We start from the raw sequence: 288,358 nt of genomic DNA on the forward strand, positions 1-288,358 counted from the left end.
TATCAAATGATAAGACACCCTTGACCCTGGATTACAGAACTGAGATCGCCAAGCAAGGCCCCCTGTGGAATGGGTAGGAATGGAATGAAGAAGTGGACTTGACGTAGCATAGGGACAATGATGGAGGGTCATTTGTGCTTTGGGGGGCATGAGGTGTGATAATTATATCAAAATCATAATTGTTAATGCTGCTATAAACATGTAATCTAAACTATACATTTTTTAATTTCAATCTTTGAAAATATCACACCAGGAAAAAATTGGGCTTGTATAGTGTAAATGCCTCTGTTGATTGGCTAATCTTGATCCTTTCTCATGAGGGATTACTTAAATAAAAATGCTTTAGAATTGCAAAAAAAAAGAATTAAAAATGAACAAAACCCTAAATAATTTATTTTGTATTTCTCAGTATTAGATACTCCTAGCTAGACAGAAACCCTTTTACAATTTTGTTCTTAAGAGCAGTTTGGGCAGGCGCAATGGAACGGCCTCATGCTGTGCATGTGAGTGCCCCAAGTTCATTTTCCAGTGCCACTATCCTGATACCCTGAGTACTACAGGGAGGACCAGCACACACAGAGAAAGTAAACACGAAGTACTCTCAGGCATGGCCCCCAAAGCAGAGAAAACATCTATTGTCTGTATTTAGATAATAGCAGGTTTTTGTGATGATTAGGAAGTTATCATTTTTATCCCAATTTAGTCATGTGTTATTTTGGATGAGTGTGTGATTTCTAGTAAAACATACTTTCAATCTTGCCTTTATTATTGACATTGAACATATAAAACTGTTCCAGTTCTCTAAGTGAAGAGGACTGAATTTGTGATGTTAAACAGGTGTCTTTGGAAGGTCACCGATACAAGAATGCTGCTCAGTGGGGTCACCACGTGACAGGAGGGATGAATGTAGATTCTAATCTCTACGCCTTCTCTGTCTTGGGAGGAAAGACATGAAATTGAGGTTTATCCAAAATGAGAAGTTCATTACAAGTCATATCTGCTATGGTCTCCATATGGAGAATCAGTGTAAGGAGGTTACCTGGGCTCTGGACTGTGGGATATATCGGGGCGCCAGGAGAGTGGGGCCTCAGGGAGAGCATCGATGCTCTGGGTCCTGCCTCTTGTTCACTGTGAAGGTGTCAGCGCTGCCCATGTCACAGTACCTGGTCTCTCCTCTAAAAGGGCTGAGGAGTGGAGAGGGAATGATGAAAACTGAATGTCCATTTGTGAGTGGATGAGGCATGGGAGGTCAGCCCTTCCCAGAGAGCAGGACTCCAAGGTTTAGGAAGACCAGGTAGAGGCTACATGGTGCAGGTCAGAGGGTAGAGGTCAGTGGCCACAGAGTGTGTGTGTGTGTGACAGCAGAAGGAAGGAACCAGAACACAGCTGAGTGGACACCAGGATTTCTCTTTCCGACAAGCGACCCTTCCCTTGAGACCATAATACCTACAGTGTCATTTTAATTTCTACAAGAGAATAATGTGCTCCTCAAGCCCCAGGAAAGTCATGGTCCTATTAGTAAAAATATCATCATGAGGCAGAGAGTGAGACAAACTTCTTCCAGCCCTCAGTGGCGATGGAGGACTCAGGGCCACAACCCACAGGATAAGGAACCCATACAGTCATCTGAGAGCTGAGAGACAGGTCAGTCCTGATCTCCATAGAAACATGATTCATCTGGTCATGAACAACGTTTCCTCAGGGGAGAGCCCTCAGAGTCTCCTGAGGGCCTGCACCCCTGAAGCTCAGCCTGCTTCCTTCTGCAGGTGGTTTGTGTCTGGGCCCAAAGGGCCTTTCCATCACTGTGTCTTGCACAGTAGTACAGGGCCGTGTCCTCCTCCTTCAAGTTGTTCATTTGCAGAGAAAGCGTGTTCTTGCTGTTGTCTCTGGAGATGGTGAATCGGCCCTTCACAGAGTCGGCATAGTATATATAACTACTTTTACTACTTATGCTTGAGACCCACTCTAGGCCCTTCCCTGGAGCCTGACGGACCCAGCTCATCCCATAGTTGCCAAAGGTGAATCCAGAGACTGCACAGGAGAGTGTCAGGGACCCCCCAGGCTGCACCAAGTCTCCCCCAGACTCCAGCAGCTGCACTTCACACTGGACCCCTGCAAACACAAAGACATCCTGGTCAGGAAAGTCTTCTCTCACAGAGGATCTGCCTCTCCTATCTCTCCCACGCTCCGTGTCTCTGTCGCCCATGAATTACCTCCTAACACAGCCACTAGGAGAAGCCAGCTCAGCCCACATGCCATGTTGGTTCTGTCTGAGTTCAGGATGGAGCCCCTGGGAACTCCTGAACTGATGCCTCTCCTGGAGCTGAGGCTGGGCTGGGCTGTTTTCATCACTGTGGAGAGTCTTATTTGCATGTCCTCCTTCTCTATAAAAAGTTCTCTTTGAACTTTTAGAGAGAAGGAAGGACTCCAGAGCAGGTGAGGGGTTCTGGGGGTGCCTGTGACCAGGAAAAGATTCAGAAACTCTACTATTTCAGTAGGCGATTAATACATGACAACCAATTTAATTGATATACTTTAATGTTTATTTTTAATACAAATCTTATGATGTGTACAGTATTACTTTTATTTAATGATATAATATGACACATAAAAGTTTAGATGGCTTTTACAATGTACTTAGAATATTCGACTCCCTGGTATGTGTTTTACTGGGGCTGGAACGATAGCACAATGTGTAGGGCATTTGCCTTACATGTGGCCAACTTGGGTTTGATTCCTCCATCCCACTAAGAGAGTCTGCCTGCACAGCAGAGCCTGACAAGCTCCTCTTGGCGTATTTGATGTGTCAAAAACAGTAACAATAAGTCTCACAATGAAGATGTTACTGGTGCCTGCTCGAGCAAAATCGATAAACAATGAGAGGACGGTGCTACTACTATTCAAATTATATTTTAAGAGTTGTTCCCTCTGTTTAGACAAAAGTAATCCACTGAGTCACTCACAGTTGTCAATGTTTTGGGAACCAAGTGTTAAGATAGAATCAGGAGTAAGGCTGAATGACTGGATAACAGGATGCTTTGAATTCCACTGTAGGAAGCCCATGTGTTGGCTGTTTTTGTACTTTATCTCAGAGGAAATAGTTCTGGGCTTAAATGTATTTGTCCCAATTACCTAAGACCCTCAGATGTGTAAGAGCTAAGCCCAGACAGACTAAGCTAGAAAATTCACCTAAGGATGTCGTCTCCTGACGATTACTGGTTCTAAGCAGTAACTCTCAATGTGATGGGCATTTGGAGCTATCAGTCCACTAGGGAGTTAGTCCCCTGAGCGCCACCCTTTCTCTCTTTAGTCTGTCTGTCTGTTCATACTCACAGCATCCCACGGTTGGTCTCTGTTCACAAGTATCGTCTCTGTAACTAGAGATGCAGAGGCAGTAGAGGAGGAAGGTTCGACCCCTGCATGTGGTTCATCAGGTTCATTCCCTGCACTTCATGTGGTTTCCGATGCACCTAACAGGACCACTGCATATAGAGCCAGGAATATGCCCAAAGTGGCACAAATGACAAAACTAAACCAACAGGGACATAGACATAGTATGGTGGTAGGGCACTTTCTTTGCACACGGCGAACCCAGGTTCAATCCCCTATGTTCCATGTAGTCAAGAACATTCAAGAGTAGTTCGTGAGTACAGGTCCAGGAAGAAACATGAGCATCACTGGGTCTAGACCTAAAACCAAAACTAAATGAAGAGAAAAACAAAACCAACAATATAAACAAAATATAGACTATACAACTGTCAAGAACTTTTTCCGTGTATTGAGAAAAAGTTGTCTTTATTCTAATTTTGTGTTCACCTGAAGTATGCTGGAACCAGGGTGCACGGAGGTGCATGAAGTGTGATTCTTAACATCAGTTTTGGCTCCATCTATCCTTACCCTGTAAGCATTATTTTGAGTCTGCGCCCTACACAGAATAATGAGTTATAGGACATTTATGTTTCAGAGCACTGACGTATATAGGCAAACCTGTGCAGTGATAATCACACTCAAAACAGTGGATGAACCCCTCACTCCAGTGTTTCCCCTTAACCCATTTTATTCCTCCCCCAACACTTCACCCCTCCCTCAAGCTCTCTGCAGTGCCTCCTGTTTGTGTAAGTGTATGCAGGGTGTGATGACAGAGATTTACTCTCAGTAGCCTTCCACTCTAGGGATATATTATGGGTTTTACTCATGACTAAAGGCGTCATGTATTACTCTCAGTCCTGGGCTTTTAAAATGGGTCACATGAGCTTTCTAAAAGGAGGGAGAAAAATGAGGGAAAGCTATTCCAATCTTACGTGACTATCAAAGAGAAAGCTATAAAAATAATAACAAACAATGAAAGTACCGATTAATACTCACCCTGCCAGTCGAGTATGGGTTAGGAGATTTCTCTAAAGAGTGAAAATAGAGTTTCCATATAAGAAACTGATTCAAGCTAGATACCTTCACCAAAAGGTGAAAATATCAAATTAAGAAGTTATAAGAAAGCATACACTGAAGCATTTGATATACTGACTAGGACATGGAAATGACCCTAATGCTTAAAGTCAGTTTCATGGGTAAGAAGTTGTGGTGTATATACAAAAAGGGATACTGTGCAGTTGTTAAAAATAGAAAAAGAAAAGACAAAATATCAGCGTTCTCTGCAACATGGATGGAACTAGAGACTATCAGATTAAGTAAATTTTGTCAGAGGGAGAAGGACAAATACAGACAATCTTATTCAACTGTGGTACACGGAGAAGAGCGTTAGGGTGGACAGTATCCAATGATAATCGCCCCTGACCACACTCTGGGGTTCCCGAGAGCAGTCAGGTGGGGGTTTAGACCACTGGAAAGAAGATCAAGCACAGGGGCCACAGCAGAGTGTGAGGGTCTGTGGGTATTTGGTACTGGAAGAAGCTCAGGTAGTTTGTGACTCACAAGCATCAATTTTCAGACTATTGTCATCGTGTTCCCTCAGTGAAAGTAAGAAGGGAAGGAGAGAAATCTCTCCTTTCTGTGAAAAGGAATGATCTTGATCAAAGAAAAATCAACACCTGACCTAGCAGGAGAGAACAGTCTCTAGTGGACTCTGAGAAAGGAAGAGAAATAAGCAAATTTGTAATAGGAGAGAAAGCAATTACTAGACCGTATTAAGGGGCTGGAGTGATAGAACAGCGGGTAGGGTGTTTGCCTTGCAGTCGACACGGGTTCGATTCCCAGCTTCCCATATGGTCCCCCCGTAGCACCACCAGAATTCCTGAGTGCATGAGCCAGGAGTAACCCCTGTGAATCATCAGGTGTGACCACCCCCCCAAAAAAAGCAAAAAAAAAAGTATTAAAATGTATTTAGGTAATATATTAAATTTTATTCATATATTTGAACTAAAGAATAAAGAATCCGCCCCCCCTTTACAGCCTCTCTCCCCCCTCTCCCCTTGCCTCCAAGCACATCCCTGGAATCCCTGGATCACAGCACCCCCTGGTGGTCACACGCACCCCTGCAGCTCCCCTGTCTCCTCAGCAGGCTTGTGTCTGGGCTCACAGGGACTTGCCCTCACTGTGTGTATTTTGCACAATAATACAAAGCTGTGTCCTCAGTTACTGAGTTACTCAGTTTTAGGTAAGCTTGGTTCTTGGAGTTGTCCCTGGAAATGCTGACTCGGAACTGAAGAGTCGGTTTATAGTATGTACTTCCATCACTCCATATACCACGAATCCAATCCAGCCCATTTCTGGGGGCCTGGAAGACCCAGCATACACCGTAGTTGGTTACAGAGAATCCGGAGACGAGCAGGTGAGGGTCAGCGTCTCTGAGGGCATCACCAGCCTTGGGCCCGACTCCTGCAGCTGTACCTGGGACAGGACACCAGGGGACAGAGACCCACAGTGAGTCACGGGCTCAGAGACCCCATGCCCACCTTTGAGCCTCTGTCCAGGGCATACTCACATCCGGGAGCTGCCACCAGAAAGAGGAGGAACCATCACTAATGCATGCTCCTGCCCATAAGGTCTATGACCTCAGACACAATGTCAGGGGGAGAGGGAGCCCGAGTGGGGGTGAGTGTGAACGTGTTTTTTTTTTTGTTTTTTGGGTCACATCCAGTGATGCTCAGGGGTTACTCCTGGCTCATGCACTCAGGAATTGCTCCTGGAGGTACTCAGGGGACCATATGGGATGCTGGGAATCGAACCTGTGTCGGCCATTTTGGCTGCATGCAAGACAAATGCCCTACCCGCTGTGCTCCAGCCCCGTGAACGTGATTTTAATCCTGGGTCCTGATTGCAGATTTGCATGGGGGAGCCTCTGTAGAGAATGGAGGAGAATTTGGGGAGGCTGGTGTGTGGACTCCCTGGGAGGAGGTGCTGACTGTGGCTCAGAGCACTCAGGCATGTCCCTGGGGCCCTGTGAGAGTCGGACCTCTTCCTCCAGCCCAGGAAACATGCTGAGGAGCTCTCAGGAAACAGGAATTGCTCGGGGGGGAACGGGCAGCTGGAGAGGAGAGTCCCCATATCTCAGGTCCCTGTTGACCAATCCTAGGCACCCAGAGCCTATAGCCTGTAGCCAGGCTTCTGCCCCTCCGTGTCCCTGTGTGATGGCTCCTGTTCTCCCACTGTACGCCCAAAACCTGGGTCCAAACACACACTGTAATTGACTCAGTCAATTCTGACTTATTTTAGTGCAATCACAGGTCAATCAAATTTCAGAGTTTATTCAGACACTTTCCAAGGATGACCATTCCTTCAACTGTAGCAGCATTATTTGTAAGTATACAGGTAGTTGTTAGATGTACATTCTTTCTGATGAAGCGTTTGTGTGAGGACAAGGAAGACGATTATGCCTACGTGACCTTCCTGGTGTGGTTGGCCTGATCAGTAATACCAAAACCTGCTCTGTCCTGTGAACAACTCAGTGTCCAAAAGATGACCACGAACCTCAGGATGCTATTCTTGGTGGTAATCACTGAGGAATCCCGATCCTGTATGATGCTTAGGAAGACCCATTAATGGGTTCTCAGTACATAATTTATTGGGCCCGAGTTCTGGTCCTAATGCAAAGACTCACACATGCTGCAGATGTACAGTGTGCAAGCCCTGAGAAGTGACACCTGAAGTCCCACCCTGACCCCCAAATTCATGGAACCTAGACAAAGCGCGTGTCACATAACTGTACCGCTAATTCCATGATGCATTAGGGGTTTTGATGGGATTACACGGCGCCAGGGGGCCAGGTGGTGGGTGTGACCCCCGCCTACTGGAATGTGGAGGATCTGGGTGGAGGATGCTCAACTCCAATTCGAGTAGGCTTGGAGATCTCGGCCCCGGAACCCGCGTGGCTTTGTCCCTCTGCCAGTACCTTCATGTGTGCGAAGAGTGGTCTCGGCATGGTGGTGGCTGGTCCTGAAGGTCTTCCGCTGCCAGAGCCCTGGTCGGGGCGGGGAGGAAAGCTCAACAAAGACTCAGAGACTATAAAATCCAGCTCCCGGATGAGACCAGTGCAGTCTCCTGCCCCTTCGTCTGGCTGTTCCTCGCCGGGGTCCCTTGGAGGGGAGTGGGTTGAGCTTTCCTCCCCGCCCCGACCAGGGCTCCGGCAGCGGAACACCTCCAGGACCAGCCACCACCATGCCAAGACCACTCTCCACACACATGAAGGTACTGGCAGAGGGACAAAGACACGCGGGTTGCAGGGCCGAGATCTCCAAGCCTACTTGGATTGGAGTTGAGCATCCTCGACCCAGATCCTCCAAATTCCAGTAGGCGGGGGTCACACCCACCACCTGGCCCCCTGGCGCCGTGTAATCCCATCAGCGGCCAAGACTCAAAGACTATAAAATACAGCTCCTGGAATTGTGTGGCCGCATGTGCGGCCGCATTTGCGGCCGCGCGACATCTTATCAGGACATCTTTTTATGACATCTTATTATCTCATTCCTACTTTGGACAAACTTGCAGGCTATCGAATGTAGCCTTCCCACAGGGCAGAGTCTGGCAAACTCCCCGTGGCGTACCAAATATGCCAAATACCAGAACAATGATGGGTCTCATTCTCCTAAAGAGCCTTGAATATAATCTCAGGACTAGGATGAAAGAGACGTTACGGGGGCCTGCTCGAGGCAATCGACGAATAACAGGATGATGAATGATGAATGAAATTAGGGGTTTTAGTTCATTCTAAGGGACAAGAAAGTATGCTCTTAAAATTTCATGTGCAAATGTCAGCATTAGGGGTCAAAGTAATTGAAACACCTATCAAGTTAAACACAATTCTATTAAAATAACACAGAAAGAAATACAAAATCTCAAACAACATGACGATTGAATGGTTCAGTATTACATCTCACATACAGATTGCTCTAATAGGATTAATCACTATCACTATCACCCCGTTGTTCTTCAATTCGCTTGAGCAGGCCCAGTAACGTCCCATTCATCCCTGTCACTTGCAAGTGTAGCTAGATGACATATTGGGGGCTCTTTCAGGGTCAGGGGAATGAGGACAATTCATTGTTACTGTTTTTGACATATTGACGACGCCACGGGTAACTTGGCAGGCTCTGCCGTGCGAGCGGGATACTCTCGGTAGCTTGCTGGGCTCTCCCGGACAGATGGAGGCTTGTGGGGTAGCCTCTAATCACCTTTACAGGTGTTCCTAGTCAGGCATATAGGTGGGTATGATACTCTCAGTAGCCTGCCGGGTTCTCTGAGAGTGAGAACTAGAGAATAAGAGGTCTTCGGGAGCTTGGTTTTATAGTCTCTGGATGGCCGTTGATGGGGTTACACATCATTTGGTGGGTGTAACTGTCTAGCTACTAAGGCCCAGTCCTGAACCGAGCAGGCTTGGAGATCTCAGCCCAAGGTCCCGCACACCTGGGTTCCTCTGCCAGTTCCTCGTCCAAGTGTGTGGAGAGTGGTCTCAGCATGACTTTGCCTGGGTCCCAGAGGTCTTCAGCTGTCAGGGCTCTGCTTGGGGCAGAGAGGGAAATTCAACCCTCCCTCCTCCAAGGGGCCCCGGTGAGAACAGCCGGGCGGGGGGCAGGAGACTCTGCCTTGTTCTTTTCCGGGAGCTTGGTTTTATAGTTGATTAATAGGATTAATAAACATTCTATTATGCAAAGCATGTGAGTCTCTATGGCTCTCTGTCCCCAGGTGTCCTGTCCCTGAGCTGCAAGCCCAGGACGGTGAATCCTCTGAGTTCTGATCTACCTGCACTATCTCTGTGAGCTCCACCACTGGCAGCAGATTCCAGGGTAACTTGATCCCCAGGCCTCAAATATAATCTGGATGGATGGGGAGATGCACAATGATGGGACCATTTCCTAAAGCTACTTCACCAGACCAACAAGGCAGTTTCTTAAATCTGTTAAAACTTGTTTCCAACCACCAACATTAAGTGATGATTTTATAAACATTTTTTTCTTTTTGGGTCACACCCAATGATGTACAGCAGTTACTCCTGGCTCATGCACTCAGGAATTACTCCTGAGGTGCTCGGGGGACCATATGGGATGCTGAGAATCGAACCCAGGTCGACCACATGCAAGGCAAATTTGCCCTACCTGCTGTGCTATCACTCAGGCCAATTATATAAACTTTTGAACATTTTATTTTAAGGATATTAAATAAGATGGATTTTTTTTTGCTTAATGGTACTTGACTCATTTTCTGAGTGTTTCACTCATAGGTGTAGACTAATAAAATATACTGGTTTATCACTAGTAATTTATTACAAACAATGAAAGAAATCAATTAGATATGAATTGAAAGCCTAGATCATTCATTTTGTGTTTTCTCGTTGTGACACACTCCTGGCACCAACTCCCTGTTCTTTGGGGAGCCTAGCAGTCACGCCCAGGTACTGCCCCTGTGCCAGCCATGTAAACTCATTAATGGCCATGATCCGGAGATTACAAATAAATCTTGAAGATCAGCAGCAAACTGCAAAGATGTATCTGGACCTCAAAGTCACCATCATTTAAAAGTTTAACTCCAGCTCTAGCACCCTATTACAAATTTTAGAATTCCTGGATATCTCATACTCTACCCCACTGATGTACAAAGAGTAGTACACCAAATTTTATGCGGTGTAAAATGGAAAGAAACCGATCTCAATCAAAAAGATAATAATAGCACTGAAGGCTTAACTTTTACCAACATGCTATTAATCTCATACAGAGACTCAATAGCTCCAGGGCAAGACACAACAATCTCACACATTTTCCTCTAAGGGTACATTTTGTGATCTTTTTTCACGGATTTTTCATACCAAGCAATACAAAGTAAATTATTTAGGACCTGCTTTGGGGGCAGGTTTGGGTGGTGGTGGTGGAAAAATTCGAAATAATTGTGTGGGAAGGTGTAATGATGGTGAGGTAGGTGTTGGAACAGTTAATGTAATACAGTATTGTGAAACACTTAATAAAAATAAATTAAGAGAATTAGAATCCCTTTGTTAACTGTGGTTGGTGGGTTGTGTATTCGATATGCCAAAACAAGTAACTACAACTGGTCTCATTCACCTGACCCTAAAGGCTTCACTGACATGGCAGCACTGAGAAGGATGAGAAAGGAGAGGCCAACAAAATCTCAAGGCCGAACTAGGCTGCCACAACGGAGGAAGACAAAAATGATCGTCTGTACTTTCAATGCACGCATGCTAGCATCAGATATATCCATCGAGGACCTTATGGTACAAGCGCGAATGATCAAGTACGACATCATTGGTGTGACGGAGACAAGAAGGCATGAATCTCACCATGCCGTTTTCGACACTGGAGAAGAATTTTTCCTCAGAACATGCAATAAAAGAGGTGTCGGAGGCGTCGCTTTCCTTGTCAACACAAACTTGGCCAAGAGCATTGATTCATTCGAATGCCTAACAACCTGAATCGGACATTTACATTTGAATAGATGTGGCTCACTGCCTGTAGTTTCTATCTTCGTTGTCTATGCACCAACATCTCATTATGATGAAAGAGAAATGAAGACGTTCTACATGGAGCTGGAGAAGTTCTATAAAGAGGACCACACCTTCTACAAGATCATCGTGGGTGATTTTAATGCGAAGATATGACCGAGAAGATCAGCTGAAGAACTTCACATCGGGACCCATGGCCTAGAATGGAATGAACAGGGTGAGAGACTGTCTGAGTTCATCATGACAACCAAGACCATCCATGGAAACTCACAGTTCCAGAAGGCAGAATTTAAACGTTGGACATGGGAGTCTCCCGGTGGACGATTCCACAACGAAATAGACCACATCATATTCAATCGATGGTTTTGCCTGAACGATGTCGTTGTTGTCCCAAAATTTCAAACGGGATCGGACCACTGTCTCCTTCGTGCAAAATTCTACTTCACAGAGAGGGGAGAAAGGGCTGCAAAGTTCAAAAAGAGAACTCCCAGAACGACCACCAACTGGGAGCTCTTTGGCACTATCGCGGCAACATGGGAAGATACCATTGTTGACAACATTGACATGGAATATGATCGACTGGTTCAGCACCTCAATGAATGTGTGAGGAACGCCAAGAGAGAGATAGCCACAAAAAAACGCATGTCTTCGAAAACTCTTGAACTAATTCGCCAGCGTGGTTTGGCGCAGGCCTCAGGCAACCGCAAGCTAACGTCCGTGCTCGCAAAGCGGTGCAGAGATGCGATCAAGGAAGACCTCAAAGAGAGAAGAGCAGAAGTACTGGAGATGCGGCAGAAGCTGGGAAAAGTATTCGTTACGCCCGCCTGTCCTTTCCCAACTACAAGACCAAGATGACTGACCTCCGACGTCCTGATCGATCAATCACATCCTCCAGAACGGCAATGGAGAAGATTATCCATGACTTCAACTCAAATCACTTCGATAGCCATGTCCACTTGCCGACATACCAAATTCCACAGGATGGATATGTCGTTCCCAACGTTCTCCCTTCCGAAATACGACACGCTATTTCGTCGGTAAAGAAACAAACAGCACCCGGTCCAGACAAGGTCATACCTGAACACCTGAAGAACCTGCCATCAGTACTCATCAATACACTGGCTCGGCTCTTTACTCGATACCTGTCTGAATGCAAGGTTCCATCCCAATGGAAACCCAGCAGGACCGTACTACTGTTCAAGAAGGGAGACATCCATGACATTGGCAACTATCGCCCGATCTGCTATTGTCTGTCATTTGCAAGTTGTTCACTCGAGTCATCCTAAATAGGATTGGCAGAACACTAGATGAAGGACAATCATCTGAGCAAGCCGGGTTCCGCAAAGGATTCAGCACCTTCGGCCATATCCACACAATAACCAAACTCATTGAGGTTTCACTGGAGTTCAAGATGCCGCTCTGTTTAACGTTCATTTATTTAAAGAAGGCCTTTGATTCTATTGAGATGGAAGCAGGCATTGAAGCCCTAACCAATCAGGGCATTGAAGCCCAATACATCAAGATTCTCCGTGAGCTGTATTGCGGATTCACTACCAGGATCTCACCATTCTACAAAGAAGTGATCTTTGATGTCAAGAGAGGGTTTCGTCAGGGTGATACCATTTCACCGAAACTCTTCAGTGCCACCCTCAAGACCATCATGCGACGACTGGAATGGGAAGGAATGGGAGTGAAGATAGATGGTTGGCAACTACACCACCTCCGCTTTGCTGATGACATTGTTTTAATAACACCAAACATCAGCCAAGCAGCACAAATGCTGGCCGACTTTGACCGTGAGTGTGGAAAGGTAGGACTACAGCTGAATCTTACGAAGACAATGTTTATGAGAAACAGCCTCGTTCCTGATGCCCCATTCACTCTCAACGGAACGACCATCTCCGAATGCATCAGCTATGTGTACCTAGGTCGAGAACTCAACATGACAAATGACCTGGCACCCGAGCGGTGCAGGAGGAAGAGAGCGGCTTGGAACGCCTTCAAGAACATCGAAAAAATAGCTAAGAGGACGAAGAACCTCCGGCTCCGGGCACATCTCTTTGATTCCACTGTTCTTCCTGCATTAAAATATGCCTCAGAGACCTGGGCCCTACGCAAACAGGATGAGAACACTATTTGGATCTCCCAAAGAAGAATAGAAAGAGCTATGCTTGGAATATCACGTTTCACTCAAAGGAGAGAAAAAATTCGGAGTTCCGACATCCGTCGACGATCAAGAATCAGGGACACTGTCTCATTTGCCAAGGTGTCAAAAATCAGATGGGCTGGTCACGTAATGAGATTTAAAGATGACCGCTGGACTAGAGCTGTTACTGACTGGATTCCACGGGATGTCAAAAGACCGCTTGACTGCCCACCTACCAGATGGTCAGACTTCTTCATGAAGATCATGAACGATCGGTTTGAGGCACTTCATGTTCCCAGAACGAACAGATGCCATTGGGCTACACTAGCATGCGACAGGGACAAATGGAGGCGTTACTGGCGCCCGCTCGAGCAAATCGACGACTAACGGGAAGTTAAGTGATTAAGTGAAGAGAATTTGAAATACTATTTAATTTGTCTTTTATAGCAATTTGTTAAGGCTCAATGAAATGCTTTGTATGTGATTGTCCCAAGTTTATTTTACAGTAGGAGCAATTGATACCTGAGCACTACAAGTGAAACCAGGAAAGAGACAGGAAGTAAACACAAGTACCCAGCTGTGTTCCCCAAATCAAAGAACATCACATATTGCCCATATTTGGAGAAAGTTATTTTAACATAATGATTAGATATCCATCAATTAAAATTATTTTTATTTTATAAATGGTTCAGAATATTTGATTACATTTAAAATTCAAACACCAATCCCAATATCATTACATCTTCCCATCACCATATTTCGGATGTTTCCATCCAGAACCCAAATACCTGCCCCAAAGCAGAACCAAGATAATATATTTTGTTTTGTCTGTTATGAGAAACCACTGAAAATTCTACAAGTATCCTTAGTGATATTCATTAATTTTATCCTAATTTATTCATTTGCTCCCTTGGTTGATAGCGTGATTTCTATTACAAAACACATTTCAGTCTTTGTTTTTTGTTGATACTGAACTTTTAAAAGTCTTTCAGTTTCCTAAGTCAAATCCTCATGATGTATTTGCCATGTTTAACACGTGGCTTGGGAAGGTTGCCCAGAGGAGTGCTGCTTTAGTGGGGTCACCAATGCTGAGAGGGAGGAATTCAGACTCTAATCCCTGAATTTCAGTGTCTCAGGAGGGGAGACTGGAGAATGAGGGTGATCCACAGACAATTTCAGTAAGAGTCTTACCCGCGAGAGGCTCTGAGAATTCAGAATATGAGGTTCGGTGGGCTCTAGATTGTGATTTTCAGGAAATATGGGACGAATTAAGGCTAATATCTGGTCCCTCTGAAGCAGAAATGTAGGTATGTCTCTGTGTGTTTGTTAGAGAGAGTGTGTGTGCGTGTGTGCATGTTTGTGTGTGGTTGTTGTGAGGAACAGGTCTAGATAGCTTTTTCAGATCAGCTTTACAGGAGCCCGTATTGCAAATTAACTGGTTGTTTTTGCCCCTGAGCAAGGAATTCAGATACAGGTACTCAAGTTGCAAGTCATGAGAAGGGTGGGGATCAGATCAGATAATTGGATGTCTTTCACAAGACTCATGTTGCAAGACCCAGGACTTCCCTGAAAACCAGGACGTTCCTAAGCACTGACACAGATGCTGATCTTTAAACTATAGACTAAGAAGTGATGCACCCTTAATTGGATTGGTTAGGAAAGTATTTGTTATTACAAATTTATTGGCTCTGAAATGCGCGGGCTCTGTTGTAACGGTCGGTAAAGGCCTATATAAGATCTCTTTTGGAGAAGATCGGGATCTTTACCCAACCTGGCAGACCTGCGCATCTGTGTAGGCGGTTGGATCCTGGCTAGCCAGTCTTACAATAAACCCTGCTTGCTATCTGCAGTCTCCGGAGTCTCTTTTTTGTTAGAGGGAGATTTCGATCTGCACCCTAACATTTGGAAGCCCCGCTGAGATCTCCCGAAGGCAAATGGGCCCAGAAAGCGGGTTTTGAAATGGCCTTAAAATTCTGGGGAATATTCCATCTGTTTTCTTGGGGGATGGTGTCCCCTTCTGAACCACGGTAGGGAAGTGGCCAACCTTGACTGGGAGGACTTGAGGAACATAGGGTTTCCTCGGGTCCTCATCTGTTATCCTAGGATAAGGAGGACGTATTTTCTGGGTCTTCATCTGTTCTGGAGGCCTCATCTGTTCTGGAAAACCCGGCACCAGGAGAAGACTTGGAAGAACTAAACCCTCCACTTAATCACACTTAATCACTTAACTTCCCGTTAGTCGTCGATTTGCTCGAGCGGGCGCCAGTAACGTCTCCATTTGTCCCTGTCGCGTGCTAGTGTAGCCCAATGGCATCTCTTCGCTCCGGGAACATGGAGGGCCTCAAACCGATCGTTCATGATCTTGACAAAGAAGTCTGACCATCTGGTAGGTGGGCGGCCACGCGGTCTCTTGACATCCCGTGGAATCCAATCAGTAACAGCTCTAGTCCAACGGTCGTCTTTAAATCTCATTACGTGACCAGCCCATATGATTTTCGACACCTTGGCAAATGAGACAGCGTCCCTGATCCTTGATCGTCGACGGATGTCAGAACTCCGGATTCGTTCTCTCATTTGAGTGAAACGTGATATTCCAAGCATAGCTCTTTCTATTCTTCTTTGGGAGACCTGAATGGCGTTCTCATCTTGTTTGCGTAGGGCCCAGGTCTCTGAGGCATATGTTAATGCAGGAAGAACAGTGGAATCAAAGAGATGTGCCCGGAGCCGGAGGTTCTTCGTCCTCTTAGCTATTTCTTCGACGTTCTTGAAGGCGTTCCAAGCCGCTCTCTTCCTCCTGCGCAGCTCGGGTGCCAGGTCATTTGTCATGTTGACCTCTCGACCTAGGTACACATAGCTGTTGCATTCGGAGATGGTGGTTCCATTGAGAGCGAATGGGGCGTCAGGAACAAGGCTGTTTCTCATAAACATTGTCTTCGTAAGATTCAGCTGTAGTCCTACCTTTCCACACTCACGGTCAAAGTCGGCCAGCATTTGTGCCGCTTGGCTGATGTTTGGTGTTATTAAAACAATGTCATCAGCAAAGCGGAGGTGGTGTAGTTGCCGACCATCTATCTTCACTCCCATTCCTTCCCATTCCAGTCGTCGCATGATGTTCTCGAGGGTGGCACTGAAGAGTTTTGGTGAAATGGTATCACCCTGCCGCGCCCCTCTCTTGACATCAACGATCACTTCTTTGTAGAATGGTGAGATCCTGGTAGTGAATCCGCAATACAGCTCACGGAGGATCCTGATGTATTGGGCTTGAATGCCCTGATTGGCTAGGGCTTCAATGACCGCTTCCGTCTCAACAGAATCAAAGGCCTTCTTTAAATCAATGAACGTTAAGCAGAGCGGCATCTTGAACTCCCGAGAAACCTCAATGAGTTTGGTTATCGTGTGGATATGGTCGATGGTGCTGAATCCTTTGCGGAACCCTGCTTGCTCACATGGTTGTCCTTCATCTAGTGTTCTGCCAATCCTATTCAGGATGACTCGAGTGAACAACTTGTAGATGACAGACAATAGGCAGATCGGGCGATAGTTGCCAATGTCATGGATGTCTCCCTTCTTGAACAGTAGTACGGTCCTGCTGGTTTTCCATTGAGATGGAACCTTGCATTCAGACAGGTAGCGAGTGAAGAGCCGAGCCAGTGTATTGATGAGTACTGACGGCAGGTTCTTCAGGTGTTCAGGTCTGACCTTGTCTGGGCCGGGTGCTGTTTGCTTCTTTACTGACGAAATGGCGTGTTGGATTTCGGAAGGGAGAATGTTGGGAACGACATACCCATCCTGTGGAATTTGTTATGTCGGCAAGTGGACATGGCTATCGAAGAGATTTGAGTAGAAGTCATGGATAATCTTCTCCATTGCCGTTCTGGAGGATGTGATGGATCCATCAGGACGTCGGAGGGCAGTCATCTTGGTCTTATAGTTGGCGAAGGACAGGCGGGCGTTACGAATACTTTTCCCGGCTTCTGCCGCATCTACCAGTACTTCTGCTCTTCTCTCTTTGAGGTCTTCCTTGATCGCATCTCTGCACTGCTTTGCGAGCTCGGACGTTAGCCTGCGGTTGCCTGAGGCATGCGCCAAACCATGCTGGCGAATTAGCTCAAGAGTTTTCGAAGATAGGCGACTTTTTGTGGCTATCTCTCTCTTGGCATTCCTCGCACATTCATGGAGGTGCTGAACCAGTCGATCGTATTCCTCGTCAATGTTGTCAACAATGGCATCTTCCCATGTTGCCGACAAAATCTCAAGGCCGACCTAGGCTGCCACAACGAAGGAAGACAAAAATGATCGTCTGTACTTTCAATGCACGTACGCTAGCATCAGATGCATCCATCGAGGACCTGATGGTACAAGCGCGAATGATCAAGTACGACATCATTGGTCTGACCGAGACAAGAAGGCACGAATCTCACTATGCTGTTTTCGACACTGGAGAAGAATTGTTCCTCGGAACATGCGATAAAAGAGGTGTTGGAGGCGTTGGTGTCCTTGTCAACACAAACTTGGCCAAGAGCATTGATTCATTCGAATGCCTAACAACCCGAATCGGACGTTTACATTTGAATAGATGTGGCTCACTGCCTGCAGTTTCTATCTTCGTTGTCTACGCACCAACATCTCATTATGATGAAAGAGAAATCGAGAAGTTCTACATGGAGCTAGAGAAGTTCTATAAAGAAGACCACACCTTCTACAAGATCATTGTGGGTGATTTTAATGCCAAGATAGGACCGAGAAGATCAGCTGAAGAACTTCACATCGGAACCCATGGCCTAGAATGGAACGAGCAGGGTGAGAGACTGTCTGAGTTCATCATGTCGACCAAGACCATTCATGGTAACTCACAGTTCCAGAAGGCAGAATCTAAACGATGGACATGGGAGTCTCCCGGTGGACGATTCCACAACGAAATAGACCACATCATATTCAATCGACGGTTTTGCCTGACTGATGTCGCTGTTGTCCCAAAATTTCGAACGGGATCGGACCACCGTCTCCTTCGTGCAAAATTCTACTTCACAGAGCGGGGAGAAAGGGCTGCAAAGTTCAAAAAGAGAACTCCCAGAACGACCACCAACTGGGAACTCTTTGGTACTATTGCGGCAACATGGGAAGATGCCATTGTTGACAACATTGACGAGGAATACGATCGACTGGTTCAGCACCTCCATGAATGTGCGAGGAACGCCAAACCCTCCAGAGGTGAAAAATCACGTGCACGCCCTTTGGGCAAATTCGGGAATCCCAGTGTGATCGTGTTGAGTGGGGTGCACACCCGTGTGACAGAAGGACCGGTCGGAGAGAGTGCAGGAGTGTAATCTGTGCGTGTGTCCTTAGAGTGTGTATTTGTCATATTATCTTCCTCTTAGTTCTGTTTATTAAGATTGTTTAATATGGGTCAGAATCAATTGACCCCCAAAGCCTTAATTCTTAGCCACTTCTCAGAGGTTCAAAGGAAAGCCCAGAATATGGGCCTCATGATAAAGAAAGGTAAGTTCGATATTTATTGTTCATCAGAGTGGCCTGCTTTCGGGGTGGACTGGACCCCGCAAGGTTCCTTTTCACAGAACCTTGTGACAAGGGTAAAAAAGTCATTACCCGCCCAGGAGCCCATGGCCATCCCGATCAACTCCCTTATGTCCTTATGTGGGAATTTCTCCTAGAAGAACCTCCCAATGGCTCCGTCCCTTCTTAGCCTTCTCGCCTCTCCCTCCCCCTCTCGTTGCTCCTCCAGCGCCTGTTTCCCCCTTCTGTTGCTCCTCCGGCGCCTGTTCTTCCAGCCTTTTGGGATTCCGCCGCCTGTCCTATCTTGGCCCTTCAGAAGGAGGCTGAGAAAGAGGTTCATGCTAAGGCAGCAACGGCCCTAAGGGGCGCTGCAGCCTGCCTCCTGAAGCCACTGGAAAAGGAGATCCGAGATAAGGCTGCTGAGGTCATTGAAGCAATCATAACCCCTTCCTGGGAACCCAATCCTTCACCCCCGGTCCTCTTTGACTCGCTTTATCCTCCCCTCATAGACCTGGACACTGAGGTAAGACCTCCTCCTTATGTCCCAATTCCTGACACGGCAGCAGCCCCCTGGTCCAGCTGCACAATCCACTTAGGATGTCAGCCCCAGTCGATGGCTTCGTCCACGTGGAAACCTCTGGCCTAAGGAAGGAGATCCTGTCTCTAGTTCCGGAACAGGCCCTGATCCTGTTTTTTTGTTCCCTGTGCAAGCAATTGGCCACCCAGGTGGCCACCAATATCAGTATTGGCCATTTTCATCTAGCGATCTATATAATTGGAAAATCCAGAACCCTCCTTTTTTTCCTGTGGATTTAGAATCTCAGATGTCTCGTGGAGTCATCATGAATACCCACTGTCCCACATGGGACAACTGCCAGCAACTCATCTGAACTCTCTTCACGACTGAGGAGAGGGAGCGCATCCTCGTTGAAGCTTGAAAGAACGTGGCGGGAAATGATGGGCGGCCCACCATCCTATCTGACCTCATTGATGTGGTGTTCCCCATAAGTCAACCTAACTGGGATTTTGGGACGGCAGAAGGTAGGGAGCATCTCCGAGTATACCGCCAGATTCTCATGGCCGGTCTTTGAGCGGCCGCTAGACAGCCCACGAATTTCACCAAGGAAAAAGCTGTTGTCCAAGGGGAAACAAAACACCCAGCTGCATTTCTTGAGAGATTGTACTATGCCTACCGGCAGTATACACCCATTGATCCGGAGGCTGACCTACACCGCTCAGCAGTGTTGCTCTCCTTCATTAGCCAGGCAGCCCCTGACATAAGAAGGAAATTAAATTCCCGGGAAAACCTGGGTATCATGACCCCACAGGAAATGCTGCATGTTGCCGAGAAGATATACAACTCTAGGGAGAGTAAGGAAGAAAAAGAGGTTCAGTTAAGGTAGGAGGACAGAGACAGGCAGGAGAGACAGAGAAAGGAGGATCAGGAATTCCGGGCTAGGGAAAATCGGAAGAATCAGAAAGAATTTACTAGGATCCTTTTGGCAAGCTCCAGGAGCACCAGGGCAGGAGTCCGGACATAGAGGGAGGGGTGGCGGGTGGCTCGGCGTGGCCCGGACACTACCTCCACTACCCAGCAGCCTCCACACTCCAGAATACTTTTCGGACCTGCGCAACACATCATAAGACACTAAAAACCCATCTTCCGAAATGGCCATATCATATTTGATAGGGTTCAAATATGGTAAAACCTACGAGGGCAATTAGAGGTCGCCCCAAAAGCCTCTATCCCTCTCGGAAAGACTGGCAAGCTACCGAGAGTATTCTGCCCGCATGGAAGAGCCTGGCAAGCTATCTGTTGTGTATTCAATATGCCAAAACCAGTAATTACAACAGGTCTCATCCACCTGACCCTGAAGGCTTCACCGACATCGCAACACTGAGAAGGATGAGAAAGGAAAGGCCGATTAAATCTCAAGGTCGAACTAGGCTGCCACAACGAAGGAAGACAAAAATTATCGTCTGTACTTTCAATGCACGTATGCTAGCATCAGATGCATACATCGAGGACCTCATGGTACAAGCACAAAAGATCAAGTACAACATCATTGGTCTGACCGAGACAAGAAGGCACGAATCTCACCATGCCGTTTTCGACACTGGAGAAGAATTGTTCCTCAGAACATGCAATAAAAGAGGTGTCGGAGGCGTCGGCGTCCTTGTCAACACAAACTTGGCCATGAGCACTGATTCATTCGAATGCCTAACAACCGGAATCAGACGTTTACATTTGAATAGATGTGGCTCACTGCCTGTAGTTTCTATCTTCGTTGTCTACGCACCAACATCTCATTATGATGAAAGAGAAATAGAGAAGTTCTGCATGGAGCTGGAGAAGTTCTATAAAGAAGACCACACCTTCCACAAGATCATTGTGGGTGACTTTATTGCCAAGATAGGACCGAAAAGATCAGCTGAAGAACTTCACATCGGGACCCATGGCCTAGAATGGAACGAACAGGGTGAGAGACTGTCTGAGTTCATCATGACAACCAAGACCATCCATGGTAACTCACAGTTCCAGAAGGCAGAAACTAAACGTTGGACATGGGAGTCTCCCGGTGGACGATTCCACAACGAAATAGACCACATCATATTCAATCGACGGTTTTGCGTGACCGATGTCGCTGTTGTCCCAAAATTTCGAATGCGATCCGACCACTGTCTCCTTTGTGCAAAATTCTACTTCACAGAGCGGGGAGAAAGGGCTGCAAAGTTTAAAAAGAGAACCCCCAGAATGACCACCAACTGGGAGCTCTTTGGCACTATTGCGGCAACAAGGGAAGATGCCATTGTTGACAGCATTGACGAGGAATACGATCAACTGATTCAGCACCTCCATAATTGTGCGAGGAATGCCAAGAAAGAGATAACCACAAAAAAAGTCTGTCTTTGAAAACTCTTGAGCTTATTCGCCAATGTGGTTTGGCACATGCTTCTGGAAACCGCAAGCTAACATCCGACCTCGCAAAGCAGTGCACAGTGGCAATCAAGGAAGACCTCAAAGAGAGAAGAACAGAAGTGCTGGTAGATGCAGCAGAAGCCGGAAAAAGTATTCGTAATGCCCGCCTGTCCTTCTCCAACTAGAAGACCAAGATGACTGCCCTGCGACGTCCTGGTGGATCCATCACATCCTCCAGAATGGCAATGGAGAAGATTATCCACGCTATTACTCAAATCTCTTCGATAGCCATGCCCACTTGCCGACATACCAAATTCCACAGGATGGATATGTTGTTCCCAACGTTCTCCCGTCTGAAATCCGACATGCCATTTCATCAGTAAAGAAACGAACAGCACCCTGCACAGACACGGTCAGACCTGAACACCTGAAGAACCTGCCGTCAGTACTCATCAATACACTGGCTCGGCTCTTCACACACTACCTGTCTGAATGCAAGGTTCTGTCCCAATGGAAAACCATCAGGACCGTACTACTGTTCAAGTAGGGAGACATCCATGACATTGGCAACTATCGCCCTACCTGCCTCTTGTCTGTCATCTACAAGTTGTTCACTTGAGTCATCCTAAATAGTATTGTCAGAACACTAGATGAAGGACAACCGTGCGAGCAAGCCGGGTTCCGCAAAGGATTCAGCACCATCGACCATATCCACACGATGACCAAGCTCATTGAGGTTTCCCGGGAGTTCAAGATGCCGCTCTGTCTAATGTTTATTAAAGAAGGCCTTTGATTCTGCTGAGATGGAAGCGGTCATTGAAGCCCTACCCAATCAGGGAATTCAAGCCCAATACATCAAGATCCTCCGTGAGCTGTATTGCGGAATCACTACCAGGATCTCACGATTCTTCACTTCACTTCACTTAACTTCCCGTTATTCGTCGATTTGCTTGAGCGGGCGCCAGTAACGTCTCCATTTGTCCCTGTCGCGTGCTAGTGTAGCCCAATGGCATCTCTTCGCTCCGGGAACATGGAGGGCCTCAAACCGATCGTTCATGATCTTGACAAAGAAGTCTGACCATCTGGTAGGTGGGCGGCCACGCGGTCTCTTGACATCCCGTGGAATCCAATCAGTAACAGCTCTAGTCCAACGGTCGTCTTTAAATCTCATTACGTGACCAGCCCATATGATTTTCGACACCTTGGCAAATGAGACAGCGTCCCTGATCCTTGATCGTCGACGGATGTCAGAACTCCGGATTCGTTCTCTCATTTGAGTGAAACGTGATATTCCAAGCATAGCTCTTTCTATTCTTCTTTGGGAGACCTGAATGGCGTTCTCATCTTGTTTGCGTAGGGCCCAGGTCTCTGAGGCATATGTTAATGCAGGAAGAACAGTGGAATCAAAGAGATGTGCCCGGAGCCGGAGGTTCTTCGTCCTCTTAGCTATTTCTTCGACGTTCTTGAAGGCGTTCCAAGCCGCTCTCTTCCTCCTGCGCAGCTCGGGTGCCAGGTTATTTGTCATGTTGACCTCTCGACCTAGGTACACATAGCTGTTGCATTCGGAGATGGTGGTTCCATTGAGAGCGAATGGGGCGTCAGGAACAAGGCTGTTTCTCATAAACATTGTCTTCGTAAGATTCAGCTGTAGTCCTACCTTTCCACACTCACGGTCAAAGTCGGCCAGCATTTGTGCCGCTTGGCTGATGTTTGGTGTTATTAAAACAATGTCATCAGCAAAGCGGAGGTGGTGTAGTTGCCGACCATCTATCTTCACTCCCATTCCTTCCCATTCCAGTCGTCGCATGATGTTCTCGAGGGTGGCACTGAAGAGTTTTGGTGAAATGGTATCACCCTGCCACACCCCTCTCTTGACATCAACGATCACTTCTTTGTAGAATGGTGAGATCCTGGTAGTGAATCCGCAATACAGCTCACGGAGGATCCTGATGTATTGGGCTTGAATGACCTGATTGGCTAGGGCTTCAATGACTGCTTCCGTCTCAACAGAATCAAAGGCCTTCTTTAAATCAATGAACGTTAAGCAGAGCGGCATCTTGAACTCCCGAGAAACCTCAATGAGCTTGGTTATCGTGTGGATATGGTCGATGGTGCTGAATCCTTTGCAGAACCCTGCTTGCTCACATGGTTGTCCTTCATCTAGTGTTCTGCCAATCCTATTCAGGATGACTCGAGTGAACAACTTGTAGATGACAGACAATTGGCAGATCGGGCGAAAGTTGCCAATGTCATGGATGTCTCCCTTCTTGAACAGTAGTACGGTCCTGCTGGTTTTCCATTGAGATGGAACCTTGCATTCAGACAGGTAGCGAGTGAAGAGCCGAGCCAGTGTATTGATGAGTACTGACGGCAGGTTCTTCAGGTGTTCAGGTCTGACCTTGTCTGGGCCGGGTGCTGTTTGCTTCTTTACTGACGAAATGGCGTGTCGGATTTCGGAAGGGAGAACGTTGGGAACGACATACCCATCCTGTGGAATTTGGTATGTCGGCAAGTGGACATGGCTATTGAAGAGATTTGAGTAGAAATCATGGATAATCTTCTCCATTGCCGTTCTGGAGGATGTGATGGATCCATCAGGACGTCGGAGGGCAGTCATCTTGGTCTTATAGTTGGCGAAGGACAGGCGGGCGTTACGAATACTTTTCCCGGCTTCTGCCGCATCTACCAGTACTTCTGCTCTTCTCTCTTTGAGGTCTTCCTTGATCGCATCTCTGCACTGCTTTGCGAGCTCGGACGTTAGCTTGCGGTTGCCTGAGGCATGCGCCAAACCACGCTGGCGAATTAGCTCAAGAGTTTTCGAAGATAGGCGACTTTTTGTGGCTATCTCTCTCTTGGCGTTCCTCGCACATTCATGGAGGTGCTGAACCAGTCGATCGTATTCCTCGTCAATGTTGTCAACAATGGCATCTTCCCATGTTGCCGCAATAGTACCAAAGAGTTCCCAGTTGGTGGTCGTTCTGGGAGTTCTCTTTTTGAACTTTGCAGCCCTTTCTCCCCGCTCTGTGAAGTAGAATTTTGCACGAAGGAGACGGTGGTCCGATCCCGTTCAAAATTTTGGGACAACAGCGACATCAGTCAGGCAAAACCGTCGATTGAATATGATGTGGTCTATTTCGTTGTGGAATCGTCCACCGGGAGACTCCCATGTCCATCGTTTAGATTCTGCCTTCTGGAACTGTGAGTTACCATGAATGGTCTTTGTCGACATGATGAACTCAGACAGTCTCTCACCCTGTTCGTTCCATTCTAGGCCATGGGTTCCGATGTGAACTACAACTGGTCTCATTCACCTCACCATTCTACAAAGAAGTAATCATTGATGTTAAGAGAGGGTTACGGCAGGGTGATACCATTTCACCAAATCTCTTCAGTACCACCGTTGAGAACATTATGCGACAATTGGAATGGGAAGGAATGGGAGTGAAGGTAGATATTTGGCAACTACACCACCTCCGCTTTGTTGATGACATTGTTTTAATAACACCAAACATCAGCCAAGCGGCACAAATGCTGGTCGACTTTGACCGTGAGTGTGGAAAGGTAGGACTACAGCTGAATCTTACGAAGACAATGTTTATGAGAGACAGCCTCGTTCCTTACGCTCCATTAGCTCTCAAGGAAACGACCATCTCCGAATGCAACAGCTACGTGTACCGAAGTAGAGACGTCAACATGACAAATGACCTGGCACCCGAGCTGTGCAGGAGGAAGAGAGTGGCTTGGAACGTTATCCATAACGTCAAAGAAATAGCTAAGAGGACGAAGAACCTTCGGCTCCAGGCACATCTCTTTGATTCCACTGTTCTTCCTGCATTAGCATATGCCTCAGAGACCTGGGCTCTAAGTAAACAGGATAAGAATGCTATTCGGGTCTTCCAAAGAGGAATTAAAAGAGCTATGCTTGGAATATCACATTTCACTCAAATGAGAGAAAGAATCCGGAATTCTGACATCCGTCGACGATCAAGAATCAGGGACGCTGTCTCGTTTGCCAAGGTGTCGAAAATCAGATGGGCTGGTCACATAATGAGATTTAAAGACGACCACTGGACTAGAGCTATTACCGACTGGATCCCACGGATGTCAAAAGATCGCGTAGCCGCCCACCTCCCAGATGGTCAGACTTCTTCATCAAATTCATGAACGATCGATTTGAGGCTCTTCATGTTCCCAAAGCGAACAGATGCCACTGGGCTACACTAACACGCGACAGGGACAAATGGAGACGTTACTGGCACCCGCTCACGCAAATCGACGACTAACGGGAAGTTAAGTGATTAAGTGATTAAGTATTATCACAATATTCTCAAAGTGGTGTGGAACACTGAGGTGATTGATAGACTCTCTAGTGTACAAAGCACAAGACTCTCTGTCACTCTGTCCTGAGGGTCCTGTCCCAGCTCAGCTGCAGCCCAGGACCCAGAATCCTCACAGCCCTGCCCTCACCTGTGCTGTCTCCCCATGCTCCACCCAAACCAGCAGTTTCCAGGGAGGCTGGACCCCAGAGCTCAGGAAGGAATGGAGTGAATTATGATGGGAACATTTCCTAAACCAATTCGGTAAAACCCACTGGTAACATTATTTCCCCCCTCCCCTTTATTATTGATTCACCGTGAGTCACAGTAACAAAGTTTTCAGGTTTGAGCTTCAATCACACAATCATCAGCACCCATCCCTTCCTCAGTGCACGCTTTCCACCACCCAAATCCCCAGTATTATCCCCCCCATCACCACCACCATTCCACACCTCCCCCTGACTGTTTGGATGACAATTTGCACAGTAATCTCTTTCTCTACTGTGATTATCTTTAATATTTCAGAGCAGTCCCACCATCACTCATACATGCTGAAAAGGCCATGCTAGACAATGTTTTGTATTGCTTCATTTGCCCTACGAATTTTAAAATTTTAATAATCAGGGTCTGTATAGATCACTGCAGCAAATTACTGGGGTCTGAGATTCATTTGTGTGTCTCTGGGTCATGGTTGTGTGGGAGCGTAAGTACACAGTGGCCATATGTGGGCATCATCTCAGAATCCCATCGGGGTGGGGGGAAGGAGAAGGGCCGACTCCTCCCATGTCCTGTGAGGCCTGGCATTTCCAGCCACTGTCACCCTGTACCTGGAGCTTTTTGCTGAGTTCTAGAAGATGGCACCTGTCCAGATTCCTAGGTGGCAGGCAGAGGGACGACACCTGCCCCCGTCTGGAGTGGCCCAGTGAAAGTGGCCTACTGCAAAATCAAGAAACATCTCTGCAGCAAGTTGCTCGTGTCCAAGATTCATGTATATGTGTCTGGATCATGGCCGTGAGGGACTTTAAGTAGATGGTAGCCATATGTGGGTGTCACCTCAGAGTCCCATTGGGGTGGGGGAAAGAGATGAAAACGTTCTTAAACTGATGAAAACTCACTTTAGGTAAAGATTTTATTAACATGTTTTACTCTTCATTCAGTACATTAATGAAGATATATCTCTTTAACCAGTCCTCCTATACTCACTTTATGTGTTTTTTATTCATTACATATGTAAAGTAAGTCATCCTGAATCATAATTAGTAATTTACTAAAAAATGAAGAAATGAATAAAACCATAAATCATTCATTTTGCATTTTTTATTATTAGACACTCCTGGCATGACAAAAATAATTTCATGATTTTGTTCTTGACAGCAATTTGGGCAGGTACAATGGAATTTGAACATGATAGCTCATGGGTGTCTCAAGACATTATCCATTACCACTAGCTGATACCCTGATCACTACAGGGGGGAACCAGGACACAGACAGGAAGTAAACATGGAGAATGCCAGGTGTGGCCACAAAACCAAAGAAAACGCATATTGTCTGCATTTGGATAATAACAGGTTTTCATAATGATTAGATACCCGTCCATTTCATCCCAATTTAGTCATATTGTATCTGGGCTGATAATGCCATTCTAATAAGAAATATACCTTCACAGTTTAACTTTATTATTGACATTGAATCTATAAACCTGTTTCTATTTTCAAAGTGAAGAGGATTTAATTGCACATTTGTGATGTTGAACAGGTGACTTTGGAAGGTCACTAAAACAGGAGAGCTGCCTCAGTGGTGTCACCATGTGATGGGAGGGAGGAATGTAGATCCTAATCCCCAAGTTCCAGTGTCTCAGGAGGGTGAACGGAGGTTGAGGTTGATGCACAATGAGAAATTCATTAAGAGTCACATCTACAGTGGTCTCCATATGGAGCCTCAGTGTAAGGAGGTACCTGGGCTCTGGGGTGTGGTGCATCTGGGGGTGTCGGGAGAGTAGGGGCTCAGGGAGAGCATCGATGCTCTGGGTCCTGCCTCTTGTCTCACTGTGAAGGAGTCAGCGCTACCTGTGTCACAGAACCTGGTCTCTCCTCTGCGAGGGCTGAGGAGTAGACAGGGAATGAAGAAATCTGAACGTCCATTTAGTGAGTGGGTGGGGGATCAGAGGTGAGCCCTTCCCAGAGAGCAGGGCTGCTGTGTAAGATGATGAGGTGGACAATACCTAATTGCAGGTCAGAGGGTAGAAGTCAGTGAGCAGAGTGTGTGTATATGATAGTAGAAGGAATGAGCCAGCGCACAGCTGAGTGGACACCAAGATTTCTCTTTCTGATGAAGTGACCCTTACCAGGAGACCATGATAATCTCTGCAGGGTCAGAGGTTAATTTCTACAAGAGAATAAGGTGCCCCTCAAGCCCCAGAGAAGTCATGGTTCCACTAGTGAAATCTTACATGAGAAACAGTGAGGCAAACTTCTTCCTGCCCGCAGAGGGGATGGAGGACTCAGAGCCACAGCCCACAGGACAAGGTGTCCATGAGGGTCATGTGAGACTGAGGGACAGGTCAGGCCTGATCTCAACAGAAACATGATTCATCTGCTCATAAGCAACTTTTCCTCAGGGGAGAGTCCTCAGAGCCTCCTGGGGGGTCTGTGCCCCTGAATCTCACCCTGCTTCTTCCTGCAGGTGGTTTATGTCTGGGCCCACATGGCCTTACTCTCACTGTGTCTCTTGCACAGTAGTACAGGGCCATGTCCTTCTCCCTCAGGAGGCTCATTTGCAGAGAGACAGTGTTCTTGCTATTGTCTCTGGAGATGGTGAATCGTCCCTTCACAGAGTCCGCATAGTATATATGGCCATCATTAGTAATGCGTGAGACCCACTCTAGGCCCTTCCCTGGAGCCTGTCGGACCCAGCTCATATAGTAGCTGCCAAAATTGAATCCAGAGGCTGCACAGGAGAGTGTCAGCGATCCCCCGGCTGCACCAAGTCTCCCCCAGACTCCACCAGCTGCACCTCACATTGGAATCCTGAAAGCACAAAGATTTCCTGGTCAGAAAAGTATCCACACACAGAGGATCTGCCACTCCCATCTCTCTCATGCTCCGTGTCTTTGTTGCCCAGACTTACCTCCTAACACAGCCACCAGCAGAAGCCAGCTCAGCCAACAAGCCATGTTGGTTCTGTCTGAGTTAGGATGGAACCCCTGAGAACCCCTGAACTGACTTCTCTCCTGGAACTGAGGCTGGGTTGGCTTGTTTTCATCATAGCAGGGAGAGGCTAATTTGCATATCTTTCTCCTACATAAAACATTCTGTTTGAACCTAAAGAGTTCAAACTGAAGTGAAGGACTCCAGAGAAAGTGTCAGCTTCTGTGGGTGACTTGTGACCTGAAAAAAAAATTCTGTCATGCAATTATTAATATGACAACCATTTAATTTGTGATATTTTGTCTTTATTTTTGATGACTCTCATGTAATATCTACAGTCATACTTCTGTTTCATGCATCATTTGTCACAGAAAAGCTTAAATTCTTCACACAACATTCTCATAACACATTCTAAGAGTTAGCCCCATTATTGAGACAAAAGTAATCCGCTGAATGGCACCAAGTTATGAATGAGTTGGAAACCAAGAGTTAAAACAGAATCAGGAGTAAGGCAGAATGGCCAGACATCATAGCCCTCATATCTGGGATACCTGAGGTAGGTTCCTGTGTCTGCTCTGTCTCTGCTGTTTCTCCCAGAGGAAACATCTCTGAGAATAAAGATGTTTGTCCTGATATCAAAGGCCCTCAGATGTGTAAAAGTTTAGCTCATATAGACTTAAGTCAGGCAGCTAACCTAAGACTGTCATTCTTCTGATGATTCCTGGTTCTAAGTGAAAACTCTCACTGTGTTGGGCATTAGGAGCTCTCGGTCCACGAGCATGTTAGTCCCCTGACGCCCCAACCCTTCTTTCTTAAGTCTGTCTTTAAAATACTCACAGCACCCATGGTTTGTCCCTGTTCACCAGAATTGGTCCTCAGTAACAAGAGATGTAGAGACAGCAGAGGGATAAGCTTCTTCCCTTGCATGTGGCCAATCAAGGTTCATTCCCTGCACTTCATATGGTTTCCCATGCCCCCACCAAGAGTGACCCCTGAGTACAGAGCCAGCAGTATACCAAGAGTGGCACAATAACAAATCCAAAACAACTGGGGCTGAAGGATTGCACGGTGGTGGGGTGCTTGCTTTGCACATGGCTAACGCAGGCTTGAACTCTAGTATCCCATATACTTCCCCCAGCAATTTCAAGAGTAACTTCTGCTGAGTCCAGAGTCAGGAGTAATCCCTGAGCATCGTCAGGAATAGCCCCCAAACCAGACAAAAACTCACAAATAATGCCAAACAAAATATGGGTTAGTTGCTGACAAGAACTTCTTTCCTGTAATGAGAAAAATGTATTTATTCTGAATTTTGCCTTTACCTGGAGGATGTTGGAGAATAGTGTGCATGGAGGTGCATGGGGTGTGACTCTTGACGACAGCCCGACCCCACATCTCCTTCTTACCATGTCAATATTTGATTAGCAGTAAAAACCACACGAGGCCATGTCCTAAACTGAATACTGACTTATAGGTCATTAATGTTTCATGAGCACTGGCATATATGAACACCTATGCAGTGATCTTCACACCCAAAACAGTGGATGAACCCCTCACCAAGTGTTTCCCCTTGGCTCATGATATTCCTATCCCCACTCCTCACCCCTCCCTCATGCTCTCTTCAGTGCTTTCTGTTTGTGTAAGTGTATGTAGGGTGTGATGGTGGAAATTCACTCTTAATAGCCTTCCACTCTTGGGATATATTATGGGTTTTTACTCATTACTAAAGGCCTCTTGGATTGTTCTCGGTACTGGAACTTTAAAGTAGGTCACAGGAGAGAGAAAAATGAAGAAAAGCTGTTCTACGTCTTACATGAATATCAATGAAAAAGCTATAGAAATAATAACAAACAGGAAAGTAGCGATTAATACTCACCCTGCCAGGCATTGGAGTCCCGGGGGCCTGGTGGGGGTGTGGAGGACAGGCAGGGCCGATCACAGGGAGGGTGTTGGGAGTGTGAGGGTGTCACTGAGAGTGGATCTGCTCTGGAAGCGAAGGGGAAGGGTCCTAGGAAAAACGCTGGAACTGGGCATGGATGGGAGTGGGTGGGGGTGATGGGGGCTGAGTGTCTCTGTGTTGAGACAGCCCGTGTGGATTTCTATCACATGGTGACCCTCTTTGCTCCCTGGTGAGGCTGAGGCCTTTCTGAGGTGGCTCCCGAGTGCCCTCTGGTGGTGCGCAGCGCCCCTGCAGCTGCTCCCTTGTCCCATGCAAGAGTTGGTGTCTGGGCTCCCCTGAATGACCCACAGTCCCGTGCACAGTCACACCCCCGTGGTCACCTGCTCTCAGGCTGCTCCCGTGCAGGCAGGTAACAGGGTTCCTGGGTCTCTGGAGACGGTGAATCAGCCCCTTCAGAGAGTCAGGGTTTGATTGCCCTGCCACAGTCCTGCCCTTTCCCAGGGCCTGGTGACCAGATCATCCAGGGGCTGCTGACCAGAGTCTGCACTGGAAAGACTCTACCTCTGTATATATTTCTGTCTCTCTCTCCCTCTCACTCTCCTTTCTCTATGTCTGTCTCTGTGTCTGTCTCTGAGTCTCAGTCTCTCTCTCTCTCTCTCTCTCTCTCTCTCTCTCTCTCTCTCTCGTAAGCCTTCAGTGATTATATCTAGTTAATTGAGATCGGAGCCTTCCACATTACATCCCACCCAATGTCCAATTTGTTGTGCTACTCCTGTTTGTTTGAGTTATAGTGCTTTTGATATGTCACTCCAGGAAATCCAGAGTTTTTAATGTGGTAATATAGCTGAAGTTAAATCTTTACCTGATGGCGGCTTTGAGGCATGTGCGTGACTGCCTGACTTCCAGAAGTACAGAAAGAAGGCGGGAATGTATTCGTCGATTGCCTCGAGCAGGCCCCAGTAACGTCTCCTTCATCCTGGCCCTAAGGTTATATTCAAGGCTCTTTAGGAGAATGAGACCCATCATTGTTACTGGTATTTGGCATATTGGGTACGCCACGGGGAGTTTGCCAGACTCTGCCGTGTGGGCAGGCTACATTCGGTAGCCTGCCAGTTTGTCAAAGTAGGAATGAGATGTCATAATAAGATGTCCGGGTTCCGGGAGCTGGTTTTTATAGTCTCAGAGTCTTGGCCGCTGATGGGATTACACAGCGCCAGGGGGCCAGTTGGTGGGTGTGACCCCCGCCTACTGGAATTTGGAGGATCTGGGTGGAGGATGCTCGACTCCGATCCGAGTAGGCTTGGATATCTCGACCCTGAAACCCACGTGGCTTTGTCCCTCTGTCGGTACCTTCAGCATGGTGGTGGCTGTTCCTGGAGGTCTTCGGCTGCCAGGGCCCTGGCCAGGGCGGGGAGGAAAGCTCAACCTGCTCCCTTCCAAGGGGCCCCGGCGAGGAATAGCCAGGCGTGGGGGCAGGAGACTGCGCTCTTCTCTTCCGGGAGCTGGTTTTTATAGTCTCAGAGTCTTGGCCGCTGATGGGATTACACGGCGCCAGGGGGCCAGTTGGTGGGTGTGACCCCCAGAGGAGAATCCATTCCACATCATAGTTGGTTAGAGAGAATCCAGAAACCGAGCAGGTGAGGTACAACGTCTTCGAGGGCATCACCAGGCTTGGTCCCAATTCCTGCAACTGTACCTGAGACAGGATACCTGGGGACAGAGACCCACAGTGAGTCACGGGCTCAGAGGCCCAATGCTCACCTTGGAACCTCTGTCCAGGGGATACTCAAATCCTGGAGTTGCCACCAGAAAGAGGAGGAACCAGCGCTGATGCATGTTCCTGCCCATGATCTCAGACACTGTGTCAGGGGGAGAGATAGCCCGAGTTGGGGTGAATGTGAATGTGGTTTTAATCCTGGGTCCTGAGTACAGATTTGCATGGGGGAGCCACTGTAGAGAAAGGAGGGGACCCGGGGAGGCTAGTGTGTGGGTTCCCTGGGAAGAGGTGCTGACTGTGGCTCAGAGCACTCAGGCCTGTCCCTGGGGTCCTGTCAGAGCCAGGCCTCTTCCTCCAACACAGGAAACGTGCTGAGGAGCTGTCAGGAAACAGGAATTGCTGAGGGGGAAATGGCAGTTGGGGAGGAGAGTCACCATGTCTCAGGTCCCTGATGACCAAACCCAGCTCCCCCCCAGCGCCTCTACCCTGTAGTCAGGGTCCTGTCCCTCTGTGTCTCTCGGTGGTGGCCAATGTTCTCCCACTGCAGATGGAAAACCTGGGACCAAACAGGCAGTGTAACTGTCACAGGAAATTCTGACTTGGCTTCGTCCAATTCATGGTTAATCAATTTTCACTCTACTTACTCTCTCATCTTCCACGAACATTCCTTCCCATGAAGTAGTGTCACTCCCTAATGTCAAGGTTGTAATTAGGGTGGATTTTTTTCACTGTTAATGGTTTTGTGTTGGGACAGGAAGCTGTTTCTGCCTAGGTGAACTTCCTGTTGTGCTTTGCTTGGACAACAGTACCTAACCTGGCCAGCCCTGTGTACAACTAGTGTCTAAAAGATAATCATAAACCTCAGGACCCTATTCTTGGAGTTCAACAACTGAAGAATCCAAACCCATGTTTGATGCTTAGAAAGACCCAGTAAAGGGTCCTCTGCACACAATCTGTTGGGCAAGATGTTTGGTCTTTGTGTAAAGACTCACACATGCTACAAATGTACAGTGTGCAAGCCCTGAGCAGTGACATGTGAGGCCCTACCCTTCCCCCAAATGCATGGAACCTAGACACAGTCAGTGTCACATAAGTGTACCCCTAATTCCATGGAGCACCAGAAGGTTGAATTAAATCTAAGGAACCAGAAACTGTGCTTTATAATTTGATGTTTTAAAAATAAGCATTTCTGTTTGGAGCAATAGCACAGAAGTTAGGGCATTTGTCTTCCATTCAGCTGACCTAGGTTCAATTCCCAGCAGTGCCAGCAGTAATCCTGGTGCCTCAGGAATTGCTGAGGGGGTAACAGCAGCTGGGGAGGAGAGTTTCGGTGTTTCAGGACCCTGAGGACCAAAAGCAGCCCCTCCAGGTCCTCTACCCTGAAAACAAGCCCTTACTCCATATTACACTGTGGTGGCTTCTATTCTTGAGCTGTCTGTGGAAATTTTGGGTTTAAACAGCCACGGCTATTGTTACAGTGAATTCTGACAGAGCTGGATCGAACCCAAAGTCAATAAAATTTTACAGTAGTGTCTTCTCACTTTTATCTTGGTTAAAAATTCCTTCTTCTGAAGCAGATTTACCCTTAACTATTCAAATCAGTTTTAAGAATGGTCATTGGGTCCCTACGGTCCGGCCGCCCATCTGAGCTGCTTCCTTGTCCCCATCCCCCAGGTTGGTCTTTGCGCCTCCACTCTGACCTGGGATTGGAACCCCACCGCGCAAGTGTCTGCAGGCGCCCCCCCCCCCACGCTGGGAGGAAAAGGGGATCTGCATCTCTCTCTGCCTGTACCTTCGGTCCGGCTGCCCATCAGAGCTGCTTCCTTGTCCCCCATCCCCCAGGTTGGTCTTTGCGCTTCCCTTCTGACCTGGGACTGGAACCCCACCGTGCAAGTGTCTGCAGGCGCCCCCCCGCCGACGCTGGGAGGAAAAGGGGATCTGGGTCTCTCTCTGCCTATCCCTTCGGTCCGGCCGCCCATCAGAGCTGCTTCCTTGTCCCCCACCCAGTCTTTACTTCCTGGACAAAAACCAGGTATTCGCGGAGGTGTGGCCACTGGAGAGGTGGGCGTGGCTTTAAAAGTGGGCGTGGCCCAATTTTTCGGCGGGACAACGCTCACGCGGCCTCAGGTTGTTCACTCAAACCAACAAATATTACCCCTCCACATACACAACAACATGAGGAAACATGAGGAAACGCAAATCCCCACGACAGGGAGACCATGAGGAAATCTGTCTAGAAGCCTCAGTAGGAGCTAGCCACCTTAGGGACCTCTCTGACAAAGAATTCAGATATGAAGTCATCACGATGTTCAATCAACTCGATGAAACAGTCACACACATATCCGCTAAACTGAAAGAGGACATGAAAGAAACAATCGATCGCAAAATTGACAAAATACAGCAAGAAATGAGAGCTGAAATTGGAAAGCTCCGCACAGAAATGGCACGCATCACAGATTCCACAGATGAAGTCAAAACCTCACTCGCTGCCCTAAAAAATAAAACGACAACAGCTGAGGAAAGAATCAGTGACTTGGAAGATCAGCTGCACCAAGCCAACAGACAACAGCAAACAATGGCAAGGGACCTCAAAATAGATCAAGAGCGAATCAGAGTCCTACGAGATGATTCCAGAAGAAACAACATTAGAATCATTGGACTACCAGAAGCTCAAGGAAACAATCCCAATGAAAAAACCATGCTGAAACAAATTATTGCCGAAAAATTCCCAGAGCTCCATAATACAGCCATCCAGATTCAAGAAGCCCGAAGGGTGCCAGCTAAAAGAGACCCCAACAGAAACACCCCAAGACATATTATAGTTAGAATGATTGATGCTGCTGATAGAGACACGATACTGCAAGCACCAAGGGCAAAAAAGGAAATATCACATACAAAGGAGCACCCCTGAGATTCACAGCAGACCTCTCAGAGGAAACCCTACAAGCCCGAAGACAGTGGCGAGATATAGTCAAAAAACTCACTGAAATTAATGCTTCACCAAGAATACTCTATCCGGCTAAACTCTCACTCCAAATAGATGGAAAGCTACACTATTTTCTAGATAAACAGCAGCTCAGGAACTTCATAGACTCAAAACCAAACCTAAAACAAGGACTAAAAGAGGTACTATAAGACAAGACAAACCCTACAACCACAACACACCCGCACAGAAACATGACACAAAACCCCATAACCATACTCTCTCTCAATGTCAACGGTCTCAATTCACCATTGAAGAGACAGAGAGTGGCAAAATGGATACAGAGACAGAACCCAACATTCTGCTGACTACAAGAAACTCATCAACACTCAGAGCAAACACAGACTCAAAGTCAAAGGATGGAAAACAATCCTGCAAGCAAACAGCTCCTGTAAAAAAGCTGGGGTGGCCATACTAGTATCTGACAACATTAATTTCACCCTGAAAAAGGCTAGAAGGGACAGTGAAGGTCATTTTCTATTCATCAAGGGATACGTATAACAGGAAGAGATCACACTCTTAAATGTATACGCACCTAATGAGGGAACAGCCAAATATTTAAAACAACTGCTAACAGACTTTAAGGAGGACATTGCAAGTAGCACAATAGTACTTGGAGACTTCAACATTGCCCTATCACCTCTGGACAGATCAACAAGAACAAAACCCAGCAAGGAATCATTGGCTTTGAAAGACGAAATAGAAGAGAGAGGGCTTATAGACTTATACAGGGCTTTACACCCCAAAAAGAAAGAAAACACATTCTTCTCCAGTACACACGGAACATTTTCCAAAATAGACCATGTGCTAGGACACAAAACATACCTCAACAAAATAAGGAAGATAGAAATAGTATCAGCCATCTTTTCAGACCATGATGCACTGAGGATAGAAGTGAATCACACACAGACTCGGAGAACCAAATCAAATACCTGGAAATTAAACAACTCGATGCTGAACAATGAATGGGTCAGGAACGAAGTCAAGGATGAAATCAAAAGATACCTGGAAACAAATGAGAATGAAGACACGAGCTACCAGAACCTATGGGATGCAGCGAAAGCTGTATTAAGGGGAAAATGTATAGCTCTGCAAGCATATCTTAGGTCTGTAGAAATGGTGCACATAAACAACTTGACCTCACAGCTCAAGTCCTTAGAAAAGGCTCAACAGAAAGAACATAAATCAGGCAGAAGGAAAGAGATCATAAAAGTTAGAGCAGAAATCAATGACATGGAAACCAAAGAAACAATCCGAAAGATCAATGAAACCAAGAGCTGGTTCTTAGAGAGAATAAACAAGATAGATAAACCACTCGTAACACTCACAAAGAAACAGAGAGAGAGAACCCTAATAAACCGTATCAGAAATGAGAAGGGGGATATCACAACAGAAACCAAAGAAATCCAAAAGATCATCAGAGACTACTTTGAAAGTCTGTATGCCACGAAACAAGAGAACCTAGAAGAAATGGACAAATTCCTGGACTCCTATGATCTCCCAAAGCTGAATCAAGAAGACCTGGAGTATCTGAATAGACCTATTAACATCAACGAAATAGAAACTGCAATCAAAAGCCTTCCCAAAAACAAAAGCCCGGGCCCAGATGGATTCACTAGCGAATTTTTCCAAACATTTAAAGAGGACTTGCTGCCAGTCCTTCTCAAGCTCTTTCAGGAAATTGAAAAAACGGAAACTCTCCCAAACAGTTTCTATGAAGTCCATATCTCTCTAATACCAAAAGGAAACAAAGATATCACGAGAAAGGAAAACTACAGGCCGATATCCCTGATGAACACGGATGCGAAGATTCTCAACAAAATACTAGCAAATGAATTCAACAACTCATCAGAAAGATCATACACCATGACCAAGTAGGATTCATCCCGGGGATGCAAGGCTGGTTTAACACTAGGAAATCAATCAACATAATCCATCACATCCACAAAAGAAAAGATAAAAATCATATGATCATATCAATAGATGCAGAGGAAGCATTTGACAAGATCCAGCACCCATTTATGATGAAAACACTAGCCAAAGTGGGGATAGAGGGGACTTTCCTCAATATAGTTAAAGCCATCTACCACAAGCCAACAGCAAGCTTCGTCCTCAATGGTGAAAAACTGAGAGCCTTCCCTCTAAGATCAGGGACGAGACAAGGATGCCCACTCTCTCCACTGCTGTTCAATATAGTATTGGAAGTACTTGCAATAGCGATTAGGCAAGAAAAGGATATTAGGGGCATCCAGGTATGAAAGGAAGAAATCAAGCTCTCACTATTCGCAGATGACATGATACTATACTTAGAAAACCCTAAAACCTCTATCAAGAAACTTCTAGAAACAATAGGCTTGTATAGTAAAGTGGCAGGTTATAAAATCAATGCCCAAAAGTCCATGGCTTTCCTATATGCAAATAGTGAAAGAGAAGAAAAAGACATGAAGAAAACAATCCCATTCACAATTGTGCCCCAGAAAATCAAGTACCTAGGAATCACCTTAACTAAGGAAGTAAAGGACCTGTACAAAGAAAACTACAAAACTCTACTTCAGGAAATAAAAGAGGATACGAGGAAATGGAAAAATATCCCCTGTTCATGGATTGGGAGAATTAACATTGTCAAAATGGCAATACTTCCCAAAGCACTGTATAAATTCAACGCAATCCCTATTAGGATACCCATGATATTCTTCAAAGAATTGGAGCAAACACTCCTGAAATTCATATGGAACAATAAGCCCCCATGAATAGCTAAAGCAATTCTTGGGAAAAAGAAAATGAGAGGAATCAACCTCCCTAACTTCAAACTCTACTACAAGGCAGTAATAATTAAAACAGCATGGTACTGGAACAAAGGCAGAGCTGTAGACCAATGGAACAGGGTTGAATATACTGACGTCCCCCCCCCCCCAAGTATAAGAGCATCTAATCTTCGATAAGGGGGCAAGGAAAGTGAAGTGGAGCAGGGAAAGCCTCTTTAACAAATTATGCTGGCAAAACTGGACGGCTATATGCAAAAAAATGGGCTCAGATCTCTGCCTAACTCCATGTACAAAAGTAAGATATAAGTGGATTAAAGACCTCAACATCAGACCGGAATCTATAAGATACATTGAGGAAAATGTTGGCAAAACCCTTCATGACATAGAAGCTAATAGTGTCTTCAAAGATGTCACACCGCTGGCCAAGCAAGTGAAAACAGAGATAGATAAATGGGACTATCTTAAACTAAGAAGCTTCTTCACCTCAAAAGAAACAGTGACCAAAATACAAAGACAGTCACCTGAATGGGAAAGGATATTCGCCAACTACACATCTGATAAGGGGTTAATTTCAAGGATATACAAAATACTGGTTCAACTCCACAAAAAGAAAACATTCAACCCCATCAAAAAATGGGGAGATGAAATGAATAGAAACTTTGACAAAGAAGAAATCCGAATGGCTAAAAGACACATGAGAAAATGTTTCACATCATTAATCATCAGGGAGATGCAGATCAAAACCACAATGAGGTATCACCTAACACCACAGAGACTGGCCCATATCCACAAGAACAAAAGCAACCGGTGCTGGCGCGGATGTGGTGAGAAAGGGACACTCCTTCACTGTTGGTGGGAATGCCGACTGGTTCAGCCCTTCTGGAAAACAGTATGGATGATTCTCAAAAAACTAGAAATTGAGCTCCCATTTGACCCAGCAATACCACTCCTGGGAATATATCCCAGAGAGACAAAAAAGTATAGCCGAAGTGACATCTGCAATTGTCTGTTTATTGCAGCACTCTTTACAATAGCCAGAATCTTGAAAAAACCTGAGTGCCCGAGAACAGATGACTGGTTGAAGAAATTCTGGCACATTTACACAATGGAGCACTATGTAGCTCTTAGAAAAGACGAAGTCATGAAGTTTACATACAAGTGGTACTACATGGAAAGTATCATGTTAAGCGAAATGACTCAGAAAGAAAGGGATAGACATAGAAAGATTGCATTCATCTGGGGAACATAAAGTAACAAAATAGGAAACTAACACCCAAGTATGGCAGAGATTAGTACCAGGAATTTTACTCAATGACCTGGAGGACATCCAGACATGTTAGGGGAAGGGGGAGCTCAGAAAGAGAAGGGAACACCAAATAAAGGGTGTTGGGAGGATCCGCCCATAATGGGAGAGCATGCTGAGGGTAGACTGTCGACCAAGCATGATTGCCAGTCAATGCCTCTTTTGCCGACCATGGCACTCAAAAGGAGAGAGAGGGAAATGCCCTGCCACAGAGGCAGGGTGGGATAGGGGCTGGGGGGGGTAGGGGATGCTGGGATCCGAGGTGATGGGAAATGCGCACTGGTGGAGGGATGGGTGTTTGATCATTGTATAATCGAAACCCAAGCACAAAAATGTGTAAGTCTACAACTGTACCTCATGGTGCCTCACTATTAAAAATAAATAAATAAACAGGAAACAATAAAAAAAGAATGGTCATTGTCCGGGCTGGAGAGATAGCACAGCGGGTAGGGCATTTGCCTTGCACGCGGCCGACCTGGGTTCGATTCCCAGCATCCCATATGGTCCCCTGAGCACCGCCAGGAGTAACTCCTGAGTGCAGAGCCAGGAGTAGCCCCTGTGCATTGCCAGGCGTGACCCAAAAAGAAAAAAAAAATGGTCATTGTCACTGATGATGGGCTTAACTGGAACAAGGAAGAGGCTTTGCTCCGTCACCTGCCTGGTGTGGTTACCCTGGTAACAGTACTTGATCCTACTCTATCCTGTCTATAACTCAGTGTTCATAGACCAGCATGAACCTCAGGACCCTCAGTGAGTCATCACTGAGTAATCTTGACCCTGTCTGGAGCATAGAAAGAGCTAATAGAAGGCATTCAACACACAATCTATTTGGCAGGGAGCCTGGTCTTAGTGTTCAGACTCACACATTTGAGAAGGGTACAAGCACACAAGCCCTGAGCACTGCCAGGTGTGGCCCAACCACAGCCCCCAAATGAATAGAGCCTAGACACAGGGTGTGTCACTTATTGTACCTCCTATTTCCGGGAAGCACCAGAGGGTTGGGATAAATCCAAGGGAACAGAAAATATGTTCTAAAATTTAATTTAAAAAAAAATTCAGCATCAGAGCTGGAGCTATAGTCCAATGGGTAGGGTATTTGCCTTGCACACGACCGATCCGGGTTTGATTCTCAGCATCTCATATGGTTTCCTGAGAACCTCCAGCAGTAAATTCTGAGTGCAGAGCCAGGTGTAACCCCTGTGCATCGCTGGGTGTGACCCCAAAAAGAAAAAAATATTCAGCATTAAGGGTCAAAAATCATCAATGTACCCAAACTATTCAAAAAATACAACTAAGCTTTTTTTTTCCCCTCTGGAAAGCAAGATGGCGGCCGCCTTGGAGCTTTTTGGAAAGCCAGGTATGAGCCAATCGTGACAGGGCAACTGAAACCTCATGGGAAGGGGGGCGATCCTGGCTCATCCTTCATGCCCTACTGAGGTCACAAGTTGTCCCCCCACGAGTGGCTCTCCGGCACGGCCATGGCCCCAGAGCCACAGAAATCAATCTCATAATTATCTGACTCTCAGCAGAAATACTTCCAGGCTTAATAAGTAAAATATCAAAAATCCAAAATCACACGGCTGCTATCGCAGCCATGCAACTTCATTTGATTCTTGTAACCAGCTGTAGAAAACAAACTATTTCACAATACCTTTTCAACAGGTCTGATTTTGAAGTGTAAACTCTAAATAACAATGGTGCACCGTGTGTCGAAACAATGAATCTAATCAAAGTAGTTAGAGTGTTAACTATAATTCATCTGCCTCACAGGCATTGGGAGGGTTGGGAGGGGGTGTATATTGGGGTTCTTGGTGGTGAAAAATAAGTACTGGTGAAGAGAAAGGTGTTTTATGATTGCGTGACTGAGACTTAAACCTGAAAGCTTTGTAACTTTTCCCACAGTGATTCAATTAAAAAAACAAGTGAATAAAAAGATAAAAAAAGAGAAATAATATAACTAAAATAAATATAGATACCCCCAAAAGTCAGGCAGTGTGAGTATTTAAGGTGGGTGAGTCTCCCCTTCACTGCCACGGTAGCTCATGGTGGCACCTGAGTTATTTTGAGTTCAGTGAGAGCCCTTGGAGGCAAATAGGAGATTGACAAGAAGCGTTACTTGTCTTTCCATCACTGCACTTTGGGTCAGAGTCTCTAACCTTTACAAAAGACCCCAATACTCCTGTCAGATTCATAACTCAAAACTACATTCCAGTGTGTAACTTGGAGCAGACAAGATGAACTCTTCTCTGTACTGAAACAAACATTGCCTCACATCCTGACAAGACATGAGGGAACAAGGTGTGTTTTAGTCATATGAGCAAATGGGAGGAACCAATTTCCTTTACTCGGCTCAGGGTCAGGGCACACTTTACTGTACCCTGTAGGGAGCCAGTCAAGGTGGCGCTGAAGAAATGCAAGGGAGAGCTTTGACGATTCTCAAAAAATTAGAAACCGAGATCCCATTTGACCCAGCAATATCACTCCTGAGAATATATCTGGGAGAGGCAAAAAAGTATAGTTGAAATGACATCTGCACTTGTGTGTTCATTGCTGCACTGTTCACAATAGCCAAAATCTCAAAAAAAATCTGAGTGCCCGAGAACAGATGACTGGCTAAAGAATCTTTGGTACATCTACACAACGGAATACTATGCAACTGTTAGAAATGATGAAGTCATGAAATTTGCAAACAAGTGGTTCTACAAGGAAAGTATCGTGCAAAGTGAAATGAGTCAGAAAGAGAGGAACAGACATAGGAAGACTGCACTCATCTGGGGAATATGAATAAAGAGAATGGGAGACGAACACCCAAGAATTGTTGAGAGAATTACCAGGAGTTCTGCTCCATGGCTTGGAAGCTGGCAGCACATGCTGGGGAAAAGGCAGCTCAGATAGAGAAGAGAACTCTAAGTAAAGGGTGTTTGGAGGACTCGGTCGGGATGTGAGATGCATGCTGAAAGTAGACTACAGACCAAATACGATGGCCACTCAAAACCTCTATGCAAGTCACAACACCCTAAAGGAAAGAGAGAGAAAAAGGGAATTCCCTGCCACAGAGGTGGGGTGGGGTGGGGAGATGTGGGGTGGGAGGGTTACTGGGTTCATTGGTGGTGGACAATGGAGACTAGTGGAGGGATGGGTACTTGATTATTGTATAACTAAAAACCAAGCTTGAAATTTTGTAAGTCTACAACTGTACTCATCGTGTTTCACTAATAAAAAAGATTTTAAAAAAAGAATTTGATAGACTTCATTACCAATGTCTTTCTTTAAGTATATTATCAGTTCTTTTATGTATTTTCCTGATCAGTCATTGCGTACATATATGCATCAAGTGTGTTTTTTTCCTTATGCACACATCTCTTGATCATTAACATGAACTTCACTGTTTCTGGTAACCTTGTACAGCCTGAAATATATGACACTGGACACTAGTATGAACACCCAGGTCATATTAAAGATATTCTTTGCTAAAGAATTGTTTTCCAGCATTTGACTTTGAGTCTGTGTTTGCTCCAACTAGTTAAATTTGTTTCTTTTAGGCAGAAGAATGTTGCAGTCAATGTTTCAATTGATTTTGCCACCCTGTGTCTCTAAATTGCTACAGTTAGACCATTAATGTTGAGAATGATTAGTGTCATAGGATTTTGTGCCATCTTTCTTTAGAGGATTATTGTGTTTGTCTTGCCTTATAGTCATTCCTTGAGCTTTTCTTTCAATATTAATTTGAGTTCATAAAGTTTTTGAGCTATTGTTGGTCCATGAATTAGGATATCTTTCTTTTGAATGTGAATGAGAATCCACTGGGGAAAGTATTCTTGGTGAAGCTCCATTTTGCTATTTTTTAAAAACTATATCTATCCATAGTCTTAGGAACCAGAGGATTCATTTAATAGTTCTGCTTTAAATCTGAGGACACTCTTTCGTATGTACTTTCCTTCTTTGATCTTGCTGCTCTCAGTATTGATCTCGATTTATGGTGCCAGTCATTCTTATTAGGATATGTATCAGAGTCTTTTGATTAGCATCTCTTTTAGCTGGTACATGCTGAGCTTCTTGGGTCTGGGTGCCTGTGATGTCCAGCTTAGAGAAGTTTTCAGCAATAATGTCCTTAACTGTTACTAGTTCATTGCAGTCACCTCCTTATTTTTCTGTGATTCTGAGGTTTCTTATGTTGTTCCTCTTAAAAATAATCCTTTGTCTAGTTTGTCTTTGAGTTATTTTGAGGTCTTTTACCACGTTTTGTTGTTGCCTGGAGGTTTTCTGTATCTCACCCTTAAAGTCACTGAGACTGTTTTCCGCTGTTGTTACTCTACTGTTAAGAACATCAATTGAGTTTTTAACTTCATCTATAGAACTTTTTTATCAGTTCCATTTCTGTTTGTCGTGTAAGCCTGGTTTTCCAGAAGGCAGATGAATTTGTTTATTCTACTCTGTTCACCTTGTGGATATAAGTAGATCTTCTGAAAGCATTGAGTGACGTGATCACATGGTGCACGTGTTTCTTAAGTATTGGTGTTCCACAGATAATTCTTATTTCAGAATCGGACATCACAGCTAGAGGAAGAGGGAGAGTTCTGGACATTGCTGGGCCTTCATGACAGAAAAATCAAGATGGAAGCTGAGGGGCTGGTTTGAAAGGGGTTAGTGCACCCTGACCCAGACCCTACCTGCCTCATGTTGCCCAAGGGCTCAGCTCCCTGCTAGGCCCAGACTCTCCTGATAATTGACCAGACTTGGGATACCCCTTGTTCACACTCATAAGCAGTAGTCAAGTCTCCTGTCCCATGGCAGATTAGACACAGCTCTGGAGATGATCCACTCAAGCTGTCAATAAGGGCCCTACCTCTACGCCACAATGGGACCTCAGCACCAGCCAGTCTGGTGGAGGAGAGAGCCTCTGCTCATGGGGATAGACAGAAAATGCATGATGAGATTGTCTGTCTGCACCTCACTCTGCTGATATCCCCCTCCCAAGCAGGGAGCTGGCTGGGGAGCAGCAGGTTAAGTCTCCACACAATGCCCAGGACACTCTGTGTCCGCACAGAAGCTGAGGGGTTTGAATTCCATGACACGTTACTGTACATCTCACCCCTCTTCCTATCTGAAGTGGAAGTACCCATTACTAGGTGCATCCAGTTGGGGAGAGGGCAGTGCAATGAGGTTGACAGAAAGTAGGGCAGGGAGGCATTTGTAGGGACGGCATTTTCTCTTGTTCTAAGAACAAGAGGTCTGGCCTGGGCAGGTGGTCAGTGACAAGAGACCCTGTTCAGGTGTGTTCCAGAAAACCAGAGCAAAGCAGAACTCCTCCTAAAGGCTGAGGAGTGCAGAGAAAACATAGAGCAGCCGGGGTCTCCCTCAGGGCCTGGGAAAAGAGGAAAACACAGGTGGAGACGGCGCCTCAACTGAGCCCTAGTACCCAGCACCCACACCTTGGTCCCTCAGAGAAGCTCCAGGGGCTAAGGGAGAGGATGGAGGGGAGGACACAACGATGAGGGGATGAGAGAGAGAGAGGTAGAGGGAGAGAGAGAGGGAGAGTAGGGGAGGGGAGGAGAGAGAAGGAAATAGAGAGGGGACAGAGAGAGGGAGAGAGAGGGAGAGAAGGAGGGAGAGAGAGGGAAAGAGAGAGAGAGAAGACAGAGAGAGGCAGAAAAGAAGAGAGAGAGAGGGAGAGAGAGGGAGAGAGAGGGAGAGACGGGAGAGAGAGAGAAAGAGGGAGAGAGGGAGGGAGAGAGATACAGAGATAGAGGGAGAGACAGGGAAAGAGAGAGAGGGAGAGAGGAATGTAGGGGGGAGAGTAGAAGGGAGGAGCAGCCGGTACCTGGCTCAAGAGGCCCTGAAATTTTCTGGAACAACCGCTCCTGCTACCTTCCCTCTGGAGCTGTTTCTGGGTCAGGGGGCTAAGGTCGGGCAGCCTGCCCCACCCCTCCTACCCCTTCTGACCGACCTTTCTGGGCCCAGTGCCCCCGGAGAGCCCCAGTCTGGCGCGGCAGCTGGACAGGTCAGCAGGAGCCGGTGTCCGCTTGGGCCTGTCCCGGGGTTCCCTGTGTTCACGCGGGGCTGTGGGGCCACGTGGACAGTGCTGCCTGTGGCCTCTCCCTGTGGCCCAGCACCTCTTCCCATGTCCCTGCAGGGGGCAGTCAGCACTGAGGGCCTTGGGGACTCCTGATGGGACCAGGCCAACCCCGGGATGAGAGAAAGGACCCCTGTGGCCCTGTCCATTGGGGTCCCGCAGACGGACAAATGGTGAGTCCCACGCGGTCCCGGGTCCGGGGCTCTCAAGGGACTCGGACCCCGCCACACCAGGGAGAAGGTGTCCCCTGAAACACACAGCTTCCTGGGGACCGGATGGGGGAGGGAAGGTCTGCGCTGACATCAGCTTCTCCAATCAATAGTGCAATCGATACTCATCAATAGGGAAGTTCCGGTGTTCCCCGAAAATAACTCAGAGTCCAGGAAACTGCGTTTATGCCAAACCCACAGTCACGGGCTGTCGGGGCCTATGTCATGGCCTGGGTACAGGGCAGGGCTGGCGCAGAGGGTCAGCAGGAGCATGAAAGAGATTCCCATGAGGGGTATCTGTGGGAGAGGAGAGGAGGCAGCTGGTGTCTGACATCATCCAAACACCCACCTGGGGGGTTTTACGATGTTAGTCGCCGAATTTTCTGAACAATGCTGAGATGCAATAGATCCTCATTGCTGTCACCTTGATGACACACATTTTCAATTTGTTATAAAGTATGTTGAATAGAAAATTATGTTACGTGTGCTGGAGCAATAGCGCAACGGGTAGGGTATTTGCCTTGCACGCAGCCAATGCAGCTGACACAGCCGACCTCGAATTTAGTTCTTCCCCCCTCTCGGAGAACCCGGCAAGCTACCCAGATTATCTTGCCCGCACAGCAAAGCCTGCCAAGCTACTCGTTATGTATTCGATATGCCAAACACCGTGACAAGTCTCACAATGTTACTGGGCCCGCTCAAGCAAATCAATGAACAACAGGAGGACAGTGACAGTGACAGTCACCAATATTATGTGGAAATAGCAAAATTACTGGAGGATTTATCATGGTGCTTATCTTTAATTTAATTTAGTTTTATAAAGTTGTTCACAGTATTTCATTACGTTTAATATTTGAACACCAATCTCACCTCCGACTAAATCTCAAGACCGACGTAGTCTGCCACAACGAAGGAAGACAAAAATGATCGTCTGTACTTTCAATGCACGTACGCTAGCATCAGATGCATCCATTGAGGACCTGATGGTACAAGCGTGAATGATCAAGTACGACATCATTGGTCTGACCGAGACAAGAAGGCATGAATCTCACCATGCCGTTTTCGACACTGGAGAAAATTGTTCCTCGGAACATGCGATAAAAGAGGTGTTGGAGGCGTCCGTGTCCTTGTCAACACAAACTTGGCCAAGAGCATTGATTCATTCGAATGCCTAACAACCTGAATCGGACGTTTACATTTGAATAGATGTGACTCACTGCCTGCAGTTTCTATCTTCGTTGTCTACGCAACAACATCTCATTATGATGAAAGAGAAATGAAGAAGTTCTACATGGAGCTAGAGAAGTTCTATAAAGAAGACCACACCTTCTACAAGATCATTGTGGGTGATTTTAATGCCAAGATAGGACCGAGAAGATCAGCTGAAGAACATAACATCAGGACCCATGGCCTAGAATGGAACGAAGAGGGTGAGAGAGTGTCTGAGTTCATCATGTCGACAAAGACCATCTATGGTAACTCACAGTTCCAGAAGGCAGAATCTAAACGTTCGACATGGGAGTCTCCCGGTGGACGATTCCACAATGAAATAGACCACATCATATTCAATTGACGGTTATGCCTGACTGATGTCGCTGTTGTCCCAAAATTTCGAACGGGATCAGACCACCGTCTCCTTCGTGCAAAATTCTACTTCACAGAGTGGGGAGAAAGGGCTGCAAAGTTCAAAAAGAGAACTCCCAGAATGACCACCAACTGGGAACTCATTGGTACTATTGCGGCAACATGGGAAGATGCCATTGTTGACAACATTGACGAGGAGTACGATTGACTGGTTCAGCACCTCCATGAATGTGCGAGGAACAACAAGAGAGAGATAGCCACAAAAAGTCACCTACCTTCGACAACTCTTGAGCTAATTCACCAGCGTGGTTTGGCGCATGCCTCAGGCAACCGCAAGCTAATGTCCGAGCTCGCAAAGCAGTGCAGAGATGCGATCAAGGAAGACCTCAAAGATAGAAGAGCAGAAGTACTGGTAGATGCAGCAGAAGCCGGGAAAAGTATTCGTAATGTCCGCCTGTCCTTCGCCAACTACAAGACCAAGATGACTGCCCTCCGACGTCCTGATGGATCCATTACATCCTCCAGAACGGCTATGGAGAAGATTATCCATGACTTCTACTCAAATCTCTTTGATAGCCATGTCCACTTGCCGACATACAAAATTCCACAGGATGGATATGTCATTCCCAATGTTCTCCCTTCCGAAATCCGACACGCCATTTCGTCAGTAAAGAAACAAACAGAACCCGGCCCAGACAAGGTCAGACCTGAACACCTGAAGAACCTGCCGTCAGTACTCATCAATACACTGGCTCGGCTCTTCACACACTACCTGTCTGAATGCAAGGTTTCGTCCCAGTGGAAAACCAGCAGGACCGTACTACTGTTCAAGAAGGGAGACATCCATGACATTGGCAACTATCGCCCGATCTGCCTCTTGTCTGTCATCTACAAGTTGTTCACTCGAGTCATCCTAAATAGGATTGGCAGAATACTAGATGAAGGACAACCATGCGAGCAAGCCGGGTTCCGCAAAGGATTCAGCACCATCGACCATATCCACAGGATAACCAAGCTCTTTGGGGTTTCTCGGGAGTTCAAGATGCCGCTCTGTTTAACGTTCATTGATTTAAAGAAGGCCTTTGATTCTGTTGAGATGGAAGCGGTCATTGAAGCCGTAGCCAATCAGGGCATTCAAGCCCAATACATCAAGATCCTCCGTGAGCTGTATTGTAGATTCACTACCAGGATCTCATCATTCTACAAAGATGTAATCATTCATGTCAAGAGACGGGTTCAGCAGGGTGATACCATTTCACCAAAGCTCTTCAGTGCCACCCTCGAGAACATCATGCGACGACTGGAATGGGAAGGTATGGGAGTGAAGATAGATTGTCGGCAATTACACCACCTCCACTTTGCTGATGACATTGTTTTAATAACACCAAACATCAGCCAAGCGGCACAAATGCTGGCCGACTTTGACTGTGAGTGTGGAAAGGTAGGACTACAGCTGAATCTTACGAAGACAATGTTCATGAGAAACAGCCTCGTTCCTGATGCCCCATTCGCTCTCAATGGAACCACCATCTCCGAATGCAACAGCTATGTGTACCTAGGTCGAGAAGTCAACATGACAAATGACCTGGCACCCGAGCTGTGCAGGAGGAAGAGAGCGGCTTGGAACGCCTTCAAGAACGTCGAAGAAATAGCTAAGAGGACGAAGAACCTCCGGCTCCGGGCACATCTCTTTGATTCCACTATTCTTCCTGCATTAACATATGCCTCAGAGACCTGGGCCCTACGCAAATAGGATGAGAACGCTATTCAGGTCTCCCAAAGAAGAATAGAAAGAGCTATGCTTGGAATGTCACGTTTCACTCAAATGAGAGAAAAAATCCGGAGTTCCGACATCTGTAGACGATCAAGAATCAGGGATGCTGTCTCATTTGCCAAGGTGTCAAAAATCAGATGGGCTGGTCACGTAATGAGATTTAAAGACGACCGCTGTACTAGAGCTGTTACTGACTGGATTCCACGGGATGTCAAAACACCGCGTGACTGCCCACCTTCCAGATGGTCAGACTTCTTCGTGAGGATCATGAGCGATCGGTTTGAGGCTCTTCATGTTCCCAGAGCGAACAGATGCCATTGGGCTACACTAGCACGCGACAGGGACAAATGGAGATGCTACTGACGCTCGCTCGAGCAAATCGACGTCTAACGGGAAGTTAAGTGATTAAGAGAATAATACCAAACATTAGCCAAGCGGCACAAATGCTGGCTGACATTGACCATGAGTGTGCAAAGTCGTACTACAGCTGAATCTCATGAAGACATTATTTATGAGGAACAGTCTCATTCCTGACATTCCATTTGCTCTCAATGGAACGACCATCTCCGGTGGAACAGTTACGTGTACCTAGGTCGAGAAATCAACATGACGAATGACCTGGCACCAGAGTTGCGCAGGAGAAAGAGAGCAGCTTGGAACGCCTTCAAGAGCATCTAAGAAACAGCTAAGAGGACAAACCTCTGATTCTTTGATTCCAATGTTCTTACTACATTAACATATGCCTCACAGACCTGGGCCCTATGCAAACAGGATGAGAAAGAACACTATTCGGGTCTCCCAAAGAGGAAGCGAAAGAGCTATGCTTGGAGTATCACGTTTCACTTAAATAAGAGAAGGAATCTGGAGTCCTGACCTCTGTCGAGAATCAGGGATGCTGTCTCATTAGCGAAGGCATCGAAAATCAGATCGGCTGGACACGTAATGAGATTTGGAGACAACCGCTGGACTAGAGCCATTACAGACTGGATTCCATGGGACATCAAAAGAACGTGTGGCCGCCCACCTACCAAATTGTCAGACTTCTTCATCAAGACCTTGAACGACCTGTTTGAGGCTCTTCTTGTTCCCAGAATGAGTAGATGCCATTGGGCTACCCTAGCAGGCGACAGGGACAAATGGAGACGTTACTGGTGCCCGTTTGAGCAAATCGATGAGTCACGGGATGTCAAGGGATCAAGTGATCCTATGAAAAGAATCTGTTCAGGAATACAGAATACAACATACTTTGTAAAGTGAAAGTTAACGGTGTACTTGGTAGTTTTCCACAACAAGTGGGTTGAAAATTCAAACTAGAGGAGGAAGGAACATATTGATATGTACATACTTGAGGGTTTTTTTATATTTCCTTTATATATATTTTATCTTTCAAAATGCCCTTAAATCCCTTTGAAAAAAATTTCAAAACACTAAAAATAAAATGAATTAGATTTTACGTATTTATCAAACAACAGGGCTGGAGCGATAGCACAGCGGTAGGGCGTTTGCCTTGCACGCAGCCAACATGGCCGACCTGAGTTCGATTCTTCCACCCCTCTCGGAGAGCCCGGCAAGCTACTGAGAGTATCTCGCCCACACGGCAGAGCCTGGCAAGCTCCCCGTGACGTATTCGATATGCCAAACACAGTAACAACAAAGTCTCCAATGGAGACGTTACTGGGCCCGCTCGAGCAAATATATATTTTAATTTTAAAATAACAGAAAAAAAGCCCTTTACAACCTCCCCCATGACCAGAACTCAGCTCTGGAGTCCCTGGAGCAGAACGCCCCCTGGTTGTCACACACATCCCTGCAGCTCCCAACTTTCCCTAACCAGGTTTGTGTTTCGGTTCACAGGGACATGCCCTCACTGTGTCTCCTGCACAGTAATACACGGCTGTGTCCTCAGTTACTGAGTTGCTCAGTTTTAGGTAAACTTGGTTCTTGGAGGTGTCCCTGGAGATGCTGAATCGGGACTGAAGACTTGGCTTATAGGATGTGTTTCCACCTTGGCTTATAGGATGTGTTCAGCACCAATCCAATCCAGCCCCTTTCCAGGGGCCTGGCGGACCCAGTTTACACCATTGCTGGTTATAAAAAATCCAGAGACTGAGCAGGTGAGGGACAGTGTCTGCGAGGGCATCACCAGGCTTGGTCCCAACTCCTGCAGCTGTATCTGCGACAGGACACCTCGGGACAGAGACCCACAGTGAGTCACGGGCTCAGAGGACCCAGGTCTATATGGGAGCCTCTGTCAGGGGATAATCACATCCGGGAGCTGCCACCAGAAAGAGGAGGAGCAGCGCTGATGCACGTTCCTGGACACGAGGTCCATGATCTCAGACACCATGTCAGGGTGAGAGGGAGCCCGAGTTGGGGTGAGTTTGAACATGGTTTTAATCCTGGGTCCCATGTGCATATTTGCATGGGGGAGCCTCTGTAAAGAAAGGAGGGGACACGGAGAGGCTGGTGTGTGAGCTCCCTGGGAGGAGTTGCTGACTGTGGCTCAGAGCACTCAGGCCTGTCCCTGGGGCCCTGTCAGAACTAGGCCTCTTCCTCCAGCACAGGAAACGTGCTGAGGAGCTGTCAGGAAACAGGAATTGCTGAGGAGGAAACGGCAGTTGGGGAGTAGAGTCCCCGTGTCTCAGGTCCTTGATGACCAAACCCAGCCCCCAGGGTCTCTCCCCTGTAGACAAGCCCCTACCTCTCTGTGCCCCCGTGTGTTGGCTCCTTTTCTTTCTCCCACAGGATATGGAAAACCTGGGGCATCACAGACAGTGCAGTTGTCACAGTAAATTCTAACTTGGCTTGGACCAATCCATGGTTCATCAATTTTCAGTCTATTTTCTTCTTATCATGCATGAACATTCCTTCACCTGGCGCTTCACTCCTTATATCCAAGGTGGTTATTAGGGTGGATTTGTTAATTCTATTTGCTATTCAGACAAGGAAGTTGCTTCTACCTAGGTGACCTTCCTTTGTGGCTGATCTGACCACCAGCACATGAACCCAGTCTTCCCTGTGTACAACTCAGTGTCCAAAACATGATCATGAACCTCTGGACCCTTTTTTGGGGGGTCATCACTGAAGAATCCCAACCATGTTTGATGCTTAGAAAGACCCAGCAAAGGATCTCAACATGCAATCTATTGGGCCAGAATTTTGATCCTAGTGCAAAGACTCACACATGCTACAAATGTACTGTGTGCAAGCCCTGAGCAGTGACCCTACCCAAATGCATGGAACCTAGAAGCAGGCTGTATCTCATAAGTGTATCCATAATTCTGTGGAGCACCAGCGGTTTTAGTTAAATGTAGCACTACAGCACTGTCCTCCCATTATTGATCGATTTGCTCGAGCGCGCACCAGTAACGTCTCTATTGTGAGACTTGTTGTTACTGTTATTGGCATATATATGTAATACACCATGGAGAGCTTGCCAAGCTCTGCCGTGTGGTGGGATACACTCGGTAGCTTGCCGGGCTCTCCAAGAGGGACGGAGGAATCAAACCCCAGTCAGCTGTGTGCGAGGCAAATGCTCTACCCACTGTGCTATAGCTCCAGACCCAATTAAATGTAAGGGACCAGAAAATGTGCTTTATAATTTGATGTTTTAAAAAGTCAGCATTAAGTGCCAAAAGTAATCAAATAACCAGCAAGTTCAACAAAATTCTACTAAAAATAAACAAAGAGACAAACAGCAACTCGGGCTACATGATTATTGAAACAGATGAATATTACAACTCATGAACAAAGTGACTCTAACAGAATTAATAAACATTCTCTTATATAAAGCACAGGACTCACCGTGGCTCTATCCCAGAGCACCTGCAAGCCCAGGACGGTGGATGCTCACAGATCTGAGCCCACCTGTACTGTCTCTGTGAGCTCCACCACTGGCAGCAGTTTCCAGAGGAGCTGGACCCACAAACCTCAGATATAATCTGGATGGACGGAGAGATGCACAATGATAGAACCGTTTCGTAAAGATATTACTCCAGACAAACACAGAACTTTCTTAAATCTATGAAACTTGCTTTCAACCACCAACTGTAACTATAGATTTCATAAAATATTTTAAAATTTATTTTCTGCATATTAAATAAGATGGATTTATTTTTTCAGTGCTTCTTGATACATTTTCTGGGTGTTTCACTCTTAGTGAATATACTAAAATATCCTTGTTTATCATTAGTAATTTATTAGAAATAAAAGAACTAATCAATTAGAAATTAATTTATGGCTCGATCATTCATTTTGTGTTTTCTCATTGTTAGACACTCATGGCATGAAAGAAATAGCTTTTAATTCTGTTCATGATAGCAATATGGGTGAGCTCAATGAAATGCTTTCCACGTGTGTATCCCAAAATCATTTTCCATTATCAATTAGTGAATTGATACCTGAGCACTAAAAGGTGGGTATGTTCCCCAAGTCAAAGAAAAACATAGATTTTACATATTAGATAATATCATTTTTACATAATGATTAGATATCCATAATTTTTAAAAAAATTAAAAGTTTTAAAATTGTATCACAATGAAATACACAGCTACAAAGTTGTTCATGATTGAGTTTCAGTTATATAATGTTCCAAAACCCATCTCTACACCAGGGTACATTTACCACCAGCAATGTGCCCAGTTTCACTCTTTCCCTCCCCACCCTAGCTGCCTCTATGCCAGGCACTATTCCTCTCTCTCTCTCTCTTTCTCTCTCTCTTTCTCTCTCTCTGTATGTCTCATTTTGGAATTATGGTTTGTAATAGATACTGAAAGGTTATCAGTATCTTACCTACTTTCAATACTCAGTTCGTGTCCAAAGTGATGAATTCCAACTGTTATTGTCACACTGGTCCCTTCTCTATCCTAACTTCTCTTTTCTCCACACACACTTGTAGCTGGCTTCAAACAGAGCACTAGTCCTTCTGGCCCCTGGACTTGGATATTAGCTTATACCAGTTTTTTTTCCATATAGCACAAATGAATGCAGTCATTCTATATCTCCCTCCTTCTGACTCATTTCACACAGCATGATACCGTCATCCATTTATAAGAAAATTTCATGATACCAGTTTTCTTAGTGACTGCGTAGTATTCCATAATGTAGATGTATTGTAGTTTCCTTATCTAGTCGTCTGTTCTTGGGTAACTTGGGTTGTTTCCAGATTCTGGCTATTGTGAACTGTGCCACGATGAACATAGAAACACAGATGGCATATCTTTTTTCTTTTAATTATTTTTATTTTATAAGGTAATTAACAATATTTTATTACATTAAATATTCAAACACCAGTTCCACCAACATTACATCTTCCCACCACCAAATTTGGGATGTTTCCATCCCAAGCCCCAATCCCTGTCCCAAAGCACAATAGAAGTAATATATTTTGTATTGTCTGTTATGAAAAACCGTTGAAAATGCTACAAAAAAGTATTCATAGAGGAGACAGTGTGAAGATTGTTCTATTTTGGCAAGAGCCATTAAGAGATTCTTTAGGATATCACTAACATGTTGTTAAAGGTTGAGTTATGAGCTTTCATGTATATATGAAATTATGTATATATGCATATATATTTCTTTCTATGATTTGTTGTCTACTATTTGAATCGCATCAAGTATGGTGTGGTATTTATGGAGAATGGGTAGGGATGTTTTGTGCAGCCCTGAATGTGGCCGTTTGGCCCAGGAACACGTTCACTTGCTCAGCCTGAGTGTGTGGGGAGCAATCCTGAGCATGGCTTCGGTTGAGTTCCTGAGGTTTTCAGCTGCTAGAGCTGGGTCCCTTGGGGCAGGGAGGGCTCTCACCCACCTCCCTCTGCAGGCCCCGAGTGAAACAGTCTGGTTTGGAGTCAGGTGGCATGGCTATGGGAGTGTCATGTTGCTCTCTTCTGGGAGAAAAAGCCGTGTTATCTGGATGATGGCTGGTGAGGAGATGGGCAGATGGCATTTCTGCTGTGTGTTTTGGGCTCCCCAGAGTAAAAACCCAGAGTGGTTTTTCTGGGTGAAATGGGAGTTCAATTTCTAGCTTTTTAAGGAATATTCATATTGTTTCAGAAAAAGGCGGGGCCAATCAGCATTTCCACCAACAATGAAGGAGAGTCCATTTCTCCCCACATCTACACCAGCATTGGTTGCTTTTGTTCTTTTGAATGTGTGCCAGTCTCTGTGATGCGAGATTATATCTCATCGTTTCTTGATTTGTGTCTCCCTGATGATTAGTGATATAGAGCAGTTTTTCATGTGCCATTTGTCCATTTGAGTTTCTTCTTTGGGAAAGTTTCTGTTCATTTTTTTTCTACCAATTTTCGATGGGGGGGGGATGTCTTTTATTGTAAAGCCCTACAGTCCATTATAAAGGCCCTCCCGTTGATCGTCAATTTGCTCGAGCGGGCCCAGTAACATCTCCATTGGAGACTTTGTTGTTACTGTGTCTGGCATATCGAATACTCTCGGTAGCTTGCCGGGCTCTCCGAGAGGGGCGGAGGAATCGAACTCCAGTCGGCCATGTTGGCCGCTTGTAAGGCGAACGCCCTACCCGCTGTGCTATCGCTCCAGCCCATTATATACTTTGATATTAAGTATTTATTAGATGGATAGCACGGTACCACTGTCCGCCTGTTGTTCATTGATTTGGTCAAGCGGGCACCAGTAACGTCTCCATTGTGAGACTTCTTGTTACTGTTTTTGGCATATCGAATACGTCACGGGGAGCTTGCTAGGCTTTGCTGTGTGGGTGGGATTCTCTTGGTAGCTTGCCACGCTCTCCGAGAGGGGCAGAGGAATCAAACCCAGGTTGGCCCCGTGCAAGGCAAAATTTTCCATTCCCTGGGTTGTCTTTGTATCTTTGGCACCATTTCAATTGAGGTACACAAACGTCTTAGTTTAATACTGTCCCATTTGTTTATCTTTGCTTTCACTTACTTGGTCAATGGTGTTTTATGTTTGAAAGTGCCTTTAGCTTCAAGGTCATGAAGGGTTTTGCTACAGTTTCGTCCATGTGTCTAATGGATTCAAGTATGATGTTGAGGTCTTTAATCCATTTTAAACTGACTTTTGTGCCTGGTGTTAGATAAAGGTCTGAGTTCATTATTTTTTTTAACATGTAGATGTCCAGTTTACCCAGCTTGGAACGTCTTCAAGAACATCGAAGAAATAGCTAAGAGGACGAAGAACCTCCGGCTCCGGGCACATCTCTTTGATTCCACTGTTCTTCCTGCATTAACATATGCCTCAGAGACCTAGGCCCTACGCAAACAGATTAGAACGCTATTCAGGTCTCCCAAAGAAGAATAGAAAGAGCTATGCTTGGAATATCACGTTTCACTCAAATGAGAGAAAAAATCTGGAGTTCCGACATCCGTAGACGATCAAGAATCAGGGATGCTGTCTCATTTGCCAAGGTGTCAAAAATCAGATGGGCTGGTCACGTAATGAGATTTAAAGACGACCGCTGTACTAGAGCTGTTACTGACTGGATTCCACGGGATGTCAAAAGACCGCGTGGCTGCCCACCTTCCAGATGGTCAGACTTCTTCGTGAGGATCATGAGCGATCGGTTTGAGGCTCTTCATGTTCCCAGAGTGAACAGATGCCATTGGGCTACACTAGCACGCGACAGGGACAAATGGAGACGTTGCTGGCGCCCGCTTGAGGAAATTGACGACTAACGGGAACTTAAGTGATTAAGTGATTTAAGTGATCTTGCTGCATTCAGTATCTTATCTCTGTCTATGGTGTTCGTCATTCAGTTTAGGAGATGTCTTGGAGTCTTTTGTTAGGGTCCCTTTTAGCTGGTACACTTTGGGATTCTTGGATCTGGATGCCTGTGTTCACCAACTATGAGAACTGTTCAGAAACAATGTCTGTCACTGTTACTACTTCATTGGGGTTGTCTCCCTGTCTCTCTGGAACTCTGAGGATTCTTACGTTCTTTCTCCTAATTCATTCTACAGTTCTCTGTTCTTCCTTTGAGATATTTTGAGGATTTTCATTGTAATTGTTGTCTGTAGGTTTTCTGCATCTCACTCTCAAGCTTACTAATTTTGTATTTGCCTGTTGTTTCACTGATGTTGAGATGACCCACTGAGTTTTTCATTTCAACCACTGAATTTTTTATCAATGCCCTTTATGTTCTAGTGTCAACTAGGTTGCCCAGAGTGTAAACTAATTGTTTTATTTTTATTTTTCCTTATTGAATATATAAGCAGGTCATCTGAAAGCATCTGATGATGCGACCACACAAGTCATGTCTTTCTGAAGTATTGCTGTTGCACAAATGGTTCTAATTTCAGGAGCAGAGGTGACAGGAGGAGGAAGGTGAGGGTGAGTTCTCTACATTGCTGGGAGAGAGACAGCAGGAGGGAAGCCAAGGGGCCAGGCATAAAGGAACTTCAGCCACTGACTCTGATTCTACTGCTAACTTCACTGTTCACTATGGGAATGATTCTCTATTACTAAGTGAGCTACTCATTCGCATCAAATAATAGATATTTTAGCTTACTACCTAGTACTGATATTTTCTGTTTAATGTTGGTGGTTTCTTTTCAGGCCAGTTAAGTTAATAAAGGTATGCACTTAATGGTAACCCTTCCCTTACCTGCATGCACACAGGTTCACACACAAACATGTAGGAATTGAGATGCTGCGACTTACAGCAGGTGTCTGGGGCCCGTGAGCACCACAGTAGAAAGCTGAGACGCTCCATAAACATTGGCAAGGGCAATGCCTGTTCCGTACTCAGGAGCAGAGAGTCAAGGTCCTGCTCCCCAGGGGGTCTGGGGACCCTTTTATGATGTGAAGCCTCAGGCCCAGGACTGAGGAGAGAGCTGAGGAGCTCCAGGGGCCCCTTATCAAAGATAAACCGTGTTCATCTGAGATGACTCTTACCCGTAACCAGTTGTTGTGACCTAAATGGGCTTGATACTCTTCTTCAGGTCACTCAGGGAGAGACTGCTCCCTGTACAATGCTTGTCCCTGGGGGGTTGCTTGTGTGCAGAAGAGAATATCAATTGGAAAATTTGCCAGCATTAGAGATTGATCACTGGGCCCACACTCTATGAGAATGTATCTCTGAAACCCGAGGATGCACGGGATGCTGTTGTCATGTGTATCCCTTGACTGGGCAGCACACACCTGGTCTAAATGTGGGATGGAGCATGGGCTCATCGTCTGTTGTCATGGGAACTCTAATCAGAGAAGTGACCTCCTTTGCAATTTATGACAGAAAATAGGGCAGAAGAAAGGAGGCTGCAGAGAAACCCTACGGTGGATACATGGTGATAATGTGATGAAGAGACAGAGGTGGATGAAGATGAGTCAATGCTCTGACCATTATAAACCTCATTTTTTAGCATGAAGAACAGGTGCCCTCAGCAACCTGGGCACGTCATGTCTTAACTCATCTGATCTCCTTCAGATGCCAGGAGACTGACTTTTGATTCATTGGAGGGATAAAGGTGTAAGCACACATGAAGTAGAGAGGATAAGTCCAGTAAAACAAACAAGGGGGGTAATCAATGATTAAAAAGCATGTTTATCTTGTGATCTCTAAGTTACAGTCTTCTTTTGATATAGTCATGTCAAGTAAAAGTGCCTTATCAAATTCGGAGATATCAGTGTGTTGGGATTGGGAATTCCCTAGCCCTGGGAGGTGCGGAGAGACCAGACAGACACAATTGCTGCAGGAGTAAAAACGGGGTTTCTTGCTGGAGCTCCGCAGCATACCTCAGAGTGGGCAGTGGCTGAGAACCCCGAGCTTCTTCAAAGGGGGTCTTATATAGGCTTTCATCAATTGTTATAACAAAACCCGTGCATTCCAAAGATCATAGATTCAAAAGTCAGCAGTTACATACATTGATTTTCAGCAGCACAAGCAAGGTTATGGCCAGAATCATTAAGTCTTTAGTGAGACAATACATTCCAGGAACGGGCAATTTCCCCCAACCACCCGCATCCTGAGTTATCCTTTACCCCAGTCTGCGGGGTGCTTTACTGAGACAATACATTTCAGGAACAGTAAATACACCTGAATCCTGTCACAAAAGGAGCCAAGCAGTTTTACAGAAAACAATGTGCAAGTTAGCTGAAGCACGCAAAAATTTGATGCCCTAGCATGGATTCTTTCAAGTGGAAGGCTCAGAGTCAGGAACGTAGAAAATGTTCCCTGGAGGGACCTTTGATGAGAATCAGGAAACCAGTCACCCATCAGCTCCTGCTCCTCTGAGATGTATCCTCTAGGTAGAGGTCGTAGCGCCCCCTTCTGGCTGTGGTCTCCGGCAGTCCACACTCTCCCAGCAGGGAGGTTTTTGTCTGGGCTTACCCTGACTTCCCATCACTGTGCTTACTTCTTGCACAGTAATACACGGCTGTGTCCTCGGGGGTCACAGAGCTCAACTGCAGAGAGAACTGGTTCTTGGAGGTGTCAGCCGTGATGGAGATGCGGCCCTGGAATGCTGGGTTGTAGCTGGTACCACCGCTCCAGTACCCCATCCATTCAAACCCTTTCCCAGGGCTCTGGCGGATCCAATTCCAGTAGTAACTGCTGCTGACAGAGCCACCAGAGACAGAGCAGGTGAGGGAGATGGTCTGGGAGGGCTTCACCAGTCCTGGGCCCGACTCCTGTAGGGTCAGAGCAGACACAGTACCTGGGGACAAGGGGAATCAGTCACTGTCAGTCCCTGCAGTCACTCCATCCCCTAGACCCTGACACATCTGGGACACTCACCCAGGGGGCCTGTCCCCAGGCAGAGGAGAAGACCCCACAGAATCATCTTCTTTTCGGTCAAAGCTATGCCTTCCCCAGAGACTCAGCCCTGAGTGAGGAGACAGCTGTGAGCTCCAGAACCCAGAGAGCATTTGACCCCGGAGCCTGAAAGGGATTTGCATGAGGTGACCCAGTCTGTTATAAGGGGAAACTATCTTACCTTGGATCTCCTTGTCCCATTGGGGTGCTGATCTCACACACCCTATCTGGTGATGAGTACTTGCTGATGAAGCACATTGAAACAGGTCATAGGAGACTCCTCACTTATTTTAATAATCTGTCTTAGTCAAGTTAAAATGATCACAATTATTTCAATTTCAAGTTGCCAGTGAAAATACTTTGCATTGTTTATGTTTTAAAAACTTTTTAATATAACCACCATTTAGAATGTTTATAATTATAATCATACTTAAATTTGTTTCATATCTGTCTCTCTCTAAAATAATATCCAAATTAAAACTGCCCTTCTCAATACTCATTTCTTTCAGTAAATAAATTATGACATAGTTGTATCTGATAATTGTTTGCAAAGTACGTAGTCAATAGCACATAGTACAATTGAAAATTTCTGTTTGAGTTTTATTTTTGCTTTTTTTTTTTGTTTTGGGGCCATACTCAGTGATGCTTGGTGGTAACCCCTAGCATTGCACTCAAGAGTTACTTCTGGCAATGGCTGCTTCATTCTGGGCAACCAGGAGGGGGACCAGGTGAGGCTCCTTCAGCCCCAACTGAGGCAGCCCCAGCAGCCGAAAACCTCTAGAACTCAATCACTGCCATGCTCAAGGGTGCTCTCCACGTGCTTGAAAGGGACTCACTCAAGAGCCAATCTATTTCTGGACATGTTACACTTTCACTGTATCACTGTCATCCTGTTGTTCATTGATTGCCTCGAGCAGGCACCATTAACGTCTCCTTCGTCCTAGCCCTGAGATTTTAAAAAGTGACACATCTGAGGCACTTTTAGAGTCAGGGGAATGAGACCCATAATTGTTACTGGTTTTTGGCATATTGATCACGCCACGGGGAGTTTGCCAGACTCTGCCATGCAAGCAGGATACTCTTGGTAGCCTGCCATGTTCTTCAGAGTAAGAACTAGATAATAAGATGTCGGGTGGGGAGGGAAACTCAACCCACCCTCCACCAAGGGGCCCTTGTGAGGACAGCCAGGCACGGAGGCAGGAGACTCCGGCTGTTCTCTTCCAGAAGCAGGGTTTTATAGTCTCTGGGTCTTGGCTGTTGATGGGATTACATGGCGCCAGGGGGCAGTTGGTTGATGTAACGCCTACATAGTGGAAGATGGGGGATCTGGGTGGAGGAGACCCCAGTTCCAATCCGAGCAGGCTTGAAGATCTATATCAAGGGTCCCACACACCTGGGTTCCTCTGCCTGTTCCTTCATGCGTGAGGCTTGTCCGAACGTGTGGAGAGTGGTCATAAGCATGGTGTGGCTGGAACTGGAGGACTTCAGCTGCTGGGGCTCTGCTCGGGATGGGGAGGGAAACTCAACCCACCCTCCTCCAAGGGGTCTCGGTGAGGACAGCCAGGCGCGGGGGCAGGAGACTCTTTAAGCTACCAATATACCAAGAATAGCACACCTCATTTGATGGGGTTTAAAGTAGAAGGCTATATTGAAGGAACAATATAGCCTGCCCACAGGGCAGAGTCTGGCAAACTCCCCGTGGCACACCAAATATGCCAAATACCAGTAACAATGATGGGTCTCATTCTCCTAAAAGAGCCTTGAATATAATCTCAGGGCTAGGATGAAAGAGACGTTACTGGGGCCTGCTCGAGGCAATCGACGAATAACAGGATGAATGAATGAAAAGTAGAAGGCAACCAATCTTAGTGCTAAATATATTTATAAATACATACAAATATATATCACTTGATCACTTGATACCCCATTACTCATCGATTTGCTCGAGCAGGCTCCAGTAATGTCTCCATTCATCCCTGTTGCGTGCTAGCATAGCCCAATGGCATTTACTCGTTCTAGGAACATGAAGAACCTCAAACCAATCATTCAGGGTCTTGACGAAGAAGTCTGACCATCTCGTAGGTGGGCGTCCACGCGATCTTTTGACATAATGTGGAATCCAGTCAGTAATGGCTCTAGTCCAGCGGTCATCTCTACACCTCATTATGTGTCCAGCCCATCTGATTTTTGATGCCTTGGCAAATCAGACAGGGTCCCTGATTCTTGAGCGTTGACAGAGATCAGAATTCTGCATTCTATCTTTCATATGAGTGAAGTGTGTTACTCCAAGCATAACCCTTTCGATTCCTCTTTGAGAGACCCGAATAGCATTCTCATCCTGATTTTGTAGGGCCTATATATATATGTATGTATAAAGGTAAAGGCCCTCCCGTTGATCGTCGACTTGCTCGAGCGGGCCCAGTAACGTCTCCATTGGAGACTTTGTTGTTACTGTGTCAGGCATATCGAATACTCTCGGTAGCTTGCCGGGCTCTCCAAGAGGGGCGGAGGAATCGAACTCGGGTCGGCCATGTTGGCCGCTTGTAAGGCGAACGCCCTGCCCACTGTGATATATATATATATATATATATATATATATATATATATGCAGATAAGTGTCAACCTTTACAGCATGTTACTAATATCTTTTAGAAGGCTTAATGACCTTTGGGTGAAATACAAAAATCTTCACACATTTTCCTCTGAGGAAATTTTTGTCTCATTTTTAGTAGGTTTTTCATAACAATCAATACAAAATAAATTATTTTAGTTTTGCTTTGGGGGCAAGGTCTGGGGCTCAGAATGGAAATCTGATAGTGGGAAGATGTAATGGTGGTGGGATTGGTGTTCACATATTAAATGCAATTAAATATTGTGAACAACTTTATAAAAATAAAATTAATTTTTTAAAAAATATTACTCCGTGCAGTGCTCGGGGGACCATATGTGATGCTGGGGATGACCCCCCATTGGTGAGTAAAGAAAAGCAAACTATCAATTGTACTATCACTCTGGCTAGCTGATTTTTGCATTTTCGAGTTGGGTTCTATTCTACCATGCATTCTTATGGGGCAGACATTTGTTATAGGCTACATTTAAACTATTCTATATGTTCCTTTTAATTTTTTATGGAATCTGTAGTTTCTCTAACTTTCAAAAATAAACCTACAACTGCCACGTCTCAGTGTTTCCACTGAAGTCACTTTGCTTCTGTCCATATCTGTGCATCTTTTATTTCTATCAGAGCTTGGGTGTCACTGCTCAGGGGTCCTGCTGTTCCCACCCTTGTCACACTCCACCAGTGCCACAGTCGGTTCTGTTGCTCCATCAGGTGTCTTTGCCAGTGGGTAACATTCAATGACATTTAAGGGGAACAAGTGTCCTGGGAGGAGTGGATTTCTGGAGATGACTGAAGGGCGTCTGACAGACCCTTTCCCCAAATCCCCTTGTCACTGCAGACCCTGGCAAAAGCTCAGTCTGAACTGACATGTTCATACTGGGTCACTGATGGAAACTATGTTATCTCTCCCTCTCTCCCTCTCTCCCTCTCTCTCTCTCTCCCTCTCTCTCTCTCTCTCTCTCTCTCTCTCTCTTTCTCTCTCTCTCTCTCCCTCTCTCCCCTTTCTTACTTCACACACTGTGACTTAGAAATTTGTTCACAATACAGTTGTTTCAGGTATTCAGCATGCCAACAACTGTCCCACCACCCATGTGTTCTTCCTTCCACCAACAACCCCAGTTACCCACCGCCCAAGCCGGCTCCCTGATCAGACACTAATTAATTGATTTTAGACTGTTTGTTACAACATCTGTCTCCTAATGGTGTTGCTACAATCTCGGTCTGAGGATTTCCTGAGCTGTCAGGTGTGCTTGAGCCTTCTGCGGTAGTGTTTCACTCGTTCCTATCTAATTTCCACGTTTCTCCTGGGCTGGCAGCCCTGTGAGTTTGGGGCTGTTGCATAGTTTCATAGGTGGCGACAGGCCTCAGGATTTGAGCTGAGACCCTCAAGTGCAAGTGATTCTCTGACCTCTCTGAGATGAATCATGAAGACAAGCCATTTTCTGACTGTGGCCAGAGTCAGATACGGGTGGGGGAAGCAATGGGCCTTGGGCAAGGCAGGGACTCGGTCTGTCCCCCTCCAACCCAGGGTCAAGAGATCTTGAATCCGGGGAAGTTGGGCCTTCCAGAGCTCCTCCCCCAAGGGACAGTCCAGCCAGGCCATTCCCTTCAGGTGACAGACGCTGAGGAGCACAGAAACCATGAGGCCTGACCGAGGGTTTATATCAGAGTTTGGATACCTCCATGCCCCGTGTTTGAGAGTTAGATTTCCTCATAATAAATTAATTGATTTTAATCAATAAATTAATCTCATCACCAAGCTCTGTAAGTTTGTAGTATCAAGCAATACTGGAAACTGCCTTTGAATTATTGTCATTTCCTTGTTTTACTTGATTTATTCTTCCAATAATATCAGGTATAATAATATTTTATACCAGGCTGTCTTCACTGAGGGCACCTCAGAGGGGAGCAGGCGAGAGCCCTCCCAACCCCAACGGACCCAATCCTGGCAGCCGACCGACGTCCACTACCCAACCGCCACCACACTCCAGGCTGCTTTCCAAACTGTGGCCACGCGACACATTTTAAGATACTTCCTACCCAGTTCTCCGTGATGTATTCGATATGCCAAAACCGGTAACTATAACAGGTCTCATTCCCCTGACCTGAAAGAGTCTCCAATCATTGAGAAAGATGGGTAAGCAGAGGCTGCTAAAATCTCAGGGCTGGGACGGATAGAGACGTTACTGGTGCCCGCTCGAGTAAATTTGACAATGAGATGACAGTGATACAGAAATAATAGCATTTTGATTTCTAGACTTGACACCCTGTGAAAGTTGCTCTGCCTGTCATAGATTTGTGTTGTCACACATGTTCTCGAAGCTTGCCCTCAGTTAGGGCCTTCACTTTCTTGATCTTCCCTGGCCACTGATGGAGCACATTTGTTTCAAAATTCCATCAGGGTCGTCTAAGTGTCAGTGCGCTGTGTGTGGGCAATATTACCCTTGGGGAGGGAAACAAGGGTGTCATTGTGTGGGCTCTGAGCTCAGTCTCTGATTCATAAATTCTTTTTTATTATTGTTCTTAAATTTATTTATTGAATCACCGAGAGAAAAGTTACAAAGCTTTCAGGTTTAAGTCTAGATCACACAATGATCAAACACCCATCCCTTCACCAGTAATTATTTCTCACCACCAAGAACCCCAATATAACCCCCCTCCCACCCCTCCCGGTGCCTGTGAGGCAGCTGATTTCTACTTAACTCTCTCTCTACTTTGATTACATTCATTATTTCGACAAAAGATGCACCATTATTGTTTGGGATTTACCCCCAACAATTAGAACTGCTGAAAAGGCATTGTGAAATAATTTGCTTTCAATTGTTGATTATGAAAACCATATGATTTGTGTTGTCACACATGGCCACTATTGCGGCTGTGCCATTTTGGATTTCTGATATTTTACTAATTAAGTCTGGAGGGATTTCTGCCAAGAGCTGGATAATTATGAGGTCGGTTTGTGTGCCTCTGATGCCATGGCCATGACAGAGAGCTGCTTGTGGGGGACAACTCATGGCCTCAGTAGGGCGTGAAGGATGTGCCTGTTCTGTCCCCCATCCCATGAGGCTGCAGTTGCCCTGTCACCTCCGGCTCATACCTGGCTGTCCAATAAGCTCTAAGGCGGTGGCCACCGTGCTGACCTGGGAGGGGAGACGGAAAAGATAAACACCCTTTCCCTCCCAGAGGGGCATAGCACCTTAGTTTAATGTATAGTCCATTCACATTTCTGCTGCAAGCTGCTGGGCTCTGGATTATGTCCGTGTGCCCCTGGTGCCATGGCCGTACCCTCATAAATTCTTAATATATCACTATTGTTGTAATTTTGGGGTATTTTAAAGGGGAAAATGAGCTGTTGGAGCAGCGTAATAAGAAAAGTTCACACTGTGTCTTTTGTTGACCCCAGATGTGCAGAAAAACTGTGGGAAAACACGCATGTGGCAGACCATCCTGTGGCCCCTATCATGTCTGCATGGAGACTCCATGGACACTAATGGGAGATTTTTAATTTCTGGGTTTTGTCAAACTCTTTTCTCTAGGTTCTGAAAACTATGCTCATTGTTAATTTTAAGTGGCCATGTATTTCTCCTGGAGTGTCTGTTCTCTCTGCCTACAGATACCAAGTGGAGTTGTTTGGTTATTCCTTTTACATCTCAAAATACTTCCAAATCTGTCACAGTAAATAGCATTTATTTCCTAGGAATTTTACAGCAGGTGGATTAAGGTGCCACCTCCCCTCAGCTGTAAGAGCTGAGTTCTGGTATTGCCAACAGAGTGCCCTGAACCTTGCTCAAGAACTGCTGCTACTGTCGCTCTGAGAGCAGCCCCTCTGCACACATCCCTCTGGTGTCTCCGCATTCTCCGTGAAACATCTCCTCATCACAGGCATGACGCCTCCAAGGTCAGGGGTCACAGAGACAAAGGGAGGGGCCTGCAGGGTTCACTCTACTGCATCATGGTTTCTGAAGAAAGTCTCAACGAGGTTGGGACAGGACACGGACGCGACTCATTACCCAACACCACGTGGTCCTGGACTTCTGAACGTGGCCACTATCCTAGTGTCACCTTTTCTACTCCCCATGTCTAGTGGCGGGATTCCAGCTCAAGGATACAGAGATACAACTATGCAAAAGGGGTGGGATCCACCTTCTCTCAGAAGGGGTCTTCCAACACCTGGATTGCATCTCAGAGAAAATTATTTCCTGCTGGCACACAGCAGGTGAACATGTGCATATTTAGGCACTGGGATGTTTTCTAGTTGTACACATTAGTCCCAGGAATGATCATGTCTGTCCTTTCAGGGACAAATCACAGAAAGGAGGTAAGGAAATGAGGGGTAGACAGGCGCAGACGCTGATGCACCTGGGTCACTCCTCCATCACAGCTGGTGTCCTGTGTCCCATGTCCTGCTGAGTGCCAAGTGTGTGATGCTGAGAAGTGGAAATGAAGCTTAGCACCAATTTTCATATATTTACATTTAATAAAGAACATGGTCTAGTTGCCAAAAACATTGTAGAATAATCAAAGATTTTCCTGGGGCTGGAGCTATTGTCCCAAACCTGCAATGGTCTCAGCACATACTGATATGTGTTTGTTCCGGTGATAAGTGTGAAACACAAGGAGCTCAGTCATACAGAAAATACTAGTGAATCGTTATTTTGTTCTTGGAAAGAATCCAAGAACCTGCAAAGCCACCCAAATACTTACAAGTGGTTCTTCTGCTAGCTTCGAGGGAGTGCAAAATCCGCATTCCCCGCACACCAAGGAAGAAAACCGGCGGTTATCGGAGGGTCTAGTTAGACATGCAGCCCCGGGAAGGGGCCTTTATGCCGGGTGAGTAACTGGATGAGTGAGCAGGGGAGCCCGGAACGGCTCAGCTTTGGGTGTGCGTGGTGTGCCTCAATTCCAGTTTCCCGCAGACCAAGTGTGTAAACTCAAAAAAGGGCAGCACTGCAGCGGCGGCGGCTCTATCTCTCCCTCTCCCGATGCCCGCATTTGGTAGTCTCACGCTGCTTCCCCCACCATGGGGAGGTCGATGGCAATGGGTAGGCGAAGGAAGGAAATGAGGGCCAGGCTGGTTGGTCTTAGTTGCAGTTTATTCCAACCCTCTCTCCATCCACTTCTCTTTCTCTCCTCTGCCTCTCCTCATGCTTCTTCCTCCCCCATGCTACTTCATCCTCCTTCTCCATGCTCCTTCATCCTCCTTCTCTGGAGTCTGGATTCTGATTCTGATCTCCTTTCTGCTCCTTCTGATCCCCCAGCCCACTCTTACAGTACAGTTAAATTCAAAAGCATGAGGTCTTGGGGTAACCTTTACACATAGGTGTGATCACAATCAATAGGGGAAGAATTCTTTCCCTAGGGGAGGGGACATCCACATCCTCTACAAGTCAATAGGGGTAGAATTCTTTCCCTCTTTCCCTCAGGGATATTCACATCTAGGACAGATCCTCATTATCAGATCAATCCACCCTAGAGCAGATTCTCCTGGGTGTGTTTCTCCTCTCCTTGTCTAGAAAACATATAAGCACATATAATATAAATCATTTTGTATGGATACAGTAAGAAATACCTTAAACTTATAGAATTGCTCTCCTAGGGCCATCTCGATGTCAGACTACAGTGCTCAGGCCAGGTAGTCTTTCCTATCCCTAGCAGGATCCTAGTCTCATCATTACTTTTGGATCATGACAGCATTTGTCTATGATAAAACTCTTAACTTATAGTTAAGAATCGTGGCACTTTGGCTGGCCCAGTTCGAAGCCAGGGTAGCACACCACTTGCCCTGGGTCCATTCAGTCCCTCGTTGGGGAGGAACCAAGGGCAACTGAGGCTTAAGTCGAGAAAGCAGATGCCCAGGAGGGAATAATATTCAGAGCCAATTAGATCCTAAGTTACAAAGCATAATATTAACGGTCTTCCTGTATCTATACAAAAAGGAAATTGCTTTAAAGTAAACTTTTCATAAGGCATAAGGAGAGGATAAAGGTAATATTTCACTCATACATATAAAATCATAGATTTCTGAGGAATCTAACCTTATAAGTTAACAGAGTCTGATTGGGGGAAAGCCGATTACCTGGTTGGGGAGGAGAGCATAGGGAAGAATTTACAAATAAACACAATGGAATGGGAGTGCCTCAGGAGCACTGTGATGGGTGTAACCAGATAAACCCAAGCTCCTTGTGGAGAAAGGACAAAGCAATGTCATCCTACACCAAGGATGAAAACCGTCCATTCTTGGGGTTCTATTTAGATGCACAGCCCCAGAAAGGGACCCTTCCACTGGGCGGTTACCTGGATGAGTGAGCAGAGGGTGCAAGGAAAGGTTCAGCTTTGGGTGTGTGCCGTGTGCCTCAATTTTTCCTTCCCCCGCAGACCAAGTATGCTGTTCTCGGGGGGTCTAGTTAGATGCGCAGCCCCCAGAAAGGGGCCCTGCTGCCTGGCTGATACCTGAGTAAGTGAACAGAAGGTACCTAGAACGGTTCAGCTTTGGGTATGTGCGGTGTGCCTCAGTTCCTGTCCCTCACAGACCAAGGATGAAAACCAGTCGTTCTTGGGGGTCTAGTTAGATGTGCAGCCCCCGGAAAGGGGTACTGCTGCCGGCGGGTACCTGGATGAGTGAGCAGAGGGTGCCCAGAATGGTTCAGCTTTGTGTGCACCTCATGTGCCTCAATTGCTGTCCACCGCAGACCATGGATGAAAACCAGCTATTCTCAGGGGTCTATGTAGACGAGTAGCCCCGGGAAGGGTCCCTGCCACCAGGCGGGTACCTGGATGAGTGAGCAAAGGGTTCCTGGAATGGTTAACCTTTGGGTGCTTGTGGTGTGCCTCAATTCTCATCCCTCGCAGACCAATGATGTAAACCGGCCGTTCTCAAAGGTCTAGTTAGATGCACAACTCCGGGAAGGGGCTCTGCCACTGGGCAGGTATCTGGATGAGTGAGACTAAAATACTTCTTTTCCTTAACCTTCTTGACTTGGGGAGGAGTGATAGCACAGTGATAGGGCATTTGCTTGCATGTGGCCCACCTGGGTTCTATTTCTCCACCCGTCTCGGAGAGCCCGGCAAGCTACCGAGAGTATCTCGCCTTCTCTGCAGAACCTGGGAAGATACCCGTGACATATTTGATATGGCAAACACTAACAAGGCTCACAATTTGTTGTGAGACGTTACTGGTGCCCTCTCGAGCAAATCGATGAACAACGGGAGGACAGTGCTACAGTGCAGTGCTGACCTTCTTGACTCATGTTGTCATTGTTTCACTCCTTCATATGTAGCATAAATAAAATATTCTAGTGTATAATTAGTAATGTATTAGAAACAGTGAAAGAAACAAATTAGAAAGGAAAGAAATCAGGAACATTCATTTCGTATTTTATTTCGCATGATAGAAACTAAATTTTTGTTTTTCGCATTGCTTTAAGGTAAACTATGCAAAAGACATAACTTACAATGCAGTCCTTAAAAGGATCTGATGTTACAAGCTAACAGAATCTGATTACGGAGAAAAGGTGATTAGCCGACTGGGGAGGAGAGCACAGAAAAGAGTTTATAGATAAACGGAGGAATGGGAGTGACTCAGGAGCACTGTGGTGGGTGTAACCCGATAAACCTAAGCTTCCTGTGGCAAGGGAGAAAAGACAAACCAATGTTATCCTACAGTTCTTCAGTTGACCGGGCACCCCCTGACTGGAGACTCAGCTGAGCCCATCTCTGGACGTCCTTGAGTACAGGAGTGAGACTTTCCGGGAAGCAGACAGGAGGGGAGTGTGCGGGGTCACTGCGGGGAGGGTCAGAGACCTTTACTTCCATCTGGCTGGGAAGGAACGGGGGTGCAGGAAGTGTGAGATCCTGGAGGAAGTTGGTACAGAGATCCTTGAGGGAGATTAGACAATGGACCTGTACTAAGGGTGAGTGATGGCAGGACGGGGACCCCTGTGAAACCCCCACAGTCACTCTGAGTACTGGACAGTTCATTACTGTGCTGTTTAGGATTCGCTTTGTGGGCCCGACCCTGTTCCTTTTGCCCCTTTCAGTCCTGAGCGCCCTCTGGTGGCCCTGGAGAGCCCTGCAGCCCAGCCTGTCTCAGCAGATTTGTGTCTGGGCTCACCTTGCCTTCCCCTCACTGTGACTCTCTCTGGCACCATGAAACACAGCTGTGTCCTCGGGGGTCACTGAGCTCAGCTGCAGGGAGAACTGGTTCTTGTTCGTGTCTCTGGTGATGGAGACGCGGCTCTTGAGGGACGGGCTATAGTGAGTGTTTCCATCATGACATATGCGCCCTGACCAGAGCAGGCCCTTCCCTGGGGGCTGGCGGATCCAGTGCCAGCAGTAACTACTGGTTGTGATGGAGAATCCGGAGACAGAGCAAGTGTGGGAGAGGGTCTGGGAGGGGGCCATCAGTCCTGGGCCCGAATCCTGCAGATGCACCTGAGATAGGACACCTGGAGACAAGAAGAATCAGTCATGGTCAGTCCTTGCTGTCACTCCCTCCCCTACACCCTGTCACATCTGGGACACTCACACAGGGGGGCTGTCCCCAAGCAGAGGAGCAGACCCCACAGAATCATCTTCTTCTCAACCACAGCTCTGCCTTCCCCAGAGACTCAGCCCTGAGTGAGGAGACAGCTGTGAGCTCCACAGTCCAGAGAGCATTTGACCCCAAAGCCTCAGAGAATTTGGATGAGGTAACCTCCTCTGTTGCTAATAACAGAGACCTCTGAACTCGAGTCCCCTTTGTCTCATAGGGTGCTGAATTCACACACCCTATCTGGTGGATTGAGCACTGAAGTTGGCGCATTGAAACACGTTTTAGAAGGGTCCTGACTTACTCATCTTCATAATAAGAGAAGATGAAAGGTTCAAAATTCCCTCAATATGACAGCTCTTTCATATTACATAAAATAGTTCACATTTTTCCCTTTCTGTTTCTCAGAAACTCTAGAATTAACCCTTGTTTCCTTTATTTAAACCTAACACAGATGTAATGGATTTTTGACATTCCCACATCAATCCCACCTCCTAGTGACCTTCCTTCCTCATTGTCATCATTTCCCCAACCAGCCCTGCAAACCTGACCTTTTAAAAGGCACACAATGATTTGCTCTATGTTACTTGTTTCAATCAAATGGCTAAAGGAATTATAAAAATTACTTCAGTAAAATAACATCTGTGAAATTGCTCCATCTCACCTCAGGCTTATGGAGTCTTTGTCTAGGATTTATAGCTATTGGTTGCTGACTGAGCCTTTGGTATCTTTTTTTTGGTTTGTTGAGTTTAGTTGGCTTCTATGCTACTTTCTCATCTAGTTTGGTGAGCTCCTACTGGAACTTCAGTTCTGTGAAATGAGGAGGTGTCAGTTGGTCCAGAAAGTTTAGGATCTGTTGAATTGGGATGAGTCCGAGGAGATCTCAGTGCATTCCTGGAGTTAGGCCTTGGGCAGTAAGTGTGGCGGGTCAGTTGGGGGTGGGTATGGCTATTGGGCCTTCAGCAGGGCAGAGACAGAGATTTAAGTGGAATCTGAGGAGCAGGGCCTATTGGTGAGTAGGCATGAGACAGCTGTGGGGATGGGTGCGACTGCCTAATATCCATATCTAATATTTTATTGAAACTCTCATTATGTCTGAGATGCCAGGACAAACCCCAAGGACAGGCTTGTTCATCTTAGCCCCAACTGCTTTCAAAGACGACTTCTGATGGGTCACGAGACAAAGTTTATGGAGGGTTCAAACCCTGACTCTAGGATTGATGGATTAGAGTTGGGGCCTGTCTGGCTCTGTCCTGGAGCAGACAACCGTTATAAATTATATTTCAACTAATTCCAGCACATATTTTAAAATTGTTATTCAGTCTCTAGTTCTCTTTAATCTTCATAATAACACACAAAAATGTCAGATATCACAACTTTGACTGGAAATCGGTGTGTTTCTGTTGATGCTGTCTGTCCTAATACCCTGAATTCTCCATGACTGAGTGTCCTGCTGTGCTCACCCTTGTCACCTTCCATAATGCCACAGTCTATTGCTCTTCCTGCAACTGCCTCTGACAAAGTGTCAAAGTCTTTGTGGCATCTGAGGGGTATTGAAGAAGTATCAAGCAGGAATTCTCTGGCCTGTAGATGACCCCTTACCCTACCTCCTCCCACAGTCAGAGCAAACCCTCCCCTTACTGTGTCCATTTTCCTCAGGATAGTTTTGCATTCCTCTAAATAGCTGATTCTCAGGCAGGACACAGGAACCGTGAGCTAGGAAACAGGGAGTGAGCCTCAACGTGCCCCCCTCCTCCTGTGGGGACCCCAGTGGGAAGGGGGCAGTTTCCACAGCACTGAACTTTCCCCTGAGGGTAAGAGGGGTCAATCACTTTCAGGAAGCCCTAACCTTTGGCTTCTTGTAGGATAATGTTGGTTTGTCGTTTCTCCCTGGCCACAGGGAGCTTAGGTCTGTTGGGGTACACCATTCACAGTGTTCCCAAGGCACTCCCATTCCTGTGTGTTTATCTTTAACCTATTTTTTGTGCTTTCTTCCCCAACCAGTTGATCACTATTTTCCTCTAAGCAGTATCTGTGACTAGTGAAGGCAAATTCCTCAGAAATCTCTGATTTTGTATTTGTAAGTAAAATATTGCATTCTTCTTCTCTTATGTCATTTTGTATAGTTTGCGTCAGAGCAATGTCCTTTTTGTATGGACACAAGAAGTCAGTTAATGCTATGCTTTTGTAACTTGGGAGTTAATTGACTTCGAATGATATTCACTCCTGGGCATCTGTTTTCTCGACTTAAGCCTCAGTTCCCCTTACATCCTAGCACCCCAAAAGCAGGGCTCAACGAGGGACTGGATGGACCCAGGGCAAGCTGTGAGCTACCTTGGCATTGAAACGAGTCAGGCTAAGCACCATACTCAAATACTAATTAAGAGCACAGTCATGGACAAATTCTGTCACGATCCAAACAGTAACAACTGAATAAGCACCCTGCTTAGGGTTCGAAAAGACTAATCTGTCCTGAGCACTGGAGTCTGAGATCTATAGCTTAATGTATCTCTTACTGTGTCCATACAAAATGACTAATATTAAGAAGTAGAATTCAGATGAATGTTTCAATGGTTATTGGACTAAGGAAAAGGAGAAACACACCCTTAGGTGGTATTCTGCCCGCCCTTGAGCAGATCTCCTGGCTGCAGGAGATCAGGAAGGGCTTTCATATGTTGATTGTTGTTGGAATATAGCTCCAAATATTTTAGGCTTAACATTGGTTTGACCTTTCCCCCTTGCCACAAGGAACTCAGGCTTATTACGGTGCTCCTGAGGCACTACCATTCCCTTGTGTTTATCTGTAAACTCTTCTCTATACTCTCCTCCCCAACCAGTTAATCAACTTTTCCCCTTATCAGACTCTGTTAATTTGTAAGGTCAGATCCTTCTAGGACACTGAAATTGTATTGTAAGTTAATATTGCCTTTCTCCTCTCCTTATGTTTTTTGAATAGTTTACTTTAATGCAATGTCCTTTTTGTATAGATACAGGAAGACAGTTAATATTATGCTTTTGTAACTTAGGATTTAATTGGCTTTGAATATTTTTCACTCCTGGGCATCTGCTTTCTCGACTTAAGCCTCAGTTGCCCTTAGACCCAGAAGCAGGGTCCAGACGAGGGACTGAATGGACCCAGGGCAAGTGGTGAGCTACCCTGGCATCGAAATGGGCCCGGCCAAAGTGCCACGATTCTTAACTACAAGTTAAGAGTTTGATCATTGTTGCCTACTGACCAAGTAAAAGAATGCTTGATTTTTCATCCCCCCTTTGTCCTGACCAAAGCTGAGCAACTTCCCAGTACAGGAGGTTTCAGTTTGGGGAAAATGCACCCTCGTAAATGATTTGTAAATGATGTATGAGGAGCAACACAGTCTCTATGGATATGTCAAAACTGTGACAAAGCAGGCCGCTCCGACCTGTAGCATTAGGTCGAAAGGGTCACCAGGTGACTGACCAATGGTGCGTGGCTCTGCTCACTGTGGCTGACCAACGGTGCATGGCTCTATTCATTGTCCCATCCACTTTCCCACGTCCCATCCCCTTTCCTTTTTTTTGGGTGGGCTGTGGAAACATACTTAAGTCTGTACCTATGCTCTGAATAAACACACACACGCATTCATGCCATCTCCTGAATGACAGAACCCTGTGTGACTCGAGTGCTGATTTCACCCTGACGGCCCTCCCCTGGCTCGGCCCCGCAGCGCTGGATGTGGCAAGTGGAGGTCCCACCGAGATCAGGTACGAGGAAGAACCGGACAGGGCTCATCTGCGCATTGGCAGCGGGAGAGCCTGCGTATAGGCAGGGGGGGAAAACCACATATAAGCGGGGGATTAAACAGTTTATGGTGCACCATGGGAAATTCTGACTCAAAAACTCGGCTGGCCACCGAGTTGACTGAGTTACTGAAACAGCAGGGAACTGCTATTAAGTTTAGGACCGCACTCGAGTTCATTACAGTAATAGGGGAAATCAGCCCTTGTTCCTGACAGGGGGAGAATTCAGAGTCTGTGACTGGGAACAGGTTGATAGATCTACAGAGAGCCCTCAGAGATAGGGGGTTGGATAGGGTTCCCGTCACTACATTATCCCTCTGGAGATTGGTTAAAGATGCGCTGTCAACCACCCGTGTCCGGGTATAGGAACAGCTGTGTGACCTCCAAAAAACCTTCAGGAAAATCCAGGAGGAGGAAACAGGGAGCTCTCTGCAGGGGGATGCTGGCAATGATATAGCAGAACATGAATATGCCGAAGTCCCCGTGATTTCTGAATGTGGGAGCCAGACTCCTCTTGCCCCTGATCTAGACACAGAAGAAAAGCAGCTCTTCTCTGGTCCCAGACCTCCCCACCAATCTTTGGGGGCGAGATATATTCTCAGCCATGGGCGCAGTTCTAGTCACACCGCCTGGCCACCTCCAGACCCCTCGGTTTATTTCCGGACTATAGCCCATATTACTAGTGATTACCCAGCCCCGGGGCAAGGGGACACCATAACTCTGATGCCCGTGGAAGAACTGGAAGGGGCCGCAACCCCTGGGCCGGAACATAAGCCTTTTTAATCGGGGCCACTGTCGAGCGGCTTCCCCCCACCCCCATTATCTGGAAATCAGATGATCCAGTCTGGGTGGTGCAGTGGCCCCTACCTAAAGAGAAATTACAGGCCGCACATGCCCTAGTGTCCGAGCAATTAGAAAAGGGGCACATTACCCCATCCACATCTTCTTGGAATACCCCAGTCTTTGTTATAAGGAAAAGGACAGGCGGGTGGAGATTATTGCAAGATCTCAGAGCAGTCATTGCCACCATGCATCCGATGGGGGCCCTGCAGTCAGGGATCCCCCATCCCTCCGCTCTACCAAAGTCCTGTCAATTGTTAGTGATAGATCTTAAAGATTGTTTTTTCAATATTCCATTAGCTCCTAAAGATTGTCAAAGATTTGCCTTCTCTCTACCTTCCCCCAATTTTCAGGAGCCTTATCAGCGCTACCAATGGGTAGTCCTTCCCCAGGGCATGACTAATAGTCCCACTATGTGTCAGATATATGTTGCAGCGGTTTTAGCGCCAGTCCAGGCTCATTTCCCCAACACACTTTTGATTCATTATATGGATGACATCTTAGCCGCCTGCCCCACCAAAGACATGTTACTTCAACTCTATGATCATGTCCAGGTCACCCTGGAATCAGCAGCACTTGTAATCTTCCCGGACAAGGTACAACTCTCCCACCCATACAGATATTTAGGATACACCATAAACAAGGTGGGAATAGCGCCTCAAAAAATACAGTTTGCCACCTCTCATTTAAAGACTCTACACCAATGGCAACAGTTTTTGGGAGAACTCCAATGGCTCCGACCATCCTTCTCCCTGCCCATGGGAGAGCTCAAACCTCTTTTCAAACTATTGAAGGGGGATTCTGACCCCTCCTCACCTCATCATTTGACCCTTGAGGCTCCAAAACCCCCTCTCAAGCCCACCATCACTACCATGGCTGGCCCTAAGGTGACACCACCTCCTGTTACAGCCGACCCATCCATCCCAAACCCCAGTCTTGGCCTAATTGTTACGCCCTCAGGAGTCTTATCTTCATCTACGCCACATATCAGACTCTGAATGCTACTGCCCCAAACCCGACTGAAGCCTGCTGGCTGTGCTATAGCCCCACACCACCGTTTTATGAGGCTTTGGGTATTAACGCCTCATACAATATTAATTACAGAGTCCCTGGGGAGTGGAAGGCCCAGGGATTGACCATGACCCAAATTAGCAGCCAAGGGACATGTGTAGGTACAATCCCTCAAAACAAGAAGAAGTTGTGTGCACAAAATGTGGAGTCCCTGGGGTGGAGTATCTCCGCCTGGATCTCACCAATAATTGGAGCTTGGTGGGCCTGTTCACATTCAGGATTAACTCCCTACTTGGCAGGCTCAGTATTTCATGCCTCCCAAGAATTTTGTCTTATGGTTATTGTTATCCCAAAAATTATATACCACCCTGCTGAGGTACCCCTTGACTACTGGTCCAATTCCCCTGATGCCCTGCGTAGGAACCGCAGGGAACCCATATCCGCACTAACCATTGCCACTCTGTTTGGCATAGGCCTGGCAGGTGCCGGCACTGGCATCGCTGCTCTGGCAACCCAACATTCTGGCCTATCTTCTCTAAGAGCAGCTATTGATGAGGACCTGGATCGTATAGAAAAATCTATTAGCCATCTTGAAAAGTCCTTGACCTCCCTGTCGGAGGTAGTCTTGCAAAATAGGAGGGGGCTCTGGAAAGAAAGATGGCGGCCACATGGGAGCCTTGTGGACAGCAGGTATGAGCCGGGAGTGTGGGGGCGACTAAAACCTCATGGGAAGGGGGGCGTTTCGCTCCGCCCTTCACGCCCTACCGAGGCCACCGGTTGCCCCCCGCGAGCGGCTCTCCAGCACGGCCACGACTCCAGAACACAGAAACCAATTTCTTAACTATCTGACTTTCAGTAGAAATACTTCCAGGGTCAATAGGTAAAATAGCAGAAATCCAAAACCAACATTTAATTCTTGAACCCAGCTGTAGAAAGCAAATCACTTCACAATGCTTTTTCAGCATGTCTGATTTGGGGGGGAGGTAAACTCTAAATAATAGTGGTGAATCTTTTATTGAAACAATGAATCTAATCAAAGCAGATAGAGTGTTAACTAGAATTCATCTGCCTCACAGGGACGGGGAGGGGTGGGGGGTGGGGCTTTATTGGGGTTCTTCATGGTAAAAAATAAGTATTGGTAAAGGGAAATGTGTTTGATATTTGCATGACTGAGACATAAACCTGAAAGCTTTGTAACCTTTCCCACAGTGATTCAATAAATAAAAAAAAAATAGGAGGGGGCTCGACTTGCTCTTCCTTAAAAACGGAGGGCTGTGCGCAGCGCTGGGAGAAGAGTACTGCTTTTACGCTGACCACACGGGGGTAGTCCGAGATTCCATGGCTAAGCTGAGAGAAGGCCTGGAACGGCGTAAAAAGGAGAGAGAAGCTCAGGAAGGGTGGTTCGAGTCTTGGTTTAATCAATCCCCCTGGTTCACCACCCTGATATCTACTATAGCAGGCCCTCTGATCATACCTATTACTGATGCTTACATTCGGGCCCTGCATCCTGAGCTGACTTGTCTCATTTGTCAGAGACCAGATTGGCAGGGTTGATCGGCAAATCACTCAAATTCACTTTATGCAGCTGAGAGAAACTAGCAAAGAGCAGCCCTATTCAGAAAGGTATTTCTATTGGGCCTGGGAAGCCTCTTTCTTTATCTGTTGCAGTGACCTCATCTCGTGGCCGGTACCGGAAAACGCAGGAGGAGAAGGAGTGCGGACCGTACCTGTACAGAAATCCCGGATCACTGAACGAAGAGATCCCCATCACCCCTCCTCCCTACCCCTGCCCCTCTTTTCTGAGCCACGCTCCATTCTGGTCAAGCCACACTGGGTCCTGCTCGGTCTGGTAGAAATGTCATCAATCTTCCCCTGTGCCTCCTCATGGTTAAGGAAGTATGCCCTTGCCTAGGATTCCCAATGACGGGCAACTTCCGTCACCGTCGCGCACACCTAAGACAGGGGCTAAAGCATTCTCCCCAAGGACGGGTACCACGGTGGGGCGACAGACGACCTAAGACAGGGGTCCTGGCGTGCCATAATTGGAAAAAAGGGGTGAGATGTTGCCTACTGACCAAGTAAAAGAATGCTTGATTTTTCATCCCCCCTTTGTCCTGACCAAAGCTGAGCAACTTCCCAGTACAGGAGGTTTCAGTTTGGGGAAAATGCACCCTCGTAAATGATTTGTAAATGATGTGTGAGGAACAACACAGTCTCTATGGATATGTCAAAACTGTGACAAAGCAGGCCGCTCCGACCTGTAGCATTAGGTCGAAAGGGTCACCAGGTGGCTGACCAACGGTGCATGGCTCTGCTCACTGTGGCTGACCAACGGTGCATGGCTCTATTCATTGTCCCATCCACTTTCCCACGTTCCATCCCCTTTCCTTTTTTTTGGGTGGGCTGTGGAAACATACTTAAGTCTGTACCTATGCTCTGAATAAACGCACACACGCATTCATGCCATCTCCTGAATGACAGAACCCCGTTTGACTCGAGTGCTGATTTCACCCTGACAGCCCTCCCCTGGCTCGGCCCGCAGCGCTGGACGCGGCAGTCATAGACAAATGTTGTCATGATTCAAAAGTAATGACGAGACTATGACCCTACTAGGGGTAGGAAAGACTATCTGGCCTGAGCACTGTAGTATGAGATTGAGATGGCCCTAGGAGAGCAATTCTATAAGCTTAAGGTATTTCTTACTGTATCCATACAAAATGATTTATATTATGTATGCTTATATGTTTGTTGGACAAGGAGAGGAGAAACCCACCAGGGGATACCGTTCTAGGGTGGGTTGTTCTGCAGAGAGCATATCTGTCCTAGAAGCGCCTTTCCCTGAGGGAAAGAACTTTACTCCTATTGATTGTGACCACACCTATGTGTAAGCCCCAACCCTTCATGTTTTGGGATTTAACTAGATTGTAAGACTGAGCTAGGGGTTTAGAATCCAGACTCCAGAAAAGGAGAATGAAAGGGGAATGAAGGCGCATGAAGGAGGAAGAAGCAGGAGAATCAGAGGAGAATGGAGGTGGGAATGGAATAAACTGCAACTAACACCAATCAGCCTGGCCCTCATTTCCTTCCTTTGCCTGTCCATCGCCATCGTCCTCCCCGGGGTGGGAGAAACGGCGTGAGACTACTGAATGCAGGCGGCGGGAGAGATAGAGCTGCCGCCGCTGTCTTTTTTGAGTTTACACAGATTGTGCTACATGGACCTAGGTGTGGTTGCTACTCCCAATGCTCGGAGGTTGGATGCTAGATCTGGGCTGCAAGACAGGAATGAGGGGAAGCGTGAGACTGGAATGTTGAGTTTGGTGAGAGTGGAAAAGGAGCGTGGGGAAAAGGGAATAAACGGGAACTGATCACCAATGGCCATGGCCCTCTTTCCTCCTTTGTCTGCCCATTGCCATTGGCCATCCCAGAAGGGGTAAACAGGCGAGACCACCAAATGCAGGTGAGAGAGAGCCGCAAGCTTCGTTATATTTCTTTATTTATTTTTGATTACACAACTTCTGACCAGGTAGAGTCCCTAAAGATTCTGCCTTTGAAACCCAAACAGGAAGCACCCCCATATTCCAGGGGGCCAGGGAGCATGGTCAGAGAATCTTGGATCTGAATAGTCCCTGAGGAGCTCTAGATAAGGAGCCCCTTAACCTCCTTCTGCACCTGCTGCTCTGCTGACCCAGAATGCAGGGTGAGGTTCAGGCCTGGGACCCTGCAGACCAGCCCTCTGTCCCCCTGAGGAAGGCTTGTGTCTGGGATCTGACCCACTCCCCACCCTGGGTCCCATACACACAGCCCTGTGTCCTTGTGACCGTCCTCTATGCGGTAGAGGATGGTACCCTTGGCTGTGTCCATGGGATGGGTCACTGTGGGATTTGTGTGTAGTCTGAGCTTGAGCAGGACCAAAGGTACCGTCCACTCCAGTCGTTCCTTGGAGGTTGGTGATCTGGCTATGCCACAAGCAGAGGGTTTGCTGAAAACCCAGAGACAGGACAGTGAGGGCGAGAGTCTGCATGGGCTTCTCTCCTCCTGATCAATCTCTTCCACAGCCGGGGTCAGATTCTGAATATTCCCGTGCTCAGGGGGAACAGTGGACACCCCTGTCAGACTTCCCCCATGTGAACACTTCCCAAAGATGCTCACAACTGTAGCTGTCATCAAGAGAAGCTACATAGAAATTCAGCATCTGTGGGGCTGAGCTCTGACTCTCAGAGACTGTCTCTAAGGGGGTCCTGACCTGAGACCAGAGGGGCTGCGTTTCCCAGGAGCCCAGGGATGAACAGCAGTGGACAAACTGTGTTCAGGGAGGGGCAGAAGTCCAAAGATGGTCCCTCCCCTCTGGGTTCTGCTGCGAGGAGGCGTTGGGTAGGTCCTGGTGGACGTGGGATCTGGGTTTCCTCCCCACAGGTCTCTCTTCTACACCAAAAGAGGCGGCGACAGGGCGTCTGAGGACACGGGGCTGTGGCTATCAGCACAGCAGGACTCATGCTCTCCAGGGCGCTCTGTGAGCACTCTGCATACACGGGTGCAAGCTCACCCTGCAGCTGGGCAGCCTCTCCCTCTCTGCTCCTGGCCAGTGCCCCAGTCCCTCCTGGGCCCCTGCTCAGCTTCTCTCTCTCCCGTTAGCCCTGGACACTCTGGGCTGAGCCCGGATCTGCTGTTTCTCTTTGTTCTAGTATCAGAGTCCACCTCAGCAGGACTGACCAGAGGGCAGGGAGTCCAGTCCACCCGCAGGAGCTCTCCCACCCTCAGTCACGATTGTGCTCAGGATTGGAGCTCCATGCATGGAGAATTGCCTTCTGCTGTAGATGGTTTCACTGTTCATGAATCAGTTATAAAATTCCAACAGAAATTTTCGTGAATGTGTTCTTAGCCTTTCAGTACTTTCCAATGAACTTCCTCCTATCGTGTAATGGCATGAATGTGTGGATGAAGTTTCCCTTACAATTATGAAACCACCATTAATTTTTATGAACTACATTTAGTCTAGTCTCAAATACCATGCTGCTTGCAAGAACTCTAAGTTTCTGTATTTCTCTTATCCCACATTCAATAACCAAAAGGAAACTTCTATCCACAATATAAGGCACAGGTCGAATTAAAAATATTTAGTTTTACAAAAACTACACTTTATGTTTACCAGGAAGAAGACGAAACTGACTACAAATGACACAGCAGGTGTGGATGGTTCTTGGCAATGAGTTGCTCGTAGAAAGCACAGTAACTCTGTTTACCACAGAAGGTCAGTAAGACAAATGCATCTATATGTATACCAATTACAAAAGACTGAGAATGGAAAAACAAGACTTATTCCTCTGAAGGGCTGGAGCGATAGCACAGTGGGTAATGTGTTTGCTTTGCATGCGGTCGACATGGGTTTGATTCCTCTGCCCCTGTTGGAGAGCCCGGCTAGCTACTGAGAATATCTCGCCCACCCAGCAAAGCCTGGAAAACTCCCCATGACATATACGTTATGCCAAAAACAGTAACGACGAGTCTCACAATTTGTTGACACATTTCTGGTGCCCACTCGAGCAAATCGATGAACAACGGGAGAGCAGTGCTATTCCTCTGAAAAGAATATCTGTTCAGGAACACAGCGTACAACAGAGAGTATTTAGTAGTCTTCGAAAACATGGCATTAAAAATTTATACTCGAGGATAAAAGAACATATTGACGTATGCCTTCTTAAGCTGGCAAGCTCCCCGTGACGTATTCGATATGCCAGACACAGTAACAACGAAGTCTCCAATGGAGACGTTACTGGGCCCGCTCGAGCAAATCGATGATCAACGGGAGGGCCTTTACTTTTCACTTTTATATATTTAAACTTTAAAATAAAAATGGAGTTCTTTACAACCTACCCCCAGAGCCCAGCCTTTGTAGATCATGAGTACACTGCCTCCTGGTGGTCACACGCACCCCTGCAGCTCCTCTGTCTCCCTCAGCAGGTTTGTGCCTGAGCTCACAGGGACCTGCCCTCACTGTGTGTCTTTTGCACAATAATACACGGCTGTTTTCTCAGTTACTGAGTTGCTCAATTTTAGGTAAACTTGGTTCTTGGAGGTTTCCCAGGAGATGCTGACTCGGGACTTAAGACTTGGTTTATATTCTGTGCTTTCATTATGCCATATAACACCAACCCAATCCAGCCCCTTTCCAGGGGCCTGGTGGACCCAGGTTATACCATAGCTAGTTACAGAGAATCCAGTTACAGAGAATCCGGAGCAGGTGAGGGACAGCATCTGCGAGGTCGTCACCAGGCTTGGTCCTGACTCCTGCAGCTGTACCTGGGACAAGATAGTTGGGGACAGAGACCCACAGTGACTCACAGGCTCAGAAGCCCCATGCCCACCTTTGAGCCTCTGTCTAGGGATACTCACATACAGGAGCTGCCACCAGAAAGAGGAGAAACCAGCGCTGAAGAACGTTCTTGCCCACATGGTCCATGATCTCAGTCACCATATCAGGGGGAGAGGGAGCCCGAGTTGGGGTGAGTGTGAACGTGGTTTTAACCCTGGGTCCTGAATGCGGATTTGCATGGGGGGAGGGGCTCTGTAGAGAAAACAGGAGGGGACCAGGAGAGGCTGGTGTGTGGGCTCCCTGGGAGGAGGTGCTGACTGTGGCTCATAGCACTCAGACCTGTCTTTGGGCCCTGTCAGAGTCGGGCCTCTTCCTGCAGCACAGGAAACGTGCCGAGGAACTCTCAGGTAACAGTAATTGCTGAGGGGAAACATCAGGTAGGGAGCAGAGTCCCTGAGTCTCAGGTCCCTGATGACCAAACCCAGCTGTCCTGTAAACAGGCCCATTCCCCTTCGTGTCCGTCAGTGGTGGGTCTTGTTCTCTCTCTGTCTGTGAAATATTTGTGGTAGAAATATGGTTGTAGCCAGGTTTATTCTTACAGTGATTTCTGATAAAACTTGGTTCAATCCAACGTCAGTCAAATATTACAGTCATTTTTTCTCACACTTACCTTGGATGAAAATTCCTTTTCCTAGAGCAGATTTACCCAAAATTATTTATTCAGTATCATTGTTAGAATGCATATGCTCTCTGATGATGGGTGATTTGCCTGGTGTGGTTGGCCTGGTAATAGCACCTGATTCTGCTATGTCTGTCTATAACTCATAGACCAGCATGAACCTCAGGAGCCTGTACTGGGTCATCACAGAGGACCCTGTCAGGAGCATAGAAAGATCTTGTGGAGGACCCTAAGCACACAATCCATTGGGCCTGGAACCTGGTCTTAGTGCTGAGACTCACACATTCTACAAGGGCACAAGTGTGCTGGTCCTGAGCAGCGCCAGGCATGACCCTCCACCCTCTCCCAAATGCACAGGACTTAGACATAGGCTGTGTCACATACGTGGGCCCCCTAATTCCATGAAGGACCAGAAGGTTGAGTTCAATCTAAGGAGCCAGAAAATATGCTCTAAAATTTGATGTTTAAAAAAGTCAGCATTAAGGATCAGAAGCAATCTACACACTAATTAGGGTCTACAAAATTCTGCCTAAGATAGACACAAAGATACACAAACACCAACTCAGGAGACGTGAGGATTGAGTTGGATGACTTCAAACCTCACGTACCAGTGACTATAGGATTCATATCCACACTCTTGTATAAGCACGTGACTCATGGTGTCTGTCCCCAGGTGTCCTGTCCCAGATCTCCTTCAAGGGCAAGACAGCGAATCCTCACAGACCTGACTCACCTGCGCTATCTCTGTATCTCCACAGTCAGCAGTTTCCAGGGGTGCTGGGCCCCCAGACCTCAGCAATGACGCTGAGGATCCTGGGGAATGTTGGGATTATTTCCTAAAGCTGCTGTACCAAAACCAACAGGACATTTTCTTAAAGACTGCTTTAAAAATTGTTAGAAATGCCATAAAGTCTGCACATAGATCTTGTTTACAGTACTGGCTCTATGCAACCCTTGCCACAGAACAATGTACTGATCACTCACCCCAATGATTTCTGTTGTCCCAGTAATTCCTCTTTTCCACCCTACCCAGCCTCCCACATGCTGCCAGACCATGCATAAAGGTTAGACGTGTCAGATAGACACTGATTCATTGCTGAGGAGTGATCCACTGTATCAACATAGTGAGCTTGTTTCTCCACACATGGATGTGCACCTGGAATTTGATTAGTGCCTGGCTATTATAAAGACACTCAGTTTCACTCTGTAGATTTGGACAGGTGAAGACATGTTGATAGCATTATGGAAAAAACATAACAGAAGAAAGTTAGGGAGCAGCTAAGGAACAGGTAACTCTCACTTATCAGAGAACTGAAGTAATGTTGCCAAATTCAAAGTAGAAGTGGGACAACTCAGATGCTGTTTTAATTTACTACTATAAAGCCAAAGACTTTGGTGACTTTGTTCTCTGTCCCTCATGGCTAGTCTTAAAAGGTTAGACAGCATCTGTAGCATGTCCTGTTTGCAAGTTATCCTCAACAGCCTTGACCAAGGAAATAGCCTGGAAAGTTTTTTAATTGAGTTTTTCAAAAACTTGTAGGGGGAGGTCTTAAGCATGGCTGTGGCAGAGGAACCCAGGTGTGCAGGGTCACCAGGGCTTAGATCTCCAAGGCTGCTCGGATCGGGACTAGGCCTCCTCCACCCAGATTGCCCATCTTCCAGCATGTAGGCATTACACCCACCAACTGCCCCCAATGCCGTGTAATCTCATCTCCTGGAAACGGGAGCATGGCATCTTATTATCTAGTTCTTACTCTGGAGAACCTGGCAGGCTACTGAATGTATCCCGTTACTGGGCCCGCTGAAGCAAATCGATGAACAACAGGAAGACAGTGATACAGTGATACAGAAAGGCCAGAAAACATGCCCTCAGTATCAGCCAAAACATTTCCTTTCTTTCTGTTATTTAGAATGTGACCTGAATATCCCTGAAGGAGATGTTGAACACAGGAGCCTGTGTGCCTTGGGCCTCCCTAGAACAGGAAACTGAAAGTCTCCTCCAGGGACTGAGTGAGGGGAACTGAGCTTCCTGTCTGTCTCTGGACACAGAAAGATGGTTAGACCTGGGTCAGGCTGAGACTCCCCGACACCTCTGATCACCAGGAAGCACTTCCTGTGGCCCATCTGTGTGCAGCTGGGGCAATCATTCTGTGACCCTGGCACTGGTCGTGGGGCCTGGGAGATTGAAACAGGTTGAAGTCTTGGAGTTCAGGAAATAGGATGCTGTGAGGATTCAGAGATTGAAGTCAGGGTAAAAGCCCCTTCTCCCAAAACATTCAACCATCTGGATCAGTTCTTCTATTGCATGGCCCTTAGCCCTTGTTGCTACCTTGCTGTGGATCCTTTAAGCTCCATATTATGAAACAGCTTCCTCAGCACATGAAAGCCAACAGATTCAGCCCCAGGGTAGCATTTGGATGCAATTATGCTGACTAAAAGAAGCCAGATTTGGGGGGATCTGGGGGACTCCCAAGAATTGTCGAGGCACCCGCTGCCTGCCCTACTTGGCCAGCAAGGTGGGGTATTTCAGTGGCCAGCCCAGCCCCTAACCCAGGGCTCACACAAGCCAGCGTTCGCTCCAGGCCTCCAAAGCGGCCCAGGTTTTTTTGTTTGTTTTTTGCTTTTTGGGTTATGCCCGGCGATGCTCAGTGGTTACTCCTGACTCTTCTGAACTCTGGAATTAATCCTGGTAGTGCTCCAGAGACCATATGGGATGCTGGGAATTGAACCGGGTCAACTGCATGCAAGGCAGACACCCTAACAGCTGTGCTATCACTCCAATGGTAGGGCGTTTTTCCCTTGCATGCGACCAACCCAGGTACTATTCCTCAGTCTCTCTTGGAGAGCCCAGCAAGCTATCAAGAATATCCTGCCCGCACGGCAGAACCTGACAATCTACCTATGGTGTATTCAATATGCCATAAACAGTAACAACAAGTTTCATAATGGAGACATTACTGGTGCCTGTTCTAGCAAAGTGATGAACAATAGGATGACAGTGCCACAGTGCTATTATGAAACAGATCATTCTGTATCTCTCCCTTTCCTTCTGAGTCATTCTCTGAGCATGATATCCTCTAGTTTTTTCTATATTGCAGAAAGTTGAGTGATTTTCAGCTCAGTAAGCAGAGTAAGGCCCACAGAGAGTAGACAGCATTAGGACTCTTTCCAGGTGTTCCTCATGGATGTGAAATTTATGAATAAAATGTCTTCAGGGCAATGTCCTAGACTTTCTGGATTAAGCTGGAAGTGTGTAGCACTAGGAGAATGGTTGATGATTTGAGAACGTGGCATTCCCAGGGTCACTTGAAGTTGTCACTACACACAAAGGGCAGTGGGAGACGGAGAACAGTGTGACACTCCAGAACTGTAGGTAGCAGTTCAGTCACCAAGGAGCCCCATCTAGGTGCCTGCTCTGTGCAGAGGCAGGAAGGGTGCATTGAGAACAATCTAGAGGTCTGACTTATGGACTTCCCTGTCCAGGAATCTGTATGTGCCTTTCTGCTCTACCACACTGACAATCCAGACTGGCCTTCAGGTCGGGCCCTGTAAGGTCCCTTGGGACCCCAGGTAAATTCCAGCACTAAGCTAAACTCTGCTAATTAGTAACTCTTCCTTACCTGCCCCTTCCTGGTAAAGCCTTGAGATGTAAATTCTGTCTCCATTTGTTGACCCTTCCTTATTGGGATGTAAATTCTGAACCCATTTGTTGGCCCTTCCTTATCTGTTACTTCTGTTAGGAACTTTTTCCTTATTCAACTCCACCTCAATGCAGGGGCCAAGAGCTGAGAATCAAAGGGAGCCAGGTGATAACTAAATGTCTGAATTACCAGATACCCACTAGCCACAATGCCTATGTACATAAATGCTGATCTTTGAATCTACAGGCTAAGGAGTGATGTACTTTTAAATGGATTGATTAAGAAAGTATATGCTGTTACAAATCTATTGGCTATGAAATGCGTGGGCTTTGCTGTAACGGCCAGTGAAGGCCTATATAAGATCCCTTTTGAAGAAGCTTGGGGTCTTCCCTGACAGCTTGACCCTGGCTAGCCAGCTCAATAAACTACCTGCTTGCTGATTGCATTCCTGCGTGGTCCTTGCTTACGGTCGGAGATCCAGAGTTGTGCCCTAACAGGCCCCTGCTTCTGTACTCTGGATTGACCTCGGTTGGAACTTTAGCCCATATTGTGCTCATGGTGCCTTCAGGAATTGAAGTGTTATCCTGATTCATGTATGTTCAATGTATTCCTAGGGGAGTGAAGGAAAATACTCTCACTCAGATATGAGTATTTTCTCTGTCGTTGGGAAGGAAGGGTTTTGCTCATTTTTTGTAAATTGACCATGTTGATAAATTTGGTAATACTTTTCAAAGTGCAGGTATGAATCTTGGTTTCCACCTAAGAATCAAACCTCATAACCCAACTACAGAACCATGAATATTGCCAGTAATACTCTGGTCTACGTGACAGATAGCTCATCATATAGTCATGCTGTCTGAGACTTCCCAGTGGACACAAATTCATTCATTCATTCATCATCCTGTTATTCGTCGATTGCCTCAAGCAGGCCCCAGCAACGTCTCTTTCATTCTAGCCCTGAGATTATATTCAAGGATCTTTAGGAGAATGAGACCCATCATTGTTACTGGTATTTGGCATATTTGGTACGCCACGGGGAGTTTGCCAGACTCTACCCTGTGGGCAGGCTACATTCGATAGCCTGCAAGTTTGTTCAAAGTAGGAATGAGATAGTAAAATGTCATAAAAAGATGTCTTGATAAGATGTCGCACGGCCGCGAATGCAGCCGCACGGTTCCGGGAGCTGGATTTTATAGTCTCTGAGTCTTGGCCGCTGATGGGATTACACGGCGCCAGGGGGCCAGATGGTGGGTGTTACCCCCGCCTACTGGAATTTGGAGGATCTGGGTGGAGGATGCTTAACTCCAATCCAAGTAGACTTGGAGATCTCGGCCCCGGAACCCGCGTGTCTTTGTCCCTCTGCCAGTACCTTCATGTGTGCAGAGAGTGGTCTCGGCATGGTGGTGGCTGGTCCTGGAGGTCTTGTGCTGCCGGAGCCCTTGTCGGGGCGGGGAGGAAAGCTCAACCCACTCCCCTCCAAAGGGTCCCGGCGAGCGAGGACAGTCAGGCGTGGGGGCAGGAGACTGCACTCTTCTCTTCCGGGATCTGGTTTTTATAGTCTCTGAGTCTTGGCCGCTGATGGGATTACACTGCGCCAGGGGGCCAGGTGGTGGGTGTGACCCCCGCCTACTGGAATTTGGAGGAGCTGGGTGGAGGATGCTCAACTCCAATCTGAGTAGACTTGGAGATCTCGGCCCCGGAACCCGCGTAGCTTTGTCCCTCTGCCAGTACCTTCATGTGTGCAGAGAGTGGTCTCGGCATGGTGGTGGCTGGTCCTGGAGGTCTTCCGCTGCCGGAGCCCTTGTCGAGGCGGGGAGGAAAGCTCAACCCGCTCCCCTCCAAGGGACCCCGGCGAGGAACAGCCAGGCGCAGGGGTAGGAGACTGCCCTGTCTCGTCCGGGATCTGGATTTTATAGTCTCTGAGTTTTGGCCGCTGATGGGATTACACTGCGCCAGGGGGCCAGGTGGTGGGTGTGACCCCCGCCTACTGGAATTTGGAGAATCTGGGTGGAGGATGCTCAACTCCAATCCGAGTAAGCTTTGAGATCTTGAGGAGTAGTTTGAGCTTTCCTCCCCGCCCTGACCAGGGCTCCGGCAGCGGAAGACCTCCAGGACCAGCCACCACCATGCCGAGACCACTCTCCGCACACATGAAGGTACTGGCAGAGGGACAAATCCACTCGGGTTCCGGGGCCAAGTGGACACAAATTGGAGACATATATATGTATATGCACAAAATTAATGTTCACTCAATACCATATATTTTCCAGGAATATTGATCAATTAGTGACATCAGATATGAGGTAAACTCAGCTGCGATGCATGACCCTGGGGTGGAGGGAGCAGTCCCTGAGGCCTCTCTCTAGATACTGTCTGCCTGTCCATGCTACTTCCAGCCCTCCTGGGCACACCCTAGAACCTGTGTCTGTCATTTAGTTATGACCTTCCTCTGAGCTGGGTTGAAATGCCCCCAACAACAGGACTTCAGAGATCCTGACCCTGATCATTTCCTTTCCAGCATGTGATAGTAGAAATGTGACCTTGGTCCCTTTCATATAGGGTCATCTCCTCCACTGGCTCTTGTCCAATGGCAGGATTCCAGCTCAGGAATATAAAGATATGGCGAAGATGTACAAAGGGGCAGGGCTGCACAAAAACTCCAGAAGAGGCTCTGGCCAACACCAGGATTTCATCTCCAAGAAAAGGATTTCTTGCAGATACAGAAATTAAAACAAAATATGAAACATGTTGAGTCTGCCATGTGTAGACCTACAGTTCAGGAACCTGCAATAACCCCAGCTCAAACTTCCATGTGGTTCTTCCTGTACAGTCTGGGGCGCTCCACACAAAATCCTAGAAGAAAATATGAATGACACCAGTTGTTCTAGAGAGAAGCCATCTCTCTCTGGCTGTTGCTGAAGGACAGAGAGAGATCCTGAGCCTTTCCCTCAGATGAAGACTGGCCTTGTGAGCCCCATTCTATGTCTCAGACGCTGACTCTGAGGAGGAAGTCAGGAGGATCCGCGTTCCTTACATCTTACATGGCACAGTTGCCTCCCCTTCAGTTTTCTGACACTCTCAGGATGTGGTTGTCACACTGTGTCTCTCGCACAGTAATACACGGCCATGTCCTCAGTGCTCAGCCTGCTCAGTTCCCTGTAGGCTGTGTCCTTGGACTTGTCTGCAGTGAGTGTGAGTCTTCCCTGGAACTTTGGTGCGTAGTTTGTATAATCATTGTAAGGGTATATATATCCCATCCACTCTAGCCCTTGTCCTGGGGTCTGCCGCACCCATTGGATATTGCGGTCTGTGAAGGTGTATTCGGACGCCTTGCAGGAGATCTTCACTGATGTCCCAGGTTTTCCAACCTCAGCCCCTGACTGCACCAGCTGCACCTGGGAGTTCACACCTGTGGACAGCAGACAAGAGTAGGTGGACTCCACTTGATTGGCCCCATTTCCTCAGCCCAAGGCATGGAGATTCTTACCTGCAGCCACTGCCACCAGGAAAAGAATTCTCCAGGTCCAGTCCAAGTTGGGGACCGTGCACTCAGGGGCTCCTGAATGTGTGGTTGTGCCTGCTGTGTGAGGTTGTCAGGACACAGACAAATCTGTATTTAACTCAGTGTCCCCCGTGTAATTTTCATGTTCACGAGGAGGGAGAATTCATAGATGAAGGCCTGGTCCAACCTGAGAAGGGGCTGGTTGAAGCCACTCAGTTCATCCTCAAGGGAAGGGAAGAGGTCCATGTTCTGATCCTTGTTTGAGGAGATGAGACCCTGCCCTGTCCCAGGACTCTGTGCACAAAGAGCTCCCTCAGGGTCCCCCATTTCTATATGGCCTGGATACATCTGGACACACCTGGTCTTTGAGGTTATTTCTGGGATTCTGTAACTACACAATGGATACTACAATGAGACTACAAAACCATTCCAATTCCTGGGTGGTTTCCATTGGAGATATTAAGAAGTCCAGAAACACCCCCTGCATACAGGTTTTGCTGCCTTATCAATATGAAACGATGGGCATGGGAGTCTCCCGGTGGACGATTCCACAACGAAATAGACCACATCATATTCAATCGACGGTTTTGCCTGACTGATGTCGCTGTTGTCCCAAAATTTCGAACGGGATCGGACCACCGTCTCCTTCGTGCAAAATTCTACTTCACAGAGCGGGGAGAAAGGGCTGCAAAATTCAAAAAGAGAACTCCCAGAATGAACACCAACTGGGAACTCTTTGGTACTATTGCGGCAACATGGGAAGATGCCATTGTTGACAACATTGACGAGGAATACGATCGACTGGTTCAGCACCTCCATGAATGTGCGAGGAACAACAAGAGAGAGATAGCCACAAAAAATCACCTATCTTCGAAAACTCTTGAGCTAATACGCCAGCGTGGTTTGGCGCATGCCTCAGGCAACCGCAAGCTAATGTCTGAGCTCGCAAAGCAGTGCAGAGATGCGATCAAGGAAGACCTCAAAGAGAGAAGAGCAGAAGTACTGGTAGATGCGGCAGAAGCCGGGAAAAGTATTCGTAACGCCCGCCTGTCCTTCGCCAACTATAAGACCAAGATGACAGCCCTCCAACGTCCTGATGGATCCATCACATCCTCCAGAACTGCAATGGAGAAGATTATCCATGACTTCTACTCAAATCTCTTCGATAGCCATGTCCACTTGCCGACATACCAAATTCCACAGGATGGATATGTTGTTCCCAACGTTCTCCCTTCCAAAATCCGACATGCCATATCGTCGGTAAAGAAACAAACAGCACCCGGCCCAGACAAGGTCAGACCTGAACACCTGAATAACCTGCCATCAGTACTCATCAATACACTGGCTCGGCTCTTCACTCGCTACCTATCTGAATACAAGGTTCCGTCCCAATGGAAAACCATCAGGACCGTACTACTGTTCAAGAAGGGAGACATCCATAACATTGGCAACTATCGCCCGATCTGCCTCTTGTCTGTCATCTACAAGTTGTTCACCAGAGTCATCCTAAATAGGATTGGCAGAACACTAGATGAAGGACAATCATCTGAGCAAGCCGGGTTCCGCAAAGGATTCAGCACCTTCGACTATATCCACACAATAACCAAGCTCATTGAGGTTTCTCGGGAGTTCAAGGTGCCGCTCTGTTTAACGTTCATTGATTTAAAGAAGGCCTTTGATTCTGTTGACACGGAAGCAGTCATTGAAGCCCTAGCCAATCAGGGCATTCAAGCCCAATACATCAGGATCCTTTGTGAGCTGTATTGCGGATTCACTACCAGGATCTCACCATTCTACAAAGAAGTGATCGTTGATGTCAAGAGAGGGGTGCGGCAGGGTGATACCATTTCACCAAAACTCTTCAGTGCCACCCTCGAGAACATCATGCGATGACTGGAATGGGAAGGAATGGGTGTGAAGATAGATGGTCGGCAACTACACCACCTCTGCTTTGCTGATGACATTGTTTTAATAACAGCAAACATCAGCCAAGCGGCACAAATGCTGGCCGACTTTGACCGTGAGTGTGGAAAGGTAGGACTACAGCTGAATCTTACAAAGACAATGTTTATGCAAAACAGCCTTGTTCCTGACGCCCCATTCACTCTCAATGGTACGACCATCTCCGAATGCAACAGCTATGTGTACCTATTTTGAGAGGTCAACATGACAAATGACCTGGCACCTGAGCTGCGCAGGAGGAAGAGAGCGGCTTGGAACGCCTTCAAGAACGTCGAAGAAATAGCTAAGAGGACGAAGAACCTCCGGCTCTGGGCACATCTCTTTGATTCCACTGTTCTTCCCGCATTAACATATGCCTCAGAGACCTGGGCCCTACGCAAACAGGATGAGAATGCTATTCAGGTCTCCCAGAGAAGAATAGAAAGAGCTATACTTGGAATATCACGTTTCACTCAAATGAGAGAAAGAATCCGGAGTTCTGACATCTGTCGACGATCAAGAATCAGGGATGCTGTCTCATTTGCCAAGGTGTCGAAAATCAGATGGGCTGGTCACGTAATGAGATTTTTTTTTTTAGTGTTTTTTATTTATTTATTTATTTATTTTTTTTACAGTTGTAGATTTACAATTTTTTTTGTGCTTGGGTTTCAATTATACAATGATCAGATACCCATCCCTCCACCAGTGCCCGTTTTTCACCACCATGGATAATATCCCTCCCACCGCCATACCCCCATCCCCCCCGCCTCTGTGGCAGGACAATCCCCTGTGTTCTCTCTCTCCGTTTGGGTGTTGTGGTCTGCAAAAGAGGCATTGAGTGGCAAACATGTTCAGTCCATAGTCTACTTTCGACATGCATCTCCCCTCCTGGGAGGATCCTCCAAACATCCTTTATTTGGTGCTCCCTTCTCTATCTGAACTGCCCTTTCCTCTAGGATACCCGGCTGGCCTCTAAGTTATGGAGTAATCCTCCTGGTGCTGATCTCAGCTATTCTTGGGTATTAATCTCATACTTTGTTACTTTATATCCCCCAGATGAATGCAATCTTTCTATGTCTATCCCTCTCTTTCTGACTCATTTCGCTTAGCATGATACTTTCCATATTGTACCACTTGTATGTAAATTTCATGACTTCATCTTTTCTAACAGCTACATAGTACTCCATTGTGTAGATGTACCAAAGTTTCTTTAACCAGTCATCTGTTCTTGGGCATTCAGGTTTCTTACAGTTTCTGGCTATTGTAAAGAGTGCTGCAATGAACAAACAAGTGCAGATGTCACTTCGACTATACATTTTTGCTTCTCTGGGATATATTCCCAGGAGTGGTATTGCTGGGTCAAATGGGAGCTCAATTTCTAATTTTTTGAGAATCGTCCATACTGTTGTCCAGAAGGGCTGAACCAGTGGACATTCCCACCAACAGTGAAGGAGTGTCCCTTTCTCGCCACATCCACGCCAGCATTGGTTGCTTTTGTTCTTTTGAATGTGGGCCAGTCTCTGAGGTGTGAGATGGTATCTCATTGTGGTTTTGATCTGCATCTCTCTGATGATTAATGATGTAGAGCATTTTCTCATGTGCTTTTTTGCCATTCGGATTTCTTCTTTGAGAAAGTTTCTGTTCATTTCATTGCCCCATTTTTGGATGGGGTTGGATGTTTTCTTCTTGTGGAGTTTAACCAGTATTTTGTATATCCTGGATATCAACCCCTTGTCAGATGTGTATTCGGCGAATATCCTTTCCCATTCTGTAGACTGTCTTTGTATTTTGGTCACTGTTTCTTTGGAGGTTCAGAAGCTTCTTAGTTTAAGATAGTCCCATTTATCTATCTCTGTTTTCACTTGCTTGGCCAGTGGCGTGGCATCTTTGAAGATACCATTAGCTTAAATATCATGGAGGGTTTTGCCAACTTTATTTTCAATGTACCTTATGGTTTCTGGTCTGATGTTGAGGTCTTTAATCCATTTTGATCTTACTTTTGTACATGGTGTTAGGCAGAGTTCTGAGCCTATTTTTTTGCATGTAGCCGTCCAATGATGCCAACATAATTTATTAAAGAGGCTTTCCTTACTCCACTTCACATTACTTGCACCTTTATCAAAGATTAGATGATCATATGATTGAGGGGAGATGTCGGTGTATTCAACCCTTTTCCATTGGTCTGCAGTTCTGCCTTTGTTCCAGTACCACGATCACGATCACGATCACGACCACCCTGTTGTTCGTCGATTGCCTCGAGCAGGTGCCAGTAACGTCTTCTTCGTCCTAGCCCTGAGATTTTTTTTTTTAAAGTGCCATATTCAAGGATTTTTCAGGGTTAGGAGAATGAGACCCATCATTGTTACTGGTATTTGGCATATTGGGTATACCACGGGGAGTTTGCCAGACTCTGCCGTGTGGGCATGTTACATTTGGTAGCCTGCCAGTTTGACCGAATTAGGAATGAGATGACAAGATTCGCGCGGCCGCGTTCACGGCTGCGCGCTTCCGGGAGCTGAGTGTGATAATCTCTGGATCCTGGCCATTGTTGGAGTTACACGGCAGTTGGTGGGTGTAACTGTCTAGTTACTGGCAGGTCCAGTCCCAAACTGTACAGGCTTGGAGATCTCAGCCCCGGGTCCCACACACCTGGGTTCCTCTGTCAGTTCTTTTATGCGTGAGGCTCATCCAAGTGTGTGGAGAGTGCTCCCCGCATGGCCTTGGCTGGGCCTCGGTGGTCTTCAGCTGTTGGGCCCTGGTGGAGACAGTCAGGCATAGGGTAGGAGACTCTGTCTTGTTCTCTCCCAGGAGCTGAGTGTGATGATCTCTGGATCCTGGCCGTTGTTGGAGTTACACGGCAGTTGGTGGGTGTAACTGTCTAGTTACTGGCAGGTCCAGTCCCAAACTGTACAGGCTTGGAGATCTCAGCCCCGGGTCCCACACACTAGACAGTTACACCCACCAACTGCCGTGTAACTCCAACAAGGGCCAGGATCCAGAGATCATCACACTCAGCTCCTGGGAGAGAACAAGACAGAGTCTCCTACCCTATGCCTGACTGTCTCCACCAGGGCCCAACAGCTGAAGACCACCGAGGCCCACCCAAGGCCATGCTGGGAGCACTCTCAACACACTTGGATGAGCCTCACGCATAAAAGAACTGACAGAGGAACCCAGGTCTTCCAGTACAATGCTGTTTTAATTATTACTGCTTTGTAGTACAGTTTGACATTAGGGAGGTTGATTCCCTCCATTTTCTTTTTCCCAAGAATTGCTTTAGCTATTCGTGGGGGCTTATTGTTCCATATAGATTTCAGGAGTGTTTGCTCCATTTCTTTGAAGAATGTCATGGGTATCCTTATAGGGATTGCATTGAATTTATACAATGCTTTTGGTAGTATTGCCATTTTGACAATGTTAAGTCTCCCGACCCATGAGCAGGGGATATCTTTCCATTTCCTCATGTCCTCTTTTTTTTCCTGAAGTAGCGTTTTGTAGTTTTCTTTGTACAGGTCCTTTACTTCCTTAGTTAAGCTGATTCCTAGGTACTTGATTTTCTGGGGCACAATTGTGAACGGGATTGTTTTTTTCATGTTGCTTTCTTCTCTCTCACTGTTTGCGTATAGGAAAGCCATGGACTTTTGGGTATTGATTTTATAACCTGCAACTTTACTATACGAGTCTATTGTTTCTAGGAGTTTTTTGGTGGAGGTTATTGGGTTCTCTAAGTAGAATATCATATCATCTGCGAATAGTGAGAGCTTAATTTCTTCCTTTCCTACCTGAATGCCCTTAATATCTTTTTCTTGCCTAATCGCTATTGCAAGTACTTCCAGTACTATATTGAACAGCAGTGGAGAGAGTGGGCATCCCTGTCTCGTCCCTGATCTTAGAGGGAAGGCTCTCAGTTTTTCCCCATTGAGGATGATGCTTGCTGTAGTCTTGTGGTAGATGGCTTTAATTATGTTGAGGAAGGTCCCCTCTATACCCATTTTGGCTAGGGTTTTCATCATAAAGGGGTGCTGGATCTTGTCAAATGCTTTCTCTGCATCTATTGATATAATCATATGCTTTTTATCTTTTCTTTTGTTGATATGATGGATTATGTTGATTGATTTTCGAATGTTAAACCATCCTTGCATCCCTGGGATGAATCCTACTTGGTCATGGTGTATGATCTTTTTGATGAGTAGTTGGATTCTATTTGCTAGTAGTTTGTTGAGGATCTTTGCATCTGTGTTCATCAGGGATATCGGCCTGTAATTCTGCTTCTTTGTGGTATCTCTGTCTGCTTTTGGTATCAGTGTGATATTTGCTTCGTAGAAACTGTTCGGAAGTGTTTTTGATATTTCAATTTCGTGGAAAAGCTTAAAAAGCTTTGGGAGTAAGTCCTCTTTAAAGATTTGGAAGAATTCACTAGTGAATCCATCCGGGCCAGGACTTTTGTGCTTGGGTAGACTTTTTATTACCAGTTCAATTACCTTGATGGTGATAGGTCTGTTCAGGTATTCCAGGTCTTCTTGGTTCAGCCTTGGGAGTCTGTAGGAGTCTAGGAATTTATCCATTTCCTCGAGGTTTTGATGTTCCTTGGCATAAAGCTTCTCAAAGTACTCCCTGATGATCCTCTGAATTTCTGTGGTTTCTGTTGTAATGGCCCCCTTTTCATTTCTGATTCGGTTTATTAGGGTTTTCTCTCTCCCTTTCTTTGTGAGTTTTGCTAGCGGCTGATCGATCTTGTTAATTTTCTCAAAGAACCAGCTTTTGGTTTCATTGATCTTTTGTATTGTTTTTTGGGTTTCCATCTCATTAATCTCTGCTCTGAGTTTTATTATTTCCTTTCTCCTGTTCGGGTTCTGCTCCTTTTTTTGGTCCTTCTCCAAGCTCTTAAGCTGTGAGGTTAGGTTACTTATGTGTGCTCGCTCCTCCTTCCTGAGGAATGCTTGTAGAGCTATAAACTTTCCTCTTAACACAGCCTTTGCTGTGTCCCATAACTTTTGGTAACTCGTGTTATCATTTTCATTCGTTTCTAGGAATCTTTTGATTTCCTCTTTGATTTCCTGTCTAATCCACTCGTTGTTCAATAGTGCACTGTTTAATTTCCAGGTGTTTGATTTAGTTTTCTGTTTTTGTGTGTGATTTACTTCTAATTTCAGCGCATTATTGTCTGAGAAGATTGTTGATACAATCTCTATCTTCTTAATTTTATGGAGGCATGTTTTGTGGCTCAGCATGTGGTCTATCTTGGAGAATGTTCCATGGACGCTTGAGAAGAATGTGTATTCAGCTTTTTGTGGATGAAGTGTCCTATATATATCTACTAAGTCCCTTTCTTCCATTGTTTCCCTCAAATGAAGTATGTCCTTGCTAAGCTTGAGTCTGGTTGATCTATCAAGAGGTGACAAAGCAGTGTTGAAGTCTCCCACTAGTATTGTGTTGCTATTGATGTCTTTTTCCAAATCTATGAGTAGTTGTTTTAAGTACTTTGCTGGTCTCTCATTAGGTGCATATACATTTATTATTGTAAGTTCTTCCTGTTGTACAGATCCTTTGATCAATAAGAAATGGCCTTCACTGTCTCTTATGACCTTCCTCACTCTGAAATCGATGTGGTCTGATATAAGGATGGCTACCCAAGCTTTTTTATGGGAGCTGTTTGCCTGTAGGATTGTTTTCCAGCCTTTGACTCTGAGTCTGTGTTTGCTTTGACTATTGAGATGTGTTTCTTGCAGGCAGCAGAATGTTGGGTTCAATTTTCTAATCCATCCTGCCACTCTATGTCTTTTAATTGGTGCATTTAGCCTATTGACATTGAGAGAGATTATTGTTATGGGATGTTGTCCCATTGTTCTGTTAAAATTTGGTGTATTTGAGGGGCCTTTCTTGCCTTAAAGTAGCCCATTTAGTTGTTCTTGTAACCATCGTTTTGAGTCTATGAAGTTCCTGAGCTGTTGTTTGTCTGTGAAACTGTGTGTTGTTCCTTCTATTATGAATGAGAGTCTTGCTGGGAAAAGTATTTTTGGGGAGGCATTTATTTCATTGAGTTTTTTTACTATGTCCCACCACTGTTTTCGGGCCATGAGTGATTCATCAGAAAAATCAGCTGTGAATTTTAAGGATGCTCCTTTGTAAGAGATTTCTTTCTTCGATCTTTCTGCTTTCAGAATTTTGTCTCTGTCTAAGGTTTTGGTCATTTTGATCAGAATGTGTCTTGGAGTATTTTTATTCGGATTTCTTCTAGCTGGTACCCTTCGGGCCTCCTGAATGTGGTTACAAGTTTTCTTCAGCTCTGGAAATGTTGTAGCAATGATTTCTTTGACAGTTTCTTCTTCATCGAGGTTTTCTTCCTGTACCTCTGGGACTCCAATAATTCTTATGTTACCCCTCTTGGCTTCATCACGATCTTCTCTTGCCATCTGTTCCCGAATTGTGAGTCTCTTTTCCATTTTCTGCTCTTTTCTGGAGAGTCTCTGAACTTCATCTTCGAGTTCACTGATTCTGTTCTCAGCAGCTGTTACTCTGCTGCTGAGGCCTTCCACTGAGCTTTTCAATTCGCCTACGAGATTTTTCAGGTCTGATATTTCCGATTGCATTTTCCTCATTTCTGCCTTCAGATCCTCTTGTCTTCTATTGGCATTGCTTTCCATTGTTTCTTTTAATTCCCTAAGCATCCTAAGTAGCTCCCTCCTGAATTCCTTGTCAGAGAGGTTGTCTAACACTACAGTACTGTTGGTGTCATCTGGGCTAGACTCTTCAATATGAAAGTTTGGTGGGCTTTTGTGTTGCTTTACCATTGTGAGAGGTGTGGTTTAGTCCTTCACGTTCACTGTTACTGTTCTGCTTGATATGCAGTGTGAGTTAAGATAGGCTTATGGGTTATTGGCTACTGTGTTTCTAGTGGCTGAGCTAAAATAGAGAATTTTCCATCTAAGAAGGTAGCTTATGGTTCCTAAGGCATATTTAGTGGGAAAACATTTCGCGGCCGCATTAGTGGCCGCGGCTCCGGAAAGAGTCCCTGGCACTGGCGAGGAGTTGGGAATGTCTCCTCTTTGGAATTGGAGCCGTTCAGCTTTGTTGCCCAGGGCTGGGCCTCCGTGCCCGTCCCGCGCAGCTCAGGGGTTGAAAACCGGCTGTCTAGGGGCTGGATCTAGGTGCGCATGCCCAGAAAGGGTCCCAGGCCCTTGGAGGCGGGCTGTACCTGTTTGAAATTGGAGCCGTTCAGCTTTGTTGCCCAGAGCTGGGCCTCCTTGCCCGTCCCGCGCAGCTCAGGGGTTGAAAACCGGCTCACGTAATGAGATTTAAAGACGACCGCTGGACTAGAGCTGTTACCGACTGGATTCCACGGGATGTCAAAAGACCGCGTGGCCGCCCACATTCCCGATGGTCAGACTTCTTCGTCAAGATCATGAACGATTGGTTTGAGGCCCTTCATGTTCCCGGAGCAAACAGATGCCATTGGGCTACACTAGCACGCGACAGGGACAAATGGAGACGTTACTGGCGCCCGCTCGAGCAAATCGACGACTAACGGGAAATTAAGTGAAGTAAGTGATCAATATGATAAAGGGATATCTATATGCCTCTGTGTTCTATACCTATATTAATTTTGGTTTTCTTGACAAAGCAAAATTTAGTTATTTTGAATAAGGAAATACAGTTTTTGAGGAGATTTCTGCATCTTTGCATCTCTTCCCCCCATTCCCCCATCTTTCCACCCCTTCTAGCCCGCAACTCGGTGCTTTTAGGACTTGGCGCCCCCTGCAGCCCAGTCCCCACTCTGCAGGGAGAGCCTCTGAGCTCTCAAGGGCTTTAACCTCTTGGGGTCTCAAACACAGTATTTAATCCTGGGACTTCACTTCAGAAGCCTTGCTCAGGAGTCATATTTTTTATTGATCTTTTTGCTTGGGGTTGGAGCCACACTTGGCAGTTCTGAGAACTTACTCCTGGTTCTGTGCTCAGGAATCCCTGAGGTGTATGCATCCTAGAAAATATTGGAAAATCAAACTGTTTTATATATATATGTAATATATATTATGTCACGGTCACGATCCTTGCGTTGTTCATCTATTTGCTCGAGCGGGCCCAGTATCATTGTGAGACTTGTTACTGTGTTTGGCATATAGAATACATCACGGGGAGCTTGCCAGGCTTTGCTGTGCGGGTGAGATCCTCTCGGTAGCTTGCCGGGCTCTCTGAGAGGGGCAGAGGAATCAAACTCAGGTCAGCCATGTTGGCTGCGTGTAAGGTAAACGCCTTACCCGCTGTGCTATCGCTCCAGCCCATATATTATGTATATAACTTAAAACATGACACTGAGTGTTCTTTGCTGAGATTATGTAAAAGTAATACAATAAATCACTGTATTGTAATACAATAAATCACTGTCTGTATTGTAATACAATAAATCACTGTATCACTGTCATTCCATTGATTGTCGAATTACTTGAGCAGGCGCCAGTAAAGTCTCTATTCCCACCAGCCCTGAGATTTTAGCAGCTGGGTCCCTTGGGGTGGGGAAGGCTCTCACCCACCCCCAGACTGGCACAAAGTCCGGTGGTATGGTTCTGGGAGCCTCCTTTATCGAGATTATCTGGTGACGGCAGGGTGTGGTTTATGGATGTGATCCCTGAGTCACCGGACCTCTATTTCCCAACCACCGCCACACTCCAGGCTGCTTTCCGGACGCTCAAGCTGAGCGTCACGCAAGAATGAAGTCCCACGGAACCCAGACAATGCATAAATTTGTGACCTTGGACTCTGGACTCAACAGGACCCAGAACAGAGATCCCCTGCCTGCTTCCCCCAGTCTCCAGTGACTCGGGGATACAATAAATAATTTACTCAAATAAAAATAGAAAAAGCAGTAAAAAGAGGATTTAATTCTTTAAATAAAGACTTTAATATAAACAAAAATTATTTTAAATTTGCCAACTTATTGAAAAAAATTTAAAAACCAGGCATGAGTCTAACACAGCTGCCAACGACTTTATTACATAGTAGTGTTAGTGGAACAAGTATAAGTAAATATGATGAATAGGATGGGCTGGAGAGATAGCACAGCAGGTAGGGCGTTTGCCTTGCACGCAGCCAACATGGCCGAGGCGAGTTCGATACCGAGAGTATCTCTCCCGCGCGGCAAAGTCTGGCAAGCTACCCATGATGTATTTGATATGCCAAACACAGTAACAAGTGTCACAATGGAGATATTACTAGGCCCGCTTGAGCAAATCGATGAACAGTGGGAAGACAGTGACAGTGACAGTAATGCATAGGATAAAATTAATAAAATTTTATTCACATTTGACTTGAACTCTGTCTTTTCAGTGATACAGAATAGTATTATTTAAAGAAATTTGCTTAGAGAATTGCAAGGGGAGAGAAAAAGAGAGGTTCATGAGAGAACATGGGCTTCTCCAAATGGGAAAAAAAATCCTTGAGTTCTAATTTCTGGTCAGACATGCTAAAAGTCTGGAAACTGCTTTGCACCCAGCACACGTGAAAACCTGAACAAGTGAATCTCAGAGATTCACTTTACGTCTCTCTGTGAATAGTAGGAAAAGGGAGAGATAAGTTAAATAGTATTATCTAACTAATGGTCCTTCTCTGTCCTTCACCCCCATACAAAGAAAGCAAGCTTCCAAACCTTGACTAGTCATTAAGGCCCCTGTGTTTCCTAGCACTTAATATAAATCTCTTAGAAAAGTATAAATTCAATGGAAGAGTGCAATTATTCTATATCATCCCTTTCTTTCTGACTCATTTCACTCAGCCTGAAATCTCCATGTCCATCCATTTACAAGCGAATTTCATGGGCGTTCGCCTTACAAGCGGCCAACATGGCCGACCCGAGTTCGATTCCTCCGCCCCTCTCGGAGAGCCCGGCAAGCTACCGAGAATATTCGATATGCCAGACACAGTAACAACAAAGTCTCCAATGGAGACGTTACTGGGCCCGCTCGAGCAAATCGACGATCAACGGGAGGGCCTTTACCTTTTTACCTTATTTTTCCTGGTGGCTGCATAGTATTCCATTGTGTAGATGTACTATATTTCATCTAGTTATCTGTTCTCAGATAATCAGGGATGCAGTCTCGTTTGCCAAAGCATCAAAAATCAGATGAACTGGACACAAAATGCGATCTGAAGACTACCACTGGACTAGAGTTGTTACTGATTGGTTTCCACACCGTCATAAGAACGCGTGGCCCCCCACCTATGAGATAATTAGACTTCTTCTTCAAGAATGATTTGGAGTTCTTCTTCCTGGAGCAAGCAGATGCCATTGGGCTACACTAGCCCGCAACAGGGATGAATGGTGACGTTACTGGTGCCCATTATAGCAAATAGATGAGTAATGAGATGCCAAGTGATCAAGTGATGCAAGGTCGATTTTACGTATTTGGGGCAGTATCCAAGATTTTTCCAAAGAGGTCTATCCTGTTGATACTGCCACCAGCAGAGAATAAGAATTGCATTTCCCCCACATCTATGCCAACACAGAATGCTTTGGTTCTTTGTTATGTGTGCCATTTTCCCTGGTATGAGGTTATATATCATTATTGTTTTAGTTTGCATTTCTCTCATAAGAGATGTGGAGAGTTTGTCCATTCAATTCTCTGCTCAAAGTCGACTTTAAGGATATTTCTGTTTAATACCATTTTAGATGAAGTTGACTTTTTCTTGTTAAGTTTTACAAGTGTTTTATATGTTTTATTAATCCTACACCAAATGAGGGGATGACAGATATTTTCCAGCAGGTTTTTGGTTGTTTTTTTGATACTGGTCATCATTTCATTTACACTCATTGTAATTGATTGAGCCTTTAGATGGGCCACTTAAAAAGGAGAGACTGACAATTACAAGAAGCACAAAATAGGTGAATAGTTTGGCTTCATGTTGATCCCAAAATAATTAGGTTAGGTGAAGGAAATTGAAAGAAAAAGACAGAGACTATGTGTTTGAACTCAGCCGAGAATAGCTGCTTGTTAGCAACACAAAACACTTGTCATGGGAGGACCACAATTACAAACACAAAGTCACCTTCAATGTTGGGTGCACAAATAGCCGAGAGAATCGGTGAGTCCTCAGGTGGAATTGTGATCAGTGTGGGTGGGTCATTGCAGGTCCAGAGTCAGGACACACCTCACGTGTATTCACAGCGCAGAGCCTCACTCAGCCTCTGTGCTCACAGCAAGGTCCTAGAATGTGATTCCTCCTTCCACAAGCACAAGGCAAGACAATATTGACTCTGGACTCATTCCCCACTGCCTTCTCCGAGAGACACGAGGGCTCAGCACTTCACCTTCAAACTAAGATGAGCCTCGGGTACTTTATGTGTCTTCTGGAAACCCAAAAGCATTAACTAGTGGAGATGATCATAGTCGTGTTCACGGCAGCACCAAGTACAGTAACCAAGAGGCACACACAACACTCAACCGCAGCGTTCATTTCTGTCTATGTATGTCTCCTTGTTCAGCCATGGAGTCCGTTCTTTCTCTCCTTCAGTTCTGTTTGAAGGACAGTGATCATTGTTTCCTTCTTCTCTCCGTGAGATTCTTGAGTCTCCCTGCCAATGTTTTCTTCAGATCATAGAGCACTGAGAGGATTGTTGCTGTCCACACACCCACAGAGCATCGGATGTTCTGATGTTCTTACCTGGCGTCAGTCACATTCATTAAAACAATAGAATTATTTTTCATTATTCCTGGTTCTCTGTGGGAGCTAAGCGTGTAAGTGCCTGGTAGTCTGGGTATGGATTGGGTGAAGGTCCTCACTCTATTCAGCTAGGGCTGTGACTCTAGTAACTTCTGGCAGCCACAAAGCCTGTGGAGTTTTCTCAGTTGGACAGGGAGGGCCAGGTGTAAGTTGACAGGATTAATCTGTAGATTTTGGTACTGACAGGGCCTCATGAGGCCTGTGAAATCCCCTGGGGAATAGTCTTTCAATAATATATTGAAACTATTTAAATTAATCCATAAGTTTCAGGAATATAAACTCTCAGTCCAATAGTATCGAATTGAGAGCCCAGAATAAATTCTTAAATCTTTTACGGTGAATCTTTGGGAGAGGATTCCATCCTATGGAGTGAAGCAAGGAAAACCTCTTCAACAAATGGTGTTGGGAAAACAGCACCACATACAAAAATAACAATCACAATCACAATCACAACCATCCTGTTATTCGTCGATTGCCTCGAGCAGGCCCCAGTAACGTCTCTTTGTCCTAGCCCTGAGATTTTTTTTTAAAGTGCTATATTCAAGGCTCTTTCAGAGTTAGGAGAATGAGACCCTTCATTGTTATTGGTATTTGGCATATTGGGTACGCCACGGGGAGTTTGCCAGACTCTGCCCTGCCGTGTGGGCAGGTTACATTTGATAGCCTGCCAGTTTGTCTAAAGTAGGAATGAGATGATAAGATGTCGTGCGGCCACGCGCTTCTGGGAGCTGGGTTTTATAGTCTCTGAATCTTGGCCGTTGATGGGATTACACGGCGCCAGGGGGCCAGTTGGTGGGTGTAACCCCCGCCTACTGGAATTTGGAGGATCTGGGTGGAGGATGCCCAGCCCCAATCCGAGTAGACTTGGAGATCTCAGCCCCGGAACACGAGTGGCTTTGTCCCTCTGCCGGTACTTTCATGTGTGCGGAGAGTGGTCTCAGCATGGTGGTGGCTGGTTCTGGAGGTCTTTGGCTGTCGGAGCCCTGGTCGGGGCGGGGAGGAAAGCTCAACCCGCTCCCCTCCAAGGGGCCCCGGCGAGGACAGCCAGGCGCAGGGGCAGGAGACTCTGCACTGTTCTCTTCCAGGAGCTGGGTTTTATAGTCTCTGAATCTTGGCCGTTGATGGGATTACATGGTGCCAGGGGGCCAGTTGGTGGGTGTGACCCCCGCCTACTGGAATTTGGAGGATCTGGGTGGAGGATGCCCAGCCTCAATCCGAGTAGACTTGGGAGATCTCTGCCCCGGAACCCGCATGGTTTATAACAATAAAAAGTAGAATTGAATCCATATCTCACTCCAGATACAGAGTTTAATGGAAAGTTGACTTATGGTCCAGCTTTGACAGCAGAATCATTAAAATACTCAGAGGAAAACCTTGGCCGGTGTCTCCATGACACTGATCTTATATAGCTCATTTATAGTGTCACTAAATTGGCAGATACAAGAGAAACTAAAATAAATAAATGGGACAAAATTAATTAAAGATTTTAACCAGCAATGTAAACAATATTAAAATTAAGGTACCATACTGACTGAGAGAAAACGTGTACCCACCGAACATCAGATCCAACTTAATATCTAAAAATTCATAGCACACACCAAGATCAACATCAGAACAAATCACCCATCAGAAAGTGGTGTGGCAAATAAACAGATATTTTTGTAGGCATATGAAGAGATGTTTATTCAATGCTTACTTTGAGTAAAATGTCAACTTAAAGGTAAATGAACACCATCTCTGCCCAGTGACAATGGCTTATATCAAAAGTACTGGAATCAACCAGTGTTGGGACATTGTCAAAGGAAAGACACTTTCTATGCTTGTGGGAACCTATCTATGGAAAACGCTAAGAGATTTCTCTAAAAAGTAAAAATAGTAGTTCTAAGTTACAAGTGTTTGTATTTTTGGTATCTTTTCCCATGTGTGAAAGCAGTCATTTGAGAAAATATATGTAAACATATGTCAGTTGTAACATTTGGAATAGTAGCCAGGGCATGGGAACAATCCTAGTGCTTAATGAGAGTTCCATGGATAAGAATTTGTGGTGTATATACAAAATGGGATACTGTGTGGACTGGAGCGATAGCACAGCGGTAGGGCATTTGCCTTGCACGCAGCCAACATGGCCGACCCAAGTTCGATTCCTCCACCCCTCTCGGAGAGCCCGGCAAATTACCGAGAGTATCTCGCCCACACGGCAGAGCCTGGCAAGCTCCCCGTGATGTACTCGATATGCCAAACGCAGTAACAACAGTGTAGTTATAAGAAAATACAAAACATCAAAGTTTTTTGCACCATGGATGGAACTAGGGAATATCAGATTAAGTGAAGTTTGTCAGAGGGAGAAATTCAGACAATCTCATTCATCTATGGTACACAGAGAATAGAGAGTCAGGATGGACAGGATCCAATGATAATGGCCCCTGCATCCTAACCACACTCTGAGGGTCCCGAGACGAGTCGGGTGGGGGCTTAGAGCACTGGAAAGAAGAGGCTGAGCACAGGGGCCACAGCAGAGTGGGAAGGTCTGTGGGGATTTGGTACTGGGAGAAGCCCAGGGAGTTTGGGACCTACAGGCATCAATTTTCAGGCTATTGTCATCGTGTTTCCTCAGTAACAATAGTGAAGGTAATGGGGAAAAAATCTCCTTTTGTGAAAGAAGGAGCGATCTTTATATGAAGGAAAACTGACCACACCTGACCTAAAGGAATAGAACAGTCTCTAGAGCACTGTGAGACTATAAGAAGAATAAACAAATTTGTACTAGACAAGGAAATAATAACTAAAATTTTTACACTTGCTTTACTAAATCTGGCTTATATATTATAATAAAAATGAAAATGTTCTCCCCGAAATAGAGAAAAAGAATTGTAAACAAAATGAAGAAGAAATAAAAGAAACCAACCCATATACATCACCTCTCGGGCTGCCAATGGGCAGAGACCTGGAGTCGCGGTAGCACACCGACCCCTTGTGCTGACACGCACCCCTGCAGTTCCCCTGTCTCCCTCAGCGGGTTTGTGTCTGAACTCACAGGGACTTGCCCTCAATGTGTGAATCTTGCACAAAAATACGCACCTGTGTCCTAAATTACTGAGTTGCTCAGTTTTACGTAAACTTGCTTCTTGGAGGTGTCCCTGAAGATGGTGACTTGGGACTGAAGATTTGGGTCATATTCTGTAAACATATCCTGTAACCATATATAACACCAATCCAACCCAGTCACTTTCCTGGTTGCTGGAGAACCCAGATCACACCATAGTCGGTTAGAGAGAATTCAGAGATGGAGCCGGTGAGGGACAGCATCTTCGAGGGTGTCACCAGTCTTGGTCCCAACTCCTGTAGCTGTACCTGGACAGGACATCTGGGGACAGAGACCCACAGTGAGTCACGGACTCAGAGGCCCCATGCCCACCTTGGAGCCTCTGTCCAGGGGATACTCACATGTGGGATCTGCTACCAGAAAGAGGAGGAATCAGTGCTAATGCGCATTCCTGTCCACGAGGTCCATGGTCTCAGAAACCATGTCAGGGGAGAGGGAGCCTATGTTGGGATGAGTGTGAACGTGGTTTGAACCCTGGATCCCAAGTGCATATTTTCTTGGAGGAGCCTCTGTAGAGAAAGGAAGGGACCTGGGGGAGGGTGGTATGTGGACTCACTGGGAGGAGGTGCTGACTGTGACTCAGAGCACTCAGGCCTGTCCCTGGGGCCCTGTCAGAGCCAGGCCTCTTCCTCCAGCACAGGAAACCTGCTGAGGAGCTCTCAGGAAACAGGAATTGCTGAGGGAGAACCGGCGGCTGAGGAGGAGAGCCCTGGTGTCTCAGGTCCCTAATGAGGAAACCCAGCCCCCCACAGCCTCTTGGGCCCTGCCTCTCCATGTCCCTTGGTGGAACAACTGTGTGCGCAAATCCTGGGCCCATCATACTGTGTCATTGTCCCATTGAATTCTCACTTGTCTGGATTCAGTCCACGTCAATCAAATAGGGTTGGGCTTGTGGGGTAACACACACTTGGTAACCGTGTTGTGCACTAACTGTACACTGATCCCATAAACTTTGACACTTTCAAATTCTATTACCTATGTTATAACTAACTTAAAATATTGTTAGAAGTGCCATAAAGTCTGCACATAGATCTTGTTTCCAGCACTGGCTCTGTGCCGCCATTGCCACAGAACAGTGTACTGATCACTCACCCCAATGATTTCTCCTGTCCCAGTAATTCCTTTTTCCCACCCTACCCAGACTCCCACATGCAGCGAGATCATGCATGCAGGTTAGATGGGTCAGAGAGACACTGATTCATTGCTGAGGAGTGATCCACTGTATCAACATATTGAGCTTGTTTCTCCACGCATGGTTGTGCAACTGTAATTTGCTCAATGCTTGCCTGTTATAAAGACACACCGTCTCACTCTGCAGATTTGGAGCGGTAAAGACAAGTTAATAGCATTATGGAAAAACGTAACAGAATAATGTTAGGAAGCAGCTTAAGAAGTATCTCTCACTTCTCAGAGAAATGAAGTCATGGTGCCAAACTCAAAGTGAAGATGTGAAAACTCAGATGCTGTTTAAATTTACCACTATAAAGCCAAAGACTATGGAGCCTTTGTCCTCTTTCACTCAGAGACAGTCTCAAAAGGTGAGACAGACTCTGTGGTATGTCCTGGTTACAAGCTAGCCTCAACAGCCTTGACCAAGGAAATAGCCTGGAAAGTTTTTAATTGATTTTTTTAAAATTATGGACCACACTTGGTGATGCTCAGGGCTTATTTCCAACTCTGTTCTTAATAATCACTCTTGTGGGGCTCAGGTTTTTGGGGAAGGGGTGGAAGGGGGTGGCAGTGACAGAAATCATCTCCAGATTGATCAGGCCAAATGCAAAGCAAGGCACTGCCCACTGCACCATCTCTCTGGCCCCAGTTTGGAGTATAAGGTCAAGGCCACTGCTGAGATGTCTGTGCATTTGGTGACCTAGCCCAGAGCCACCTCCCCACCTCCCCAGGCCTCCCCACACGTGGACGGTGGGGGGGGGGGGAGCGGGGCACAGCCTGATTCAAGAAGACACTCTGTCTCCCAGGCACATCTATATTGCTTTCATCTTTCCCTCTAGTTGTATAAGTTACCAATAGTTGCAGTTGTTTTGATAAGCACAGTAAGAGACAAAGATCCCAACACTTAGTCCTCTGGGCTCTGAGAGCAAACAAGGCTTGTACCAGAAATTCCAGAATAAGTCCTCAGGACAGTTCAGCTAGTCCTTTCCCATGGGGCTCCTGTCTCTTAAGTTGTAACAGCTTGCATCGAGATCATGCATTTATGCTTTCTAGAATGTCCCATTTTGATGCCAGGGTAGCTTTGCCACTTGCCTCGGGTCCATCCCAGTCCCAAAGTGGGACTTCAGTTTGGGGGCATTAGGAAATACAACAACTAACGCCTGAGTCAAGTAATTATAACCAAGTAATTACGCCCAGGAGTAGATATATTTCAGATTCAATCAACTTTCAAATATTAGAAGCATAGCACTAATGGTCTTCCTGTGTTTAACCAAAGAACATTACTCTGTAGTAAACATATAAAAAGGCTATAGGGGAAATAGAAGAGCAGGTACAAATAAACAACACTTCAAATACAAAGCAGTAAAAATACGAAGTGCAGAATTACCAGAAAGTTTTGCCTTATAAGAAATCAAGGCTAACTTGGTGAACTGAGACAGTGAGAGGCAAAATACAAAGGAAAGGTTAAAGATAAACTTTAGCTTAATTAGATATGCTAGCAAGCTTTTCAAGGAGGAGGAAAGGGGCAATTCAAAGAGGAAGCCTAAAACATTTTCGGTTAATATCCAACAAATACTTAGAAGAGTTCCATAGCTTAAGAGCAGGACTGGGATATTCACACAGCAGTGGCCTTAGGGTAATCACACAACCAGCAATCACATTTAAAGTATGGCACAGTGATGAAAATTTCCTACACTATTCTTGTCTGTAGCACAGCCCTGAGAGTTCTATAATCTTGCCTGCTTTAGAATCCTTTTAATTAGTCACAGAATTCTCAGGGGACCACCCCTTTAGGATCATTATTTTTTTTCCTTCTCTTTCATTTTTTAATTTTATTTTTTAATTTATTTATTTATTGAATCACTGTGGGAAAAGTTACAAAGCTTTCAGGTTTAAAAGTCTCGGTCATGCAATTATCAAACACATTACCCTTCACCAGTACTTATTTTTTACCAAGAAGAACCCCAATATACCCCCCTCCCAACCCTCCCAAAGCCTGTGAGGCAGATGAATTCTAGTTAACACTCTATCTACTTTGTTTAGATTCATTGTTTCGACAAAAGATGCACCATTATTATGTAGAGTTTACACCCCCAAATCAGACCTGTTGAAAAGACATTGTGAAATAATTTGTTTCTATAGCTGGTTACAAGAATCAAATGATGACGCGCTGCTGCTATTGTGGCCACGCGATTTTGGATTTCTGATATTTTACTTATTCATCCTGGAAGTATTTCTGCCGAGAGTCAAATAATTATGAGATTGGTTTCTGTGGCTCTAGAGCCATGACCGTGCTGAAGAGCCGCTTGTGGGGGGCAACTCGTGGCCTCTGTAGGGGTGAAGTACGAGCCCGGAATCCCCCCCTTCCCATGAGGTTTCAGTCACCCTGTCACGACCGGCTCATACCTGGCTTTCCAAAAAGCTCCGAGGCGGCCACCATCTTGCTGTTCAGAGGAAAAAAGGCAGAAGGGAGCAACATGCTTTTCCCTCTGGGCAGTCATGGTGCCATGGATTAACACATAGTCCATTTACTTTACTGCCGCAAGCTGCCGGGTTCTGCATTAAGTCCTTGTTAGGCTCATTATTAAGGGGAAAGTGTCCCACTGGATGCCTGGAGGTGTTGCAGTTCTCCCTGGAATAGCCCCTTGGCCACTAGAAGACATTGGGACTGTAGAGAGTTCCCCAGGCCCCAATTTGTGACTTTCTAAGAATAACATATATTAATTTGCCTTGATTTGCTGGTTCCCAATGGCTCGAGACTTGGGAAAGAGACATTTTTGGTGTCAGCAATACTTCAACCTTGCCTCTGCCTCAGGGCATCAAGGTCAGTGCTCCAGCAGCTTCTTCCAGTCATAACAATCCCCTGCTTCTCTCTGCCACCTGATCCTTCGTGCACACAGGCATCCTCCCTCAGCTTCTATGGACCATTGCTCTCCTAATAAACTGTCATATGATGAAGCGTTTATTTCCCATGTGGGTGCCTATGTCTCAGACACACTGCACTCATAAACCTTTGAGAATCTACTGGATGGACCAGCTCCTTGTTCCCAGAGTTACAAGATAATTACTTACAGGGAGACATCGGGTCCAAGCATTTGATCAATGGCCTCTGCAAGGTGGATATTCCCCAGTCCCACAGAGATGCTCCTCACTTCATGCTGAAACCTCATCAGGCAAGACAGGGCATGGATCGATGGTATGAACTATCCGGGATTTTTGAACTCAACACCTTTGAGGGGAGAGAATTTTCCTGAGAAAATAGGAAGGGCAGAAAACATATCCCCAGTGTCAGCCAAAGCATTTTCTTCTTGTCATTTAGAATATGACCTGAGGGTCCCCTGAAGAGATGTTGAACACAGGAGCCTGTGTAGCCTTGGGCCTCCCCAGAATAAGAAACTGAAAGTCTCCTTCAGGCACTGAGTGAGGTGAACTGAGGTGCCTGTCTCTCCATGGACACAGGTGGATGGTTAGACCTGGGTCAGGGCTAGGAGACCCCATCACACTTCTGCTCACAAAGGAACAATTCCTGTCCCAGTGCCCTGTCTGTGTGCAGCTGCGACAACCATTCTGTGCCCCTGGCACTTGATGCGGGGCCTGGGAAGTTGACACAGGTTCAAGTCTTGAGTTCAGGGAATAGGATGTTATGAGGATTCAGAGATTGAAGTCAGGGTTAAAGCCACTTCCCCCAAATACTCAACTGTGAGGATCAGTTCTCCCATTGAGCTGGTCTTAGCCCTTGTTGCTACCTTGCTGTGGATACTTTAAGCCCCATATTATGAGACAGATCATTCTGTATCTTTCCATTTCCTGGACTGATTCACTCAGCATGATATCCTCTAGTTTTTTCAATACTGCAGAAAGTTGAGTGATTTTCAACTCAGTAATAATGGTAAGGCCCACAGAGGGTAGACAGGATTAGGACTCTTTCCAGGTGTTCCTCGTGAATGTGAAAGTTATCAGTGAAATGTCTTCAGGGCAATGCCCCGGACTTTCTGGATTCAGCTGGAAGTGTGTAGCACTTGGGAAGTGTTTGGTGATTAGAGAACGCAGCATTCCCAGGTGTCACTTGGAGTTGTTAATACACACAGAGGAAAGTGGGGAGACTGAGAACAGTCTGACATTCCAGAACTGTAGGTAGCAGTTCAGTCACCAAGGAGCCCCATCTAGGTGGCTGCTCTGTTCAGGGTCAGGAAGGGTTTATTGAGAACAATCCTTGAGGTCTGACTTTTGAACTGCCCTGTCCCAGGAATCTGTCTGCGTCTTTCTGCTCTACCCACATTGACAATCCAGGCCGGCCTTCAGGTCGATCCCCTGCTTCTGTGCTCTACATTTATCTCCGTTGGAACTTTACCCAATATTGTGCTTATTGTGCCTTCAGGAATTAGAGGGTCTTCTTGATTCATGTATATTCAATGTTCTCCAAAGGAGGGAATGAAAGTACTTTCACATCAGATACGGGCATTTTCCCTGTCATTGGAACAGTTTTGCTCACTTTTTGTAAATTGACAATTTTGATAAATCTGGTAACATCATTGAAAGTGCAGGTATGAATCTTGGATAGTGCATAAGAAGTAAAGGTCATAGTCCAATTATGGAAGCACATATATTCCCAGTAACACTGTGCTCTACATGACTGATAGCCGATCACAGAGTCATGCTGTCTGAGCCTTCCCCGTGGACATGAATAGGAGATATATATGTATATGTATATTTATATACAGTATATATATATGTTTGCATATGTATATGTATATGTGTATGTACTTCCACGTGGTTCTCCCAATATCATCTGGGGCGCTTTACTACACAATCGTGGAAGAAAATATTAATAACACCAGGTGTTCTAGAGAGAAGCCATATTTCTCTGGTGAAGGACAGAGAGAAATACTGAGCCTTTCCCTCAGATGAAGCCTGACCCTGTGAGACCCATTCTGTGTCTCAGAATCTGACTCTCTGAGGAAGAAGTCAGGAGGATCAGCGCCCCTGTCATCTCCTCACCTGGCACACCTGCCTCCCCTTCAGTTTTCTGACATATTCAGGATTTGGTTGTCACACTGTGTCTCTCGCACAGTAATACACGGCCGTGTCCTCAGTGCTCAGCCTGCTCAGTTACATGTAGGCTGTGTCCTTGGACTTGTCTGCAGTGAGTGTAACTCTTCACTGGAACTTCTGTGCGTAGCTTGTATAATCATTGTAAGGGTATATGTATCCCATCCACTCTAGCCCTTGTCCTGGGGCCCGCCGCACGCAGCTTATATAGTAGCTGGTGAAAGTGTATCCGGACGCCTTGCAGGAGATTTTCACTGATGTCCCATGTTTTCCCACCTCAGCCCCTGACTGCACCAGCTGTACCTGGGAGTTCACACCTGTCGACAGCAGACAGGAGTGGGTGGACTCCATTTGACTGGCCCCATTCCCTCAGCCCAAGGCATGGGGACACTTACCTGCAGTCACTGCCACCAGGAAGAGAATTCCCCAGGTCCAGTCCATGCTGAGGACCGTGCACTCAAGGGCTTCTGAAGGTGTGGGTGTGCCTGTTGTGTGATGTTGTCAGGACACAGACACATCTATATTTAACTCCATGTCCCTTGTGTATTTTGCATATTCATGAGGATGGAGAATTCATAGCTGAAGACCTGGTCCAACCTGAGAAAAAACTGGTAGAAGCCACCGGGCCCATCCTCCAGGGGAGTGAAGAGGTCCACGTTCTGATCCTTTTTTGAGGAGATGAGACGCTGCTTTTTCCCAAGACTCTGTGCACACAGAGATGCCCCTCCCGCGGGCCAAGCCCTTTCAGGACCTTCCCCTTAGGGTCCTCCACATCTGTATGGCCTGGACACATCTGGGTACAGCTGGCCTTTGAGATTATATCTTGGATCCTGTAACTCCCCATGGGATGCCACAATGACACTACAAACCATTGTATTCCTCTAGTGGTTTCCATTGTAGATATTAAGACATCCAGAAACGCTCCCTGTGTCCCTGTATGCAGGTTTTACTGCCTTATCAATAAGATAAATGTTCTTCCAAAATGATAAGTGTGCACAATTTAACCTTCTGTGTCATATATGTATTTTCATTTTGGTTTTCTTGAGAAAGAAAAATTTTGATTAATGAAGAAGGAAATCCATTCTGAGGAGATTTCTACCTATCTGTACCTATTACTCCCATCTCTGTGCCCTTTCTAGCCTGCAACTCAGTGCTCTTGGAATCTGGCACCCTCTGCAGCCTGGTCCCCCCCCCCCCCCAGAGAGAGCCTCTGGGCTCTCAGGGGATTGATTTATTTATTTAGTTTAGAGTGTCTGAATGCTTCATTCATCCCTTGGTTTCAGACCCATACAATGCACTCATATGACATTGTAGACTTAGCACTGAGACAGAACACTTCACATCTGCCAGGAAGGAGAGGTGTTGTGGGAATACCAAAGCACTACATCATAGATAGTAAATGTTGAAGCAAAAATACCTTCTGAATATACACTGTACATATGTAAACAACATTCAGAATAAAAATCAACACAGGTCTAAAAAGTGTTTTCTAGGAAATCAGAGTCGTCTTTATTTTCAATCATACATATTGAAGATTTTTTTTGTTAAGAAAAAAGAAAGAAGCCTATTTCTACATTTGCTCATGTGCTTAAATATATTGGAAAAATTATTACATTCATTTGCTAGAGGCTTGTCTTCTTAGTTGGCTGACTGTGGCAAATAAGGAATCAGAACTTTTTCAATACCTACTTTTCATTTAATACTAAGTCATATGTAATTATTAACATTTATCAGTTCATATTAGTAAATAGATTAAGAGAAGCAGTGAATTTCAAATTTGTGGTAAACTAGTTGATAATTTGATTCTAATAAGGCCAGTGGTATAGTGATTACTAGAAAATCAGGTCAAGCTAGTGGTAAACCCCCTGACTTAGCCAACTGAATCCACGTTTGAAATCAGATCATTTCAACTTCTGAATTACTGTGCACATCTAGATTTTCCTCAATAAGATAGTGTGCTAGGAGCATTGAATCCCTGTAATGGAATGAAAGACTGGTCAGGTTTTGAGATGGACAGAGACTATGCAAAGAAATTAGAGAGTCTAAAGGATGGCGTTCCAGCATTGCCTTGATGAATGAGGAACTAAAGCGACAACCCATTAATTAGTCAACCACATTCGGAGTCAAACGCGGACATTCGAAGAAATGATCAAAACACAAAGCACTTCCCGTCGTGACTGATGCAAACCTGGCCCACAGTGGAAATCTCAAGGCTTCGGCCAGTATTCTGGACCAGCTGCCTGTCGGCTCCACACCGCAGAACTTTGTCGTGACTGTCCGTTGCTTTGCGAAGCTTCCAGCCTGGGAGAAGTGTGTTTCCAGGTGACTCCTAGTGGCAGGGCTGGGTGTATGCAGCAGGGCGTCCAGTCTCAGGGCAGGGGGTCTGAATGAGGTCTTGCACGCAGTTAGAGTGTGACCTGCCACCCGCAGACCGGCCCTGTGCCCCAGGTCTCCGCGGGGACGGAGGGCACCTGGTCAGCATGGCGCAGGGAACTGCAGAGGAACTTTCTGTCACCGGTGAAGAGGGCGTCGGTCACTGACTAGGCTTGCAGCCTCCTGTCCTGCACGTCGGTCCCTTCGGAACCACCATTCGGCCCAGTGCCCTCTTCTAGCCTGACCTGCTGCCCAGCTCCAGGGGTCACATTCGGTCTCCCTGCGGTGCGTCTGTGCTCCCCTTCAGGGGCACCAGCGTCTTGGCTCCCCTAATGCAGGCCTGAGTCTTGAGACTCACTCAGAAGCCTTGCTCAGGACTCAGGTCCTTCATGGGCCTTATGATTTGGGTTTGAGCCACACCCAGCAGGGTAAGGGCTTAGTCCTGGCTCTGTGCTCCAGGGATCGCTCAGGTAGATGCATCCCAGTGATACACAAAAGTATTATTTAAAGAAATTTACTTAGAGAAATGCAAGGGGAGAGAAAGAGAGAGCTGTGTTCAGGAGAGCAAATGGGCTTCTCCAAATGGGAGATTGAGTTCTGATCCGATCAGACATGTTAGAATCTGGAAAACACCTTCCCACCCAGTACATGTGAGAACCTGAACAAGTGAAACTCAGAGATTCACTTTCTGTCTCTCTGTGAGTACTAGGAAAAGAGAGATGGAGAGAGAAGTAAAATAGCATTATCTAAAGAAATTTACTTAGAGACACAAGGAGAGAGAGGGAGAGAAAGAGATGGAGAGACAGAGATAGAGATAGTGAGAGAGAGAAATGGCACACGATTATGACAGGAAGGACAGTCCAAACCAAGTATCTGGTCATCATCACATTAGTCATCCTTCTCATTTATTGATCCCTAGGATTGTATATGGGTTCTCTCCCTCTCCCTCCCTCTTTCTCTCCCTCTCTCTGTCCCTCTCTCTCCTCTCTCTGTCCTCTCTCTCCCTCTCTCTGTCTTCTCTGTCCCTCTCTCTGTCAATCTCTCTCCCTCTCTCTCCCTCTCTCTCGCTCTCTTTTCCTCTCTCTCCCTCTTTCTCTCCCTCTCTCTCCCTCACTCTGTCTCCCTCTCCCTCCCTCCCTCTCTCTTCCTATCTCTCTCACCCTCTCCTTTTCTCTCTCCCTCTCTCCCTTTCTCTCGGTCTCTCTCTCTCTCTCTCTTTCCTTCTCTCCCTCTCTCTCCCTCTCTAGCTTCCTATCTCTCCCTCTCTCCCTCTCTCCTCTCTGTCTCCCTCTCCCTCTCTCTCCCTCCTTTTCTTTTCTCTCTGGCACGCAGGAGGGGCCAGGCTGACCCCGCGGAGGCCCCTTGGGGCTGTGTCCGGTTGTGGGTAGCTTGGCCTTGGGGAAGGTCGAGGGGGAGCGGGAGAGCCTGAGGGTCTCCAGGGACGGGCTGGACCCTCGGGGTCGCCTCCCTGGCTCTCCCTGGGGCTCACGTTGAGGCTGGAACATCCCCCCTTGCTCAGGAGGCCACAGGTCAGCATGTCCCTGTCCCCGCATCCGCCTATGACAGATCCAGCTGCTCCCCAGGCGCCCACGGCCAAGCGACATGACTCCCCCGAGTGTCTCTTCAGGGACTCCGGCAGGGCTCATACCTGGGTGTGACTCAGTTTCCCTCCCCATGCTTCCGACACCACATGGCCTGTGTACACAGAATTCTGACTCTCCGAGTTTCCTCTTAGTTCGGGGTCATGCGGCAGGGCTCAGGTGACTCTGGGCTCTGCCCTCAGGAGCCTCCTGGGGCCTCAGGGACCGGACTGGGCGCTAGGTGTCAATCCGGGTGGGCTGCATGTAGGCGAGGGCCAACACACCGTCCCCTTCCAACACTAGGTGACTCTGACAGGGATACTGAGGTTCCCTGGTATAAGGGCTCTCACTCGCGGTGGCCTCTGTCCCTGGGTCTTTCCAGGCACCTGCGAGCCAAGGACGTGAATCCTCACAGACTGACCTGCCTGCCTCTCTCTGTGTCCACCTCAGTCAGCAGTTTCCAGGGAGCTCATACCTCAGGAAGAACAGCAGAGTGGATGGAGATGACAGGGAGGGGACCTTTATTAGAGCCACAGCAACAGAGCAATGGGCACTTTTTAACTCTGTGAAAACGGGTTTCCATCCACCAACTTTAAGTTAAGATTTTTTAACCTTCTTTCCATTATTTTTATTAAATTGCATACATAATTTTTCTCAGTCATTCTTGATACGTTTCATGGGTGTTGCCTGCCTTCAGATGGAAACTAAGTAAAATATATTGTTTATAATACATTTATTGTAAAGAAAATATTCTGGATCATAATTAGTATTATATTATGGATAGTAAAAGAAATAACTTAGTAATGAAAGTATAGATAGTTCATTTTGTTTTTTTTCCCTCATTATTAAACACTCTGACAAAATAGAAAAACTTTAAAATTGTTGAAAGGAATGAAGAAATTTTGCAATTTTCTGCAATATGGATGGAAGTGGAAGACATCACGTTAAATGAAGTAAGTCAGAAGAATGACGAACACAGAGTGACATTCTTATATGTGTTGTTTCTGTCAACTGGATGGGGAAATGCAATGATTTAAAGGATGGATTTAAAGGATTGGCCCCAGAGTTCGACGGGGAGGGGAGAGGAGATAGACGAGGAGCAACGGGGCAGGGGCCAAGGGGACTCGGGAACACGGGTGGTGTCAAGGAATGATGAGCATCCCAGCCACAGACTCTCAACACAGACTCAGACCTGGGGGTGTCGTACCTTCCCTGCTCTGTCCCTGAGCAAAGAATATTGTTCCTGTCCTTCAGCGCACACAGAACCTTGTGGAGGGACAGTGGGGTCAGTTCCCAGGACAAAAGAGGGTCCTGTGGAAGGTCTGGAGCAGGACAGGCAACTGGAGTTAGGAACTGAGCCATATCTCAATTGCAGGATGAGAACAGGAAGTGGTCAGCAGGCCCCGCAGAGGGTCAGCACACACCTGCAGGGAACTGGCCGCTGGGAAACGGAGCTGAAGCAGGATCACCACCAGAACTAGAAAAACAAGCCAGACACGCGCGAGAGAGAAGCATGGGGTCGGGGGCTCACAGGCTCATGAATTGAGTCCTAACTCGCCCCTTCTCATTGCTCTACACCAGTGGCCATCAGAAGCGCAGGGGCAGCAACTATAGACATTCACCTGCTCACCTGCCCAGGGAAGCCACTCCCTGTCAAAGGGTCTCTGCACTGCAGGACTGAGAGGCAACATCTCTAAAGTGGGTTTATCTCAAGGTTGTTTCCTCTGGGAGAAAGAGCATAAAGCCTTTATAGGACCCTGCCCAGACACCTCCCCCTCCCTCTGCAGCAGCATTCTGTATTTACCATCTTACATTCTAGAAAGTTCACATAGGACTTAACTCTTTGTTTCCTAGTGTTGTCAGACATCTCCCTAGGGCGAATGACACACTGGGAAACTGTATCTCGAAGACTGTCGTAGATGGGTACGAGCTGTCTGGGACATGTGACTCCATGAGTTGGGGCTCTGCACACCTGGAGTGGTGTGGGAGGGCTTGTGTGCAGCCCAGTGTGGGGCGCTGAGCCCAGATCGATGGAAGCTGGTACCAAATGCCTCTTGTCAAGGTGGCCTCTGGGCATACACAGCTTCTATCAGGCCTTAGATTGAGCACCTTGGGGTGACAAGGAGGGAAGTGTTGGGGTGCCATGTGCTGAGGTGGTCCCACTGGCTTTCCCAGGTGATGTGGCAGTGATTGGCATGGGAGCAAGGAACGGAAAGGGATCCAATGGGGGTCTGAGGTCAATTCCACCTTGGTACTGTGGGTGGGCAGGGAGTTGGGGACAGATGCTGCTGTTGGACTGTGTGACACTTATGCATTTGTGCATGGATATGTGTCCATGGATATATGTTCTCAATATCAAATAAGAGAAAGTGACAAATTGTGATTATTTATTCTGAGATTATAAGGCATGCACAAAATTTAATCTCACTCAATAACTTGTATTTCCCAGGATTATCGATCAATTGGTGAGATCAGACCCGACAGAAACTCAGCTCAGGTGCATGAGTCCTGGGGCAAAGGGAGCTGCAACTGAGGTCTCATTCTAGATATTGTCTGCTGGTCCAAGCTACTGCCAGCCCTCTTGGGCACACCCCAGACCGTGTGTCTGTGCTTGAATCAGGACATTACCTTGAGTTGGGCTGAGATGCCCACAACACCAGGATTTCACAGAACCTGACCCAGACCATTTTCTTACCAACACGTGATAGGAGAAATGTGGCCATGGTCCCTTTCATAGAGGGTCATCTCCTCCACTTCTCCATGGCAGGACTCCATCTCAGGAATATGGAGATACAAACATGCACAGAGGGTCAGGGCTGCACAGAAACTCCAGAAGAGGCTCAGAGCCAACAGCAGGATTTCGTCTGAGAGAAAAGGATTTCTTGCGGAGACACAGAATTTAAAAAAAAAAAGTGTAACATTGGGAGTCTGCCATGTGTAAACCTACGATTCAGGAACCTACAGTGATACCAGCCCGAACTTTCATGTGGTTCTTCTTGTACCATCTGAGGCGCTCCACACAAAATCCTAGAAGGAAATATGAGGAACACCAGGTGTTCTCGAGAGAAGCCATCTTCCTCTTGGCTGTTGCTGAAGGACAGACGGAGATCCTGAGCCTTTGCCTTAGATGAAGCCTGGCTCTCTGAGCCCCATTATGTGTCTCAGACTCTGACTCTGAGGAGGAAGTCATGATAATCAGTGTCCCTGTCATCTCCTCACCCGGCACAGCTGCCTCCCCCACAGTTTTCTGACACACTCAGGATGTGTTTGTCACACTGTGTATACCCAACAGTAATACACAGCCGTGTCCTCAGTGCTTAGCTGTTCAGTTCCATGTAGGCTGTGTCCTTGGACCTGTCTACAGTGAGTGTGAGTCTTCCCTGGAACTTTGTTGCATAGTTTGTACCATCAGTCTTTGTGTTAATCCTTCCCATCCACTCAAGCCCTTGTCCTGGGGTCTGTCACACCCAGTTCATATAGTAGCTGGTGAAGGTGTATCCGGATGCCTTGCAGGAGATCTTCACTGATGTCCCAGGTTTTCCCACCTCAGCCCCTGACTGCACCAGCTGCACCTGGGAGTTAACACCTGTGGACAGCAGACAGGAGTGGGTGGACTCCACTTGACTGGCCCCGTTTCCTCAGCCCAAGGCATGGGGACACTTACCTGCAGCCACTGCCATCAGGGAGAGAATTCTCCAAATCCAGTCCATGGTGAGGACAGTGCACTCAGGGGCTTCTGAAGGTGTGGGTGTGCCTGCTGTGTGAGGTTGTCAGGACATAGACACATCTGTATTTAACTCAGTGTCCCTCATGTAATTTTCATATTCATGAGGAGGGAAAATTCATAGCTTAAGGCCCGGTCCAACCTGAGAAGGGGCTGTTGGAAGCCACTGGGTCCATCCTCAAGGGGAGTGAAAAGGTCCACGTTCTGACCCTTGTCTGAGGAGATGACACTGTGCCCTGTCCCAGGACTCTGTGCACAAAGAGCTCCCCCTCAGAGGAGAGGGCCAAGCCCTTTCAGGACCTTCCCCTCAGAGTCCCACATCTGTATGGCCTGGACACATCTGGACACACCTGGGCTCTGAGGTTATTTCTGAGATCCTGTAACTCCCCAAGGGATACTACAATGAGACTACAAGACGATTCCAATGCTCCAGTGGTTTTCATTGGATATATTAAGTAGTCCAGAAACACCCCCTGCATACAGGTTTTATTGCCTTATCAATATGATCAATGTTTCTCCCCAAACCGTAAGTATACACAAATTAACCTTTTTGTCGTATACATATTTTGATTTTAGTTTTCTTGAGAAAAAAAATTTAGTTTTATTGAAGAAGGAAATCTATTCTGAGGAGATTTCTGCCTCTCTGCATCCATTTCTCCCATCTCTGCACCCCGTGCAGCTTGCAACTCTGTGCTCTTGTGACTTGGTGCCCCCTGCAGCCCGGTCCCCACCCTGCAGGGAGAGCTTCTGGGCTCTCAGGGGCTTCAACCTCTTGGCATCTCTAGCGCATGATTGTTTCCTGGGTCTTTACTTCAGAAGCCTTCCTCATGAGTCCTACTCTTTTATGAGCCTTTTGATTTGGTTTTGAGCCACATCCGGCAGGTCTGAGGGCTTATTCCTGGATCTGTGTTCAGGAATCACTCAGGTAGATGCATCCCAGGAAAATATTGACAAATCAAGTAGTTATATATATAAAAATTAAAAGGTGACACTGAGTGTACTCTGCTGGGACTATGTAAGAGTAATACAATGATACTTAATTCACTCAAATAAAAACAGTAAAAAGCATCAAAATAAAGAAGATGTATGTCTTAAGGAAAGACTTTAATATAAACAATACATTTGCTCGAGTAGGCCCAGTAACGTCTCCATTGTGAGACTTCTTGTTACTGTGTTTGGCATATTGAATACTCTCAGTAGCTTGCCAGGCTCTTTGTTAAATTAATTAAGCCTTTTTTAAAAAAAACCAGGTGTGAGTATAACAAAGCTGCCAACAAGTTTATTATATGACTGCAGTAGTAGGACAAATATAATTAAATCAGAAATGAATAGGATAAAATTAATAAAGTTTTAGGACGATAGCACAGTGGGTCAGGCATTTGCCTCGCACGTGGCTGACCCGGGTTCGATTTTTGTGTTCCTCTCGGAGAGCCTAGCAAGTTACCGAGAGCATCCTGCCCTCATGTCAGATCCTGGCATATTCGACATGCCAAATACAGTAACAACAGTCTCACAATAGAGATGTTACTGGTGCCCGTTCTAGCAAATCGATGAACAATGGGACAACAGTGCTACAGTGCTTATTAAACATATGAATCGAAGTCTGAATTTTTCAGTGATACACAATAGTATTTTTTAAAGAAATTTACTTAGAGAAATGCAAGGGGAGAGAAAGAGAGTGCCATGTTCATGAGAGAACATGGGCTTCTCCAAAAGGGAAATATCCTTGAGTTCTGATTTTTGGTCAGACATGTTAGAAGTCTGGAAAACATCTTCCCACCCAGATCAATCAAAAACCTGAACGAGTGATAGTCAGAGACTCATTTTCTGTCTCTCTGTGAATACTAGGAAAAGAGAGATTTAGTGAGAAGTAAAATAGTAATATCTAAAGAATTAGAGATGCGAGGAGAGGGACGAAGAGACAGTGATAGAGTGGGTGAGAGACAGATAGAGAGAGATAGTGAGGGAGAGGGAGAGAGATGGCACAGGATTATGACAGAAAGGACATCCAAACACAGAATATGTTCATCATCACGTGGCCCATTCTTCTTCTTTATTGATCCCTTGGATCCTATAAGGGTTCTCTGTGTGTGTCTCTCTCTCACTTTCTCTCTCTCTTCCTGCATCTCTCTCTCTCTTTCCCTCCCTCTCTCTCATTCTTTCTCCCTCTCTCTCCTCTCTATCCCTCTCTCCCTCTCTCTGTCTTTTTCTCTCCCCCTCTCTCCTTCTCTCTCTCAACATTTCTTTCCCTCTATCCCTCTCTCTCCCTCTCTCCCTCCCTCTTTCCCTCCTTCTCTCTCCCTCTCTTCCACCCTCTCTCCCTCTCTCCCTCTCTCTCTTTCTCTCTCCTCTCCCTCACTATCTCTCTCTCTCTCTCTCTCCGCAGAAGGGACAGGACAACCTCAAGGAGGCCCCTCAGGGCCATGTCCGGCCTGTGGGCAGCTGCTCCCAGCTGCTGCCGCTGGTGTTGAGGGTCATGGAAGGGACCAGGAAGGCCTGAGGGTCTCCGGTCTCCCAAGGGTCAGGCCGGACCCTCGGGGTCTCCATCCTGGACCTTGGGGTTGTCACACCGATGCTGGACCATCTCCCGAAGGCAGGAGGCCCCTGGTCAGCAGGTCCCTGTCCCCGTGTCTGCCTCTGCTGCTCCCAGGTGCCCGCTGCCATGTGACGTGTCTCTCTCCCGAGGGTCCCTCAGGGACCCCGCCAGGCTCAGGTCTGGGTGTGACTCAGTTTCCCTTCCCAGCAGTTCTCCTCACAGATAACACACAGCTATTTTCTGTCTTTGCCTCTAAATGGTTAATTCACGGATTCACCTATTTTTGACATTGTTTCTGGAGTAGGTGCTTTGGCCTTTCAGTAGGGCAGTAGACGGTGAGTTACTACCAGTGCCAAGTATCATTGCAACACTGAGTCATCACTGCTCCAGGTGCTGAGCAGACCCAGCTCCTGTGATAATCTCTGGAACTGGGTCCAGATGGTCCAAAGGCAGCACTTGAGTGTCTTAGATAACCCTAACATGCCGTGTGTCCCCAAGACCCCACCAGCTGTACCTCTCTCTAGTCAACTGTAACCACACGGTACTGTTGTGGCAACTACTGTATCAAGTTATTTTTTCACTCCCATCCACTCACAGTTCCAGTGCCTCTCTTCCTCCACACGATACCTCCTATCCAACAGCCAGAAAAACCCAGAAGATCTCAGACTTCATGTGGAATGTTCTGGTCATTGTCCTGTCCACCTGGTTAGGGAGACTCGGGAAGTCTATGGAACCCTTACATCATCCATGGGACCAGACCTTCAAAAGTGTCTTCCGGTTTTGATGGTTTTGGACGTCAATGAAGGTCATGACTGTCAGATCAAGCACAAATAGAAGATGATCATATGGTCAGTACACAAGTCCAAATGCTAGTCTGAAGGGCAAGTAGTGTGTAGTACTGCTAGGCGATTCACACAAAGTACAGTTAGACAGTGAAGCAGGACATCGGGCACAGCATATTTCACTGTATCACTATAATCCCATTATTCATCGATTTGCTTGAGTGGGCAACAGTAACATCTGCATTCATCCTAGCCATGAGATTTTAGCAGCCTCTCCTTACTTGTCCTTCCCAATGTGCCTTAATGGAGACTCTTTCAAGGTCAGAGGAATACATTGTTAGTGTATTTGGCTTATCGAGCATGCCACAGGAGCTAGCCACGCTCTGCCGTACAAGCAGGATACTCTCAATACTTTGCTAGGTTCTCCGAGAAGTGGAACTAGACTATAAGGGAGCTTGGTTTTATAGTCTCTGGATCTTGACCGCTGATGGGATTACATTGTGCCGGGGGCAGTTGGTGGGTGTAAAGCCTAGCTACTCGAAGATGGGGGATCTTGGTGGAGGAGGCCCAGTCCTGATCCGAGCAGGCTTGAAGATTTCAGTCCTTGGACCCACGCACCTGGGTTCCTCTGCTGGTTCCTTCTTGTGTGAGTCTCGTCTGGGCATGTGGAGAGTGGCCTAGAGCATGACTGTGGCTGAGTACTGGAAGTCTGAAGCTGCCCGGCTCTGCTCAGAGTGGGGAGGGAAACTCAATCCACCCCCTCTGAGGGGCCCTGATGAAGACAGCCTGGTGCGCGGGCAGAAAACTTTGCACTAAACAACCACTAACACTAAATAGCTACTGAAAGAGCAGATTTATATCCTCGATTATGGTCTGGATATTTTCATGATGAAATTGATTTCTTAGGGAAGTGTATATGACTGACACAACATGATTTCAGTAGCAGAGCCTGAGAGAAGCAGGGTCAGGTGACATCTGAGTGCTCTTCAATGCATCGCTCCCATAGCATGCATGGGCACACCTCATCTCCAAGATCATGAGTGCTGGGAACTGGCTATTTAGTGCTCACTTCAGATCACTGAAAGATAAGTCACAGATAGCACGACTTGCAGTAAGCATTTGGGATTCAGACAAAAATCACACATGCATTGGTGAAATGACAAATATTACCTTCCAGGACCTCAACATCGAAATTAATTTGGAGTCTAAATAACAATAAGAGGATATAAAAGATAATCCATTGAGTTATAATCAGTAGAAATAAAAGCGTAACAGAATAAACCACCATTTTCAAAAAGAATCAGCTTAGAATTAGAACAGGGTGTTTCGCATTATGACAAGAGATATTCTTCAAAATACACGCAGAGCTCAACAAATTACATGAGCTGAACAATCAGAGGTGGTTGTCTACACAAATTTCATACAACAAAATTGAACATTTTATGAATTTCTTATCTAATGAATTTCTTTTCTAAGTAACAGATATGATTTAAAATGGTATGTAAAAAGTCAACATTTCCAGGGCAAACCAAGATGTACTCTGGCCTCACTCCTGGCTTCACTCAGGGATTACTACTAGAAATTCACAGGGGAGCATATGCCATACAAGAGACTGAACTGAAGGACACATACAGGGCAATCACCTTAAACCCTGTATTATCTCTGGTCCCAGAAGTGTTGAAAATGAATTATTATAGTCTGAGGTACTCTTGAATGTGTGAATATCGTCATACAAGGAAAATGAATGATGCCATCATAATAATTTAGAGATGACTCCCTGGAAATTTTTGTAATTCTCATACAGCCACATTTAATATGGCATAGATAGGGGAAATCAGACTAGACTGGAGGTGAGGAGTAGTAAATATTACCAGAGGTAGATGCGTCCTCTAGCTGTGACGTGGAAGAAAGGGCCATGAAGAGGGCAGATTCCGTGCAACCCTAGAACATGGAGAGGAAAGGGCAGCTCTTCCTGCTCTGTTCTGCCGGGGTTTCTGCACAAATGCACAGATGGGGTAAATGATACACAACATAGATGACAGCAAACCGAGTGCACGTGGCCGACCCGGGTTTTATTCCTCCACCCCTCTTGGAGAGCCGGGCAAGCTACCGGGAGTATCTTGCCGCACGATAAAGCTTAGCAAGTTACCCGTGACCTATTCGATATGCCAAAAACAGTAACAACAAGTCTCACAATTTGTTGTTAGATGTTACTGGTGCCCACTTGAGCAAATCGATGTACAACAGGAGGACAGTGCTACACTTCTACATGTATTTCTACATGTATATTTACAGTTATGGAGGCGCTTTTGCAGGAATTCAGCTCCTCTATGGTCGTCCTCTGGAGAAGAATGTCTTCCTGACGTAAGGACACTTCTCGCTGATATTCACATGATGGAAAGGATCAAGTCAGCACTCTGGGTGAGTTTTACAAAGACTCTAACCCCAATCATAAGGTCTCCACTCTTAGCACGTAAACAATTTCCAATGACGTCTACCCTCAACTCATTATCTTTGGTGTTTAAGAAAGCATTTTATGAATATGAGAGACAAATAATTTGAAAGTAGTTATGACTCTAAAGCTGCCATTTGCAGGAATCAAAAGTTCCATCAATCTGACATTATTCTTGAAAACGTAATGTCGTGTTGTGAGCTGTGAAAAAAATCCTCTGCTCTTTTCCTCCCAGGTGTGCGTGCTTTTCACAGTCACAGGGATATAGTTCAGGCAAAGGAATGGAATGGGATGAACAATTCCCTCCTCGAGAATGCAGGTCCTTAGTGACTCTCCCCTGAGAACTGGGAGACTGAGCTGTTGACAGAATCCCACTGCACCTAACTCACACGTACACACAGGGCTGTTCCCTGTAACCTGAACTTCCTGCCACAGAGTCCTGTGAATGACAGTGGGACAGAGAGCAAAGTGAAAATATATAGTGATGCCTCAGATTCTTTTATGAATAATACAGAGACTTTCATAAATACTGGAAGTTATAGTGTCTCCTCAAAATGACCTAAATTCTAGGAAACTCATTTATAATAAACACATATTCAGATGAGACGCCTCCATGAGCTCTTCAAGAAAATATGGATACATATATTAACATTTTGGGTCAAGCTCAACTCTGAGATATTATCCACCAATCACTTGATACTCTGAATCCTTTTCCTTAATAATAAATCTGAGTCTTGTGCATGTTCTTCATCTCAGACAGGACTATCTTCAGTAGGAAGTCAGTCGGTCACTGTCCCTTCCTCTCCCCCCACATGCTTGACTCTCCCTCAGGTGTCCAGCATATGTGGGTGTCAAACTGGTCTGTTCCATGACTCAGAGCCTAACCTTAGATATCAGATGCTCAGCTCCGTGTAGGCTGTGCTGAGACATGTCCAAAGTCAAGAAAAGCTTCCCAGAAACTCATGTGCTTACCAGTGTTCCTGTCACTAGGGTTGGTCTATCCCATTCCCCCAAAACCATGCCTGGTATGTGCCGACATCGTGCATAGAGAAACTGGTAAAGGGGGACCAGGATGACACAGAGACTCTCTCAGATATCCCAGGAATCATCCCCGCAGCCCCACAGGGCACCTGCTGTGCCTGGGAATGCTTACCTATGAGAGGAAACGAGGCGTGGACTTCCCCTGATGGTCCTGATCTCTTCAGTCCAGGACAGGAGACCTTTACCAACAGCCATTTTCAGTGAGAAACAATTATATAGGAACTGTCCTAGGTGTGGGTTCATGTAGGTTTGTGTTGCAGGGTTCGCTGGGCTTACATAGGAAGGGTTATACTTTTTATAACATGTTCTGAGAGAACATATTTGTCTGTATTTAAGTCAGTATATCCTCTATGATAGCTAGTGTCCTCTGTCCCCATGTCCTGCTGAGTGCCACATGTGTGGTGCTGAGAAGTAAAAATGAAGCTCAGCACCAATTTTCATGTATTTACATTTGATAAAGAATATGGTTTATTTGCCAAAAACAATGTAGAATAGTCAAGGATTTTCCTGGGACTGAAGCTATGGCCCCAAACCTGCATCGATCTCAGCACACAAGTTAATTCCAGTGGTAACTGACATGTGTTCATTCCAGTGGTAACTGTGAAACACAAGGAGCTCAGCCATAAGGAAACAGAAGTCAATGACTGTTCTAGAAGAAACAGTCCAAGACCTGCAAATCCCCAGCAAGTACTTAGAAGTTCTTCCAGTAGAGTCTGTGAAGCTCCAGTGTGCAATTCAACAATAATATATGAGTGACTATAGATGTTCTAGAGAGAAGCCATCTTTCTCTTGTCTATTGGTGGACAGAGAGAGATACTGAGCCTTTCTCCCAGATGAAGCCTGACCCTGTGAGCGCCATTCTGTGTCTCAGACCCTGACTATCTGAGGAGGAAGTCAGGAAGGTCAGCATCCCTGTCATCTCCTCACATGGCACAGCTGTCTTCCCCTCAGTTTTCTGACACACTCAAGATGTGGTTGTCATACTGCGTGTCTCACACAGTAATGCACGGCCGTGTCCTCAGTGCTCAACCTGCGCAGTTCCATGTAGGTTTTGTCTTTGGACTTGTCTGCAGTGAGTGTGAGTCTGCCCTGGAACTTCGGTGCGTAGTCTATACCACCAGAGTTAGGGTATATCCTTCCCATTCACTCGAGCCCTTGTCCCGGGGCCCGCCGCACCCAGTGAATATAGTTGCTGGTGAAGGTGTACCCGGACACCTTGCAGGAGATCTTCACTGATGTCCCAAGTTTTCCCACCTCAGCCCCTGACTGCACCAGCTGCACCTGGGAATTCACACCTGTGGACAGCAGTCAGTTGGAGTGGTGGGCTTCCACTTGATGCGCCCTGTTTCCTCAGCCCAAAGCATGGGGACTCTTACCTGCAGCCACTGCCACAAGGAAGAGAATACTCCAGGTCCAGTCCATGGTGGGGACTGTGCACTCAGGGGCTTCTGAAGGTGTGGGTGTGCCTGCTGTGTGAGGTTTTCAGGGCACAGACACATCTGTATTTAACTCAGTGTTTCTTGCATAATTTGCATATTCATGAGGAGGTAGAATTCATAGCTGAAGGCCTGGTCCAACCTGAGAAGGGGCTGGTGGAAGCTACTGGGTCCATTCTCAAGGGAAGTGAAGAGGTCCACATTCTGATCCTTGTTTGAGGAGATGAGACCCTCCCCTGTCCCAGGACTCTGTGCACACAAAGCTTCCCATCTGGAGGGCCAAGCCCATTAGGACCTTCCCCTCAGGGCTCCCCATATCTGTATGTCATGGACACATCTGGACACACCTGGGCTTTGAGGTTATTTCTGGGATTCTTTCTCTCTCTGTCTCTCTCTCCCCAAGGGATACTACCCAAGGGATAACTTCCCAAGGGATACTACAATGAGACTACAAAACCATTGTAATGTCCCAGTGTTTTCCATTAGAGATATTAAGAAGTCCAGAAACACCACCTGTATACCGGTTTTACTGCATTAATAGTATGATAAATGTTCCTCCCAAAACGGTCAAGTATACACAATTTAACCTTTTGTGTTTTGGTTTTCTTAACAAAGCAAAATTTAGTATTCTGGGTTTTTTAATTATTTTTTATTTTTTCATTAAATCACTACGAGCTAGACGCTTACAAAGCTGTTCGTGATTTGATTTCAGTCATAAAGTATTCCTGTTTCTGAAGAGAAACTGTTTTCATCTCTGAATCCCCTTCAGGCCTGCATCTGGGTGCTTTTGGGACTTGACGCCCCCTGCATCCTGGTTTGTCTCTTCAGGGAGAGCCTCTACCCTCTCAGGGACATTAACCTTTGGTGTCTCTAATACAGGTCTGAATCCTGGAATTTCACTTCAGAAGCCTTGTACAGGAGTCATATTCTTTTCTAGGCCTTTTGTTTTGGTTTTGAGCCACAGCAGGCAGTTCTGAGGGCATACTTCTGGCTCTGTGCTCTGGAATTGCTCAGATAGATGCATCCTAGGAAAATATTGGCAAATCAAGCACTTATATATATCTAAAAATTGAAAGGTGACACTGAGTGTTCTTTGCTGAGATTATGTAAAAGTAATACAATAAACACTTAATTCACTCAAATAAAAATAGTAAAGGCCCTCCCGTTGATCGTCGATTTGCTCGAGCGGGCCCAGTAACGTCTCCATTGGAGACTTTGTTGTTACTGTGTCTGGCATATCGAATACTCTCGGTAGCTTGCCGGGCTCTCTGAGAGGGGCGGAGGAATCGAACTCGGGTCGGCCATGTTGGCCGCTTGTAAGGCGAATGCCCTACCTGCTGTGCTATCGCTCCAGCCCCAAAATAGTAAAAACTATCAAAATAAAAGAGAATTTAAGTTTTTCAGTAAAGGCTTTAATATAAACAAACATATATTAAATTTGTTAAATTCATGAAGAATTTTTAAAAATCCAGGCATAAGTCAAACACAGCTGCCAACAAGTATATTATGTAACTGTATTAGTAGGACAAATATGAGTAAATAAATACGATAAAATAAATTAAGTTTTATTGAATATATGACTTGAACTCTGACTTTTTCAGTGATACACAATAGTACTATTTAAAAAAATACTTAGAGTATTGGGAGGAGAAAGAGAGAGAGATGGCATAGGATTGACAAAGACAACCCACACACAGAATGTTGTCATTATCATATGAGTCATTCTTCTCCTTTATTGATCCCTTGGATCCTATACATTTTTTATCTCTCTCTCCTCTCTCTCCTTTCTTGCTCTCTCTCTTTTCTCTCACATTCTATGGGATCTATGGATTTAAATACAAATACTGAAATGTTATCATGCATATCCCTTTTCCTACTTTAAATACTCAGTTCTTTCCAGAGTGATCTTTAAGGATCTTATATGGGTTCTCTCTCTCTCTCTCTCTCTCTCTCTCATTCTCTCTGGTCTATAGATTATAATACAGACACTGAAAGGTTTTCATGTATGTCCCTTTTTCTACTTTCATCACTCAGTTCTTCTCTAAAGCGATCATATCTAACTATTCCTGTCATAACGGTCCTTCTCTGTCCTTCACCACATACAATGAAAGTAAGCTTCCAACCCTTGACTAGTCATTAAGGCCCCTGCGTTTCCTGGCACTGAATATTAATCTCTTAGAAAAGTATAAATCCCATGGAAGAGTGCAATTATTCTGCATCATCCTTTTCTTTCTGACTCATTTCACTCAGCCTGAAATCTCCATGTCCATCCATTTATAAGCAAATTTCATGATTTCATTTTTCCTGGTGGCTGCATAGTATCCCATTGTGTAGATGTACTATATTTCATCCAGTTGCCTGTTCTAAGACAATCTAGTTGTTTCATAGTTTGCTATTGTTAATGCAATATTGTGATACAGTAAACATAGGCTTTCAAATATATTTTGAAATTAGTGTTTTGGGTCCTTTGGGCTCGATACAACACTGAAATTTCTGGGTCATATGGAAGGTCAGGAACTAGTCCGTTTTTCATGAACATTGTCTTCGTGAGATTCAGCTGCACTCCGACCTTTCCACACTCACAGTCAAAGTTGGCCAGCATTCGTGTCTCTTGGCTAATGTTTGGTGTTAAAAAACAAACTAGTTTCTGACATTCCATTTGCTCTCAATGGAACATCTACAAATGCAGAAGTCATCTGCACGTTGGTTGAGAACTCAAGATGAGGAACAACCTGGCACCTGAGCTGCGCAGGAGGTAGAAAGTGGTGTGGAACGTCTTCAAGAGCATCGAAGTAATAGCTAAGAGGATGAAGAACCTAGGGCTCTGGGCACATCTCTTCGACTCCACCATTCTTCCTGCACTAACATACTCCTCAGAGATCTGGGCCCTACACAAACAGGATGAGGACGCTATTCCCAAAGAGGAATCGAAAGAGTTATGCTTGGAGTATCATGATTCACTCAAGTGAGAGAAGGAATCCAGAGTTCCGACCTCAGTCGATGATCGATAATCAGGGATGCAGTCTCGTTTGTCAAGGCGTCGAAAATCAGATGGGCTGGACACATAATGCAATTTGAAGACTACCACTATAGTAGAGCTGTTACTGACTAGATTCCACAGCCGTCAAAAGAATATGTGGCCGCCCACCTACAAGATGGTCAGACTTCTTCTTCAAGACCCTGAACGAATGATTTGAGGTTCTTTGTGTTCCTGGAGCGAGTAGATGCCATTGGGCTACAGTAGCCCACAACAGTGATGAATGTAGACATTACTGGCACCTGCTCGAGCAAAATGTCAAGTGATCAAGTGATGAAAGGTCAATTTTACATATTTTGGGCAGTATTCAAGATTTTTCCAAAGAGATCTATCCCGTGAATACTGCCACCAGCAGAGAATAAGAATTGCATTTCCCGCCCACCCAAGCCGAGCTGGTCTCTTCTCCCTACACCCCAGGACAGTTTTCATGCCGGTTCTTGAACCCGGGACTTGGATTTCACCGCGCAAGCCCTGAGGTGTCCCCTGGATGCCAGGAGACAAAGCAGATCTGAGCCTCTCTGCCTCTCCCTTTCCGCCGCCCAAGTCGAGCTGGTCTTTTCTCCCCACCCAGTCTTTACTCCCTAGACACACAACAGGTATCCGTGGAGGTGTGGACACATTAGAAGTGGGCGTGGCTTTAAAAAGTGGGCGTGGCATAATTTTCAGCAGGCCAACGCTCACGCGGCCACAGGTAGTTTACTCAAATCAAGAAATCTGACCGCTACACCCACACAACAACATGAAGAAACAACGTAAATCCCCACCACAGGGAGATTCCATAGATGAAATAAAAAACTCTGTGCCCTCAAAAGTAGAATGACCACAGCTGAGGAAAGAATCAGTGAGCTGGAGGATCAGCTGCACCAAGCCAACACGCAGCAACAAACAGTGGCAAAGGACCTCAAAATAGCTCACAGAGAATCAGAGTCCTAGGAGACGATTCCAAAAGAAACTACATTAGAATAATTGCACTACCAGAAGCTCAGGGAAACAATCCCAGTGAAAAACCCATGGTTAAACAAATCATCGCCGAGAAATTCCCAGAGCTCCACAATACAGCCATTCAGATTCAAGATGCCCGAAGGGTGCCAACTAACAGAGACCCTAACAGAAACACTCCAAGACATATCATAGTTAGAATGATCGATGCTGCCGATAGAGACACAATACTGCAAGCAGGAAGGACAAAAAAGGAAATCACATATAAAGGAGCACCCCTGAGATTCACAGCACACCTATCAGAGGAAACCCTACAAGCCCGAAGGCAGTGGCAAGATATAATGAAAAAACTCACTGAAATGAATGCTTCACCAAGAATACTCTATCCAGCTAATCTATCACTCAAAATTGAAGGAACGGTACACTATTTTCTAGAGAAACAGCAGCTCAGGAACTTCATAGACTCAAAACCAAACCTAAAACAAGGGCTAAAGGGGCTACTATAAGACAAGAAAAACCCTACAACTACACACACCCGCACAGAAAGATGACCCAAAACCCCATAACCGTATTCTCTCTCAATGTCAACGGTCTAAATACAACATTTAAGAGACACGGAGTGGCAAAATGGATACAGAAACAGAACCCAACATTCTGCTGCCTACAAGAAACTCATCTCAACACTCAGAGCAAACACAGACTCAAAGTCAAAGGATAGAAAACAATCCTACAAGCAAACAGCTCCTGCAAAAAATCTGGGGTGGCCATACTAGTATCTGACAACATTAATTTCACCTTGTAAAAGACTAGAAGGGACAGTGAAGGCTATTTTCTCTTCATCAAGGGATACATACAACAGGAAGAAATCACACTCTTAAATGTATATGCACCTAATGAGGGAACAGCTAAATATTTAAAACAATTGCTAACAGATTTTAAGGAGGACATTGCAAGAAACACAATAGTACGTGGAGACTTCAACATCACCTTATCACCTCTGGACAGATCAACAAGAACAAAACCCAGCAAGGAATCGTTGGCTTTGAAAGAAGAAATAGAAGAGAGAGGGCTTATAGACATATGCAGGGCTTTACACCCCAAAAAGAAAGAATATACATTCTTCTCCAGTCCACACAGAACATTTTCCAAAATAGATCATGTGCTAGGACACAAAACATACCTCAACAGAATCAGGAAGATAGAAATAGTATCAGCCATCTTTTCAGACCATGATGCACTGAGGATAGAATTGAATCACACACAGACACGGAGAACCAAATCAAACACCTGGAAATTAAACAACTCAATGCTGAACAACGAGTGAGGCAGGAACGAAGTCAAGGATGAAATCAAAAGATACCTGGAAACAAATGAGAATGAAGACACGAGCTACCAGAACCTATGGGATGCAGCGAAAGCCATATTAAGTGGAAAATTTATAGCTCTGCAAGCATATCTTAGGTCTGTAGAAAGGATGCACATAAACAATTTGACCTCACAGCTCAAGAACTTAGAAAAGGATCAACAGAAAGAGCCTAAATCAGGCAGAAGGAAAGAGATCATAGAACTTAGAGCAGAAATCAATGACAAGGAAACCAAAGAAACAATCCGAAAGATCAATGAAACCAAGAACTGGTTCTTCGAGAAAATAAACAAGATAGATAAACCACTAGCAACACTCACAAAGAAACAGAGAGAGAACCCTAATAAACCGAATCAGAAGTGAGAAGGGGGATATCACAACAGAAACCAAAGAAATCAAAAAGATCATCAGAGACTACTTTGAAAGTCTGTATGCCACGAAACAAGAGAACCTAGAAGAAATGGACAAATTCCTGAAATCCTATAATTTCCCAAAGCTGAATCAAGAAGATTTGGAGTATCTGAATAGACCTACTAACATCAACGAAATAGAAACTGTAATCAAAAGTCTTCCCCAAAATAAAGCCCAGGTCTAGATGGATTCACTAGCGAATTTTTCCAAACATTTAAAGAGGACCTGCTGCCAGTCCTTCTCAAGCTTTTCCAGGAAATTGAAAAAACGGAAACTCTCCCAAACAGTTTCTATGAAGCCCATATCTCTCTAATACCAAAAGGAAACAAAGACACCACGAGAAAAGAAAACTACAGGCCGATATCCCTGATGAACACGGATGCGAAGATTCTCAACAAAATACTAGCAAATGAATTCAACAACTCATCAAAAAGATCATACACCATGACCAAGTAGGATTCATCCCGGGGATGCAAGGCTGGTTTAACACTTGGAAATCAATCAACATAATCCACCATATCAACGAAAGAAAAGATAAAAATCATATAATCATATCAATAGATGCATAGAAAGCATTTGACAAGATCCAGCACCAATTTATGATGAAAACCCTAGCCAAAATGGGGATAGAGGGGGTTTTCCTCAATATAGTTAAAGCCATCTACACAAGCCTAGAGCAAGCATCGTCCTCAATGGCAAAAAAACTGAGAGCCTTCCCTCTAAGATCAGGGACGAGACAAGGATGTCCACTCTCTCCACTGCTGTTCAATATAGTACTGGAAGTACTTGCAATAGCGATTAGGCAAGAAAAAGATATTAGGGGCATACAGGTAGGAAAGGAAGAATTCAAGCTCTCACTATTCGCAAATGATATGATACTATACTTAGAGAATCCTAAAACCTCTACCAAGAAACTTCTAGAAACAATAGACTTGTATAGTAAAGTTACAGGCTATAAAATCAATACCCAAAAGTCCATGACTTTCCTATATGCAAATAGTGAATGAGAAGAACGTGACATGAAGAAAATAATCCCGTTTACAATTGTGCCCCAGAAAATCAAGTACCTAGGAATCACCTTAACTAAGGATGTAAAGGACCTGTACAAAGAAAACTACAAAAAGCTACTTCAGGAAATAAAAGAGGATATGAGGAAATGGAAAAATATCTCCTGTTTATGGATCTGGTGAATTAACATAGTTAAAATGGCAATACTTCCCAAACCACTGTATAAATTCAATGCAATCCCTATTAGGATACCCATGACATTCTTAAAAGAAGTGGAGCAAACACTCCTGAAATTTATATGGAACAATAAGCCCCCACAAATAGGTAAAGCAATTCTTGGGAAAAAGAAAATGGGAGAAATCAACCTCCCTAACTTCAAACTCCACTACAAGGCAGTAATAATTAAAACAGCATGGTACTGGAACAAAGGCAGAGCTGTAGACCAATGGAACAGGTTTGAATAGGTTGAATATACTGACATCTCCCCCCAAGCATACGAGCATCTAATCTTCGATAAGGGGGCAAGAAAAGTGAAGTGGAGCAGGGAAAGCTTCTTTAACAAATTATGCTGGCAAAACTGGAGGGGTACATGCAAAAAAATGGGCTCAGATCTCTGCCTAACTCCATGTACAAAAGTAAGATCTAAGTGGATTAAAGACTTCAACATTAGACTGGAATCTATAAGGTACATTGAGGAAAATGTTGGCAAAACCCTCCATGACATAGAAGCTAATGGCGTCTTCAAAGATGTCACATCGCTGGCCAAGCAACTGAAAACAGAGATAGACAAATGGGACTACCTGAAACTGAGAAGATTTTGCACCTCAAAATTCAAAGACAGTCTACAGAATGGGAAAGTATATTCGCCAACTACACATCTGATAAGGGGTTAATTTCAATGATATACAAACTACTGTTTGAACTCCACAAAAAGAAAACATTCAACCCCATCAAAAAATGGGGAGATGAAATGAATAGAAACTTTCACAAAGAAGAAATCCGACTGCCTAAAAGGCACATGAGAAAATGTTCCACATCATTAATCATCAGGGACAAGCAGATCAAAACCACAATGAGATATCACTTCACATCACAGAGACTGGCCCATATCCATAAGAACAAAAGCAACCAGTGCTGGCACGGTTGTGGTGAGAGAAGGACACTCCTTCACTGTTGGTGGGAATGCCAACTGGTTTAGCCCTTTTGGAAAACAGTATGGATGATTCTCAAAAAATAAGAAATTGAGCTCCCATTTGATCCAGCAATACCACTCTTGAGAATACATCCTAGAGAGGCAAAAAAGTATAGTCGAGGTGACATCCGCAATTGTCTGTTCATTGCAGCACTCTTTACAATAGCCAGAATCTGGAAAAAACCTGAGTGCCCGAGAACAGATGACTGGTTAAAGAAACTTTGGTACATTTACCCAATGGAGTACTATGTAGCTGTTAGAAAAGAAATCACGAAATTTACGTACTAGTGGTACTACATGAAAAGCATCATGTTAAGCGAAATGACTCAGAAAGAAAGGGATAGACATAGAAAGATTGCATTCATCTGGGAAACATAAAGTAACAAAATAGGAGACTAACACCGAAGAATGGCCGAGATTAGTACCAAGAATTTTACTCTATGGCTTGAAGGCCGATCTGCCTATTGTCTGTCATCTACAAGTTGTTCACTCGAGTCATCCTGAATAGGATTGGCAGAACATTAGATGAAGGACAACCATGCGAGCAAGCAGGGTTCCGCAAAGGATTCAGCACCATCGACCATATCCACACGATAACCAAGCTCATTGAGGTTTCTCGGGAGTTCAAGATGCCGCTCTGCTTAACGTTCATTGATTTAAAGAAGGCCTTTGATTCTGTTGAGACGGAAGCGGTCATTGAAGCCCTAGCCAATCAGGGCATTCAAGCCCAATACATCAGGATCCTCCGTGAGCTGTATTGCGGATTCACTACCGGGATCTCACCATTCTACAAAGAAGTGATCATTGATGTCAAGAGAGGGGTGCGGCAGGGTGGTACCATTTCACCGAAACTCTTCAGTGCCACCCTCGAGAACATCATGCGACGACTGGAATGGGAAGGAATGGGAGTGAAGATAGATGGTCGGCAATTACACCACCTCCGCTTTGCTGATGACATTGTTTTAATAACACCAAACATCAGCCAAGTGGCACAAATGCTGGCCGACTTTGACCGTGAGTGTGGAAAGGTAGGACTACAGCTGAATCTTACGAAGACAATGTTTATGAGAAACAGCCTTGTTCCTGACGCCCCATTCGCTCTCAATGGAACGACCATCTCCGAATGCAACAGCTATGTCTACCTAGGTCGAGAGGTCAACATGACAAATGACCTGGCACCCGAGCTGCGCAGGAGGAAGAGAGCGGCTTGGAACGCCTTCAAGAACGTCGAAGAAATAGCTAAGAGGATGAAGAACCTCTGGCTCTGGGCACATCTCTTTGATTCCACTGTTCTTCCTGCATTAACATATGCCTCAGAGACCTGGGCCCTACGCAAACAAGATGAGAACGCTATTCAGGTCTCCCAAAGAAGAATAGAAAGAGCTATGCTTGGAATATCACGTTTCACTCAAATAAGAGAAGAAATACGGAGTTCTGACATCCGTCGAAGATCAAGGATCAGGGATGCTGTCTCATTTGCCAAAGTGTCGAAAATCAGATGGGCTGGTCATGTAATGAGATTTAAATACGACCGTTGGACTAGAGCTGTTACTGATTGGATTCCACGGGATGTCAAGAGACCGCGTGGCCGCCCACCTACCAGATGGTCAGACTTCTTCGTCAAGATCATGAACGATCGGTTTGAGGCCCTTCATGTTCCCGGAGCGAACAGATGCCATTGGGCTACACTAGCACGCGACAGGGACAAATGGAGACGTTACTGGCGCCTGCTCGAGCAAATCGACGACTAACGGGAAGTTAAGTGATTAAGTGATTAAGTGGCTTGAAGGCCAACCACATATACTAGAGGAAAAGGGAGCTCAGATAAAGAAGGGAACACCAAATAAAGGTGTTGGGAGTAGCCTCCCAGGATGGAAGAAGCATGTGGAAAGTAGACTATAGACTAAACATGATTGTTACCCATTGCCTATTTTGCAAACCACAACACCCAATAAGAGAGAGAGAACAAAAGGGAATGTCCTGCCACAGAGGCAGGGTGGGATTGGGGGAATGGGGGGTGGGAGAGATACTGGATCCTTGGTCGTGGGAAATGGGCACCGGTGGAGGGATGGGTATTTGATCATTTTATAATTGAAACACAAGCACAAAAATGTGTAAGTCTGCAACTGTACCTCATGATGTCTCACTATTAAAAAAATTTTTAATAAAAAAATAAGAATTGCATTTCCCCCACATCTATGCCAACACAGAATGTTTTGGTTCTTTGTGATGCACACACAACACACAACCACAGTGTTTTCAGTTGTGTATCTGTTTCCTCATTCAGATGTGGAGTCCGTTCTTTTTCTCTTTCCGTTCTGTTTGAGGGGAGCGGGTTGAGCTTTCCTCCCCGCCCCGACCAGGGCTCCAGCAGCCAAAGACCTCCAGGACCAGCCACCACCATGCTGAGACCACTCTCCGCACACATGAAGGTACTGGCAGAGGGACAAAGTCACGCGGGTTCCAGGGCCAAGATCTCCAAGCCTACTCGGATTGGGGCCGAGCATCCTCCACCCAGATCCTCCAAATTCCAGTAGGTGGGGGTCACACCCACCAACTGGCCACCTGGCGCCGTGTAATCCCATCAGCGGCCAAGACTCAGAGACTATAAAAACCAGATCTCTGAACTGCGCGGCCGCATTTGCGGCCGCGCGACATTTTATTATAACATCTTATTATCTCATTCCTACTTTGGACAAACTGGCAGGCTTCCGAATGTAGCCTGACCACACGGCAGAGTCTGGCAAACTCCCTGTGGCGTACCCAATATGCCAAATATCAGTAGCAATGATGGGTCTTATTCTCCTAAAGAGCCTTGAATATAATCTCAGGGCTAGGATGAAGGAGACGTTACTGGGGCTGCTCGAGGCAATCGACGACTAACAGAATGATTTGTGATTTTGTGATTTGTTCTGTTTGAAGGACAGTGATCATTGTTTCCTTCCTTCTCTCTGTAAGGTTCCTGAGTCTCCCTGTACATGTTTTCTTCATCAGGTAATAGAGCACTGAGAGGATTGTTGCTGTCCACACACCCACAGAGCATCGGATGTTCTGAAATTCTTACCTGGCATCAGTTGCATTCATTAAAACAATAGAATTATTTTTAATTATTCCTAGTGCTCCATGAGAGCTAAGCAGGTAAGTGCCCGGTGGTCTGGGCATGTATTGGATGAAGTTCCTCACTCTATTCTGCTAGGGCTGTGACTCTTTTAACTTCTGGCGGCCACAATGCCTATGGTGTTTTCTCAGTGGGACTGGGAGGGCCAGAGGTCAGTTGAGAGGAATAACTGTGGATTCTGGTGCAGACAGGACCTCATGAGGCCTGTGACATCCCCTGGGGAATATCTTTCAATAATATCTTGAAGCTATAGTAATTAACCCATAAGTTTCAGGAATATAAACGCTCAGTCCAATAGTATAAAATTGAGATCCCAGAATAATTTCTTAGTTCTTTTACGGTAAATCTTTGGGAAAAGATTCCATCCTATAGCATGAAGCAAGGAAAATTTCTTCAACAAATGGTGTTGGGAAAACAGCACCACATGCAAAAGCAACATTCTCTTGTTCGATTCCTCTTTGGGAGACCCGAATAGTGTTCTCATCCTGTTTTTGTAGGACCCAGGTCTCTGAGAAGTATGTTAATGCAGGAAGAACAGTGGAATCAAAGAGATGTGCCCAGAGACAGAGGTTCTTGGTCCTCTTTGCTATTTCTTTGACTCTCTTGAAGGCTTTCCAAGCAACTCTCTTCCTCCTGCGCAACTCAGGTGCCAGGTAATTCGTCATGTTGATTTCTTGACCTAGGTACACATAATTGTTACATTCGGAGATGGTCATTTCACTGAGAGAGAATGGAATGTCAGGAACGAGACTGTTTAAAGTAACCATTGTCTTCGTGAGATTCAGCTGTAGTCCGACCTTTCCACACTCACGGTTGAAGTCGGCCAGCATTTGTGCCACTTGGCTAATGTTTGGTGTTATTAGAACGATGTCATCAGCAAAGTGGAGGTGGTGTAGTTGCCAACCATCTATCTTCACTCCCATTCCTTCCCATTTCAGCAGTAGCATAATGTTCCTGAGGGTGGCACTGAAGAGTTTTGGTGAAATGGAATCACCCTGCTGAACCCCTCTCTTGACGTCAATGATCAGCTCCCTGTAGAATGGTGAGACCCTGGTAGTGAATCTGTAATAAAGCTCATGGAGAATGTTGATGTATCAAGTTTGAATGCCCTGATTGGTTAGGGCTCTGATGACCCCTTCCATCTCAACAAAATCAAAGGCCTTCTTTAAATAAATGAACGTTAGAACGAGCAGCATCTTGGACTCCTGAGAAACCTCAATGAGCTTGATTATCATGTGGATATGGTCGATCGTGCTGAATCCTTTGTGGAACCCGGCTTGCTCGCATGGTTCTCCTTCATCTAGTGTTCTGCCAATCCTATTTAGGATGACTTGAGTAAACATCTTATAGATGACAGACAATAGGCAGGTTGGGTGATAGTTGCCAATGTCGTGGATGTCTCCTTCCTGTACAGTAGTTAGTCCTGTTGGTTTTCCACTGGGTTGGTACCTTGAACTCAGACAGGTTGCATGTGAAAAGCCGAGCCAGTGTATTGATGAGTACTGACGTCGGATTCTCCAGGTGTTCGGGTCTGACTTTATCTGGGCCAGGCGCAACCAAGACCATCCATGGTAACTCACAGTTCCAGAAGGCTGAATCTAAAGTTGGACCTGGGAGTTTCCTGGTGGACGGTTCCACAATGAAATTGACTTCATCATATTCAATCAACAGTTATGCCCGACTCATGTCACTGTTGTCCCAAAATTCCAAACGGGGTCATACCACCGTCTTCTTCATACAAAATTCTACTTCAGAGAGTGGGGAGAAAGCGCTGAAAACTTTAGAAAGAGAACTCCAAGAATGATCACCAACCGGGAGCTCTTTGGCACTATTTCGGCAACCTTGGATGATGCCATCATTGATAACATTGACAAGGAATACAATCAACTGGTTTAGCACCTCCATAATTGTGTGAGGAACACCAAGAGAGAGATAGCCACAAAAAAGACGCCTGTCTTTGAAAACTCTTGAGCTTATTCGCCAAAGAGACTTGGCTCATGCTGCAGGCAACCACAAGCGAATGTCAGAGCTCACAAAGCAGTGCAGATAAGCGTAAAGGAAGACCTGAAAGAGAGAAGAGCAGAAGTGCTGGTAGATGCGGCAGAAGCCGGGAAAAGCATTCACAACGCCCGCCTGTCCTTTGCCAACTACAAGACTAAGATGACTGCACTCTGACATCCTAATGGATCTATCAAATCTTCCAGAAGGGCAATGGAGAAGATTATCCATGACTTCTACTCGTATCTCTTCAATAGCCACGTCCACCTGTCCACATACCAAATTCTGCAGGATGGATATGTCGTTCCCAACGTTCTCCTTTCCAAAATCCGACATGCCATTTCATCAGTAAAGAATCAAAAAGGAACAATAAAAATTAGAATTTAATCCACATCTCACTCCAAGTACAGAGTTTAATTTAAGGTGGACTTATGGTCCAGCTTTGAGAGCAGGATCCTTAAAATTCAGAGGAAAACCTCAGCCGGTCTCTCTGTGACACTGATCTTAGAGAGCTCATCTATATTTTCACTTCATTGGCAGAGACAAGAGAAACTAAAATAAATAAACATGGAATTAAATTAATTAAAATGTTTTAACCAGCAGTGTAAACAACATTAAAATTAAGGTACCATACTGACTTTGAAAAAACGTGTATCCACCGAACATCAGATCCAACTTAATATCTAAAAATTCATTGCACTCACCAAGGTCAATATCAGAAAAAATCACTCATCAGAAAGTGGTGTGGCAAATAAACAGATATTTTTGTAGGCTTATGAAAATATGTTTATTCAACGCTTACTATGAGTGAAATGTCAACTTGAAGGTAAATGATCACCATCTCCCCCCTACCCCCGCCCAGTGACAATGCCTTACATCAAAAGTACTGGAATTAACCAGTGTTGGAACATTGTCAAAGGAAACCACTCTTTCTGTGTTTCTGGGAACCTATCTATGGAAAACACTAAGAGATTTCTCTAAAAAGTAAAAATAGTACTTTCAAGTTACAAGTGTTTGTATTTTGGTACATTTTTCCATGCATGAAAGCAGTCATTTGAGAAAATATATGTAAACTTATGTCAGTTGTAGCATTTAGAATAGTAGCCATGGTATGGGAACAATTCTAATGCTTAATGAGAGTTTCATGGATAAGAAGTAGTGGTGTATATACACAGTGGGATACTGTGTGGTTATAAGAAAAGACAAAACATCAAAGTTTTCTGCACCATGGATAGAATTAGGGAATATCAGATTAAGTAAAGTTTGTCAGAGGGAGAAATCCAGACAATCTCATTCATCTGTGGTACACAGAGAACAGAGCATCAGGATGGATCCAATCATAATGGCCCCTGCATCCTAACCACACTCTGGGGGTCCCGAGAGGAGTAGGTGGGGGCTCAGATCACTGTTAAGAAGAGGCCAAGCACAGGGACCACAGCAGAGTGTGGGGGTCTGTGGGGATTTGTAACTGGGAGAAGCACAGGGTGTTTGGGACCGACAAGCATCAACTCTCAGACTATTGTCATTGTGTTTCCTCAGTGACAATAATGAAGGTAAGAGGGACAAAGCTTCCTTTTGTGAACGAAAGAGTGATCTTTATATGAAGGAAAACCGACCACATCTGACCTAAAGGAATAGAACAGTCTAGTGCACAGTGAGGCTAGAAGAATAAACAAATTTGTACTCGAGCGGGCCCAGTAACATCTCCATTGGAGACTTTGTTGTTACTGTGTCTGGCATATCGAATACTCTCGGTAGCTTGCCAGGCTCTCTGAGAGGGGCGGAGGAATCGAACTCGGGTCGGCCATGTTGGCCGCTTGTAAGGCGAACGCCCTACCCGCTGTGCTATCAAATAATAGCCTAGTTTTTTATACTTGCTTTACTAAATATAGCTTACATATTATAATAAAAAAGAAAATGATCTCCCAAAATAGGGGAAAATAATTACAAAGAAAATAAAAAAGAAAGAAAAGAAACTGACCCATATACAGCCCCTCTCGCGCTGCCTATGGGCACAGCCCTGGAGTCACAGCAGCAGCGCGCCCCCTGGAGGTCACACGCGCCCGTGCAGTTTCGCTGTCTTCCCTCAGGAGGTTTGTGTCTTGGTACACAGGAACTTACCCTCACTGTGTGAATCTTCCACAATAATACACGCCTGTGTCTTCAAATACTGAGTTTCTCAGTTTTGGGTAAACTTGGTTCTTGGAGGTGTCCGTGGAGATGGTGACTCTGGACTTAAGACTTGGGTCATATTCTGTGTTCCCATAAGCATATATAATACCAATCCAACTGAGCCCCTTTCTTGGGACATGGCGGACCAAGATGACACCATAGTCGGTTAGAGAGAATCCAAAGATGGATCAGGTGAGGGACAACGTCTGCGAGGGCGTCACCAGGCTTGGTCCCGACTCCTGCAGCTGTACCTGGGACAGGACACCTGGGGACAGAGATCTACATGGACTCAGAGGCCCCATTCCCACCTTGGAGCCTCTGTCTAGGGGATACTCACATCCGGGAGCTGCTACCAGAATAAGGAGGAACCAGCGCTGATGCACGTTTCTGCTCATGAGGTCCATGATCTCAGACACTGTGTCGGGGGAGAGGGAGCCCGAGTTGGGGTAAGTGTGAACGTGGTTTTAATCCTGGGTCCCGAGTGCAGATTTGCATGCGGTAGCCTCTGTAGAGACAGGAGGCGATCCGAGGAGGCTGATGTGTGGGCTCCCTGGGAGGAGGTGCTGACTGTGGCTCAGAGCACTCAGTCAGGCCTGTCCTTGGGGCCCTGTCAGAGCCAGGCCTCTTCCTCCAGCACAGGAAACATGCTGAGGAGCTCTCAGGAAATAGGAATTGCTGATGGGGAAACAGCAGCTGGGGAGGAGAGTTCCCGTATCTCAGGTCCCTGATGACCAAATCCAGCCTCCCCAGGTCCTCTACCCTATAGACAGGCCTCTGCCCCTTTGTGTCCCGGGGTGTTGGTTCCTATTCTCCCACTTTGGAGGCAAAATTTGAGGTCAAACATTCAGTTTTACTGTTAAATTGAATTCTTTTTGTGAATTCCTTGTTTCCAACCCAGGGTCAATCAATTTTCCCGGTAATTCATATACTTACTTTGGATAAAATACCTTCACCTGGAGCAGATTCTACTAACTGTTCAGGGTTGTTATTAGAACGTCGATTCTCACTAGTTATTGGTTTGCATTGGGTCAAAAAATAGCTTCTGCCCAGGAGACCTTCCTGGTGAAGGGGGCCTGGTAACATCTCCTCACCCTGCTCTGTCCTGTCTATAGGTCAGTGTCCGTAAGACCACCAGAAATCTCAGGATCCCTGTTCTTGTGAAATTTCTGAGGAATACTTTTTTTTTGAATTTTATTTTAATGAATCCAAGGCCAAGGCCATGCTGGGACCACTCTCCACACACTTGGATGAGCCTCATGCATAAAAGAACTGGCAGAGGAACCCAGTTGTGTGGGACCCGGGGCTGAGATCTCCAAGCCTGCACGGTTTGGGACTGGACCTGCCAGTAACTAGACAGTTACACCCACCAACTGCCGTGTAACTCCAACAACGGCCAGGATCCAGAGATTATCACACTCAGCTCCCGGGAGGGAGCATGACATCTTATCATCTCATTCCTACTTTGGACAAACTGGCAGGCTACCAAATGTAACCTGCCCACACGGCAGAGTCTGGCAAACTCCCCGTGGTATACCCAATATGCCAAATACCAGTAACAATGATGGGTCTCATTCTCCTAACCCTGAAAAAGCCTTGAATATGGCACTTAAAAAAAAAATCTCAGGGCTAGGACGAAGAAGACGTTACTGGCACCTGCTCGAGGCAATCGACGAACAACAGGGTAGTGATGATCGTGATTTAATGAATCACCGAGGCATAGATCTCCAAGCCTGCTCAGATTGGGTCTGGGCCTCCTCCACCCAGATTCCCCATCTTCCAGTATGTAGGCATTACACCCACCAACTGCCCAGGCGCCGTGTAATCCCATCAGCGGCCAAGACCCAGAGACTATAAAACCCAGATTCTGGAAGAGAACAGCCCAATCTCCTGCCTCCACACCTGGCTGTCCTAACCAGGGCCCCTTGGAGGAGAGTGGGTTGAGTCTCCCTCCCCACCCCGAGCAGAGCCCCGGCAGCTGAAGACCTCCGGTTCCAGCCACAGCTGTGCTCAATACCACTCTCCACACGTTTGGATGAGCCTCATGCATGAAGGAACTGGCAGAGAAACCCAGGTGTGCGGGACCCGGGGCATAGATCTCCAAGCATACTTATTATCTAATTATTATCTTATTATCTAATTATTACTCTGGAGAACCTGGCAAGCTACCAAAAGTATTCTGCTCACACGGCAGAGTCTGGCAAACTCCCCATGGCGTATTATACCAAAAACCAGTAACAATGATGGGTCTCATTCTCCTGACCCTGAAAGAGCCTTAAATGTGGCACTTTCTAAAATCTCAGGGTTAGGACAAAGGAGACATTACTGGTGCCTGCTCGAGGAAGTCGATGAACAACAGCATGACAGTGATACAGTGAATCGACCATGAGATAGTTATAGACTTACAAATTTTGTGATAACATTTCAGTCATACAGTGTTCAGTTGACCATCCTTACACCAGTGCGATTCTCCACCACCAATGTTCCCAGTATCCCTCCTGCTTCAGACTCTGTCAGTTGCCTAAAAATAACTCATGGAGTTTCCTCAGCACGAGGTCTGGGAGCCTGGTCTTACTGCTCAGACTCACACCTTTTACATTGTACAACCTGAGCACTGCAGGTGTGGCCCAACTCAAACCCCAAATGCAGAGAATGTAGAGAGAGACTGTGTCATATAAGTGTATCCCCTATTTCCATAAAAAACAGAGGGTTGAAACCAATCAAAGGGGCCAGAATATGTACTAAAATTTGACTTTTATAAAAGTCAGCATTAAGGGTCAAAAGTGATCAACAAACCCTGAAAATTCACAAAATTTGACTAAATTAAAGACAGATGCACAAAAAGTCAGGCCATGTGAGGATTGGGGTTGAGTGAGTCTCCCCCTCACATTCACGGTGACTGAAATGTGGTACCCGGGTTCTCCTGAGCTCAGTGAGAGCCCTTGGAGCCAAATAGGAGAGACAGACAAGAAGCCGTACTTGTCTCCCATCACTGCACTGTGGGTCAGGGTTTCTAACCTCCACCAAAGACCCCAAGACTCCTGTCAGATTTATACCCTAAAACTACGTTCCAGTGTGTAACTCGAGCAGACAAGATGATCTCTTGTCTATAGGAAAACAAAACATAGCCCCCATCCTGACAAGACATGAAGGAACAAGATGAGTTTGCAATTATATGAGCAAATTGGAGGAACCAATTTCCTTTACTTCAAGATATATACACTTTCCCGTACCCTGTAGGGAGCCAGTCCCGGTGCTGCAGGAGAAGTGCAGGGGCCAGCCAGGAGTTAGAGACAGCATGGAGATGAGGAGTTGGCACACACGGGTAATTGGGAATCTTGGGGAAAACTATTTGCACAACAGTTCAGAGTACATGGCTGAAGTTCTTTATACCAATTCAGTATTATCACAATCTTCTTAAAGCGGGGTGGAGCACTGAGGCGATTGATCTACTCTCTAGTGTACAAAGCAAAAGACTCTGTAGCTCTGTACAGGGGGTCCTGTCCCAGCGCAGCTGGAGGCCCAGGATCCTGAATCCTCACATCCCTGCCCTCACCTGTTCTGTCTCCCATGCTGCACCCAAACCAGAAGTTTCCAGGGAGGCTGGACCCCAAAGCTCAGGAAGGACCGGAGTGAACGGGAGATGCACGATGATGGAAACAGTTCCTAAAGCCACTTCATCTAAACCCACTGGAAACATTCTTAAATTGGTGAAAACCTGTTTTCAACCACCAACTTTAACTCAGGTTTTGCTCACATTTTTGGCTTTATTTTCTGCATAATTAAATAAAACTTATTTTTTCAATCTTTCTTGACTCATTTATGTGTGTTTCATTCTTACGTTATAGACTATTTAAAAATCCTGGCTCATAATTAATAAGTTAGTAAAAACAATGAAAGAAATGAATTAAAAATGAATAAAGTCCCAAATCATTTATTTTTGTATTTCTCAGTATTAGATACTCTTAGCTTGTGCAGAAACCCTTTTACAATTTTGTTCTTAACAGCACTTGGGCAGGCGGAATGGGATGGCCTCATTTTTGTACATGAGTGTCCCAAGTTAATTTTCCAGTGCCACTGGCATGATACCCTGAGTACTACAGGGAGGACCAGCATATAGAAAGGAAGTAAACACGGAATACTCTCAGGTATGGCCCCCAAACTGCCACGCCGTCAACAGTGTCGCCCGCGTAGCAACATGTTACGGGGGAACCTGGGCAGGCCTCAGGTTCCTGGGAATGGGAGGTTCGCAACCCACGGGTCTATGCCTCCGGCAGCCCCCCTTGTTTGCCTGGGCCTAGCAAGCACCCATGATGCTTCTGGTATGCGGTTCTCTAGCCTCCCAAATGAAGCTTTTAATATTTGCCTGCCAGTCGTACTTTTAGCTTAAGTATCGACTACTGGAGAAAACATAATCACTAACCACAGGAATGTAGGGAAATAAGTTCATGGTTTTAGGACAATAGGAATATAGGAATATAAGACTAGGTTAAGACTTATAAGAAGAGGTGCTGTAGTTTCAGTTTAAATTACTTTATTGTCAGTTACCTTAGCTCATGGAAAAGAGGTTTTAAATAAAGCCAGAGTTCATTTTGAAGCTAGACAAAAGCAGAGCCAGTCAAGATCACTGAAAGTTATCTTTAGAAGAGTGCCAGCCTCAGCTTACAATGCAGTCATTAATGAACAAACAGCAGGCCTACGTGTGGGAGAGAAGGGATGTTGAAAGACCCCTATGCCCTCTTTTGCAAACATCAAACCCCTGCACGTACACTGCAGACATCGGCCCCTGCACGTGCACCCCGTAATTCATTACTGTGACAATGCTAAACACAGTTTGGTAACCTAATGACCTTCCCTGTCTCTTTAATGTACTGACCTGGTTACAAAAATAAAGCAGAACTTGTATTGGGAAAGATAAGGATAAAAGAACTCTGTAAATTGGATTGTGGTTAAACACCGTTGAACATGAAAAGCCTATGTAAAGATTTATGAGCAGATGCCTTGTCTTAATGTAAAGCAGACCCTGTACCGTTTTTGGGAACTTAATGAAGAGACTGATGTAATGTCTGATAAGGACCCCTGGTTCTTTGTTCTGTAACTGTATAAAAAGAGGAACTCTGGGTTCAATAAACTCGCAGCAGCACTCAGCCTCTCTTGTGTTGGTGTCTGTCTGTCCATCGCGCCGAATCTCCTGCTTTCCTGCGGACCTTCTCCCCTGTTTTCCCGTCAGCCTGGTGGTCTTCGACCGAGCCAGTCTGCGGCACCAAACCAAAGAAAATATCTATTGTCTGTATTTGGATAATAGCAGGTTTTCATTTTGATTAGATACTCATCATTTTAATCCCAGTTTAGCCTTGTGGTATTTTGGATGATTGTGTGACTTCTAGTAAAACATGCTTTCAATCTTTGCCTTTACTACTGACATTGAACATATAAAACTGTTTCAGTTCTCTAAGTGAAGAGGACTGAATAATGCATTTGTGATGTTGAAGAGGTGTCTTTGGAAGGTCACCAATACAGGAATGCTGCCCAGTGGGGTAACCACGTGACCAGAGGGATGAATGTAGATTCTAAACTCCAAGCTTTCTCTGTCTTGGGAGAGAAGACTTGAAATTGAGGTTGATCCAAAATGAGAAGTTCATGACGAGTCATATCTGCTATGGTCTCCATATGGAGACTCAGTGTAAGGAGGTTACCTAGGCTCTGGAGTGTGGCATATCTGGGGGTTCTGGGAGAATGGGGGCCTCAGGGAGAGCATCAATGCTCTGGGTCCTGCCTCTTGTCTCACTGTGAAGGGGTCAGCACTTCCCGTGTCACAGCGCCTGGTCTCTCCTCTACAAGGGCTGAGGGGTGGAGAGGGAATGTGAAAACCTGAATGCCCATTTGTGAGTGGGTGAGGCACGGGAGTTCGGCCAATCCCAGAGAGCAGGACTCTCAGGTGTAGGGTGGCCAGGTAGAGGCTAACTGGTGCAGGTCAGAGGGTAGAGGTCAGTGGGCACAGAGTGTGTGCATGAGAGCAGAAGGAAGGAACGAGCACACAGCTGAGTGGACACCACAGTTTCTATTTCCGATGAAGCGACACTTACCATAAGACCATGATAATACCTACAGGGTCATTTTAATTTCTACAAGAGAATAATGTGCCACTCAGGCCCCAGGGACTTCATGGTTCCACCAGTGAAAACTTACAACATGAGAAAGAGTGAGACAAACTCCTACCCGCCCACAGTGGGGATGGAGGAATCACAGCCACAACCCACAGGACAAGGTGCCCATGGGGGTCATGTGAGACTGAGGGAAAGGTCAGGCTTGATCCCCACAGAAACATGATTCATCTGGTCATGAGCAACGTTTCCTCAGGAGAGAGTCCTCAGAGATTCCTGGGGGTCTATGGCCCTGAAGTTCACCCTGCTTCCTCTTGTAGGTGGTTTGTGTCTGGGCCCCCATGGCCTTCTTCTCACTGTGCATCTCTCACAGTAGTACAGAACTGTGTCCTCCTCCCTCAGGTTGCTCATTTGCAGAGAGAGTGTGTTCTTGCTGTTGTCTCTAGAGATGGTGAATCGGCCCTTCACAGAGACCACATAGTATGTACTACCACCATACTATTGTATAAGACCCACTTTAGGCCCTTTCCTGGAACCTGGCAGACTTAGTACATTTAATAGCTGCCAGCATTGAATCCAGAGGCTGCACAGGAGAGTCTCAGGGCCCTCCCCGGGCTGCATCAAGTGTTCCCCAGACTCTACCAGCTGTTCCTCACACTGGACCCCTGAGAAAAGAAAGACATCCTAGTATGGAAACTCTCCTCACACAGAGGATCTTCCACCCCCATCTCTACCATGCTCCATGTCTCTGTTGCCATTGAGTTACCTCCTAAGAAATCCACCAAGAGAAGCCAGCTCAGTCCACACACCGTGTTGCTTCTGGTGAGTAAGGATGGAGCCCCTGAGAACCCCTGAACTGACTCCTCTCCCGGAGCTGGACTGGGATATTTTTATCACTGTGGAGAGATATTTGCATGTACTCCTCTATAAAAAGTCATCTTTGAACTGGTAGAGAGAAGGGAGGACTCCAGAGCAGGTTAGGGGTTCTGTGGTGCCAGCAACCAGGATAATCACTTAATCACTTAATCCCCGTTATTCATCGATTTATTCGAGCGGGTGCCAGTAACGTCTCCATTCATCCCGGTTGCGTGCTAGCGTAGCCCAATGGTATCTGTTAGTTTTAGGAACATGTAGAGCCTCAAAGCGATCATTTAGGGTCTTGACGAAGAAGTCTGACCATCTTATAGGTGGGCGTCCACGTGATCTTTTGATGTCTAGTGGAATCCAATCAGTAATGGCTCTAGTCCAGCGGTTGTCTGTAAACCTCATTACGTGTCCAGCCCATCTGATTTTTGATGTCTTGGCAAATGAGACAGCGTCCCTGATTCTTGAGCGTTGACGAAGATCAGAACTCCGGATTCTATCTCTCATTTGAGTGAATCGTGATATTCCAAGCATAGTTCTTTCGATTCCTCTTTGAGAGACCCGAATAGTGTTCTCATCCTGTTTTCGTAGGGTCCAGGTCTCTGAGGCATATGTTAATGCAGGAAGAATAGTGGAATCAAAGAGATGTGCTCGTAGCTGGAGGCTCTTTGTCCTTTTAGTTATTTCTTCAATGCTCTTGAAGGCATTCCAAGCCGCTCTCTTCCTCCTGTGCAACTCAGGTGCCAGGTCATTCATCATGTTGATTTCTCGACCTAGGTATATATAACTGTTGCATTCGGAGATGGTGGTTCCGTTGAGAGCGAATGGAGCGTCAGGAACAAGGCTGTTTCTCATAAACATTGTCTTCGCAAGATTCAACTGTAGTCCGACCTTTCCACATTCACGGTCAAAGTCGTTCAGCATTTGTGCCGCTTGGTTGATGTTTGGTGTTATTAGAACGATGTCATCAGCAAAGCAGAGGTGGTGTAGTTGCCGACCATCTATCTTCACTCCCATGTTTTCCCATTCCAGCCGTCGCATGATGTTCTCAAGGGTGGCACTGAAGAGTTTTGGTGAAATGGTATCACCCTGCCGAACCCCTCTCTTGATATGGATAATTACTTCTTTGTAGAATGGTGAGATCTTGGTAGTGAATCGCAATAGAGCTCACGAAGGATCCTGATGTATTGAGTTGTACGCCCTGATTGGCTAGGGCATCTATGACCGCTTCCGTCTCAACAGAATCAAAGGCCTTCTTTAAATCAATGAACGTTAGACAGAGTGGCATCTTGAACTCCCGAGATACCTCAATGAGCTTGGTTACTGTGTGGATATGGTCGATGGTACTGAATCCTTTTCGGAATCCAGCTTGTTCACATGGTTGTCCTTCATCTAGTGTTCTGCTAATCCTATTCAGGATGACTCGAGTGAATAGTTTGTAGATGACAGACAATAGGCAGATTGGGTGATAGTTGCCAATGTCGTGGATGTCTCCTTTCTTGTATAGTAGTACAGTCTTGCTGGTTTTCCATTGGGATGGAACCTTGCATTCAGACAGGTAGCGTGTGAAGAGTCGAGCCAATGTATTGATGAGTACTGATGGTAAGTTCTTCAGGTGTTCAGGTCTGATCTTGTCTGGGCCAGGTGCTCTTTGTTTCTTTACAGACGAGATGGCATGTTGGATTTCGGAAGGGAGAACATTGGGAACGACATATCCATCATGTGGTATGTGGTATGTGGGCAAGTGGATGTGGCTATTAAAGAGATCTGAGTAGAAGTCATGAATAATCTTCTCCATTGCCCTTCTGGAAGATGTGATAGATCCATCATGATGTCGGAGGGCAGTCATCTTGGTTTTGTAGTTGGTGAAGGACAGGCGGGCATTACGAATGTTTTTTCCAGCTTCTGCTGCATCTACCAGTACTGCTGCTCTCCTGTTTTTGAGGTCATCCTTGATGGCTTCTCTGCACTGTTTTGCCAGTTCGGACGTTTGCTTGTGGTTGCCTGAGGCACGTGCCAAGCCACGTTGGCGAATAAGTTCAAGAGTGTTCGAAGAAAGATGGTTTTTTTGTGGTTATCTCTCTCTTGGCATTCCTTGCACAATCATGGAGGTGCTGAATCATTCGATCGTATTCCTCATCAATGTTGTCAATGACGGCATCTTCCCATGTTGCCGCAACAGAGCCAAAGAGTTCCCAGTTGGTGGTTGTTCTGGGAGTCCTCTTCTTAAACCTTGCATTCTTTTCTCCTCGTTCTGTGAGGTAGAATTTTGCACGAAGAAGACGGTGGTCTGATCCCGTTTGGAATTTTGGGACAACAGCAACATCGGTTAGGCAAAACCGCCGATTGAATATGATGTGGTCTATTTCATTGTGGAACCGTCCATCGGGAGACTCCCATGTCCAACGTTTAGATTCAGCCTTTTGGAATTGTGAGTTACCATGGAAGGTTTTGGTTGACATGATGAACTCAGACAGTCTGTCACCCTGTTCGTTCCATTCCAGGCCATGGGTTCCAATGTGGAGTTCATCGACTGATCTTCTTGGTCCTATCTTGGCATTAAAATCACCGACAATGATCTTGTAGAAGGTGTGATCTTCTTTATGGAATTTCTCCAGCTCCATGTAGAATTTCTCAGTTTCTCTTTCACCATAACTGGATGTTGGTGCATAGACAACAATGATAGAAACTGCCGGTAGTGAGCCACATTTATTCAAGTGTAATCGTCCGATTCGGGTTGTTAGGCATTCAAATGAATCAATGCTCGTGACTAAGTTTGTGTTGACAAGGATACCGACACCACCGACGCCTCTTTTATCACATGTTCCAAGGAACAGTTCTTTTCCAGTGTCGAAAACAGCATGATGGAATTGATGTCTTCTCGTTTCGGTCAGACCAATGATGTTGTACTTGATCTTTCGTGCTTGTACCATAAGGTCTTCAATGGATGCAGCAGATGCCAGGGTACGAGCATTAAAAGTACAGACAATCATTTTTGTTTTTCTGCGTTTTGGTAGCCTATGTCTGCCTTGGTGTTTTATCAGCCTCTCCTTCCATATTCTTCTCGACTCTGCATATTCAGGATTAGGGAAATGAGATCCATTTATTACTGGATTTGGCATATCAATTTGGTCTATTTGGCATAGAACACGGATAGCTTGCCAGGCTCTGCCGTGCGGGTTGGATATTTAAGGATATTTAAGGTACCCTGAAAATTTAGAGAAAAGTAAATGAATAGTCGCGCAGCCGCAGGCCGCGCGCTCCCGGAAGCTTGTTGTGATAATCTCTGGATCCTGGCCTTTGTTGGGGTTACACGGCAGTTGGAGGGTGTAACTGTCTAGTTACTGACAGGTCCAGTCCCAAACCGTGCAGGCTTGGAGATCTCAGCCCCGGGTCCCACACACCTGGGTTCCTCTGCCAGTTTTGTTATGTCTGAGGCTTATCCAAGTGTGTGGAGAGTGGCCCCAGTAAGGCCTTGGTTGGGGCCTGCAGGTCTTCAGCTGTTGGGCCCTGGCGAGGATAGTCAGACACAGGGTAGGAGACTCTGCCTTGTGCTCTCCCGGGAGCTTGTTGTGATAATCTCTGGATCCTGGCCTTTGTTGGGGTTACACGGCAGTTGGAGGGTGTAACTGTCTAGCTACTGACAGGTCCAGTCCCAAACCGTGCAGGCTTGGAGATCTCAGCCCCGGGTCCCACACACCTGGGTTCCTCTGCCAGTTTTGTTATGTCTGAGGCTTATCCAAGTGTGTGGAGAGTGGCCCCAGTAAGGCCTTGGTTGGGGCCTGCAGGTCTTCAGCTGTTGGGCCCTGGCGAGGATAGTCAGACACAGGGTAGGAGACTCTGTCTTGTGCTCTCCCGGGAGCTTGTGATAATATTTAGAAAAAATATGCATTTTTCCAGTATGCATTATTACATGGCAACCAATTAATTGATGTTCTTTAATATTTATTTTATGTAAATCCTGCAATATGTACAGTATTACTTCTATTTCATAATATAATAGGACACAAAAAAGCTTAAATGGTTTGTGCAATATACTCAAAATACATTTTAAGAGTTGTTCCCACCACCTAGACAAAAGAAATCCTCTGAGTCTCTCACAGTTATCAATGTTTTGGGAACCAAGTGTTAATATAGAATCAGGAGAAAGGCAGCATGGCCTGGTAACAGGCCCTGATAACTGTAATCTCATTGAGGCAGGCTCCTGTGTCTGCTCATCTCTGCTCTTTCTCCCAGAGAAACATCTCAGTAGTTAAAGGTATTTATTTCCATGTCCTAAGGCCCTCGAATGTGTAAGAGCTTAACTCAGACATACCAAGTTAGAAAAATCACCTAAGAATGTCGTCTCCTGACGATTTCTGATTCTAAGCAGTAACTCTCAATGTGATGGGCATTTGGAGCTCTCAGTCCTCTAGGGAGTTAGTCCCCTGAGCAACACCTTTTCTCTCTTCAGTCTGTCTGTCTGTTTATACTCACAGCATCCCACAGTTGACCCCTGTTCACCAGGATCGTCCCTGTAACTAGAGATGCAGAGGCAGTAGAGGGGGAAGTTTCCTCCCCTGCATGTGGTTATTCAGTTTGATTTCCTTCCCTTCAGATGGTTTCCCATGGCCCCACTAAGAGTGATCTCTGAGCACAGAGTCAGAAGTATACCAAGAAAGTCAGAAATAACACAACTAAATCAGCAGGAACTGATAGTACAATGGCAGGGCACTTGCCTTGCATATGGCTGACCCAAGTTTGATCCCCTATATTCCATGAGGTCTCTGATCACCTTTAACAGTAATTCTCGAATACAGAACCAGGATGAACCTCTGGGGATCACCGGGTCTAGCCCCAAAACTAAAACCAAATGAACAATAAACCCAAACCAGAAAAGTAAATAAAATATGGGCTAGATAACTGTCAAGAACTTTTTCCTTGTAATGAGAACAAGATGTCTTTATTGTGTGAGTACCTGGAGTATGTTAGAGACCGTGGTGCATGACAGTGCATGTACTGTGACTTCACATTAATTTTGGGTCTGTCTCTCTTCTTGCCATGTAAGCATTTGATTAGCAATAAAATTCACAACCGCCCATGACCTAAACAGAATACTGATTATAGATCATTAATGTTTTATGAGCACTCACATATATGGACACCCGTGCAGTGATCATCACACCCAAAACAGTGGATGAGCCTCTTACACCAGTGTTTCCCTTTAGCCCATGGTATTCCTTCCCCTATGTCTCAACCCTCCCTCATGCTCTCTGCAGTGCTTCCTGTTTGTGTAAGTGTGTGTAGGGTGTGATGACAGAGACTCACTCTCAATAGCCTTCCATTCTGGGGATATATTATGGGTTTTTACTTATGACTAAAGATGTCTTGGGTTACTCTAAGTCCTGGACCTTTAGAACAGGTCAAATGAGGTTTCTAAAAGGAGGGAGAAAAATGAGGAAAAGTTGTTCTACATCTTACATGAATATCAAAGAGAAAGCTATACAAAGAACAACAAACAGGAAAGTACTGATTAATACTCACCCTGCAAGGCATTGGAGTGCTGGGGGCCTGGTGGGGAGAGTGTGGGGGACAGGGAGGACAGATCACAGGGAGGGGGTTGGGAGTGTGAGGGTGTCACTGAGAATGGAACTGCTCTGGGAGTGATGGGGAGGGGTCCCAGCAAAGACGCTAGAACTAGGCATGAATGGTTAGTGGTGGGGGCTGAGTGTCTCTGTGTTGTGACAGAATATCGGCCCATGTGGGTTTCTAGCACATGTTGACCCTCTTCCCCTGGTGGGGCTGAGACCTTTTCCAGGTGGCTCCCGAGTGCCCTCTGGTGGTCAAAGTCGCCCCTGCAACTGCTCCAGTGTCCCCAGCAGGAGTTGGTGTCTGGGCTCCCCTGACTGACCCACAATCTCCTGCACAGTCACACCTCCAGGTTCAATCTGCTCTGTCCTGTATATAGCTCAGCACCCAGAAGATGACCGTCATCCTCAGGACCCTGTTATTGGGGATCATTATTGAGGAATGGCTGTTCCTCGCCAGGGCTCCGGCAGCCGAAGACCTCCAGGACCAGCCACCACCATGCTGAGACCACTCTCCGCACACCTGAAGGTACTGGCAGAGGGACAAATCCACACGGATTCCGGGGCCGAGATCTCCCAGCCTACTCGGATCTCCCAGCCTACTCCCAGCATCCTCCATCCAGATCCTCCAAATTCCAGTAGGCGGGGGTCACACCCACCACCTGGCCCCCTGGCGCCGTGTAATCCCATCAATGGCCAAGACTCAGAGACTATAAAATCCAGCTCCCGGAACTGCGCGGCCGCAAATGCGGCCGCGCGACATCTTATCAAGACATCTTTTATGACATCTTATTATCTCATTCCTCCTACTTTGGACAAACTTGCAGGCTATTTAATGTAGCCCGCCCACAGGGCAGAGTCTGGCAAACTCCCCATGGCATACCAAATATGCCAAATACCAGTAACAATGATGGGTCTCATTCTCCTAAAGAGCCTTGAATAATCTCAAGGTTAGGATGAAAGAGACGTTACTGGGGCCTGCTTGAGGCAATCGACGAATAACAGGATGATGAAATGAAATGAAAATTGAGGAATTCCAGCCCCATCAGTTGCCTGAAAATAGCTCGTTTAGAGTCCTTAGCACACAAACTATTGGGCCTGGAACCTGGTCTTAGTGCTCAGACTCACACATTTTATACGGGTACTAGTGTGCTAGCCCTGATTAATTCCAGGCGTGGCCCTTCACCCCCTCCCAAATGCTTGGAACCTAGACACAGACTGTGTCATATACATAAACCCCCTAATTCCATGGAGAACCAGAGGATTGAGTTCGATCTACGGGGACAGAAAATATGCTCTGAAATTTGTTGTTGAAAAAGGCAGCATTAAGAATCAAAAATGACCTACATACTCAGCATGTTCTACAAAATTCTGCTAAGATAGACACAGAGACACACAAACACCAACTCAGTCAACGTGAGGATTGAGATGGATGATGTCACACCTCTGGTACCAAGTGACTATAGGATTCACACACACTCTCGTATATAAGCACGTGACTCACTGTGTCTGTACCCAGGTGTCCTGTCCCAGAGCTACTGCAGGTCCAGGACAGTGAATCCCCACAGACCCGACCCACATGTGCTATCTCTGTACTCTTCAAAGTCAGCAGTTTCCAGGGAGCTGGGCTCCCAGTCCTCAGCAAAGATGCTGGAGTGCCTGGGGAATGTTGGGAATATTTCCTAAAGCTGCTGCACCAAGACCAACAGGATACTTCCTTAAACTTAGGAAAGCTTGTTTTCAATAACCAAGGAACTGTAGATTAACAAGTTTTGTTTAATTTTCATCGTATTATATTAGGCATATTTTATTTCCTTAACCTTCTTGACTCATGTTGTTTGTGTTTTACTCCTTCAGATGTAGAATACATAAAACATTCTAGTTGTATAATTAGTAATGTATTAGAAACAGCAAAAGACATAAATTATAAAGGAAAAAAACCAGGAACAATCATTTTTATTTTATCATTGTTAGAAAAGTCTCATGTAACAGAAACTTTAAAATTTTGTTTTTCACAGAAACTTGGACAGAATAAAATGAATTGGAGCGTTTTTGCACACGTTAGTTTTCCCTTACCACTAGCATGACACCTGAGCACTACAGGGGAGACCAGGACACAGACAGGAAGTAAACACAGAATACTTCCAGGTATGACCCCAAAATTAAATAAAAAACAGATTACCCATATTTGGATAGTACAGTTTTTCATAAAGGCCCTCCCGTTGATCATCGATTTGCTCGAGCGGACCCAGTAAGGTCTCCATTGGAGACTTTGTTGTTACTGTGTCTGGCATATCGAATACGTCACGGGGAGCTTGCCAGGCTCTGCCGTGCAGGCAAAATACTCTCGGTAGCTTGCCGGGCTCTCCGAGAGGGGCGGAGGAATTGAACTCGGGTCGGCCATGTTGGCTGTGTGCAAGGCAAACGCCCTACCGCTCTGCTATCGCTCCAGCCCATAATGATTACATAATCATTATGTAATCATTATGTATCCATTAGTTTTATTCTAAACTAGCCATTTGCAATCATGACTGATAGTGTTGTTTCTAATCAGAAATATACCTTCAACATTACTCTTTATTATTGATATTGAACCTTTAAAACTCAGTTCACTAAGTGAAGAATTAATGGTGCACTTGTGATTTTAAAGAAGTGACTTTGTAAGTTTACCAGAAAAAGAATATTGCTTCGGGGGTTCAGCATGTGAGAGGAGAGAGGAAAGTAGATTATAATCCCAAATTTCTCTGTCTCGGGAGGACAGACCGCAAACTGAGGTTGATGCACAATGAGAAATTCAGTAAAAGTCACATCTGCAATGGTCTCCATATGGGGCCTCAGCATAAGGAAGGTCCCTGGGCTCTGAGGTGTGGTATATCGGGGGTACCAGGAGAGTGGGGGCTCAGGGAGAACAACAATGTTCTGGGTCCTGCCTCTTGTCTCACTGTGAAGGGGTCAGCAAAGTTCATGTCACAGGACCTGGTCTCTCCTCTACAAGAGGTGAGGGGCAGAGAGGGAATGGGGAAATATGAATGTGCATTTAGTGAGTGGGTGAGGGATGGGAGGTCAGCCCATCCCAGAGAGCAGGACTTTCAGGTGTGGGTGACAAAGTAGAGATTAACTGGGTGCAGGTAAGAGGGCACAGAGTGTGTGTGTGTGTGAGAGCAGAAGGAAGTTGCCAGAACACAGCTGAGTGGACTCCAGGATTTCACTTCCTGATAAAGTAACCCTTACCATGAGACCACGATAATCTCTGTAGGGTCAGAGGTTAATTTTGACAAGAGAATCATATGCCCCGCAAGCCCCAGAAAAGTCATGGTTCCACTAGTGAAAACTTAGATGAGAAAGAGTGAGGCAAACTCCTTCCCACCCACAGAGGGGATAGAGAACTCAGAGCCAAAACCCACAGAACAAGGTGCCCTTGGAGTCATCTGAGAGCTGAGTGGCAGGTTAGGCCCGATCTCCTCAGAAACATGATTCATCTGGTCATGAGCAACGTTTCCTCAAGGAAGAGTCCTCAGAGCCTCCTGGGGGCTTTCACCCCTGAAGCTCACCCTGATTCCTCCTGCAGGTGGTTTGTGTCTGGGCCCACAGGGCCTTCCTCTCACTGTAACTCTCGCACAGTAGTACAGGGCCGTGTCGTCCTTCCTCAGGGGGCTCATTTGCAGAGAGAGTGTGTTCTTGTTGTTGTCTCTGGAGATGGTGAATCGGCCCTTCACAGAGTCGGCATAGTATGTACTACCACCAGCACTAATGTATGAGACCCACTCTAGGCCCTTCCCTGGAGCCTGGCAGACCCAGCTCATATAAGAGCTGCCAACATTGAATCCAGAGGCTGCACAGGAGACTGTCAGGGACTCTCCGGGCTGCACCAAGTCTCCCCCAGACTCTACCAGCTGCACCTCACACTGGACCCCTGCAAACACAAAGACATCCTGTCAGAAAACTCTCCTCACACAGAGGATCTGCCTCTCCCATCTCTACCATGCTCCGTGTCTTTGTCACCTGTGAGTTACCTCCTTACACAGCCACCAGGAGAAGCCAGCTCAGTCCACACACCATGTTGGTTCTGTGTGAATCAGGATGGAGCCCCTGGGAACCCCTGAACTGATTCCTCTCCTGGAACTGAGGCTGGCTTGGCCTGTTTTCATCATAGCATGGAAAGGACAATTTGCATATTCTCCTCCTACATAAGTTCTATTTGAACCTAAAGAGTAAGAGAAGGACTCCAGAGTAAGTGTCAGGCTCCGGGGGTGACTTGTGACCTGGAAAAGATTCTGTCATGCAATTATTATATGACAACAAATTTAATTTGAGATATTTTGTCCTTATTTTTGATGACTATCATGTAATATCTATAGTCATACTTCTGTTTTATGCACCATTTGTAACTTAAAAACTTAAATACTTTATACCATAATCTCATAACACATTGTAATAGTTGGTCCCATTATTGAGACAAAAGTAATACACTGAATGACACCAAGTTATGAATGAGTTGGGAACCCAGAATTGAAACAAAATAAGTAGTAAGGCAGAAAGGCCAGACAGCATAGCCCTGATATCTGGGAAACCTGAGGCAGGATCCTGTGTCTGCTCTGTCTCTGCTGTTTCTCCCAGAGGAAACATCTCTGAAGTTAAAGATGTTTGTACTGATATCAAAGGCCCTCGGATGTGTAAAAGCTTACCTCAGATAGACTAAGTCAGGCATCTGATCTAAGAATGTCGTTCTTCTGATGATTCCTGGTTCTAAGTGAAAACTCTCACTGGGCATTAGGAGCTAAGAATGTCGTTCTTCTGATGATTCCTAGTTCTAAGTGAAAACTCTCACTGGGGCATTAGGAGCTCTCGGTCCACAAGCTTGTTTGTCCCTTGACTCCCCACTCCTTGTCTCTTAAGTCTCTCTTTAAAATACTCACAGCATCCCTGGTTTGTCCCTGTTCATCAGGATTGGTCCCCAGTAACAAGAGATGTAGAGGCAGCAGAGGTGTTAGCTTCTTCCCTTGCATTGGGTGATCAAGGTTCATTCCTTGCACTTCGTATGTTTTCCCATGCCCCACCAGGCTTGATTCCTGAATACAAAGCCAGCAGTATAACCGGAGTGGCACAACAACGAATCCAAACCAACAGAGATTGAAGGATAGCACAGTGGTGGGGCACTTGCCTTGCACATGGCTGACCCAGATTTGAACTCTAGTATGCCATATGCTTCTCCCAGGAATTTCTAGAGTAATTGCTGAGTGCTGAGTCAGGAGTAATCCCAGAGAAATGCCAGATATATCCTCAAAACCAAACAAAAACAAATAATACCCAACGAAATATCGCTAGTGTCTGTCAAGAACTTCGTCCCTGTAATGAGTACAAATTGTATTCATTCTGAATTTTGCCTTTACCTGGAGGATGTTGGAGACTAGTGTGCATGGAGGTGCATGGGGTGTGACTCTTCACATCAGCCTGACCCCACGTCTCCTTCTTACCATGTCAATATTTGATTAGCAGTAGAAACCACAGGAGGCGATGCCCTGCACAGAATACTGATTATAGATCATTAATGTTTCATGAGCACTGGCATATATGGATACTTGTGCAGTGACCATCATACCCCAAACAGTGGATGAACCCCTCACCCAGTGTTTCCCCTTGGCCCATGGTATTCCTTCCGCTATGCCTCACCCCTCCCTCATGCTCTCTGCAGTGCTTCCTGTTTGTGTAAGTGTATGTAGGATGTGATGAAGGAGACTCACTCTGAAAAGCCTTCCACTCTAGGGATATATTATGGGATTTTACTCATTACTAAAGGAGTCTTGGACTACTCTCAGTCCTGGACCTTTAAACATAGGTCACAGGAGCTTTCTAGGAAGGAGAAAAATGAGGAAAAGCTGTTCTGTATCTTACATGAATGTCAAAGAGAAAGCTGTACAAATAATAACAAGCAGTAAAGTACCGATTTATACTCACCCTGCCAGGCGTTGGAGTCCCTGGGGCCTGGTGGGGGTGAGTATTGGGGACAGGGAGGACAGATCACAGAGAAGGGGTTGGGAGGGTGAGGGTGTCACTGAGAGTGGAGCTGCTCTGTGAGTAACGGGGAAGGGTCCTAGGAAAGATGCTGGAACTGGGCATGGATGAGAGTGGGTGGGGTCATGAATAGGAGTGGGTGGGGGTGATGGGGGCTGAGTGTCTCTGTGTTGAGACAGAATATTGGCCTATGTGGGTTTCTAGCACATGGTGACCCTCTTTGCCCCTGGTGGGGCTGAGGCCTTTCCCAGGTGGCTCCCGACTGCCCTCTGGTGGTGCCCTTGCAACCCCTCCCATGTCCCCCCAGGAATTGGTGTCTGGGCTCCCCTGACTGACCCACAGTCCCCTGAACAGTCACATCCCCACAGGTCACCTGCTCTCAGGCTGCTCCCCTGAAGGCAAGTCACAGGGTTCCTGGGTCTCTGCGGACAGTGAATCAGCCCCTCCCAGAGAGTCAGGGGTTGATTGTCCTGCTACAGTCCTGCTCTTTCCCGGGGCATTGTGACCAGGTCATCCAGGAGCTGCTGACTAGAGTCTGCACAGAGGAGACTTCGTCTCTGTATCTGTCTATGTTTCTGTCTCTTCCTCTCTCTCTCCTTTCTCTGTCTCTCTCTGTCTCTCTGTCTCTGTCTCTCTCTGTCTCTCTCTCTGTCTCTCTGTCTCTGTCTCTCTGTCTCTCTCTCTGTCTCTGTCTGTCTCTCTCTCTCTCTCTCTCTCTCTCTCCAGGTTAAGCCTTCAGTGATTATATCTTGCTAATTGAGATCGGAGTCTTCCACATTACATCCCACCCAATGTCCAACTGGCTGTGCTACTCCTGTTTTATCGAGTTGTAATGTTTTTGATATGTCGCTCCAGGAAATGCAGAGTTTTTAACAGGGTAACATCACTGTCCCTGTCACTGTCCTCCCCATTGTTCATTGATTTGCTCGAGCGGGCCCAGTAACATCTCCAGTGTGAGACTTGTTGTTATTGTGTTTGGCACATCGAATAAGTCACAGGGAGCTTGCCAGGCTTTGCCGTGCCAGCAAGATGAACCGAACCCGGCTCAGCCAATCTGGCTGCGTGCAAATCAAACAGCCTACCACTGTGCTATCGCTCCAGTGCACGGGGTACCATAGCTGAAGTTAAATCTTTAACTGGTGGTGGCTTTGGGGCATGTGCGTGTTGTTAAAAAAAAAAAAAGACAAAATAGCAGCATTTTCTGCACCATAGATGGTACTAGAGAATATCAGATTAAGTGAAATTTGTCAGAGGGAGAAGGACAAATTCAGACAATCTCATTCAACTGTGGTACACAGAGAACCGAACATCAGCGAGCATCAGCATGGGCAGGATGCAATAACGGCCCCTGCATCTAACCAGTCTAGGGGTCCCGAGAGAAGTCTGGTGGGGGCTTAGATCACTGGGAAAAAGAGACCGAGCACAGGGGCCACAGCAGAGTGTGGAGGTCTGTGGGGATTTGGTGCTGGGAGAAGCGCAGGGAGTTTGTGACTCACAAGTATCAACACTCAGACAACTGTCATCGTGTTTCCTGAGTGACAATGAAGGGTAGAGTGGGAGAAGTCTCTTCTTTCTGTATACAGGAATGATCTTTATTTGAAGAAAAATCAACCTCGCCTGACCTAGCAGGACAGACAGTCTCTAGTGGACTCTGAGACAAGAAGAGAAAAACGCTAATTTATATTAGAAGAGAAAGTAATAGCTAAAATGTATATACTTGTTTTTTTTAAGTTAGTAAAAATATAATAAAGAGGAAAATGGAATCCCCAAAAGAAGAAATATATGTAAAAAACAAATGAAAAGGAAAAAAAAAGAAAGTGACTTCTTACTAGCTCTTCTCCCTCTGTCCCAGTGACAGCCTTGGATCACCTGGAGCATAGCGACCCCTGGTGGTCACACGCACCGCTGCAGCTCCCCCATCTCCCTCTGCAGGTTTTTGTCTGTGCTCACAGGGATTTGCCCTCACTGTGTGTTTCTTTTGCACAATAATACATGGCTGTGTCCTCACTTACTGAGTTGCTCAGTTTTAGGTAAACTTGGTTCTTGGAGATGTCCCTGGAGATGCTGAGTCGGGACTGAAGACTTGGCTTATAGTATGTTCTTCCATCATAACCTATAGCACCAACCCAATCCAGACCGTTTCCAGGGGTCTGGCGGATCCAGTCCACATCATAGTCGCTTAGAGAGAATCCAGAGACCGAGCAGGTGAGGGACAGCGTCTGAGAGGGTGTCACCAGGCTTGGTCCCGACTCCTGCAGCTGTACCTGGGACAGGACACCTGGGACAGAGACCGACAGTGAGTCACTCGCTAAGAGACCCCATGCCCACCTTGGAACCTCTGTCCAAGGGATACTCACATCCAGTAGCTGCCACCAGAAATAGGAGGAACAAGCGCTGATGCACATTCCTGCCCACGGGGTCCATGATCTCAGATACTGTGTCAGGAGGAGAGGGATCCCAAGTGGGGTGAGTGTGAACGTGGTTTTAATCCTGGGTCCCAAATGCAGATTTGCATAGGGGAACCACTGTAGAGAAAGGAGGGGACCTAGGGGAGGCTTGGTGTGCTGCCTGTGTCTCAGAGCATTCAGGCCTGTCCCTGGGGCCCTGTGAGAGCCAGCCTCTTCCTCCAGCACAGGAAACGTGCTGAGGAGCTCTCAGGAAACAGGAATTTCTGAGGGGGAAACGGCAATTGGGGAGGAGAGTCCCCGTGTCTCAGGTCCCTGATGAGCAAACCCATCCCTCCCAGCTCCTCTATCCTGTAGTCAGGGCCCTTTCCCTCCATGTCCCTCAGTGGTGAGTCATGTTCTCCCACTGCACGTGGAAAACCTGGGACCAAATAGGCAGTGTAACTGTAACAGGAAATTCAGATTTGGGTCCGTCCAATCCATGGTTAATCAATTTTCACTCTATTTACTCTCTCATCTTCCATGAGCATTCTTTCCCCTGAAGCAGTGTCACTCCCTAATTTCAAGGTTGTTTTTAGGGTGGATTTTTTTCCCACTGTTAATGGTTTTGTATTGGGACAGGAAGATGCTTTTGCCTAGGTGACCTTTCTGGTGTGTTGGCCTGGACAACAGTACCTAAACCTGGCCAGTCCTATGTACAACTCAGTGTCCAAAAGATGATCATGATTCCCGGCCACAGAGGCAGGGTGGGATGGGGGGATGGGAAGTGGGAGGGATACTGGGATCAGTGGTGATGGAGAATGGGCACTGATAAAGGAATGTGTACTTGATCATTGTATAACTGAAGCCCAAGCACAAAAATTTGTAAGTCTACAACTGTACCTCATGGTGTTTCACTAATAAAAATAAATAAATACTCTTCATCTTTGTCCCCCTAGCTGTGCTGGTCTTTTCCCAAACCCAGGTCAGTTTATCTGCCAGTATTTGAACCCGGGACTTGGATTTGTCCCTGCAAGCTCCCCAGGTGTCCTCTAGGAGGTTGGGAGAAAAGCAGCTCTGAGTCTCTGCCTCTTCCTTTTTGTCCCCCAAGCTGTGCTGGTCTCCTCCCAAACCCAGGCACCCTTGGGGGCGTGTCCTTTTCAGAAATGGGCGTGACTTCTGTAGAAGTGGGCATGGTCTAATTTTAACCGTTTAGCCATACCAAGGAACCTAGTCCCCATACCTACACACCAACATGAAGAAACAATGCAAATCCCCAACACATGGGGAGGACAACAAAATGAATCCAGAAGCTTCTGTAGATGCTGCTCACCTACCGGACCTCTCTGACAAAGAATTCAGATATGAAGTAAATCAACTCAATGAAACAGATAGATATTCAGTAACATGACAAAAATCACGATCACGATCACGATCATTCTGTTGTTCGTCGATTTCCTCGAGCAGGCACCGGACACTACTCCTTCTTCCTAGCCCTGAGATTTTAAAAGAGCCATTTCAATGCACTTTCGGGATTAGAAGAATGAGACCCATCATTGTTACTGGTATTTGGCATATTGAATACAACACGGGAAGTTTGCCAGACTCTGCCATGTGGGCAGGATACTTTTGACAGCCTGCCAGGTTCTCCAAAGGGAGCTGGATTTTATAGTCTCTGCGTCTTGGCCATTGATGGGACCAACCTGGTGTTGGTGGCAACTGGTGGGTGTGACGCATACTTACTGGAAGATGAAAGGTCTAGGTGGAAAAGCCCCAGTCCGAGTAGTCTTGGAGACTTCAGCCCCAGGACCCGCATGCCTGGGATCCTCTGCCAGTTCTTTCATGCATGAGGCCCATCCGGACGTGTGGAGAGTGGTCCCAGCATGGCCATGGCTGGCTCCGGAGGTCCTCAGCTGCTGGGGCTCTGCTAGGGGCGGAGGGGAGGGAGAGAAACTCTACCCTCCCCCCTCCAAGGAACCCCAGTGAGGACAGCCAGGTGCGGGGGCAGAAGACAAAAATAAATAAATAAATAAATAAATATAAATATAAAAATAAATAAACCAAAAGATGATCATGAACCTCAGGGCCTATTCTTGGGGTTCATCACTGAAGAATCCCAACCCATGTTCAATGCTTAGGAAGACCAAGTAAGGGGTCCTCAGCACACAATCTATTGGGCCAGAGGTATGGTCTTTGCATAAAGACTCACACATGCTACAAATGTACAGTGTGCAAGCCCTGAGCAGTGAAATGTGAGGCCTTACCCTGCCCCCAAATGAATGGAACCTAGACACAGTCTGTGTCACATAAGTTTACCCCTAATTCCATGGAACACCAGAAGGTTCAATTAAATCTAAGGAACCAGAAACTGTGCTTTATAATTTGATGTTTTAAAAAGTCAGCATGGCCGACCCGAGTTCGATTCCTCCGCCCTTCTCAGAGAGCCCGGCAAGCTACCGAGAGTATCTCGCCCGCACAGCAGAGCCTGGCAAGCTCCCCATGACGTATTCGATATGCCAAACACAGTAACAACAAAGTCTCCAATGGAGACGTTACTGGGCTCGCTCGAGCAAATCGATGATCAACGGGAGGGCCTTTGACTTTACTTTTACTTTTAAAAAGTCAGCATTTGGGTATGGAGCAATAGCACAGCAGGTAGGGCATTTGCCTTGCATTCAGCTGAACTGGGTTTAATTCCCAGCATCCCATATGGTCTCCCAAGCAGCGCCAGAGTAATTCCTGAGTGCATGATCCAGGAATAACCCGGTGCCTCAGGAATTGCTGAGGGGGGAACAACAGCTGGGGAGGACAGTCCCCGTGTATCAGGTCCCTTAGAACCAAACCCAGCTCCCCCAGGGCCTCTACCCTGTAGACAGGCCCTTACCCCTCCATGTTCCTGTTCTCGAACTGTCTGTGGAAATTTTGGGTTTGAACAGCCAGGTTCATTGTTACAGTGAATTCTGAAAGAGCTGGGTCGAACCCAAAGTCAATAAAATTTTACAGTAGTGTCTTCTCACATTTATCTTGGATAAAAATTCCTTCTTCTGAAGCATATTTACCCTTAACTATTCAAAGTATTTTTAAGAATGGTCATTGTCACTGATGATGAACTTAATTGAAACAAGGAAGAGCCTCTGCTGCCCCGTGACCTGCCTGGTGTGGTTGGCCTGGTAACAGCACCTGATCCTGCTCTGCTCTGTCTATAACTCTGTGTCCATAGACCTGCATGAACCTCAGGACCCTGTACTGGGGTCATCAATGAGAAATCCTGTCCCTGTCTGGAGCATAGAAAGAGCTCATGAAGGACCTTCAGCACACAATCTATTTGGCAGGGAGCCTGGACTTAGTGTTCAGATTTACATATTTGACAAGGGTACAAGCACACAAGCCCTGAGCACTTCCAGGTGTGGTCCAATCACAGCACCCAAATGAATAGAGCCTAGACACAGGGTATGCCACTTATTGTACCTTCTATTTCCAGGAAGCACGAGAGGGTTGGATAAATCCAAGGAAACAGAAACATTTGGGCTGGAGCGATAGTACAGCGGGTAGGGTATTTGCCTTGCACACGGCCAATCCGGGTTTGATTCTCAGCATCCCATATGGTTTCTTGAGAACCTCCAGCAGTAAATTCTGAGTGCAGAGCCAGGATTAACCCTGTGCATCACCGTGTGTGACCCAAAAAAGAAAAACAAAGAAAAAATTCAGCATTAAGGGTCAAAAATCATCAATGTACCGAAATTATTCAAAAACTACAACTAAAATAAATACAAATGCTCCCAAAAGTCAGGCAGTGTGAGTATTTGAGGTGAGAGAGTCTCCCCTTCACAGCCACCGTAGCTCCAATGTGTCACTCGAGTTATCTTGAGTTCAGTGAGAGCGCTTGGAGGCAAATAAGAGATTGACAAGAAGCGTTACTTGTCTTTCCAACACTGCACTTTGGGTCGGGGTCTCAACCTCCACCAAAGACCCCAACACTCCTGTCAGATTCATACCTCAAAACTATGTTCCAGAGTGTGATTTGGAAAAGACAAGATGAACTCTTAGACATGAGGGAACAAGGTGTGTTTTAGTCATATGAGCAAATGGAACCAATTTCCTTTACTCGGCTCAGGGTCAGGTCATGCTTTCTCGTACCGTGTAGGGAGCCAGTCCAGATGGTGCTGAAGAAGTGCAGGGGTGAGTTTTGACATTTCTCAAAAAATTAGAAATTGAGCTCCCATTTTACCCAGCAACACCCCTCCTGGGAATATATCCCAGAGAGACAAAAAAGTATAGTTGAAATGACATCTGCACTTGTATGTTCATTGGTTCATTGCTGCATTGTTCACAATAGCCAAAATCTGGAAAAAACCTGAGTGCCCAAGAACAGATGACTGGCTAAAGAATCTTTGGTACATCTACACAACGGAATACTATGCAGTTGTTAGAAATTATGAAGTCATAACATTTGCAAACAAGTGGTTCTACATGGAAAGTATCATGCTAAGTGATATGAGTCAGAAAGAGAGGGACAGACATAGAAAGACTGTATTCATCTGGGGAATATAAATAGCCATAATGGGAGACGAACACGCAAGAATAGTTGAGATAAGTATCAGAAGGTCTGCTCCATGGCTTGGAAGGCGACAGCACATGCTGGGGGAAAAGGCAGCTCAGATAGAGAAGGGAACACTAAGCAAAAGATGTTTGGAGAACTCGCTTGGGATGTGAGATGTGTGCTGAAAGTAGACTATAGGCCAAACACGATGGCCACTCAAAACCTCTATTGCAAACCACAACACCCTAAAGGAAAGAGAGCAAAAGGAAATGCCCTGCCACAGAGGTGGGGCAGGGTGGGGGGGATGGGAGGGATACTGCATTCATTGGTGGTGGAGAATGGGCACTGGTGGAGGGATGGGTACTTGATCATTGTATAACTGAAACTGAAGCACGAATTTCTGTAAGTCTACAACTGTACCTCATGTTTCACTAATAAAAAAAATTAAAAAAAAGGATTTGATAGATTTCACTAGCAATGTCTTTCTTTAAGTATATTATCAGTTCTTTTATGTATTTCCCTGATCAGTCATTGGGTGCATATATGTTTCGAGTGTGGTTTTTTTATGTACATATCTCTTGATTATTATTAACATGAACTTTTCTGTTTCTGGTAACATTTTTCAGCCTGAAATCTATGCTACTGGACACTGGTATGAACACCCAGGTTATATTAAAGATATTCTTTGCTAAAAGAATTGTTCTCCAGCATTTGACTTTGAGTCTGTGTTTGCTCCAACTAGTTAAATTTGTTTCTTTTAGGCAGAAGAATGTTGCAGTCAATGTTTCAATTAATTTTGCCACCCTGTGTCTCTAAATTCGTGCAGTTAGTCAATTAACATTGAGAATTTTTAGTGTCATTGGGTTTTGTGCCATCTTTCTTTAGAGGATTATTGTGTTTTCTTGCCTTATAGTCATTCCTTGGGCTTTTCTTTCAATATTAATTTGAATTCTTGAAGTTTCTGAGCTATTGTTTGTCCATGAATTAGGGTATCTTTCTTTTGAATATGAATGAGAGTCTACTAGGTATTCTTGGTGAAGCTCCATTTTGCTAATTTTTTAAACTATATCTATCCATAGTCTTAGGACCCAGAGGATTCATTTGATAGCTCTGCTGTAAATCTGAGAACACTCCTTTGTATGTACTTTCCTTCTTTGATCTTGCTGTTCTTGGTATTGATCTCGATTTATGGTTCTGGTCCTTCTTATTAGGATATGTCTCAGAGTCTTTTGATTAGAATCTCTTTTAGCTGGTACACGCTTGACTTCTTGGATCTGAGTTCCTGTGATCTCCAGCTAGGAGAAGTTTTCAGCAATAATGTCCTTAACTGTTACTACTTCATTGCAGTTACCGCCTTATATTTCTGTGATTCTGAGGATTCTTATGTGTTCCTCTTAAAAATAATTATTTCTCTAGTTTGTCTTTGAATTATTTTTAGGTCTTTTACCAAGTTTTTTGTTGCATCGAGGTTTTCTCCATCCCACTTTTAAGGTCACTGAGACTGTTTTCTGCTGTTGTTACTCTACTATGGAGGGCACCAATTGAGTTTTTAACTTCATCTACTGAACTTTTTACTAATTCCATTTCTGTTTGTCATGTCAGCCTGGTTTTCCAGAAGGGAGATAAATTTGTTTTTTCTACTCTGTCCACCTTGTGGATGTAAGTAGGTCATCTGAAAGCATCGAGTGACGTGACTACACAATGCATAACTTTCTTAAGTATTAGTGTTCCACAAATATTTCTTAATGCAGAAGAAGACATCACAGGTAGAGGAAAAGGAAGAGTTCTGAACATTGTTGAGACCACATGACAGAAAACCCAGGATGGGATCTGAAGGGCTGACTGGAAAGGGGCTCTTGTACCCTGACCCAGACCCTACCTGCCTCATGTTGCCCAAAGGTTCAGCTCCCTACCAGGGCCTAAACTCTCCTGCTAATTTCCCAGACTTGGGATACCCTTTGTTCACACTCATATGTCAACTCATAAGCAGCAGTCAAGCCTCCTGTCCCATGGCAGACCAGACACAGCCATGGAGATGATCCACCCAAGCTGCCAATATGGGCCCTACCTCTATGACACAATGGAACCTCAGTGCCAGCCAGCCTGGTGAACAGAGCCTGTGCTCACAGGGACAGGCACAAGAGATTTGAGGAGATCCTGAGTCTGCACCTCACTCAACCGACCTCCCCCTCCCCAACAGGGAGCTGGTTGAGGAGCAGTGGGATGAATCCTCACACAATGCCCAGGGAACTCTGTGGCACAGAAGCTGAGGGTTTTGAATGCTGTGACACATTCCTACAGCTCACACAATTTTTTCTGTCTGAAGTGGGAGTGCCCAATAATTGGTGCATCTGATTGGGGTGAGGACAGTGCAATGAGGGCGACAGAAAGTGGAGCAGGGAGACATTTGCAGGAAAGACATCTTTTCTTGTTCTGAGAACAAGGGGCCTGAACCAGGAGGGTGACCAGTGACAAGATGTCCAGGCCCAGGCCCTGCTCTTGTGTGTTTTGGAAACCCTAGCAGAGAACTCCCCATGCAGGCATAGGGGCGGAGAAAGAACATAGAGCAGCCGGGTCTTCCGCAGGGTGGAGGAAAGCACATGGGGAGACGGCGCCTTGGCTGAGCCCCAGTGCCCAGCACCCACACAACGGTCCCTCGGAGAAGCTCCAGGGGCCAAGGGAGAGGAGGGAGGGAAGGGCACAAGGACGAGTGTGGGAGAGAGAGAGAGAGAGAGAGAGAGAGAGAGAGAGAGAGAGAGACAGACAGACAGAGAAAGAGACAGAGACAGAGACAGAGACAGAGACAGAGACAGAGGGAAGAGAGAGGGAGATAGGGAGAGAGAGAGGGAGAGAAGGGGAGGGAGAGAGAGAGAGGGAGAGATGTAAAGGAGGGGCATAGAAGGGAAAAGCAGCCAGTAACTGGCACAGGAGCCCTGGAAGCTTCTGGAACCGCCACTCCTGCTGCTGGCCCTCAGGAGCTGTTTCCGGGTCAGGGGGCATAGGTCGGGCAGCCCAGCCCCTCCCCTCCCGCCCCCTCCTACCGACCCTCTCTGGCCTGGCGCCCCCGGGTAGCCTGAGTCGGGCGTGGCTACTACGGGTCAGCGGGAGCTGATGTCCGCTCGGGCCTGTCCCGGGGCTCCCTCTGTCCACGCAGTGCCGTGGGGCCACTTGGGCAGCACTGCCTGTGGCATCCCTCCACCCAGCCGAACCGGACCAGGAACCCTCGTCTGGATTAGGCTCATACCCGAGGTGCTCCCCGGGCCCTGACGCTCCAGGTCCTTCTCCCTAATGGTTACCTGAGCCCGTGTACCTCCGACCCAAAGGGACTGTCCTCGGGGGCGTCCGGCGGTCCCTGTCCTGCCTCCCCCCAGGCGTCCCGCGCATGGTGGTCCCCCCGACCTGTCCAAAGACCCCAGACTCTAAGCGCCGTGTGGGCTGTGCTGAGACGTATCCAGTGAGGGGGACGCTGCCCCGCCACTGCTGTGCTGACCAGGTCTCGTCATCAGGGAGGTCTGTCGGGTCCTTGAAGTGGGACTGAGTCCACACCCGCACAGAGACGCCAGCGGAGGGGACCAGGATGCCTCAGGGACCCTCTCAGCCTGCCAGAGTCCCCCTCAGCCCACAGGGTACCTGCTGCACCTGGGGGTGCTCCCCTATGAGGAGACATGGGACGTGGGCGTCCCCTGAGGGCCCTGGTCCCCTTAGGCTGGGACAGATACCTTCACCGAGAGCCGTTCTCAGTGGGAGGCAATTATATAGGCCTGTCCCAGGTGCGGGTTGTGGGGAGGGTCTCTGGGGTAGGTAGGAGGGTCGTACTTTTGTGACCTGTTCTCAGGGAACACATTTGTCTGTATTAACTCAGTGTACCTTGGTTGATGTTGATATTCATGAGGAGGAATCAGAGCTGAAGACCTGTCCCAATCTGAGGGAGATCAGGTGGGTGACGGCAGGGTCCAGTGCTCACCGAGTGAGAAGTGTCCAAGTCCATGACAGTGCTTATTTGTGAGCCTGGCCCCTGCCCTGTCCCTGAATTCTGAGCAGACAGAGCTCCTCCCCTGAGGGACAGTCCAGCCAGGCTACTCCCCTCAGGCAATGGATCTTGAGGAGCACAGAAACCATGAGTCCTGACCTAGGGTTTATATCAGATTTTGGATACCTCCATGCCCCGTGTTTGAGAGTTAGAACTGCCCCAATGGGAATCATTTCTATCAATAAATTAATCGCGTCTCCAAGCTCTGTAAGCTTGTAGAGCCCCAGGCAGTACTTTGAATTTTTGAATTTTTGTCATTATATTTTTTGTTTTTGTTGTTTAATTCTCCTAAGAATACCAGGTATTTATGAACAGTTCGGCCTGCCATGCACAAAGTCTTTCCCTGGGATAATTTCATTTTTTTTTAAATTGAATCAGGGAAACGCAGGACCTGAGGTAACACCCACTGACCCTCAGTGCTTGCTACTGTGCTGCAGCCTTTGTGGGGGGCCTGAGCGCCCCATGCTGCTCAGTCTCCTTCCGTTATTTCAGTGACCAATTGCCTTGGAGTATCTGAATTTATGGTGGCTCCTGAAGGGCTGCCACGAGGTCACTGTCTCCACCTCATTCCTCTGTGGGCCCCAAAGTTCACCTCTGCTCTGAGCACCCAGAAATCATATCCCTTGCTGCTCCTAGGGTTGAACCCATGTGTAGTCCTGAGTTGGGGCGACCCCTCCTGGGGACTCTGGGACATGTAGGGCTGTACGCACTCCCCACACTGCCTCCATCTCTGCCTCCATTGCGTCCTAACAGGGAACAGCCTCCCACTGTAGCTGGTCCAAACCCTGAAACACAGTCACCATGAAGAGGGTGAATAATCTGGATGCGAATATGATGCACTGTCAGGATTGAGTGTAGGTCAGGCTCAGACACAGTCTGTCTAAGGTTTGTGCAAGTCAGGTTCCGCGGGAAACCGTTTCTGCCCAGTCTTCACTCACGGTACAGACAAGGGCTGTCCCAGAGGAAACTGTGCATCTAACACAGAATTTCACACCCACAAGAAGGACATCAGGAACCATGAATAGTTAGTGGGTTTCAAATGGTTTAATATGAAAGTAAACACCAAATAATTCACCCATGAAAGAATGTCATCTGTTTTTTAGTGTTTCTAATGGCATGGTAAAATTTTAACCGTCATGTACCTGCCCCCATGCCTGGCTGTCCTCGCCACGGCCCCTTGGAGGGGAACGTGTTGAGCTTTTCCTCCCCACCCCAACCAGGGCTCCAGCAGCTGAAGACCTCCAGAACCAGCCACCACCATGCTGAGACCACTCTCCACACACATGAAGGTACTGGCAGAGGGACAAAGTCACGCGGGTTCCGGGGCCGAGATCTCCAAGCCTATTCGGATTGGGGCCGAGCATCCTCCTCTACCCAGATCCTCCAAATTCCAGTAGGCGGGGTTCACACGCACCAACTGGCCCCCTGGCGCCGTGTAATCCCATCAACGGCCAAGACCCAGAGACTATAAAAACCAGCTCCCGGAACCGCGAATGCGGCCGCGCAACATCTTATTATAACATCTTATTATCTCACAGAGGGCTGGAGCGATAGCACAGCGGGTAGGGCGTTCGCCTTACAAGCGGCCAACATGGCTGACCCGAGTTCGATTCCTCTGCCCCTCTCGGAGAGCCTGGCAAGCTACCGAGAGTATTCGATATGCCAGACACAGTAACAACAAAGTCTCCAATGGAGACGTTACTGGGCCCGCTCGAGCAAGTCGACGATCAACGGGAGGGCCTTTACCTTTACCTTTTATTATCTCACTCTTACTTTGGACAAACTGGCAGGCTATCGAATGTAGCCTGCCCACATGGCAGAGTCTGGCAAACTCCCCGTGGCGTACCCAATATGCCAAATACCAGTAACAATGATGGGTCTCATTCTCCTAAAGAGCCTTGAATAAAATCTCAGGGCTAGGATGAAAGAGACGTAACTTGGGCCTGCTCGAGGCAATCGACAAATAACAGGATGATTTGTGATTGTGATTGTCATGTTCCATATGATTTTGAACCTGTAAAAATCCTGAATATAGGTATCCAGCAGATACATTAGCTGATTATACAAAAAGCTATCATAATCTTTGACAAGAAAGTTTCTTTGATATATTATGCGGAGGAGAATTTACTTTGATCCAGAACTTTGTTTACTCTTCTCAACATTGCCATTGGAGTCATTAAGGTAGAATTGTCCATTGTTAGCTATGTGAAACCTGCATACCAGGACAATAATAATTCTGCAATATTTTCCGAATTTTGCAGAGACGTCTGCTAGCTGATGTCCTGGCATAAGTATGAGAGAGATTTCCTTCACGGTAGTCACTGCTCGGCATTCCTCAATGGCTGGAGGTAGGTTTCCACTCTGTGTAATTAGGGAAATTTCCACCCTGCATTTAGTTGCTCTAGACCATCCTTGTGTTATTGACAAAATGCCTCCCAGGGAAATGTGTTCCGTTTTCAGAAGTAAGAACTTTAGGCTAACGAGGACAGTGGTTGTTGCTTTGAGAACTTGGAAATTCTCAGGTGACATCTGAGAATGGCACCATGTAGAGAGGAATGAGGGTAGAACCAAGGCACTGCACTATGGTAAGCAACAGTGTAATATGCAGGGGCCCACATAGGAGTCTGTTCTTGGGCACAGGCAAGAAAAATGCCTCAGGTGCTATCACAGAAGTTTCATTTCTGGACTTGACCCCCCTGAGAATGCGCCTCTGGCCATCATAGATTTGTGTTGACACACGTCTCAAAACTGGCCCTCAATTAGGGCCTTTGCCTTCTTGATCCTCCTTGGCCTCTGTTGGAGCAGATTTGTGCCCATATTTGGAACAAAATTCCTGCAGGGTTATCTAAGCATCAGTGGGACTTTGGGTGGGCAATGTTCCCTTTGTGGAGAAAATCAAGCGTGACATCATGTGGGCTCTGAGCTTACTCCCTGATTCATAAATTCTTAAGTCACCTCTACTACTGTAATTTGCGGGTATTTTAAAGGAAAAATTGAGTTGTTGAGACTGCATAATAAGAAAAACGTATACTACTTCTTCTACTGCCCCCAGATGTCAGGGAAGACTGAGGGGAAACACACATGTGGCAGGCATCCCATTGTCTCTATCATATCTGATAGACACATCATGGACACTAATGGGAGTTGTGCTTATCTCTCCAAGTACTGATTCTCTAGTTTTTAATTCATGGGTTTTGTCAAACACTTTTCTCTAGGTTCTAAAAACTAGGCTCATTGTTAATGTTAAGTGTCCATGCATTTCTCCCTAGGTATCTGTCCTCTCTGTCAAAGGATACCAAGTGGAATTGTTTGGTTATTCAGTTTGCATCTCAAAATACTTTCAAATCTGGCTCAATAAATGGCATTAATTTCCAACGGATTTTACGACAGGTGAATTAAGGTGCCACCTCCCTTCAGCTGGAAGTGCTGAGTTCTGGCATTGCCAACAGGATCCCCTGAACCTTGCTCAGGAACCACTGCTGCTGTCACTCAGGGAGCAGCCCCTCTGCACATATCCACCAGGTGTCTTTGCACTCTCCGAGTGAAGCATCTCCCCATCACGGGCATGATGCCTTCAAGGTCAGGGGTCACAGGGACAGAGGGAGAGTCACGCAGGTTTCACGCAACTGTAGCATGGTCACAGAGGAAAGTCACAGCGAGGTTGGGACAGGACATGGACAAGCTCTCATTACACAAAACCATGTGGTCCTGGACTTCTGACCTTGGCCACTATCCTAGTGACACCTTCACCACTCCATGTGTCTAGTGGCAGGATTCCAGCTCAGGGATACAGAGATGCAAATTCCGAACACAGGCGGGACCCACAGCCTCTCAGAAGGGGTCTCCCAACACCTGGATTCTATCTCATATGAAAGGATTTCCTGCTGGCCCAAAGCAGGTGAATATGTGCATATTTAGATGCTGGGATTATTTCTATTTTACACATTAGTCTAAGGAATGTCCCTGTCTTTTCAGGCACAAACTACAGAAAGGAGGTCAGAAACTGACTCTGAGGCACCGGGTCACTCCTCCCCACGGCTGGTGTCCTGTGTCCCATGTCTGGCTGAGTGCCAAGTGTGTGATACTAAGAAGAGGAAATGAAGTTCATCTCCCATTTCAGTCTATTTAAATTTCCCAAAGAACAATTTTTTGCCCCCACATGTAGAATAATTGAAGATTTTCCTGGAGCTGGATCCGTGGTCCCAAACCTGCAATGGTCCCAGCACACACTGACATATGTTAGCAACTCTAGCAAGTGTGAAACACGAGGAGCTCAGCCACACATGAAACAGGAGTGAAGGAATGTTCTAGAGGAAACAATATTTGGAAGGTTGCCAAGAGAAACACTGTTTCTATGTTTGTGTGAACTTATCTAAGGAAAACACTATCAGATTTCTCTAAAAAGTGAAAATAGAATCTCCAAGTTACAAGTGAGTTTGTGACCCACCAATATCAACACTCAGACTATTATCATGGTGTTCCCTCAGTGACAGTAAGAAGGGAAGGAGAGAAATTCTCCTTTCTGTGAAAAGGTATTATCTTGATTAATGAAAAATCAACAACACCTGACCTGGCAGGACGTAACAGTCTCTAAGACTCTTCTGACAGTCTTAGACAGTCTCTAAGAGTCTTCTGAGAAAGGAAGAGAAATAAGCAAATCTGTAATAGGAGAGAAAGCAATTACTAGAATGTATTAAAATACATATAGGAAATATATTAAATTTTATTCATATATTTCAACTAAAGAGTAAAGAAGCCCCCCCCTCCCCTTACAGCCCCTCTCCCCGTGCCTCTGCATCACAGTCCTAGAATCCCTGGATCACAGCACTCCTGGTGGTCACACGCATCCCTGCAACTCCCTGTCTCCCTCAGCAGGTTTATGTCTGGGCTCACAGGGACTTGCCCTCACTGTGTGTATTTTGCACAATATTAAACAGCCTTGTCCTCAGTTACTGAGTTGCTCAGTTTTAGGTAAACATGGTTCTTGAAGGTGTCTCTGGAGCTGCTGACTCGGGACTGAAAACTTGGGTTATAAGCTGTGTTTCCATCACTCCATATACCACCAATCCAATCCAGCCCCTAAGGGGGCCTGGCGGGCCCATTGTACAGCATAGCTGGTTAGAGAGTATCCAGAGACCGAGCAGGTGAGGGAAAGCGTCTTTGAGGGAGTCACCAGGCTTGATCCTGACTCCTGCAGCTGTACCTGGGACAGGAAACCTGGGGACAGAGACGCACAGTGAGTCACTAGCTCAGATGCCCCATGCCTACCTTGGAGCCTCTGTCCAGGGGATACTCACATCTGGGAGTTGCCACCAGAAAGAGGAGGAACCAGCGCTGATGCACGTTCCTGCCCACGAGGTCCATGATCTCAGACACCGTGTCAGGGGAGAGGGAGCCCAAGTTGTGATGAGTGTGAAAGTGGTTTTAACCCTGGGTCCCGAGTGCAGATTTGCATGGGGGAGTACCTGTAGAGAAAGGAGGGGACCCGGGGAAGGCTAGCGGCTAGGAGAACTCAGGTTTGTCCCTCTCCCTGGGCCCTGTGAGAGCAGGGCATCTTCCTGCATCACAGGAAATGTGCTGAAGAGCTCACAGAAAAGAGGAATTCCTGAGAGGGAATCAGCAGATAGGGAAGAAAGTCCCCGTGTTTCAGGTCCCTGATGACCAAACCCAGCCCCCCAGGTCCTCTACGTTGTAGACAGGCTCCTACCCCTCCGCGTCCCTCGGGGGTGGCTCCTGTTCTTCCACTGTATGTGCAAATCCTGGGACCAAACACACAGTGTAATTGACACTTTCAGTTACGACTTCTTTTGGTGAAGTCACAGGTCAATCAAATTTCACAAAGTTTACTCAGACACGTTCTAAGGATGACCATTCCTTCAACTCTAGCAGCCTTATTCATAAGTATACAGGTAGTTGTTAGATGTACATTCTCTCTGATGACAGTTTTTATGACAACAAGGAAGATACTTCTGCCTCGGTGAGTTTCCTGGCGTGATTGACCTGATCATCAGTACCAAAACCTACTCTGTCCTGTGTGCAACTCAGTGTCCAAAAGATGACCATGAACCTCAGGACCCTATTCTTGGTGATCATCACTGAGGAATCCCAGCCCTGTATTATGCTTAGAAAAAACTCAGTAAAGGGTCCTCAGCACATAATTTATTGGGCCAGAGTTCTGGTCCTAATATAAAGACTCACACATGCTGCAGATGTCCAGTGTGCAAGCTCTGAGAAGTGACATGTGAGGCCCCACCCTGACCCCAAATGCATGGAACCTAGACACACAGCCTGTGTCACATAACTCTACCCCTAATTCCATGGATCACCAAGGGGTTTATTTCAATATAAGGAACAAGAAAATATGCTCTTAAAATGTCATGTTCAAAATGTCAGCATTAAGGGTCAAAGTAATTGAAACCCTAGCAAGTTCAACACAATTCTATTAAAATAAACACAGAAAGATATACAAAGAACTCAGACAACATTACAATTTAAAGAATCAATATTACACCTCACATACAGATAGCTCTAATAGGATTAATAAACATTCTATTATGCAAAGCATGTGAGTCGCTATGGCTCTCTGTCCCCAGGTGTCCTGTCCCTGAGCTGCAAGCCCAGGACGGTGAATCCTCCGAGTTCTGACACACCTCCACTGTCTCTGTGAGCTCCACCACTGGCAGCAATTTCCAGGGTAACTTGATCCCTGGACTTCAAATATATTCTTGATGGATGGGGAGATGCAAAATGATGGGACTATTTCCTAAAGCTACTCCACCAGACCAACAGGGAAGTTTCTTAACTCTGTTAAAACTTGTTTCCAACCACCAACTTTAAGGGATGATTTTATAAACTTTTTTTTTCTTTTTGGAGAAAAAAAAAAACTAGCACAAGGGTTACTCCTGGTTCATGCACTCAGGAATTACTACTGGAGGTGCTCAGGGGACCAGATGGGATGCTCAGAATCGACCCCTGAGTCAGCCACGTGCAAGGCAAATGCCCTACCTGCTGTGCTATCACTCCAGCCCAATTTTATAAACTTTCACAAATCACAACAAGTCATCCTGTTATTCTTTGATTGCCTCGAGCAGGCCCCAGTAACGTCTCCTTCATCCTAGCCCTGAGATTATATTCAAGGATCTATAGGAGAATGAGACCCATCATTGTTACTGGTATTTGGCATATTGGGTACGCCACGGGGAGTTTGCCAGACTCTAACATGTGGGCAGGCTACATTCGGTAGCCTGCCAGTTTGTCCAAAGTAGGAATGAGATAATAAGATGTTATAATAAGATGTTGCGAGGCTGCAAATGCGGCCGTGCAGTTCCGGGAGCTGGTTCTTATAGTTTCTGAGTCTTGGCCGCTGATGGGATTACACAGCGCCAGGGGGCCAGTTGGTGGGTGTGACCCCTGCCAACTGGAATTTGGAGGATCTGGGTGGAGGATGCTCGGCCCCAATCCGAGTAGGCTCAGAGATCTCGGCCCCGGAACCCTCGTGGCATTGTCCCTCTGCCAGTACCTTCATGTGTGCGGAGAGTGGTCTCAGCATGGTGGTGGCTGGTCCTGGAGGTCTTCGGCTGCTGGAACCCTGGTCGGGGCGGGGAGGAAAGCTCAACCCGCTCCCCTCCAATGGGCCCCGGCGAGGACAGCCAGGCCCGGGGGCAGGAGACTGAAAACTAGCTCACTATGATTTATAAACTTTAATTTTAAGGATATTAAATAAGATGGATTTTTTTGCTTAATGGTTCTTGATTCATTTTGTGGGTGCTTCACTCATAGATGTAGACTAATAAAATATCCTGATTTATCACTATTAATTTATTAGAAACAATGAAAGAAATCAATTAGATATGAATTGAAAGCCTAGATCACTCAGTTTGTGTTTTCTCATTGTGACAAACTCCTCACACCCTCTCCCTGTTCTTTGGGGAGCCTGGCAGTCATGCCCAGGTACTGCCCCTGTGCCAGCCATGTAAACTCATTAATGGCCATGATCCGGAGATTACAAATAAATCTTGAACAGCAACATGCTGCAGAGATGCATCTAGAACTCAAAGTCACCATCAGTTAAAAATTTAACTCCACCTCTATATTACAAATTTTAGAATTCCTGTACATCTCATACTCTACCCCACTGATGTACCAAGAGCACTACACCACATTTGATCGGGTGTAAAATAGAAACAAATCGATCTCAATTCAAAAAATAATAATAGCACAGAAGGCTCAACCTCTACCAACATGTTAGTAATCTCATACAGAGACTCAATAGCTCCAGGGTGAGACACAACAATCTCACATACTTTCCTCTAAGGGTATATTTTGGGATCATTTTTCTCGGATTTTTTCATAGCAAGAAATACAAAATAAATTATTTAGGACCTGCTTTGGGGGCAGGTTTGGGTGGTGGTGGAAAAATTCGAAGTAATGGTGTGGGAAGGTGTAATGGTGGTGCGACTGGTCTTGGAACAGTTAATGTAATACATTAATGTGAGCCACTTAAGAAAATAAAATTAAGAGAATTAAAAAAGGCCCTCCCGTTGATCATCGATTTGCTTGAGCAGGCCCAGTAAGGTCTCCATTGGAGACTTTGTTGTTACTGTGTTTGGCATATTGAATACGTCACGGATAGCTTGCCAGGCTCTGCTATTGGGCGAGATACTCTCGGTAGCTTGCCGGGCTCTCTGAGAGGGGCGGAGGAATCGAGCTCGGGTCGGCCATGTTGGCTGCGTGCAAGGCAAATGCCCTACCGCTGTGCTATCGCTCCTTGTTCTTTATAGGAATTTGTTAAGGCTCAATGGAATACTTTGTATGTGAGCATCCCAAATTTATTTTGCAAGAGCAGTAATTGATACCTGAGCACTACAATTGAAACCAGGACAGATAGGAATTAAACACGAGTACCCAGCTGTGTTCCCCAAATCAAAGAAAACCATATATTGCCCATATTTGGAGAACGTTGTTTTAACATAATGATTAGATATCCATCAATTTAAAATTTTTTTTGTTTTATAAAGTAGTTCAGAATATTTGATTACATTTAATAGTCAAACACCAGTCCCAACAACATTACACCTTCCCACTGCCATATTTCGGATGTTTCCATCCTGAACCCAAATTCCTGCCCCAAAGCACAACCAAAATAAAACATTTTGCATTGTTTGTTATGAGAAACAACTGAAAATGCTACATCAAGTATCCTTAGTGATATCCATCAATTTTATCCTAATTTATTCATTTGCTCCCTTGGTTGATAGCATGATTTCTAATAAGAAACACATTTCAATCTTTGTGTTTTGTTGACACTGAACTTTTAAATGTCTTTCAGTTTCCTAAGTCAAGACGTCATGGTGTATTTGTGATGTTTAATACGTGGCTTGGGATGGTCGCCCAGAGGAGTGCTGATGCATTGGGGTCACCATGTGCCGGAAGGGAGGAATACAGACTCTAATCCCTGAATTTCAGTGTCTCGGGAGGGGAGACTGGAGATTTAGGGTGATCCACAGACAAATACAGTAAGAGTTGTACCTGCAACGGGCTCTGAGAATTCAGGACATGATGTTCGGTGGGATCTGGTTTGTGATTTTCAGGGATCTGGGGGTGATGAAGGCTGATATCTGGCCCCTCTGAAGCAGAAATGTAGTTATGTCTCTGTGTGTGTTAGAGAGTGTGTGTTTGTGTGTGTTTGTATGTGTGTACGTGTGTGTCTGTGAGTGTGTGGGACTGTATGTGTATGACTATGTGCACATGAATATGTGTTTGTGTGTGTGTGATTGTGTGTCTGTGTAGGTTGTGAGCCAGGCAATAGTTCTTGAGGAGTAATAAAGTCATGATGGAACTTGCAGAAGTGACTCTGTCTCTAGCCCTCAAGCGTCTCCAAGCATTTGGGCCTGACCCACTTTCTGGACATAGGACCTGAGACCTGATGAGACTCTGAGGCCACAGCGGCCTGAGGGAAACCTGGAGCCCTGCAGGAGAGGAGAGACTTCAACAGAAGCAAAAGGCCGCGCAGTGAAAGTCCATAAACAGCCAAAGCTCTTCCCTGTGGCTACACCCTGACCAACCCTTGGGTGCCCAGAATCTCCAGTTTGAAGCTCTCTTGGGAACGAAGCACATGTAACTCAGACTGAAAAGTCGCTCAAGGCTGCCGCCACCTCTGGAGACGCCCATGGTCTCCTTTGAGCGTGTTACCCATCTTCCCTCTCTTCTTCCCTCTTTCATAACCTCTGATCAAACCGTTTCACTCACCCTTTCTCCTCTCCTGTAGTTCTTTGCTGTGGAGGAGGGTGACAGACCTAGAGCCTGAGTCGGGCCTAGACTGACTTTCCTCTCCTGCTAAGGGTGATTCCTCGCTGCAGCCCAAATCCACGGCTCCCCCAGCAATCGGAGTTTGGGGATCATCTCCCATGCAGCACAGAGCAATAGGCACCAGGTCAGCTTCCTTCTGCCCCTGGGGCTGGGGAGAGCGAGGTCTGTTCCTGCATGGGGCTCCTGGCCCACTTTCCCAGAGTGGGATTTCCTCGGGCACATCACAGTGACCCAGGATGGAAGGGAGGGAGCTATCCAGGCTTCAGCCCTCCCTGTCCCCACTGGGGTCCCTGCAGCACTCCCACTTCCCTTCCCTGAGCTTCTCGTTCATTCAGCTCTTCCCTCCTTCTGCACTTGGAAAATAAGTTAGGATTTGTGAATGGGAAAAACTGCTTTGAATAAAATTTATTGCAATTCTGGGGATCACAGTACACTCATGAACATAATTTTAATACCAAATCCATTACTGGTGGGCTGGAGCGATAGCACAGCAGTAGGGTGTTTGCCTTGCACGCAGCCAACATGGCCAACCCGAGCTCGATTCCTCCACCTCTCTCGGAGAGCCCGGCAAGCTACCGAGAGTGTCTCGCCCTCACGGCAAAGCCTGGCAAGCTACCCGTGACGTATTCGATATGCCAAACACAGTAACAACAAAGTCTCCAATGGACACGTTACTGGGCCCGCTTGAACAAATCGATGAACAATGGGAGAACAGTGACAGTGATCCATCACCGGTGTACCCACCTCCTTCTTCTAAGAACCATTGTCCTTCCCACTTATTGTTCTCCCACCAACAACTGAAATGCGTGGATTAGTTCTCTTGCTATGTTACAGAAAAACGTTTGCTAAGATCTGAGAGTGAGTCAATCACAGTAACCTGACTGAGACACCTACATGGTGGGTGTTGGTCAGAAGCACAGGAGAAGCCTATGGGATCTTCCGGCACTGAGATGGAAACTGTGGCAGATGGAATCTGATGCTGTTTCCAAGGTGAGGTTCAGATTCAAGGAGAATTGTAGGGCACCAGGAGAGTGTCTGAGGATAGCGTGGGAGTGGGGGGATAAGCTCGGGCTAGAATCGGTGCCCCTAGTGATTATAGCCTTGTACGTGGTTTACATGTCAGACCTGTTGACACAGAGTTCCAGTTGTGATGGGGAATAAATATAAAGTCAGAGGGGCGTGACTTGGGTGAGGCACTTGCCTTGGATACGGCCAACCTGGGTTTGATCTTGGGCATCCCATACAGTCCCCCATGCACCACTAAGAGTAATTCCTGAGCACTGAGCCAAGACAATATCCTCCGCAACGCCAGGTGTGGGCCCAAAACAAAAGTCAGGTAAAACTCAGACCCAGGAAGTAACATACCTGAGAAATATATTTGCCTTCACGATGGACCAGAGTGAGCTACAAAAAAATCTGTCTTGTGAGCGTGGATGAAACAGAGGTGTCCTGGGTTAAACACCCAACTCTCCATGCACAGAAGCCATCATGGGTGACCCCAACTACTTCTGAGAAATTGATAATCCCTCCTGAGAAACCCTTTCTCAAGGGCTGTGGTGTAGACAAGGGTCAATGTGTGGCGGGGAAGACAGCATAGGACCACAAACAATTCCATGTCCAAGTTCCACCTGTGAAGCGTGGGGTTGAGTTGAGAAGACTTGGGATGCAGAGAAGGTCTTGTAGGGTTCTGACACCTCAGCAGGGCTACAAGGCTCAGCAAGACAGTGGTTACAGGGACAATGACCTCAGCCTGGGACATGAGACCCTCTGGCTGTAGAGACATGCATGGGGTCGGAAGGCTTGGGCCGGGAACAGCATCCTTCTCTCCAGGAGCCAGAGAAGCGCCTTCAGATAGAGGAGGAGTCTGCTCTTGGCCACAAACTTCTGCACCACTCCATAACTTCTCTTAAACATACAAAGGCATCCCAACGTAGTCTTCTAACCACACAGAAATACTCAAGAAACAACTCCAAACTGCCAAGGTCATAGTGGTAAAGCAACCCAGAAAACCACCAGGCTGATGAATGAAGACGGAAGCACAGTTACCCCAACCAATAATACTGAGCTAGGTAAGTCTCTGGGAAGGATTTCAGAACAGAACTGTTAAGGATGCATGAGGAGCTCAAAGAAATGATGGATATTTTCCGAGTGTCTGCGACTCCCTGTGACCCTGAGAGGCACCATAAAGCCTCCTCTGATCACAGTCTACAGAGCACTGAGCAGTCTGAGGTCAGAGCTCCTGGCTCTGCATGACTTTTGAAGAAAAAGTATATGTTACTCAGTCGTAAGAGAGTCAGACTTCCTGAGGAGAAGCAGCTGGTCCCATAGCTCAGGGCATCTCCCTGTGGGCACTGGAAGCTTGTGTCAGCACTCATCCAGGGCTGCTGTGGTGACCCCCAAGACTCTGTGAGGGGGTGAATGGGGTTACAGAGGACTTTCTGCTTGTCTCACTGTGAAGGGGTCAGATCTGCCCATATCATAGGGCCTGGTTTCTTCACGACAATGGCTAAAGGCTTCAGAGAAAATGGGAAACCTTGAATGTTCATTTTGAGAGTGAATAGGGGAACAAAGAACCCATCCTGGAGAGCAGCACTCTCAGGTGTAGTTTGACCAGGAAGAGACTACCTGGGTGCAGGTCAGATTGTGTGTGTGTGAGAAAGAGAGAGAGAGAGAGAGAGAGAGAGAGAGAGAGAGGATAGATAGAGATAGAGATAGAGATAGAGATAGAGATAGAGATAGAGATAGAGATAGAGATAGAGATAGAGATAGAGATAGAGATAGAGATAGAGAGACTGTAAGAAGGAGCTCAGCACACAACGGAGTGGACACCAGGATATCTCTTTCTGACGAAGACTATGATAATTCCCACAAGATCACCTTAATTTCTACAAGAGGATAAGAGGAAAACGGGCCCTCAGGCTTTTCCCATTACTGGAAATTTCCGTCAGAAGGCAGAGAGCGTAACAAAGTCTTTCCTGCCCACAGTGGGGATGGAGAACTCAGATCCATAACCCACAGGACAAGTTGCCCATGGGGCCATCTGAGAGCTGAGAGGCAGATAAGTCCTGATCTCCACAGAAACATGATTCATCTGGTCATGAGCAATGTTTCCTCAGGGGAGAGTCCTCGGAGCTTCCTGGGGGCCTGTGACCTGAAGATCACCCTGCTTCCTCCTGCAGGTAGTTTGTGTCTGGGCCCACAGGACCTTCCCCTCACTGTATCTCACAAAATAGTATAGGGCCATGTCCACCTCCTTCAGGCAGCTCATTTGCAAAGAGAGAGTGTTCTTGCTGTTTTCTCTGGAGATGTTAAATCGGCTATTCACAGGATCATCATAATACATTCGACCGTCTTTAGTAATGATTGAGACCCAGTCTAGACCCTTCCCTGGAGCCAGGCAGATCTAGCTCATAGTATAGCTGCCAAAATTGAATCCAGAGGCTGCAGTGAAGAGTCTCAGGGAACCCTGGGCTGCGCCAAGTCTCCCCAAGACTCCACCAGCTGCACCTCACACTGGACCCCTGCACACACAAAGACATCCAGGTCAGGAAACTCTCCTCACACAGAGGATCTGCCTCTCCCATCTCTCCCATGCTTCGTGTCTCTGTCGCCCATGAATTACTTCCTAACACAGCCACCAGGAGAAGCCAGCTCAGACCACATACCATTTCGGTTATGTGTGAGTCAGGATGGAGCCCCTGGGAATCCCTAAACTGTCTCCTCTCCTCCCCCGGACCTGAGGCTGGGCTGGGCTGTTTTCATCACTGTAGAGAGAGTCTTATTTGCATATCTTCCTTCTCTATAGAAAGTTCTTGTTGAACATGGATAGATAAGGAGGACTCCAGAGCAGGTGAGGGGTTCTGGGTGTGCCCATGACCATGAAAAGTTTTGGAAATGCTGCTCTTCCAGCATGCAATTATTATATGTCAACCAATTCAATTTATATTCTTTAATATTTATTTTATAAAAATCCAGTTATGTGTGTAGTATTACTTATATTTAATGACATAATATGAAACATAAAAGTTAAAATGATTTTTACAATGCGCAAAAATACAAAAGAAATCCATTTTGTCACTCACAGCTGTCACTGTTTTGGGAGTCAAGTGTTAAGCTAGAATCAGGAGGAAGGAATAATGGCCAGAAAACAGGGCCCTGATGTCTGGAAACCCACTGGAGACAGTCCATGTCGCTGCTATTTTTATACTTTGTCTCAGAGGAAACACCTCTGGGGTGTTTCATCATCCCCCATCCACTCAAATACTAGGAAGTTAGTTCCCTGAGCAACACCCTTTCTCTCTTCAGTCTGTCTGTCTGTTCATACTCACAGCATCCCATGGTGGTCCTGTTCACCAGGATCATCCCTGTAACTAGAGATGCAGAGGCATTAGAGGGGGAAGATTCCTCCCTTGCATATGGTTCATCATGTTGATTCCATGCACTTCATAAGGTTTCCCATGCCCCTACCAGGAGTGACCCCTGAGCACAGAACCAGGAGTACACCAAAGTGGCACAAGCAACATGACAAAACCAACAAGGGCTGAGAGATAGTACAGTGGTAAGGCACTTATGTTGCACATGGCCAATCCATATTCATGGAGATGTGGCGTTCTCCCTGGCAGTCCCCTTGGACACTAGAAGACATTGGACCTGTAGAAAGTTCCCCGGGCCCCAAGTTCTCTGACATTTCTATGAATATTGTAGATTAACTGGCCTTGATTTGCTGGTGCCCAATGGCTCGAGACTTGGGAAAGAGACATCTCTAGTATCAGTAGTACTTCAACCATGCCTCTGCCTTAGAGCATCAAGTCCAGTGATCCAGCAACTTCTTCCAGGCATAACAATCCCCGGCTTCTCTTTGCCACCTGCTACTTAGTGCACACAGGCATTCTCCCTCAGCCCCTATGGACCATTGCTCTCCTGATAAACTCTGTCATATGTCTAAGGGTCAAGGGCTCATGTGAACTCTATGTCTCAGCCGTGCTGCATTTATGCATCTTTAAGCATCTACTTCCCAAGACACATGGACCATCTCCTTGTTCCCAGAGTCCCTGTGGTTACTAGATAACTACATACAGGGAGACGGGAGTCCATGAATTTGATCAATGGCCTCTGCAAGGGGTATGTTTCTCCAGTCCCATGGAGATGCTCCTCACTTCACGTTGAAATTTCAGCAGGGAAGACAGGGCATGGATCAAACTATTGGCATTATTGAACTCAAAACGTTTGAGAGGAGAGGATTTTGCTGAAAATCTGAAAAGGGTAGAAAACATGCCGCCAGTGTCAGTCATAACATTTCCTTTCTTCCTGTTATTTCAAATGTGACCAAGGGTCCCCTGTGGAAATGTTGAACACAAGACCCTGTGTTCCTTGGGCCTCCCCAGAACAGGAAAATGAAAGTCTCCAGGGACTGAGTGAGGTGAACTGATGTTTCTGTCTGTCCCAGAACACAAGTGAATGGTTAGACCTGGGTCAGGGCTAGGAGACTCTCCCACACGTCTGCTCACCAGGGAGCACTTCCTGTTCCAGTGCCCTGTCTGTGTGCAGCTGGACAACCATTCTGAGCCCCTGGTACTTGGTGTAGGGCCTGGGAGATTGGAAACAGGTTCAAGTCTTGGAGTTCAGGAAAGAGGATGCTGTGAGGATCCAGAGATTGAAGTCAGGGTTAAAGCCCCTGCTCAAAAATTCTCAACGGTGAGGATCAGTTCTCCTATTGTGCTGCTCTTTACCCTTGTTGCTACCTTGCTGTGTATCCTTTAAGCCGCACATTATGAGACAGATCATTATGTATCTCTCCCTTTGCTGACGACTGCTTCACTCAGCATGATATCCTCTAATTTTTTTCTGTATTGCAGATAGTTGAGTTATTTTCAACTCAGTAAACACAGTACGACCCACAAAGGGTAGTCAGTATTAGGAATCTTTCCAGGTGTTCTTCATACCTGTGAAATTTATGAGTAAAATGTCTTCAGGGCAATGCCCCACTTTCTGGATTTAACTGGAAGTGTGTCGCACTAGGAGAGTGGTTGGTGATTTGAGAACGTGGCATTCCCAGTGTCACTTGGACTTTTCACTACACACAGAGGACACTGGAGAGACTGAGAATAGTCTGACACTCCAAAACTGTAGGTAGCGTTCAGTCATCAAGGAGCCCCATCTAGGCGCCTGCCCTGTGCAGAGGCAGGAAGGGTGCATTGAGAACAATCCTCGAGGTCTGACTTCTGGAATGCCCTGTCTCAGGAATCTGTCTGTGCCTTTCTGCTCTAGCACACTGACAATCCAGGTCGGGCCCCTGCTTCTGTGTTCTGCATTCACCTCAGTCAGAACTTTCACCCATATTGTCCTCTTTGTGCCTTCAAGAATTGATGGGTCGTCCTGATTCATATATATTCAATGTTCTTCTAGGGGAGGCAATGATAATACTCTCACATCAGATATGAGCATTCCCCTGTCATTGGGAAGGGTTTTGTTCCCTTTTTTTAAATTGACCATTTTGATAAATATGGTAACAGTTTTCAAAGTGCAGGTATGAATCTGGTTTCAGCCTAAGAAGTAATACTCATAGTCTAACTACAGAAGCACGAACATTCCCAGTAATACTGTGATCTGCATGACTGATATTCCATCATGTAATCATGCTGAGGTTTCCCAGTGGGCACTAATAGGATATATATATATATATATATATATATATATATATATATATCTTATTTGCTGATGACATCGTTCTAATATATATATATCCTATTTGCTGATGACATCGTTCTAATAATATATATATATTATATGCATATATATATATATTATGTGTATATATATGGCTGGAGCGATAGAAGAGTCAGTAGGGCGTTTGCCTTTCATGCAACCCACGTGGCCAACCCAGATTTGATATTCCTCCACGCCTCTTTGAGAGCCCGGCAAGCTACCGAGAGTATCTCGCCCGCACAGCAAATCCTGGCAAGCTAACCGTGACGTATTTGATATGCCAAAACACAGTAACAAGTGTCACAATGGAGACGTTATAGGGCCCGCTCGAGCAAATCGATGAACAAATGGTAGGACAGTGACAGTGACATATATATATATATATATATATATATATATATATATATATATTTCTGTTTTCCACTCATCTAGTGTATAGATTTGTGCATGGGTATATGTCCATAAATACATGTCCTCGATATCTATTGAAAGAAAGTGATACATTTTGATTAGTTATTCCCAGATTTCAAGGCATGCACAAAATTAATGTCTCACTCAATACCATATATTTCCCAGGAATATTGGTCAATTGGTGATGTCAGACCCAGGTAAACTCATATAGGATGGATGAGCCTGGGGTGGAGGGAGTAGCCCCTGAGGCCTTGCTCTAGATCCTGTGCTGGTCCATGCTACTGTCAGCCCTCCTGACCTTCCCCTGAGTTGGGCTGAAATGCCCCAAACATTAGTGTTTCTCAGACAACTGACCCCGATCATTTCCTTACCACCATGTTATCATAGAAATGTGACCATGATCCTTTCATGTAGGTTCATCTCCTCCACTGTCTCTTGTCCAATGGCAGGATTCCAGCTCAGAAATATAGATTATGATGATGTACAAAGTTGCAGGGCTCCACAGAAACTCAGGAAGGAAGTCTGACCAGCACCAGGATTTCTTCTCAGAGAAAAATATTTCTTGTAGAAACAGAATTTCAAAGAAAATGTGTAACATTTGGAGTCTGCCATGGGTAGACCTACGGTTCAGGAACCTGCAATGACCCCAGCCCAAACTTCCAAGTGGTGCTCCTAGTACCATCTGGGGCGCTTCACTACACAATCCTGGAAGAAACTATGAATAACACCAGGTGTTCTAGAAAGAAGTCATCTTCCTCTTGGCTTCTGCTGAAGGACAGAGAGAGATCCTGAGTCTTTCCCTCAGATGAAACCTGGCCCTGTGAGCCCCATTCTGTGTCTCAGACCCTGACTATCTGAGGAGGAAGTCAGGAGGATCAGTGTTCCTGTCATCTCACCCGGCACTGCTACCTCCCTGTCAGTTTTCTGACACACTCAGGATGTGGTTTTCACACTGTGTCTTTCACACAGTAATACACGGCCGTGTCCTCAGTGCTCAGTCTGCTCAGTTCCATGTAGGCTATGCTCGTGGACTTGTCTACAGTGCGTGTGAGTCTGCCCTGGAACTTTTGTGCATATTCTGTACCACCTTTGCCAGGATATATGCCTCCAATCCACTCTAGCCCTTGTCCCGGGGCCTGCCGCAACCAGTGCATATAGTTGTTAGTGAAGGTGTATCCGGATGCCTTGCAGGAGATCTTCACTGATGTCCCAGGTTTTCCCACCTCAGCCCCCGACTGCACCAGCTGCACCTGGGAGTTCACACCTGTGGACAGCATACAGGAGTGGGTAGACTCCACTTGACTGGCCCCGTTCCATCAGCCCATGGGGACGCTTACCTGCAGCCACTCCCACCAGGAAGATAATTCTCTAGGTCCAGTCCATCGTGAGGACCGTGCACTCAGAGGTTTCTAAAGGTGTGAGTGTGTCTGCTCTGTGAGGTTGTCAGGACCAGACACATCTGTATTTAACTCAGTGTTCCTCATGTAATTTGCATATTCATGAGGAGTTGAAAATTCATAGCTGAAGGCCTGACCCAAACTGAGTAGGGGCTGGTGGAAGCCACCAGGTCCATCCTCAAGGGGAGTCAAGTGGTCCACGTTCTAATCCTTGTTTGAGGAGATGAAACCCTGCCCTTTCCCAGGACTCTGTGCACACAGACACAGGGGGTCAAGCCCTTTCAGGACCCCCACATATGAATGACCTGGACACATCTGTACACACTTGGGCTTTGACGTTACTTCTGGGATCCTGGAAGTCCCCAGGGATACTACAATGAGACTACAAAACCATCCTAATGCCCCTGTGGTTTCCATTGGAGATATTAAGAAGTCCAGAATCAGCCCCTGCTTACAGGTTTTACGGCTTTATCAGTATGATAAATGTTCCTCCGCAAATGATAAGTCTGCACAATTTAACCTTCTGTTTCCTACACATACTTTAATTTTTATTTTCTTGAGCAAGAAAAATTTAATTTTAATGAAGACAGAAGTCCATACTGAGGATATTTCTGCCTCTCTGCACCCATTTCCCCCATATCTGCACCCCTTCTAGCTTGCAACTCTGTGCTCTTGGTACTTGGCACCCCCTGTAGCCCGGTCCCCACCTTTCAGGGAGAGCCTCTGGGCTCTCATGGGCTTCAACATCTTGGCATCTCTTCCACAGGATTAAATTCTGGAACTTCATTTCAGAAGTCTTTCTCATGAGTGGTATTTTTTTAATTTTTTTTTTAAATTTTAATATACTTTTATTTTATTTTTATTTTTATTTTTTTATTAGTGAAACACCATGAGATACAGTTATAGACTTACAAATTTTTGTGTTTGGGTTTCAGTTATACAATGATCAAGTACCCATTCCTCCACCAGAACCCACACTCCATCACCACGTGTCCCAGCATCCCTCCCAACTCCCATCCCCACCATCCCACCCTGTCTCTGTGGCAGGGCATTCCCTTTTGTTCTCTCTCTCTCCTTTTGGGTCTTGTGGTTTGCAAGAGAGGCATTGAGTGGCAATCATGTTTGGTCTATAGTCTTTTTTTTTTAACGTAGCTAATTATTCAGTCACTGATTAGGCTGGTTGAATTGGGTATGAACTCCACCTTACTTTTTTTTTCTTTTTTTTAAGTTTATTTATTGAATCACTGTTGGAACAGTTGCACAGCTTTCGGTTCATACAATGATTAAACACATGTCCCTTCACCAGTGCCCATTTTCCACCACCAAAAGCCCCAGTATACCCCCCATCCCAACCCTCCCCCTACCTGTGGGGCAGATTATTTCCACATTACTCTCTCTTACTTTGATTACATTCAATATTTCGACACCAGACCCAGCATTATTATTTGGGATTTTACCTTAACACTCAGATTTTACCTCAACACTCAACTGCCAAAAAGTCAACTGTAGACAATTTTTTCTATTTCTGGTTATGAATAGCATATGATGTCATGTGGCCGCAGTAGTGGTCATGCAATTTTGTGATTCCAAAATTTTAACAATTAAATCTGCAGCGATTTCTGCCAAAACCTGCTGGGTTCCGAGATTTGTTTCAGGTCTCTGGGATCATGGCCTTTAAGCAGCTTGATCAGAGCCAGGGAGGCCATACGTGGGCGGCAACCCAGGGTCTCTCTGGGGCAGGGAGGAAAAGGCTGGCTCCACTTCCATCCCATGAGACCCCACGTGTCTCGTCACTGTGGGCCCAAACCTGACTGGCCTCTGGAGGATGGCAGCCACCAAGCCATCTGGGGTAACAGGCTAAGGTACGAAACCAATTCCCAAATGGGGTGGTAACAGGCTAAGGTACGAAACCAATTCCCAAATGGGGTGGCCCAGCACCAGTAACCAACTGTGGGAACCAGACACATTTGCACCAGAAGCCGCTGGGTTCTGAGATTTGTTTCTCAGTCTCTGGGATCATGGCCGTTAAGCAGCTTGATCAGGAGACAGCGAGGCCATTCGTAGGTGGTGACTCGGGGTCTCACTGGGTCAGGGAGGAAAGAGAAGGCTCCACCCCCATCTCGTGAGGTTCCTCGTGTCTCTTCACTGCTGGCCCAAACCTGACAGTGCAATGGCCTCTGAAGTATGATGACCACTGATCCACCAGAGGGAACAGGCCAAGGCACGAAACCTATTCACACCTGAGGTGGCCCAGCACAGTAGTAATCTACTGCGGGGACCAGACTCATTTCTGCCAAAAGTTGATGGGTTCTGAGATTTGTTTCTGAGTCTCTTGGATCATGGCCATTAAGCAACTTGATCATGAGCCCGAGAGGCCATTTGTGTGCAGGACTCGGGGTCTCGTTGGGGCAGGGAGGAAAGGGCCAGCTACACCCCCATGCCGTGAGGCCCTGCGTGTCTTGTCACTGAGGGCCCAAACCTGACTGTCCAATAGCCTCTGGACGATGATGGACACTGAGCCTCGAGGAGGGAGCAGGCAGAGGGACAGTACCTTCCCGTCCCCTCTCCCTCCCGGGGTGCCTGATTCCAGTTACCTACTGCGGGGACAAGATGCATCTCTGCCAAAAGCAGTTGGGTTTCTAGATTTGTCTCTGAGTCTCTGGAATCATGGCCATTAAGCAGTTCGATCAGGAACTAGGGAGGCCTTGCCTCCAATTATATAGCTGAGCCAGAGGTGGTTTGTGAGTGCGTCTACCATATACCTAACTTTTGGACATTTACTTTCTTGGCAAACTTGACTCCAAGTTGTTGGGGTCTGGCCAAAGGCACAGCAAGAATTTTGGGGTATTTAGAAGTCTGAAGGTACCATCAGGCTGCTGATGTACTTGCCTCACGGATACAGATTGACCTGCTGGCATCAAGTCATATTCTTTTATGGGCCTTTGATTTGATTTTGAGCCAACCCAGCAGTTCTGAATGCTTATTCCTAGCTCTGTGTTCAGGAATCACTCAGGTAGGTGCATCCTGTGAAAATATTGGCAAATAAAGTATTTATATATATGTATATAAATTAAAAGGTGACATTGAGTGTTCATTGCTGAGAATATGTAAATGTAATACAATAAATATTTAATTCACTCAAATAAAAATAGTAAAAACCATCAAACTAAAAGAGGATTTAAGTCTTTAGGTTCACTGTCACTGTCACTGATCTCCCGTTGTTCATCGATTTTCTCGAGCGGGCCCAGTGACATCTCCATCATGAGACTGTTATTACTGTGTTTGGCATATCAAATACATCACGGGTAGCATTCTGGCTTTGCCATGCAGGCGAGATACTCTCAGTAGCTTGCTGGGCTCTCCGAGAGGGGTGGAGGAATCAAACTCAGGTCGGCCATGTTGGCTGTGTGCAAGGCAAACGCCCTACCCACTGTACTATCCGGGTTGAGTCTAAGCACAGCTGCCAACAAGTTTTTTATTTTAATGAATTTTTAGGACAAATATAAGTAAATAAGAAATGAATACGATAAAATTAATAAAGTTTTATGGCACATATGACTTGAACTCTGACTTTTTCAGTGATACATTGTAGTATTATTCAAAGAAATTTACATAGAAAAATGCAAAGGGAGAGAAAGAGAGAGCCATGTTCATGAGATCACATGGAGAGTTCATGGGCTTCTCCAAATGGGAAAAATCCTTGATTTCTAATTTCTGGTCAGACATGTTAGAAGTCTGGAAAACCTCTTCTCACACAGCACACGTGAAAACCTGAAGAAGTGAAACTCAGAGCTTCACTTTCTGTCTCTCTGTGAACGCTAGGAAAAGATATGGAGAGAGAATTAATATAGTATTATCTAAAGAAATTTACTTAGAGAAATGCAAGTGGAGAGAGAGCGAGCGAGAGAGAGATGTCACAAGATTCACAAAGACAGCCTACACACCTAATCTGGTCATCATCATGCATGTGAGCCATCCTTCTCCCTTATTGATTTCTAGGATCCTATGCAGGTTCTCCGTCTCTCTTTTCTCTCTCTCCCTCGATCTCTGGGGTCTATATGAATTTATGGGTTGCAATACAGACACTGAAAGGTTATCATGTATAACCCTTTTTCTACTTTCAACACTCAGTTCTTGTCCACAGTGACCATATCTAACTATTCCTGACATACTGGTCCTTCATGTCCTTCACACCCCATACACATGTAGCAAGCTTCCAACCATTGACCAGTTCTTCTGGCACCCATGTTTCATGACACAGAATATTAAACTCATACATAAATTTGGATCCCACAGAATACAATTATTCTCTATCTGTCCCTTTCCAACGGACTCATTTCACTCCACCTGATAAACTCCCTGTTCACCCATTTATAAGCGAATTTCATTTTTTCACTTTTCCTGATGGCTGCATAGTATTCCATTGTGTTGATGTACTATATTTCATTGAATTAACTGTTCTCAGACACTCGGGTTGTTTAAGATTTGACTATTGTGAATACAATATTGTGATGCAGTAAACATGGGTCTGCAGACATATTTCCAAATTAGTGTTTTGGGTCCTTGTGTTTCAATGCCAAGAGTGGAATTTCTGGGTCATATGGAAGCTCAATTCCTAGTCTATAGGGCAGTATCCAAGTTATTTTCTTTTTTTTTCTTATCCTGGGACTAATTTTATTGACAGCAAGTAAATTTATAAAATTTTAATTATGAACAAGTTTTTTTAAAATCCTTGTATCTATGTAAAGGAGTTATAATACATACATGAATTCACTTTTTGTAAATAATGATATTGATAATTCAAGTTATTATCCAAGTTATTTTCAAGGGTAAATCCCATTGCTATTCCCACCAGCAGAGAATGAGGGTTGCATTTCCTCCATTTCTATGCCAACGCAGAATGTTTTGATTCTTTGAGATTTATGCCCTTCTTCCTGGTATGAGGGGATATCTCATAATTGTTTTCACTTGCATTTTTCTGATAAGTGACAGGGAGAATTCATTTATACTGTTCTCTGCATCAAAGTTTATGTTAAGGATGTATCTTTTAAAACCCCCATTTTAGATGGGGCTTATTTTTTCTTGTTAAGTTTTACAACACAGCAGAGCCTGGCAAGCTATACATGGCATATTCGATACGCCAAAAACAGAAACAATGACGGGTCCCATTCCCATGACCCTGAAAGAGCCTCCAATACAGCAGTTTTGGGAAAGACGATTAAGGAGAGCCTGCTAAAATCTCAGGGCTGGGATGAATGGAGACGTTACTGGTGCCTGCTCGAGTAAATGATGAACAATGGGATGACAGAGACAGTGATATAGTGATACATCAGATGAGGGATGGGCAGATATTTCCCCCAGGTTTTTTGTTGTTTTTTTATTCTAGTAATCATTTCATTTTATTGATTGGGCCATTTAAAACAGAAAGACTGGGGCTGGAGCAATAGCACAGCGGGTAAGGCGTTTGCCTTGCACACAGTCGACCCAGGTTCGATTCCCAGCATCCCATATGGTCCCTTGAGCACCGCCAGCAGTAATTCCTGAGTGCATGAACCAGGAGTAACTCCTGTGCATTGCCAGGTTTGACACAAAGAGGAAAATAAATAAAACAGAGAGAGTAACAACACAAAAAGCACAAAATGGGTGAAAACTTTGGCTCGACATTGATCCTAAAATAATTAGGCTACATTAGGAAAATTGCAAAAAGAAGACAGAGACCATGAGTTTGAACTCAGCCGACAATAACTGCTTGGTGGCCACACAAAACATTTGTCATTGGCTGACCACAATCACAAACACAAAGTCACCATCAACGTTGGGTGCACAAATAGCCTAGAGTATTGGTGAGTCCTCAGGGGGAATTGTGATCAATGTGGGTGAATCACTGCACGTTCAGAGCTGGGACACACCTCACATGTCTTCACAGCGCAGGGCTTCACTCAGCCTCTGTGCACACAGCAAGGTCCTAGGATGTGGTTCCTCCTTCCACAAGCACAAGGCAAAACAAAATGGACTCTGGACTCACTGCCCCTAGTCTTCTCGAGAATCACCAGGGCTCAGCACTTCCCCTTCAGAATAAGATGAGACTCGGGTATTTTATTTGTCTCCTGAAAATCTCAAAAGCATTAACTAGTGGAGATGATCATAGTCATGATCACGGCAGCCTCAAGTACAGTAGCCAAGATGCACACACACCACACAACCGCAGCGTCATTTCTATTTCCTCATTCAGCTGTCGAGTCCATTCTTTCTCTCCTTCAGCTCTGTTTGAAGGACAGTGATCGTTGTTTCCTTACTTCTCTCCCTGAGACTTGTGAATCTCCCTGTCAGTGTTTTCTTCAGGTCAGAGTGCACTGAGAGGATTATTGCTCTCCTCACATCCACAGAGCCTCAGATGTTCTGATGTTCTTACCTGGGTTCAGTCCACATTCACTGAAAAATAGAATTATGTTTTCATTGTTCCCAGTGCTGTGTGGAAGCCGAACGCGTAAATGCCCATGGTCTGGGCATGGATTGGGTGAAGTTCCTCCCAAATAAACACTCTATTTAGCTAGGGCTGTGACTCTAGTCACTTCTGGCAGCCACAAAGCCTGTGGTGTTTTCTCAGTGGGTTGGGAGGTCCAGAGGTTGGGTAGCAGGAATAACTGTGGGTGCTGGTGCTAACGGGGTCTCACTGAGACCTGTGACATCCCTCAGAGAACAGGCTTTAAAGAATATCATGAATCTATAGAAATAAACCTGTGAGTTTCAGGAATATAAACTCTCAGTCCATTAGTATCAAACTGAGAGTCCAAAAAAAATTCCTTAGATTTTTTAGGGCGAATCTTTGTGAAAGGAGTTCATCCTATGGAGTGAAGCAAGAAAAATCTCTTCCACAAAGGGTGTTGGGCAAACAGCAACACATACAAAAGAAACAATACAAGTAGAATTGAATTCATAACTCACACCAGATACAGAATTTAATGAAAGTGGACTTATAGTCCTGCTTTGCAGCAGAATCCTTTAAATACACAGAGGGAAACCTTGGCCGCTCTGTACATGACACTGATCTTAGAGAGATATCTGTAGTTTCACTTCTTTTTCAAAGATAAGATAAGCTAAAAGAATTAATAGGACTAAATCAATTAAAAGATTTTAACATAAATGTCAATGACATCAACATTAAGAGACCCTACTGATGGCAGAATCTCTTGTCTCTTTACGTGAGCTCGGCAAGCTACCAAGGGTATCCCGCTCGCAGGGCAGAGCCTGTCAAGCTACCTGTGACGTATTCGATATGCCAAAAACAGTAACAATAATGGGTTTCATTCCCCTGACCCTGAAAGAGCCTCCAATGTGGCAGAGTTGGGAAGGACGAGAGGAGAGGCTGCTAAAATCTCAGGTCTGGGACTAATGGAGAGGTTACTGGTGCCGGCTCGAGTAAGTCAATGAACAATGGGATGACAGTGCTAGAGTGTACAGTGCTATTGACTGGTAGAAAACATGATATTGAAGATATTCATAGCGCTCACCAAGATCAACATCAGAACAAACCACCCAACATAATGTGGTGTGGGAAATAAACAGATATTTTTCTAAACCAACATTCTTAGGGCTGTTGGCATATGAAAATCTGTTTATTCAACACTTACTGGTGAAGTATCAATATAAACTACAATGGACTCCATCTCTCCTCAGTGATAATAGGTTATATAAAAAATACTGGGAACAACCAGTATTGGAATTTTACCCAAGGAAACACTGTTTCTATGTTTGTGGGAACTTATCTATGGAAAACACTATGAGATTTCTCTAAAAAGTGAAATAGAATTTCCACGTTAACAGTTATTTTAGTTTTTGCACTTTCATACAAGCATAAAAACAGAAATTTGAGAAAATATACATAGACCTATGTCCATTGCAGCATACAGTGTAGTTGCCTGGGCATCAGAACGATCCTAATGCTTAATGAGAGTTTCATAGATAAGAAGTTCTGGTGTATATTCACAATGAGATATTGTGCAGTTATAAGAAATGACAAAATATCAACCCCATGAATGGAACTAGAGAATATCAGATTATGTGAAGTTTGTCAGAGGGAGATGGACAAGTACAATCTCATTCATCTGTGGTAGACAGAAAACAAAGCATCAGGATGGACAAGATCCAATGACAAGAGACCCTGCATCTTAACTCTAACCACACTCTGGGTGTCCCGAGAGGAGTTGCGTGGGGGCTCAGATCACTGGGAAGAGAGGCCGAGCCAGGGACCACAGCAGAGTGTGGGGGTCTCTGTGGATTTGGTGCTGGGAGAAGCGCAGGGAGATTTGTGACCCACCAGCATCAACACTCAGACTATTGTCATTGTTTTTCCCCGATGACAATAAAGAAGGTAACGGGGGAAAACCCTTATTTCTGTGAAAAGGAATGATCTTCATTGAAGAAAAATAGACCACCCCTGACCTAGCAGGACATAACAGCCAAAGTAGACTCTGAGACAGGAAGAGGAAGAAACGAATTTGTACTAGAACAAAAATAATAACTACAATTTATATACTTGGTTACTAAATTTGTTTTATATATTTCAATAAAAGAGAAAAAAGCGACCCCCTTACAGCCCCTGTCCCCCTACACCTGAAGCACAGCCCTGGAGTTCTGGAGCATAGCGCCCCCTTGTGGTCACACGCACCGCTGCAGCTCCCCTGTCTCCCTCAGCAGGTTTGTGTCTAGGCTCACAGGGACTTGCCTTCCCCTGTGTCTCTAGCACAATAATACACGGCTGTGTCCTCAGTTACTGAGTTGCTCAGTTTTAGGTAAACTTGGTTCTTGGAGGTGTCCCTGGAGATGCTGACTCAGGACTGAAGACTTGGCTTTTAGTCTGTGCTTCCATCATACCACAGAGTACCAATCCGATCTAGCTCCTTTCCAGGGGACTGGCGAACACAGTGGACGTTATAGTCGTTTAGAGAGAATCCAGAGATGGAGCAGGTGAGGGACAGCGTCTGCGAGGGCCTTACCAGGCTTGGTCCCGACTCCTGCAGCTGTACCTGGGACAGGACATCTGGGGACAGAGACTCACAGTAAGTCACGGCTCGGGGGCCCTAAAATCCACTTTGACCCTTTGTCCAGGGGATACTCACATCCGGGAACTGCCACCAGAAAGAGGAGGAACCAGCACTGATGCACATTCTTGCCCACGAGGTCCATGATCTCAGATACCATGTCAGGGGGAAAGGGAGCCCGAGTTGGGGTGAGTGTGGACGTGGTTTTAATCCTGCACTGGGTTCCGAGTGCACAGTTGCATGGGGGAACCTCTGAAGAGAAAGGAAGGGACCCGAGGGAGGCTGGTGTGTGGGCTCCCTGGGAGGAAGTGCTGACTGTGGCTCAGAGCACTCAGGCCTGTCCCTGGAGCCCTGTCAGAGCCGGGTCTCTTCCTCCAGCACAGAAAACGTGCTGAGAAGCTCTCAGGAAACAGGAATTGCTGAGGAGAAAAGGGCAGCTGGGGAGGAGAGTCCCCTTGTCTCCAGTCCCTGAGGACCAAACCCAGCTGCCCCAGGGCCTCTACCCTATAGACAGACCCTTGCCCCTCCGTGTCCCGTGGTGGCTCCTGTTCTCCCACTCTTTCTGCAAATCCTGGGCCCATCAGACTGTGCCATTGTCCCAATGAAGTCTCACTTGGCTGGATTCAGTTCACGTCAAACAAATAGGGTAGGGCTTGCAGGGTAACAAGTTGGTAACCATGGTTTGCAGTAACTCTACACTGATCCCATAGACTTTGGCACTTTTAAATTCTATTAGCTATGTTATAACTAAATTTGTTAGAAATGCCATGAAATCTGCACCTAGACCTTGTTCACAGCACTGGCATTTTGCAACTGTTGCTACAGAACAGTGTACTGGTCAGTCACCCCAGGTGCTTTCTCTTGTCCCAGTAATTCCTCTTTCCCAACCTACCCAGCCTTGGATCTGCATAAGAAGAAATGGTCATAGTCCAACTTCAGAATCACGTATATCCACAGTAATACTGTGGTGTGCATGACTGATATCTCATCACAAAGTCGTGCTGTCTGAGGCTTCTCTAGTGTGTGCATTTGTGCATGGATATATGTCCTCAATATCAATCGAAAGTGATAAATTGTGATTATTTATTCCCAGATTTCAAGGCATGCACAAAATGAATGTCTCACTCAATATCATGTATTTACCAGGAATATTGGTCAATTGGTGAGGTCATACCAGGTAAGCTCAGCTAGGATGCGTGACCCAGGGGTGGAGGGCGCAGCCCCTGAGGTCTCACTCTATATCCTGTCTGCTGGTCCATGCTACTGCCAGCCCTCCTGGGCACACCCTAGACCATGTGTCTGTGCTTGGGTCACGACCTTCCCCTGAGGTGGGCTTAGGTATCCCAACATCAGGACTTCACAGACCCTAACCCTGAACATTTCCTTACCAGCATTTGAAAGTAGAAATGTTACCATGGTTCCTTTAATATAGGGTCATCTCCTCCACTGTCGCTTATCCAAGGCTGCATTTTGGTTCAGAAAAATAGAGATACAAACATGCACAGAGGGGCAGGATTTCAAAGAAACTCCATATCAGGGTCATGTCAACCCTCAAATTTCATTTTAGAGAAAAATAATGTTTTTTGCTTAGACACAGGGTTTTTTTTTTTTAGGTCACATGTGGCATTGCACAGGGCTTACTCCTGGCTCATGCACTCTGTAATCAGTCCTGGCGGTGCTTTGTGGACCATATGGAATGCTGGGAATCAAACCAGATTTGACCGCATGCAAGGCAAATGCCCTATCCACTGTGCTATCGCTCTAGCCCCTTAGACACAGAATTTAAAATAAAATGTGTGACAATAGTAGTCTTCCATGGGTCGATCTACAGTCCACAAACATACAGTGACACCAGTCTAAAATTTTATGTGGTTCTTGCTGTGCCATCGGGGTTATCCACTGCAAAATTCTAGAAGAAAATACGAGTGACACCAGGTGTTCTAGAGAGAAGCCATCTTCTTCTGGGCTGTTGCTGAAGGACAGAGAGATCCTGAGCCTTTCTCTCAGATGAGGCCTGGCCCTGTGAGCCCCATTCTGTGTCTCAGACCCTGACTCTCTGAGGAGGAAATCAGGAGGATTCTCGTTCCTGTCATCTCCTCACCCAGCGCAGCTGCCTCCCCCTCGGTTTTCTGACACACTCAGGATGTGTTTGTCACACTGTGTCTCTTGCACAGTAATACACGGCTGTGTCCTCAGTGCTCAGCCTGCTCAATTCCATGTAGGCTGTGTCCTTGGACTTGTCTGTAGTGAGTGTGAGTCTGCCCTGGAACTTTTGTGCGTAGTATGTATTACCATTACCAGGATATATGTCTCCCATCCACTCGAGTCTTTGTCCTGGGGCCTGCTGCACCCAGTGCATCCAGTAGCCAGTGAAGGTGTATCCAGATGCCTTGCAGGAGATCTTCACTGATGCCCCAGGTTTTCCCACCTCAGCCCCCGACTGCACCAGCTGCACTTGGGAGTTCACACCTGTGGACAGCAGATAGGAGTGGGTGGACCCCACTTGACTGCCCCTGTTCCCTCATCCCAAGGCATGGGGACGCTTACCTGCAGCCACTGCCACCAGGAAGAGAATTCTCCAGGTCCAGTTCATGGTGGGGACCATGCACTCAGGGTCTTCTGAAGGTGTGTGTGTGTGCCTGCTGTGTGAGGTTGTCAGGACACAGACACATCTCTATTTAACTCAGTATCCCTTGTGTAATTTGCATATTCATGAGGAAGTACAACTTATAGCTGAAGGCCTGGTCCAACCTGAGAAGGAGCTGTTGGAAGCCACCGGGTCCATTCTCAAGAGGAGTGAAGAGATCCACGGTCTGATCCTTGTTTGGGGAGATGAGATCCTGCCCTGTCCCAGGACTCTGTGCACACAGAGCTCCCCCTCCGGAAAGCCAAGCCTCTCTCATCTCTGCACCCCGCAAGCCTGCAATTATGTGCTCTTGGGACTTAACTCTCCCTGCAACCTGGTTCTCACCCTAAAGGGCGAGTCTCTGGGCTCTCAGGGGCATTCACTTCTTGGCATCTTTATCAGAGGATTGAATCCTGGGACTTCATTTCAGAAGCTTGTTCACAAATGATATTCTTTTATGCACCTCATTTGGGTTTTGAGCCATACCCAGAAGTTATGAGGGTTTACTCCTTCCTCTTTGCTCAGGAATCCCTCAAGTAGATGCATCCTAGTAAAATATTGGAAAACCAAATAGTTATATACATATACAAATTGAAGGAGACACTGAGTGTTATTTGCTAAGATTATGTAAAAGTGTCACTGTCACTGTCCTCCCATTGTTCATCGATTTTCTCAAGCGGGCTCAGTAACGTCTCCAGTGTGAGACTTTGTTGTTACTGTGTTTGACATATCGATTACACCACGGGGATCTTGCCAGGCTTTGCCATGCAGGCAAGATACTCTCAGTAGCTTGCCAGACTCTCCAAGAGGGGTGGAGGAATCGAACTTGGGTCAACCATGTTGGCTGCGTGCAAGGCAAACGCCCTACCCGCTGTGCTATTGCTCCAGCCCATGTAAAAGTGGTACACTGAATAATTCAGAAAAATAAAAATAATATAAACAATCAAACATAAAAAGTATTCAAGTATTACATAAAGATTTTGAACACAAATTTCATATTAAATCTGCTGTTAATGTCACTGTCACTGTCACTGTCCTCCCGTTGTTCATCGATTTGCTCGAGCGGGCCCACTAACGTCTCCACGTCTCCATTGGAGACTTTGTTGTTACTGTGTTTGGCATATCGAATACATCACGGGTAGCTTGCCAGGCTCTGCCATGCGGGCGTGATACTCTCAGTAGCTTGCCGGGCTCTCCAAGAGGGGCAGAGGAATCGAACTCAGGTCGGCCATGTTGGCTGCGTGCAAGGCAAATTCTCTGCCGCTGTGCTATCGCTCCAGCCCTCAAAAATGTGGCAAGAAGCAAGTGAAAACAGAGATAGATAAATGGGACTATCTTAAACTAAGAAGCTTCTGCACCTCCAAAGAAACAGTGACCAAAATACAAAGACAGTCTACAGAATGGGAAAGGATATTCGTCGAATACACATCTGACAAGGGGTTGATATCCAGGATATACAAAATACTGGTTAAACTACACAAGAAGAAAACATCCAACCCCATCCAAAAATGGGGCAATGAAATGAACAGAAACTTTCTCAAAGAAGAAATCCGAATGGCAAAAAAGCACATGAGAAAATGCTCTACATCATTAATCATCAGAGAGATGCAGATCAAAACCACAATGAGATACCATCTCACACCTCAGAGACTGGCCCACATTCAAAAGAACAAAAGCAACCGATGCTGGCGTGGATGTGGCGAGAAAGGGACACTCCTTCACTGTTGGTGGGAATGTCCACTGGTTCAGCCCTTCTGGACAACAGTATGGACGATTCTCAAAAAATTAGAAATTGAGCTCCCATTTGACCCAGTAATACCACTCCTGGGAATATATCCCAGAGAAGCAAAAATGTATAGTCGAAGTGACATCTGCACTTGTTTGTTCATTGCAGCACTCTTTACAATAGCCAGAAACTGGAAGAAACCTGAATGCCCAAGAACAGATGACTGGTTAAAGAAACTTTGGTACATCTACACAATGGAGTACTATGTAGCTGTTAGAAAAGATGAAGTCATGAAATTTACATACAAGTGGTACAATATGGAAAGTATCATGCTAAGCGAAATGAGTCAGAAAGAGAGGGATAGACATAGAAAGATTGCATTCATCTGGGGGATATAAAGCAACAAAGTATGAGATTAATACCCAAGAATAGCTGAGATCAGCACCAGGAGGATTACTCCATAACTTAGAGGCCAGCCGGGTATCCTAGAGGAAAGGGCAGTTCGGATGGAGAGGGGAGCACCAAATAAAGGATGTTTGGAGGATCCTCCCAGGAGGGGAGATGCATGTCGAAAGTAGAATATGGACTGAACATGTTTGCCACTCAATGCCTCTTTTGCAGACCACAACACCCAAACGGAGAGAGAGAACACAGGGGATTGTCCTGCCACAGAGGCAGGGGGGGATGGGGGGATGGGGGTGGGAGGGATATTATCCATGGTGGTGAAAAACGGGCACTGGTGGAGGGATTGGTATCTGATCATTGTATAATTGAAACCCAAGCACAAAAAAAAATTGTAAATCTACAACTGTAAAAAAATAAATAAATAAAAAAAATGTGGCAAGAGTGTAACACAGCTGCCAATAAATTTATTCTATAGCTGTATTAGTGGAACAAATATAAATAAAAAGAAATGACTAGGATAAGATTAATAAAGCTTTATAGGGCATATGTTTTGAACTCTTATTTTTTCAGTGATATAGAATAGTATTATTTAAAGAAAATTACTTAGAGAAATGCAAGGGTGAGAAAAAGAGAGAGCCGTGTTCATCAGAGCACATGGGCTTCTCCAAATGGGGAAAATCATTGAATTATGATTTCTGGTTAGACATGTTAGAAGTCTAGAAAACATCTTTCTTCCCAGCACAATTGAAAATATGAACAAGTGAAACTCAGAGATTCACTTTCTGTTTTTTAGTGAATACCAGGAAAAGAGAGATGGAGAGAGAAGTAAGATAATATTATCTAAAGAAATTTGCTTAGAGAAATTCAAGGTTTATGTTCGTGTGTGTGAGAGAGAAAGAGACAGAGACAGTGAGACAGAGAGAGAGAGAGAGATGGCACAGGATTGACAGAAAAGTCAAAGACAGCCCGCTCACATACAAAATATGTTCATCTTCATGTAAGCCATCTGTCTCACTTATTGATCCTTAGTATCATATGCAGACTCTCTCTCTCTCTCTCTCTCTCTCTCTCTCTTTCTGGTCTATGAATTGTAATACAGACACTGAAAGGTTATCATGTATATCCCTTTAGCTACTTTCAACACTAAGTTCTTGTCCAGAGTGATCATATCTAACTCTTCCTATCATACTGGTCCTTCTCTGTCCTTTGCCCCACACACAACACTTGTAGCAAGCTTCCATCCATTGATCAGTCCTTCTGGTCCCATTGTTTTCTAGCCTCTTATTAATTTCATAAAAAAAGTTTAAATCCCACATAAGTGTGCAATTATTCTATCTCTCTTCCTATCTGTCTGACTCATTTCATTCCGCCTGATACTTTCCATGTCCTTCCATTTATAAGCTAATTTCATAACTTCATTTTTCCTGGTGGCTACATAATATTCCATTGTGTAGATGAACTCTATTTCATCCACTTTTCTGTTCTAAGACCCTCAGTTTGTTTTAGATTTGTTTATTGTGAATAAAATATTGTGATGCAGTAATTATAGGCATGCAAATATATTTTCAAATTAGTTTTGAGTACCTTGAGGTTAAAGACTATAGTGGAATTTCTGGGTTATACAGAAACTTAATTCTTAGTATATTGGGCAATATCCTAGTTTTTTCCAAAGAGGTCAATCCCGTTGCTGTTCCCACCAGCAGAGAATGGGGATTGCCTTTCACCCACATCTATGCTAACACAGAATGTTTTGGTTCTTTGTGATGTATGCCCTTCTCCCTGGTGTGTGCTAACATCTCATTATTGTTTTGATTTGCATGTTTCTGATAAGTGATGGGGAAAATTTATTCATATATTTTTCTTCCTCCAAGTCTACTTTAAGATGTATCTGTTTAAAATTCCAACTTTAGATGGGGTTTATTTTTTTGTTATTAGGTTTTACAAGAGCTTTATGTATGTTTTATTAATCTTACATCAGATGAGATGTGGGCAGATATTTTTCCCCAGTTTTTTGGTTGTTTTTTGATTCTGGTCAGCATTTCATTGACATTTATTGAGCCATTTAAAACAAATAGACTAACAACAAGCATGAAATGGGTGAAAACTTTGGCTCCAGGTTGATCCCAAAATAATTAGTTTATAGGAGGGAGACAGTCTCTCACCCTGTTCGTTCCATTCTAGGCAATGGGTCCAGATGTGAAGTTCTTCAGCTGATCTTCTCGGTCCTATCTTGGCATTAAAATCACCCACAATGATCTTGTAGAAGGTGTGGTCTTCTTTATAGAACTTCTCTAGCTCCATGTAGAACTTCTCAATTTCTCTTTCATCACAATGAGATGTTGGTGCATAGACAACGAAGACAGAAACTGCAGGCAGTGAGACACATCTATTCAAATGTAAACGTCCGATTCGGGTTGTTAGGCATTCGAATGAATCAATGCTCTTGGCCAAGTTTGTGTTGACAAGGACACCGACGCCTCCGACACCTCTTTTATCACTTGTTCTGAGGAACAATTCTTCTCCAGTGTCGAAAACAGCATGATGAGTTTGGTGCCCTCTTGTCTCGGTCAGACCAATGATGTCATACTTGATCATTCGCGCTTGTACCATCAGGTCCTCGATGGATGCATCTGATGCTAGCGTACGTGCATTGAAAGTACAGACGATCATTTTTGTCTTCCTTCGTTGTGGCAGTCTAGGTCGGCCTTGAGATTTTGTCGGCCTCTCCTTTCTCATCCTTCTCAGTGCTGCCATGTTGGTGAAGCCTTCAGGGTCAGGTGAATGAGACCAGTTGTAGTTACTGGTTTTGGCATATCGAATACACAGCGGATAGCTTGCCAGGCTCTTCCATGCGGGCGGAATACTCTCAGTAGCTTGCCAGTCTTTCCGAGAGGGATAGAGGCTTTTGGGGTGACCTCTAATCACCCTTGTAGGTGTTACCATATTTGAACCCTATCAAATATGGTATGACAATTCCAGAAGATGGGTATTTAGTGTCTTATGATGTGTCCGGAAAGCGTCCTGGAGTGTGGCGACGGCTGGGTAGTGGAAGTAGTGCCAAATTCCACAGGATGGGTATGTCGTTCCCAACGTTCTCCCTTCCGAAATCCGACACGCCATTTCGTCGGTAAAGAAACAAACAGCACCCAGCCCAGACAAGGTCAGACCTGAACACCTGAAGAACCTGCCGTCAGTACTCATCAATACACTGGCTCGGCTCTTCACTCGCTACCTGTCTGAATGCAAGGTTCTGTCCCAATGGAAAACCAGCAGGACCGTACTACTGTTCAAGAAGGGAGACATCCATGACATTGGCAACTATCGCCCGATCTGCCTATTGTCTGTCATCTAAAAGTTGTTCACTCGAGTCATCCTGAATAGGATTGGCAGAACACTAGATGAAGGAAACCATGCGAGCAAGCAGGGTTCCGCAAAGGATTCAGCACCATCGACCATATCCACACGATAACCAAGCTCATTGAGGTTTCTAGGGAGTTCAAGATGCCGCTCTGCTTAACGTTCATAGATTTAAAGAAGGCCTTTGATTCTGTTGAGACAGAAGCGGTCATTGAAGCCCTAGCCAATCAGGGCATTCAAGCCCAATACATCAGGATCCTCCATGAGCTGTATTGCGGATTCACTACCAGGATCTCACCATTCTACAAAGAAGTGATCGTTGATGTCAAGAGAGGGGTGCGACAGGGTGATACCATTTCACCGAAACTCTTCAGTGCCACCCTCGAGAACATCATGTGACGACTGGAATGGGAAGGAATGGGAGTGAAGATAGTTGGTCGGCAACTACACCACCTCTGCTTTGCTGATGACATTGTTTTCATAACACCAAACATCAGCCAAGCATCACAAATGCTGGCCGACTTTGACCATGAGTGTGGAAATGTAGGACTACAGCTGAATCTTACGAAGACAATGTCTATGAGAAACAGCCTTGTTCCTGACGCCCCATTTGCTCTCAATGGAACGACCATCTCTGAATGCAACAGCTATGTGTACCTAGGTCGAGAGGTCAACATGACAAATGACCTGGCACCCGAGCTGCGCAGGAGGAAGAGAGCGGCTTTGAACGCCTTCAAGAACGTCGAAGAAATAGCTAAGAGGACGAAGAACCTCCGGCTCCGGGCACATCTCTTTGATTCCACTGTTCTTCCTGCATTAACATATGCCTCAGAGACCTGGGCCCTATGCAAACAAGATGAGAACGCCATTCAGGTCTCCCAAAGAAGAATAGAAAGAGCTATGCTTGGAATATCACGTTTCACTCAAATGAGAGAACGAATCCGGAGTTCTGACATCTGTCGACGATCAAGGATCAGGGACGCTGTCTCATTTGCCAAGGTGTCGAAAATCAGATGGGCTGGTCACGTAATGAGATTTAAAGACGACCGTTGGACTAGAGCTGTTACTGATTGGATTCCACGGGATGTCAAGAGACCGCGTGGCCGCCCACCTACCAGATGGTCAGACTTCTTCGTCAAGATCATGAACGATCTGTTTGAGGCCCTTCATGTTCCCGGAGCGAACAGATGCCATTGGGCTACACTAGCACGTGACAGGGACAAATGGAGACGTTACTGGCGCCCGCTCGAGCAAATCGACGACTAATGGGAAGTTAAGTGATTAAGTGATAAGTGGGTCAAAAGTAAAACCAAATAATTGATCTATGCAAGAATTTCATGTGTTTTTTGATGTTTCTACTCGAACGGTACAATTTTCTCAGTCATCTCCCATACGATTTTGAACCTGTAAAAAATCCTGAATGTAGGTATCAAGCAGATGCATTACCTGATTACACACAAAACTATCATAATCTTTGATAATTAAGTTTCTTTGATGTATCATGCATATGAGAATTTTACTTTGATCCATGAATTTGATTACCATTATCAACATTGTCATTTGGGTAATTAAGGTGGGATAATACATTGTTCATAATAGCAACATGAAACCTGTGTACAAAGACAATAATAATTCCGAGATATTTTCCCAACTTTGCAGAGACCTCTCCTGCTGATAGCATCAGTTGAGAAAGATTCCCTTCATGGTATTCAGCCCTTGGCATTTTTCTCTGCCAATGGCTGGGTGTCCTGTCTCTCTCCTGGCCTTACTGAGGTGGGTTTCCACTATGTCATTATGGAAATTCCCACCCAGCATTGTGTTATCAACATAGTGTCTCCCAGGGAATCCCTAATCTTCCATGATTAGGAATAAGTAAGAACTTTAAGATGACGAGGACAGTGGTTGTTAGCCTTTAGAACTTGGGAAATTCCTGGTGACATCTGAGATTGGTTCCATGTACAGAGAAAGAAATGAGGGTAGACTGAGATACTGCGCCATAGTAAGCAGCAGCTTAATATACAGGGACCCACATAGGTGTCAGTTTGGGGGCACAGACAGGAACAGTGCATCAGGAACCTTCACAGAAGCTTCATTTCTGACTTGACCCCCTATGAAAGTTCCTCTGCCTGTCATAGATTTGTGTTGGCACACATGTTCTTGAAGCTGGCTCTCAGTTAGGGACTTTGTATTCTTGATCTTCCTTGGCCTCTGTTGTACCAGATTTGTGCCCATATTTGGAATAAAATTTCAAAAGGGTTGTCTAAGCATCAGTAGAGCTGTAGATGGGCAATGTTCCCTTGGGGAGGGAATAAATGGTGTCATTGTGGGGGCTCCAAGCTCAGTGCCTGATTCATAAATTGCTAATTAACCACGACTAATGCAATTTTGGGATATTTTAAAGGGAAATATTGAGATGTTGGGACAGCATAATAAGTAAAACTAATACTACATCTTCTGCTTCCCCCAGATGTCCAGGAAGACTGTGGGCAAACACACATGTGGCAGCCCGTCCCGTGGCCTCTATCATATCTGCACAGAGTCTCCGTGGACTAATGGGAGATGTGCTTATTTCTCCAAGTACCGATTCTCTAGTTTTTTTTTGTTGTTGTTGTTGTTGTTGTTTGTTTTTGCTTTTGGGGTCACACCGGCTAGACACAGGGGTTACTCCTGGCTCATACTCTCAGGAATTACTCCTCGTGGTGCTTGGGGGACCATATGGGTTGCTGGGAATCGAACCCGGGTCGGCTGCATTTAAGGCAAATGCTCTGTACTACCGCTCTGCCCCCTGATTCTCTAGTTTTTACTTCTGGGTTTTGTCAAACACTATTCTCTAGCTTCTTAAAACCAGGCTCATTTTTAATGTTAAGTGTTCATGCATTTCTCCCTTGGTGTCTGTCTTCCCTCCCAACCGATACCAAGTGGAATTGTTTGGTTATTCATTTTGCATCTCAAAATACTTCCAAATCTGGCTCAATAAATGGCATTTATTTCCTAGGAATTTTACGGTAGGTGAATTAAGGTGCCACCTCCCCTCAGCTGGAAACGCTGAGTACTGGCATTGTCAACAGGGTGCCCTGCATCTTGCTCAGGATCCGCTGCTGCTGTCCCTCGGGGATCAGTCCCTCTGCACACATCCCCCTGGTGTCTCTGCCCTCTCCGACTGAAGCTTCTCCTCAGCACAGACATGACGCTCCCAAGGTCAGAGGTCACAGGACAGAGGGAGAAGCACGCAGATTTCACGCAACTGCATCATGGTCACAGAGGAAAGTCACAGCGAGGTTGGGAAAGGACAGAGACAAGCTCTCATTACACAAAACCATGTGGTCCTTGACTTCTGACCGTGGCCACTATCCTAGTGTCATCTACTCCACTCCCAGGATCCAATCATCCTAAGGCCCCAGTGGTTTCCATTGGAGTTATTAAGAAGTCCAGAAACACCCCCTGCATACAGGTATTACTGCCTTGTCAATATGATAATTGTTCTTCAAAACTGATACGTGGGCACAATTTAATCTTCTCTGTCGTGCATGTATTTTAATTTTCGTTTTCTTGAGAAAAAATTTAGTTTTAGTGAAGAAGGAAATCCATACTGAGATTTCTGCCTCTCTGAACCTATTTCCCTCATCTCTGCACCCTTTCTTTCTTGGGACTTGGCGCCCTCTGCAGCCCGGCCCCCACCCTGCAGGAAGGGCCTCTGGGCTCTCAGGGGCTTCAACCTCTTGACATCTCTAAAGCAGGGTTGAATTCTGGGACTTCACTTCAGAAGCCGTGTTCGAGAGTCATATTATTTTATGGGCTTTTTGATTTGGTTCTGAGCTACACCAAGCAATTCTGAGGTCTTATTCCTGGCTCTGTGTTCAAGAATTGCTCAGGTAGATGCATCCCAGGAAAATATTGACATATCCAGTAGTGGTATATATAAAACTTAAAAGGTGACGCTGACTATTTTTCGCTGAGATTATGTAGAAATAGTACAATACGTCGATTGCCTCGAGCAGGCCCCAGTAACGTCTCTTTCATACTAGCCCTGAGATTATATTCAAGGCTCTTTAGGAGAATGAGACCCAACATTGTTACTGGTATTTGGCATATTTGGTACGCCATGGGGAGTTTGCCAGACTCTGCCCTGTGGGCAGGCTACATTCGATAAGCTGCATGTTTGTCCAAAGTAGGAATGAGACAATAAGATGTCATTTAAAAAAGTTCTGAAAAGATGTCGCGCGGTCGCGAATGCGGCCGGGCGGTTCCGGGATCTGGATTTTATAGTCTCTGAGTCTTGGCCGCTGATGGGATTACACGGCGCCAGGGGGCCAGGTGGTGAGTGTGACCCCCGCCTACTGGAATTTGGAGGATCTGGGTGGAAAATGCTCGACTCCAATCCGAGTAGGCTTGGAGGTCTCGGCCGCGGAACCCGCGTGGCTTTGTCCCTCTGCCAGTACATTCATGTGTGAGGAGAGTGGACTCAGCATGGTGGTGGCTGGTCCTGGAGGTCTTCGGCTGCCGGAACCCTGGTCGGGGCAGGGAGGAAAGCTCAACCCGCTCCCCTGCAAGGGGACCCGGGAAGGAACACCCAGGCACGGGGGCAGAAGACTGCACTGTTCTCGTCCTGGATCTGGATTTTATAGTCTCTGAGTCTTGGCCGCTGATGGGATTACACGGCGCCAAGGGGCCAGGTGGTGAGTATGACCACCGCCTACTGGAATTTGGAGGATCTGGGTGGAAGATGCTCCACTCCAATCCGAGTAGGCTTGGAGGTCTCGGCCCCGGAACCCGCGTGGCTTTGTCCCTCTGCCAGTACATTCATGTGTGAGGAGAGTGGACTCAGCATGGTGGTGGCTGGTCCTGGAGGTCTTCGGCTGCCGGAACCCTGGTCGGGGCAGGGAGGAAAGCTCAATCCACTCCCCTCCAAGGGGACCCGGGAAGGAACACCCAGGCACGGGGGCAGAAGACTGCACTGTTCTCGTCCAGGATCTGGATTTTATAGTCTCTGAGTCTTGGCCGCTGATGGGATTACACGGCGCCAGGGGGCCAGGTGGTGAGTGTGAACCCGCCTACTGGAATTTGGAGGATCTGGGTGGAAAATGCTCGACTCCAATCCGAGTAGGCTTGGAGGTCTCGGCCGCGGAACCCGCGTGGCTTTGTCCCTCTTCCAGTACATTCATGTGTGAGGAGAGTGGACTCAGCATGGTGGTGGCTGGTCCTGGAGGTCTTCGGCTGCCGGAACCCTGGTCGGGGCAGGGAGGAAAGCTCAACCCGCTCCCCTCCAAGGGGCCCCGGGAAGGAACACCCAGGCACGGGGGCAGAAGACTGCACTGTTCTCGTCCTGGATCTGGATTTTATAGTCTCTGAGTCTTGGCCGCTGATGGAATTACACGGAGCCAGGGGGCCAGGTGGTGAGTATGACCCCCGCCTACTGGAATTTGGAGGATCTGGGTGGAAGATGCTCCACTCCAATCCTAGTAGGCTTGGAGGTCTCGGCCCCGGAACCCGCGTGGCTTTGTCCCTCTGCCAGTACATTCATGTGTGAGGAGAGTGGACTCAGCATGGTGGTGGCTGGTCCTGGAGGTCTTCGGGTGCTGGAACCCTGGTCGGGGCAGGGAGGAAAGCTCAATCCGCTCCCCTCCAAGGGGCCCCGGGAAGGAACACCGAGACGCGGGGGCAGAAGACTGCACTGTTCTCGTCCGGGATCTGGATTTTATAGTCTCTGAGTCTTGGACGCTGATGGGATTACGCGGCGCCAGGTGGCCAGGTGGTGAGTGTGACCCCCGCCTACTGGAATTTGGAGGATCTGGGTGGAAGATGCTCCACTCCAATCCGAGTAGGCTTGGAGGTCTCGGCCCCGGAACCCGCGTGGCTTTGTCTCTCTGCCAGTACATTCATGTGTGAGGAGAGTGGACTCAGCATGGTGGTGGCTGGTCCTGGAGGTCTTCGGCTGCCGGAACCCTGGTCGGGGCAGGGAGGAAAGCTCAACCCGCTCCCCTGCAAGGGGACCCGGGAAGGAACACCCAGGCACGGGGGCAGAAGACTGCACTGTTCTCGTCCTGGATCTGGATTTTATAGTCTCTGAGTCTTGGCCGCTGATGGGATTACACGGCGCCAATGGGCCAGGTGGTGAGTATGACCACCGCCTACTGGAATTTGGAGGATCTGGGTGGAAGATGCTCCACTCCAATCCGAGTAGGCTTGGAGGTCTCGGCCCCGGAACCCGCGTGGCTTTGTCCCTCTGCCAGTACATTCATGTGTGAGGAGAGTGGACTCAGCATGGTGGTGGCTGGTCCTGGAGGTCTTCGGCTGCCGGAACCCTGGTCGGGGCAGGGAGGAAAGCTCAATCCGCTCCCCTCCAAGGGGACCCGGGAAGGAACACCCAGGCACGGGGGCAGAAGACTGCACTGTTCTCGTCCTGGATCTGGATTTTATAGTCTCTGAGTCTTGGCCGCTGATGGAATTACACGGAGCCAGGGGGCCAGGTGGTGAGTATGACCCCCGCCTACTGGAATTTGGAGGATCTGGGTGGAAGATGCTCCACTCCAATCCTAGTAGGCTTGGAGGTCTCGGCCCCGGAACCCGCGTGGCTTTGTCCCTCTGCCAGTACATTCATGTGTGAGGAGAGTGGACTCAGCATGGTGGTGGCTGGTCCTGGAGGTCTTCGGGTGCTGGAACCCTGGTCGGGGCAGGGAGGAAAGCTCAATCCGCTCCCCTCCAAGGGGCCCCGGGAAGGAACACCGAGACGCGGGGGCAGAAGACTGCACTGTTCTCGTCCGGGATCTGGATTTTATAGTCTCTGAGTCTTGGACGCTGATGGGATTACGCGGCGCCAGGTGGCCAGGTGGTGAGTGTGACCCCCGCCTACTGGAATTTGGAGGATCTGGGTGGAAAATGCTTGACTCCAATCCGAGTAGGCTTGGAGGTCTCGGCCCCGGAACCCGCGTGGCTTTGTCTCTCTGCCAGTACATTCATGTGTGAGGAGAGTGGACTCAGCATGGTGGTGGCTGGTCCTGGAGGTCTTCGGCTGCCGGAACCCTGGTCGGGGCAGGGAGGAAAGCTCAATCCGCTCCCCTCCAAGGGGCCCCGGGAAGGAACCCCCTGGCGCGGTGGCAGAAGACTGCCCTGTTCTCGTCCGGGATCTGGATTTTATAGTTTCTGAGTCTTGGACGCTGATGGGATTACACGACGCCAGGGGGCCAGGTGGTGAGTGTGACCCCCGCCTACTGGAATTTGGAGAATCTGGGTGGAAAATGCTCGACTCCAATCCGAGTAGGCTTGGAGGTCTTGTCCACGGAACCCGCGTGGCATTGTCGCTCTGCCAGAATATTCATGTGTGCGGAGAGTGCACTCAGCATGGTGGTGGCTGGTCCTGGAGGTCTTCTGCTGCTGGAACCCTGGTCGGGGCATGGAGGAAAGCTCAACCCGCTCCCCTCCAAGGGGCCCAGGGAAGGAACACCCAGGCATGGGGGCAGAAGACTGCACTGTTCTCGTCCTGGATCTGGATTTTATAGTCTCTGAGTCTTGGCCGTTGATGGGATTACACGGCACCAGGGGGCCAGGTGGTGAGTGTGACCGCCGCCTACTGGAATTTGGAGGATCTGGGTGGAAGATGCTCGACTCCAATCTGATTAGGCTTGGAGGTCTCGGCCCCGGAACCCGTCTGGCTTTGTCCCTCTGCCAGAATATTCATGTGTGCAGAGTGTACTCAGCATGGTGGTGGCTGGTCCTGGAGGTCTTCTGCTGCCGGAATACTGGTCGGGGCAGGGAGGAAAGCTCAACCCGCTCCCCTCCAAGGGGCCCCGGGAAGGAACACCCAGGCACGGGGGCAAAAGACTGCACTGTTCTCGTCCGGGATCTGGATTTTATAGTCTCTGAGTCTTGGCCGCTGATGGGATTACACGGCGCCAGTGGGCCAGGTGCTGAGTGTGACCCACACCTACTGGAATTTGGAGGATCTGCGTGGAAAATGCTCGACTCCAATCCGAGTAGGCTTGGAGGTCTCGGCCGCGAAACCCGCGTGGCATTGTCCCTCTGCCAGTACATTCATGTGTGAGGAGAGTAGACTCAGCATGGTGGTGGCTGGTCCTGGAGGTCTTCGGCTGCCGGAACCCTGGTCGGGGCAGGGAGGAAAGCTCAATCCGCTCCCCTCCAAGGGGACCCGGGAAGGAACACCCAGGCACGGGGGCAGAAGACTGCACTGTTCTCGTCCAGGATCTGGATTTTATAGTCTCTGAGTCTTGGCCGCTGATGGGATTACACGGCGCCAGGGGGCCAGGTGGTGAGTGTGACCCCCGCCTACTGGAATTTGGAGGATCTGGGTGGAAAATGCTCGACTCCAATCCGAGTAGGCTTGGAGGTCTCGGCCGCGGAACCCGCGTGGCTTTGTCCCTCTGCCAGTACATTCATGTGTGAGGAGAGTGGACTCAGCATGGTGGTGGCTGGTCCTGGAGGTCGTCGGCTGCCGGAACCCTGGTCAGGGCAGGGAGGAAAGCTCAACCCGCTCCCCTGCAAGGGGCCCCGGGAAGGAACACCCAGGCACGGGGGCAGAAGACTGCACTGTTCTCGTCCTGGATCTGGATTTTATAGTCTCTGAGTCTTGGCCGCTGATGGGATTACACGGCGCCAGGGGGCCAGGTGGTGAGTATGACCCCCGCCTACTGGAATTTGGAGGATCTGGGTGGAAGATGCTCCACTCCAATCCGAGTAGGCTTGGAGGTCTCGGCCGCGGAACCCGCGTGGCTTTGTCCCTCTGCCAGTACATTCATGTGTGAGGAGAGTGGACTCAGCATGGTGGTGGCTGGTCCTGGAGGTCTTCGGCTGCCGGAACCCTGGTCGGGGCAGGGAGGAAAGCTCAATCCGCTACCCTCCAAGGGGCCCCGGGAAGGAACCCCCTGGCGCGGTGGCAGAAGACTGCCCTGTTCTCGTCCGGGATCTGGATTTTATAGTTTCTGAGTCTTGGACGCTGATGGGATTTCACGACGCCAGGGGGCCAGGTGGTGAGTGTGACCCCCGCCTACTGGAATTTGGAGGATCTGGGTGGAAAATGCTCGACTCCAATCCGAGTAGGCTTGGAGGTCTTGGCCACGGAACCCGCGTGGCTTTGTCGCTCTGCCAGAATATTCATGTGTGCGGAGAGTGGACTCAGCATGGTGGTGGCTGGTCCTGGAGGTCATCTGCTGCTGGAACCCTGGTCGGGGCATGGAGAAAAGGTCAACCCGCTCCCCTCCAAGGGGCCCCGGGAAGGAACACCCAGGCACGGGGGCAGAAGACTGCACTGTTCTCGTCCGGGATCTGGATTTTATAGTCTCTGAGTCTTGGCCGTTGATGGGATTACACGGCATCAGGGAGCCAGGTGGTGAGTGTGACCGCCGCCTACTGGAATTTGGAGGATCTGGGTGGAAGATGCTCGACTCCAATCTGATTAGGCTTGGAGGTCTCGGCCCCGGAACCCGTCTGGCTTTGTCCCTCTGCCAGAATATTCATGTGTGCAGAGTGTACTCAGCATGGTGGTGGCTGGTCCTGGAGGTCTTCTACTGCCGGAATCCTGGTCGGGGCAGGGAGGAAAGCTCAACCCGCTCCCCTCCAAGGGGCCCCGGGAAGGAACACCCAGGCACGGGGGCAGAAGACTGCACTGTTCTCATCCGGGATCTGGATTTTATAGTCTCTGAGTCTTTGACGCTGATGGGATTACACGGCGCCAGGTGGCCAGGTGGTGAGTGTGACCCCCGCCTACTGGAATTTGGAGGATCTGGTGGAAGATGCTCGACTCCAGTCCGTGTTGGCTTGGAGGTCTCGGCCCCGGAACCCGCGTGGCTTTGTCCCTCTGCCAGTACATTCATGTGTGAGGAGAGTGGACTCAGCATGGTGGTGGCTGGTCCTGGAGGTCTTCGGGTGCTGGAACCCTGGTCGGGGCAGGGAGGAAAGCTCAATCCGCTCCCCTCCAAGGGGCCCCGGGAAGGAACACCGAGACGCGGGGGCAGAAGACTGCACTGTTCTCGTCCGGGATCTGGATTTTATAGTCTCTGAGTCTTGCCCGCTGATGGGATTACACGGCACCAGGTGGCCAGGTGGTGAGTGTGACCCCCGCCTACTGGAATTTGGAGGATCTGGGTGGAAAATGCTTGACTCCAATCCGAGTAGGCTTGGAGGTCTCGGCCCCGGAACCCGTCTGGCTTTGTCCTTCTGCCAGAATATTCATGTGTGCAGAGTGTACTCAGCATGGTGGTGGCTGGTCCTGGAGGTCTTCTGCTGCCGGAATCCTGGTCGGGGCAGGGAGGAAAGCTCAACCCGCTCCCCTCCAAGCGGCCCCGGGAAGGAACACCCAGGCCAGGGGGCAGAAGACTGCACTGTTCTCGTCCGGGATCTGGATTTTATAGTCTCTGAGTCTTGGCCGCTGATGGGATTACACGGCGCCAGGGGGCCAGGTGGTGAGTATGACCCCCGCCTACTGGAATTTGGAGGATCTGGGTGGAAGATGCTCCACTCCAATCCGAGTAGGCTTGGAGGTCTCGGCCCCGGAACCCGCGTGGCTTTGTCCCTCTGCCAGTACATTCATGTGTGAGGAGAGTGGACTCAGCATGGTGGTGGCTGGTCCTGGAGGTCTTCGGCTGCCGGAACCCTGGTCGGGGCAGGGAGGAAAGCTCAATCCGCTCCCCTCCAAGGGGCCCCGTGAAGGAACACCCAGGCACGGGGGCAGAAGACTGCACTGTTCTCGTCCGGGATCTGGATTTTATAGTCTCTGAGTCTTGGACGCTGATGGGATTACGCGGCGCCAGGTGGCCAGGTGGTGAGTGTGACCCCCGCCTACTGGAATTTGGAGGATCTGGGTGGAAAATGCTCGACTCCAATCTGATTAGGCTTGGAGGTCTCGGCCGCGAAACCCGCGTGGCTTTGTCCCTCTGCCAGTACATTCATGTGTTAGGAGAGTGGACTCAGCATGGTGGTGGCTGGTCCTGGAGGTTTTCGGCTGCCGGAACCCTGGTCGGGGCAGGGAGGAAAGCTCAATCCGCTCCCCTCCAAGGGGCCCCGGGAAGGAACACCCAGGCACGGGGGCAGAAGACTGCACTGTTCTCGTCCAGGATCTGGATTTTATAGTCTCTGAGTCTTGGCCGCTGATGGGATTACACGGCGCCAGGGGGCCAGGTGGTGAGTGTGACCCCCGCCTACTGGAATTTGGAGGATCTAGGTGGAAAATGCTCGACTCCAATCCGAGTAGGCTTGGAGGTCTCGGCCGCGGAACCCGCGTGGCTTTGTCCCTCTGCCAGTACATTCATGTGTGAGGAGAGTGGTCTCAGCATGGTGGTGGCTGGTCCTGGAGGTCGTCGGCTGCCGGAACCCTGGTCGGGGCAGGGAGGAAAGCTCAACCCGCTCCCCTGCAAGGGGCCCCGGGAAGGAACACCCAGGCACGGGGGCAGAAGACTGCACTGTTCTCGTCCTGGATCTGGATTTTATAGTCTCTGAGTCTTGGCCGCTGATGGGATTACACGGCGCCAGGGGGCCAGGTGGTGAGTATGACCCCCGCCTACTGGAATTTGGAGGATCTGGGTGGAAGATGCTCCACTCCAATCCGAGTAGGCTTGGAGGTCTCAGCCCCGGAACCCGCGTGGCTTTGTCCCTCTGCCAGTACATTCATGTGTGAGGAGAGTGGACACAGCATGGTGGTGGCTGGTCCTGGAGGTCTTCGGCTGCCGGAACCCTGGTCGGGGCAGGGAGGAAAGCTCAATCCGCTCCCCTCCAAGGGGCCCCGGGAAGGAACACCCAGGCACGGCGGCAGAAGACTGCACTGTTCTCGTCCGGGATCTGGATTTTATAGTCTCTGAGTCTTGGACGCTGATGGGATTACGCGGCGCCAGGTGGCCAGGTGGTGAGTGTGACCCCCGCCTACTGGAATTTGGAGGATCTGGGTGAAAAATGCTTGACTCCAATCCGAGTAGGCTTGGAGGTCTCGGCCCCGGAACCTGCGTGGCTTTGTCTCTCTGCCAGTACATTCATGTGTGAGGAGAGTGGACTCAGCATGGTGGTGGCTGGTCCTGGAGGTCTTCGGCTGCCGGAATCCTGGTCGGGGCAGGGAGGAAAGCTCAATCCGCTCCCCTCCAAGGGGCCCCGGGAAGGAACACCCAGGCACGGGGGCAAAAGACTGCACTGTTCTCGTCCGGGATCTGGATTTTATAGTCTCTGAGTCTTGGCCGCTGATGGGATTACACGGCGCCAGGGGGCCAGGTGGTGAGTATGACCCCCGCCTCCTGGAATTTGGAGGATCTGGGTGGAAGATGCTCCACTCCAATCCGAGTAGGCTTGGAGGTCTCGGCCGCGGAACCCACGTGGCTTTGTCCCTCTGCCAGTACATTCATGTGTGAGGAGAGTGGACTCAGCATGGTGGTGGCTGGTCCTGGAGGTCTTCGGCTGCCGGAACCCTCGTCGGGGTAGGGAGGAAAGCTCAATCCGCTCCCCTCCAAGGGGCCCCGGGAAGGAACCCCCTGGCGCGGTGGCAGAAGACTGCCCTGTTCTCGTCCGGGATCTGGATTTTATAGTTTCTGAGTCTTGGACGCTGATGGGATTACACGACGCCAGGGGGCCAGGTGGTGAGTGTGACCCCCGCCTACTGGAATTTGGGGGATCTGGGTGGAAAATGCTCGACTCCAATCCGAGTAGGCTTGGAGGTCTTGGCCACGGAACCCGCGTGGCTTTGTCGCTCTGCCAGAATATTCATGTGTGCGCAGAGTGGACTCAGCATGGTGGTGGCTGGTCCTGGAGGTCTTCTGCTGCTGGAACCCTGGTCGGGGCATGGAGAAAAGCTCAACCCGCTCCCCTCCAAGGGGCCCCGGGAAGGAACACCCAGGCACGGGGGCAGAACACTGCACTGTTCTCGTCCGGGATCTGGATTTTATAGTCTCTGAGTCTTGGCCGTTGATGGGATTACACGGCACCAGGGGGCCAGGCGGTGAGTGTGACCGCCGCCTACTGGAATTTGGAGGATCTGGGTGGAAGATGTTCGACTCCAATCTGATTAGGCTTGGAGGTCTCGGCCCCGGAACCCGTCTGGCTTTGTCCCTCTGCCAGAATATTAATGTGTGCAGAGTGTACTCAGCATGGTGGTGGCTGGTCCTGCAGGTCTTCTGCTGCCGGAATCCTGGTCGGGGCAGGGAGGAAAGCTCAACCCGCTCCCCTCCAAGGGGCCCCGGGAAGGAACACCCAGGCACGGGGGCAGAAGACTGCACTGTTCTCGTCCGGGATCTGGATTTTATAGTCTCTGAGTCTTGGCCGCTGATGGGATTACACGGCGCCAGGGGGCCAGGTGGTGAGTGTGACCCCCGCCTACTGGAATTTGGAGGATCTGGGTGGAAGATGCTCGACTCCAGTTCGTGTTGGCTTGGAGGTCTCGGCCCCGGAACCCGCGTGGCTTTGTCCCTCTGCCGGTACATTCATGTGTGAGGAGAGTGGACTCAGCATGGTGGTGGCTGGTCCTGGAGGTCTTCGGGTGCTGGAACCCTGGTCGGGGCAGGGAGGAAAGCTCAATCCGCTCCCCTCCAAGGGGCCCCGGGAAGGAACACCGAGACGCGGGGGCAGAAGACTGCACTGTTCTCGTCCAGGATCTGGATTTTATAGTCTCTGAGTCTTGCCCGCTGATGGGATTACACGGCGCCAGGTGGCCAGGAGGTGAGTGTGACCCCCGCCTACTGGAATTTGGAGGATCTGGGTGGAAAATGCTCGACTCCAATCCGAGTAGGCTTGGAGGTCTCGGCCCCGGAACCCGCTTGGCTTTGTCCCTCTGCCAGTACATTCATGTGTGCGGAGAGTGGTCTCAGCATGGTGGTGGCTGGTCCTGGAGGTCTTCGGCTGCCGGAACCCTGATCGGGGTAGGGAGGAAAGCTAAACCCGCTCCCCTCCAATGGGCCCCGGGAAGGAACACCCAGGCATGGGGGCAGAAGACTGCACTGTTCTCGTCCGGGATCTGGATTTTATAGTCTCTGAGTCTTGCCCGCTGATGGGATTACACGGCGCCTGGGGGCCAGGTGGTGAGTGTGACCCCCGCCTACTGGAATTTGGAGGATCTGGGTGGAGGATGCTCGACTCCAATCCGAGTAGGCTTGGAGTTCTCGGCTCCGGAACCCGCGTAGCTTTGTCCCTCTGCCAGTACATTCATGTGTGCGGAGAGTGGTCTCAGCATGGTGGTGGCTGGTCCTGGAGGTCTTCGGCTGCCGGATCCCTGGTCGGGGCAGAGAGGAAAGCTCAACCCACTCCCCTCCAAGGGGCCCCGGGAAGGAACACCCAGGCACGGGGGCAGAAGATTGCACTGTTCTCGTCCGGGATCTGGATTTTATAGTCTCTGAGTCTTGGCCACTGATGGGATTTCACGGCGCCATGGGGCCAGGTGGTGAGTGTGACCCCGCCTACTGGAATTTGGAGGGTCTGGGTGGAAGATGCTCGACTCCAATCCGAGTAGGCTTGGAGGTCTCGGCCCCGGAACTCACGTGGCTTTGTCCCTCTGCCAGTACATTCATGTGTGCGGAGAGTGGTCTCAGCATGGTGGTGGCTGGTCCTGGAGGTCTTCGGCTGCCGGAGCCCTGGTCGGGGCAGGGAGGAAAGCTCAACCTGCTCCCCTCCAAGGGGCCCCGGGAAGGAATACCCAGGCGCGGGGGCAGAAGACTGCACTGTTCTCGTCCGGGATCTGGATTTTATAGTCTCTTAGTCTTGGCCGCTGATGGGATTACACGGCGCCAGGGGGCCAGGTGGTGGTTGTGACTCCCGCCTACTGGAATTTGGAGGATCTGGGTGGAAGATGCTCGACTCCATTCCGATTTTTTTCTGAGTTTATGTATTTTATGAATTTTTCGCTGAGATTATGTAGAAATAGTACAATAAGTAATTAATTCACTGAAATAAAAATAGTAAAACCATCAAACTAAAAGAGGATTTATATCTTTAAGTAAATATTTTTATAGCACTGTCCTCCCGTTTTTGACTGCGTGCAAGGCAAACGCCCTGCTGCTGTGCTATCGCTCCAGCAATAAACATAGACATGTCCATTTAGACAATTTGGAAATATATTTCCAATTAGTGCTTTGGGTTCTTTGGGTCGATGACAAGAGTGGAATTTCTGGGTCACATAGAGGCTAAATTTTTAGCATACTGTGCAGTATCCAAATTTTTCCAAAGAGTTTGATCCCGTTGATATTTTTACCAGCAGAGAATGAGGATTGCATTTCCCCCACATCTATGCCAACACAGAATGTTTTGTTTTTTTTGTGATGTGTGCCTTTCTCTCTGGTGTGAGGTGATATTTCAATAGTGTTTTAATATGCATTTTCTGATAAGTGTATAGACAATTTGTTCATACCATTCTCTGTCTCAAAATCTACTTTAAGGATATATCCATTTAAAACCTCATTTTTAGATAGGGTTTATTTTTCTCTTAGGTTTTTCAAGTCCTTTATTTAAGTTTTATTAATCCTCCATGAGATAAGTCTCTGGGTCTTGCACAGGGACTATAAAACCCAGCTCCAGGAAGAGAACAGCGCAGAGTCTACTGCCCCTGCGCCTGGTTGTCCCAGCCGGAAACCCTTGGAAGAGGGCGGGGTGAGTCTCCCTCCCCTCCCCGAGCAGAGTTCCAGCAGCTGGAGACCTCCAGAGCCAGCCACAAACATGCTGAGTCCAACTCTCCACACGCAAGAAGGTACCGGCAGAGGAACAAAGGCATGCAGGTCCCGGGGCTGAGATCTCCAAGCCCGCTTGGATCGGGGCTGAGCACCCTCTACCCAGATCCTCCATGTTCCAGTAGGCAGGGATCATACTCACCAACTGGCCTCCTGGCGCTGTGTAATCCCATCAATGTCCAAGACCCAGAGACTATAAAACCCAGCTCCCGGAAGCGTGAGGCTGCGACATCTTATTATCTCATCTTGCTTTGGACAACCTGGCAGGCTTCGAATGCAACCTGCCCACATGGCAGAGTCTGGCAAACTCCCTGTGCATGCCAAAACCCAGTATCAATGAAGAGTCTCATTCTCCTAACCCTAAAATGGCCGTGAATATGGCACTCTTTAAAATCTCAGGGCTAGGACAAAGGAGACGTTACTGGTGCCTGCTCAAGGCAATCGACGAACAACAGTATGATCATGATTGTGATCGTGACATATGATAGGTAGTGAGTTTTATTAATTCTACATAAGGTGAGTAGTGAGCAGATATTTTCCCCCAGTTTTGGGGTTGTCTTTTGATTATGGTTATCATTTCATTTACTATAATTGGGCCATATTAAAAAAGTAGCTGACAACTCAAAGTATGAAATGAGTGAAAACTTTGGCTCCACATTGATCCAAAATAGTTTATGGGAGGGAAATTGAAACAAGAAGACAATGACCATGTGTTTGTACTCAGGTGAAACAGAAAATGTTTGTCATGGGCTGATCACAATCACAAACCAAAATCACCTTCAATGTTGGGTGCAGAAACAGCCTAGTGAGTCAGTGACCACTCAGATGGAATTGTGACCAATGTGGGTGTGTCATTGCAGGTTCAGAGTCAGGACACAACTCACGTGTCTTCACAGAGCAGGGCCTCACTCAGCCTCTGTGCACACAGCAATGTCCTAGGATGTGGTTCCTCCTTCCACAAACACAAGGTGAAACAAAATCGACTCTGGACTCACTCCCCACTGCCTTCTCAGAGAGTCACCAGGGCTCAGAACTTCCTCCTCAGACTAAGATGAACCTCGGTTACTTTCTTTGTCTCCTGGAACCAAAAAAAGCATTAACTAACGGAGGTGATCATAGTCGTGTTCACGTAGTACCAAATACAGTAGCCAAAATGCACACACAACACACAACCGCAACGTTCAGTTCTGTTTGTTTCCTCATTGAGCCGTGGAGTCCATTCTTTCTCTCCTTCAGTTCTATTCGAAGGGCAGTGATCTTTGTTTTCTTCCTTTTCTGAGACTCCCAAGTCTCCGTGTCCATGTTTTCTTCAGGTCAGAGAGCACTGAGAGGATTGTTGCTCTCCGCAAACCCACAGAGCATCGGTTGTTCTGATGTTCTTACCTGGATTCAGTCCACATCCATTAAACGATAGAATTATGTTTTCAATGTCCCTGGTGCTCTGTGGGACCAGAGCATATAAATGCCTGGTGGTCTGGGCATGGATTGGGTGAAGTTCCTCCCAAAAAACCCAATCTATTAAGCTAGGGCTGTGACTCTAGTAACTTCTGGCAGCCAAAAAGCCTGTGGTGTTTTCTCAGTGGAACTGGGAGGACCAGAGGTCGGTTGGCAGAAATAACAGTAGGTTCTGGTGCTGACGGGGTATCACTGAGGCCTGTGACATCCCTCGGTGAACAGGCTTTAAAGAATATCATGAACTTATAGAAATGATCTCATGAGTATCAGGAATATAAATTCTCAGTCCAATTGTATAGAATTTAGAGCCCAGAACAAATCCTTGCATCTTTTATGGTGAATCTTTGGGAAAGGATTCCATCTCCTGGAGTGGAGCAAGGAAAATCTCTCCTGTGTAATCTCAGGGCGGCTAGGGAAGCCTGAGGGCTCCCCTACACTGGCCAAGTTGGAAGCGGCTGGGGCCTCTCCCCCACCCCAGGCGGTAAATTTCCTGGGTTGATGGAGGTTGATTGATCAGTTACCTTTTATTCCATTCTCCCCACACGCATGTTCCACTCTCTCTGAGCCCCCCATTCTAGTCTCACACTGGCCCTCATTCCTGTTTCTTCCTGACTCTCCCACTCATCTCTCCATGCTCCATATCACAGCCTGGTCTCTCTCTCTCCAAGCTCCTGCTCCTGTATTTTTCTACATTCTTCTCCCTCTGTCCCCCTTGCTAGTCTCTCTGCGCTCCATCTTGCTGTCCTGCTCTCTGTCTCTCCAACTCTCTCTCTTCTCCTGTTCCCCAGCACTGGGGGTAGCCACCACACTCTTTCAGTAGCAAGAGCAACATAAGGAAACCCTTCCTGACCATCCATCAAGCTCAAGGGCTGAAACACCATTTAGGGGTGTTCCTCTTCTCCTTAGTCCAGTAACTTAATTAACAACTTAATTAACATCATAATCCTACTTCTTAATATTAGTCATTTAACTAGTGGAGCTGTGGACACAGTAAGAGATACAATGAGCTGCAGCACTATTTACAATAGCCAGAAACTGGAAGAAACCTGAGTGCCCAAGAACAGATAACTGGTTAAAGAAACTTTGGTACCTCTACACAATGGAGTACAATGTAGCTGTTAGAAAAGATGAAGTCATGAAATTTACATAAAAGTGGTACAACATGGAAAGTATCATGCTAAGCGAAATGAGTCAGAAAGAGAGGGATAGACATAGAAAGATTGCATTCATCTGGGGGACATAAAGTAACAAAATATGAGATTAATACCCAAGTATAGCTGAGATCAGCACCAGGAGGATTACTCCATAGCTTAGAGGCCAGTTGGGCATTCTAGGAGAAAGGGCAGCTCAGATAGAGAAGGAAGCACCAAATAAAGGGTGTTTGGAGGATCCTCCCAGGAGGGGAGATGTATGTTGAAAGTAGACTATGGATTGAACATGTTTGCCACTCAATTCATCTTTTGCAGACCACAACACTCAAAAGGAGAGAGAGAACAAAAGGGAATGCCCTGCCACAGAGGCAGGGTGGGATGGGGGAGATAGGGGTGGGAGGGATATTATCCATGGTGGTGGAAAATGGGAACTGGTGGAGGGATGGGTATTTGATCATTGTATAATCGAAAGCCAAGCACAAAAAATTGTAAATCTACAACTGTACCTCATGGTGTTTCACTAATAAAAAAAAGAGAGATACAATGAGCTTGTAGTGTGGCTCTCCCAGGAACATCGTGCCACGGTCTCAGATTACAGTGCTCAGGCCAGATTAATCTTTACTAACCCTAGGAGGGACAGAATATAGTTATTACTGTTTTGATCATGACAGAATTTGTCCATGACTATGCTCTTAACTTATAGTAAATTATTATGACACTTTGGCCAGGCCCATTTCGTGCCAGTGTAGTACATAGCTCACAGCTTGCTCTGGGCCCATCCAGTCCCTCGTCGGGACCCTGATTTTGGGGTGCTAAGAAGTAAGGGCAACTGAGGCTTAAGTAGAGAGAACAAATCTCCAGGAAGTAAAAATCATTCAGGGTCAGTTAAGTCCCAAGTTACTAAAGCATAGCATTAACTGTCTTCTTGTGTCCAAACAAAAAGGACATTGCTCTGAATTTACTATGCAAAGGACTTAAGAAGAGAAAAACAATATTTACAAGTCAGCAGAGCACAAAGAAAAAAGTTACAAATAAAGGCAGAGAAATGGGAGAACTGTGATGGGAGCAACCCAATAAACCTAAGCTCTCTGCGGCAAGACAGAAAGGACAAACCAATGTTATCCTACACTCTACAACAAATGGTGGAATGGGAAAACAACACCACACACAAAGACAACAATAGAAGATAGACTGAATCCATGTCTAACAGCCGATGCAGAATTTCATTAAAAGTGGACTTTTGGCAGCAAAATCCTTAAAATACACAGAGGAAAACCTCGATCAGTCTCTCCATGACACTAATCTTTAAAGAACTCATCTATAGTTTCATTCCATTGGCAAAGAGAAGAGAAACTGAAATAAATAAATGGAACTAAATCAGTTACAAGATTTTCATGAGAACGTAAGTGATATTAAAATTGAAGTAACCAACTGACCGGAAGAAAATGTGTACCCACCAATTATCAGATATTCATAACACTCACCAAGCTCAACATCAGAATAAATAGCACTGAAGCACTGTCCTCCTGTTGTTCATCGATTTGCTCGAGGAGCACCAGTAACGTCTCCCAACAAATTTTGAGACTTGTTGTTACTCTTTTTGGCATCAAAGACATCACGGGTAGCTTGCCAGGCTTTGCCATGTGGGCGAGAAACTCTCGGTAACATGCCGGGCTCTCTGAGAGGGGCGAAGGAATTGAACTTGGGTAGTCCGTGTGCGAGGCAAACACCCTACCCTCTATGCATCAATCCAGCCCATCAGAACAAATAACACATGATAAAATGGTGTGGAAATAAATAGATTATTTACTAAATCAACATTTCTGTGGGCTGTAGACATATGAAAAGGTGTTTATCAACACTATAAAGGAAATGTTAATACAAAGGACAATGAAACCATCTCTCCCCAGTGAGAATAGCTTATATCAAAAATACTGGAAACAAACAGTTTTGGAAAGTTGCCAAAGAAGACACCCTTTCTATGTTTGTGTGAACTTATCTGAGGAAAACACTATAAGATTTCTCTAACAAGTGAAAATAGAATCTCCAAGTTACAACTGATTCTATTTTTGGTAGCTTCACCCTAGCTTGAAAACAGTCATTTGAGAAAATACATGTAGACATATGTTTATTGCAGCATTTAGAATAGTTGCCAAGGCATGGAAACAATCCTAATGCTTAATGACAACTTTATGGATAAGGAGTTGTGGTGTATATACACAATGGGATACTGTGTAGTTATAAGCAAAGACAAAATAGCAGCGTTTTCTGCACCATGGATGGAACTAGAGGATTTCAAATTAAGTGAAGTTAGTCAGAGGGAGAAGAACAAAGTCAGACAATCTTATTCACCTGTGGTACACAGAGAACAGAGGGTCAGGATGGACAGGATCCAATGATAACGGCCCCTGCATCCTAACCACACTCTGGGATTCCGGAGAGGAGTCAGTCAGGGGCTCAGATCCCTGGGGAGGAGAGGCCGAGCACAGGGGCCGCAGCAGAGTGTGCAAGTCTTGAGGATTTGTTGCTGGGAGAAGCGCAGGGAGTTTGTGACTCACCAGCATCAACACTCAGGCTATTTTCATCGTGTTCCCTCAGTGACAGTAAGAAGGGAAAGAGAGAAATCTCTCCATTCTGTGAAAAGAAATGATCTTGATTAAAGAAAAATCAACCACACCTGACCTAGCAGGACATAACATTCTCTAATGGACTCTGAGAAAGGACGAGAAATAAGCAAATTTGTAATGGGAGAGAAAGCAATTATTAAAATGTATTAAATGTATATAGGAGATATATTAAATTTTATTCGTATATTTCAATTAAGGATAAAGAAACCCTCCCCCCCCAGCCTCTCTCCCCTCTCTCCCCTTGCCTCTGGAGCACAGCCCTGGAATCCCTGTATCACAGCACCCCCTGGTGGTCACAAACACCCCTGCAACTCTCCTGTCTCCCTCAGCAGGTTTGTGTATGGGCTCACAGGGACTTGCCCTCACTGTGTGTATTTTGCACAATAATACACAGCTGTGTTATCAGTTACTGAGTTACTCAGTTTTAGGTAAACTTTGTTCTTGTAGGTGTCCCTGGAGATGCTGACTTGAGACTGAAGACTCGGTTTATACTATGTACTTCCATCACTCCATGTACCACCAATCCAATTCAGTCCCTTTCCAGGGGCCTGGCCGGCCTATTGTATATCATAGCTGGTTAGAGAGAATCTGGAGACAGAGCAAGTGAGGGACAGCTTTTGCGAGGACATCAACAGGCTTGGTCCTGACTCCTGCAGCTCTACCTGGGACAGGACACCTGAGGACAGAGATCCACAGCGAGCCACGGGCTCAGAAGCCCCATGCCCTGCCCACCTTAGAGCCTCTGTCCAGGAGACACTCACAGCTGGGAGCTGCCACCAGAAAGAGGAGGAACCAGAGCTGATGCATGTTCCTTCCCATGAGGTCCATGATCTCAGATACCGTGTAGGGGGAAAGGGAGTTCATGTTGGTGTGATTGTGACCGTGGTTTTAATCCTGGGTCCCGAGTGAAGATTTGCATAGGGGAGCCTCTGTAGAGAAAGGAGTGGACCCGGGGGAGGCTGTTGTATGGGCTCCCTGGGAGGAGGTGCTGAGTGTGGCTCACAGCACTCAGGTTTGTCCCTGGGGCCCCGTCAGAGTCGGGCCTCTTCCTCCAGCACAGGAAACTTGGTGAGGAGCTCTCATGAAACAAGAGTTGCTCAGGGTGAAACGGCAGGTGGGGAGGAGAGTCCCCCTTGTCTCGAGTCCCTGATGACCAAACCCAGCCCCCCAGGGCCTCTACCCTTTAGACAGACCCCTGCTCCTCCGTGTCCCTGTGGTGGCTCCTGTTCTACCACTGAATATGGAAAACCTGGGGCCTTACAGGCAGTGGAATTGTCCCTGTGAATTATGACTTGGCCTGTTCTAATCTATGTCAATCAAATTTAACATTTTTTAAAACTCAACCTTAAGGTGTTCCATGGAATTATGAGCTGAGTTTTTTTCATACATTTACTTATTCATGTACCTTGGATAAAAATCCATTTTCCTTGAGCAGCTACACTCTGAAATATTCAAGGCAGTTATTAGGGTGGATCTGTTCTTTCTCACTGGTGCTGAGCCTATTTAAAGACAAGGAAGATGCCTCGAGTATTGTCTGTCATCTGCAAGCTGTTCAATTGAGTCATCCTGAATAGGATTGGCAGAACTCTAGATGAAGGACAACCATGCGAGCAGCCAGGTTCTGCAAAGGATTCAGAACGATCAACCATATCCACACGATGACCAAGCCCATTGAGGTTTCTCAGGCATTCAAGATGCCTTTCTGTCTAACGTTCATTGATTTAAATAAAACCTTTGATTCTGTTGAGATGGAAATGGTCATCAAAGCCCTAGCCAATCAAGGCATTCAAATTCAATACATCAGGATCCTCCGTGAGCTGTATTACCGATTCACTACCAGGATCTCACCATTCTAAAAAGAAGTGATCATCCATGTCAAGAGAGGGGTTCGGCAGCGTGGTACTATTTCACTGAAACTCTTCAGTGCCACCCTCGGGAACATCATGTGATGACTGGAATGGGAAGGAATGGGAGTGAAGATAGACGGCTGACAACTACACCTCCTCTGCTTTGCTGATGACATCATTCTAATAACACAAAACATTAGCCAAGCGACAAAAATTCTGGCAGACTTCGTTAGTGTGGAAAGGTCGAACTCCAGCTAAATCTCACGAAGACAATGTTTATGAGAAACAGTCCCGTTCCTGACGTTCCATTCGCTCTCAATGGAATGGCCATCTCCGAATGCAACAGTTATGTGTACCTAGGTCGAGAAGTCAACATGATGAATGACCTGGCACATGAGTTGCCCAGGAGGAAGAGAGTGGCTTGGAACGCCTTCAAGAGCGTCGAAGAAATAGCTAAGAGGATGAAGAACCTCCACCTCCGGGCACATCTCTTCGATTCCACTGTTCTTCCTGCATTAACATATGCCTCAGAGACCAGGGCCCTATGAAAGCAAGATGAGAACGCTATTCAAGTCTCCCAAAGTGGAATCGAAAGAGCTATGCTTGGAGTATCACGTTTCACTCAAATGAGAGAAAGAATCCGGAGTTCCAACCTCTGTCGACATTCAAGAATCAGGGATGCTGTCTCGTTTGCCAAGGCGTCAAAAATCAGAAGGGCTGGACACGTAGTGAGATTTGGAGGTGACCGCTGGACTAGAACCATTACTGACTGGATTCCAAAGGACATCAAAAGACTGCATGACCGCCCACGTACGAGATGGTCACACTTCTTCGTGTAGACCCTGAATGAACAGTTTGAGGCTCTTCGTGTTCCTAGAATGAGCAGATGCCATTGGACTACACTAGCACGCAAAAGGGATGAATGGAGACGTTACTGGCTCCCGCTCGAGCAAATCAATGAGTAACCGGATGTCAAGTGATCAAGTGATCAAGTGACCCAAGGATTGATTTCAATAGAAGAGGCCAGAAAATATGCTATAAAATTTGATGTTTAAAAAAGTTAGCACTATGGATCAAAAGTAATCTACACAACCAGCAAGTTCTACAAAATTCTGCTAAGATAAACACAGAGACATGTGAACAACAACGCAGGCAACATGAGTATTGAGATGTGTAGGATAATACTCTTTTGTCCTTCCTCAGGTAGCTTAGGATTGTCAGGTCACACCCATCTAAGGACACTGAATTTGTATTGTAAGCAATGTCCTTTCTGTGTGGACACAGGATGGACACAGGAAGACAGTTAATATTATGCTTTGTAACTTGGGAGTTGATTGACTCCGAATAATATTACGCCTGGGCATCTGATTTCTTGACTCAGTTGCCCTTAGTTCCTAGCACCCCAAAAACAGGGTCCCAACGAGGGACTGAATGGACCCAGGGCAAGCAGTGAGCTACCCTGGCATCGAAATGGGCCAGGCCAAAGAGCCATTATACTCAACTATAAGTTGAGGGCATGATCATGGACAAATGTTGTCATGATCCAAAAGTAAGTAACGACGAGACTAGGACCCTGCTGGAGCTAGGAAGATTAACCTGGCCTGAGGACTGCGAAATGTATAGTGAGATGTTCTCAGGAAGAACCAAACTAAATTTATATCTCTTACTGTGCTCATATAGAATGACATTGCTAGAAATATTAGAAGTAGATTTATTACAACTATTTAAGTGGATTACTAACTGAGGGAAGAACACACCCTTGTTGGGATCCCACCCTTGGGCGGATCTCCTAGTAATCTGAAGTAATCTCTGTAGATGAGATTTTATCCTTGAGTTAATCTCCTGGAGGAGTGGTCTTACCTCTCTTTGTTGATTCGTCAGTATTCAACCCAACTTTATGTCACCGCCTTAAGTGACTGCTATATAAACTAAGATGTAAGCTCGGAAAGGGGGTCAGAAGCAAGAGAGCTCGGGCTCCAGAGATCCAGAGTCAGAGCCAGAAGGAGAGAGGTTCCAAGATTGGGGCCCAGGAGAGAAGGAGGCAGAGAAAGACAGGAGTGAAGAGGATTGGAATAAACTACTATTGATATAGACCGCCCTGGCCCTCGTTTCTTCTTCCATCTGCCCTTGGCCAACAGCCGTTCCGATCCAGGCCACACACAGCGGCTCAAGAGCACCGAACGCAGGCGGTGAGACAGTGTCATCCAGTGAGCCTGTGAACACACAACCTTCGGCGTGATAAGATTTTACAGAGATGGATGATGTCACATCTCAGGGATCAGGTGGCTATAAGATTTATAACTACTTTCGTGTGTAAACATGTGACTTACTGTGACTGTCCCCAGCTGTCTGTTCCAGAGCTCCTGCAGGTCCAGGACAGTGAATCCTCACAGATCTGACCCACCTGCATTGTCTCTGTATCTCCAAAGTCATCAGTTTCCAGGGGAGATGGGTTCCCAGACCTCAGGAAGGACGCTGGGGTGCCTGGGGAATTTGGGGAATATTTCCTGAACTTGCTGCACCAAGACCAACAGGACACTTTCTTAAACTTAGGAAAGCTTGTTTTCACACACCAATATTAAGTGTAGATTAACAATATTTGTTTAATTTTCATCTTATTAAATTAAACGTATTTCTTTTTCCTTTCTTGCCTGACGTTGTAGCTGTTTCACTCTTTCAGATGTAGAATAAATAAAACATTCTGGTTTATAATTAGTAATATATTAGAAATAGTGCAAGATCCAAATTAGAAATGAAAGATACTAAGAATATTCTTTTCAGATTTTATCATTGTTAGACACTCCTGGAATGACAAAAACTTTAAAATTTTGTTTTTCACAGAAAGCTCCCGGAAGAGAACAAAACAGAGTCTCCTGCCCCCGCGCCTGGCTATTCTAATTGGGGCCCCTTGGAGGAGGGTAGATTGAGTTTCCCTCTCTGCCCTGAGTAGAGCCCCAACAGCTGAAGACCTCCGGGACCCAGCCAAAGCCATGCTGAGACCACTCTCCCCATGTTGGACGAGGAACTGGCAGAGGAACTCAGGTGTGCAGGCCCGGGACTGAGATCTCCAAGCCTGCTCTGATCGGGACTGGGCCTCCTCCACCCAGTTCCCCCACCTTCCAGTAGCTAGACAGTTACACCCACCAATGCCGTGTAACCCCATCAACGGCCTGGATCCAGAGACTCTAAAACCAAGCTCCCGGTAGCACGCAGCCGCGATCTCTTATTCTCTAGTTCTCATTCTCAGAAAACCAAGCAGGCTACTGCGAGTATCATACCCCCCTATATGCCTGACTAGAAATACCTGTAAAGGTGATTAGAGCTTACCCCAAAAGTTTCCATCCCTCTCGGAGAGCCTGGCAAGCTACCGAGAGTATCCCGCCTTCACATCAGAGCCTGACAAGCTCACCGTGGCGTACTCGATATGTCAAAAACAGTAACAGTGAATGGTCCTCATTCCCCTGATCCTGAAGGAGCCCCCAATATGTCATCGGGCCATACTAGCACGCAACAGGGACGAATGGAGATGTTACTGGGCCCGCTTAAGCTAATTGGTGAACAACGGGGTGATAGTGATAGTGATTTTCACAGCAACTTGAGCAGGATCAATGGAATTGGAGCATCTTTGCACATGTTCATTTTCCTGCACCACTAGCCTGATCCCTGAGCACTATAGGGGAGATCAGGACACAGACAGAGTACCCCAGGGTGCCTCCCCAACTAAAAAACACAGAAAATCCTTCTGTGAATAGTACAGTTTTTCATAAGGATTATGTGATCATTAGTTTAATTCAAAATTAGGCAGTTGCAATCATCACTGAGAGTGTAATTTTTAATAGGAAATTTACCTTCAACATTAGTCTTTATTATTGATATTGATCCTTTAAAATTCTTTGAGTTCCCTAAGTGAAGAACTAATGGTGCACTTGTAATTTTAAAGAGGTGACTTTGGAAGATTCCCCAGAACAGGATAGCTGCCCAGTGATGTCACTATGTGAGGGGAGGGAGGAATGTAGATTCTAATCTCCAGGTTACTCTGTCTTGGGAGGGAAGACAGGAAACTGAGGTTGATCTACAATGAGGAATTTATTAAGAGTCACATCTGCAATGGTCTCAGTATGGAGCCTCAGTGTAAGGAAGATCTTTAGGCTCTGGGGTATGGTGTTTCTGGGGGTGCTGGGAGAGTGGGAGCTCAAAGAGAGTATCGACGTTCTGGGTCCTTCCTCTGTCTCACTGTGAAGGGCTCAGTGATGCAGGTGTTACTGGACAGGGTTTCTCCTCTACAATGTCTGAGGGGTGGAGAGGGAATGGGGAAAACTAAATTTCCATTTAGTGAGTGGATGAGGGACTAGAGGTCAGCCCATCCGAGAGAGCAAGACTCCCAGGTGTGGGGTGACCAGGTAGAGGATACCTGGATGCAGGTCAGAGGGTAGGGGTCAGTAGGCACAGAGTGTGTGTCTGAGAGAAGGAAGGGGCCAGCACACAGCTGAGTGGATGCCAGGATTTCTCTTTCTCATGAAGTGACTCCTACCAGGAAACCATGATAGCCCCTACAGGGGGATTTTAATTTCTAAAAGAGAATAATGAGCTCCTCAGGCCTCCAGGAAGTCATGGTCCCATCAGTAAAAACTACTATCCTGAGGCAGAGACTGAGTCAACCTCCTTCCGGCCCACAGTGGGGATGAAAAACTCAGGACAAGTTGCCCATGGGTCCATCTGAGAGGTGAGGGGCAGGTCAGTCCTGATCTCCACAGAAAGATGATTCATTTGGTCATGAACAACATTACCTCAAGGGGCAAGTCCTCAGAGCCTCCTGGGGGCTTGCACCCCTGATGCTTACCCTGCTTACTCCTGCAGGTGGTTTGTGTCTGGGCCCACATGGCCTTCCCCTCTCTGTGTCTTTCGCACAGTAGGACAGGGCCGTGTCCTCCTCCCTCAAGCGACTCATTTGCAGAGAGAGCGTGTTCTTGCTGTTGTCTCTGGAGATGGTGAATCGGCCCTTCACAGAGTCGGTATAATGTATACTACCACTATCATAACTAATGTACAAAATCCATTCCAGGCCCTTCCCTGGAGTCTGGCGGACCCAGCTCATCCCATAGCTGCTAAAGTTGAGTCCTAAGGCTGCACAGGAGAGTGTCAGGGATTCCCCGGGCTGCACCAAGTCTCCTCCAGACTCCACCACCTTCACCTCACATTGGACCCCTGCAAACACAAAGACATTCTCGTCAGGAAACAATCCTCACACAGAAGATCTGCCTCTCCCATCTCTCCCATGCTGCTTGTCTCTGTTGCCCCTGACATACCTCCTATCACAGCCACCAGGAAGTCAGCTCAGCCACATGTCATATTGTTTCTATGTGAGTCAGAATGGAGGCCTTGGGAACCCCTGAACTGACTCCTCTCCTGGAGCTGAGGCTGGGCTGGCCTGTTTTTCATCATGACAGGGAGAGGCTCATTTGCATATTCTGCTCCTACATAAAACGTTCTGTTTGAACCTATAGATTAAGTGAAGAAATCCAGAACAAGTGTCAGGTTCTGGGGATGACTTGTGACTCGAAAAAGATTCTGTCATGCATTTATTATATGAAAATTTTAATTTGTGACATTTTGTCCTTATTTATTATCTAGTCATACTTCTGTTTCATGCATCATTTGTCACTGAAACACTTAAATACTTTATATAATATTATCATAACACATTTTAAGAGTTGGCCCCATTATTGAGACAAAAGTAATACCCTAAAGGACATCGAGTTATGAATGAGTTGAGAACCAAGAGTTAAAACAGAATCAGGAGTGAGGCAGAATGGCCAGACAACATAGCCCTGATATCTGGGAAACCTGAGGCAGGATTCTGTGTCTGCTGTTTCTGATATTTCTCCCAGAGGAAACATCTCTGAGAATAAAGATGTTTGTCCTGATATCAAAGGCCCTCAGATGTGTAAAAGCTCAGCTCATATAGACTAACTCAGAGAGCTGACCTAAGAATGTCGTTCTTCTGATGATTCCTGATTCTAAATGAAAACTCACTGTGTTGAGCATTAGGAGCTCTCAGTCCATGAGCCTGCTCCTCCCCGGATCCCCCCAAATTTTCTCTTTTAAGTCTGTCTTTAAAATGCTCATAACCCCCCAAGGTTTGTCCCTGTTTACCAGGATTGCTCCCCAGTAACAAGAAGCAGCACAGAAGTAAGCTTCTTCCCTTGCATTGGGTGATCAAGGTTCATTCCTTGCACTTTGTATGTTTTCCCATGCTCCACCAGGAGTGATTGCTGAGTACAAAGCCAGCAGTGCAACCAGAGTGGCACAACAACAAATCCAAACCAACAGAGACTGAAGGATAGCACAGTGATGGGGAGCTTGCCTTGCACATGGCTGACACAGGTTTGAACTTTAGTATCCCATATGCTTCTCCCAGCAATTTCAAGAGTAATTGCTGAGTTTAGTGTCAGGGGTAATCCCTGAAAAACGCCAGGTATAGCCCCAAACCAGACAAAAACTCACAAATCACACCAAACAAAATATCACTAGCATCTGTCAAGAACTTCCCTGTAATGAGAACTAATTGTATTTATTCTGAATTTTGCCTTTACCTGGAGGATGTTGGAGACTAGTGTGCATGAAGTGCATGGGGTGTGACTCTTCACATCAACCCGACCCCACATCTCCTTCTTCACAATCACAATCACAACCATCCTGTTATTTGTCGATTGCCTTGAGCAGGCCCCAGTAACGTCTCCTTCATCCTGGCCCTGAGATTTTTTTTTTTAAATTGCCATATTCAAGGCTCTTTCAGAGTTAGGAGAACGAGAGCTTTCATTGTTACTGGTATTTGGCATATTGGGTACGCCACGGGGAGTTTGCCAGACTCTGTCGTGTGGGCAGGTTACATTAGGTAGCCTGCCAGTTTGACCCAAGTAGGAATGAGATGATAAGATGTCTACTGCCTCCTCTCCTGGGCCCCTTGGAGGGGAGTGGGTTGAGTTTTCCTCCCCGCCCTGACCAGGGATCCATCAGCCGAAGACCTCCAGAACCAGCCACCATCATGCTGAGACCACTCTCTGCACACATGAAAGTACCAGCAGAGGAACAAAGGCATGCGGGTCCCGGGGCTGAGATCTCCAAGCCTACTCTGATTGGGGTGAGCATCCTCCACCCAGATCCTCCGAATGCCAGTAGGCGGGGGTCACACCCACCAACTGGCCCTCTGGTGCCATATAATCCCATCAACGGCCAAGACTCAGAGACTATAAAACCCAACTCCCGGAAGAGAACAGCGCAGAGTCTCCTGCCCCCGCGCCTGGCTGTCCTCGCTGGGGTCCCTTGAAGGGGAGTGGGTTGAGTTTTCCTCCCCGCCCCGACCAGGGCTCTGGCAGTCTCCTTCTAACTATGTCAATATTTGATTAATAGTAAAAACCAAAGGAGGCCATGCCCTAAACAGAATACTGATTATAGATCATTAATGTTTCATGAGCGCTGGCATATATGGACACCTGTGCAGTGATCATGACACCAAAAACAGTGGATGAATCCCTCACTCAGTGTTTCCCCTTGGCCCATGGTATTCCTCCCCCCAAGCCTCACCCCTCCCTCATGCCCTCTGCGGTGACTCCTGTTTGTGTAATTGTAAGTAGGGTGTGATGACAGAGATTCACTCTCAGTAGCCTTCCACTCTTGGGATATTTTATGGGTTTTTACTCATTACTAAAGGCGTCTTGAATTACTCTCAGTCCTAAAGCATTAGAATAGGTCACACGAGCTTTCTAGAAGGAGGGGGGAAAATGAGGAAAAGTTGTTCTACATCTTACATAAATATTAAAGAGAAAGCTATACAAATAATAACAAACAGGAAAGTAGAGATTCATACTCACCCTGCCAGGATTTGGAGTCCTGGGGGCCTGGTGGGATGAGTGTGGGGGACAGGGAGGAGAGATCACAGGGAGGATTTTGAGAGTGTGAGGTTGTCACTGAGAGTGGAACTGCTCTGGGAGCAACGTGGAAGGGTCCTAGGAAAGACGCTGGAATTGGTCATGGATGGGAGTGGGTGGGGGAGATGGGGGTTGAGTGTCTCTGTGTTGTGACAGAATATTGGCCCATGTGAGCTTCTAGCACATGGTGACCCTCTTTGCCCCTGGTGACTGAGGCCTTTCCCAGGTGGCTCCCGAGTACCCTCTGGTACATAATGCCCCTGCATCCGCTACCATGTTCCCCCAGGAATTGGTGTCTGGGCTCCCCTGACTGACCAGCAGTTCCCTGCACAGTCACACCCCCAGGATCACCTGCTCTCAGGCTACTCCCCTGCATGCAGTTCACAGGGTTCCTGGGTCTCTGCAGACGGTGAATCAGCCCCTCCCAGAGAGTCAGGGGGTGATTGTCCTGCCACAGTCCTGCCTTTTCCCCGGGTCTGGTGACCAGGTCATCCAGGAGCTGCTGACCAGAGTCTGCAGAGAAGAGACTCCGCCTCTGTCTCAGTCTATGTTTCTGTCCCTCTCTCTCCTTTCTCTCTCTGTATCTGTCTCTGTCTCTCTCTGTGTCTCTCTGTCTCTGTCTCTCTCTCTTACTCCAGGTTAAGTCTTCAGTGATTATATCTTGTTAATTGATATCGGAGTCTTTCACATTACATCCCACCCAATGACCAATTTGCTGTGCTACTCCTGGTTGATCGAGTTGTAGTGTTTTTGATATGTCGCTCCAGGAAATCCAGAGTTTTTAACGGGGTAACATAGCTGAAGTTAAATCTTTAACTGGTGCCGGCTTCGGGGCATGTGTGTGACTGCCTGGGCTTCCAGAAGTACAGAAAGATGGCGGGAATATAAAGGAAATATAAATCAGAGGGACAATGAGAGATATCACGGTGAAAGACCTATATCAGAAAATGACTCAAAAGAAAGAAAGAGTTGGGATGTTGTCAAATGCAAATCTGTTTCCTCATTAGCTTTGAATGTTGTTTGATTTAATCTCTATGAAAAACAGTAGGAGATTTCTCTAAAAAGTGAAAATAGAGTTTCCATATAAGAAACTGATTCAAGCTAGATACCTTCACCCAAAGGTGAAAATATCAAATTAAGAAGTTATAATAAAACATACAATGAAGCATTTAATATACTGGCTAGGACATGGAAATGATCCTACTGCTTAATGACATGTTCATGGGTAACAAGTTGTGCGGTATATACAAAAAGGGATACTGTGCAGTAGTTAAAAAAAGACAAAATATCAGCATTTTCTGCACCATCGATGGAACTAGAGAATATCAGATTAAGTGAAGTTTGTCAGAGGGTGAAAGACAAATTCAGAAAATCTCATTCATCTGCAGTACACAGAGAGCAGAACGTCAGGATGGACAGGATGCAATAATATAACGGCCCCTCCGTCCTTCACGCCCGACCGAGGTCACCAGCTGCCCCCCACGAGCGGCTCTCTGGCACGGCCACGGCCCCGGAAGCACAAGGACTTAGCACAGAAAGCCACCTGCTTGGAGCAGAAAAGCAAATGGACTATTTGTTAAACCACGCCAGCATGCCTGCCCGGAGGGGAAAGGGTGTTGCCCCATTCGCCCAATCCTCTCTGGAAAGATGGCGGCCGCCTGGGAGCCTTGTGGACAGCAGGTTTGAGCTGGGGGTGGGGGGCGGCAGGGGCCTCATGGGAAGGGGGGGCGTTCTGGGCCATCCTTCATGCCCGACCGAGGTCACCAGCTGCCCCCCACGACTCCAGAGCACAGAAACCAATCTCTTAACTATCTAACTTTTAATAGAAATACTTCCAGGGTTAATAAGTAAAATAGCAGAAATCCAAAACCGCGCGGCCGCAATTGTGACATCATTTTATTCTTAAACCCAGCTGTAGAAAGCAAATCATTTCACAACGCTGTTTCAGCATATCTGATGGGGGGGGGGTCGTAAACTCTAAACAATAATTGTGCATCTTCTATCGAAACAATGTATCTAGTCAAAGTAGATAGAGTATTAACTAGAACTCATCTGCCTCACAGGAATTGGGAGGGGTGGGAGGTGGGGTTCTATTGGGGTTCGCAGTTAAAAATAAGTATTGGTAAAGGGAAATGTGTTTGATATTTACATGACTGAGACCTAAACCCAAAAGCTCTGTAACTTTTCCCACAGTGATTCAATAAAGAAATAAATTATTAAAAAAAATAATATAACGGCCCCTTCAGTCTAACCACACTCTGTGGGTCCCGAGAGGAGTTGGGTGGGGGCTTAGATCACTTGGAAGAAGAGGCCGAGCACAGGGGCCACAGCAGAGTGTGGGGGTCTGTGGGGATTTGGTGCTGCGAGAAGTGCAGGGAGTTTGTGACCCACAAGCATCAACACTCAGACTATAGTCATCGTGTTTCCTCAGTAACATGCTATTCCTCCCTACATGCCTCACCCTTCCCTCATGCTCTCTGCAGTGACTCCTGTTTGTGTAAGTGTATGCAGGGTGTGATGACGGAGACTTACTCTCAGTAGCCTACAAGTCTTGGGATATATTATGGGTTTTTACTCATTACTAAAGGCGTCTTGGATTATTCTCAGTCCTAAAGCATTAGAATAGGTCACACGAGCTTTCTAGGAGCCTCCAAGGGGTCTCGGTGAGGACAGCCAGGCGCGGGGACAGGAGACTCTGTGCTGTTCTCTTTGGGTTTTATAGTCTCTGGGTCCTGGCCGTTGATGGGATTACTTGGTGCCGGGGGCAGTTGTTGTGTGTAATGCCTACCTATTGGAAGATTGTGGATCTGGGTGGAGGAGGCTCAGTGCTGATCCGGGCAGGCTTGGAGATCTCAGCCCAAGAACCCGCGTGCCTGGGTTCCTCTGCTGGTTCCTTCATGCATGAGGCTTGTCTGAATGTGTGGAGAGTGGTCTCAGCATGTCTGTGGCTGGTTCCTGAGGTATTGGCTGCTGGGGCTCTGCTTTGGGCGGGGAGGAAAACTCTGACCGCATGGCAGAGTCTGGCAAACTCCCCGTGGCATACTCAATATGCCAAAGCCAGTAACAATGATGGGTCTCATTCTCCTGACCCTGAAAGAGCCTTGAATATGGCACTTTCTAAAATCTCAGGGCTAGGATGAAGGAGACGTTACTGCTTGAGGAAATCGATGAACAGCAAGGTTACGTGATACCGTAATATCGTGTTCCTAGAACTAGCAGATGCCATTCAGCTACACTACTACGTGACAGGGACGAATGGAGATGTTATTGGTGCTTGCTCGAGAAAATCGATGAGAACGGAATGTCAAGTGATCAAGTGATCAAGTAACCATGAATATCATGAGATGTTGGAATTACAAAATTGTAAATGGTTGGTGTCCAGAGACATCCCTGCAGGGAGCCCATCCATTTTGAGATTCATCTGGGAGTCTCTGGGTCAAGGCTGCTGATGCGCTGAGATTGCTCCCAGAGGCAGATAATGGGTGGGAGAGCCAGGACCTAAAGCGGGCAGGGAGATGGGGAAGGACCCCCTCACAATATTAATAAGACAAACTAAGAACCATCCTCTATGACAGGATATGTAATATGTGTGAACCCAGGCTGTCTATGCTGGACCTACGAGAAGAGAGAGGCCGTGGGACAGCCCCACCAGGAGGATTCCCAGAGGTGAAGGACTCTGAGACATTTGTATCTGGATAGTTCACCTGACATCACACTCTCGTGCAGGGCCATGGAGGGATCACACTTTACACACAGGGACTTTACCTGACTGGGACTCACTGAGACCCCAGATGAAGGAACTTAGGCAACAGCTGAGATTCCTTAGCTGTAATGAAGATCAAGGATGGCGCAGTGCAGGCGATGTGATGGAAATAACAGAAAGGGGCAAGTATGGAGACAAAACAGAGAGAGAGAGAAACAGCTCAAGAAGTGCTGGGCTAACGGTGTTGGCGCGGATGTGGAGAGAAAAGGACTCTCATTCACTGCTGCTGGGAATGTCGACTGGAAATGCCCTTTTGGAAAACAGTATAGACCATTCTCAAAAAATTAGAAATTGAGCTCCCACTTGACCCAGCAATTCCACTCCTGGGATTATATCCCGGAGAGGCAAAAAAGAATAGTAGAAATGACATCTGCACTTCTATGTTCATTGCTACACTGTTTACAATAGTCAAAATCTGGAAAAATCCTAAGTGCGTGAGAACAAATTACTGCCTAAAGAAACTTTGGTACATCTACACAATGGAGTCCTATGCAGCTGTTAGAAAAGATGAAGTCGTGAAATTTACATACAAGTGGAAAATATCATGCTAAGTGAAATGAGTCAGAATGAGAGGGGCAGGCATAGAAAGATTGCATTCATCTGTGGAATATAAAGTAACAAAATAGGAGACTAACACCTAAGAATAGCCGAGATAAGTACCAGGACGTTCACTCCATGGCTTGGAGGCCAGCCTCACGCGCTAGGAGAAAAGGCAGCTCCAATAGAGAAGGGAGCACCAAATAAAGGGTGTTGGGAGGATCCTCCCAGGATGGGAGATGCATGCTCTAAAGTAAACTATAGACAGAACATGATTGCCACTCAATGCCTCTTTTGCAAACCACAGCACCATAAAGGAGAGAGAAAACAAAAGGGAATGCCCTGTCACAGAGGCGGGGTGGAATGGTGCAGTGGGTGGGGGGTGGGGGATCATTGGTGGTGGAGAATGGGCACTGGTGGAGAGATGGGTAATCAATCATTGTATAACTGAAACCCAAGCACAACAATTTGTAAGTCTACAACTGTACCTCATGGTGTTTCACTAATAAAAATTAAAAGTAAAATAAAAATAAAATAAAATAACAATGGGGGAAAAAAAGAAGTGCTGGTCTGAGTTTGTGTGGCGGACGAACAGTGGAGTTGGAGCGTATGGGTCAGTGAGGGACAGAGGCAGCTAGATGAACCAGCTTTGGGAGGGTCTGATGGGGGTGAGTGTTGGGGGACAAGGTACTGGTACTGTGATCTGAGGGTGTCACTGAATATGGAGCTGCTCTGGAAGCGATGGGGAAGGGTCCTGGTACTGACGCTGGATCCGGACCTGACTCTCATTAAGGCTCAGTGCTAACAGGTTGCAGAAAGTGTGACAAGCTTGATCAAAGTTGGTACAACGATACTTGCAGGGGGGTTGCAAATGGACCTGCCCTAAGACTTAGTGATGGCAGAACAGGGGCCCGAACGCCCTCCAACTACAGCACGGATCAGTTATTATTGTGTTTAGATTCTCGTGATGGACCATACTCCCTCCTCATCCCCTTTCCCCTTTCAGTCCTGAGCGCCCTCTGGTGGCCCTGGAGACTCCTGAAGACCAGCATGTCTCAGCATGTTTGTGTCTGGGCTCACCCTGACTTCCCCTCACTGTGTCTCCCGCACAGTAATACACAGCTGTGTCCTCAGGGGTCATTGAGCTCAGCTTCAGGAAGAACTGATTCTTGTTCGTGTCCCTGGTGATGGAGACGCGGCTCGTGAAGGATGGACTGTAGTTGGTGCTTCCATCATAACAGATGCGCCCCAACCAGAGCAGGCCCTTCCCTGGGGGCTGGCGGATCCAGTGCCAGCAATAATAGCTGGTTGTGATGGAGAATCCGGAGACAGAGCAGGTGAGGGAGAGGGTCTGGGAGGGGGCCACCAGGCCTGGGCCCGACTCCTGCAGGGTCAGAGCAGACACAGCACCTGGGGACAAGGAGAATCAGTCACTGTCAGTCCCTGCAGTCACTCCCTCCCCTAGACCCTGTCACGTCTGGGACACTCACCCAGAGGGGCTGTCCCCAGGCAGAGGAGAAGACCCCACAGAATCATCTTCTCGACCACAGCTCTGCCTTCCCCAGAGACTCAGCCCTGAGTGAGGAGACAGCTGTGAGCTCCACAGCCCAGACAGCATTTGAACCCAGAGCCTGAGAGGGATTTGCATGAGGCGACCAAGTCTGTTATAAGGGGAAACTTTTTTGCTTTGAATATCATTGTCCCATTGGGGCGCTGAACTCACACACCCTGTGTGATGGATTGAGAATTCAGTCCATGGGGCACCTTGAAAGAGTTTATATCAGGGTCCTGACTCAGTCTACATAATAATCAGTGTCAGCGACATTGACAACATTACAACTCCTTCCGTGTGACTGTCTTGAAATATATAATGAAAGTTGTTACATTTTTACCTTTTTAATAATCAAAGAAACTTTAATAGTAACCCTCTTTTACAATGCTGTAACTGATTTCATTTAATCTATGATTCATTTGAAATATTTTCAGTATCTCTGTCTATATGTATCTTTCTTTCATTGTATGAATTCGTTTTTTGCTTCCCATAGTTCCTTGACCTTACATTAATCAAGATTTTTGCAATGTTCTCTTCAAATAGATATTCACTTGAGAGTCTATGCTATGTTTTCACGACCCAGTTTTAGCAAGAAACCTCAAACACATAATGAAATTTCTCTCCCTGGACATCTGGACAGCCTCTAGATTGGATTACACCTGTGGTTCCCTCCATTCCCCAGGTCGTGTCTGCTTGTCCTCCCCTCAGCAAGAAGTCTTGAGTCAGCCCCTCAGGATCACCTCAGCCTGGACGCTCCTGTTCTCTGAGCCTGCTCATCCCTTAACCACAGATCACTGCACACATATGCAGTGTTTGTGGTTAATTCAGATTTTCAAGGATGCATAACTTTTACAACAAGGAGTTTGTTCTTTTGTAATGTGACTAATGTTTGAAGCATTAGCCTCAGTCTCCCAGTCAAGGGCACTGGCATTTCTGCCTCAGTGACACTCATTTCTCACCTGACAGTCTCCTAATCTGACTCACAAAGCTTGGAAACGGATGCGCTAGCCAGTCCCCCTGCACTACGCACGTGGACATTGAAAACAGGGACATTGAGGATGCACAACATGAAGTGGGTCAAAATTTCAGTCCAAATCGACCCCCATACCTTTTTATTGCTGGAGGAAATCTGAATCAAGAGGGTAGAAATCATGTGTCTCAACTCAGCCTGGAATATACTCTTGTTAGCAGCACAACATGCTGGGCACAATCACAAAGAAAAAGTCACTTTAATATTGGGTGAAAATAAGTTCTAGAGAGTCTGTGAATTCCTAACTATGAAACTTAACAATGAGGCCCTTTGAACAATCCTCACAAGACACTAAACTCATGTCTGTACCATGTCTGCTGTACAACTCTCAGCCTCTCTGTGCAAACACAGCCCTGTGACGTGGTTCCTCCTTTCACAAGTATAGCAGCAAAACAGAACTGACCCGACTCAAGAATCCCACAGCCTTCCCTGGAGGTGCTCTGTGTTGAATTATTTCAGGCTCAATTTTAAGATGAGCCTCAAGCACCTGTATGTGTCTCCCAGAACCACAAAATACATGATCGTGTAGAGACGTCTGTGTGATCCTGTCACTGCAGCACTAAGTGTTGTAGAAAGATGTGCATAAGCCCCAATGTTGACTCTTTTTGCTTCTCTGTTCAGCCATGGAGTCCATTCTTTACCTCCTTAATTTCTGTTTTAAGCACATTTTTATAATTATTTCCTTCAATCATTATAGATATTTGAAACTTCACTGCTGTTTTCAGTTCAGTGATCATTGAGTGGATTGGTGCTCTGAGGTGATTCTCAGAAAGTATCGAATGTTCTGATGTACTTGAGGTCTTTCCCAGACTTTTGTCCCTATTTATTAAAGCCATTATAATTCTTTTCTCTTTCACTATTCCTTGTGCGTTGGCAGCTCCTTGTGTAACTCTAAGTGGTCTGTGTGGAGATCTGGAGATTGTGCTCACACTGGTAGGCTACTGCTGTGATGGAGCATTTTAGGAAACCATTGTTTTTTAAATCTAATTTTATTTTTACATAATTGTTCATAGTGATTCATTACATTCAATATTACAACACGAATCCCACCACCATTACAACTTCCCACCATTATTTCCTATTTTCCCAACCACCACCAAAGCCTCCCCGAAGAGCAGGCCTGAAATGATTTATTTTGTATTACTTGTTAAGATTAATTCACCAAAAATGATCAAAAAAGATTTTCTTAGACGAAAGTGTATGAAGATTGTTGTGTCCCACCCTGGAGCCATTAAGCGCTCATATACGAGATTACTCACCTGTGTTACAGGTTAAGACTAGTGTTTTATTATTTTCTTCATCGAGATGGGTTGCCTTCTACATTACATCCCGTCCAAAGTGGCGTGCTAGTCATGGTATATCGTGATACAGAGTTAAGAGATGTCACACCAGGAATTTAAAATTTTTGTGGGGTGATGCAACTCAGGTTAAATTTTAACCTGAGGCTGTTTAATTTCTTGGTAAACTTGGTCCCAAGTTGTGGTTCGGCCAAAGGCACAGCTGCAATTTTGGGGTGTCAGGAAGCCTGGCTGGTGACTTTGGAGTTCAGAAGCATGTCTACAGCTCAGTGATCTCTTTTGAAATTTCTTTATGTTAGATCATTTATTATCCAATGCTCATTTTGAATATTGTGGGTGAGCAGTCACACACTTCTGGAATCCTAGATTGTAAATGGTTGTGTTGCAGAGACATTTTTGTAGGCACTAATTGATTTGGAGATTCAGTTGGGCGTCTCTGGACCAGGGCTGTTGGTGTGCTAAGATGGTGCCTGGAGGCACATTGTGGAGGCAATGGCCAGGTCGACAAGCAGCCAGCGAGCTGGGGAGGGACAGCCCGGTGCCTCTTCTGCCATGCAGCAAGGAGATTTAGTCCTGGAACCCTCATACCTGGGCCTTGCTTGTGGAAGCTCTTTGTCACCAGGTTCCATCTGGAGTAGGCGGGGACACTGCACCTGCTCCATCTGGGGTGTCCCTGTGAAATGGACTCAACATGGGGCCTGGAGATATCTCTGGATCTGGGGTGGCTTACAGGACTCACTGCTGTATCTCTGGGTTTTGATCTCTTTCAGGATTTATTTATGGGTCCCTGAAACAAGGTCAGTAATAGAGTTCACAGGGTGGTGCTGGCGTTGCTTTGGGGGAGTGACTGCCAGTGCTTCCGGGTGTATTGGGAAGAGGGTGGAGGTAGCCCAAGATAACTCTGCGAAAGCCTGGAGATTTCAGTCACAAAATCCGCATACCCGAATTTTCAGCACACAGTACCTTAGTGAGGTCCGTCCTGAGACAGTGGAGTCAAGCCGGGGATTTGGCAGCGATTTTGGACTGTATAAGTATGCAGGTGCTGGGGGATCTGCCTGGGTAGCACAGGTCAACCTGCCCCGCTCTGATTTACCCCAGTGTGTTCAGCCATATGCGGGTCAGAGATTAACTGTAGCTTTTGTTCTCTTTCCAGATTTATTTACAGGCCTCTAAAATAAGACCAATAAATGAGCTTCTATAGCTGAGCCAGAGGTCTTTTGTGGGTGTGGCTCCCAACTCTCTCTCATACATAACTTTTGGCTGTTTAATTTCTTGGTAAACTTGGTCTCAAGTTGTTGTGGTCCAGCCAAAGGCACAGCTGCAATTTTGGGGTGTCAGGAAGCCTGAAGGGACCATCAGGCTGCTGATGCACTCACCCCACAGGTACAGGTTGACCTGATGGCGGCACCATACCCTATGCAGTGCTTTCTGTTTGTAGAAGTGTATGTAGGGTGCGATGACGGACACTCATTCTCAATAGCCTTCCACTCTATGGATATATTATGGGTTTTTACTCATTACTAAAGGCGTCTTGGGTTACTCTCAGTCCTGGACCTTTAAAATAGATCACAAGCACTTCCTAGGAGGAGGGACAAAAATGAGGAAAAGCTGTTCTATATCTTACATGAATATCAAGGAGAAAGTTATACAAATAATAATAATTAAAAAAAAAACAGGAAAATATCTATACATACTCACCCTGGCAGGCGTTGGAGTCCTGGAGGCCTGGTGGGGTGAGTGTGGGGGACAGGGAGGACAGATCACAGGGAGGGGTTTGGAGGTTTGAGGGTGTGACAGAGAGTGGAGCTGCTCTGGGAGCGACAGGGAAGGGTCCATGGAAAGCCGCTGGAACTGGGCATGGATGGGCTTGGGTGGGGGTGATTGGGGCTGAGTGTTTCTTTGTTGTAACAGAATATTGGTCCGTGTGGGCTTCTAGCACATGGTGACCCTCTTTGCCCCTGGTGGGACTGAGGCCTTTCTCAAGTGGCTCCCGAGTGCTCTCTGCTGGTCGGTAGCATCCCTGCAGCCCTGCCTGTGGTCTGGGGAGTCCTTCAGAGTCCCCCGATTCCCAATGTGAATAGAGGAATGCGTCCTGATCACCCAGAGGGATAGAAAGCATGAGCACTGGGAAATGAGTCCAGCCTGATTCACAGCAGTTTCCCCAGAGAGGTGTGTTCAGAGACAGTCCATGGAGAAGGGAATACTTCCTGCCCCCACGTGGAGGTCACTCATGCCTGAGTCACATCACAGCTCACAGAGACATTAGAGTAAGTCTGGATTACAGAAATGGAATCTGTGCAAAAGGAGAACAAAAGGCCACATTACAAAGAGATTGAAAAATTAAGAAGAAAAAAAATTAACTGATAAAAATCAATGTCATTGTCACTAAATTTCAATAGACATTTGATTCATAGACGAGTTGAATTTCCAAATCAATATCCTGGAATATAGGCTGGGTATTTGACATCTTGTGAAAATTTGAATAATAAATGTTGTGAACAGAAATACAGCTTCCTCACAAAAATTTGTAAATCTACAACTGTACCTCATGGTGTTTCACTGATAAAAATCTAAAAAACAAAGAAAAGAAAAGAAAAGAAAAGAAAAGAAATACAGGTCCCTGCAGTGTCTTTGAGTTCAGAGACTCTGAATATTATCTGAACATTTTTTACTCAAGGAAATAGATTATTTTTTTAACTGTGTCATATCCATGCCTATCAGGTTTCAAGTGGACTAAAATCAGATGCAGGAGGTAAAGGTAAAGGTAAAGGTAAAGGCCCTCCCGTTGATCGTCGATTTGCTCGAGCGGGCCCAGTAACGTCTCCATTGGAGACTTTGTTGTTACTGTGTCTGGCATATCGAATACTCTCGATAGCTTGCCGGGCAGGAGGAATGAACATTATTCCTGTCTCCTCTTGTGCACCTCAACTCATCTACCCTCTGTCTGGGGGACATAACCTGGGGGCCCTGGGTCTCAGGGTGTAGAATGAGAAGAAATTGAACCCCCTGATTTCCTAGTTTCCAGCATGCACAGGGCACAGAAAGAGAGTAATTAATCATTATTGAAGCATGTTTTTCAGATGATATTTTGTTGGCAATCAATGAGAATTCTAGCTACAGGATCAGTGTTTTAATTTGATCCAGTTCAATTTTGAAAGGCTGGGGCGATAACACAGCAGTAGGGTGTTTGCCTTGCACACAGCCAGCCTGGCTGAGCTGGGTTCGATTCCTCTGCCCTTCTCCAAGAGCCCGGCAAGCTACCGAGAGTATCTCGACCGCACGGCAAAGCCTGGCAAGCTACTCGTATTCAATATTCAAACAAAGTAACAACAAGTCTCAAAATGGAGACGTTACTGGGACCACTCGAGCAAATGGATGAACTATGGGAGCACAGTGAAACAGTGACACAGTTGTGAAACCCACAGCATCTTCCTGTCCTTAGACACTAGTGAGTGACAGGGACCCTTCCTGAAGGCCCTGCAGGAGAGTGGCCAGGAGTGAGCTGAGGGGCGTGGGCTGGAACTTCCCCCTGAGTCCTCCTGCAGCCCCTACTTTAGCCCTGCACAGAGGGACACAGCAGAGTGAGGAAGAAGAGGAGGCTCAGGGGTCACAGGTGGTTCTTCAGGTGACAATGCACCCTGACATGCGACTGAGCTGAGCCCATCTCTGGGCGTCCCTGAGCACGGGAGTGAGACTCTCCGGGGAGCAGACAAGAGAGGAGTGTGCATGATCACTGTGGGGAGGGTCAGAGACCTTCACCCCCATATGCCTGGGCGGGAACAGGGGGTAAAGTAAATGTGAGATCCTGGAGGAAGCTGGTACAGAGATCCTTGTGGGAGATTTGAGAATGGACCCCTCCTAAGTGTGAGTGATGGCAGGACAGGGACCCCTGTGGGACCCCGAGGTCATTCTGAGTATAGTGTGGGTTAGTTACTGTGCTGTTAGGATTCCCTTTGTGGATCTGACTCCTTCCTGGTTCCTGTGCCCCTTTCACTCCTGAGCGCCTTCTGGTGGCCCTGGAGAGTCCTGCAGGCCCAGCCTGTCTCAGCAGATTTGTGTCTGGGCTCCCCTTGACTTCCCCTCACTGTGTGTCTTGCACAGTGATACACAGCTGTGTCTGCAGGGGTCACTGAGCTCAGCTGCAGGTAGAACTTGTTCTTGTTCTCGTCTGTGGTGATGGAGATGCGGCTCTTGAGGGATGGGCTGTAGTAGATGTTTCCATCCCAACATATACGCCCCAACCAGAGCAGACCCTTCCCTGGGGGCTGGCGAATCCAGCCCCAGCAGTAACCACTAGTTGTGATGGAGAATCCGGAGACAGTGCAGGTGAGCGAGAGTGTCTGGGAGGGGGCCACTAGTCCTAGGCCCGACTCTTGCAGCTGCATCTGGGACAGGACACCTGGGAACAAGGAGAATCAGTATCTGTGACTCCCTGCAGCCACTCTCTCCCCTAGACCCTGTCACATCTGGGACACTCACCCAGGGGGGCTGTCACCAGGCAGAGGAGAAGACCCCGCAGAATCATCTTCTTCTCTACCACAGCTCTGCCTTCCCCAGAGACTCAGCCCTGAGTGAGGAGACAGCTGTGAGCTCCACAGCACAGAGGGTATTTGACCCCAGAGCCTGAGAGGGATTTGCATGAGGTGACCCAGTCTGTTATAAGGGGCAACTTTCAGACCTTGGACCTTCTTGTCCCATTGGAGCGCTGAACTCACACAACCTGTCTGGTTGATTCAGCACTTGCCAATGAAGTACATTGAAACAGGTCATAGAAGGCTCCTCACTTGTTTTAATAATCTGTCTTAGTCAAGTTAAAATTATTATAATCATTTCAATTTCAAGTTTCTAATGAACATAGTTTGCATTGCTTATGTTTAAAAAACCTTTTTAAGATATCCATCATTTAGATGCTCATAATTATAATCATACTTAAACTAGTTTCACATCCGTCTCTCTCTAAAATAATATCCAAACAAAAACTGCCCTTCCCAGTATTCATTCCTTTCATAAAGTATGACATAGTTGTATATGATAACTGTTTAAAAATCACTTAACTTCCCGTTAGTCATCGATTTGTTCGAGCGGGCGACAGTAATGTTTAATTTTGTCGCTGTCGCGTGCTAGTGTAGCCCAATGGCATCTGTTTGCTCTGGGAACATAAAGAGCCTTAAATCAATCGTTCATGATCTTGATGAAGAAGTCTGAGCATCTGGTAGATGGGCGGCCACGCAGTCTTTTGACATCCCGTGGAATCCAGTCTGTAACAGCTCTAGTCCAGCGGTTGTCTTTAAATCTCATAACATGACCACCCCATCTGATTTTTGACACCTTGGCAAACGGGACAGCGTCCCTGATTCTTGATCATCGACGGATGTCGGAACTCCGGATTCTTTCTCTCATTTGAGTGAAACGTGATATTCCAAGCATAGCTCTTTCAATTCTTCTTTGGGAGACCTGAATAGTGTTCTCATCCTGTTTGCATAGGGCCCAGGCCTCTGAGGCATATGTTAATGCAGGAAGAACAGTGGAATCAAAGAGATGTGCCTGGAGCCGGAGGTTCTTTGTCCTCTTAGCTATTATTTTGATGTTCTTGAACTCGTTCCAAGCAGCTCTCTTCCTCCTGCGCAGCTTGGGTGCCAGGTCATATGTCATGTTGACTTCTCGACCTAGGTACACATAGCTGTTGCATTCTGAGATGGTTGTTCCGTTGAGAGCGAATGGGACATCAGGAACGAGGTTGTTTGTCATAAACATTGTCTTTGTAAGATTCAGCTGTAGTCCTACCTTTCCACACTCACGGTCAAAGTCGGCCAGCATTTGTGCCGCTTGGCTGATGTGTGGTGTTATTAAAACAATGTCATCAGCAAAGCGGAGGTGGTGTAGCTGCCGACCATCTATCTTCACTCCCATTCCTTCCCATTCCAGTCCTCGCATGATGTTCTCGAGGGTGGCACTGAAGAGTTTCGGTGAAATGGTATCACCCTGCTGAACCCCTCTCCTGACATCAACGATCAATTCTTTGTAGAATGGTGAGATCCTGGTAGTGAATCTGCAATACAGCTCATGGAGGATCCTGATGTATTGGGCTTGAATGCCCTGATTGGCTAGGGCTTCAATGACCGCTTCCATCTCAACAGAATCAAAGGCCTTCTTTAAATCAATGAACGTTAAACAGAGCGGCATCTTGAACTCCTAAGAAACCTCAATGAGCTTGGTTATCGTGTGGATATGGTCGATGGTGCTGAATCCTTTGCGGAACCCGGCTTGCTCGCATGGTTGTCCTTCATCTAGTGTTCTGCCAATCCTATTTATGATGACTCGAGTGAACAACTTGTAGATGACAGATAATAGGCAGATCGGGTGATAGTTGCCAATGTCATGGATGTCTCCCTTCTTGAAAAGAACAGAGATAGCCACAAAAAAAACGCCTGTCAGAACTGTTTACAAAGTACATAGTTAATAAAAAATTTCTGTTTGAGTTTTATTTTTTTGGGGGGCACATTCAGTGATGCTTGGTGGTAACCCCTAGCTTTGCACTCAAGAATTACTCCTGGCAATGGCTGTTTCATTCTGGGCAACCCTGAGCGGGGCTGGGTGAGGCCCCTTTAGCCCCAACCGAGGCAGCCCCAGCAGCCAAAACCCTCCAGAACTCAACCGCCACTATGCTCAAGGGCGCTCTCCACATGCTTGGAAGGGCCTCACTCAAGAGCCAAACTATCCCTGGACTTGTCACACTTTACCCCACCAGTATACCAAGAATAGCACACCTCATTTAATGGGGTTTTTAGTAGAAGGCAACTGATCTTAGTGCTATATATATATATATATATATATATTATATATATAATATATATATATAGACAAAACTCAACCTTTAACAACATGTTACAAATCTCGTTTAAAAGGGCTTAATGGCTCCTTGGTGAAATATAGCAATCTTCACACCCTTTCCTCTAAGGAATATTTCTGTCTCATTTTTAGTGGATTATTATGAACAAGCAATACAAAATAAATTATTTTGGTTCATCTTGTTTGAATGTAATCAAATATAATCAAATATTGTGAACTATTTTATAAAAATAAAATAAAATTTTTAAAAAATAATTACTCCTGTTAGTGCTCGGGAGAACCATATGGGATGGTGAGGATAACTCCTATTGGCAAGGGCAAGAAAAGTAAATTGCATTGTACTATCACTCTGGCTCTCTGATTTTTGCAGTTTGGAGTTCGGGGTCTACTGTGCATTCTCACGGGGGAGACAATTGTTATAGGCTACATTTAAACTATTCCATGTGCTTCTTTTAAATTTTTCATGGACTCCATAGAAAGTTAGAAAAAAAACTTTCAAAAATTCATCCACAACTTCCCCGTCTCAATGTTTCCACTGAGGTCACTCTGCTTCTGTCCATATCTGCACATCTTTCATCTCTATCAGAGCTTGGGTGTTTCTGCTCAGGGGTCCTGCTGTTCCCACCTTTGTCACCCTCCACCAGTGCCACGATCAGTTCTGTTGCTCCATCAGGTGCCTCCGCCAGTGGGTAACATTCAATGACACTTAAGTGGAATAAGTGTCCCGGGAGGAGTGGATTTCTGGAGATGACTGAAGGGCGTCTGACAGACCCTTTCTCCAAATCCCCTTGTAACTGCAGACCCCGGCACGAGCTCAGTCTGAACTGACTGTTCATACTCAGTCACCGATGGAAATTCTGTCCTCTTTTTCTGTCTGTCTGTCTGACTGTCTTCTTTCTTACTTTAAACACTGTGATGTAGACAGTTCTTCACAATACAATTGTTTCAGGTATTCAGCATGCCAACACCAGTTCCACCATCATTGTGCTCTTCCCTCCACCAATGTCCCCAGTTCCCTACCCCCCAAGCTAGCTCCCTGAGCAACACTAATTAATTGACTTCACACTGTTTGTTCAGCATCTCTCTCCTAATCTTGCTGCTAAAATCCCGGCCTGAGGATTTCCTTCCTGAAATCTTAGGTGTGCTTGGGCCTTTTGTGGTAGAGTTTCACTCGTGAGCCCAGTAGGTTTCCAATCAATGTTCCCATCTAATTTCTGTATTTCTTCTGGCTGGCAGCCCCGTTGCACATTTTCAGAGGTGGCATCAGGCTTCAGGCTTTGAGATGGGACGCTCAAGTGCAGGTGATTCTCTGGCCTCTCTGAGATCAGTCCTGTAGACGAGCAGTTCAGTGGTTGTGGCGAGAGCCAGAAGTGCGTGTGTTGAGCGCTGGGCCTTGGGCAGAGGAGGGACTCGGTCTGTTTCCATACCACCCAGGGTCAAGAGATCTTGGCCCGCGGGCAGTTGGGCTTCCTAGGATACGTCACTTGCCAATGTCTCTCCAAAACTCTGTCCCCTCAAGCAGAAGGGGGTGTGAGACTCTGGTGTTGGGAAGGGAAAACTGGCTTGTGGCATGTGCTTGACAGGGCTGACCCTCCACCTGTTCCCCCGTCTCCTTGGTCAGCTGCATGCAAGGCAAATGCTCTATCCACATTCCTTCGCTGCAGCCCTAGATTATTCATTCTTTATTATTTATTTATTTATTTATTTATTTATTTATTTTTTGCTTTTTTGAGTCATACCTGGTGATGTCTGGGGTTTCTCCTGGAGTTGCTCTCCGCAGTGCTGGGGAGGTCATGGCATATGCTGGAAACCAGTGCTGGGCTTCCTGTGCGATGGTCCTTTGAGCTGTCTCCCAGGCAGTGCGACCATTTTTCTTCTGGCTACTGCCAGCTGTGTGCAGGGCTGATTCCTGGCTCTGCTCTCTTTGTTGTTGGTTTTGTTTTTTTGGGACACACCCAGGAGTGCTCAGGAGTTATTCCTGGCTCCGCACTCAGAAATTACTCCTGGTGGTGCTCAGGGGAAGCCAGGAATCAAACCCCAGGTCAGTCACATGCAAGTCAAATGCCCTACCCACTGTACTATCTCTCTGGCACCTTGGGTAACTTTTGGAGGTGTTGGGGAACTGGAGGTAGTGCTGGGTATCCAACCTGGGTCAGTTGCATTCAAGGCAAGTGACTTCCCCGCTGTACTCTCTTCCTGGTCCTAGACCCATATTATTATTATTATTATTATTATTATTATTATCATTATTATTATTACTATTACTACTACTACTCGATTCCTCTGCTCCTCTCAGAGAGTTTGGCAAGTTACCGAGAGTATCTCACCCGCACAGCAAAGCCTGGCAAGCTCCCCATTACGTATTCGATATACCAAAAACAGTAAGAACAAGTCCCACAATGGAGACGTTTCTGGTGCCCACAAGAGCAAATCAATGAAAAACGGGAGGACAGTGCTACAGTGCTAGAGAATAAGTGACTCCTACTAGGACACCATAATAATCTCTACAAGGTAATTTTAATTTCTACCAGAGAATAATGTAGAATCTTACCTAGGCCCCAGGGAAGTCATGGTCCCATTAGTAAAAAGCACCATCATGAGGCAGAGAGTGAAATAAACTCCTTCCTGCCCACAGTGGGGATGGAGGACTCACAGCCACAACCCACAGGACAAGGTGCCCTTGGGGTCATCTGAGAGCTGAGGGGCAGGTCAGGCCTGATCTCCACAGAAACATGATTCATCTGCTCATGAGCAACGCCTCCACAGGGGAGAGTCCTCAGAGCCTCCTGGGGGCCTGCAACACTGAAGCTCACCCTGCTTCCTCCTGCAGGTGGTTTTTGTTTGGGCTGACATGGCCTTCACCTCACTGTGTCTGCTGCACAGTAGTACAAGGCCGTGTCCTCCTCCCTCAGGAGGCTCATTTGCAGAGAGAGTGTGTTCTTGCTGTTGTCTCTGGAGATGGGGAATCGGCCCTTCACAGAGTCGGCATACTCTGTATATGTACCATCAGTATTAATGAGTGAGACCCACTCTAGGCCCTTCCCTGGAGCCTGGCGGACCCAGTTCATCCAATAGCTGCCAAAACTGAATCCAGAGGCTGCACAGGAGAGTGTCAGGGACCCCCCGGGCTTCACCAAGTCTCCCCCAGACTCCACAAGCTGCACTTCACATTGGACCCCTGCAAACACAAAGACATCCTGGTCAGGAAACTCTCCTCTCACAGAGGATCTGCCTCTCCCATCTCTCCCATGCTCCATGTCTCTGTTGCCCACGAGTTACCTCCTAACACAGCCACCAGGAGAAGCCAGCTCAGCCCACACGCCATGTTAGTTCTGTGTGAGTCAGGATGGAGCCCCTGGGAACCCCTGAACTCACGCCTCTCCTGGAGCTGAGGCTGGGCTGGGCTGTTTTCATCATAGCAGGGAGAGGCTCATTTGCATATCCTCCTCCTACATAAAACGTTCTGTTTGAACATAAAGAGTAAGTGAAAGACTCCAGAGCAAATGTCTTCTTCTGAGGCTGACTTGTGACCTGGAAAAGATTCTGCCATGCAATTGTTATATGACAACAACTTTAATTTGTGATTTTTGTCCTTATTTTTGACGATTCTCATGTAATATCTATAGTCATACTTCTGTTTCATTCATCATTTGTCACAGAAAAGCTTAAATATTTTATATAATGTTCTCATAACACATTGTGTTAGTCCAATTATTGAGACAAAAGTAATCCACTGAATGACACCGATTTATGAATGAGTAGGAAACCAAGAATTAAAACAGAATCAGGATTAAGGCAGAATGACCAGACAGCATAGCCCTGATATCTGGGAAACCTGAGGCAGGATCCTGTGTCTGCTCTGTCTCTGCTGTTTCTCCCAGAGGAACATCCCCGAGGTTAAATATGTTTGTCCTTATAGCAAAGGCCCTCGGATGTGTAAAATCTTAGCTCATATAGATTAAGTCAGGTAGCTGACTTAAGATTCCCATTCTTCTGATGATTTCTAAATCTAAGTGAAAACACTCACTGTGTTTGGCATTAGGAGCTCTCGGTCCATGAGCATGTTAGTCCCTTGACCCCGACCCCTTCTTTCTGAAGTCTTTCTTTAAAATACTCAGAGCATCCCATGGTTTGTCCCTGTCCACCAGGATTGGTGTCCAGTAACAAGAGATGTAGAGACAGCGGAGGGATAAGTTGCTTTCCTTGGGTGTGGCTCATCAAGGTTCATTCCCTGCACTTCATATGGTGTCCCATGTCCCCACCAAGAGTGACTTCTGTGCATAGAGCCATCATTATACCCAGAGTGGCACAATAACAAATCCCAAATAACTGGGACTGAAAGATAGCACAATGGCGGGGCGATTGCCTTGCACAAGGCTCACCCAGGTTTGAACTCTAGTATCCCATATGCTTCCGCCGGCAATTTCAATAGTAACTGCTGAGTGCAGATTCAGGAGTAATCCCTGAGCATTGCCAGGTATAGCCCCCAAACCAGACAAAAACTCACAAATAACGCCAAACAAAATATGGGCTAGCTTCTGTCAAGAACTTCTTTCCTGTAATGAGAACAAATTGTATTTATTCTGAATTTTGCCTTTACCTGGAGGAGGCTGTTGGAGACTATTGTGCATGGAGGTGCTTAGGATGTGACTCTTCACATCAGCCTGACCCCACGTCTTCTTCTTAGCAGTGAAAACCACAGGAGGCCATGCCCTACACAGAATACTGACTTATAGATCACTAAAGTTTCATGAGCACTGACATAAATTGACACCTCTGTAGTTAATCATCACACCAAAACAGTGAATGAACCCGTCACCCCAGTGTATCCCCTTGGCCCATGCTATTCCTCTCCCCATGCTTCACCCCTCTCATGCTCTCTGCAGTGCCTCCTGTTTGTGTAAGTGTGTGTAGGGTGGGATAATGGAGATTCACTTTAAATAGCCTCCCACTCTAGGGATATATTATGGGTTTTACTCATGACTAAAGGCGTCATGGATAACTTTCAGTCCTGGGCCTTTAAAATAGGTCACACGAGCTTTCTAGAAGGAGGGAGAAAAATGAGGAAAAACTGTTCTACGTCTTCGTAAGTATCAAAGAGAAAGCTATAAAAATAATAACGAACAAGAAAGTACCAATTAATACTCACCCTGCCATGTGTTGGAGTCCTGGGGGCTGAGTGGGGGTGAGTGTGGGGGACAGGGAGGACAGATCTCAGGGAGGGGGTTGGGAGTGTGAGGGTGTTACTGAGAGTGGAGATTCTCTGGGAGCGACAAGGAAGAGTCCTAGGAAAGACGCTGGAACTGGACATGTATGTGAGTGGGTGTGGGTGATGGGGGCTGAGTGTCTCTCTGTTGTGACAGAATATTGGCCCTTGTGGGCTTCTAACACATGGTGACCCTCTTTGCCCCCTTGTGGTTCTGAGGCCTTTTCTGAAGTGGCTCTCTAGTGCCCACTGGTGGTCGTCAGATCCCCTGCAGCCCCTCCTTTGGTCTGGGGGCATCCTTCAGAGTTCCACAATTCCCAGAGTGAATAGAGGAAGTGTGTCCTCAGCACCATCGGGGACAGGAAGTGTGAGCACTTGGAAATGAGTCTGGCTTGATTCACACCAGTTTCCCCAGGGAGGTGTGTTCAGAGAGAGCCCCATGGAGAAGTGAATCCTTCCTGCCTCCACGTGGAGGTCACTCATGCCTGAATCACATCACAGCTCACAGAGACCTTAGAGTAAGTGTGGGTTACAGAGAAAAGGCTGGATAGGGGGAGCCCTGCAAAGGGAGAGCAAAGGGTCAGTACAAAGAGATGCAAATATAGGAAAGAAACAAATTATGAGGTAAGACTCAGTTTCTCTGGCAGTCCATTATAATGGGAGATTGATTCATTGACCTGTAGCATTCCTGACACAGAAATAATCAATATCCTTAAATACAGGCTGGGATATGTGGTATCCGGTGAAAGTTTGAACGACATTTATAAGTGATTCGCCACCGCCTCCTTCTCCCACCATCCGACTACCTCCCCCTACTCGCCACCCCCCCTCCCTTCCCCCAGAGCTGCTTCAGCCCCACCGGCTCTGCATCCCCGACGTGATTCACCAGCGCCACCAACCTCACCACCTGTGATTGCACCTCTGTATATTTCTTTTGAATATGAATGAAAGTGCTGGATAAAGTGTTCTTGGTGAAGCTCCATTTTGCTATGATATTTTTATACTATATACTACCATATTTCTTGGACCCAGAGGGGCCCACCGATATCAAAATGAATCCTCTGGGAAGCTGAGGGGCCTGCTGGAAAGGAGCTCTGACCCTGCATCCTGCCCCACACCCTTCTTCCCTGATGCTGCCCAAGGGCTCAGCACCCTGCTAGGGTCCAGACTTTCCCCAAAATTGACCAGCCCTGGAATACCTCAGAATGTTTATCACTTAATCACTTCACTTAACTTCCCCTTAGTCGTCGATTTGCTTGAGCGGGCGCCAGTAACGTCTCCATTTGTCCCCGTCGCATGCTAGTGTAGCCCAATGGCATCTGTTCGCTCTGGGAACATGAAGAGCCTCAAACCGATCGTTCATGATCTTCACAAAGAAGTCTGACCATCTGGTAGGTGGGCGGCCACGCGGTCTTTTGACATCCCGTGGAATCCAGTCAGTAACAGCTCTAGTCCAGCAGTCGTCTTTAAATCTCATTACGTGACCAGCCCATCTGATTTTTCACACCTTGGCAAATGAGACAGCGTCCCTGATTCTTGATCGTCAATGGATGTCGGAACTCCGGATTCTTTCTCTCACTTGTGTGAAACGTGATATTCCAAGCATAGCTCTTTCTATTCTTCTTTGGAAGACCTGAATAGCGTTCTCATCTTGTTTGCGTAGGGCCCAGGTCTCTGAGGCATATGTTAATGCAGGAAGAACAGTGGAATCAAAGAGATGTGCCTGGAGCCGGAGGTTCTTCATCCTCTTAGCTATTTCTTCGACGTTCTTGAAGGCGTTCCAAGCTGCTCTCTTCCTCCTGCGCAGCTCGGGTGCCAGGTCATTTGTCATGTTGACTTCTCGACCTAGGTACACATAGCTGTTGCATTCGGAGATGTAAAACTGTACCAGCCTGAATCTTTGAATAACCTTCCTTGGAACTAGCACTTCACCATTGGTTCTGATAAAAAATCTGAGAGTCGGTTGTCCAGACTAAGTTTCTGGCAGATGTTCTTGGGAACCAAGACTAGAAACTAGAGAAGGCTTTCTCCACCTCTGACCTGACTGAGGGATCTCAGGGTAGCTGAGCCCTTTTACACAAAGTTCTGCTTGGTTTGCCAGTGCAAATTCACCCACAGACACAATGCTTTGATTCCAAAGTTTCTCAGTTTTGTCCTGGCTCAAAACCTGATGCACGTTAGGTGCAGAACTCAGCTCCGCATGACCCCTACATGGGATAGCTTCTTCCCTGAACTCAACCGCTTGTTGGTGAGCTTCTAAATGCTCTGCATGAGGAACGGAGTCAGGGATCGGAGATGCCTTTCCTTGCACTGTCAGGAAGTCTTCCAGACAACCATGAAAACCTGATGTGCTGCTTGTAAGGTTCACTTGAGCAAACTCCCTTTCTACCTGGGGGTTCAAATCTTGTCCCGTTGCACCAGAATTTAATCTGTAGGGACTCTGGGTGGGAGAAATCCTAACTGTATCAGAGCAGGGAATATCCAAGGTGGCGCTCCCTGCTGTGGCTGCTTGCAGCGAATCTACTGACTGGAGCTCTGAAGCTCCACACTGGGGAGAAGAGCTGCAGCTGGGAGTGTCCCCTGATTTTATGGGGCCTGGGGCTGGCCCCACTGCAAGTTTCCCGAATTAGGGTCACCAGCTACACCAAGATTAAAGGGGCAATCTCTGGCCCAGTGGTTTCCATTACGGCATCGTGGACAAGGTCCAGGTGGTGGTCTCACAGTTGCACGTTTGGGAGGTGCCCTGCAATCCTTACGGAAGAGGCCTGATTTCCCACAATTAAAACATTTGCCCTGATTTTGTCTCTGTATGGCATAGGCCTCTGCAGCATTAATGCGTGCCTGATGTTTGATAGAACCAACATTCAGACATGCCTTCAAGTACCCCATTATGTCCTCCTTCTCCTTAATGGGGCGCAGGATGGCCTGACAATCCTCGTTAGCATTTTCAAAGGCCAATTGTTTAGTCAAATGTTCCTGGGTTTCCTTACCCTTAACCTGTCTTTCAATGGCTTCCATCAGTCTCCCTATGAAGTCTGCATATGGTTCTGTGGCACCCTGAACAATCTTTGTATAGCTTCCCTTAAATTCAGCATCTGCATCAATCCTCTCCCAGGCCCACAGGGTGGCATCACGGACATGAGCAAAAACAGCATGAGGCAAGGTGACTTGCTTCTTAGGGTCGTGCCATTTCCCTTCGCCTATTAACATCTCATAAGTCAATTTAATCCCTGAAAATTTTCATCCAGCATGGCCTAGGCTCTGAAGTCTTGCCTTGGCCTCATCACTGAACCACATCCTCCACTGGATGTACTGAGAAGGGCTTAAGCACGTCTTAGCAACCACATTATCACTGACTTCTACTCAGATCTCTTTGATAGCCATGTCAACCTGCTGACATACCAAATTCCGCAGGAGAGATATGTCGTTCCCAATGTTCTACCTTCTGAAATCCAACACATCATTTCGTCGGTAAAGAAACAAACAGCACCAGGCCCAGACAAGGTCAGACCTGAATACCTGAAAAACCGGCTGTCAGTACCCATCAATACACTGGCTTCGTTCTTCACATGCTACCTGTCTGAATGCAAGTTTCAGTCCCAATGTAAAACCAGCAGAACTGTACTACTGTACAAGAAGGGAAACATCCACGACATTGGCAACTATCGCCCGATCTGCCTATTGTCTGTCATCTACAAGCTGTTCACTCGAGTCATCCTGAATAGGATAGGCAGAACACTAGATGAAGTACAACCATGTGAGTAACCCCGGTTTTGCAAAGGATTCAGCACCATCGACCATATCCACACGATAACCAATCTCATTAAGATTTCTCGGGAGTTCAAGATGCAGCTCTGTCTAACGTTAATTGATTTAAAGAAGGCCTTTGATTCTGTTGAGACAAAAGCGGTCATTGAAGCCCTAGCCAATCAGGACATTCAAACTCAATACATCAGGATCCTCCATGAACTGTATTGCGGATTCACTACCAGGATCTTACCATTCTACAAAGAAATAATAATTGATGTCAAGAGAGGGGTTTGACAGGGTGATACGATTTCACTGAAAATCTTCAGTGCCACCCTCGAGAACATCAGGAGACGACTGAAATGGGAAGGAATGGGAGTGAAGATAGATGGTCGGCATCTACACCACCTCTGTTTTGCTGATGACATTGTTCTAATAACACCAAACATTAGTCAAGCGGCACAAATGCTGGCCGACTTCGACCCTGAGTGTGGAATGGTCGGACTACAGCTGAATCTTATGAAGACAATGTTTATGAGAAAAAGCCTTGTTCCTGATGCTCCATTCACTCTGAACGGAACGACCATCTCCGAATGTAACAGTTAAGTGTACCTAGGTCAAGAAATCAACATGACAAATGACCTGGCACCTGAGTTGCACAGGAGGAAGAGAGCGGCTTGGAATGCCTTCAAGAGCATTGAAGAAATAGCTAAGAGGACAAAGAACCTCCGGCTCTGGGCACATGCATTTGATTCCCCTATTCTTCCTGCATTAACATATGCCTCAGAGATCTGGGCCCTATGCAAACAGGATGAGAATGCTATTCGGGTCTCCCAAAGAGGAATTGAAAGAGCTATGCTTGGAGTATCACGTTTCACTCAAATGAGAGAAAGAATCCGGAGTTCCGACCTCCATCGACGATCAAGAATTCGGGACGCTGTCTCGTTTTCCAAGGCCTCAAAAATGAGATGGCCTGGTCATGTAATGAGATTTAGAGATGACCGCTGGACTAGAGCCATTACAGACTGGATTCCACGAGATGTCGAAAGACCGCATGACCGCCCACTTACCAGATGGTCAGACTTCATCATCAAGATTATGAACGATCAGTTTGAGGCTCTTCGGGTTCCTAGAAGGAACAGACGCCATTGGACTGCACTAGCACGCGACAGGGACAAATGGAGACATTACTGGTGCCCGTTTGAGCAAATCCACGATTAATGGGAAGTCATGTGATCAAGTGATAAATTAAGAGCTTGTTCATGGACAAATGCTGTCATAATCCAAAAAAGTAATAACTATATTTGGACCCTGCTAGGGTTAGGAATGATATCCAGTAAAAAGAACTGGATAAAGAAATAAATGGAATTCATTGTCACAGTGATGGGACAGTGTATAATATACATGGCCAACCATGTTTTGAATCCCAAACACTGCAGGTATCTTCTGAGAATCACTCGGAGTGATCCCTAAGTACAGAGCAGTGAGCAAACCCTGAGCATACAGGTGTGGCCCAAATCCACCACACACACATTCACAAACACAGAAACACACACTAACACACATTCACACACAGACACAAACACACGGACACATACACACTCACACACATTCACACACTCACACACACTCACACACAGACACACACGCTCCTGATAACTACAGACTGTAGTTTCCATGTGTATGCTTGGTATCACAGGAAACTCTCTGTTCTGTTGCTCTGTTCTCTACGAACCACAGATAAAATGAGGCCATCTGGAATTTATCCTCCTCCCTCTAGGAACTTCAGTGAACTGTGTGTTGTTTGTTTTGGGTTCACACTCAGGGATGATCATGGGTTATTCCTGGTTATTCCTGAAATTATCCTGTTTCTTTGGGAACTTTAAAGAATCCAGAGGCCCAACCAGGAAACTCTACATACATGGCAGACACCCTGAATGCTGGATATACCAGCCCCATAAAATAAAATAAAATAGAAAAGATTTAAAGCAGATGACCAACATACCAGAGTTGAATATATGGAGATATGGATGTTGTTTCACTCTTGGTGAATGTGTTTTTGGCTCAGCCTCTATGGTAAACAGCAGGAATTTTATTTTTCACAAAATTAAAAACTGAAATTCCATATGATTATACTTTCTTCAGCCATGTATGCTGGAAATACAAGAATATTCGTTTGAAAAGAAGCATGTGGTCTGGAGAGATAATAATGCAGGCGTTTTGCCTTTCATGCAACCAATCCAGGTATAATCTGGCGCCCACCATAACCTCTGAGTGCAGCAGTGATCTTGTTACTTGTGAGAGAAATGCAGTAAGAGAGGGCAATAATATATCACCTCATAAAGTGAGAATGCCTTATATTTAAAAAGAACTGGCTGAAGTATATTTTGTGTATCTCTCAATGTGATGTGCAAGATGAAAAAAATCTATTTTCATGGCATCATTTAGAATGTTATTCATGACATGGGAAAAATCCTAATGGTCAACAAGAGACGAATAGAAAGAAAGTTGTGGTTCCACACAACATGGGTACTGTGCACTCTACCACAGATGCAGTAAGGAACCTTACTGCTACTGGGATGGCACTGGGGGGTCAGGACCACTGAAGGAACTAGAGGGAGGAGGATAAATTCCAGATGACCTCGTTCACCTGTGGTACATAGGAAACAGAGCAATGGGACAGAGTTTCCTGCGATAACAAGCGCACTCATTGAAACTACACTCTGTGCTTACCAGGACTATGTGTATGTCTGTGTGTGAGTATGTCTTAGTGTTTGTGTGAGTGTGTTTCTCTGTGTGTGAATGTTTGCATCTGTGTGAGTGTGTGAGTGTATGTGTCACTGTGTTTGTGTCTGTGTGTATGTGTGTTTGTGTGTGCATCAGTCTGTGTATCTGTGTGTCAGTGTTTGTCCATTGTATATTTCAATGTCACTGTGTGAATGCGTGCTTATGAGTGAAGATGTGCTAGCGTGTGTTTATGTGTGAGTTTGCATCAGTGTGTATATGTGAATGTGTGTCTGTGTGAGTGTGTGAGAGTTACAAGCGTATGAGTGTGTATATGTGAGTGTGTATGTGTGTTGTGTGAACACTGGTGAGTACATATGTTCCTGAGAAGAAGAGGTTAAGCAGAAGTGACAAGCAGGTGTAGATGGTCTTTGCAATCTGACTCTGGTAAAAACACCATAACTCTGTAAATCATAAGCTTGGAAAATAAGACTAATGTAGTCAGGCGTAAGAAATGAGAATGGGGGAAAAAAACCTTATTTCCATGAAAAGAATATCCTCAGGAAAGCAACATGCAACCTATTTTTAAAAATTGAGACTGAATAGAGTGTGTTTATAGAGTCACCAATAAGAAATGGAGTGAACAATTCATACTAGAGGAAAGGAAATTTAAAAAAAAAATTAAAATTTAATTTGATAACATTGTTCTCACTAATTGATTAAATCCAATATTTCAATACCATTCCCACCACCATTAAAGCTTTCTACAATCATTATTTTGAACTTTCCCATCATCACCCAAGCCTGCCCCACAGGCAGATGCTAGATAATTTGTTTTGTATTGCTTGTTATGAATAATTGAGTAAAAATGATCTGAAAAGTTTTCCTAGAGGAAAGGGTGTGAAAATTGTTGTATCTCATTTTGAAGCCATTCAGCGCCTGTACAAGACATTTCTGGAGTTAAATTTTTTAACTGGATGGTGATTTTGGGATCCGAGGCATCTCTGCAGTAAGCTGCTCTCTTCCAAGATTCATATGTGACTCTCTGGATCAGGGCTGATAATGCGCTTAAATGCTGCCCAGAGGCGGTACATGGGCTTGACTGCCACGAAGCAGAAGCTCCGGGAGATGGGGGAAAGGGCCCATCCCCGACTCCGTGAAACTGGAGTTTTCAGTCACTGATCCTGCACACCTGGGTCTTTCAGCGGATTCATTTTCATGCATGGGGGTATGGACGAGGCTGTGAATGTCGGACCTGAGGATGACGACAATTGAGTTATGGAGGTTTGTGGCTGCTGGGGTTTATTGGGGACAGGTGGGGGGGTCACAAATGCCCCTTCCGAGGTGCCTGGATGAACTCAGATTGGTGCAGGATAGGGAGATATATTTGCAGAGTAAAGAAGCCCTCTTTCGAGATTCATATGTGAGTCTCAGTAAAGAACATAATAACGGATACCTACTCACTTTGTGCAATTTGTTACGTTTCAATAAAAAGGGAAAACAAAATCAGGCCTGAGAGGCCACTCTTTCCTGGCCCCTAGGCACAGCCCTGGAGTCTCAGGAGCAGAGCACCTCCTGGTGGTTACACACACCCCTGCAGCTCCCCATCTCCCTAGGCAGGGTTGTGCTTGGGATCACAGGGACTTGCCCTCACTGTCTGTATTTTGCACAATAATACACGGCTGTGTCCTCAGTTACTGACGTGCTCAGTTTTAGGTAAACTTGGTTCTTGGCTGTGTCCCTGGTGATGCTGACTCGGGACTGAAGACATGGGTTATAAGCTGTGCTTCCACCACTCCGTATAACACCAATACAATCCAGCCCCTTTCCAGGGGCCTGGCGGACTCAGTGCACATGAGAGCTGGTTAGAGAGAATCACGAGACAGCAGGTGAGGGACAGCGTCTGCGAGGGCAGCACCAGCCTTGGTTCCAACTCCTGCAGCTGTACCTGGGACAGGACACCTGGGGACAGAGACCCACAGTGAGTCGCGCGCTCAGAGGCCCCATGCTCATATTTGAGCCTCTCTTCAGAGGATACTCACATCCGGGAGCTGCCACCAGAAAGAGGAGTAACCAGCACTGATGCACGTTCCTGCCTGCGAGATCCATGATCTCAGACACCATGCCAGGGGAAGAGGGAGTCCGAACTGGGGTGAGTGTGGATATGATTTTAACCCTGGGACCCGAGTGCAGATTTGTATGTGAGAACCTCTGTAGAGAAAGGAGGGGACCTGGGGGGAGGCTACTGTTGGGCTCCCTAGGAGGAGGTGCTGACTGTGGCTCAGAGCACTCAGGCCTGTCCCTGGGGCCCTGTGAGAGCTGGGCCTCTTCCTCCAGCACAGGAAACGTGCTGCAGAGCTCTCAGGAAACAGGAATGGCTCAGGAGAAAACAGCAGCTGGGGAGGAGAGTCCCCGTGTCTCAGGTCCCTGATGACCAAACCCTTCTTCCCCAGTGTATCTACTCTGTAGACAGACCCCTGTCCCTATGTGTCCCCGCGGGTTTCTCCTGTTCTCTCGGTGTCTGTCCAAATTTTGGTTTCAAACAGTCAGATTTATTATTACAGTGAATTCTGACAGAGCTTGCTTCAACCCAAAGTCAATCAAATTTTGTATTAATTTCTTCACACACTTATCTTAGATGAAAATACCCTTGCCTGAAGCAGAGCCAAGGTAGTTGTTAAAATGATCTTTGTCACTGTTGACGGGTTTTTATATGGACAAGGAAGAGGCTTTGTTTGGTGACCTACCTGGTGTGGTTGTCCTGGTAACAGGGCCTAAACCTGCTCTGCCCTGTCTATACTCAGTTCATAGACCAGCATGAGCCTCAAGACCCTGTACTGGGGTCATCACCGAGGAATCCTGACCCTGTCAGGAGCATAGAAACAGCTCACGGAGACCCTCAGCACACAATCTATTGGGCAGAGAGCCTTGTCTTAATGCTCAAACTCACACAACGACAAGGGTACAAGTACAGAAGCCCTGATCACTGCCAGATTTGGCCCAAACCACCCCTCAGATAAATAGAACCTAGACACAGTCTGTGTCCCATATTGTACCTCTTATTTCTATGCAGTGCACGGGTTGAGGTAAATCCAAGAAGCCAGAAAATATGGTCTAAAATATGATTTAAAAAATAATTCAGCATTAAGAGTAAAAGGTGGGCAGGTCGTACTTAACCCAGGCCTTGCGCTTTTGCCCTTCTCCTCCTCCTCCTCGGTTTGAGGCCTCTGCTGCAACCATGCTGCGCATGATTTTCAGCCAGGCTAAGAAGCATCCGAGCTTGATTCCCCTCTTCGTCTTTATTGGAGCTGGAGGTACCGGCGCAGCGCTGTATGTCACCCGCCTGGCCTTGTTCAATCCTGATGTCAGTTGGGACAGAAAGAATAACCCAGAGCCCTGGAACAAACTGGGTCCAAATGATCAATACAAGTTTTTTGCAGTGAATGTTGATTACAGCAAACTGAAGAAAGAAGGTCCAGACTTCTAAACAAAATGTTTCACTTGTAAAGCTGCTTAAAATGAAGGTCTTCCAGAAGCCATCGCACAATTTTTCACTGAACTAGGAAATACTTCCCCTCTAAATGCATGTAAACATGTTGATGTATTATGTTGGGGATTACAATGATTAATAAATATATGAAACATAAAAAAAGAGTAAAAGGTGAAAAATGTACCCCACAAATTAACAAAATTGGACTGAAATAAATACAAAATCACAAATAAGTCAGGCAGTGTGAAGATTGGAGGTGGGTGAGTCTCCCCCTCACATCCATGATAGATCTAATGTGGCCCCAGAGTTCTCTTGAGCTCAGTGAGAAATAGGAGACATGGACAAGAAGTGTTACTTGTCTTCCCATCACTGCACTGTGGGGCAGGGCCTCTAACCTCCACCAAGGACCCCAAGGCTCCTGTCAGATTTATACTTCAAAACTACATCCCAAAATGTATTTAAGAGCAAACAAGACAAACTCTTGCGTTTTCTTTAAAAAAAAAAAAAGTAAAAGAAACAACTGCCTCACATCCTGCTCAGATGTGTGGGGTCCAAGATATGTTTTCACTCACATGATCAAATGGGAGAAAAAAATTTCTTTTACACAACTCCGGGGACGCTGGAGGCAACTTTCTCTGACCTTATCAGGCAGACTGTCCAGGTGGTTGCTCGAGAGGTCCAGAGACTAGTAAGGAATTAGAGATAAACGTAGATAAAGAGTGGACACACGTGGGGCCCTTGAATCTTGGGGACAAACTTTTCATCTTTGTTTGGCCCAACAGTGCCCAGTATGTGGCTTAAGTTCTCTTTGCCAATTCAGTATTATTGCAGTCTCCTCAAAATGGGGTGTAACACTTAGACAATTGTACAAAGCACACGACTCGCTGTATCTCTGTCCCGGGTGTCCTGTCCCAGCACAGCTGCAGGCTCAGGACCCAGAATCCTCACATCACCTGTGCTGTGTCCCCATGTTCCACCCGAACCAGCAGTTTCCAGGGAGGCTGGACTCCAGAGCTCAGGGAGGATCTGGAGTGAAAGGGAGATGCACGATGATGGGAACAGTTCCTAAAGCAACTTCACCTAAACCCACTGGAAATCTTCTTAATCTGATGAAATCTTATTTTAGCTAAAGATTTTATTAACATGCTCTACTCTATTTTCAGCACAGTAGTGAAGACATATCACTTTTTTCCTACTTCTAGACTCATTTTATGTGTTTTTCATTTCTTACAAATGTATAGTAAGTCATCCTGGATCATTACTAGTGATTCACTAAAACAATAAAAGAAATATAAAACCAGCACTGTATCACTGTAACACTGTTATCCCATTGTTCATCGATTTACTCGAGTGGACACCAGTAATGTCTTATTTGTTCCTGCCCTGAGATTGTAGCAACCTCTCCTTACTCGTCTTTCCCAACATATTGGAGGCTCTTTCAGGGTCAGGGGAATGAGGCCTGTTATTGTTACTGTTTTTGGCATATCAAACGTGCCACGGGTAGCTTGCCAGGCTCTGACGTGCAGGCGGAATACTCTCAGTAGCTTGCCGGGCTCTCCGAGAGAGACAGAGAAATTGAACACTGTCGGGGTCCTGGCCAGTTGACCCTGACAAACTGGAGTATGATCCCCCAAGCCGCCAGACTTTCTCTCTATAGGAGAGGGAATGGGATGGGGAGAAGCCTCTGCCCTGGCCTCCCATGCCTATAGATCCCCGCCACCACCGAGAAAGAACTGCACAGAGAAGGGGAAAGCTGAAGGTCAAGCAGCTCTCCATTTATTAGCTCTCTCACACAGGGATATTTATACACACATTTTCGAGGGCAGTGCACACAGAACAGCATAGGCACAGTACAAATGTTAATTGATGATTGACTTAGCCCATCTTCAGGGCTGGATGTGTTGACACTGAAAGATGCTTAAGGGTGCGTCCTAAACCCCGTTATCCTCTCAACCAGAGGAGCTTTCTGGATGGAGTGTGGCACACGGCCCTAGGGCCTTGTGAACAGAGCTAGCTCCTATTTCTAAGGGCAGGGGATTTAGCCAGGGTCTCAGGCCGGCTACTGAGATCCCCAGCAAAACCTGGGTGGGCCACATGGAAGGCAAACACCCAATCTCCTGTGCTATTGCTCTACATTATCTTGGCTGATAACGTGATTCTAATAAGAAATATGCCTTTACAGTTTAAATTTATTATTGAAATTGAAGCTATAAATCTGTTTTTTTTCTGTTTTTTTAAAAAAATTTTTTATTACTGAATCACCATGAGGTACAGTTATAGACTTACAAATTTTTGTGCTTGGGTTTCGGTTATACAATGATCAAGTATCCATCCCTCCACCAGTGCCCATCCTCCACCACCACGGGTCCCAGCTTCCCTCCCACACCCCATCCCTCCATCCCACCCTGCCTCTGTGGCAGGGCATTCCTCCTTGTTCTCTCTCTCTTCTTTTGAGTCCTGTGTTTTGCAAGAGAGGCATTGAGTGGCAATCATGTTTGGTCTATAGTCTACTTTCAGCATGCTTCTTCCAACCTGGAAGGATCCTCACAATACCCTTTATTTGGTGCTCTCTTCTCTATCTGAGCTTCCTTTTCCCCTAGAACCTGTGGCTGGCCTCCAAGCCATGGAGCAAAATTCCTGGTACTAAACTTGGACAAACTGGTAGGCTACCGAATGTAACCTGCCCATAAGGCAGAGTCTGTCAAACTCCCCGTGGTGTACCAAATATGCCAAATACCAGTAACAATGGTGAGTCTCATTCTCCTAAAGAGCCTTGAATATAGCACTTTCTTAAAAATCTCAGGGCTAGGATGAAGGAGACGTTACTGGGGCCTGCTCGAGGCAATCGACGAATAACAGGATGGTTGTGATTCGTGATTCGTGAAACTTGGGTGTTAGTCTCCCATTTTGTTGATTTATGTTCCCCAGATGAATGAAATCTGTGTCTATCCCGCTTTTTCTGACTCATTTCGCTTAACATGATACTTTCCATGTAGTACCACTTGTATGTAAATTTCATGACTTCATCTTTTGTAACAGCTACATAGTACACCATTGTGTAAATGTACCAAAGTTTCTTTAACCAGTCGTCTGTTCTCGGGCACTCAGGTTTTTTCCAGATTCTGGCTATTGTAAAGAGTGCTGCAATGAACAAACAATTGCAAGTGTCACTTGGACTATACTTTTTTGCCTCTCTGGGATATATTCTCAGAAGTGGTATTGCTGGGTCAAATGGGAGATCATATTATAATTTTTTGAGAATCGTCCATACTGTTTTCCAAAAGGGTTGGACCAGTCAGCATTCCCACCAGCAGTGAAGGAGGGTCCCTTTCTCACCACATCCGTGCCAGCACTAGTTGCTTTTGTTCTTGTGGATGTGGGCCAGTCTCTGTGGTTTGAAATGATATCTAATTGTTGTTTTGATCTCCATCTCTCTGATGATTAGTGATGTAGAGCATTTTTTCATGTGCCTTTTTGTCATTCAGATTTCTTCTTTGAGAAAGTTTCTGTTCATTTCCTAGCCCCATTTTTTGATGGGGTTGGATGATTTCTTCTTGTGGAGTTCAACCAGTACCTTGTATATCCTTGATATCAACCCCTTGTCGGATGTGTATTTGGCGAATATCCTTTCCCATTCTGTAGACTGTCTTTGTATTTTGGTCACTGTTTTTTTTTCTTTTTGGTCACTGTTTCTTTTGAGGTGCAGAAGCTTCTTAGTTTAAGATAGTCGCATTTGTCTATCTCTGTTTTCACTAGCTTAGCCACTGGCGTGACATCTTTGAAGATACCATTAGCTTCAAATCATGGAAGGTTTTACCAACTTTGTATTCAATAAACTTTATGGATTCCGGTCTGATGTTGAGGTCATAAATCCATTTTGATCTTACTTTTGTCCATGGCATTAGGCAGAGATCTGAGCCCACTTTTATGCATGTAGCCATCCAGTTTTGCCAGCACAATTTATTAAAGAGGCTTTCCCTGCTACACTTCACTTCTCTTGCCCCCTTATCGAAGATTAGATGATCATATACTTGGGAAGAGATGTCAGTATATTCAACGCTGTTCCATTGGTATGCAGCTCTGCCTTTGTTCCAGTACCATGCTGTTTTAATAATTACTGCTTTGTAGTAGAGCTTGAAGTTAGGCAGGTTGATTTCTCCCATTTTCGTTTTCCCAATCATTGCTTTAGCTATTCATGGGGGCTTATTGTTCCATATAAATTTCAAAAGTGTTTACTCCATTTCTTTGAAGAATGTCATGGGTATCCTTATAGGGATCACATTGAATTTGTACAGTGCTATGGGAAGTATTGCCATTTTGACAATATTGATTCTCCCCATCCATGAGCAGGGGATATTTTTTCCATTTCCTTGTGTCCTCTTTTATTTCCTGAAGTATCATTTTGTAGTTTTCTTTGTACAGGTCCTTTACTTCCTTAGTTAAGCTGATCCCCAGGTACTTGACTTTCTGGGGCACAATTGTGAATGGGATTGTTTTCTTCATATCACTTTCTTCTCTTTACTATTTGCATACAGGAAAGCCAAGGATTTTTGGGTATTGATTTTATAGCCTGCCCCTTTACTATACAAGTCTATTGTTTCTAGGAGTTTCTTGGTAGAGGTTTTAGGGTTCTCTAAGTATAGTATCATATCATCTGCGAATAGTGAGAATTTGATTTCTTCCTTCCCTGCCTGGATGCCCTTACTATCTTTTTCTTGCCTAATCGCTATTGCAAGTACTTCCAGTACTATATTGAACAGTAGTGGAGAGAGTGGGAATCCTTGTCTCATCCCTGATCTTAGGGGGAAGGCTCTCAGTTTTTCCCCATTGAGGATTATATTTGCTGTAGGTTTGTGGTAGATGGCTTTAACTATATTGAGGAAAGTCCCCTCTATCCCCATTTTGGCAAGGGTTTTCATCATAAGTGGGTGCTGGATCTTTTCAAATACTTTCTCTACATCCATTGATATGATCATATGATTTGTGTCTTTTCTTTTATTGATATGATGGATTATGTTGATTTATTTCCGAATGTTGAAACATCCTTGCATCCCCGGGATGAATCCCCATTGGTCATGATGTATGATCTTTTTGATGAGTTGTTGAATTCTATTTACTAGTATTTTGTTGAGAATCTTTGCATCCGTGTTCATCAGGGATATTGGCCTGTAGTTTTCTTTTCTTGTGGTGTCTTTGTTTCCTTTTGGTATTAGAGATATATGGGCTTCATAGAAACTGTTTGGGAGAGTTTCTGTTTTTTCAATTTCCTGGAAAAGCTTGAGAAGAACTGGCAATAGGTCCTCTTTAAATGTTTGGAAAAATTCGCTAGTAAATCCATCTGGACCTGGGCTTTTGTTTTGGGGAAGACTTTTGATTACAGTTTCAATTTCCTTGATGTGAGTAGGTTTATTCAGGTACTCTATATCTTCTTGATTCAGCTTTGGGAGATGATAGGAATCCAGGAATTTATCCATTTCTTCTAGGATCTCTTGTTTAGTGGCATACAGACTTTCAAAGTAGTCTCTGATTATCTTTGGAATTTCTTTGGTTTCTGTAGGGCGTTCGCCTTACAGTCAGCCAACATGGCTGACCGAGTTCGATTCCTCCGCCTCTCTCGGAGAACCCGGCAAGCTACCGAGAGTATTCTATATGCCAAACACAGTAACAACAAAGTCTCCAAGGGAGACGTTACTGGGCCCGCTCGAGCAAATCGATGATCAACGGGAGGGCCGTTACCTTTACCTTTATCTGTTGTGTTATCCCCATTCTTTTTTCTGATTCAATTTCTAGGGTTATCTCTCTCTGTTTCTTTGTGAGTATTGCTAGTGGTTTATCTATCTTATTTATCTTATCTATCTTATTTATTTTCTCGAAGAACCAGCTCTTGGTTTCATTGATCTTTCGGATTGTTTCTTTGTTTTCCATGTCGTTGATTTCTGGTCTAAGTTTTATGATCTTTTTCCTTCTGCCCAATTTGGGGTCTTTCTGTTGTTTCTTTTCTAAGATCTGGAGCTGTTGCCGCAGACTGGCTCGGTCGGGAACCACCAGGCTGAGGGACGTGGGAGAAGGTTTACAGGAAAGCAGGAGATTCGGCGATGACAGACAGACACCAACACAAGTGAGGTTGAGTGCTGCTGCGATTTTACTGAGCACAGAGTTCCTTTTTTATACAGTCAAGGCAAAATCATAGAACAAAGGGCCAGAATACAATCGGACATTACATCATATCGTGGTCCCTTATTGGTGACATATTCCAAAAAATATCGAGGGACAAAAACACTTTCTTAATACACTTCCTGCTTCAAATTAGGACAAAACATTTACCTATGAATTCTTTACAGTGATTACACAGGATTTAATGTCTAACCATGGTTCCCCTGTTTACAGAGTTCTCTATCATTGTTTTTCTTCAGCAACTTTTGTTTTCATCTGACAGGGTCTTAACCACACATCACAATCCAGGAAGGGTCTCGGACTTTCCCATATATTGGTTTGCAACACTTTGTTTTTCTGTTAATAAACTCCAGGATGTATGTGCTTAGACCAGTTTTTGTATGGGGGGATAGAGGTTTCACAATGTCCCTCATTCTCTCATACGGTAGCTTATTGTTTTCTTTTATGTTAGGCACCCTTGCTTGAAATTAAGGGCTGTACTGTATGCTAAGGATCCAATTGTTTCAGCCACAATATTTGGCGGTTTTTCTGGCTCCTGTTATTGTTTGGTTTCACTATGACTCCTGATCTTTGTCGAACCTAACATCTCCTTAGTTTCCTACAGATTTCACAATGATTAAAAGCAAACTATAACTACAAAGCTTCTACTTATTAATTCTAAATACCTAACTTATAAGTAAAATTGGCAGGCAACCATTATAAACTCCATCCGGGATGCAGAAGAGCCACATACCAAAGTGCCACAGAAGCACACAAAGCAGGATAAGAAAAAGGGGGCGCCGGAGGCATAGACCCAAAGGTCGCGAACCTCCCTTTCCCGCGGGACCTGGGCCAGGCCCAGGTCACCTTAGCAGGTTGCTACACGGGCGACACCATTGACGGCGTGGCAATTCCTCCCTTTTTATTTTTTAGACGCTCAGCATACAGATATTCTTTAACCCGTTGGAGAGATTGTGCCATGCCTCTAAAACAACAAGGAAATATGAACAAAATAACTCCTATTACAGCTGCTAATAAGGCAAATATAAGAACATATTGGATCCAATCTAATGGGTTTAATGCTTTGATTCCAGCAGTCAGGCTAGTAGCCAGGTCACTTAATTCCGTTGTCTTATCATACGCTTGACTCATGGCTGCAATATCTCTTTGTGTTCCTTCAAGATCATGTGTAATGGATTGGTCTTGCCAAACACCCATGCGATGATGTTTAACCTTATTCCAATCTAAAGAGGTGTTGTATGGCAAAGGGGTAACGCAAATAGCTTTAAATTGTTCGTGACAACGGGTTTCCATTACTCTTTTTAAATTATTAACGTCCTGACCAAGGGCTAACACTACTTCTTCCAATACATTTAATTTTGCTTCTAATTTCTTATCAATAATAACTTGTTCAGATAAAGCAAACGTAACATTTTTGTTTAGGTTATTCACAAAATGGGCTGTATGAATTTCTTGGACCAATGCTATTGTGGCTACCGCAAATGTGGTAATGATAGATATTAATGCTGTAATTCCTAAAATCAATGCAGCAATAAACCTTTTTGGTCGAATTAAAGCTGTTAACTCTTCAAGAACTTGCATAGCTGAATTATCATACCAAGTTATATTGGGTAAATGTACTGGTAACATCACAAAAGATGGCCTCCATACCAATAACAGGACTGTTGCATTATTCCTTTGTTCCGGAGAAACACAATTAGTTAAGATGCAATCAATGCAAGACACATGATAGGAATTATTACCAAAGGAGGTTATAGCTAAATTTTTTGAAGACCCTAATAACACAGCATAAGGATAAGAAACACAACTTCTCACAGCCAGGATAGTAGTTTTTGACCACTGTCCAGGGCGGTCTTATAACACCATATTAGAAGCAACAATTAAGCAAAAAGGTCGAAGTGTATTTGCTGTCTAACAAAAGCGGTAATTCAGTTAAAAATGCAGGGCCCACCCAGAGCTAGAAGACTCGCTCTAAACCTTCCCTTAATTCTCGCATGGAGTTTTTAATCACTACACTGTGGTTAACATAAAAGCAACATTCTTCCCCCAAGGCAGCACACAATCCCCCCTCTTTCATAAAATGCAAGTCCAGTCCTCTGCGGTTTTGAAGAGCAACTTCCGAAAGAGATGTCAGAGAATCCTCGAGGTGAGAGATGGATTGTTCAAGGCACTCTAAATCGGCATCCACGGCAGCACGAAGTGTGGCTAGACCACAGTGCTGAGAAGCCAGGGCAGCGATGCCTGTGCCGGCGCCCACAAGGCCAAGGATGAACAGGGTGGTGATGGTGAAGGCGGAGACAGGCTCACGGCGGAATCGGTGGGGTGAGGCAACATCGCTTGGAGTCTGGCATCTACACCCCAAAGATCAGGCCTGGCTAGCACCTGAGATCTGCTCTGTGAGATAAGAGAAGCTGCCTCTAACAGCAAGGTTTCTGTGAGATAAGGGAAGCTGCCTCTTGGAGTATACTGAGATTATTACTTAAGGCTGTTTGAAAGGAAAAAATGTTTAGCCTCATCCAAACTAGTCAGAACATTCTTCTAGGACAGATTCTCACTTAGCAGATGACTCGCAATTTACAACACAAGTTCAGTGTCCTAGAAGGATCTGATCTTACAAATTAACAGATTCTGACTAGGGGGAAAGCTGATTAGCTGGTTGGGGAGGAGAGCATATAGATATAGAAGTGATTACGAAAAACAAAGGAATGGAAGTAACTCTGGAGCACTGTGATGGGTGTAGCCTGATAAACCTTAGCTCCTTGTGTCAAGGGAGAATGGACAAATCCAATTGTTATCCTATAAATTGCCACTGTTTAGGAAAATAAGGAAACTTAATGTCTTTTGTACCTATGTAGTTTGTAAAAGCGGCCTAGTTTTTCATTAAAGTTAGCTGAGGCTTGTAAGATAAGGTCTTGCTTTCTCTGAACTCTTATTTCACTTTAGCTTCAGGCTCTAGTTCCATAGCTCTTCTAGATACTACAAGATTCTTAAGATCAAAAGGATTTCAACTGTTAATCACATAATCATTAATGTTATTCTACCAAGAAATTTAGATTGAGAATTCTGCTTTCTCTATAGGCTCAACCTTCTGATAAGGACTAACCCTTGTCTAACAGGTTCCAAAAACAACTGCATTTCTTAAATCACTGGGTTGCATATCACTAACTTCTCTAAAATTTCTACTTCTGATTTCAGCCTGGTTCCAACACTCGAGTGTTTCACAGAGACAGATAGACAGACAGACAGACAAAACAGACAGACAGACAGACAGACAATGAACTGACTAAAACACCAAACATACATGTGCACACATCTGCAATTGATTGATCAATCTGACCCTTCAAAAATGACAGGGAAAAACTGATGGTCTGAGAGAGGAAGGGACAGTCCCCAGGGCGGAGAAACACTGCTCCCCATTTCCCAGCCTGACCAGCCAGTCTCCTGCTTGTTAAAAATGGGTCAGGAAAGCGCTTTTGTTGATATAAGCCGGCAAAATAAACTATGACAAAGATGTTACCGTTTTTTAGCCAAGGCTAATTCTGAGGCAGGGAGATTCTTATCAGACATGGGGATTGGCTCCTTAGTGACACACTTCTTTGTTTCTGATGTCAAACAGTTAATCATAAGATGTTGCATTTTCCTGCCTCCTCTGCTTTGATACTCCTATTTCTTTAGTTTACCTGCAAAGATCTGACTCTAAAATAATCTGGTAATGCAAACTGCCATTTACTGGCTATCTTTCCCCACTATACTCAGGCAACAAGGTGTTACAGAGGTCAACAAGATACTCTTTATCTAAACTACCTAGTTGGAGGCTCCTAGGATGTTTTTCTAATTGCAAGCAATAATCTATAAAAAAAAAAAAAAGGATGGTTCCTTGGCAAAACTTTTTTTCCAGGTCTGTCACTTTGGCCTCTCCAAGGGGATTCTAAGCCCTTGTAAATTGGCCTTTACTTTGGCCTTTTACCCCCCCCCCTTTTTTTTTTGAACTGTCTTCATTAACATTTCAATTGACCTCTATCTTCTAGTTAGACCTGGGTGGGGAAAAGGATCTTATGCCTGGAAATTGGCCTGCCTTAGTTTCCCAGAGTCTTTCTCACTAGTGGGCTTCCTCCTAGTGGAGGGTGACACAAAACAGGCAAAGAAGGGGTGCCTCTTTTGCAGAGACCATTCACACAGAGGTTATCACATTCCTTCCCCATGCCCCCTAGAGATTTCCAGGGGAGTATACCTTCACAGCAGATTTTCTACAGATTACCTCTTTTACTGGAGCCACATGGTTTGTTGAGAAGGAATCTTGTGGGGGCCAATCCACATCAAAAGAAAGTCATTCTGATGAACAATAAATGCCAAACTTTCTTGACCCTCAAACCCAGATCCTGAACTTTCCTGTGGATCTCAGAGAAGTGATTAAGAATTAAAGCTTTGGGGGTCGTTCGATTCTGACCCATGTTAAACAATCTTAATTAACAGAACTAGGAGAAAGATATTAAGAAAATACACACACTAGGAACACACGCACAGATCACACTCCTACACTTGCTCGGACCGGTCCTCCACTTACACGGGTGCGCACCACACTCACCAGTCACACAGAGATTTCCGAATTTGCCCAAAGGGCGTGTACGTGATTTTCACTTTTGAGGTTTCAGTTCTTCCAAGTCTTCTCCTGGCGCCAGGTTTTCCAGATCAAGTTACTAATTAGCAGTGCATAACTCTGGAATTCTGCAGCCAAAGAGAGGTCAATTTTCTCTTGCAAATACATTTTAGGGTTGTAAGGGGGAGGTCAGGAAGAAAAGGTAGGGAGGTGTGGGGGCCATTTGCACTCTAGATATCGGGCAGCCTCCTGCTGGAGGTCTGCCTCATCTCTGGGGATAGGACAGAAGGGAAGTCATGGTGGGGAGCAAAGGGTGGATCTGTGGGATTGTCCTTAAGAACTGGGTATAAATGAGGAACATTAGCCTCGGAAACAGGCATGGGGATAGTAACCAAGGGGCACTGGGATATGGGCTTCTTCATGGGAGAGGAGGCCCAAGAGGCTTTTCTCTCATAAGAAGGCCTCTGAATCTTTCACAGCATCCTCTACATCTGATTCAAAAATGCCCTACAATCCACAAGGCTCTGGGAAGCTCTCCTGGGCCTCAGAGGCCTCAGATAGAAATCATTCAGGCACTCCCAAGTTTTTTTTTTTTTTTTTTTTTTTTTTACAATCTCATTTAACATGACAGAGCTACTCTGTAGTGCTAGTGACTGGAATTAAGACCCACAACAAAGAGTTCCCTTTTGCTCCGGGAGGGGGCAGCTTCCTCCAGGCTAGGACAGCGTTCAGAGTTATTTCCTGCAGAACATCTCTAGACATTTTTACTTGGGCCATGTTAGTTGAAAAGGACCCTGTTCCTGTGAACATATCCATAGTTGGTTTGGTACCTCGTCTCTTCATCATCTCCCCTATCGTGTCCTTGCACCTATCCTCATAATCAGTCCTCCAGAGAACATAGTCCCCAGGAGACAAGGTTGCTTTGGCAGTCTGATGCCAATCATAAGGAGTCATCCAATTGCTTGCAATCATGTCCACTATTTGTAAAGTGTAGGGAGCAGATGCTCCCGAAGACTGCACTGCTGACCGTAACTCTTGCAAGGTCTTAAGTGGAAGAGGCTCCCAGGAGGGGGGATCATCACCAAATGCCTCTGCAATTGGGAAGGCAAATGAGGTGTCTCCAAGGCGCCGTGCCTCAGCCATAGCGCCTTGAAACCCTACAGGAGGTGGGCACAAACGAGGCTTCGGAATGGGTTTTTTAGCCCGTCCCACTGGGAATGCTCTCATAGGAGGGAGCTGATGGTCTCGAAAATCATCCTCAAAATCCCTTTTTGCCATTTCATCAGCCACATCCCAGTCCTCCTCCTCTCCCTCAGATAGAGGTGGGGCAGTGGGAAGCACCTGCTCTGATCCCGCAGAGGGGTTTTCCACTGCCACAGAGGCATAGGCCGCGGAGGCGGTTTCTTCCTCCAAGCCCTCTAGGTCAGATGTCTGTGCTAATAACTCCTTTATTTGCAACCATAATGCATAAGTGCATGGGGGTAGCTTATCCTCCCCTTCTTCTTTACCGTATTTATGCAATGCTTTGCCCACTTTCCTCCATTCAGTTAGAGTAAGACTGCCGTCTTCTGGAAACCAAGGGCAAAGTTTCTTTACTAAATTCAAGAACTCTGATAGAGCTGAACTAGTCACTTTCAATCCCTTCTCAGATAGCATGCGCCTGATTACAGCTGCAAAGAGCTTGTCCTCCTTTGACATTTGCAAACCCATGATTACCTGCACTTAACCGGTGAGCCTTTACCGGCGGATCCGCGGAATCCTGACAGGAGCCGATCCCTGCTTTGGAAAGAAAAGAAAAGAAAGAGAAGATTACCTGTCCTTCCCGCCACGCGTTGGGCGCCACCTGCCGCAGACTGGCTCGGTCGGGAACCACCAGGCTGAGGGACGTGGGAGAAGGTTTACAGGAAAGCAGGAGATTCGGCGATGACAGACAGACACCAACACAAGTGAGGTTGAGTGCTGCTGCGATTTTACTGAGCACAGAGTTCCTTTTTTATACAGTCAAGGCAAAATCATAGAACAAAGGGCCAGAATACAATCGGACATTACATCATATCGTGGTCACTTATTGGTGACATATTCCAAAAAATATCGAGGGACAAAAACACTTTCTTAATACACTTCCTGCTTCAAATTAGGACAAAACATTTACCTATGAATTCTTTACAGTGATTACACAGGATTTAATGTCTAACCATGGTTCCCCTGTTTACAGAGTTCTCTATCATTGTTTTTCTTCAGCAACTTTTGTTTTCATCTGACAGGGTCTTAACCACACATCACAATCCAGGAAGGGTCTCGGACTTTCCCATATATTGGTTTGCAACACTTTGTTTTTCTGTTAATAAACTCCAGGATGTATGTGCTTAGACCAGTTTTTGTATGGGGGGATAGAGGTTTCACAATGTCCCTCATTCTCTCATACGGTAGCTTATTGTTTTCTTTTATGTTAGGCACCCTTGCTTGAAATTAAGGGCTGTACTGTATGCTAAGGATCCAATTGTTTCAGCCACAATATTTGGCGGTTTTTCTGGCTCCTGTTATTGTTTGGTTTCACTATGACTCCTGACCTTTGTCGAACCTAACATCTCCTTAGTTTCCTACAGATTTCACAATGATTAAAAGCAAACTATAACTACAAAGCTTCTACTTATTAATTCTAAATACCTAACTTATAAGTAAAATTGGCAGGCAACCATTATAAACTCCATCCGGGATGCAGAAGAGCCACATACCAAAGTGCCACAGAAGCACACAAAGCAGGATAAGAAAAAGGGGGCGCCGGAGGCATAGACCCAAAGGTCGCGAACCTCCCTTTCCCGCGGGACCTGGGCCAGGCCCAGGTCACCTTAGCAGGTTGCTACGCGGGCGACACCATTGACGGCGTGGCAAGCTGTGAAGTCAAGTTGCTTATGTGCATCCTTTCTTCTTTCCTGAGATATGCTTGCAGAGCTATAAATTTTCCCCTTAAAACGGCTTTCGCTGCATCCCATAAGTTCTGGTAGCTCGTAACTTCATTCTCGTTTGTTTCCAAGTATCTTTTGATTTTGTCCTTGACATCCTTCCTGATCCACTCGTTGTTAAGCATTGAGTTGTTTAATTTCCAGGTGTTTGATTTGGTTCTCTGTGTCTGTGTGTGGTAAAGGTAAAGGTAAAGGCCCTCCCATTGATCGGCGATTTGCTCGAGCGGGCCCAGTAACGTCTCCATTGGAGACTTTGTTGTTACTGTGTCTGGCATATCGAATACTCTCTGTAGCTTGCCGGGCTCTCCGAGAGGGGCGGAGGAATCGAACTCGGGTCGGCCATGTTGGCTGCTTGTAAGGCGAACGCCCTACCCGCTGTGCTATCGCTCCAGCCCTAAAGGTATAGGTAAAGGTAAAGGCCCTCCCGTTGATCGTCGATTTGCTCGAGCGGGCCCAGTAACGTCTCCATTGGAGACTTTGTTGTTACTGTGTCTGGCATATCGAATACTCCCGGTAGCTTGCCGGGCTCTCCGAGAGGGGCGGAGGAATCGAACTCGGGTCGGCCATGTTGGCCGCTTGTAAGGCGACCGCCCTACCCGCTGTGCTATCGCTCCCACTTCTATTCTCAGTGCATCATGGTCTGAAAAGATTGTTGATTCTATTTCTATCTTCCTGATTCTATTTGGGTATGTTTTGTGGCCTAGGACATGGTCTATTTTGGAAAATGTTCCATGCGCCCTGGAGAAGAATGTGTATTCTTTGTTTTGGGGGTGTAAAGCCCTGTATAGGTCTATAGGCCCTTTCTCTTCTATTTCTTCTTTCAAAGCCAATGTTTCCTTGCTGTGTTTTTTTCTTCTTTATATATCCAGGGGTGATAAGGCGATGTTGAAATATCCAGCTACTATTGTGTTGCTAGCAATGTCCTCCTAAAAATCTGTTAGCAGTGGTTTTAAATATTTAGCTGTTCCCTCATTAGGTGCGTATACATTTAAGAGTGTGATTTCTTCCTGTTGTATGTATCGCTTGATGAAGAAAAAATAGCCTTCACTGTCCCTTCTAATCTTTTTCAACACAAAATTAATGCTGTCTGATACTAGTATGGCCACCCCAGATTTTTTGAGGGAGCTGTTTGCTTGCAGGATTGTTTCCATCCTTTGACTTTGAGTCTGTGTTTGCTCTGACTGTTGAGTTGAGTTTCTTGTAGGCAGCAGAATGTTGGGTTCTGTCTCTGAATACATTTTGCAACTCTGTGTCTCTTAATTGGTGAATTTAGATCGTTGACATTGAGAGAGATTATTGTTATGGGATTTTGTGTCATCTTTCTGTGAGGGTGTGTTGCGGTTGTAGGGTTTTTCTTGTCTTATAGTAGCCCCTTTAGCCCTTGTTTTAGGTTTGGTTTTGAGTCTATGAAGTTCCTGAGTTGATGTTTGTCTAGAAAATAGTGTACCGTTCCTTCTATTTTGAGTGAGAGTTTAGCCAGATAGAGTATTCTTGGTGAAGCATTCATTTCAGTGAGTTTTTTCACTATATCTCGCCACTGCCTTCGGGCTTGGAGGGTTTCCTCTGATAGATCTGCTGTGAATTTAACGGGTGCTCCTTTGTATGTGATTTCCTTCTTTGCCCTTGCTACTTACAGTATTGTGCCTCTATAGGCAGCATCTATCATTCTAACTATGATAAGTCTTGGAGTGTTTTTGTTAGGGTCTCTTTTAGCTGGCACCCTTCGTGCTCCTTGAACCTGAATGGCTACGTTGTGGAGCTCTGGGAAATTTTTAAGCAATGATTTGTTTGACCATGTTTTTTTTCATTGGGATTGTTTCCCTGAGCTTCTGGTAGTCCAATTATTCTATTGTTGTTCCTCTTGGAATCATCTGCTAGGACTCTGGTTCTCTGTAGAGCTATTTTGAAGTCCCTTGCAACTGTTTGTTGTTGCCTGTTGGCGTGGTGCAGCTGATCTTCCAGCTCACTGATTCTCTCTTCAGCTGTCGTCATTCTATTGTTAAGAGAAGAGACTGAGCTTTTCATTTCATCTACAGAATCTTTTAATCGTGACATTTCTGCTCTCATTTGTCGATTTTTTCTGTGGTGTTACTGGCTGTCTGAGTGTTTCATTGAGTTGATTGAACATCTTCATGACTTTGTATCTGAATTCAATGTCAGAGAGTTCCCTTAGGTGAGCAGTATTGACAGAGTCTTCTAGATTTTCTTCATTGTCCTCCCCTTGTGGTGGGGATTTGAGTTGTTTCTTCATATTGCTGTGTAGGTTGGGAACTAGATTCCTTGGGGACTAGTTTCCTTAGTATGACAAAACTACCTGCGGCCGTGTAAGTGTTGGCCCGCCGAAAATTGGCCACGCCCACTCCTACAGAAGCCATGCTCACTGGTGAAGAGGCCACGCCTCTACCAAAACCTGGGTTTGGGATGAGATCAGCTCAGTGTGAGGAGTGAAGAGGGGAGGGCAGACGCTCAGAATTGCTCTTCTCCAGGCATCTGGGGGGGACGCCTGGGGTCTTGAAGGGAGAGATGCAAGTCCCGGGTTCAAGAACCGACAGATGAACTTATCTCTCCTTCTCCTCTTCCTCTTCCTCCTCATCTCCGCCTCCGCCTCCTCCTCCTCGGGGCTCTGTCAAGCTGTGCTGTTCCTTCAAGGTGAGCGTCCTAAAATTGTTTCTATTTTCTAAGTGAAGAGAATTGAATTGTACATTTGTTATGTTTAACATGTGACATTGGAGGGTCAACAAAACAGGAGAGATGCCTCAGTGGTGTCACCATATGATGGGAGGGGAGAATATAGATTCTAATCCCCAAGTTTTGTTGTCTCAGGAGGGTGAACAAAGGTTGAGGGTGATCCACAACGAGAAGTTCATTAAGAGTCACATCTGTCAGGGCCTCTTATGGAGCCTCAATGTAAGGAGGGTACCTGGGCTCTGGTGTGTGGTGTATCTGGGGGTGCTTGGAGAGTGGGGCCTCAGGGAGAGCATCGATGCTCAGGGTCCTGCCTCTTGCCTCACTGTGAAGGGGTCAGCGCTGCACATGTCACAGGACCTGCTCTCACTTCTGCAACTGCTGAGGGGTGGGAAGGGAATGGAGAAACCTGAATGTCCATTTAGTGAGCTGATAGGGGATGATTCAGGACCCAGCCAAAGCCATGCTGAGACCACTCTTCACATGCTTGGATGAGCCTCACGCATAAAGGAACCGACAGTGGAATACAGGTTTGCGGGACCCGGGGCTGAGATCTGCAAGCCTGAATGGCTCGGGATTGGGCCTTCC

At 46.4% G+C, this 288,358-nt stretch overlaps 1 protein-coding gene and 1 gene segment (V, D, J or C); one reads left to right on the forward strand and one right to left on the reverse strand.

Moving 5' to 3' along the window:
• Positions 1–59,564: 59,564 nt before the first annotated feature.
• On the reverse strand, positions 59,565–232,244 carry LOC130032543 (immunoglobulin heavy variable 4-59-like). The segment is given in 2 exon segments: positions 59,565–59,893; positions 232,142–232,244. Coding segments are annotated over 2 exon segments (432 nt in total).
• A 38,827-nt stretch (positions 232,245–271,071) lies between these two features.
• LOC130032541 (cytochrome c oxidase subunit NDUFA4) lies at positions 271,072–271,494 on the forward strand. The gene has a single exon (XM_056124090.1). The coding sequence runs from the start codon at positions 271,100–271,102 to the stop codon at positions 271,346–271,348; it is 249 nt and encodes an 82-aa protein (XP_055980065.1). The 5' UTR covers positions 271,072–271,099; the 3' UTR covers positions 271,349–271,494.
• Positions 271,495–288,358: the final 16,864 nt, after the last annotated feature.

Source organism: Sorex fumeus, unplaced genomic scaffold (assembly GCF_029834395.1).
Source record: "Sorex fumeus unplaced genomic scaffold, SorFum_2.1 ptg000049l, whole genome shotgun sequence".
NCBI lineage: Eukaryota > Metazoa > Chordata > Mammalia > Eulipotyphla > Soricidae > Sorex > Sorex fumeus.

Excerpts from the sequence above, each read along its gene's own strand:
- LOC130032541 (XM_056124090.1), top strand. The coding sequence starts at position 271,100 with ATGCTGCGCATGATTTTCAGCCAGGCTAAGAAGCATCCGAGCTTGATT.